Consider the following 288,358-nt stretch of genomic DNA (forward strand, 5'->3'; position numbering starts at 1 on the left):
GGAAATTATAGCAAATACGTCACTAACAAAAACACAGGCCTTGGCTCTTCTAACCATCTGTTCTCTCCCTTTACATTATGTGCTGGAGAAACTTGGAACTGATAACAGGTGATACTCCTTTTGGTGCCTTAACGATAACAAAAAATCCCCTCCTCCTTAGTATAAGAACTTCTGACACCTGTATATTACCTGTGTAAACAACTGTGGGATATCAGGGACTATCTTCTATTTTGCTGTCAATGCAGATGTGAGCTATGGACCTGCACTGTAAGTTCTCTAGGACATTCAGTCTAGAAGGTATTCCAGATATTGTGGCTTGTTCAAGATCTGGATATGGAAGAACTGATGAGGTGTGTTAGACAGAATTAAGAATGAAGAGTAGGGTGGGGTGTTTGGGGTCCATACTTGCAGAAAAGAACCGATTTATTGTTGTGATAAATGATTTGTTGCTGACAGCAAGACAGAGCTCAGATTATGAGTAGAGTTACTACAACCTAGCAATGATGGCGGACAAAAAGGCTTAATGGCTGGAACTTTCCTTTCAACCATTAGATTGTCACAGCCTTTGACATGTTATCATATTGCATTTGTGCAGAGAGAGAGGTGGAAGTTTGGGCTACAGTATAATGGTTGCTCTTTGGGGATCTGATATCATATACAAAAATCTGCCTTATACTGAGAGACACCATTGGTCTATCAAGGTCAGTGTTGTCTACTTTGACTGGCAGCAGTTTTCCAGGATCTCAGATACGTTCATAAACAGATACCACTAAGACAACACAACTTCCTCATGAAAAAGGAACGACCTTATGAACAGGTCAGCTCTGAAACGTCTATTTATGCTTTTCCGGTTTTGAAGATGGGTACACTACTATCTCTGGGTTTTTCACACAATGAATTTTCTACATAGAATCACTTTGGATTTTGGAAATTAATGAGCACATGATATACATGTGGTTAATACACACACATCCATGTTGCTGTAAGTTCATATACAAAGAATCTTTAATACAGAACAGGTTCTTGTGTAAGAAAAACACACCCATGTATTACTGCATGTGATGGAATACACACAAGAGTGTCCTAATAGTGTAGTAAATCATTGTTCTTTGAAGTATTCCTCTGTATGTAACTCATTATAGGCTCTACATCTCAGAAATCCATGTTTTTTATCTATGTTAATTGGGGAGGGGCAGAGGCTTAGTGGGAGAGCATTTGCTTAGCTTGCAGAAAGTCCCAGTTTCAGTCCCCGGCATCTTCACTTTAAAGGATCAGGTAGTAGGTGATGTGGAATATCTCCTCCACCTGGGATTGTAAAGAGTCACAGTAACAATAATGCCAGTCACAGTAACAATAATGACCTTGATAGTCCAATGGTTTGACTCAATAGAAAGTAGATTCTTGTGTATCTCCCATCCTTTCACCTCTTGATGAAAGGTAAAAGATCATCTTGGTGGTAATGCTGCCTTCTTTAAAGAAAGATGATTCAATGGACTCCATGGGGCTAATCCTTTACAGCAAAAACAGAGGTCTTTTGTTATCTTAGAGCAGGGATGGCCAAACTGCGGCTTGGGAGCCTCATGTGGCTCTTCTAGACATACTGTGCGGCTCCTGGAGGTCTCTGAGTATCACCGTGGCCATACATTTTAGTTTAGTTTATTTCCCTCCCTTCTCTGTCCTTTCTTTTCATGTCTTTCCCTCCATTTTCCTTTTTTCCTTCTTTCTTTCCATGTCTTTCATATTTTCAGTAAAAATGTTGGGGTTGCTACATTTGACTCAGAAAATACCTGGGGACTTTGGGGATGAAACCTAGAAAGGATGTGACATCACTTTTGTGACGCCACTTCCAAGTCTAAGGTCAGGTGATGATGTCACTTCCGATGATGTCACTTCCAGCACTGCCGCAAAACCCTGCCCCTTCTTGTGATGTCACTTTCAGGACACTGCCCCAAACCTGCCTCATCATCTGAAGTCACTTCAATGCATCATGTCTTGTGGCTCCCAAACATTTGACGTTTATTCTATGTGACTCTTACATTTAAGGAAGTTTGGCCACCCCTGTCTTAGAGGCTAGTGGAATGTTTCGTTATGGAGTCTTTTGACTCCCTAAATGCATGCTTGTTATTAAGCTAGTCCATTTTGCTTTCTATTTTTCTCATTGCAAACTTGGCTTTATTAACAAACAAGAAGCTGTGCTTTTATAAGTAACCCTGGGTGTTCTGCTGTAGGGGAACTTTACTTGTTAGCTTACTCCATGTTAATGTTTTTGTCAATGTACCAGGAAAGAGCACGTTAACCACTTGGGGATGAAGAACACACATCTTCCAACTTCGTACAGTATGACAGAAAAATATTAGCTGAAGCACCCATTTGTGATAGTACGTTTCCATTTGCTTTCCTTATTGAATGGTGGTAGCCACTAATGATATTTGCTGGTGGGTTTTAGCTGCAGTGACTGGACCCTTATTTAATCCAAAATAAGGGCCTTTGTTCTTTAAAAGGTACACTGTTGCAAGTGATTCTTACAGAGTTATAATATATACCAAACTTAGGAAAGTGTAGGGGAAATACTGCGTGGCTGCTCCTTTGCCCCAGCAACAAGAGTACATAGACAATTGTAGGAAGGAGCCTTTTATTTTATTGACTTTATTCATATGCCACCTTTCTTCCCCAGGGGGACCCAAAGCGGCTCACACTGTTCTCTGTTCTATTTTATTCTCACAACAACCCTGTGAGGTAGGCTAGTTTGAAATGATGTGGCTGGCTCAAGATCACACAGTGAGCTTCTATAGCAGAGTGGGGATTTGTCTTTGACACTGCACCACTCCAGCAGTTGTTGAACTTGTGGCTTCGTCTTTGGGAACATTGAAAGCAGGGCATGAACCACAAAAGGTTTTTATGTTTCCAGAGTTGGAAGGGTTCCAAGTCAAGTTAGTCTTCAATCTGTTACCATCAGCATAAACAGGTACCCCAATATGTAGCATATGCTTGGCTATTCATCTTTCCCAAGAAGACAATGAAGACAGTTTAGCTAGAGCTAGTACTCCGTTATCAAGGTTTGAATGTATCTCTGGTGACTTGGCAGAGACCAAGCAGGATGGGCAAGTTGTTTCGTATCTCTAGAATGCGCTTTCGGCTTTAGAGCCAACAGGCTGAAATGCAAGGCTAGAGAGATGAAAATAAAGGGCCTGTTTCTTGTGTCTGTCACAGAGTTAGGCCAATACACAGGTATACTAAAGCTAAATTCTCCTAGTTATGTTCCTTCTATTCTATGGCTATGCTGTATCTAGTGTTTCATATGTGTCACTCAGGGGTTATGAGAGCTTCTGCTTACTACTCTTTGGGGCAGATTCGAGGGCATCCTACACTCCTATGAAGTGGAGGCAGCTATTTTCAAACAAGGGATCCGAGTAGCAGCCACATTTTTCCTACTTCAAAAAGACAGGCTTGACACCTACTTGCTTTTTCCAGCAAAGTTCCAAAATCACAGCCGCAGGTGCCATGGTATCCACATTGAGAATCACTGGTATAATTTTTTTGGTCTGATTCACAAAAGCATATGCTTCAGTAAATTCATTGTACATTAAGTATCCTAAGAGGATTTTGGGGACATTTTAGTTATAGCATCCTAGCACAGCCACAGCTAGCCCTCCGGAGATTGCCAGTTTGGGATAACTCTCCAAAGCAATCAAGACATCCACAAAAGCTGATACTACTTAAGAGTATTACACGCCTTTATTTTTGGTAGGAAAGATGAACGAGGCGTTCCTTCATGTTTCTAGGAGGTTCTGCGAGGGAGGGAGCACAGAAGCCGCCCCGCTTGCCTTCAGCTTCTAGGACATTCTGAGAGCATCGTGGAGGGAGGGGAGACAATACAACTCAGCCTTTTGAGGAGAGAAACGAGCCCCTCCCCCTCTCCGTGGGCGGGGCCAACCGCTCCTCCCTCTCCCGACGGTTCTGGAGAACAGGCGAGCATGATGTCATCGCACGAACATGCAGAACTGTCCTTCCCCTCCCCCTTCCAGCCGCCTCCAAGAGGCGCCAGAAAGGTGGGGAAAAAAACCCTCGCTGTCTCCAGACTCTGGAAGCAAATTTTCGCGCATGCGGATTCCCAGCCGAAGAGCCCGCCCGCTTCTCCCGCTCGGCGCGTGCGTGCTGTTTACAATCTGGGGCCCGAAAGACGGTTGGAAAAGAACTCGAGCCGCGGCGCCTGCGCCCCTTCCTCTCCGCTCCCTCTTCTCACCGCCTTTCTCTTAGCGCCTCCCGCTGCCCCGCCTCTTCCCCAGGAGACGGCTGGGCGGAGTCTCCGCCTACTCTCCGCCCCCCTCCCCTCTCTTGTCAGTGAAGGTTCCCGATGGTTCTGGAAAGAGGCGGGAGCGCGGTTATATAAGGCGGGCGGTGGGGGCACCGCGCAGTGCAGTTGGTGCGGAGTCGGAGCGAGAGCGTTTCCTGGCTTTTCCCATCGCCGTGACCGATCAGCTAAGCCGCCGCCGAGGTGAGGACGGGCGGCGGAGAATGAGGGACGGGGAACCTCTAGGCGGGTTTAGACATACGGTGCTCCCCCTCAGGAAAGCGGAACTGTGAGGGAGCGTTGAGGTCGTTATTTGGGGGGGGGGGGTCGTGCGTGGCCACGAGGCAGCGCCGGCCATTGGGGGGGGGGACGGAAAAGGGCCGCCAAACGAGCGTGTGAGGAGAGGGAGGTGGAGGGACGCAGTGTGAGGGGAGCATGAAAATTGGTGCCCTGTGTGGGAGAGAAGCACCTTCCCTTCATTAGGGAAGCGAAAGGAAAAGGAAGAGCGGTGGTTTTCTTAAGGGTTTCAAACCTAAAAGGGGAGGCGGGATAACCGTTTCGGGGGGCACAGAAACGGAAGGAGGAAGACGTTACGGGTGAGGCAACCGGTCCCATTGAAGTAGGTCCGGCCCAGGCTGGGGGAATCGAACCGGCTCTAGAGAGATTGGCGGGGAGGGGGGGAGAATGGATGAGGCATTGGGGGGGTGGGGTTCTGGCCGTGCGGCGCGGCCAGAAGATGGTCTGGGGGCGGAGGGAGGGATTTCGAAGCGCGGGTAGGTGGGGGGGGGCACACGGCAGAGGACGTGTGGGGGTGGGAAGGCTCTAGCACTTTCTAGAATCCTTGCGCCTTCCGTTGGGAGGCCGGCAGGTGGCGTCGCCGGCTGTCGCCTGTGTGCTCATTCATTCATTTATCCGGTGGTTCGTATTTTTCAGTTATTCCTTCCCCCCATAATTTGTATTGATCACTGCTTTGCGGGCGAGCCCTCGGTTTGCAGCCGTGTGCAATCGGGGCGAGGAAGTGCCTCCTGACCCAGGTGGTTCTGCTGGTTAATTTATGCGAGGGCTGCTTAAGTCCCTCGGTGCTTTTTAAAGGGAAGCAGCTTTGGTTTTGCCCTGTCTGGTTGCTATAACAGGGTAGATCGTTTTTTTAAAAAAAATGTGGCAGATACAAGTTCAACATGGCGTGTGAAGCGGTAGAGAGGTATTTAAGAGAGTACAGTGTGCTTATGTGAGCATGTGCACGAGTAAGATTGGCACTGCTCACATGTGCAAAACAGTGCTGTAAGCTGACTTTTGGGCTATAAGAGACTGGTAAGGTGAGGTTGCTATTAGATATGTTATCTTCAATATGGTGTGGAAAAAGTCATAGTAAGCGCCTTCAAGTAATTGTCATAGTAAGCACCTTGCATGTTTCTTTAAAAGGAGCTCTTTAAAATTGCCAGGCACTCATTGACTGATCCAAGTTACTTTTATTAATAAAAAAACCCTTTAATACTACCTTTTTTGTATTAAAGTGTTTGTCAAGTTACTCTGAGTGAACAGTATCTGGTACAGATAATTAAACTTCGGTTTGCCCAATATTTAGGCGAAGAAGTACAAGCAAAGCTCACACATAGGTAGTTGTTGGATTTTCCTTGGGAATGTTGCAGTTTTCTAAAACAATCATTTTGTGGTCCCTTTCGATAATTTATGTTGGTAATCTTGTTTTCTTGATCTGTTGGCAGATGCCGGAGGAAGTACATGCACAAGATCAGCCAATGGAGGAGGATGTGGAAACGTTTGCCTTTCAGGCAGAAATAGCCCAGTTGATGTCTTTGATCATCAACACTTTCTATTCCAACAAGGAAATCTTTCTCAGGGAGATTATTTCAAATTCATCTGATGTAAGTAGATTTGGAAAACTTGGGTTGGAAAACAAATGCTTACTTCAGACAGGGTTTCTTTACTCAAAAGGCTGCCTTGTTTTTATTAACACAGGCTTTGGATAAAATCCGATATGAGAGCCTGACTGACCCAAGCAAACTGGATTCTGGAAAAGATCTGAAGATCAATCTTATTCCCAACAAGCAAGATCGTACTCTGACTATTATAGATACAGGCATTGGGATGACCAAAGCTGACCTGGTAAACAACCTGGGTACTATTGCCAAGTCTGGCACCAAAGCCTTTATGGAAGCCTTGCAGGCTGGTGCAGATATTTCTATGATTGGTCAGTTTGGTGTTGGCTTCTACTCTGCCTATTTGGTTGCTGAGAAAGTGACCGTGATCACCAAGCACAATGATGACGAGCAGTATGCTTGGGAATCTTCAGCTGGGGGCTCCTTCACTGTCAGACTGGACAGTGGTAAGTGTTGCTTATCTGTGCTAGTGGTAATGGAGGATTAGAATAATGCTAATTAACATGCAGTTGTTAGACTGTATTAAGGCTGGGAAAGGGAAAATACAGGTAATTTTAATTTTTAAAATGGACTTTAGTGCTAACATGACATGCATTTTACAGATGCAGCATAATATTGTCTGTGCTTGTTGATACTAAATGAAGTTTTTTTTTAATGCATGGTCACATTTGAAATTAAGTTATGTAATAGAATAAAAAGGCAGTCTTGTTACTGGCATTTGCAGAATTTGACACTTCATATTGCAGGTGAGCCTCTGGGTCGAGGCACAAAGGTTATACTGCATCTGAAGGAGGATCAGACAGAATATTTGGAGGAAAGACGAATCAAGGAAATTGTCAAGAAGCATTCTCAGTTTATTGGCTATCCAATAACACTTTTTGTAAGTTCTGGTCTTGTGAAATACTACTGTTGTACGTAATAATAAATGTCCAATACTGGTTTAACTCTAACCTATGTAGAATCAGCTTTACAAACAGTGCCATATATATTTTTTTTAAAAAAAGAAATACTTAAATACTTGCAAATGTTCTGGAAAATGTTGGAATTCAATTCTAAAGGTTTACAGTGAATCAATTCAGATTAAATGTCAGTTCAGCTTTCTTAAGAACATAAGGTGTTCTGACTTAATCATACCAGTGCCCAATCAGTGTCCTGTCTTACAGTGGCCAACCAATTATTTTAAGGACCAGCTGCAGGCCATAGAGATTGACATCTTCCTTTGATGTTGCCTCCTGGCACTGGTATACACAGTTTTACTGGTAGTTACAGTTTTACTGCCTCTGAATGTGGAGGTTCCCTTTAGTCATGTTGTTTAATAGCCCACATTACGTGGCTTCCAACAGTCAGTTTTAATACTGAAGTATCTTTCTTATTGTTGCACTTTAATGATTTTGGTTCATCTCTCTATTCTTGTGTAGGTGGAGAAAGAACGTGATAAGGAAGTGAGTGATGATGAGGCAGAAGAAAAGGAAGAAGAAAAAGAGGAAAAAGAAGAAAAAACAGAAGATAAGCCAGAGATTGAGGATGTTGGTTCTGATGAGGAAGAAGAAAAGAAAGATGGCGACAAGAAGAAGAAGAAAAAGATCAAGGAGAAGTACATTGACCAGGAAGAGCTGAACAAGACCAAGCCAATTTGGACCAGGAACCCTGATGACATTACTAATGAAGAATATGGAGAATTCTACAAGAGCCTGACCAATGACTGGGAAGACCACCTGGCTGTAAAAGTAAGTTTGCTGCTGCTTTGGGGGATTCGGTTCTGAATTTTGGCACTACATAGTGCTATCTTAGTATAAAGTAAAAAATAAAATTTAAAATATTAGTTTTGCTTGTGCTTTAAAGGCACGAGAAGTGTTTTTCAGTCATTTGCTAGATAAATGCACTCCTTCCTTGATTTAAAAGCAAATAGATGGTGCTGTTTTCCCCCTTTTATCTCATAGTTAACTCTGTTCTTTCTTTTTGCAGCACTTTTCAGTAGAAGGGCAGCTTGAATTCCGAGCACTTCTGTTTGTCCCAAGACGTGCACCTTTTGACCTGTTTGAAAACAGAAAGAAAAAGAATAACATCAAGCTGTATGTGCGCAGAGTATTCATCATGGATAACTGTGAAGAATTAATTCCTGAGTATTTGAGTAAGTAAACTGCTGTATGAACTAGAAATATTCAAGTAAATCTGTTGCTGCCTGGAGAGTTTTTTCAAGGAGATGTCCCTAGGAAGCACATGGGCAATGAACCTCACTTTCCTCAACATAAGTTAACTTTGGGCAGGCTGAGGTGCTCTAATTTTGTTCTGAATTTACTTCTAGTGAATTCCAGTCTGTAAGCTTGAGTTACTGTATAGAATATGAAGACACTTCCATCTTGCTTTTCATAACTCAAGTTTTCTGTTGTATCATTGCATTTTTCCCTCCTAAAACTAAAAGCCCAGTTGCTTTCAGTTATAGCTACTGCACTTAAAATCTTGTAACAGGCATTCTATGAATTACTTGGATTTTTCTTTCTATATCTGTACCTGACTAACAAGACTTTTTCCCACAGACTTTATGCGGGGTGTGGTGGATTCAGAAGATTTACCTCTTAATATCTCCCGTGAAATGCTACAGCAGAGCAAGATTCTAAAAGTGATCCGGAAAAACTTGGTGAAGAAATGCTTGGAACTCTTTACTGAGCTTGCAGAAGATAAAGAAAACTATAAGAAGTTCTATGAACAATTCTCTAAAAACATTAAGGTTAGTTTGTACATTAAGCTTCCTGTTTAAAGGTTTGTGTAGGAGTTACTCCTAGCATAATAAATTACCAAACTTCACTTTTCTTTTAGCTTGGAATTCATGAGGATTCACAAAATCGCAAGAAACTATCAGAATTGTTGAGATACTACACGTCTGCATCAGGAGATGAGATGGTGTCTTTGAAAGACTACTGTACACGAATGAAGGAAAACCAGAAACACGTTTATTACATTACAGGTAAGTGTAGTTTAAACAAACTGCCAGTTAATGGAAACAATCAAGATTTTATGTTAAGACAGACTCTGCAAAGATAGTAGTTAAAAGAAAACATGATTTCTTGGGTAACAAAAAATCTCATGCATGTCACACACTGGAAGCAAAATTGACTAGAATGGAACTATAGGATTGTCTTTTAATAGACATGCTATACTTTAAACTCCTAGAACAATAGTTTCACCTTGTAGGTTCAAAGGCCAGTAGTGGATTTTTCTTTGAGATAATGCTTGGTATGAACAAACCGGTCAGGGTAATTTTGCAGGGCTTGGCTTTAAGAAGTAAACTCAACTGAAGTTTTTTCTTTTCATAGGTGAAACCAAAGATCAAGTAGCAAATTCTGCATTTGTGGAGCGTCTTCGTAAACATGGTTTAGAAGTAATCTACATGATTGAGCCTATTGATGAATATTGCGTACAGCAGTTAAAGGAGTTTGAGGGCAAGACTCTGGTTTCAGTAACAAAAGAGGGTCTGGAGCTTCCCGAAGATGAAGAGGAGAAAAAGAAACAGGAGGAGAAGAAAGCTAAATTTGAAAGCCTCTGCAAAATCATGAAAGACATTCTTGAAAAGAAAGTAGAGAAGGTAAGTGCAGCACATCTTTATCTTCTCTCCCAGTGTCTCTCAAAAGCAGTGGTGACTTTTGCTGAAGGATTTCTATGATTTGTTAAAAATAAACATGAAGCTGTATTATACTGAGATTATTTAGCCCAGTTTTTCCAGCATCACCCACTATGAAAACTCCAGTAAAGTTCTTTCTTATATATGTAGCGTAAGATGCCTGTTAGGCTCAGTGTGCAGGGGAATGGAACCTGAGACCTTTTTGGGGTGTTGTAGGTGCAAAGCATATGCTGTCTACCACTGAACTTATGGCACTCTCCCAAGTCAGCTAGATTCTTGATGCAGCCAAACAGGTTTGTCATGGCCCTTTCCTTTCGATAGCTGGGAGCATTTGTCACCTTCAAGCAGTTTGAGAGAGAGATTACTTATATCAGAGTCTTTAACACTGATAATTATGGATTGATTATACCAACTGTGTTACTGTCCATATAAGTTGATATTAAACTAATCTCTCATGGCTAAGGAACTTTGAGAGGTTTCTGGAATTTCCACCAGGTGGGGTCAATTTCTTTTTTGTACTTCTTTTCCTGAGGAACAGGATAGTCCAGGGTTTTAGTTTGTTTTTCAGTTCATAAAAACACTGCAAGAAATGCAGAAGGGAGAAGCAGCGTGAAAGTGTTCTAAAACTCTTGCGGGGGCTTGTCTTGCTCATTCTGTGTACTCCTGTTCAGGTTGTGGTCTCCAACCGATTAGTGACGTCTCCATGCTGCATTGTGACCAGTACATATGGCTGGACTGCTAACATGGAGAGGATCATGAAAGCACAAGCACTCAGGGACAACTCCACAATGGGCTACATGGCTGCAAAAAAGCACCTGGAGATCAACCCTGATCATTCCATCATTGAGACACTGAGGCAGAAGGCAGAAGCAGATAAGAACGACAAGTCTGTGAAGGACCTGGTCATCCTGCTGTATGAGACTGCTCTCCTATCTTCTGGCTTCAGCCTAGAGGATCCTCAGACACATGCCAATCGCATTTACAGGATGATCAAGCTTGGTCTGGGTAAGTGAAACCTTTTCTAGTTCCTAGTTAATTTCCTTTAACATCGTTTTTTTAAAGGCATAGCTCATCTGGAAAGCCTAGCTACATATTTCCTTGGCCTATATATGGGTATTTCATTTACCAAAGTAAAAACCAATATCCAAGAACTTGTAGATGTATGGCTGGAAACCTTCTTAGGGTATCTTTTCCACGCATGAGATATTTGCCTCTATGGAACTTGTTCTGGAGTTACTAGCTTGGAACTGGCACTCCCTTCTCAAAAAGGGCAATCCTCTATTTGCATGAGACAGTAAATGCCATTTCTAGTAAGCTGTTTTAACCATGTTAGCAACAAATGGAATGATTTATAGTGAATTGGAGGGGGCGGGTTCTCTTGGAATGTTCTTTTTTTGCTTGAGATCCTTTTTCCTGTCTGCCCTTGTGCTTTTTGGCATAGCAGATCTTATTTAAGGTGTTCTTTCTATAGAAGGCAGCTATTAATACAGTGTGATCATTTTGTAATCTTACACAGGGATAGATGAGGATGATGCTGCTACAGAAGAAGCTAGCCCAGCAGTTACTGAAGAAATGCCCCCACTTGAGGGTGATGATGACACATCACGTATGGAAGAAGTGGATTAAATGGCCAGCTACTTCAGAGAGTTTAGATAATTTTGTTTTTGCCCTTGGCTTTGAATAAGTTATATTTTGTATATTATGAATGTGACCTGCCAAAAGTCTTTTGACACTTGTCTGCATTCCCTCTTTATATTTATTTTTTGGAAATGTTAAACCTTTATTTTTGTTACATTGGTTTTTTTTTTTAAAGGTAATGTGAGATGCCATTGAGGGAATGTCCTTTCTTGGTGTATAACACTGTACAATCTTATATACTGGCGAGTAAGGAATATTGGTTAATGTGTCTCAATGGCAGGGTTTTAGGATGATTGAGGGAAGAAAAAAGGGAGGAAAGGAGGGAACTCCAATGTGTTCTGCAATGTTGATGTTAAACCTCTGAAGTTCTAATAACTGAACATCCATAACGTACAATACCTAGTAGCTAGGTACTGGAACTGAAAATAATTGGAATATTTAACATCTTCCTACTTAAGTTCCAAGGTATTGATGTTTAGTCTTTTTATACTGTAAAAAAGATTCTAAATGCCACTCTACCATAGAATAGAATCTGCTGTAAAATCTATTGTGACTAATGCAGTTTTGCATGTACAGTTCCACTATGGAAGTATCTAGAAATAAAAGTGTTCTGAATAAATCTTGGTCACAGAATTGGATGTGTCTGGATTATCTTTTCAGGTTCTTTTAACAGGGTTCCTGGGGGGAAATAGAAATACTGGAATTACCAAAAGTCTTAATGATCTCACTGTGTCTAGCAATCTCTTTTCTGACCAAACTGAGAATTAGTTTTGGGTGAGACAGTTAGAATACATGTTGATAAAAAATTTTAAAAATTGGTTTATTGTCAGCAGTGATGTAAACTGGTAAAGTGCCAGCAATCCTATTCACTTATTTTTGAGTCTTTCTAGCTCAAATTAAGTAAGAACTGCATGAAAACATGGCTTCTCTCAAACTAAGTGAAGCCAGTTTATTTAAGAGAAACTTAGTCCTCAGTGGATGAAATGGAGCCTGATGGGAAGATACATGTGCTAACCAATGCACATTAAGGAAAATGTGGTGAGGGATATCTGTTTTTTGGTACTACCTCTGAAGATGCCAGTCACAGCTGCTTGCGAAACGTCAGGAACTACAATGCCAAGACCACGGCTATACAGCCCAGAAAATCCACAACAACCATCGTTCTCCCGCCGTGAAAGCCTTCAACAATACATCAAAATGTGGTATGTTTAAAACTAATAAAAGGAGTGAGAATTATTTCCTGTGGGATGCATACTCTGTGAATGTTATTGGATGCAATTATTCACAAGCTCCTGCTGGAATAAAATGTGAGGTTTTAGGGTGCTACTCATAATATTGTTATGGAGCCTTACACACAGCTGACAAGGGATGCTATTAAAATCTTGCTACCTGATAGTAGTAGAGTTGAATCCAGCTCCCTCAGCAATAAACGCTAATAAAAATAATCATGGTGACCATTGATCAACAGCTACTCTCAGATGCAAACTACCACAGGCACCCTCAACTCAGTGCTGCAGTTGTGCAGCAACTCAGTGCTGCATCTAAAGGACAGCACTTTTGTGTGTGTTCTAAACACATCCCATGCAAGCTCACAATAATACCTTCATCACGCTCACCATTTAATCATTTTGCTTACACCTTCAGTCACAATTACTTTGAGGTTGAATGAGTTGTAAGTTTGAGATAAATTTAAGATCACATTCAGCATCTTGCTGCAACAGGCTAATGAGAACTCATCCCTATTTGATCGATGTTTTTAAATCTCTACCTTGAAGTCTGCTGGCCTTTGGTAATCTGTTGCTATTCTGCAATCTTAACAATACTGGACTTGGCGACAGACTTCCCTTCAACATTTCTGGAACATGATCTGGTCCTACCACTTTCATGTCCTGCTTGTGAAGACCCCCTAACATACTTGGCTTGTTCTTGGATGCTTAACTATTTTGATAGACCATGGTAATCTGAAATGTCAGAATACTGATCATTGGAGTTGAAAGAATAATAAAAGCAACTGCGTAACAATGCCAGACAATGGGGAAAACCAGAGTCAAAATTCGTACTCAGACATACAGTTAATCTCACACTAATACAGCAGGATAAAGGGGAACAATCCTTGAATGTTGCTATGGGCTTTGAAGGCACGATACTATTCAAGTCTTAAAATGACTACGTTTGGAATATTTTGGTAGATTTTTAGCCAAAAGATTTAAACCCTTAATTGTCCTTTTTTGCGTGGATATAATGAAAGTCTTCATACTTGTAACACTGTTTGGGTGGCTTTGTAGTTGAATAAATAGCTAGGAACTCTTTAAGATAAAAGTGATGTCATAATGCAGCAAGTGCTACAACACTGTTACCATAGCAACAGTAATGACTTGAAACAAATCACTGGGTTTTTTTAATGACCTGCTTGAATGCAAAGACTTGCTTTTCAAGGGTAACAATGACTGAAAGGTGGGTTTAGCATGCTGTTGGACTTGAAATTAGGTGTTTAAATGATAAAACTAGGAGTAAGATAACAGGTATTTTTATTTAAAAGCCTTTACACCTTTTTAAAAAACCATCCCTCAACAGTGATGTGGGCAATAATTGCCCAGTCTCTAATGTGCACTTTCCAGGTAAAGTGATTGAGAGCAGTATCAGACCAACTTCAGGCCTTGGATAACTCGGGCTCTGGACTGTTTTAAGTCTGGTATCAGGCTGGACTATGGGGCAGAAATGGATCTGGTGGCTTTAGCTGATGGCCTACAATCCGAATGTTGACAAAGGCCATGCTTCTTTGTTGCAGCCTTTGATACAATAGTTTGTGCCAGCTTGTTGAGGCATACGGAGACAGAAGTAGGTATGTACCTTGAAGAAGTTTAATTCCTCAAGCAAAGGACTCAAAAAGTTGGAGACTAGCTATCTTCAGGCTGGAAGTTACCTTGCAGGGTTCCATAGGATGCACCCTTGTCCCCTCTGTTGTTCAACCTCTATGTATGGCCTTTAGGAGAAGTGATTAATAGGTTTGGAATTGGGTGTCATCAATATGAGAACATCTAACCCTCTATCTTGATATCCAAATACCCTGCTAATGCAGTAGAGATGACTGCTGCTCCCCTTGTACTGAGGGTGAATGAGAGACTGCCAATTACTCGCTTTCAGTGTCTTAAAATCATGACCATGGTGGATGGTGTGAAGATATAGAAGCAGTTACTTCGAGACAAAGGAATCTGAGAGAAGTGTTCACTTAGCAAAGCTGTTCTTTTTGGCGTAGGCCTACACTTTGATGGATTTTGCCAAGTGCCCGGACTGCGTGGAGGGACTCAGACAGGGATTCATGGTAATTTTTTTTCTGATAATTGATTATTTCAATGTGCCCATTACAGACAATAAGTATAGTACATTTTTAGTTAAAGTTATCTGGTATCTTAAGACTTCAGCTAGTAGGACTGCCCAATCTTAAAGAAAGGGACTGGAAATAAAAGAGTGACTTTACATAAACAGTAAGCAATGTGCCTTGAGAAAAAATGATGGCGTGCCAAGAAAATCAAATTTACTAGAAGCTCTTATGAGCCCAAGCTTTGCCTTCACAGAAGATGCCGTCTACTGCATCTCTGTCTGTTCGTCGTCGTCCTGTGCAGCCCCACATTGGGACTGTGCAGGCCATCTGCAGAGATTTCTTTAGCTTTAAAAGTCTGTAAGGGGGTGCTCCACTTCCACTGCGCATGTGCAGGAATTCCCGCGGAAACGCGGGTAGAGAGGCGGAGCGCCCCCACTTCCCTCAGTTCTTTTGCCGTCGGGAGAGGTTCTTCCTAGCTCTTCTCCTTGCTTGCTGTGATTTTCTTCACTCATGTATCTCTTAATTTCATCCTCCTTCAAGAAAGAAAATGTTCCAAGGTGAAATAATTTGTTTCAGATTGATGAGCGTGATGTTTATGTGCTGTTTCTGGGTGAAACCCACAACGTATTGGCTGTATGGGAGAAAATTCCCTCAGACTCGTTTGGGACAGAGCTCCCTCAGGCTTGTTTACCCGGCAGTAAAACCATCTGCCGCGATGGAGCCACCAGTTTGATTTGCGCCGGAATGCCAAAAGTGACAGAGCTTCTTGGCCTAAAAACGGCTTTTGCGAGAGAAAATTTCCTCAAGCTCGTTTACCCGGCAGTAAAGTAATCTGTCAGGATGGAGCCACCAGTTTGGTTCACGCTGGAATGCCAAAAGTGAGAGATTCTTGCCCTAAAAAGGCTTTGCAAGAGAAATTTTCCTCAGGCTCATTTACCCGGCAGTAAAGTTATCTGCTGTGATGGAGCCATCAGCCCAATCCGAACAATGACCATTGGTTCTGAGGGGCAGGATCTTAGGATCTAAACAGACATCAGCTGTCTGTTCCAACTATTTTTTGCTGTCGGTCCGTTCCAACCATCGGAACGGACTACCTCTAAACTGCCTGTTAAAAGGCGAGAAGCAAACACAAGTGGTTGGCTTCTGCTGCTTGGAGTATAGCCGGAGCGCTGCCCATTATGCAGGAGGAGGTCATTAGCACACCTCACACTCCTCCACCACCTCCCTCCACTTTTCCAGGGAGATGAGGGGGATTATAGTTCATTAGATGACTTTACTGGTTTCTAGCTACCCTCGGAACCAGCAGTGGTTCTACAATAATGCAGGCAGCAGCCTCCTCACTGGCTCACAGATCAAAAATGTTACAAGCCTCACCCCTTTTTTTCTTTCATGGCCAAGGATGTGCAGCCCAATACCTTCATGGTTTCTTATTGGCACTGACCGACAGAGTGGATGGATAGCTGGATGTGTGCTAGCCACAAAATATATTTGCCTGCAGTTCTCAATTTTAAAATAACAACCTTTCAAGCCATCATGAGCTCCTACGATTTACTTTCTCTGGGAGAGGCTCTCCACTTTTATGCAAGGTTTCCCTAATAATAGCAGAGCCCTTGTGTGGATTTTTCAGAGAGAGGCTACTAAATTAGCCAAACAACAAGTGACAGTGGGGAAACATGGAATGGGTTGCTCAGCCAGATCCGTGGCTTCTGCTATTCTTATCAGGCATCACACCTGGTTACATTCAACAGCTCTTCTTCAGTATAAGAAGAGCAAGAACAAGGATTTTTTCCCTCTAGAAGCTAAGCATGGTTGGTCTTGGTTAGTAATTGGATGGGAGACCTCCAATAAGGACCAAGGTTGCAGAGGCAGGCGATGACAAACCACCTCTGTTGGTCTCTTCTCATACCAATCCCACCAGGGGTCTCCATAAGTCAGCTCTGACTTGAGGGCTAGAGTTCATTTTCAGGGCATATCGCTGCTTCGGGGAACACTGACAGCTCCTTCAGCCAAATGATGGAAAATCACCAGACCACAAAGCCTCTTGGCTCCTTTGCCTCTTCCTAATCACAACAACCAAAGTCTTCAAACTTACTTTGTCCTGGAAGGTGTCTCCACCAGCAACCTTCTGGTCAAAGGCCCTATCTGCCAGCTTAATACCTTACCACCAGCAGGGTGTCAAGGTCAAAATCGAAACTAACCCAGTTGTATTCTTGCGAGCCTGTTCCTCAGGGACATAATGCTGAGTTCAACACTCCTGTTCTCTTTCCGGGCAGATTGTATCACTTTGTTTTTTGTGGGATGCTGTCGCTATTGACTTTGAGTGCTTTGTATAGCTAGACATGGTTATCGCTTATATTTCTTGAATAACCGTCATTGTCTATGCTCCTCTGGTGCAGAATACTGTTCTCCTGCTCTCCAGGAGGCTCTTATTGGTTTGTTGGCTGAGGGTGCCATTTGCAGAGTTTCTATTGATTCTCTCCTTCAGTGTTCTTGGTAGAAATGACAGATCGAAGCGTTCAGGTCCACCTTAATCTGAATAAGTTTGGTAAAGTTTTCTTGCAAGATACTTCTGCATCTCTATATACCCCAGTCACAGGGGCTATTGTCATTCTAAATGTGGAGATGAATGTTTTAATACACATATACCTCCCTTCAGCCCGGCTTCTGCACCTTGTGTATTTACCAAGAGTAAGGCACTGGGAGTTGCACCCTTCTTGTCCAAGGGCTGTTTTTGGATGCCGCTGCTTGGATGATTGGCTCCTATTACAGGAATTTGCATCACTATTTGATGACCATATTCATGTCGCCTGTAATACCATCTCTAACTGGGAACTGCTGGTTAATTGGGAACAGTCTATCCTTACCCCATTAAAACTATTCACTTCATTGGGGCTAACCTTGATTTACCCATATGGCGGGCCTTCCTTCCTAATGTTGTTTAGATATGAAGGCTGCAGGCATTGGCTTGTCTGCTTTCTTAATTCAGACACTATTGGTATGACCTCTACTACCTCTGAATGAGGTTGTTGCAAAATTGGGTTTTTTTATGTCACTATAATCTTATGACTACTCATCAACATATGCAATTGTCTATATTCAGATCTGTACTCAGATCGTTATTATAATGAGCCTCACTCTAAGGACGCCCATTGGGAAGGCATGCACCAGCATTTCTATGGCCACTGGTGCTTCAGCGTTGGGCTGGGGTGCTCAGTGTGATCCTTCTTTGATTCAGGGTACCTGATCACCCATGGGATCATTAATGTATCGAAACTCAAAGCGATATTGAGCAATATCAGGGTTAAGATTCATACAGACAACATCATAGTTCTATATTATCTGATCTCTCTGTACCAAGACTACAGCTCTGTGGGAATGGGTTATATGAATCCATATTCTGCCACAGGCCAAGCATTTACTGGGTGTGAAGTACAATAGAGCAGACACACCCAACATGGTTTTCACACTCGCCACGATTGGACAATCAGTTGCCAAGTACATCCTGTCTATTTCTTTTCCACAGTGAGGATTCCCTACCATGACCCTTTGTACAACATGGTTCAGCTCAAGGCTAGATGCTGTTGCTCCCTGACCCTTCTCACTAGAGGCTGTCTCCCAAATGCCTTGAACCAAAGCGTTCTCTTTTGTTTTTTCAGCTTCACTCCTCATAACAGGGCACTTTGCAGATCTTGGTATTTCTGTGATCGCTGCATCCTTCTAACCCCTTTTGGCCCGGCCAGAGATGTTTTTTTCCATTCTGAGTACTGTGTCCCAGGATTAATGCCTCTACTTCTGCTGGTGCCATACCCTCCACACAAGGGTCAAATATAGTTCTAAAATGTGGCAACCCTGAAACCCACCATGTGGTTGCTGAACCACATGCCCACAATTGCTCCACACATGCCTCTTATAGTCACTCACAAGTGGAATCGTTTCATGACATGGTTAGAATCCAAAGGGTTTTGACCTTTCTCTTGCCCACTGGCATTTATTTCTGAATATTGTTATTACTTCAAATGAGCAAAACAATCAGTCTTCCTTTTAGGTGCCCTTAGCTGCTATGTTGGCTTTTCATGCGGGGGTTGATGACTACACGGTCTTTTCTCCTTCCACAGTTTTCTCAAGAATATCTTTAATATTTTCCTTCCTTATTATGTTGGAATGTCGTGCTTCTGCTTGATATGGCTGCAGTTGGATGAGTGGCAGAACTCATGGTCTTTCAGGTGGACTTTCCCCTTACTCAATTTTTCTCAAAGACGTGGTCTTGCACACCAGCCTCGTATTACTCCCTAAGGTGTATCTAGAGTTCGCCTACATCAAAAGGTTTGCTTTACCTGTATTTTCCAATGCTGCTCCAGAAGAAAAATTTTCCTTACACAAGTTGGATGTGGAAAGGTCTTTAGTGTTTTCACTTAGACAAAACAAAGGGTTTTCACAAATACATAACCCTTTTTGTTTGTTACTTCGGACATTGTAAGAGTTTTTTCCAAACTTAACCAGTTGGATAGTGGCAGCTACTTGTTTTTGCTACAAGTCGACAAAGTTCCCTTGCCCCAGGGTGTTCAACGCACACTTGACTAGGGCGCAAGCCTTGTCTGAAGCACTTCTCTGAGGATTCCCTCTTGAGACAACATCTGCCACGCTGCCACGTGGTTCTCAGCTGACACCTTCGTAAAGTGCTACTGTATTGACACAAAGGCCAGAGGCGAGTCAGCAGTGGAAACAGCTGTCCTGCATTCCTTTTCGGCTGATCCACTCACACCCTCCTCCATTGGTGAGTAGCACACTATACTCCCAATGTGGGGCTGCACAGAAGGACGATGACGAAAAACAGTGTTTCACTCACCTGTAACTGTTGTTCGTCGAGTATCTTCTGTGCAGACACACATTGGGACTGCGCACGCGCAGGCCAGCCGTGGAGCGATTTCTCTAGCTTTAAAAGTCTGTAAGGGGGTGCTCCACCGCCACTGCGCACACGCAGGAATTCCTGCTGAAACGCGGGTAGAGAGGCAGAGCGCCCCCACTTCCCTCAGTTCTCCTGAGCCGCCGGAGGTATGATATAATACAAGCAAAGACACTCACAGCAGGGCAGGAGGGTGGGAATGTGTGTCTGTACAGAAGATACTCGATGAACAACAGTTACAGGTGAGTGAAACACTGTTTTTCGTCATCGTCCTTCTGTGCAGCCCCACATTACAGGTGAGTGAAACACTGTTTATTCGCTGCTAGTAAGTTATGAACTAATGTTCAGTTTTGTTTTTCTTACATAGAACCAAAAACATGGCTTCGCCATTGACAAAATGCAGCTGCACCGACTAGCAGCTAAGGCAGAAAATTTAGGATGGAGTGAGGAGGATATTCTGAGCTCCTTCCCTTTCTAGCATTTTCCTTCTAATGGGGGAAGGCTTTTGCTTTTGTGTCCTGATTACGATGTTTCTGAAAGCATCTGGCTAGTCATGGTTGAAAACAGGATACTGGGCTAGTTGGTTTGCTCATGTTCTTATTCATCTCATAAAGTCGCCCCCAAAACTGAGCTGGTGCTGATGCAGTAGCAAGATTCGGAGCCCCTTCTTTTTTGTAGTTTGTTTGGTTTACAAAATTTATACATCACCTTTCTGTATGTGTTTCTTGCCCAAAAAATTGTTCTGTGCAACTGTGCAACTTGGTATGATTTTTAAAAATCATCATCTGGAGGAATCCCATCTAACTCAAATGCTTGCCTGCTGTAAAACTAACAGAAACTGCCTGCAAACCCCTCCCCCTGCAAAAAGATGCTGCTGCACCCACTGCATCTTTTCATGTAGGCGAGATAAGACACTACTGTTGCATGATTTGTACTCAGCCCTTTGCAAGAGTGCTTCCATGTTTTCTCTCCCCGCAGCAGAAATGCACAGTGGAATCTGGCACTCAACCAACTTCTGACACCAACTTAAAGGTAACACCTGAGCTCTTCTTGGGGACCATCCCTTGTACAGAATGGAGGAGAGAATAATAGGGTGGGAGACTGTCTTCCAAGACTGCAGTCTCCCTTGGCAACGCCAAAGCTACCCTTTTAACCAAGCAATATTTTCCTCCCATCTTTTGGAGAGCAAGATTTAGAAGACAACATATTTTCTATGCTGGACAAATTTCGTTTGATGTTTCGTTGAATTTTTAAACTTTCCTTTAAAATCAGTGATGCAGTTAGTTAATTTTAGACTTTGTATGCCTTAGGGACAAACTAGACATTACTTCTAACATGAGTCAGTTGGGCGTTCCCCAGCACATGGAGCCCCACAGAGGGACAAATATGCCCCCCATGGCAGCTTCAGCTTGGGGAAAAGATGCAAGAAGGACCCACCCTACCCCTATTTAAATGGCATTTATTCTTCTAATGTGAACCCTGCTTTTGGGATCCTCTTTTGAGTCCAGGATCTTGTAATTTCAAAGTCTGCCCCCTTCAGGCACTACTGCACTGCCCTGCAATTAATCAATAATTTGGATCTAAAATACATTAGATCATGAACGCATCTTGTTCATTATTGCACACAAACCAGCAAAAATTAACTTAAGAATGACAAATCCAGCAAGGACCTTTAGCAATTTGCACACGCGCAGTGGGATCTTTTCCTACTGGCTCCACATAGCTGGCTGTTTATGAATGACAGGCCAAGGAAGTTGTTGCGCTTAAGGAGCCAACTTATATGGGTTTGTGAGGGTTGAAGACCTTGACTGTCCTTAGTTGCGTACAGAACTCATTGCAGACTTGTGTATTTCCCCTAGCAATAGGTTACTTTGCCAGAGATGGCTGAAACAACCCTCAGTTGTGGTCGCAAGAAAATGGCAAAGTCCACAATTAATTCAAAACTTGCTGGAACTTGTGACTTTTGAAATGCAGTTTAAAGCTTAAATTCTTGCCACTGGTTAGGTTGCCACCTGGAGACCATGGATTTACTTTTAAAAGATACAAGGTTGTAGCAACTGCTCTTCTCCCTTCCTTTCCGATTTTACTCTGCACGCTTCTTATCCACTTACAGTAGTACCTTATGACTCATGCCCAGCTGCAAGTCTTTTGTGTGTGTGTGTATGTGTGTACACACACACACACACCGTTTTCTTGGAAGTATTTCTGATAGTATCCTTTCTGAAACAGGAGATACTCTGCAAGTCCAGAGATAGACACCAAGGAAAAACTGATCAGGAAACTCATCAAATGGGTTTGTACATTTTTGTACCTTCATGATTTTAGCACAGTAACAGCTTTTTTAATTTCTTGGAGTTTCTGAGATGGAGTAATCGTGGTTTGCAGAGAAGGGGGGGTTGGAGTTCAGGAATTCTTTTGGGGGAAGGAGACAAAGATAAACTTACTTTGCACGGCCCTAAAAACTATCCTTTCGTTTTTCCTCCTTTGATCCAGATAGAAGAAACTGCACCAAGGGAGCATTCAGCGTTGTCAGCACTACAGGTTCCATAAAGCTGCAGAAGAGAATGACAAGCATTCGCCACAAGGTGCCTGAAGGGTGTGCTCTCTTATTTGGTGAGAGGGAAGAGTGGTTGACACAAGGGCTGGGCATGTGTACGAGTACAATGAAAAGATGATAAGGGGTTAGCAGGCATCGCCGGTGGTAACACTGCTCCTTTCTACCTGAAACGTTTCTTCCCAGGGTGCTTCCTTCCAAATTAGTTATTGAGCTGTATTTCCACTTACTTGAGAGCTGGTCCTGTTTAAGCAACCCTTTTGAGCAAACATATGTTGGATCAGGTTGCTAATGTTCTCTTACTCTCTGTAAGTAAGTTTGGAGCCAGTTTGGTGTAGTGGTTAAGAGTGCGGGACTCTAATCTGGAGAACCGGGGTTGATTCCCCACTCCTCCGCTTGAAGGCAGCAGGGTGACCTTGGGTCAGTCACAGCTTCTAGGAGCTCTCTCAGCCCCACCCACCTCACAGGGTGATTACTGTTGTGGGGATAATAATAACATACTTTGTAAACCATTCTGAGTGGATGTTAAGTCATCCTGAAGGGCGGTATATAAATCGAATGTTACTAATGTTACAATTACTGTGGTTCCCAGAGAACTATATACATTTGTAAATGTAAATGTAAATGTCCTTTACATTTTTACGCTGGATTTAACTATTCTATTGATTGCTAAGGATGTATTGCCATTGTTATGGTCTCTGACTGCAAATAAATTCATTCATTCATTCACTCTCTGTAAGCTTAAAGAGGTTCGGGCAAATTTCTTTCCTAGCAAATACTACCTTCCACTGCCTTTTTGGTGCTTAATTTCCAAATTCAAGATTCAGGGGTTCAAGACTCTCTGGAAAATTATATCTTTCTTCCCAAATCTCAGATGTGATGTAGTTTTGAACCAATCCGGTGGGTGAGGGTTAGCAAGCAGAAATCGAATCCACTGGAGGCTGACTGGGAGGCTGAAGCCTTGAGACTATACAACCTATTTGCTATCACAAGAAGCAGATAGCTTACCCAGCCCAGGCCAGGCTGATCTTGCCAGATCTCAGAAGCTAAGCAGAGTCAGCTTTGGTTAGTAAGGACGACCAGGGTTTGATTTGATTTATTGATCTCTAGATGGAAGACCCACATCACCCAACCGCAGCTAAACATCCCATGGGAGTGGAGGATGGAAATGAAGATAAATCAAGCCACCACCACCACCCCAAACAGGAGACTGGCAGGAAGAACTCGCTCATGCCCCAACCTCAACCCATATGACTGGCAGAACATCTCTGTCTTACAGGCCTGGTGAAAAGACAGGGAGATCCACCAGGCTGGGGCCAGGACCGAAAAGGCCTTGGCTCTGGTTGAGACTGGGCCAGGCACCACCAGTAGTTGTTTATCAGCAGATCAAAATACCCTCCAGGGCACATACAGTGAGAGGCAATGGCAAACCACCTCTGTTAGTCTCTTGCCATGAAAACCCCAGCGGGGGTTACCATAAGTCAGCTATGACTTGACAGCCACCACCACCAGACAGCTCAGATTCCTTCTCCAGGATCCACCATAGATGATGGATAAATGGGAAGTCATAATTGTCAGAAATGGCTTTAATGTTTAGTTATGTGATACACAATACTTTGTAAATTATATTAAGCAATGTTCTGAACAGCACTGGTGAAATGTAGAGTAATAAATGTTTTAAACGTTGTGGCTACTTGATAGCAAGGGAAAGATGCTTGGAACAAGATTGTCATTTTTTTTTCATAGGAGGACTGAGCTCCCCCAAAGAACTGAACCTAGATGATCCTTGGCTTAATTAAACCTGGAGGCTTACTACAGGGATACTCCTGGGTTCTGGCATTTACCTGAACTGCTGGATGAACAGGGCTGCCTCCTGAAGCAGTTATTCAGGACTTCAGTTCATACCTCCAAACTCCATTTTAAAAGCTGAGTTTGCACCTTAAATCTGAGATACTGAAATTGCAGGGTGTGCACGTGAATCTGAGAATGCTACAGGCGCAAGAGCCTGCCTTAGTTTTTATATTGCCAAGACTACATTTAGACTAGCACAGCCTTGCAAGAAGTAATTATTATAATCATCCGTCTCTCATTTGCCTGGGTTGCTGCAGAGCCCCTGCCCACCATAAGTCCCCCCCTTTTAGAAATGAGTACAGCTCTGATATTTCCTTCTTTGGACTCAGGGGAACTCAAGCCCTGTGTATCCATAAAAAGGAATATGCCCTAACCTGGCTTCCTATGAAAATGAAAGGGGGAGCCTGCTTCTAGCCTCTAGACGGCTGACCCTGGAAGTGGAAGTGGAAGAGGAAGGCTGCTTGCATGGGTCAGGTGTGGCTGGTTGCTGGGATGCTGCTGACCCAACGGCAATTGCTATTTGACTTCGGCAAACAGGTGACTGGTGAATGACAAGCCTGGACTGATGCAAGTGTGGCATTTGAGGCACCGTGTTTTCAGGAATTCAAGTGTACTGATGGGGGAAGTGTTCATTCTCAGCAATGCCCAGGCACTCTTTTTGCTTGTCAGCCTCCTTGAAGCATCTTGCTGGCTTGGCTTCTGTCTACAGACAAAGTGCTGAGAATAGACCAGTGGCCTGATCTTGTACTGCAGTTAGTTTACAGTATTTGGGGGCAAATTGCGGATTTGCACCTTTGGCTACGTATCAGTGCAGGGGGAGATGTGCGCAAACCAACTTTCTCCCTTATCCCAATCTCATGGAACACTTTGTTCATCCGTTTGGCATTTGCAAAGTGCTTGGGAGAGCAATCCAAGTCTACCCACTCAGAATTTTACTCAGGTCTGTTGTGTGTGTAAAGTGCCCTCAAACTGCACCCGACTTATGGCGACCTCAGCAAGGGCCTTTCAAGGCAAAGCAGAGAAGCAGAGGTGGTTTGCCATTGCCTGTAGAGTCTTCCTTGGAGGCCTCCCACCCACGTACTGACCCTGCTTAGCTTCCGAGATCTGATGAGATCAGGCTATACCCTGCCGCCTTCTGTCCCACTCAGTTCTATTAAGTGGAGCTTATTCCAGGAAAGCATTACTCGGATGTCACTCTTTTCTTGACATTGGGTTGGATCCAGCACACAGTTACTGCTTGCACGAGATTTCTTGCACAAGTGGAAAGAGAAAGATAGTGGAAACCGCATGCTCTGCGTCAGACTTATTGTATCCCCACTTGCCTTTGTGCTTGCTCAAGATCTTGTGCTTCTAATTATAGGGCAGTATTTTATTTATTCATTTACTTTATTTATAACCAGGGGTTTTTTTCTGGGAAAAGAGGTGGTGGAACTCAGTGGGTTGCCCTCGGAGAAAATGGTCACATGGCTGGTGGCCCCGCCCCCTGATCTCCAGACAGAGGGGAGTTTAGATTGCCCTCCGCACCGCTGAGCAGTGTGGAGGGCAATCTAAACTCCCCTCTGTCTGGAGATCAGGGGGCGGGGCCACCAGCCATGTGACCATTTTCAAGAGGTTCTGGAACTCCATTCCCCCGCGTTCCCCCTGAAAAAAAGCCCTGTTTATACCCCATCTTCCCCCCTAAGCTACTATCCAAGCTCAGGGAGATTCGCCTTTCTCCTTCTGTCACTGTCTTCTACCAGCAGGTGAAGACTTTTTCATTTCATTTGGCATCTCCCCAGTAAACTCTTATTAGCCTTCCTCCTGGTTGTATTTGTTTATATGTTAATATTTCTTACTGTATATATATATATATATAAATTTATATATATATATATATAAATTTTAATGTAATTTTAACGTAATTTTTAAAAAGTAATTTTAATGTTTTAATTATTTGTTGTTTGCTGCCTTAGGGACCTGTTTTGGGTGGAAAGGTAGCATATAAACATTTTAAGCAAACAAACAAACAAATAATTCTTAGTTTGCTACCCTTCATCATCAATATGGGAATAATAATTCTGGACTACCTGACAGGGTTGTTGGAGGAATTGTGTTATATAGAGTGTTTTATATGCTCAAAGTGACTCAAAGTGATACATAAATGTAGCTATAATTTTTATAGTACCTAACTAAGTTCTAGTATTACAGGAGAGGAGAGAAAAATCTCTATCCATTTTCTCCACCCTATGCATAATTCTATAAACCGTTATCATGTCTCCCTTCTTTAGCATTCTTTTTCTAAACTAAAAAGTCCCAGGCACTTCAAGCTCCAACCCCTTGATCATCTTGGTTGCCCTCTTCTGAAGTTCCAACTCTGCAATATCCTTTTTGAGATCCAGCAACAAGAACTATACACAGAATTCCAAATTAGGCTACCCCGTGGCTTTGAGTTGCCATGCCTGCAACCCTCAGGAGATTTGGGAGGACACAGAGTGAGGGGGGAAGATATTACATACGTGTTGACATCACTTCTGGTAAAACCCCAGAAATGACATCACAGACATTCTAGGATTTCACCAATATTTATGGGAGAGAGAGCTGAAATCCCAGTTTCAGATGGGTCTGCAGTAGAAAAGCAAGATTCGAGTCCAGTAGCACTCCTAGAGCATCGGTGATATCACTTCCAGGTTTTTGCTGGAAGTGACATCAACATATACACAAAGTTGCCCCTCCCCTATTTCCCTTCCACTGTTCATTTGATCAGCAGTGGTGGCAGGAGATCTCCCACCATAGTGGCTGAGTTAGCAAGCCTATGTGGCTCTGTATAGGGCATTGTAATATTTACCATTTTATTCTAAATCCCTTTTCTAACAATCTCCAACTTGGAGCTTGCTTTTTTCACCATTGCTGCATACTGAGATACCATTTCAACTGAGCCTTGGTTCTATGTATACATGATGGCACTTAGTGTTTGTTTCGTTCTGGTAGCTTTCAGATTCCAGTGGTAGATGCTGGGAAGACTTGGAAACTCATCCTGAGAGTACAGTGGACTCTGTTAATGTCAGGAAACATCCAAAAGCTAATTCTTCCATCATGAACAAGACAGAATTGGAAGCTGCCTTGCCTTCAGAAGAACAAACATCCTTCCAGAAAGCTGCAATATGGGTGTCAACAGGAAGACACGGCGACATTGACATGGAAGTGGCCAACAGCTTCCACAGAGTAAATGAAAGACTCTGTGCTGGTGCTAGATTTAATCTGCCCCAAAGATCTTCTGGGCCTTCTGACCATCCTAAGGGCTTGGGGGTCTTCGAGGGAGCAGCAGACATGGTGATTGATCCTGCTTTACTCATGGATATTGACCCTTTGGATTCTGCAGGACTCCCGCAAAATCTGGTTGAGAATCCCTCCTCTCAGCCCCTGCTAGCAGCATCTGATGGTGACATCATCATGCACGATGAAACGGGCACCAGAAAGACCAAAGAGAGACCCATCCTAGAGCGGGTTGGGGAAACTCTGAGGAAGCAGAAACTGCGTGCAACACAGGTTTGAGGTAGAAAAGTGGGATTGCTGCCGATATTACGTGTTAACACAATAAATCACAGTGGGTGCATTGAGCAGAGCATGGGTGGAGAAGACAACTTTCCTTTTCCTGCCTTTGGCTCAAAAGAAGGCTCCAGGGCTGGGTGAGTGGTAGGAGACAAGCCTTTATCCAGTGGTTTCTGACTGGGATCCTATGGACATTTCTGCTATAGTAGACTCTCTGCTTTAGAGGGAGCTTCCTTTTCTGCTAAAATTTCCTTTTGCACAAGGGCTCATTGAAACACCTTGCACAAATGGAAAATGACGTGGAAGACGAAGCGTGCTTCATAGTCCAGACTGTCTAGCATGCATAGAACTTGTTCAGAGGATTCAAGCTTCTATCATCGCCTTTCTGTGGGGTCCAGAAACTCCCATGGGCCACAAGGGTTAGCAGCAACTATTCAAGACAAGATGCCTTTGCCCTCCAAAGAAGTATTAGACCCAGCACCCAAGAAGTCTTCACTTGGGTTGGGGAGGCAGGAAGCAGCTTCCTCGTTCTGTTTCAAGATCATGGTAATGCCCATATAGCCACTCAGATCTGGCTCCTTTAGGACCGTCTGAGAAGCCAGAAGAGGTTCAGAGCGGCTGCTTCCTCCCCTTGCTTAGGAATTTGGGTTTCAAGGACAGATGCAAAAGAGTTGGCCCACAGAAGCAGCAGCAGATATGTTCACTCAGATAAAAAGATGAATGGGCGCAAGGGCAGCATCTTTTATAAGAATTCCCTCCATCCCTTATATCGATCCCATGTTCAACTCAACTTCTATTTATTCACACATCTGCTCCACTCTTTTATAAGGTGTTCCGTGGGTGGAGGGGGAAGAGAGGATGGGAGAATCCTTTATACATGGAAGGAAAGCCTTCTCTTCCTCTTCAGCGGCCATAGTGGAAGTGAGCTGGGTTGCGGAGGGGGCAGTGCTCTAAACAAAGGAAGGCACAAGGAGTGGGTGGGGAGGGTTTGGATCCTCTCCTGTCTGCATTCCTTTCCACATCAAAAATAGACTGTCCTGTTCACTTCCTGCTTTATACATGAAGGAGAGACATGCAAATAAGTACACATGGCCAACACTTCAGGTCTCCTTTGGCTCTTAGGATTTCTGTTTGTGCAGCCTGATTCTTATACATCCATCCAGCACTTTTCTCCCTAATGGGCATGCAAGCATTGCTCTTTCATCATCTGTTTTACCCTCACAACTATGACTCTGTGGGCGGAGATGCTGTGACTGGCTCAAGGTCACCCAGTGACTTTCCATGGCAGAGAGGGAATTTGACCCTGGTTATTCCAGATCCAAGTCTGATACTCTAACCACTACACAATGCTGCTGTGGTAGCTATGCCCAGGCATCTCACCTCCAAGCAGAACAGCATAATGGGAAGTGGCATGAGGAATAACCTAATTCTCCCCTCTGCATGGAGAAAAGAATGTCTATGACTGTCATGGAAAGAATGGTATATACTCACATATGCCACTTAAAAAATCTCTTTCAGCCCCACTTCCCTGATAATGTAAACACACAAAGGCTGTTTTAAATGCACTTTTATCAGGTTTCTGATTCCCCTGATGCCCAGGTAGGAAGATTGTGTATACACAAGTCTTGTCAGATCTTGGAAGCTAAGCAGGGTCAGTGACCACCGAGGAAGACTTTGCAGAGGAAGGCAGTGGCAAACCACCTCTGCTTCTTCTTCTTTTTTTAAAAAAATAATTTTTATTCAATTTTAGAACCGTAACAATAATCAAACAACAAACCAATATAATACATTGCATTTACAAATATTAACACAGTGCTTCAACTTTAATACATCAACAATGATTGGTGTGAAGAGGGTGGTTGCAGATCTCTTGCTTTTATGTATTCGTAAAATGGGATCCATTTTCCCCAGAAGTTTGATCCCGAAGATTGGTATTCTGTCTGATGTAGATTGTCAGTTACTTTTTCCATTATCAAATGGTTCCAGATTTTTAATGAAGTACTGACATTAGACAACTGGGAAAAAGTATGGGCATCAAAATTAAATAAATCTACAACTATATTAACTAAAATACAAAGCTATAAAATTATACACAGGTGGTACCTAACACCCAAAAAAATCTCCTTAATGTACTCTTCAGCATCATCCTCTTGTTGGAAGAAATACAACAATGAGGGTAATTTTGCTCACTGTTGGTGGGAATGTCCCTTGATATCTCAATTTTGGTCAGAAATACTAAATATTATTAAGGAAATAACAGGGTACAGTGTCCCTATGTCGCCAAAAGTAATCTTCTTGGGACTGTGGGATCAGACACCAATCCCAAACGTTAGAAGAGACCTTATCAACTCTCTCCTGGTGGCAGCTAGGAGTGCAATAGCAACCAAATGGAAAGACCACCTACTACCACCTCTGCTTTTCACTTGCCTTGAAAGCCCCTTGCTGGGGTAGCCATAAGTCGGTTGTGGCTTGACAGCACATATGCATGCACCCAGATGTGTGTGTTGGGGTAAGGCCAAATCTGGAAAAAGCTCTCATAGCCCTTCTGAACCCACAAAACCAAGGACCAAAGTCCAAGATGCAACAGAAGCATGTAAGCCTGTTCTGTTATATTTAAATAAATTGAATTTACATTTTGAATTTGTAAACATATCTCTAGACATTGAACCTGGCCCTCGGGACTCTGGGGTTTACAAGCAGCTCAGAAGTAATCAAGAAAAGCAAATCAGAAGAAATACCACCAATTTTTTTTTAAGTACAATGTACCGATTCCTAGATTTATTCCACATTGAATGTAATTGGTGCTGCCTAGATAATATTAACATCTGTCCCCTAAGAGATCTGTTCTATTATGGAGACATGAGAACTACCTTTCTGATGAAAGCAAGAGTAATAATAAGGCCAGTTTTAATCAGCTTTGTCAATTATTATAATAGCTTCTCAGAATGTGGGTGCACTTCCGAGCGAGAAACATCTGCTATGGCTTCTGCAAGATCCAGCAGATAATTTCCTCAGGGGAACAACAAAGATATACTGGATAAAAAGTTATAAATAACAAATAATAGCACGAATGATGCCAGTTTCAAATATGTACGTATGTGTCGTCAAATTGCAACTGGCTTATGGCAACACCAGCAAGGGATTTTCAAGGCACGCGAGGAGCAGAAGTGGTTTGCTGTTGCCTTCCTCTGCAGAGTCTTCCTTGGTGGATCTCCCATCCGAGTACTGACCCTGCTTAGCTACTGAGATCTGACAAGGTCAGGCTATACCACACCACCTCCCCACCAGCTTCCAATACAGCTACACAAATGCATGTGATTACTACAATATGTGCACAACAAGTCAAAGTATTACAGAAACACAGAGATTCTAAACTCTTACCATCCTAAGGTCAAGATCCAGGGCTCATTTCGAGGGGGAACGCACAGGAACGCAGTTCCGGCAGTTCCCCAAAGAGGTCACATGTCATGTGGCCCTGCCCACCTGACTCTCTGCCATTTTGGGCCCATTTCTTCCTGGATTGGGGCCGAAACGGCCCGGATCGGGCCTCTGACAGGTGGTGGATCACTCTCCTGTTCAGCCGAGGCCTGATCCTGACCATTTTGGGCCCCTTTTCAACCATTTTCAGCCCCTTTTTGCCATTTTGGGCCCAATTTCAGCCCTGAATAGCCAGGATTGGGTCCAAAACAGCCAGGATAGGTGATCTCAGGGGTGTGGCATATGCAAATCAGTTATGCTAATGACACATTTCCGGTGATGGCAAAGGCCTGACTACCTTTATTAGGTATTTGGTATCTCATCTCTTTTTAATCAGCTACACAGAGCCTGGGAGGACAGCGGGATTTTTTCTGGTATGATTATGTGGTGGCCTGTTTCATTTGGAAATGAGCTGTGCAACAGAAAAATGCAGATTTGAATTTAGCTTCAGGTTTGGAAAAGTCAGTTTCCTCTGAGCTACAGATAGAGGCTGAATTTGCCGGCTGAAAGGGGGCAACCAGTACTGGAGATATTTGATGGAAAAGAAGCTCCATCCTTGACAACATTGGCAGCTTGCTGGATAAGAACATTTTAACTTTAAAAAAGTAGAAATCCTGGCGGTAAAACTGTTTCCTCTCTTAGTACAAGTGGTGCTGAGAAAAAGAATTTGTACTTGAGTGTCAAGAAAGAAATGAACCTTTTAGAAGACATCTTTAAGCTATTTCCATGTTATAAGGAGAGACATAATAGTCTGCTTCCATTCAGAAGTTTTTCTCTGTTTTTGCTTCCAAACTGGAGCACTTTTCTGAAAAGCCCCCACATTACACCAAACTGTAATTGTTTCCTGTCCTCACTACCTTCTGTCTCAACTTTGCACCAATTTTTAAGAAAAACATGTAATCCAAACATGTTGTTATGCTGTCTGGAGGTGTGCATTTTAAAGGACTTGGCCAAAACACTGTAGTTTTCCTTAGGCCAGCGAAACACTTAGGGGACAGCATTTTCCCCAGAGTACCATCAGAGGGTTATTTTTAAAAAGTAATTGCTAATAGAGGTATATAAAATTACAGATTTTTTAAAAAGGCCCTCAAAAAGCTTGCTGGTGGCATGCTGGAAGCAAGAAGGATGTAGAGGAAATGGTGGCTGATAAGAGGAAAGTGTGCAGAAATCGCCTGTGTGGAAGCTGTGTTTCCAGTGCTAACAAGTATTTGCAGCAGCAATGACTGCAGCATGGAGAATTCACAATGTGTAGGGCACAGCCAAACCAAACTATTTCAAATGGGATTTACAAGTCTTCCAGGAATAGAATCATCACCTCCTGCATTCTAAAGATGTTATGGGTATGCTACGGGTTATGCTACTGCTCACAGGTAGCCAAAGTCAGAAGGAAGCAGAAGCAGGCTAAGAAACTGGGTCCGTTGTATGGTGGGATAAGCAAAGCTACCTAGCAGCCTAAGGGGGAACTGCCCCTACTGGAAAATCCAGGAGGGGGTGAGCCATACTGACCTCTCCCCAAATTAACAACTGTACAATGGACGTGATGTTCAGCCATGACCTGCGTTGTCTTAAAGGAGCAGGAAATATATTAGCGCTCCAGAGCTCCCATTTCTAGTACCTATTCTCCCCTGCTGGCCAGGTAAGAGGTGGTGTGGGAGGGGGCTGGGAGGGGGGGATCCGGCACCCCAAGTGGGGGTCCTGGGAACCCTGTGCAGTATATCAGTAAATTGATATTCTAGAGATTTTTTTAAATTACAAAAGTCCTGGTGGTCCTGGCTGGGGGTGGGCGGGCGGGCGGGTAGCCACTTCTGAGGGATTGGGGTTGGGAAACTGTGGGGAAACCAGAAAAGAATGCTTTATAAATGGTCTGGAAACTTAAAAGTACTTTGAAGAAAATCAGAAACACACAGCATGCTTGAAAAATTGAAAGAAAGGGGTTTTCATAACAAAATGCCTCAACCCTGCATTGCAAAATGGGACACAATCGATTTTATGTGAAAAAGTTTAAAAAAATCAGTTAGCAATTAACAGCCCAAATGGTTGTGACTGAAAAGGCACAAAAAAACCCCCTATCAGCAACCAGCAGCCAAAACAATTTACAAATGCAGTGTGGAAGGGGCCAGAAGTGCAAGACTTGGGAGCAGTATCAGCACCATTTTTTTGCTTCTAGATGGTTATCTATTCTGCTTCAGAAAAGAAACAAAAAACCAGAGACTTGTGGTACTTGAACATCTAACAGCGAAACTTTTCATAGCATGGAGGGAAGTAACATCACCTGGTAAATAAAAATCCCAGTAATCCTTTATTAAAGGGGCATGACGTTTGGTGTAGTGGTTAAGAGCGTGAGACTCTAATTTGGAGAACTGGTGTGATTCCCCATTTCTCCACTTGAAGCCAGCTGGGTGACCTTGGATCAGTCACAGCTTCTAGAAGCTCTCTCAGCCCCACCTCACAGTGTATCTGTTGTGGGAATAATAATAACGCAGACTTGTTAACTGCTCTGAGTGTGGTGTTAAGTTGCCCTGAAAGGCAGTATATAAATTGAATGTTGTTGTTATTATTATTCTCCAGGTAGTTGGCAACCCTAGTTCACAGCATTGAGACATTATCATAGAAAGCTTTACCTGATGATATATTTTTTTCCTGTTCAATACACACTTGCTTATGTTAATGTCTTTTTTACCTTCATCTATTTAGCTCAGTGCTAGTCAGTACTGAGAAAGGCCTGAAGATATTCAAGTGGGACCTAATTTTAAGAAGGCCCAAGCCAGCCCTCAGGTGCAAAGAAATACAAGGTTCTTTCTACTACTTTTGTTATGTAGAAAAGGGGAATTTCAGCAGCTGTCGCCCTGGAGATGCCAACTGCCTAGAGAAAAAAAATGTCCTGTCCCTTTAATGCAGGTATAAGGGGACTTTTTTTACCAAGTGATGTTATTTACCTCAGTGTCATGAAAAGCTTCAGCAGCCCATCTCCACACATTAAGCCCATATTAAAAGGACAGGACATTTTCTTTTGTCCAGGCCTGTTGGCAACCTTACAGCAGACAGGTTGTTATCCGCCCTAAGCCCGCTTGCAGGGAGGGCGGAATACAAATATGAAATAAATAAATAAACAAACAAATAAATAAAACAGCTATATTTCTGCCTCTTGTGTAGTAGCTGTTAAATGGGTCAGTCACAGCTTCTAGGAGCTCTCACAGCCCCACCCAGGCTGATTATTGTTGTGGGGATAATAATAACATACTTTGTAAACTGCTCTGAGTGGGCATTAAGTTGTCCTGAAGGGCAGTATATAAATCAAATGTTGTTGTTGTTATAATTATTATGTACAGGATCCTAGCTCACCCCCTCTAAAGGAAGAGGCCATAAACCACTGTTAATCTGAAAAGTAGAGAAAGAACTAGTAGCTTCTTCTCATAAGTGGCTCCTCCTCACCTTTTCTCCCTTTAGCAGAATCTGAGATTAAAGCTGTGCTCATTTGATACTTTGAATATGGAAGCCTAGAGGAATCCCAAAGAGGGCCCAGGTGCAAGTAGTTGGTGTAAAGAAGCATTAAAGGGGAAGGGGGAGGTGAGGGAAGAAGTGACTTCATTGCAGCTGCAGAGTGCTGGAAACTGAGAGAGTAAAGGTGGTATCTATGGAGCAAAGGAAACGCCGAAGGAAGAAGTGCTACAGACGGAAGCCAATGGAAGGTATGAGGGAGAGGACAGTTCTGCGCGGGCAATAGTCTTAACCTTTTCTAAAAAGGTTCTAAAAAGAGTTTGTTTGATGTTTCTCTGCTGTTTCATAACTTTTTTTGTCCTTGTCCAAGAAGCTCAGGGTAGTATGTATAGTTCTCTCCCTTACTGTGTCTCCACAACAATCTTGTGAAGGCGGGGGAGAGAATTTGGTTGACTCTTAAAACAATACATTGGATGAAATGCACAGCTGTACAAATGAGTACCCAGTTTCCTCGGGGTAAAGTGTAGATGACTGGGGAAGGCAATGGTAAACCATCCTGTACAAAGTCTGCCAAGATGTGACGTCCCCCCATGGGTCAGTAATGACTCGGTGCTTGCACAAGGGACTACCTTTACAAAAATGAATGAGGTCAATAAAAGCCAATGCAACTAACAAAAACCAACTGAGCAATAAAAGTAGCAGCAGTAAACAAATTTACTAAGCAATACATATGCAATACATAATAGAACAAATAAACAGCAGAACAAATAAATAAGAACAATGAACAACAATGGATCTGAGAGACACAGGTTTGAATCCGTGCTCTGCTAGGGAATCTTGCTGGGTGACGTGGGCCAGTCACACCCTCTCAGTCTAACCTTCCTCAGAGTCTAACCTGTGAGAATAAAATGGCGGAGAGAACAAAGTAAGCTGCTCTGCGTCCACACTGGGGAGAAAGGCAGGGTATAAATTAAGTAAATAAATAAAATGAAATGCTTGGGTGAATGAGAATATTTTTATTTCGGCAGAATATCACATAACAAGTTTCAGTTTAAGGTTAACAAATTCATATTTTAACACAGTGGAATTGAATTCTAATTAAGTGTGACTGGGGTGAACTACTACTTGATTTTTTCTGTCCACTTTAGAAATGGGAAGAAGGTGTCTCTCAGATTTCTAAGTGACTTTGGGGATGGTAACATATAAAACAGAATGGTAAAGCACAGTCAATAATTATGAAGCTATTTTGCAGACATTTTGAAGAAGTAGATCTCATTGGATCAAATAGTTCTCTGTAGAGAGGGCCAAGATTATTAATGTTCCGAGCCACATATGGTCTTCAAAAGATGGAGGCCTGTAAGAATAAATTTTTCTCTCAATACTTCTCTGTATGTACAATAAAAAGAGAGGCAAGTATGGATAAAGGTCTTTCCTCAGTTCTGCAGCTAATCACTGGTTGCAGGTTGTCGTTGTCAGAGGATTAATACCAGAGCTAATGGCAGCTGCACACAGACAGGAAAACAAATCTTGCTGAAAGAGAAAAAAAATGTTTGAACATTCTACCCAGGGCTTTTTTTCTGGGAAAAGAGGTGGTGGAACTCAGTGGCTTGCCCTCGGAGAAAATGGTCACATGGCCGGTGGCCCCGCCCCCTGATCTCCAGACAGAGGGGAGTTTAGATTGACCTCCATGCCGCTCAGCAGCACAGAAAGCAATCTAAACTCCCCTCTGTCTGGAGATCAGGGGGTAGGGCCATTTTCAAGAGGTTCCAGAACTCCGTTCCACTGCGTTCCCGCTGAAAAAAAGCCCTGATTCTACGTTTAGAACAGGGCCCCTGACTTTTTCAAAACTATGGGCACTTCGGGAATTCTAGTGATAAAGTCATCACAAAATGGTTGTCAAATTGGCAACAGCCACAAAATGGCTGCCATTATGGTCTGGAATTAGCCCCGCATGAAGCATGGCAGCATGCCCATGGCCAGCGTGATGATGTCACTTCCCTGAAGTGACATCATCTCACAGGCACTGGGAGCACGTGTGCGGAGAGACTCATAAAAGGCAGAAGGTAAATGTCAGGTCCTCCCCTCTCGCTGGGAGGGTAAGGGGACCTGGGAACCTTACACAAAATGTTGGAGGCTGCAAACCAAACACCCTCCTACACAGAGGCAACAGCATACTGTTACCACATCTAGAGTTACCAATCTGATAGTGGTATGGTGACTGATCTCTGAACTACAGACATCAGTTTCCTTGGAGGAAATGGCAGTTTGGCGGCTGGACTTTATGGCATCTAATTCCGTATGACCTCCCTCCTCTCCTCAAGCTGCCCTCTCCAGGCATTGCTGCCAAATCTCCAGGAATAGCCCAAGCTACGGTTAGCAATAGCAACCTTAACCACAGCATGAGATCAGAGCTTGTGCCCATATTTTTATGAGTTGTATATTGTGTCCCTCAGCTTGTGTGTGTTTTCAGTTCATATTTTGTACTCTGCAGTACACAAAAACTATATAAGTGTTAACATAATGTTTAATTAAATTCCTATAAGCAAAGTGCGGGTGGCAGAGGGAGGGGGAAAATCCATCAATCATTGTCTGGCCTAACAAGTGATTTTTTTCTAACCAAAATCTCTTCTCTCTCCCCCTTCCCTGTTCTGCAGTAGACCTGCTTGAATCAGTAAACTCTGAAAAAAGATATGCTGATGTGGAGCAATTAGCTCACAAGTACACGGTAAAATTCTCTTTATTTTAAAATAATTTTTTATTTTACAGAATTTATACCTCCTATTTCTGCCTTCATAAGGGCCATGAAGGTGTCTAACAAATAGGATTGTCAGATGGTCTCTGGCCCAATACCAGATCCTAGGGAGGGGAGAGGGCAGTACTCACATAATGAATGATCTGGAAGTGATGTCATAATACCAGGCCACACGGGCCCCAGTACCCCAGTGTCTTGGTAGCAGGGCCTCATAGCCTGGGGCAGGCAGTGGGGAGCTGGCCTGGCCAGTCTAGCCCTCCTGGGGCTCCCCTCAATGGGAAGTTGAGAGGCAGGGGCACCATGGGCCCAGCCTGCAAGCATTGCTGGCTCCTGGGGTTGCCAGCTCCAGGTTTGAAATTCCTGGAGATTTAGGGGATGCAGCCTGGAGACAACAGGGTTTGGGGGGGGGGAGGGACCTTAGCTGGGCATAATTCCATAGAGATCACACCCCAAATCAGCCATTTTCTCCAGGGAAACTGATTTCTCTTGCCTGGAGATCAGTTGTAATTCTGGGAGCTCTCCAGCCACCACCTGGAGGCTGGCAACCCTAGTTGTGGGCCAGCTTCCTCTGTGCTGTGCCGTTCTCTGCTCTTCCTCATCTTCCTTTCCCTCTCTTCTTTCTCCCTCCCCTCCTGCAGTCAGGTGATCACTATTTTCAGGACATTTCCCCTGGACGGTCCAAGAAAATAGTGGACTGTCTGGGTGAAAATCGAGCACCTGGAAACCCTGCTAACAAATGAAAACACACATAATAAAATCCCATCTTTTAAGACCAACCAAAAATGTTGGCTTAAAAAAAATTGCTTGGCTGATAACAGCTGTTTTGTTTATGGCTCTGAGAACAAGCCGAAGTAGGTCTGCTCAGAAGTAAGCCCCATGTTATTCCTGCTCCCAGGAAAGTGTATCATTTAAATTGGGACCAAGGCAAGAACTGTTTCAAGAAATGGGCCAACGGCTACTTTGGCAGCAGCAGATCCTATCAGTTATATGAGGCTGAAGTTCTAATAAAAATACCATTTGCTACAATTCTCATCAATATTCCTTTAATGTTATGATGGAATATCCCTTTGCTGTGATGGATCCTATGCAGGGCAAGCAGAGCTACACTATGTAAACAAAGCAACTTTCCCATGTCCTCTCCTGCAACCTTCTGTCCTCCCCAAAATTTGCCCCTGTGGGTCAGTGGACCCCTAGGAACTTCATAGAGGCCTGCCCTGAAAGGGGAAGATTGGCAAAAAAAACCCTCCTCCTCCCCCCTACTTGTACGGGCAGAAATGCTTTCTAGCACAGGGCAGAGAGAGGATCCAGCCTTTGCAATGGAAACCCCTTCAATTTTAGACCAGAAGCACCATAAGGCCTATGAAGGTACGCTACTGTAATCTGTGTGAGGGTTCAGCAGGGCTTTTTTTCAGCTGAAATGCGGTGGAGTGGAGTTCCAGAACCTCTTGAAAACGGTCACATGGCTGGTGGCCCCGCCCCCTGATCTCCAGACAGAGGGGCGTTTAGATTGCCCTCCACACTGCTCAGCGGCGCGGAGGGCAATCTAAACTCCCCTCTGTCTGGAGATCAGGGGGTGGGGCCACCAGCCATGTGACCGTTTTCTCCGAGGGCAACCCACTGAGTTCCACCACCTCTTTTCCCAGAAAAAAAACCCTGGGGTTCAGTAAACAAAACAAAATATCCCTTGATGTTAATTGGCCTCTGTTTCTCTTGGTTGTAGCAAAAATGCAGAGTAGAGTCCAGCACTGATTCTGAATCTGACGCTAACATAGAGGTAATGCACCTGTTTGAAGCACTGAAATGTTATAGTTCTGTTTCCTAGGACTCCAGATTCCAGATGGGAAGTTGCATTTTTTTTTTATCTTACCACCTGAAGTAAAATGGGAGCCTGGAGGCACCTTAAAGGCTAGCAGAGTTTATTCCTGTGAGTTAAGTTGCAGCTGACTTAGGGTAACCACTTCTGGGGTTTCCAAGGCGAGAGATGTTCAGAGGTAGTTGGTCATTGCTTACCTCTGTTTTCCGGTCCCTGGTAAAGGCTTTATTTGGTGTGGTTTTATTGGTCTTGTTTTATTGCTTGATTTGTTTTACTGACTTATTTTCTTGTTTTAGCTGTGAGCTGCCTTGAGCCAGTCCGGAGAGGTGGCATATACATTTTCTAAATACATTATAAAACATTGACCGTAAGTTTTCAGGAAGTCCATGATCTGTAACTGAGAATTAGTGGACAGTTATTAGTGGTCAACACACAAGGCAGACATTGAGAAGTTAATTTCTAAGGTGAAATCTCCAAAGCCTATTGTTTATGTTAGATTCTTTGTTACAGATGTGCAAAACCAGACTTGTTTTAATGTCATGTGTGTGAATGTTACCCGCTGGAAGAAGCTCTGTCACACTGGTTTGGATGGGTCTTTTTCCCCATCCAGAGTATGAATAATAGGATAAAATCCTTTACTCTATATCCCAATGTTCAATTGTTAACAAATGGGTGGTTTGCATTCATTTAATATTAATTTGAACATTAAACAGTCAATTCTCACTATTGAAAATTACATGGGAGCTCCATGCCCTGCAGATATCTGAAAGTGAGTCTTGCCTAAAACAGGTTCTGTCCAACTGTTCCTTTCCAGGAGGGTCTCTTAAGAAAACAACTTACAAAAAACTTCAAGTAAGTTTTCTATTTATTTCTTAAAATAATTCTATCAAGTTTTTCAGTGTAAACAAGCATTAAAAAGTGAAAGGAACTTCTGCCCAGTCCTCAGAAAGTGGGGGGAAAACTCCTTTCTCTTCCATTCCCCAAAAAATAGAATTCAGAGGCACTCAATGAAATTGATGGGCAGTAAATTCAGGATAGAAGTACTTCTTCATATAACATAATGTGGAACTCACTGCCACAGGATGTAGTGATGATGACCACACGAGGGGATTAGACAAATTCATAGAGGATACCTATTAGTCACAATAGCTGAATGGAATCTCCTTATTTTTAGACAGTATATTATCGAATCATTTATTTACTTATTTATTTACATTTATACCCAGCCTTTCTTTCTAATGGTGACTAGAGATGAGCACAAACCGAAATATGAACCAAAATTAAGAACGAACCAGGCCAGTTCGTGGTTTGCAAACCACGGTTCGTCAGATCCCATTTCTGACGAACCGCCACAAACTTTTAGGCTGGTTTGTTTGGTTCGCATTTTGGTTTGTCACTGCAGACAGTTGGTGCCAATCAATCAGTTTCCTAGGCAACAGGGGATGGACTTCCTGCAGACTTTCTGCTGACCCGGAAGTGATGATTTTCTGACCTGGATGTGACATTTTCATGAACCAAATGAATCAGTTTGCGAACCAGGGGTAGGTTTGTGAAAGTTTGTGGTTCATGGTTCGTGAAATTTGACAAACCATGAACCACATGGTTTGGTTTTTTCCCGGTTTGTGCCCATCTCTAATGGGGACCCAAAGTGATACTTTGTCCTCCTCTCCACTTTATTCTCTCAACAATCCTGTGAGGTAGGTTAGACTGAGAGTGTGTGACTTGCCTGAAGTTACCCAGCAAGCTTCAGTGGCAGAGTGGAGATCTGAACCTGGCTCCACCAGATCCTGTCTGACACTCTAACCATTACACCATGCTGGCTGTGAGAGTGTGGGCAGCAGAAGATGGAGGCTTTCTTCTCTGTCCTTCTGTTGGGAGGCCTCTCAGGGCATCTGCTCAGCTGCTGTGGGAAACAGTAGGTAATATGAAAGGCCTCTGACCAGTGTTTCTTGGCACCTGCTTGCTCTTTGCATCTCCTTATCAAAGCAAAGATGTCTTTCCTATACTCCACTGAGCCAGGAGGTGCTTCAGAAGAGCACAGGAGGCATTGTTTTGTATCTGCTGAGAGTACCCATTCAGAAATAGTTGCCTTTATGATAGGGAAGTTTTGGGTGGAACCTTGCAATACTTTGAGATTGGTCACAGGCCACATGGTAGCCATTTTGTGATTGGCTCCACTCAACCTGAGGCAGCCATTTTGTTGCTGTGCCTACTACTTACTCTCAAAATTCCCAGTGTGCCCACATGTTCAATAAGTTGGGGAGTAGACAGTACCGATCTTGATAGACCAGTAGTCTGATTCAGTAGAAGGTGACTCCATGTGTGCCGATTTGATAGCAGTTGCTTGCAGTCCTAAGAGATGCAAGTGAAAAAGAATGTACCTCTCTCTGTTGCGGTAGCTCCTGGATCCTTACGATGGTGATTATGAAGGCGTCTCTGGCTCCTCTGACTGTAGTCTGGATTCTGTCGCTGATGTATGTCCCTGGAGGGGGATCCTTCTGAAGCATCCCATCCCCGAGGGTCTGACTGTGGAAGAGAACTTTCTTCTCTCTGCATCACCATACCGGGCAGTCTCTGCTGCAGTCACTCATGAGAGCGATTGTATGAAGCCAGCAGATAACTTAATGCTCATGGAATCTGCAATGGAAGACAATGGGAAAGGTTCGCATTCAGGACTTTCCGGGGAAGCTGAAGTGTACAAAACCGCCGAAGTATTGCAGCTGACAACTGAACCTTCCTGGTTCACAGATCACAATCCGTCCGAATGTTGCGGATTCTCTGATAATGTAGCTCCAGCTTCTGTACTGTGGCCTGTTGTGAGACTGAGTGACAAAAGAGCGTGTGAGGATCCGATCATCAAGCGAAAGCAAGGGCAGCCCGTTCTAGAGTGTGCTGGGGAAAAACTAAGAAAGAAATTGCGAGCAACTTGACATAAACCCAATGTGTGGGAGAGGCTGTTGGTGAATTAGTGCTATCTGCTAGAAAGGGGCCACTGCTTTGTATGGTAAATGACATGTTGTGTCATTTGTGTTGAACATTAAAGACTGCTTTGTGTTGCATTCCTTTTCCTTCGCCTTCTGCTAGAGCATGATGCAAAACTTTCAGTGTAAATGCTTTCTGCAAACCTGAGCTTGATGGATTCATGGCCTGGGGATTGCTAAGGGTGTGTGTGTGTGTCTAAATTCAGGGAAGACTGGGCTGCATGCCCTACACTTTCCTCACGGGCTTGAGAGTGAGGTTGATGACCCATTAGTTTCTCTGCTATTGAGAGCTTCCCAGGAAAAAGTGTTGTGAACTTCTTGCAGGCCCTATTTCACAATTTAGTAGCAGCTGTACCTACAGGCATGCCATCTGTTCATTTTGTCATCCTTGACTTACAGTGAAATCATTTTTTTTTTTTGGTGCAAAGGCAGGTCTGCTGGAGCCAACCAATACAATTTTTAACATGCCACACTTGTCAACTCTGTGTTTTACTGCTGACTCAGTATCTTCCCAGACACTCCCTGCTACCTTTGTATTCTACTCCTCCCAGCTTGAAAGCTGTTTTTCTTCTTCATAATGACTCACCTTTAAGCCTTCTGTCCAAACTGGGGGAGGGGATCCTTTTTGGTAATAAGCCACAGCTGCCTCTTTATCCTGAATGAGTTTTCTTTCTCCTTTAAATATTGGTGAATCTCTGCCAATCTTTCATTTTGAGTTGTGTACAGCTGAGGCACCCATTTGTGTAGCTGCATATCTTGCAAGCTCACGCTAATGGCCATTAAGGAATATTCCCCCTGCTTCAGTTAATGTAAATTATCACTGCTGATTTTTTGCTTGCTCCAGCTGCTGGAGAAAACATTGCTAATCATCCTTTCTACATTACCACCAAGCTGTCTTGTTACCATATGAAAAGACTTGCGGGGAGGGAAGGGAGGGTTTTCCTTCTTTCAAAAGAGCACCTAGATGTATATTCAAACAAGTATGCACAGGTTTTTAAACTGACAGCTTTCCCTTGTCAGTTCTGGGGATGAATGGAAGGAGATGTGCAGCAGTTTTGTACAGTGGTGAATAGGAAGAGCAGCTACATACTTCTGTAGGAGAATAACTCTGCCTTTCTTGCAAGCTTAGAGTGGTAAACGTTGCTTTCTTTCCCTCTGTTTCACCAGAACAGCCTTTGAGGTAGGTTAAGCTGGGTGTATAAGCAGTCCACGCTTACCCAAATGAGCTACATGAAAAGGAAAGGCTTCAACCTGGGCTGCCCCGGTTCTAATCTGACACTAACCCCAGTGGCTGTTTCAGGAGACCTAAACAGTCGTACAGGTAAATAATGCAGGGAAGCTGACATGTTAATACATTTCCCTTTGCAGCCAGGCCAACAGATTTGGTATGCTTCACAGAAACGGTATCAGAGAGATTGGAGAGCCCCTTAAGTGGCAGATGAAATGTGCCTCTAGCATTTTCTGATTGATACCTAATTTTAAAACTTTTTTAAAATAAAGAGCATTTTCTAGCACTTTTCAGTAATCCAAGCAGCACACCGTCACACACACAGTTTAGAGCTTTCAACACTGGATTTAGTTTGATCTTTACTACTTCAAGCAATACGCATCAGGAGAGTGGATACAAGCTAGGAAATAAAAGGGCGCACAAGTTTGACATTGTCTGTTTGTTATACTGCTGTAGCTGGCATGATATTACTATAATGGGGCATGAGCCTTCCTGTGTTAGTCTGTCTGTAGCAGTGGGAAAGAACAAGAGTCCAGTAGCACCTCTAAGACTAACAAAATTTGCAGTAGGGTATGAGCTTTTGTGAGTCACAGCTCACTTCTTCAGATACCTGAAGAAGTGAGCTGTGACTCACAAAAACTCATACCCCGCTACAAATTTTGTTATATATGCCTGTTCCTAAGGTCGCTTAGTCTGAACAGAAGAAAGGCATTTGTCCCACTAGATTTTATCTTGGGTCTCTGTTAGCAGGCGAGGGTGGCATCATTTCAGTGTATTAATTATAGGAGGGGCATCACTGAATGGAGAACATGGTCTGTTGCTGAGGACAAAGTATGCAGTGCTATGGGAAATTTTATTAAGCTCAAGTGATGTGGAACACGTGTTGTGAAACTATACCTCCGGCTTCTGAAGCTATTACATACAGAGGAAATAATGGCAAGCATCCAGATGGTTGAGGTTAGCTATACAGGCTTGGCTTTAAACATGAGTCTTTGTACTCAACCACAAAATCCATTTTCCTACCATGAAAAAGCCGCTCTATAGCTAGACCCCACTAGTTATGTTCTCCCAGTTAAACAGCTTGTGATGTTCATCTAATTACAGGGCTAGAGAAACTCAACCTCAATTGTGTTTCTGACATGATATAGGGCGAGAAGCATGAGATTGCTGGATTTTTTAAATCTTATTCTGTGCAATTGTTCCAATGATTTTGGAGAATCTTTGGATGCAGCTGAAGGAGCCTAGAAATTGGACTATGGTGTGTTAACTTTGCCAACTGAATTAAGATAAGCAGCTGCTGAGATGTTATGACAACCAGATTGCACAGGACTGGTCTGACAAGTAAGAGGGACTTCCCACCTCCAGCTACTTGCACTATCATGGCATGACTATCATGCTATCAAATACTTGGGACTTTCTCATTGGAAGCCCCCAGAAAGCACTGCCCTAACCTGGTTAGTACAGGCTAGTCCAATCTCATCAGATTTTGGAAGCTAAGCAGGGTTGTGCCTGGTTAGTAACTGGATGGGCAGGCAATGGGAAACCACCTCTGAAGGCTCTTGCCCTGAAAACCGTGTGTGTGTGTGTGTGTGTGTGTGTGTGTGTGTGTGTGTGTGTGTGTGTGTGTGAGAGAGAGAGAGAGAGAGAGAGAGACTGACCATAAATCAGCAATGACTGCTGATTGCTGAGAAAGCAAAAAGTCCCCAGGACACAGATGCACATCTGCTGCTTTGATAAACAAGACCACCAGTCTTATGACCAGCCAGAAGAGCTTCGACCAGCATATCCAGCATATTATTTTGGGATGTTGGAAGATGTTACGAGGTTTTTCTTCTGTCCCGAGTATCCAAGTAAACAAAAATGAACAAAAAATTAAGTCATGCCTCTGTCTCCATCTCTGGGAGTGAAGTGAGGTGCCACCATGGTATTGCCCCTGCTGAAGGGAAATGTAGAAATGTCCAGGGGGATGGCAAGTTTGGCAGCAGTTTAGGCCAGAAGCAGCTTTTATTTTTTTGGGCAGTAGCAGTCTCTTCTGTTCATGGTGCACCTGCTTGGAGGATGTCTTGAGGCCTCTAAGACCCATTCTCATCCTGTCCTCCCCTCTTCCTAATTTTCAGGAATCTGGAAGCCCACAAGTTTGGAAGGCTCCCACCTCCTCTTCAAGCTTCTCGGAGAAGCTGTGAAACTGCATTAGCTTGCTTGGTAGGAAACAGCTATAACTAGAAGGGCAGGAGGGTGATAGGATGGCAATTAATGGTTTAACATTTGGCTTGGCTAGCATGCATTAAGCTTTCCCTCACTTCTACAACCTTTTAAAGTGTATGGACAATACCTAGAGGTTTATGGTTCGTCTCTCCACTGCCCAGCACATCCTCTACTGGGGACTGGTTTGGAACTGTATCATAGATTCATTTTATGCTTTGCCTGTTTGTCTGCTTGTACATCCCGTATCATACACATCTTTCTGATGGTTCTGTGTCTAAGCCTTCACATATGTATTCATGTATCATCGATCTAAGTTTGCCATTTGCTTTAGTAGCGCATTATGAAGTAGTGCATTCCAATAAATCATTTAATTTGTATCAGGAACACTATGACGTATGTGTTTTCCTACTAAGAGCAGCATATCCAGTGGCATGATAAGGACCCAAAGGAACAGAGACCTCCTGCCTTAGGGGAGCAAATAGTACTGCAAAGCAGCTAGCGTAGTTCCTGTACTGGGCTATTTCCCAATCGCCATCTTACGAGTGACCCAAGTACTGGGCATATAGTTTGCTCCTTTTGGAGAACCAACGAACACAAACCCTAAACTGAGAAATGCAAGTGTAAGGACACAATGACACAAATCGTGCAGTAAAGCTTTATTTCATGTAAAATTGAATTCAACACGGATATATTTCGCTAGGACCATCTAAAACCAATCCTTCCACCAATTTGTCATCTTTCAAGTACATCCGTTCTGCGCAACTCTGAGTAACCATCTGACAGCTTAATTATATTCCCTGCGGTGTTAAACTAACACTCTAGAACTGAATACAGATAGATATATTGTTACTGTTATGTGTTAAGCTTTTTATTCAGTGCACAGAACAGCCACGCCCCGTTCATAGAAACTACGAGGATCTTCCTTGGTAGCGATTTCAAAGTCAACCGTAAAAATCAGATCAGCACGAGTGAAGTTCAGGTAAACTGGCAGAGTCACCTGGAAAGTGAGCAGATTCAGAGGATGGTTAGCAGGAGGAGGTGCACCAACAGGGAGAAGAGCACAAGCAGCTAGAAGTACGGGATTAAACAGGCAATCTTACCACATTAGCCTTTTTATCAGCATTGGTCTGCTTGATCCAACGCAGCTGAGTTATGGGCAAAATTGTTGAAATAGCATTGGAGAGGGACAGTTTGTTGTTGTTGCAAGTAGCACCTTGAAGTTTCAGACCTGAGTTAGGGAGAGAAAGGAGTTTAAGCCTCAATGAAATACACGCAAGAGAGGCACTTCCTATCTATGGGATGGTGACACTAGTTGATTTCATCCAGGGCTCATTTTGAGAGGGAACGCTCCAGAATGTCGTTCCGGCAGTTTCCCCAACAGGTCATGTGTCAGGTGGACCCACACACCTGACGTCTGGCCTCAATTGGGGCTGAAACATCCAGGATCAGGTCAGTGCTGGGCGGGGGAACCCTCCCCTGCCTGGCACTGACCCGATCCTGGCCGTTTCGGCCCCAATCTGGGCCCCAAATGGTCATTTTTGGCCCATTTCAGCCTAGATTGGGGCCAAAACGGCCCGGATCAGGGCTGAAACATCCTGGATCGGGTCGGTGCCGGGTGGGGGAACCCTCCCCTGCCCGGCACTGACCCAATCCAGGCCCATTTCTGCTGGGATCGTGGCTGGATCGGGTTGGTGCTGGGTGGGGGAACCCTCCCCGGCCTGGCACTGACCTAGTCCAGGCTGTTTCGGCCCTGATCTGGGCACAAACATGCCCCAAATGGCCAGCACCCCTGCCCAGCACCGACCCAATCTGGGCCATTTTGGGCCTGAGCCAGGCCAAAATGCCCATTTTGAGCCCTTTTTGGCCTGGATTGGGGCCAAAACAGCCCTGATCGGGCCACTGTCTGGTGGGGGAACACTCCCCCATCTGGCAGCAGCCAAATCCTGGCCATTCTGGGTCCAATCAAATCAATTATGCTAATGACACACTGTCACGGTGATGTCAAGGGGCGTGTCATATGCTAATGAGTCCCTGCAGCTCTTTTTCTAAGAAATGACCCCTGATTTCAACAAAAGACTACTATGAAGCTTACGAAGTCCCTGCAGGCAGCTTTGATTTCATATGCACAGCAACCAAATACAATCATAGGGGCGGGGGGGGGGGGGACTCCTGATGTTGGCCTGATCTCAAAAGATACCATCCAAATCAATTGCAGCAGAATATCATGCAGCTGCGAACAGAAAGGAGCTGCAGGAATCTTTATTAGAAGGTATTAAGCACTACCAATTCTTAGTGCTCAAGCCTTCAGAATGTCATCCCCACCTTAAACACTGGTCTGTGGCAGAAATTACAGTACAGGGCTGGGCTTGTAGAACCTGGCCAAAATCAATCATTATTTGTTTCAGTACTATTGAATTGATATGTGATTTAACTTCTTAGTCTTTACCGGGTAAACTACTTTGCTACTGTGCATTTCACATACTGGGTTACCCTTACCCCAATGGTGCTTCCCAGCATTAGCCTTGAAATTGTTGATCCAACTAACCTGTCACTCCAAAACTGCAGGCATCCAGTACTGCATTCTGAGTGGTTGTTACATTAACCTCTAGACAGAGTTCTTCAAGGGACCAGCTGTTGGCCTGAGCCACATATTGCCTGGTAGCAGTGATGTAGGCCTCAGGCACGAAGAGGCCTCCTAAGCACACATGGATATTCTGTTGAGAAAGAAATGCACCACTCAGTTGTCTGATGCTCCTGGGAACAATACAATCAGCACCAGAGACCTGTAGCCATAGATCCTGATGACCTCCTCAAATCACTGTGCGAAATGTCCGCCTTCCCGAATTCTCATCTCTGCCTCTTTACGTTCCCCTCCCTTCCCACTTTCTTCTCTCATTCTCACTCCCCTGCACCTCTCTTCCAACCCTTCCTTAGGCCCCACTGCTTTCCTGGGACTTGGATCCACCTGCTTCTCTTTTTGAGTCCTTCAGCCAGACTCCCCTAATCCCTTCTGGATCTGTCCAACTCAGCAACAGGCAACCAGAGCCCCTCTGCCTGCTCCTCTGGCTTCATCACCATCACAAAACCCTTTAGTGCAGTAACAGGTTTAAAACCACATCGACTGGTTTGGGACTGAGAAAGATTTCACACTGCTTTCCATAAAGTGATCACAGTATTAACAACAACAAAAACAACAACGTGCTCACATACCACTCTTTGAAACAGATTAGTGTACTGTGAAAACATGATCCATGAGCTGACTGAATTGTCCATATACTTAAAAAAACAGTGCTTCAAAGTCAAACCGGGCTTTGTGAGAAGCAGCATTCTGCACTGGTATTTTCAAGCATTTTTTTCAATGCTCCTGACCAACGTGGGCAAAGATCTCCAAGAAATGTGCAGCTCAGCTCAAATTTACTGCGAAAGTTTTAGATCTTCTACACAGACCGCCTTGTGGAAGCAGCTCAATAGTGATGGTTGTTGTGGGTTTTCCGGGCTGTATTGCCGTGGTCTTGGCATTGTAGTTCCTGACGTTTCGCCAGCAGCTGTGGCTGGCATCTTCAGAGGTGTAGCACCAAAAGACAGAGATCTCTCAGTGTGGACAGTGTGGACACTGAGAGATCTCTGTCTTTTGGTGCTACACCTCTGAAGATGCCAGCCACAGCTGCTGGCGAAACGTCAGGAACTACAATGCCAAGACCACGGCAATACAGCCCGGAAAACCCACAACAACCATCGTTCTCCGGCCGTGAAAGCCTTCGACAATACATCAGCTCAATAGTGTCAACACAACAGCATTTCAGCCTACCTTAAGTTCTTTGGCTCCACCAGAAGCAGCTGCCTGGGAGATATTTTGGAGCTGCTTAATGCGTTCACTGAAGTCTGACACCCACTGTATAACTGTCATGCCAGCAGGCACTGTGTAGTGGGACCAGCTATGAGGCAGAATGCCTACAGGGAAAATATAAAAGGACTCCTTACAATGTAAACAAGGTAGACCACACAGAAAGAGCTTCCAGCACTGTTTCTCAAAAGTGCTATTTCACATAAACGTGTGTAGTTCTTGCCCTTAAATTCATGTTTACTAATCAGCTAAAATGAAATCACAGGTTCTCAACTGGGTCAGGTGAAGCAACACAAATAGCTCACTGGCCTATAATTAACCTTGGCATTTTAAACTAACCTAACGAAGAAAGACAATGATGAGTAACAATTGCCATAGTATAGCCAAAGCTAAAAGGTCCAAAATGTTCATGTTTACAATGAAAGCATTCACAAGTTTGGCATCTTTCTTTTTTAAAAACTAAGTATTAGCAAGTGCAGAACCCGTTGGGTTGCTTTTAACACGGTAAGGAATTTGATCAGGCTATTGTATTTAGCCACTAGAGGGCACTACACTGAGTTTTAGTTTAAAAAGTAAGTTAATAACAACATAATAACATTCAATTTATATAGAAGTCCCCTGCCTTAAGACTCTAGCTTATTTGAAATGAAATCCTGCCCTCAAGTCATAGCTGACTTATGGTGACCCCTGGTGGGGTTTTCATGGCAAGAGACTAACAGAGGTGGTTTGCCATTGCCTGCATCTCCAACCCTGGTCTTCACTGGAGGTCTCCCATCCAATTTCTAACCAAGGCCAATCCTGCTTAGCTTCTGAGATCTGATGTGATCAGGCTTTCCTGGGCTATCCAGGTTAGGGTCTAGCTTCATTTGATGGTTCATTTTCTATCGTGACTCAGTTGTACCACTTTCTTGCTTCTTGCTCAGCAAGTTCAGCATACATTTTAAATAACGGTGCAGAACAACCTACCTTTCACCAGCTCATTAATAAGGGTCCGCAGATAATTGGTTTGCTTCTTCTTGCCCTCACACACTTGAACGACATCGGCCAGATCTTGTCGGACATCTTGAAGGAGCCTGGCTCCCATCTTCACTTCCCTCTCAAAGAATCTGAACAACGGATCCTTGATTTGAAACACGAGAGAAGAAATTTAGTTTGCTGAGAGGCACCTGAATGAGACAAGGAAATCTGGCGCATTAGCTAGGAAGATGGTTAATCATAACCTTATAGTAAGGTGTTATGACCTTTACTTTTGGGGGGTACATTTTTCTTATAATCTACCCCCCAAAAGTACAAAAGCACATGCTGAGCTTTTCTAGTACTTTACATTTGTCTTCAACCAGTTCAGCAACTTTACTAGCAAGTTGCTTCTCTCCTCCAACATAAAGTCTGTTTCTAATTGACTGATAGCTTCTGTACATTAGTAGAAAGACAATTAAAAAGGCAACAACGGCAAAATAAATCACCATTTCTAAATGTTGCATCTTTTTGTTGCTATTTTCTAGGGCTTTTTGCAGCCTTTGGTTTTCTGTATCCAGACCTTGGTAACTGACTTCTAAACATTCAGCCTTCTTAAAAGATGTTTTCCTAAGCTTTAGACTTTCCTGAAGCTGTAGGTTCTCACTTTCCAGTTCTTTGTTTTCTAATTGTAACTGAGTCATCTTGATGTTTATACTCTTCAAAGTTTCAACCGTTCTGAGTTCTAAATTCTCTTCATCAGTTTGTGTATTCTGTTTTTCTAAGGACTCTAGCTGAAAACTGAGTTTTTCCAGAGTCTTTTTCAGCTTTCTATTTTCCATGTCCAGATTGCAGTTTTCTTGCTCTAAAGTATTTATTTTTCCACAAGTTATCTTTACGTTAGTAACCCTTTTCTGTAACGACTCATTTTCCCATGCAAAAACGTTTGTTTCTGCATTCATCTCATTCTGCCTGGCCTCCTCTCTTATGTCTTTTAACTCAGTATCCTTCATAATTTCCTTTTTAAACTCCTCAGAGTTTTTATTTATGTCTCCTGCTTTTTCTTGGGACATTTCAGCAGTACTACTAACAGGAGTTTGTCTCTCTCTTTCTCTCCTGCAGTGTATCAATTGTGTCTGTTGCTAAGATACCTAGGGGCTTGTCTTCTGCTCCCCTGGCTTCAACTTGTAGCAAATCATTGGAGTCAGTGCATATTTGAATTCTTGCTTTTGCTCCCATTACATCTCTTCCTAATACTACTGGTATTTTCTGTTCTTTAATAACTGCTACAGGAAAATATTCTTCTTTTCCTCTCCAGTTAATTTTTAGCCGTGCTAGTGGCACTCTTTTAGAATTTCCCCACACACCTTGCAAGGATATTTGTTTATCTGGAATCAGGTTTTTCTTATCAACAAAATCCTCCTTGACCAGTGTTACTGAGGCTCCTGTGTCTAGAATGGCTAAAGTATCTCTCCCATTTATTTGTACCACCTCTCTCAGTTCAGTACCCTGAGCAACCTTATCTGTCTTTACCCCACACAAGTAGACTGTTTCTTCAGTGTTTATGGGTAAGGCAGTGTTCTTACTGGGTGTTTCATTTGTGTTTGTTGAGCTTTTGGAGTTTCTATCATCTTCATCACTCTGATCATCTAAGTCAGTTCTAGTGACCCTCCTTACACGCTCAAGTGTTGTTTGCTTGGGTTGGTTCTTTAGACATTTGTAAGCTAAATGCCCTTTCAGACCACATACAAAACATCTTTTATCATTCCAGTATCCATCTTGGTTTCTCTCTATATTTTTATCCTGACCTTTTATAATCTGAACTCTCTCATATGTTCTTTTACTTGATTTAAACTCTGGTTTGTAGGAACAGTCTTTCTTTTCACGGCGATCCCAACCTCCTCTATTAAGTGTTAATCTATCTGCCCACTCTGATGCTTGGTTGATATTCTCTGAAGTTTATCTTTAACCAGAAGTCTGATCTCTGAAGGAAGTTGAAATAAAAACTGATCCAAAATCATTAGATCCCTTATTCCCTCTTTAGAGTTAGCTTTGGCAGATGAAATCCATTTATCAAAATAGTCTGTCAGTTTGGCACTAAAAGACCTAAATGACTTTGCTTTCTGAGGCACTAGGCTTCTAAACTTCTTTCTGAAGTAATCAGCACCTAGCCTAAATCTGTCATATACTGCCTCTTTGTATTCAGCATAAACAACAGGTTTATCTGAGGGAAATGTGTTGTAGATCTCAGCCAATTCCCCTCTAATTAAGCTGGGTAAATACTTCATATATTGTGTCTCTGGTATTTCCCAGTTCTGAGCAGATCGCTCAAAAGTGGACAGGAAAATTTGTGGATCTTCTCCTGACAGATACACCATAAAATCTTTTGGGGTAACTCAAGGTAAATCAGCTCTGGGTTCAGTGTTTCCCTCCTTTTTGTCCCCATTCTTAAGTCTCTCTCTTTCTAATTGTAATCTTTCTGCTTCCAAACTGGTGTGTCTTTCCATCTCTTGAACTCTTAGTTCCATTTCAGCTTTCCACTTTTCCCTTTCAAACTGTTTTTGTTCTATTTCGGCTTCCCTTTAAATCTGTTTTTGTTCTATTTCTCGAGTTCTAAGTTCTGCTTCAACTTTCAACTTTTCTTTTTCAAGATGGTTTTTTTCTCTTAGAAACTCTAAATATTCTGGACTAGGATTATACATACCTTCAGGGTTTCTCTCAGATGCAGTACTCCTAGGCTGCACACTGCTTTGTATCAGTATAACTTTCAGTTCTTCTACACTTTTCCCCTCATGAGGTAAATTTAACTCATTGCACTTCTGAATCAGAGCCTCCTTTTTCATCCCCATAAACTCTGCCATTTTTCTCTTTTACTTGTATTTCCTGCTACAATTTTACTAAACTTCACCAGATTACGTTCTCTCTTATAAATCCTACTAGTTCTTCTGTGTCTTTTCTTTATAACAGTTCTATATTCCTCATAGGATTTAACTGAACACTCTGTCTCTTTGGCTTTCTGTCCCTACAGAATGCCTTTCTCTCAGAATGTTCCCTCCTCCCAGGCTATTATATCCCACTTAAATATTTTCTTCTCCTCAGGATGTTTGAGATCCCACTCCTGACACCACTTGTTATGACCTTTACTTTTGGGGGGTAGATTTTTCTTTTAATCTTCCCCTTACACCCTCTGGGTAGTTAGCTGCCACCAGGAATATTATATTCCAGTATGATTTAATTAAGTTTTCCCTTTGGTAACGTTCCTAAGCATCAGGCTCCTTCGTGGTTCTATGTGGCCCTGAGGATAGGAATGGGATATAACACTGACAGCTACTCTGGGATATAACAAAACAAAATAAATGTTTATTTTTCAAGAAGCGTATTGGTTTCATAAAAGTAGTTCTTAATGTTACTTCATTTAAACTCATTCACACAGATCTCTTGTAAGGCTTCACACACAGTTAGCCTCTTTCTCTAGGCTCTATATTTCTCTCACAGAAAACTCCTCAGGCAGCACACAGCTAGCCTCTCTTTCTCTTATTCACAGAAATATGAAACCTGCTCAGGCAGCACACAGCTGGCCTCTCTTTCCCTGACTGAGTGTCCTTTCACAAACATGCTCAGTTCAGGTTCCACACAGGTTATATTTCTCTCATAAACACTTCAACATATTCAGGCAGCACACAGCTAGCCTGCTTTCTTCTCTCTCCCAACTTTTCTCTGCACTCTCCGTCTAAACTGCATTCACTCTGCCCACTCTCTCAGTCATCAACCAATCACATCACTCACTCTTCCCTCTCTCACCCCTCACTCTTCACCTAGCTCAAACCAAGCATTTAAAGACACATGCACACATTTACTTGGAATCATTACATAAGGGAATAAAACTTATGCTATGTCCCAGCTTTTGCACTAAGCCAAGATAAAGTCTGTTGTATAAATCCTATGCTAAGAAACTGTTGGTGTGATCTTATCTCACATTTTTCCCCATTTCTTCTCGCCCTAAAAAAATCTCAACCCCTTACTGGGCTGCATTTCTTACCTTAATATTTTCTACAGTTCGTTTCAAGTGATTCAGTGTTTGCGGGATAACATGGAGCCAGTTGGAAGCCGTAGTATGCAGCGTTCGCATCCAGGCTGGGCGGCCGTCTGAGGTGGAGTCTGTACGCGCCTTCTTCTCAGTCTCGGCATAGGCTAAATCATCCTCATCTTCTAACATTTGCATTTTCAACATTTTACTGATCATATCGATGCCTAAAAGTGAACAAATATGACATGAAATTTAAAGCTTTAGTTGCCAAGTTGAAACTGTTTTTAAAATATGATGAATTGCTTGGTCATTTTAAAACAATTACTAAGAACCAAGGATGATTTGCTACGTCTCTTATGTCCAAAACTGAAGTCTGAAAGCTCTATAGACGTTTTAAGGGTTCCTGAACTCTTTCAGTATAAGGATAAATGTCACTTTCACCTACATGCCCTCCAACACCTACCACCAGCTTATTAACTGGATTTGAACAATCCATCCTACACTAAGCTGGTTAGTTTTTAAGGTGTTACAGGACTTTTAAAACATGTATATATTGGTTTGTTAAAATACACACCTTAAATCCTTTGGAATGATTCAATAAAGTACATGAAATAAATTAAGTTCTTGGTGCGTTTGTAAGCATTATCCTTTTATGAAAATGTAGAGTGAAGTAAGAGTTTTATTTTTACCCTGGGTGGTGAGAAGGACCCTTTCAGCATTGTTTGGTAAGCCCAGCCAGGATGGAGTCTGGGTGTCTGGCAGCAGCTCTACCCACTGGACAAATTCTTCACGCCTGCCAAATCACAATTCAAATAACAATGAAGCCATCATGAAGAAATCACTACGTTTGCAACACCCGCTTTTATTAGCCAGCCTCACATGCCCTTCCTTCTAAAAGGGAAGCCTTAAATACCTGATTCCATCTGGCATCTGAATATCTTTATGTCCATCCACCTTACAAGCTAATTTGAATTCACTGTCGAAGCTGAAAGTGGTGAACAGGCGCTCTAGGAAAGTGTTCAGCAACCGCTGGTCAAACTCATTATCAATACGGCCTCCGTAAATTGACTGAGCCATCAGGGTCTTCAGAGCAGACCATGGGATCTTGTCCGGTGAGATGTTTTGTCGGCCCTGGAGATGCAGACAGGTTTTGTTATAAGGAAAGGTTGCTTTTGCGATAGTAAAGTCTACAAGAACAATATTACTGCAAGGAGTTTTTTGTGCATGGTGTTTTTGGCTACTCACTAAATTAATCGTATTGAGAAACCAAGCTGTCCTTTATTGAAACAAAGCCAAACATGTTCCTTTTACACAGGGGCAAAGCGGCACATTTGCAATTACTTGCCTTTGCTGTGTCATCCAGCCATGTATCTACAGTATCGCATGCAGATCTTAGATCGGATTCACCAAACTCGTATTTTTTTGACCAGCCCAGAGGAGCATATCGTAGACGCTCTTGAATGATGGCATGGAACCACGCGAGGAGGAAATAGAGGCGAGCACGCTCATTTGGTGACTAGACAGGAGGAAAAAAAAAAGTTTCACACTGCAGGCAATGAGACCCAAACTGGCAGTTGGTTGTTCTTGCTGGGGATTAACTATATCATCCATCCCCACGACTTTTTATTATAGATGTTTTTGGTCTCAGTCTTACAGGAAGGAAATCAGGAACACAGGGACAACCAAGGTATTGCATATAAATGTCTAGGTAACACAAAAGATTCTGCCCTTCACTGGAGTAACTATTTACGCTGCCTCAGAGACAGTGCCAAGAGACAGAGGCCAGATAAAGTAGCTGCCAAATGAAGCATCACCATTTATGTCGGCTGGCAAGCACCAAGTTTTCAGGCCTTTGATTACTATGCTGTGCCCCCTCTGCCTTTCCATTGTTAGGGGCCTAATGAGTGTCAGCAACAGGCTAAGGATCTGTGTTTTTCTCTGTGTGCAGCTGTCACAAGGAAGCTTCAACTACTTTTCTGACTAAGCAGTTGGTCAGTGATGCTGTCGAGAATGTCAATGCTCCTGCTGCACCAAGAATTACTGGATGAATGACATCCACCCCTCAGCCTTGAACCAAAGCAACACTCTCAATGGGTCCCGTAACATTTTGGGAGCTGCCGTATGCAATTCCACAGTTCTGGCTACCCACAGGGGCTGTGCTATCGCTTACCTTGCACATTCTGGACACAGGAATGCTGCTGAAAGTTCTCAGCATGTTGGCCTTCACACCAGGTGGTGGCTCAAACACAAAAATCCGGCCGGCACGTAGCAAGTTCACTGGCACCTGAACGCAAAATAAGTCACTCCCATTATACACTGCAAGATACTCTCTTTGTTCCCAGACTTATATCAGCTTTGAGAAGTTGCAGAATGCTTAACAAGTTTAACTTTAGTGTTATGTGTCTTCATTCTTTCAACAAGGATAAAGTTATAGATCAAGATTACAGAATTAACAAAGAATTAACATAAATAATGATTAGCCTCCCACAGACTAACAGAGAAGAATGGAGAATAAGAAAATCTAGAGAGCCTTTCAGGCTGCCTGCAGTATTTCTGATAATTTCTTAATTACTCAAGTAATATATGTTAAGTTTTCTGAACATTCAGAACTATATAACCATGTTACATATTTTCGAATTTCTGCATCAGTTGGCTTTACTAGGGAGAAGCTTTAAAACCATTTAAAGAACATGAATAAAACCCTTAATTAACAATGAAGGAATGTGGTGTTCCAAAATAGGCATACTTGGTTTAGTGAGCATTTACATCATATTAAATTTGGGAGGTTGGTGAAATATTTAAAATACTTTAGATCTGACTATTTAATATAAACCAGGATAGAGCTGTATTTCAAAGGCCTTTTTTGGATTTGCTGCTTAGCTTCCCAATGAATTCTGAAAAGAAAAGTCATTTATTTATAAAATTAGTTGTTGATTGTCAGTAATTGTTGATAATTTTGAGCTGGCTGGAGGTTCTGTCCAAGATTAAGAGATCCCAGATCTTAAGATACCATAAATAAGTAGTCAATTTTTTTTTTGAAGAGCCAAACGATTTGGAAAAAGGCCTATTTTAAAGATATCCTTGTCAAAGGAGTAAGACTTTTAAAACAGGCTGCTGTAAAATGGTTGATGCTGCCTGCAAGCCACTTACTTTGGGATTTATCTCCATTGTCAGGAAGAGTCTAAAGCACGCATGAGGCTGGAGGGAATGCAGCTTCTTTTCCAGCTGCATCAGCCACCCAGGTGCCAAGTGGACATTCTTTAGCATGACCCACCTGAAGCAGAAGGGAAAAAAGGAACATGGTAATGAGGCTCTAGATTTTGCTTCTGTAGGATAGATAGTCCGGAAGACACAATAGACCTTACCTGCCCGATTTCACCGCTGTATTGATGGCCTTGTCTGCTTGGTTAAATCCTTCAGCAGAACCTACAAGGCACAAAGTTATAATTTAATGTTAAGAATCTTCAAGTTAACCTTTTCTGGTATTTTTAACAAAAATACTGAAGGTTTTTTTTTTTTTTTACCAATAGCAATAGAAGTTATCTGTGTATTTTGCTCAGCAGCAAGGTCTTCGACATGACCACTGGCGTCATAGCCAGGCACAGAGCACATCAACACAGGAGTGTTTGGTTTCACCTAAAATACAAGGGAGACCAGAGAAGAATCAGTACAGGCAGAAAGCAGGTGACTTTGCTTCTACGTCACCCACAGCAAAGGCGTGTTTTTTTCCCCTTATCAGATTGTTCAGTACTTGCCTCGGTGTCTACAATGTGCACCAAATCCAAGGGCTGCTCCATAATGGACATGAAGTTTTCACCCAGGTTTGTTGAAACAAACTGATGTGCCATGGCCAAGAGACGGTCAGGACGGAAAGCCTGGATCAGAAGCAAGCGATGGACAGCCTGCCCGATGGGTGCTGACAACAAAGGAAGGGCAGGGTGGTTAGCGCTTGCTTTGAATTTGCGAAGCAGTCAACGGCTTTGATCCCAATTCCTTCCTCAACTCCCTCCTCCCAATTCAGTGTTAAAGCAAAAAGTTCCTTTATTGGTTCTATGAATGTTAAGAGAACATTTTAATCCACTCTGGGGCAACACATTGGACTAGATGTAGTTTGGGTCATTCTGATCTTGACTGCAGCTCTACAGTGATTAAAAGGAGATTGGTCACTTGCACCCTGAACCACATATTGAGGACTAAGAGCTCTTGCAAATAAGAACTGAGGGGCAGCTGCCCACTGTGCTGCTTTTGGAACCCACCCCTTCCCTTGTGCTCCCCTGCTGACACTGGTAGGGCTGGCACAGGGACTATTCACCCTCCTGCCTGTTATGACCTGGCAGCTAACGCCAGACTAATTGAGTTGAACTGCTATTCTGCATATGCCTTCCAAGCAAAAGAGAATCACATGACAGAGCCCATATGGGACGGCTGTCTCAAACATGACAGTCATGGCTACCAGGTTACAGATCCCAACTGAGTGAGAAGTAAACTGCCTGGCTACTTTGCACACCACATTTAAAAAAAATTAAGGTATGTATTTCAGTGCTCAAAACAGAAACACTATGAAAGAGAAAAAAGAGATGCTTGCATTATTCCATGCTTGCTTGTTCATGTCAATGTGCCTTAAGCATCCACTGGTAAAAAAAAAGGTAAAGGTAGTTCCCTGTGCAAGCACTGAGTCATTACTGACCCTTGGGGGGATGTCGCATCACATTTTCTTGGCAGACTTTTTACGGGGTGGTTTGCCATTGCCTTCCCCAGTCATCTACACTTTACCCCTAGGAAACTGGGTACTCAATTTACCAACCTCGGAAGGATGGAAGGCTGAGTCAACCTTGAGCCGGCTATCTGAACCCGGCTTCCACCAGGATCGAACTCAGGTCGTGAGCAGAGCTTGGGCTGCAGTACTGCAGCTTACCACTCTGCGCCACAGGGCTCTTCAGCATCCACTGAGAGTGAACTAAATCCCAAACCCACCACTATATAGTTCTCATTACATGGGAAGGCAACAGGGAGGAATTACATGCATTTCTCACTCCACAAATACTTGAATGGTTAATTTCTTCCTGAAGGAGATGCTAAACTTACTTGCAGGCTTGTCTTCGGTCCAAAGATAGGGCACAGTTTGCTCTGGTGAACTGCTATCAAGCCAGATGCAGAATTGCTGTGGATCAAGGGCAGGCAAGAGCGTTAGTTCTGATGCAACAAAAACCCCACCCCCTTTTTAATTAGATCAAGAGCTGCTGACTGCTTCCCAACATGATGATGGCCTTTGCATTGGAAAGCGAATGTGCCCAGTCACATGGGCGTATTTTGCTGCCCAAGCAGCACTGGTCACCAAGCTTCCAGTGCTGGACGGAAAACACCACATGGGAACTGACCCCAACAAACGAAAGCAATGCTGATTCTGTGAACCTAGGCAGGTCATAAGGGGGAGGGCAGGAAGGGTCACATCAGTGCTTAGTTCTCGTGGCCCCTTCTTAGATGCCTAGGGTAATGCTGGTTGCCACCTTGGGGTCAGGTAGCAATTTTCCTTAGGCCAGTTTGGCTAGGGATCCTGATGGTGTTTTGCCACCTTCTGGGCATGGAGTCACTGGGGGTGTGGGGAGGGGAGGTAGTTGTGAATTTCCTGCATTGTGCAGGGGGTTGGACTAGATGACTCTAGAGGTACCTTCCAACCTTATGATTCTAAAGCCAAACCTTGTACAACAATGTGTCCCATGCATTTTTTTAAAAATGTTCAGCTCAGCAGCCTTGTTTTAAGAATAGACTTACATCATCGGCTTGTACTTTAGAAATCAGATCCCTAAATGCAGGAAGGCAGCTCAGTCTCATCATGGCTTCCAGCTGTTCCGCAGTCAGGCCGCTGATTTTGGGGAGAGACGTGCTGCTGAGAACAATTTCTTTCCCTCTTAAGAAGTGCTGGAATTCTGCATCATAGGCAGGTTCCCTTCAATTGAAAACAAAAAGCTCATGTTGAGAAGCACAAATTCATTCTGCACTTGGCACTCAAGGACGAAATAGTACTTCTAGTTCCTAATCAAACTCTTCTGCTGCTTGAATTGTACAGGAATGGGGAAAAAATATCTAGTCTGAACATTTTCCTTTTGTTTTTGGCATGGGAAGCCAAACGGATACTTTATTATGTGAAAATGAATTGGTATTGTTTCTGATTCCCCACCCTCACCCTAGATAATAAGATGTGGAGTTCACATGTCCTGGAGACCAATAAAAAACAAAAACTCTCTGTGATGTATTAAGTGCCAGATTTTTCACGTAGGGTCAACAACAGTAAGAATTCAGTGTGCAGAAATGGAGAAGTGAGTTTATGGTAATTTTACTGCATCAAAGCTTAACCTGAGAATCAGGACTGTAAACTGTCCACCTGTTAATTAGACTAGATGAGAAGAAACAGATGAAGATTACACCTCTTGGCTCACCTGTAAAATGCAAACTGCACACTCATGCAACCTTGAACCCACACGGGGAACGGAGTGCTCGGTTTCACTATTCAAAACTGACTGGCCCATTCTGCCAGGTGCATTTTAGAGGAACACACACATTGTTTCCATTTAAAATGTTACTTGTTTATTCATTTATAGTTTGCCTCTCAGATGCAAGACTAACAAAGAGGGGAGCCAACGTTTTGAATAGTGAAACTGAACAGAGGTTGAAGGGTTAAACCCCTCTCTTTCTTCCTACGATGGCCCCAAGGCAAACTGAGGCTGCAGAAGCCTGCAAGTAGCATTTTATAGATGAGCAGCCTGATCATCTTGTCCGTTTTTGCCCTCAGCTTGCACCTGTGTGGTAGAAGAAATGCTGTACCACAGTTTTATTTGAGCTTAGTGGTAATCCTACTGAAATGAGAAGTGGCTAGAGTGATGGACAAGGATCTGGAAGAACCAGGTTTGATTCCCTGTTCTGCCATGGATGCTCCCCGGGTATCCTGGGGCCAGTTGCACACTCTCAGCACAACCTTCCTTCACAAGGCTGTTGTGAGAATTAAAAAAAAAGGAGGTGAGGAGAATAAAGTAAGCTGCTTTGGGTCCCCACTGGGGAGAACGGCAGGAAGTAAATGAAGTAAAATAAATAAATAAATACCCAATAGTGCCTTTCAGTTTAATTCGTGCCAACAGCATAGCAAAGGTGATGTGATCTTGATGGAGCATGCCACGGGCCACTCTGTTGAAAGCCACCTATCAATTCAAAAAATGAGAAAGGTTAGCTTGGCAGGCAGCCTTCAGTTTTCTGTGAACAATTTAAAAAGAAGGCAAAACAAAAACTCCTGGTACATTTTTTTTAAAGACTGAAATGCCTCTACAGAACCTGGAAGAGATCTTTTGTGATGATGGAAAGACGCTGGGTATGGTCTGTAATGCCCTTCAGATTTGGGTTTTCATACAACACGTTGTGATAGATGTCCAGGAAAAACTGAAGAGAATACTGGTACAAGAAGTGTATCTGAAACATAAAAGACGTTTAAAAATCAAAACATTGCCAGACAGCAAGGAAGGAAGTAGGGCGCTGTCGCACCTAGCCAGGACTTGCTAAAAATGTTGCTGGCTTGTAGAGGAGGGAGAGAGACGTTACTCCCCGTCTCATACCTGCTTGAGTGACTCCATTGTGAAGTAGATACTGCTACAAGCAGTAGAAAGCGGAAGGTACTGCTGAGAGACAGTTTCCACCTCTTGCATGACAATATCCGTTTCCTCTACTTTTCTGGTAACTTCAGCTGCCTCTTTCTTCAGGTTCTCCAGTGTCGTTATGATGGTGTCGTCATCCAAGATCCGTCCCTTCACCTCGTTGAGGGCTTGGAGAAGAGACTTTTCTAACTGCCGCAAACGCAACTGGAATTCACCTTTAAGCATGAAAAGAAGACTTTCAAGTTTAATGCAAGCCATACAATATAACATACGTATCTTCCACGATTCCTGAAAGATGTTCAGCCACAGACACGCAGTATTAAGGGATTTTTTGAGGGCTATGGCAAATGAACCCCTTCAAGATTTGACATCTCAATGTCGTACCTTGAAGTTTGAGGAGATCAGAGCGCTTTTCATCCACATCTGGTCTTTCAGCTTTCAGCACCTCATTCAGGCATTGGCTCTGCAAGCTACTGCGAGTTACGGTGAAGTTGACAAATGTCACACGGGAACAGAGATCAGGTGGGAATTCAACCTACCAAGACACAACATGGTGTCCTCTTTTAAAAAACATCTTCTTCCCCTTCCACTCTACCAATCAATTAACCCATGCAAACCTTAGTCCCTTACCGTTGGGTCCCTGGTGGAGAGGAAAATGACGAAGGATGGTGACAAGTCAATATCCTGATCTCCTAAGGTAATAAGAACTCGACCGCCAGTTCTTCGGACTTCTCGGTTCAGGACAGGATTCAGAACAGGGTCGTAGCTCTCCACATCCTGGACAAGAAGTTAAGAGGGGGGAAATGTCAGGAGAATACAGATCTCACAATTCCGCAAGCCGCCCCCATAGTTTCAAAAGGTATTTGTTATGTGGCACAGGGGACAGTCTGAGAAGCCTGAATTGAAAGCCCTCAAGGCCTGCATAACCAAATTCCAGGCCACGTTCAAGGTTACTGAAACAGAGCAAGCAGGAATAGAACTGCACGGGAGCTCTCTTTCCCCTGGAATATATCTCATGTAAAATACTAGTAATATTTTTTCAGAATTATTTTCAGGAATTGGGATAAATTGTGCAAGCTCTTTAAATAAATCAATGACTTGAGTGGATGTGGTGAAAGCTCAGAGGCAGAGCCACGTGCTCTGCCTGTAGAAGGCCCAGGTTCAATCCAGGGCATCACCAGCCAAAGAGTCTCTGGTATCAGGACTGACGAAGACTTTTGCGTGAGAGCCTGCTGAGCTGTTGTCATATAGATCACTGGGCCAGAGGAACCAATAGCTGGGACTTGGAATAGGCAAATGTTACTAAGACAACCACTGAACTTCTCTTGATAAAGAAAAGCATAAAAGCAAAGGGACACATGCAGCTGCGCATCAAAGCCCCTGGCTGAAAATGCTTCATAGCTACCAACTGCAAACCAATCCGGTTACTTATGCCTGGCTCTCGTTGGGTGGATCTAGATTCAGTTCTCTGCTAACAGAAGGCACCTGGTGGTAAAAAGCTCTCCTGCCACTTCCCCTCCTACCGCAGCCCACTGAAGCGCTGTTCCTGGCTGACAGGAAGGACACCAAAGGCAAATGGCAGCAGGAAGGGGGAATTGAATTCAGCCTGGATTGAATTCATTGGTTTTAGTGAGGGTTAAGTATGCAAAACCATGCAGTGTATAGCGTTAGAAGGCAGTGCAGGAGCAGCTGGGTCATGGATGGCATGCGCCTAGAACTACTGGACGCAACACACTTACTTTTGTTAACATAGATATATATTTACACACAGACAAAACCCTGGTTTGTTTGACAAGAGGAGAAACTGGAAACAGGTAGTCAGCTGTTTACAGAGCAGCATGCAGGTGCAACTCACCTGGACAAGCAAAGGATTACCAAACCGCAATGCGCTCTCCAAATTCTTCCTGAAAGCATCATCTAAGAAGCTGGTACGAGTTATCTTACGGTCCTTATATTCATTCATGATGAATTCTGTAGCTTGCCCAGATGGGTCAATGATCAAGGGGTACCTAAAGAAAATGTCAAACCACTTGCATGTTGAAATTAACATTCTAGGGATCCCTACAGGAAGTTAATAAATGATAATACATTTTAAAACATGGTTTTACAAAAAACGTTTACGATCAGTGTATCAGGTATCCTTCAAAGATTCTAAAGGCTTTCACTATGCTGTTTATAATAATTCAATGTATATGCCACCCTTCAGGACAACTTAACGCCCACTCAGAGCAGTTTACAAAGCGTGTTATTATTATCCTCACAACAATCACCCTGTGAGGTGGGTGGGGCTGAGAGAGCTCTGAAAGAGCTGTTATCATACTAACAAAACAGTAGCTCCAGTTAGTTTTCATCTCAAAGATGATGGGTTGAATCCATAAGGACGGCAAGGAGACCTCTGCTCGTAGACCTGATCTCTCCCTTTCTGCTACAGCCCTTTAAACCTCTACGCAGTTTTGTGGGAGGATTAAGTTGGCAAAAAGCTGCTTTGAGTTCCTTGTACATGGAGACGTAACCTGGATATAGCAACAGTGTGCATTGCCTGTGTTTCACTTTTTAAATGAGCTTCTAATTTTAATTTAATTTGCTCTATGAATTACCATGCTAGATCAGATCCCTCCAGTGGAAGCTTTTGTTACCATCAGTATACCAATCAAGTGTCCCTTGGAAGCCTGGGCAAATTCATACCCATCATCTGCTCAACGATACATCGTCTCTGAACAAGAAGATTCTGTTTTTACTATCACATCGAAATCTTCCATAAAATGTGCATGTTTCTCAGTTAGCAGCCCTATCAACATCCTTGGGTAACAAGTTTCATATATTAATGGTGTCACGTGGAGTAGATTATTGTACAAGTTTCCTATCCAAATACCGATAATCCAAACATTTCCAAATATATACCTTTACCAGGAAGTTTGAAAAGGAATGGGAAATGATAGAAGTGCTCAAGTAGTACTTTGTAGCAATTTGCTGGCTTTCAAAAGAGTCACCGATATGCATGAAATGTACGGAAAACGTAAGAGTACCTGTTAAACCGCTTGAGCATTATTGCATTTTCTGTGCACAGGTCATCAGCAGGTAGAGAGCTTGCCTGCCAGCGAAGGCGTTCATCTGCATTGGACAGGTATTCAGTCCTTGCAATATCTGTACGAAACTGTAAACCAAGAATTGCTGTCATTCAGTAAAGTCATACCAAAGAATTGACTGCCTTGCAGCTCAGAAAATGTGTCTGCTGCTTGTAGTTCACATGCTAGGAGTGGCTGGGTCCTGAAAATAGTTATCCCGTGCCAAGATATGTCTAGCAGAAGATCCATCACTGATTGCAAACCAATGACTCACTCTCTGCAACGAGTCTCAAAGGAGATGGTGGAAAGCCTAGAGTCAGGGAAGTACCTTCCATATTCCCAAATTGCTCATATACCACCACATCTTTTTGCATAACAGACAATAGTCTGAAAGCATGTGATGATTCTATTCGCGCTAAATTAAGTTCAGATTTGTAGACTGGACAGATGTGAAACATATATAAGCTGGGCTCAAGAGAGGAGTGCAAAAAAAAATGTTAAGCCTTCAGGTGAACAGTAATGATTGGTTTTATGTTCCATGAAGGATCGTTTCTTACCTGGATGTTTGCTTGCTGCAAATGGTGGGACCACGTTGTGAACAGGTTTTGACGCATTTGTTGGTCAAAGTATCCGGCATAAGCAATAAAAGCTCCTGAGAGCAAGCAGTCTCCTGCAATGGTGGACATCTGGTTCTTGAAGGTTTCACTTGTTTTCTCCCATCTTTCACGTTCCGCAGACAGGCTCTTCAGCAGAGCTGTGCTACGATTTACCTGGAAGCAAAACAGGTTGATAAGCTTAGGAAAAGGCTAGATCAAAGCACACTGTTGGTGATATTTTCACATTAAGGAAACTATTGCCCAAGTTTTTAGAGATCCAAAAAGAAAATCATATTTCAAGTATTTGGACAGAGGAAGAAAATGTGTGGGAGGATCTGGGGCAGGGCTGTGGGAATATATATTGCATATATCACCAAAAAGCATGCAAAAAAGATGTTTTAAAAAAATGTTTCTCTGCAGTATTAACGCCTCTTGCAAATCAAGGAATCAAATATATACAGGGTTGAATCTTACCAGCTTTTCTGCATAATCCCACCCAAACCTCCCCTTTACAACAACCTCATATGGCTTGTGTCTACATGGGCCCCACAATCCCTACAATAGCCTTGCTGGTCACCAAGAAGCACTTCCTTCTGCCTTTTTTGCTGGTAGAAAAGTTGTTACAGTCTACCTGAAGTCCTCAAAAATTAAAAATCTTCAACTTCAGTCTTCAATAGGGCATATTTTGCAAGGTGTTAGAAATCATAATAAAAATCATTATGAACACAAACAAAAGAAAATGGCTATTCAAACTTTGGGATGCAGTAAGTGCTGCAAAACAGACTACTTCTCAAGGTTACTTTAAAGGTAGCCTTAAAACCCAGTAGGTGAGCACCAGACAGGTGCTGCAAGAGAATGTAAATAATAAAAAGGATACAGATGAAAAGTACATGTTTATCAATACTGTACTGTATGTGTTTTACATAGCAATGGAACTTTTAAAAAATCACTGGTGGTACAGAAGAGAGGAGTCACTGACAAATTCTAAGAACACCGAATAAAAAGATCCTAACAAAAGAAAAGCTCTCACTTTTGCTTCCACAGCAGCCAGGTCTGCCTTAATAGCTTGAGCTTCCGATATCAGCACGGCATACTCTTCCTTATAGCGGGCAATGCTGGCCTCCAGATCTCTGATCATCTGTTCCACTTCATTGGCCTTCTGCTGGTTGTCTTTGGCATCATCCTCAAGTTTCTGCAGTTCATTCCTCAGGGGCTCCACTCGTTTCAACATGTCAGCATAGTTCAGCTGGAACAGAAGGAGGACGTCAGTCTTGCGCCCTAGAATGTCTACGGTGGGGCTTTGCCATTTTGTAAGTTACTGTGAGACTACTTAAGGACTGCAGCATTAACTAGCAAGAGTGACCCTTGGCGAGTTGCTTTCTAACCCTTCCCGTCACTTTCAAAACACACTGCATTATCCCTCCACATGATCTGGCACAAAATATTTACCTGTGCAATAGCCCATTTTACCATAGGACCACAGGCCAAGGACGCTCTGTTCACTATTTCATAATTGTAACTTGGATTTGATAAGTAGTTCTTCTTCATCTTGTCCCGTATGGCATCACTGAAAGAGGAAGGCAGAAAAAAAAAGAGTTTGAGGAATTGTATAGACAAGTCTGCTGCATCCTTCAGTATGCAACCACCACCAAGTACTACGAGATATATCCCATCACCATGGTACGTAAAGCTAAGAAAACCCAAATACCTCAAGTCTTCGATATTAAAGTTGACAATGCTGCTGATGAAATTATCTCTGAGAATAACTGGCCTGATCTTTTTCCAGTCATTTGTCTCCTCACCCAACAGGAGACAGATTGATTCTAAAGCCAGTTTCACCGCACCGGGTGGGTTGGCCATGGTTCTTACTTCGACAAGGTGTTGCTTCTTTATAGAGCTCACGGCTAGTAAGGGGGATGGAAAAAAGCATTCAGCATGCAATACCACCACATGTTAAGGCTGCTGCAGGGAATGGGAGAAAGAAACTTCAGTTCCAAGATCACCAAATATGGCCACTAGTATGCTTTTAAAAAAATTAGTTTGTATCTTCTGTGTTTTCTTGTATAACCTCTCATGAACAGTTTCTTTCTTTTCTCAGCAGCAGCCGTTGTGTATTTGCGGTTATTCACCTGATCTCCTCAGCCGAAAAGTTTACAATAGTTGGGATGAAGTTTTCCCGCATAATGATGGACCGTATCTGTTTCCAATCAGTTGTGCTTTCGCCCAAAAGCAGACAGATGGACTCTAAGGCCAGCTTCACTGCCGCAGGCGGGTTGGCCATAGAACGGACCTCTACCAGATGTTGCTTCTTTATTGATTTAACAGCTATGCAGGAGCAAACCCGATCAAACCAGGATAGAAAAGGATGTTGATTTGGGAGAAAACAAGCGAACAGCAAGCTGATTAACAAGTCTTGAGAGAAGGAAGATTTAAAAGATTTTAAGCTTCAGCATAAATCAACTTAGCTTATTTGGGAGGGGAAAAAAATCAAATTGCACCATGTGACAGGCAATTCTTACACGGACTTTATTAGAGCTTGCAAGGAAGGGCAGGAAGATCATAGATCTGTCCCTGGTTTTTCAGCCTTCAGCATCACCATTTCAAACATTTGAAGGAACAATTAACTTATCAAAATTTTTCTGCAAGCGTGCATACAAATAGCAGCCAGAGGAAGCAGTCACATTCACTGCAGGAAAATCACTTTTAAGATAGGTTTTTCTTTTACAATTTAAAACCTTTTAACTTCTTTAAAAGAATCACAGTGAAGTAATAAATTGCCCACATGACCTTTTAAAATAGTACTCTGAAGGGGATGCGTTAAGCATTGTTCTGCCCTGCTAAAGTCTTAACATGATTAATAAAAAAAAAATTACCTTGAACGATTAAGCTTAAATCAAAATATTGGTTGCTTGTGGGGCCAGCAACATTGGAGGCTACTATTACATTTCTATTAGGGTCTGCACGGAGAGCGAGCTGTTACTAAGATAGCTCATCTAAAAGCATGAACACGCCCCATTGTCTGCAGAAGTCCTGACTGGACTCAGAGGGATCATTTGTAAATGTAACATGCACATACCATTCTGAGCCTCAATGACTGCAGGCTCCACTTTATCCAGATCTTCCTTCACGCTCATCTGCTTGTCTGCAATGACCTCTTGCTGTTTGTGCAACTGTTCTTGGATTTCCTGGCTCATAACCTACAAGCAAGTTACACAGGACACAGTGAAGACCCGCCACCACGGGTTTAAGACAGCTGGCATGTGACTGTGCATTAAAGGCTTCCGGTGTTTCCCACCTTTTTCTTTTCTGCCTCTTGCTGATCTTTCACCATCTTTTTCAGTTTGTCATTAGCCGCGGCGTTCTTGACTTCCAGCTCCTGGCTTTTTATTCTCAAGTCGCGGCGCAATTCTTCTACCTGAGATAAATAATAGATTCTCAGTTATATCAACCAGGAGAACATGAAGCTTCAACTGTTCCCAAAGATGGCGAAGAAAGGTTTCGATTCCTTTTCTAGGTTCGCACCTGGTCGACTGTTTCCTTGATCTTCCTAAGGCCAACGTTCAAATGCATCTGCTGTTCTTCCAGCTCACTCCTTTTTTCATTGAATAAATTGGCATAGTGGTTGATAAAGTCCAGATAGTGGCGAGGAGTGATGGCCATGGTCCTGCCTCCTCGTTTCGCCAGGCGAGCGTTAGCCTGTTGGAGGAAGGAACATTTACTGATCTGACAGCACTGCTTCAGAAATCATTTGTGGTATTGTTCTGGATGACTCCGGTCAGGCCTGATTCAGATACAGGAAAGCACTTAAGTGTCTAGTTAGTTTTCCTTTATCAAATCATTTAACTCCTGGAAAGAGGTACACCACAGGTAGTGTCTTAGGTATATTATGTAAGACACTGAGAGCCAGTTTAGTGTAGTGGATAAGAGTGTGGGACTCTAATATGGAGAACTGGGTTGGTTTCCCCACTTCTCTGCTTGAAGCCAGCTGGGTGACCTTGGATCAGTCACAGCTTCTAGAAGCTCTCTCAGCCGTGCCCACCTCACAGGGTGATGATTGTTGTGGGGATAATAATGACATACTTTGTAAACTTCTCTGAGTGGGTGTTAAGTTGTTCTGAAGGGAGGTATATAAATCAAATATTATTATTATTATTATTACAGGTTATTGTACACAAGTAATACAGTTACGGAGTCTCTGCTTCCATTTTAAGCCTTTCGTATTACAAATTAATTATTCAGTGTTCTTAATATCAACTCAACCAACAAAAAAACCATACTATCCATTTTAACTACATAGATCATTAAAGGACAGCAATTACATGAGTCCAAATAGTATCTTGCCCAATAATATGAAGGCCACGGGCAAGGAGCCCCTTCTAAGAAGAAGCTCTCAGTCAAGTTAGCCAGTCGTATTTATAGGGTTTCAGAGCTTTCTCTTAGCAACAGCTGTGTATCCCACTTCAAACACTCAAATACTTGGCTCACTTATTACCTTATGGCTTCATACACAAACAAGATTATCCGTAATTGAGAGATGGTCTTGAAACATAGAACAATAGTTTATTCTTGCATTAACAAAGTCTATGTACAATTAGTGATTACAAGTTTCTCATATGTCTGAATATCTTTTGGCCCTCCATCAATGCAACTATCCTTAAATAATATTGCCAGCTTCTATAAAGTTAAACATTCCTGCCATTCTCAGATATTCCCTGCGCCTGGGCCTTGGTATATATCAATATGTGTTAGACAGCTCTTCTAATCTACACATGGCAATACTACTGTGTAACTCTATTGTTTTATGCCCGTTTTCAAGGTTGTTATGATTCTAGGCCTCTAGACTCCCCTTGTGGCCTGTCTCGTTATGGGGCCAGGCTACCCCTGTTTTCTGTGTGTAAAGGTATCTTGAATGACTTTCTTGGTCATATCCAACAACTCTTCCCGTATAGTTCTAGCCATATCCATGATAGTATGTTTTAGAAAGAACAGCAAACTGTTCTGCCAATGCTTTTGGAGAAGACAGAATGATACATGCTGCTAGGAGGTCCAAACAAAAAAGATAAAGAGGAAAAACTCACCTGATGAAGGGTCTGATGAACAAATACACAGCTGTTTACAATGGCTTCCCTGTGTGATGGCGGCTGTGGCAGCTTATCATATACAACTGGCATGTAGTCTGGCACAATGTAGTTTGGCTTCTCGAGATCCATTTTGCTGGTAAATTCCTTGCCGACTTGATAAAGGGCTTCAGTTGACCAGTCTCCGAACCAGTTCAAGACGCACCTGAAAGAGAAAACGCAACCTTTGAATGTTCCATCCCATATCTTAAGTGAGTTTCAATGTAAGAGAATCCACACACTCTGTCACTGGGAAATAAGCAGCATGTGTACCTGTTGAAGAGAGCTGGGGATGTGGCTGCTCTGTCTTTCAAGCCCTCGGAAGATGGGTTCATGGTGAAGACGACGTGGAGATTGCGAATGACTTGGCTGGTGAACCATTTGTAAAGCTCTTCATGCGAATCCAACATCAAGCCCTCTTTCTGAGCTCCTTCCTTACACTGAGTCATAAGAGTGGCATATTCGTCTCCTTCAAACAGACCAGGAACCTAATATGAGGGATAAGCAAGTTATTTTGACATACTGATGCAGAAGTTTTCTGGGTTTTTTTTGCATCATGTGAAATGTTCTGAAAAACATTGCAGATCTCAAAGTCTCAAGCACAGAAACCCTGTCAAATAGGCCAGGGAGGCAGCAGGACCAGATTAACTAAAACCACCATGTGAGCAGGAGAAGACTTTCTTTCCAAGCTGGGCTGGAATACAATGTTCACATTTAGAATTGTAAGAGAGAATGCACAATTGTTCGGGTGCAGATTTTGGGCAAAATTTAGTCCCCGTGTAATTTAATTGCAATATTTCCAACAACCTGGATAGAACCTGACTGAACTATTTTTGTTTGCTTTTTTAAAAAAAAGTGAAGTACCAGAAATCCAACTGTTTACTGACTCATAGTTACAAACAAGGTTACCTCTCCATTGGCCAGAAGAGTATTCATTCTCTCTAGGAATCCAGAATCGAGAACATTTGATTCATCCATTATGAATGCTATCTTCTCATTCTTGCAGCCAGAGCGTCTCAATACTGTTCTTAGATCTTCGTCAAAGTCTTCTCCAGTGTACTTTCTATGCACCTAGAAACATCAGTTGTGTTAAATATGGCCTTGATGTAGCCTGCAGCATTTAAGAAGAAATGCAAACTTTGCCCTTTCTGGGGGGCAAAGTCGGTATACCAACCTTAATTTGGTAGACGCTTAAGCCATTCATCCAAGCCACAAATCGTGAGAGCGTGGTCTTTCCAGCTCCACTAACACCAATCAAAAGCAAGTGTCCCTGAGGCTGACGGAAGATCCTGGATAGGGAGAGAGAGAGAGAGATCTTGACAACAGGACAGGACTAAGTTACCTGTCTTCCTTCCCTAATCAAATACACGATGCATGACTGATACATGACGATGCTTGAAGATGAACTGTAGGCAGTATTCAAGATCCTTCTCAACCATTCATTTATTTGGTACAACAGCCAGGATGAATGGTATCCCCTTTTAAAATGGATTTACTACTCGCTAATAAGAAATGAATCTGGATAATAAGCATGTAGTACCTGTCAATTCGTAGAACATGGTCCAGGACTTCATTGAATAAGACCAGTGGTACGTCAAGTTCTTCCTCATAGAATACCTTCAGCCTGGCTTTTACATAGTCTCTTAGCTCTTCTTGATCCACTGGGATGTAATCCTAAAAGGACAGTATGGACAATTAAATGCAAGTTCTCTTCTGCTCTATGCATAAACACAAACACTTGAAAGAGTCGGGGCTGCTCTTGCTTATAGTAACGTCTTGAGATTCAAGACGTGCTTCCCTTCACAAGAAGGTACTCCCCTGCTCCCAGTCAAGTGATTTGTGCTTAGCATGACAACCACCCTCAGGCTTTTCCCAAGTCAAGAACAGGGATGGATAGCAGCCTAAAACGTCTTCCTAAAACAAGGTGACACATGAGAATACCAGCTTGAATGATCAACTGAGATTTTCAAATGCAGAGAGGGCTTCATGTCATGGGTTTTGGAGTAGACAGCAAGGAAAAACATTTACGTGCTGCTCTCCAAGTAACTGTGTAGGTGGGACTGGAGTTCAAATTTAAAAGGAGGGAGAGATTTTTTTTCAAACAGTCATCGTGACTCAAAGGACTCCCAGAAGAAATGTTTCCAGCCAAGACTCCACATCTGCTGCTAATGGCAGAGGCAATACTGCTATAGTTTTTATACATATCCTATTTAAGTTAAACAGACTATCATTTGTAGTTGATGGCACGATTACTTTTCCTCAGCTTCCCAGGCCATATCTATCTTTATGTGCAGAAACAGAATTTAAGAATCACGCAGAGGGAAAGCGTAACTTCTTAGGAATGACCCACTGAGCAATCCACGTAGTAACAAAACATGGTTATTTTGCATGTTCAAAGTACAAGCAAGCAAAGATTATATTCATCCTCTGCATTTACCTTTGACAACCAATTGCTGTACAGAATGGGCCTGCACATTGCTTTCTCTTTGTCTATGTTGGGGAAGTGTTTCAGAGCCACCATGTCAATGTTTTCATCAGTCCAACGTCTCTCTTCATCTTCCACAAGCCTAGGAATAAATAGAAGAATGCTGGTAAAACAACAGCAGTAATAGTTATACTCAGGAGTGGACCAACAACATACAGGACTGTGTCCAGCCTAACTAGTAATACCACACAGAAAACTGAAAAAACATTCTTCTTCCAACCAGGAGGCCAAGTTATTATCAGAACATAATCTCTGTATGGATGCAGCAGCTCACATACAAGGAGAGCTGAGAGACATTTGTAAACTACCAGTGCTTTTAAAAAATATTTAAATATAAGGAGGAGTCTATTTTTGATCAGTTGCTGATTAATATGAAAAATTTATTTTAGGATAACATGCAGCCTTCTAATGTCTAAATGGCTAAAACATGTCTAAATATTAGCTAAACTGTATTACAGAGAGAGATTTTATCCTTTGCAGGCTCACTACAGGGCTGGATCGAGGGGGGGCGGGGGGGGTAGTTTGCCCCTGGCGCTGCCAAAGAGGGGGCGCCAGGCGCAGCTGCCAGCTGCCGGGAGTGTGCTGGCAGCAGCGCAGGCGGCTGAGCGGCTGCTCATGCCATTTGCTTGCCCAGCAGGACACAGGGAGCATGCGGCAAGCTGGCCACCCTCAGCCGGGCAGGCGAATGGCATGGAGAGCTGGGAGGCCAACCTGTGCCACTCGCCTGGCCGTCTGAGGGGGAAGCCAGCTTGCCACACGCTCCCTGTGTCCTACTGGGCAAGTGAGTGTCACAGAGGGCCGCCTGCGCCATTCGCCTGCCCCGCAGGACAGGGAGTGTGTGCGGCAAGCTGGCCGTCCCCCTCAGCGGGGCAGGCGAGTGGCGCAGGTGGCCTCCCAGCCGCCGTTGCTGCTATCGCTCTGCTGGCGGCATGCCCGCCCCATGTGATGATATCACAAAGTGATGTCATCATTCAGCGCTGGGGGGCGTGCACGCACGAGGGCAGCCAAACTGCGCTTGTCCCCAGTGCTGGGAACACTAGATCCGGCACTGGCTCACTATTTTGGGAGATGAGACTTTCACCCTACTTCAAAGAATGATGAAAGACTGAATGAAAGCATGGCTGGTATTTTCACAATTTACCTGTCCTGGAAGAGACGCAAAGCTTCATGTGCCCAGATTCTAATGAGGCCTTCAACAGGTAAGGTTTCCAGTGGTCTCAGAGCTTCAAAGATACCTCTCACCCATCGAGTCATTTCACGGGGTGAATAGATGTAATGTGGCTGCGTGTCCTGAGTAAACCTTTCCTAAAGAACCAGGGTAAACAAAGGTGAGAGTAGTTAAAGTACATTTCCAAATTTACTCTCACTCTAGCCATTAAGGAGCTGAAAGGCTACATCTGCCTAGTTACCTGGGACATGGTATAGAACTCAACCATAGCAGCAGTGAGAGGCTCTGCATAGGTGCGGAGAGAAGGAATGAGCCTCAGCATCGCCCGATTGAAAGTGCCGTAGATCTGAGTGAGAGAAGCTGGCCCAGGGTAGTCCACATACACAACTGGAACATGGCGCAGGAATCTAGAGAGGAGTGCGAGAGATTAATCCTTGACAAGCCCTCTAAATATTCAGCTTTAAAGGTTGTAAGTATAACTCCAGAAAAGTGGCCCCTTCAGTAAAGCCACCAGCTCAGTGGAGTCTTGCTGCTTAAAAAGAGGGACAAAAATACTTCTGATGGCCTAATTTTTTTGGAATTCAGAGGAGGAATTGGGGATGATTCTGCTAGCTAGCGAGCAACAGCTGAATAATACCTTACTAATAATGTCTCCTCTTTATGCACAGGGATTTAAGGTCCTGGCGTGCCCATAGGCATGAGCCCTTGGACACGAACAAGAGTCAAAGGGGTTCAGCTCTTAGCCCAAGTGTCATAACCTGGAGCTGGGTGGAAGAGTAGTTGGCAGAAGGAGATGAGACCTGCTTGGCCCTCAGAAGCATGGCCCTCCCCATCTGATTCTTTTGTATTTCTTTTCTGCATTGTTAGCCACTTTGGGTCCTCATTGTGGAGAAAAGCAGGAGATAAATAATGCAGCGTTTCAAAAAGGCCTTGCATCATGCACTGAGATCATTGCAACTGGTAACAAAGCTCAAGACAATGCATCCACCTGGGCTGAAATGAGACAAAGGCTTCCTGGCTCATTACCAATGCTGATTTCTCAACACCTACCACCACGCTGCATACCCCACCCTATTCAATCACACCTGTCTTTGTCATTCACCAGCTATTATCATTCGGCTTCTGTAATCACTTAACTCTCCAAGACATAAGGATAGATGGACTCACATTCTAGCTGTATCTGAAGAAGTGAGCTGTGGCTCATGAAAGCTCATACGCCACAACAAATTTGGTTAGTCTTAAAGGTGCTACTGGACTCTTGCTCTTTTCTACCGCTACAGACAGACTAACACAGCTCCCCATCTTGATCTTTGTCATATCCTGGTTTCTCAGCACAAGTGCAGCCCATTTTCACCGTTATTTACAAAGGATCATTTTTATGGCATCTTGCTTACTTAATTTTTATGCTGCTTCTGCAGGGAACCTGCCTGAGGCGGTTCATGAAATAAAAATGGCATAAACAAGAGTGATGCAAACCCTCTTCCACTAAATACAGTAGTAACATACGGACTTCAAAAGACTCTGATTAGGCTAATAGACTATAGTGCTAAATGTAACAGTCCATTTGCAAGGTTGATCCTTGCTACTTGATAAAGCACAGAGTATCAATATAGGAGCAGGTTCAAACCTTGAAACTTCATACAAGGCACGTTAAAAGAATCTGGCATCAGCACATGTACTATATGTAGATTTGTCACTGTAGACGTATTACCTGTGCGAAAGAGGTTTCCTTCCGGGATCTGTAGGTGGGTTACATGCTCCAACAAACTGAATTCTCTCCAGTTTTACCCATGTTTGGTCTGAGGTACGGTAGAAGCCTCCGTGTTCTACCATCTGAGGAAATAAAATGGTTGGTTACAAGGGGAGGCCCATGGACAACAACAACAACAACAACAAAAGAGCTGAATTCATCATTCAACTTGTACTAACCTGTCTGATGAAGGATATAACTCTCTGTGTGCCATATTTATCCATATCTGGCAAGTTGATTTCATCACAGAAGAGCACCAACCATTTCCCCAGCTGAACAGGAGCCAGTACCACACCGTTCGGAGTACGCCTGTACTCGCAGTAATGGTCAAAGGTTTTCAAGAGGAGCTCTGGAGTAGTTGCACTGGAGAAATTCAGTCCAACCACCTAAAAATGCAAGGGCATGACCAAGGAAGCCAAACAATGTGTTGAGATACATGTGTAACATTTTATCAGTGCAACATTTAAGAGATAAAGTTGTACATCCTGGTCTTGAGTAATTTTAAAAAAATATGCATTTCTTTCAAGAGCTTTTTTGTTTGCCTGTATAAAACTGGGAAAGTAAGTTGTGTTAGGAAATCTGGACTCACAAGGTTGTAAGCCACTATTTGGAGTGGCGTAAAGATAAGATCTTCAGATAAACAATTTACGTTCACAATGAAATAGCTACACTACAGTCTAGTCTATGAAATAATAGTACTGTGGTTCAAAATCAAAAATTGGCTCAGAGACCAGCAAGGATCTTATAAGAGTTACTTTAGAGACCCTAGTCTCTATTAAGCTACTTTTGACATTCCTCTTTTTAGAAGAAAAAAGATTTGCCATTGGCTTGAGTGGCTATTGCTAGAGCAAAAAATCCAAAACTTGTTTAGAATCTTAAGCAAGAGTCTAAGTGAAAAAAAGCAACAGATGAACTGGAGTTACACAAATATTTTGGCCTTCTGCTGCTAGATGAGAGTTTTTATGATTACTAACATGCCAAATCTATACACAAAAAACTATTTACCTCCATGTCAGGCAAAGCCCTGAGTGCACTGAAGAGAGTCATGGTCTTTCCAGAACCTGGTGGGCCACAGAGGACGAGTGGTTTGTGCTCAGCAAGCCAAGTGTATAGCAATGCTTCATGGCGGACAGTGTCTAGGGTGGGCACCACAACATCTGGAGCGGCAACTTTGTGCGTCTCGACTTCAATCTGCGGAACTTTTGACTGCCAGGGCACCCACTCTCCAGTAATCGATACCTGTGGGAAGATGAAATGATCTGTTGCTCTCTGCTACTCTTTGCTGTCAGGCACACTCCTTTAAACCAGCTGGTAGGGAGGGTGGGATACTCCCTAAAATTTAGTTTTAGGGAGTACTTTTAGGGAGTATGTGGTCCAAAGATTAGCATGCGTATAGTGAAGAGATTAGCATGCATAGAGTGAAGCTCTGCATGCTGTTGATAAGTCTTTAGAAGAGAGTTTATAAAGTATCCGTTGCACTGATCATGTTCAGACCAAATGCCACTAAGAGAAGCAGGGTGCATTAAGTACTTGAAGATGAGAATACAGCACTCATATGTGGATGGTTACCTCATAATCGATTATAGGTATATTTGGCGCTGAAGGCAGTGGCACAGTGGTGATCCTTCTGATGTATTCACCCAGTTCTGCTCTCATCTTCAGGCGGCTGTCTCCAGAGAACGACCACAGAATCGCATAAACTAGGTACCGCTGTGAAACACAAACCAAATCAGCAGATGTGGAAAACAAAACAATCCTTCTAAAACGGTGAAATCAACAAGTTTGGCGGCTTTAGCATATTAATCTAGAACTACAACAGGAATTACCTGGATGTAGCGTTCAAGCTGATCTATCTGCATAGGGAAGTCCGGGTGGTTGGCGTTGTACTGTGCTACGTTGCGGCAAGCCTGATGCAGCATGGAGAAGAGCGAGCCAAGGCAGCGTAAGCGGGTGAGATCCATGATGTGCTCCAACTTGAAGGCATGTTCAAGGGCCTTTGTCACTAGTCCGTTGGATGTGAAGTACGGCTGCATAATTGTAGCTGCATCTCTCTGAATCTGCCCAAAAAAGTATTTCATTCGCTTTGCAGCCTGTAATTGCCATGCTGCAAAAGTCTAATTCTAAAGTGGGGGAAGGAAAAGGTGGTAGTGGGCAAACTGACAAGATGCACTCATTTACTGCAATCTCAAATCATACCTGCAACATAGGAGAAGCTGTTTCTTCACCCTCATCTTCTTTCCCCTTCCGCCTGCGCTGAGCTTCCTCTTCACCCTCGTCCAGAGGGATGCTCCGCAGTCTGGCCAGGAAGTTGTTGAAAATCATATCGGTACTGAGAACATCTTCACTGAACCAAACCATGCCGCATCTTGACACTGTGGCCAGAGTAGCATACTTCAGATCTTGAACTTCAAACATGATGCGCACCTATAGGAGAAGCAGAAATCAGATTTTTAGGAATTACTTTTCAAATTGACAAATGACCTGCACATAAAGCTCCCTATCCTGTATTTGGCAAGAATTCCCTCCTCCAGCTGATCCTAACTCCTGTTATTGAACACACCAGTACGGAAGAAATTAAGTTTTCTGTGTATTTCTCATAAGGCAGCCATTCACAGTGAGAATTCTTCCTAATCCAATCGGGAAACAAGGTGAAGAGTGTTTGGAATTCAGTTTGTGTAACTGATTATGGCAGAAACAACACCCAGGAACAGGTTTCCCTGGTCAATGCCTAAATGGTAAAACATTTATTTATGTGTACATACGTACATATACACACTTCAAACTGCCCAACCATCCACTGTCCACACAATTTTCATTGAACTAAGCTCACTCACACAGTTCCTCCTAAACCTGATGATTTATTCCCAGTAACTACAAAAATGAAGTCAGCCTTACGTTTGGTGGGAGGCTCAGACGCTCCCCGTTCGGCAGAGTCAGTAGTTTGTTGTCATCCAAAACAGAGTTCAAGTTCTCCACCCATTCAGGATCTACATCTCCATCAAAGATGATCCACTGGCGTTTCTGTAGCTCCCCTCTCACGTTGTCTATAATCCTAGGTAAGAGAAAGAATGTAGCACGAGCTGAGTCTGCATGCTCAGCTCTTGCCTGGCACCCCAAGAAATCACCTGTTCTAAGCTTCTGAGTTGCTTATTTCACACACTCACTTTCTCAGGACGTGCGTGAACAATCCATCAGTCCACTCTCTGGTGTTGGGATCCAGTGTGCCGTACAGGTGGTCTTTGCTAATTGCTTTGGGATCAATGATGTGGGCGACGCCTTCCACACCCTCCAGCCTCTCTAGTGCCTTCAGAAGCACTCTCCAAGCCATGCTTTTCCCACTTCCAGAAGGACCCACCATCATCAAGCCGTGGTTGATCTGGGTGATTTGGTAGAGCTGAAGAACCTGCAGTGGAAGGGGTAAAGAATTCAGACTCTCCCGCGATTCCATCTCAACCTAGAACAGTGCTGGGAGCAGATCGCACTTCGTTATGCCAGTGAGCAGAGGCGCCGCCTACCTTTTCAACCCACATGCCGCCAACGTCTTCTCCATCACCGTAGGTAAGGTACATTTCCTGGCACACTTTCTTTAGTTCTTCCCTCAGGGCAGTCATTTCTCCACGGTGATACTGAATGCCAGGGAACACGTCAGACAAGAGGCTGAAAAGCAATGGTATGTCTTCTGCAACCAGTTTGGGGACCATCGTTTCACAGACACTCTGGATCAGGATCTATGTGAAAAAAAACATTTGCTTTGTTTCTTAGTACAAAGGAGGAAGAAGCAAGTTTTTCCAACAATCCACTTGGTAGAAGTGCAGGCCTGAAAACAGCAGTACAGGAGATATAAACAAATGAGAGCTTCATGTCAGAAAACTTAACAATAATAGCTTTGCAGATAATGCTTCTTTTTTGCAAAACAGAGAAGCCTGAATAGGCTTTGGATGATATGTTTCAGACAACCTGTAACCCTTATAACCAAGGGGTAGGATTTTTGACAGAAACTCAGGCATCCTACTACTAGCACCTGCAGTTAGGTTACTAAATGCTACATTAAAGCAGCCCACAACAGTATGTGCATGCATACACGGTGCAGTAATGGATCAAGTTGACACAAGATCCTTTTCTGTGTTAACAGTGCACCACATTATCAGAGATTGCATTAATTTTCCTACTACACCCCACTCTGTACCTCTTGTTCGGGTAAGTTCTCAGCGATTTCTCCTTCGTCAACCACTTCACCACGCTCTTCCTTCTCCCGTTTTATCTTCTGAATTCTCTCTCTCTTCACATTGCCAGCACTGATGAGAACACTCTTCAGTGCTCTCAAGCCGAAGTCATAATGGCTTTGAGAAGACAGCTGCTCATCACACAGTCTAGGGAGCAAAAGGCATTCAAGTGTCATTTAACCTGTTAAATGGAGAAGGGGTGCTTTAACCTGTTAACAAATCAGGCTGGATAGGGGAATTGGGAATTTTTACCCAGCAGCAGTTATGTCATGGATAGCTGCAATATAACCAGTACTTCAGCACAATAAAAACATTGTGCTAATTGTTGAAGGCTTTCACGGCCAGAGAACAATGGTTGTTGTGGATTTTCCGGGCTGTATAGCCGTGGTCTTGGCATTGTAGTTCCTGACGTTTCGCCAGAGACCCTGAGAGATCTCTGTCTTTTGGTGCTACACCTCTGAAGATGCCAGCCACAGCTGCTGGCGAAACGTCAGGAACTACAATGCCAAGACCATGGCTATACAGCCCGGAAAATCCACAACAACCATTGTACTAATTGTTTAAAACTTAGGATTCAGAAACACAAAGTAACAGCAACAGCCAGGATCAGCCAATACTGAATTCACACAACTCTGCAAGAGCCAAATTTTACTATTTGTATAAACATTTTAAAGCTGCCTTTCCACCCAATTTAGGGAACCCAAGATGGCAAACAACAACAATGTGCTTATATACCACTTTTCTAGACAGATTAGTGCCCAATTCAGAGCAGTGAACAAAGTCAGTGTTATTATCATCCCCTGAATACAGCTGGGGCTGAGCGGAGTGGCTTACTCAAGGCCACCTGCTGAATTCATGGCAGTAGTGGGTTTTGAACCAGCAAAGGGCTGACTCGCAACCCAACCACTTAACCACTATGCTACAACAGCAATTTAAATAATCACAACAAGAATAAAAACACATCTCCATATATATATCAATTAACACAGAATCAACATAACATACACAGGAATGGGGAAAAGGGTCAATGAGAATCAGTGAGAGAATGCCAGAGGAAACAGAGAAGTGAAAGAGGACAGATGAAACCTCCCTGTAGAGGGAATTCCAAAATTGTGATGCCATGACTTAAGAAGGCCCTTTCTTGGGTTACTAACCATCTAGCCTCACAGAGGCACCGGAGCAGGGCCTCCTAAGATGGTTGTAGTAGACAGTAAGTTCATATGGGAGTGGGAAATAGTTATTATATGACACATGCCTCTGTCAACAACCACTACTTACTTGAAGAACGGAACAATCTTGTTGGCGAGCACTTCAGCAGTCCGGAACCCCTGTGAGTACAGCATGACCTGGGCAATCAGCTGACGGTCAGGTTTTGTCATGGCCAAGCTACGGAACAGTTTCTTCAAGTTGTCAGGGAGGTTGGATCTCCCAGCATAGCCGGGGTTCATTGTGATGAAGATTGCCATGTCCGCGCTCACTTTCACTTGCTTGTTCAGCAGCTCACAGGTAATGGGGGCAGCAGCTGAAAGGAAACATTAGCTCTCTTAAGCATGCTAGTCTTAGCTCAAAGTTTATAAAATTTAAAAAAACACTGACACAGCAGCCTGTGCTATGTATCATGAGCTCAGCGAAGGTGCAAGTTTTACATGGAGCTTCAGTCCCAGACCACGGCAATTAAAAGCAGCTCAGATGTCAAAGCCAGCAAAACCATTTCGTTAGACTTCTGGAGAGCCCAAGGCCAGTCAAGAGCAAACACTGCTAGACCAGATAGTTAAATCAAGCTAACCCAGGGTTCCCCAACCTATGGGCACCACTATACACCTCCAGGCACTTCCACAGGTGCCAGTCATGTGATTTTGGAGTGTCGGTTATGTGCTATCGAGTCGCCTCTGACCCTATGAGTTAAAGTAGAAAAATAGGCAGGGCCATTGTAAAGGCTGCTTTCATCCAAATAAAGGGTCTTTTCACTTGGATCCTCCCCACCACTCACTGGCAAATTATTCTGTAAGGAGGATCACCTGTGAGGGGGTGTGGGCTATGGAAAAATCAGAGCATCCTTTTGTCACTTCCTTCTCTTTGTATTTTATCCTCCTTTTCTGCCACTGGTTTGCTTCTGTGTGCATGCTATCCCCCCGCTTGTGCTTCTGTGCATGTGTATTTATATCCTCCACCCCTTCCTCTTCTGAATGTGTGCTTGGTTCTGCCACACAGGGCAGCCATTTTGTAGAGGCGCCTGCCACCCTGACTCAAATTCCAAAGGTTCCCACAGACTCAAAAGGTTTGGGGACCCCTGCAGCTTGATATATATTTTTATTTAAGCAGTTTCTCTCCCCTTCCCCATAATTTCTAAACATTAATGCAAAATTTCCATTTGCTCTACGATTGTTTTTATTCCAGTTCTTACTGGATTGCCAGCAAAATAAGATAGCTTCAGACACGACAAGGTGGAAGTCTATAAAATGGGGCATTGCACACTTGCTTGCTGTGCTTCTCCAGTCTTGTCAAAAATGTAAAGATGTGTAAGCACCTCTGTATGAGACAAAGATGGATATCTCTCTCTTCAGAGTTCCAAAAAAGCATGATTCGTTTATGCTTCTGCTCCATCTCACTCCTGAAGTGCCCCTTACAAGGAACACAAGTCATACAGGAATACAGAACAGCCAATTTGAAAGAGATGTTAATTGTTGGAAGCGTAATGGGCAAAAGCAGAGAGGATATCAGGATTTTTTTCGCCCCATTTCTTTACAAGTTTCAAAAAAGCCTCTCCTATTACAACACAGAACTACTACCTGTCAATCACGTAGGAACATTCATAAACCTACTTTTGTCATAACTGGGATTGGAGTGTTCCCTCAGTGCTTCTTGGATGCACTGAATCTGCTGAGAAACAGCAGAAAGCATCCGCTCCTCAAGCCTGTTGAACTCGTCAAAGCAGCCCCAAGCGCCTACTTGACAGAGGCCCACGAAGATGCGACCCATTGCCTAGAGAGAGAGAGAAGAAAAGCCTCAGAAATACCGAGAAGTTCTGCAGTATTCGTCAATGCACCACCATACGCTCTCTCCCTCTGGGACGCCTGCTTTAAAATGGGGTGGGATGCTTCTTAGAGGGAGGAACTGCAGTGGCTAGGCTGGTTCCACTATATTAGAGAGTGCTGCTTCGTGACAGCTCTGTGCCCATGATGTTCAGGGATACAATCCTCACTCCTTAGTCACATGAACCTTGTGTATTCATGCACCAATACAACATCATTGTAGGTGAAAGCCCCCGTACCTGGAAATCAAATGTTTCATCACAGTTGAAAACAAGGACAAATCGGCCAAGCTGGTGTCCAAGAGCCTTAACAGATTCGGTTTTACCAGTTCCAGCAGGTCCTGTTTAAAAAAGAAAAGCATGTTACATGGTAAAAAAAAGCCTCTTTATTTTTCCACACTACCGTCATACCACACATCCAATACTACCTATATATTCATGCTTTCCCCCTTCATCTTTGAAATGATCTCATTGTTTATGGGGGTGCTGCTTTTTCAGCACTGCTAAAGCCCAAAGTGGAATTTAGTTACATCACACAAGCAGCAGAGCACTAAGACAGTTCTTGAGAGGAGGGCATAGACCAGCAGCGACCTACCAAATGGAGACCCTCCCAGCCTGGCCTCCAGAGCTTGTGTCATTGTCAGGTAACAGCGATCAGTCAGAGGGGTTTGCACCAGTTTATCTTGCACACCAAGGTACTCGAAACCATAGTTGAATTTGGCGTTTGCCATCTGGATGGACAGCTGTTGCAACACATCTGTCTGTTTAGGGTCGAAGTAGAACCTCATCTGGCTCAGCCACTCGAAGGATTTGGAGTTGTCGATTCTACTTCTGATCAATGATCTTGTAACATCCCTTTGGTGCACCAATTCAGTAATCTTTCACAAAAGAGGGGGAGGGGAAAGAACATTATGCAACAACGTAGCATCAAACCACTTGTAGGCACAGCCTAGTTAATTGTGAACCAGAAGTGGCTCAGAGAAGGTTTCTGAAGACTATGGCTTACCAGGTGTTCCAGTTTCCTTCTGCGGAGAGGTGGCTGCTCCATCAGCACAGAATCCGCAAGTACAGTCAGGGTGACCTCCACATTGGCCAGCACAGACTGCAGAGGACTACTATCGCCACCACCACCCATGCCGGTCAGTGCTGATTCCACATTCTCTGACCAGGCAATCTGTGCTGATAGAACGACAAGCTGGGCCTAGAGAGAGAAAGAAAGAGAAAGAGGAATAAAAATGAGGATAGTACTGGCTTTTGCAGAAGTTTTGTCTCCCTTCTTATCTTCCCACACAAAATATAACGTCTTTTAAGATGTTAAAGCGTGTGCAAATACCTGATATTTGTCAATCCAGGAGATGTAGGTGGGTGGATCGATTGAAGTTGCTTTGCCAAAGATTTCAACTTCAGTGACTGACTCAGCAAGTAGTTTGGCCAGAGTCACTCTCATTTCTTTCTCGACCAGAGTGAGCCACTCATTGATCTTGGGATGCTCAGTGATTGACACAGGAGTTTTGAACAGCACCTAATGAATGAAGAGGAGAATTTTGTCCATTTTTTTCCCTTTAAAGTTAAACCTTAAGTATACTAAACAATTCAGAATTGGCTACTGTACCTCTTCGCCCTCACGTGAAGATATTCCCAGAACAATAGAGCTGTCCTCGTTCAGAATGATGCTTGACACCCCAGCAAACATCTTCTTGAAGTGTTTTTGCAGTTTTGCTACGTTCTTGCTGTTCCCTATGATCTCGAGCAAGTCTTCGTCGCCAACGAAGTAAAACCTTTTTTTAAAAAGTTAAAACTTTTAATGAACCAAAAATGCTACAGTGGAGAAACACAACAATCCTTTACAAAGTCTCTGTATCCATGGTATTCTTATGCAGATTAGTAAAGCATAACAGTATTAGAAGACTGGGACAACATCATCATGCTATATTTGTAAATCACGTAAGTCTCTATTTGTTTTGGCACAGAACATAATTGAAAACAGAGCTATATATCAGTATCTGGTAAGCACTGTGCGAAGCAGAAAAGTTTCAGTCTGAAGTTATGATATAGTTATCTTAGATCTATACCAATTCACCAAAATCCGACACTTTAAAGACATTTCCAGAACTTTAGATATGTTAATATTTAGATTTTTTTTTTTAAAAATCTAGTTTTAGGAGAATTTACTTGAGTGACAAAACTTAATGGCATAACATATTTGGTCAATGACACAAGACATTGAAAAAGGAGCCTGATAAACATAAAGAATGTATTCATGCCAAATTCTATCTACATTTAAAACCATAATATGATAAACTGGCAATTATTTACCGTGGGAAAGACGATCTCTCTCTTTCCAAGTACTCTCCCAACGCCTTCTGGATCTTCCCAAGCAAGTCTGCTAATCTCTCTAGTGATCTCTGTACACCCTGAATATTCAGAACATCCATGACCAGGGGAGATTTGGACACCTTTTTCATGAGAGCCAGGAACTCTGTACTGATGCTACAAATGCAGGAAAAAAGAGCATACTAAGAAAAGAGACCCAACACCCATTCCAGGAAGGATTTCATTGGCTTGGATAGTTTCTCTGTGGCAGACTCTTAGGAAGGAATAAATTAGCAAGTTACTAGGGATCACACCACGTTCACATTCAAAATGGAGGTTTGATCGTTACCTTTGGAACCTTTGAGTTTCCACGGGTAGCAGGTGCTTGATATCAGCGCTACCAGTGAAGATGCCTTCCAGATAAACCCAGCGCCTCTGGACGTCAATCCAGACGTCAAAGAGTGCCATGATACGGTTCAGTTTGTCTTCCCAGCTCAAGGCATCTTCTTCAAAAACCTATAGGCCAAGCAAAGACAGTTTCACTCATGTACTACAATTCAGCTCTTCTAGCTGTGTCAGCGTTAGCTAAACAGATTTAAGATGTGTGTGCTTGCTCATTTGCTGAAGTCAGACAAAGGTATGCAATGAGGCACGAGTGTAAAGAGAATGCACACTAACAATATAGAGAGAAAAACAATAAAGAGATGAGTTTGGTCTCTACCTTGTAGTACGGTGAGAGCTTCATTGCAGAGACACTGTTGATGTGCTCTTTGACTTTGTTGAAGAGGTCATCCCAGCCACGAATCAAGCGACATTTGTTCTGGTAGTTCACCAAGTCTAGTTCATAGGTGTTCCATACTTCTCTGATCTTTAAAAAAATATAAAATTATGCTTGAGAACGTGTGGGTTGGCATAAAAATATTTTTTAAATTACCTGAAAAGGAGGCTAAATATTTAAGTTGCAAGCGTTGCCTGGTGTCTATTGGGTCTATAGTGATTTCTCTTGTATTTAAGTATCTGGACAGTATTTAAGTTGTTTAGAGCACACAGCTAAAGATGCCAGGCGGGGGCCTAGCACCCCCAGGAGCTTTGGAGGTAGGACAAGGGATGGAAATGACATCAGTATATTGCTTGACAGCACTTCTTGCAGAAGCCTGTATGTGACATCAGTGCATTGACTGATATCATACCTGACTTCATTTCTTCCCCCCACTATTTCTCCTGCCAACCCAAGAGGCAAGGGTGAGAGAGGAGGGCTTTTCCCTGGAAGACTGCCTGCCTGAGGTGGGCACGTGGCAAGCCTACCTAGAGGCCAAGACAGATTAAGGTAAACGCTTTCTAGAAACCTGATCCAGAACTTACTTCCTTTCTAGTGCCTCCAAATGCATGGTTTTGATTAGATTAGGAAACAGAACGCAGGAAGCAGTCAGTGTGTTCCTAAAGAGAGTTAACACCTTTCTAACTCCATTTAAGTCAATTGATTTAGAAGGTGTATCTCTGCTTAGGGTTGCAATGCATGTATTTTGAGATAAGCTTCTTGCCATCTTTCCTCCCTTTGTATTCTCTTTTTCATTTACTCTCTCTGTATGCAAGCCCATGAACAGGAGCAACTGCAGCCAAAGCATGTGAGCTTGCCTCTCAGTACGTATTTTGAAAAGATCCACAGATTTTCGTTTAGGAAAACGTATTAGGGATGCAGGTCAATACAATTAGTAGTATTAAAAGCCAGTAGTAAGTAACCTGCTTCAAAAATTCTTCCAGTGCCATCTCCCCTTGAGCCACCAGCAGCACATCTTTCACGATCAGCTCGTTCTTCTGCAAGTCAACATCCCAAATCTGTCCCAGCGTTAGTTCAGAAACGACCCAGTTCACATGCAGCCTCTTCATCAATTGTTTCCAGTGACGATCTTTAAGAGCCTCCGACTTCAGCTCAATCACCAACATGTTGATCTGAACAGGGGAGAAAAGAAAAACGTAATATTGACTTAAGCAACAACATGCTGTCACAGCCCCAAAGGTGATTTTTTAAAAAGTAAACATACCTTCATGTAACCTTTCAGAAGCCTCTGAACATATTCATAGGAGGCATACTGTCGCAAGCGAGCAGGGAAATTCTTCAGCTGGTTTAGCAAGCCATCTAAACTTTGTCGAAGCTGTTGAAACGAAAAGAGCAATATAAACAGAAAGCAAAATACTGTCGTCTTGGTTGACAGGTGCTTCTTAACCCAAGCATTCCTTAGTGTCTGCCAGGAACAATGCCTAGCTCTTATCTTGTTCTCCTTCATGTATGACTATGCAGATCAGTCCCTTTGCCCTACTAAAGGAGTTGCGTTCTAACTCTGAAAATCAGTCCCCCACAGTATGGAGTCTGGTGCTGCGGTCCAAATGAGGAAATGCAGAAGAACCCAAGAAGATTCCCGGATCTTCAATTACAAAAGGGCTGTCAAACATGTTTATTAGTGTGTGTTTTTATCTAGTATTGTGGAAAATATTTCTATCATAAAAGGTTAAGTTTTAACTTTTCATGGTGGTTTTAAAAAGATGGGCCTGTGTCATGAGTAAATTTCCTAAAGACACTTCCTCTGAAAGGTTCCTTTAAAGCTTGCATTTTTAACGTATTGTGCACAACCTCAAAACTCACTGCTGTCTCTGAACCCTCTACATGCATAGCTGAATAAGCGTACCTTGCGAGGCTGTACTGAAACCCAAGGCTGCTCCTTCATTTGATCAATCTGCTCCCAGACCTTGGAAAGCTCAGACCAGACTCCTTTAAGGTCCTGCAGCTCTTCTAAAGCAACCTACAAGTCAAGATACACTTCCAATGAAAAAGACGCAAGTGGCATCAACTAAAAGATTTCTTGTGATGCTTCATAGGTAAGTCCAGGTATAAAATAAAACATCTGCCTAGCTCGGAGTACAGAACTATAGAAATACAGCTGAAATTCACACACATAATTGCTGGGATTTCATACCTGCACACGCTCTTCACTACCACTAAGCAGTCCTGTATCTGTAAGTTCCAAAGCTTCTTTGGCTTTCGCACATTTCTCACGGTCGTCTTTCAGCCTCCCAAATTTTCCTTCGTATATGGTAAGAGCTTGAAGAGCCTCTTCTGGACGCAGGTTACCCTTAATTAAGCAGGAATGAAATTTTATTTAGATTTTTATATCCTGCTTTTCTTCCCCATAAGTACCCAAAGCACCTTAATCGTTCTCCCCTCCTCCATTTTATCCTCACAGCAACCACCTTGTGAGGAAGGCTAGTCAGAGAGAGAGAGGGACCAGCCCAAGAAGAACTGGTTATTTTAGGGGCCAATACACAAGTTAGCTGTAGCAATCAATGGACGACATGTACAATTTTACAGTTAGCATACAATTATTCTGCAGCACACCTTATGCTCCAGTTTAAGGTGGAGAAGTACAAGTGTTCTACTTTCAGGTTACTCTGTTGTGCAGGGAGGGGGGCCTGGATTATGCATGCATCATCATATTTTAGGTTTGTAGTCCAGAGTCATTTGGTTCCACACACTCCCTGCACCCCACTCTGCGTGTGCAGATGCACAAAAAAAGTTTTACACTAAACATTATGGTTTAAGTGATAGACTACTGGGACTTACTGTTACTGGCTTTGTTTTCTCCCAGTCGGTCAGCAAGTCAATTGTGCGACTCTCCACGGCTCGATCCTCTTGCACAATCTTCATCTGCAAGTTCGCCACTTGCTGCTGAATGGCAGAATCCTTGCGGCGCATGATGTCATTGAAAGCACCCCACTCTCCTTCAATGTTATCTATGTACAGCCAGGAAGATGGAAACTGGAATCTCTGCTTCTCAAGCAAACGCTGCCCATTGCGGTATAGCTATTAGTGGAAAAACAAAAATTAAATGAGGGTTACATCCAATACAAATTTACACGTGAAGTTATAGTCAGCTGCTGCCCTAAAACACAGAAACGTGCCACCATTGTTGAAAAAGCACTTCACCCTAGGACAGACTTTGAACACATGCATATGATCAGATCTTAACTATGTGGAAGAAACTTATTGCAAAAGCTTGCCAAAGGTGACGTACCTCAACCTGTTTTTCAAATTGCTTGATTTTGCGCTTCAGGGACTGTACATATGTGATGAAGGTCACTGCGTCGGATGTGCTCGCTGTGTCCACTGAATGCTGCTCCAGCTCTTGTCGTGACTGCAAATGTAACAGAATCAAGGATTTTATATGTGCAAGAGGAAACCGGAGTTCTTAGGGTAACAGAAAGGGCTATGGTTTAGAGCCATTGCTCAGGTGTAGCAGTGCTCTTCTAGGAGACACGAGTCAGGCTCAGTAAGCATAACATGAGCAAGCAGACAGCACATCCTTATGCCGAATGGGATCTTGAACAAACTCGAAATCAATTAGTTCCAAGCATATCTTCCGGGTCATTCAATTGCTGAACTAAAAGTTGCTGTCCTCAAACAAAGAAACTTCAAGGGCAGCTTATGACATACAATTGCTGAATCTGAGTTCATTCACAAGTTCAGAACAGTGGAACCCCTAGGATGGAATAGGGAGGTAGGATTCTTATCTCACCACAGATGCTAATTTCTGCTCTAATCAAGATGCACTGTAACATTGTATCATTAAATTCTGACTCCCTTCTGTGTTTCACCTCTTGAGTGGGATACAAAGGCTCAGGGATCTCCACTCCTCCTTGTATCTGGAGCTTTGGTTCTTGAAAGCTTATATCCTGAAAATCTTGTTGGTCTTTAAGGTGCCGCTGGACTCAAATCCTGCTGTTCTACTGCAGACCAACATGGCTAGCTACCTGAAGCACATCGTGGATCAACATGGCCTTGCACCCTCTCTTTCTGAGATGAGATTTATGCCAATAGCTACAGTTATGGCGTCTCAAGCCATTTTTTTGGTTTAGGGAGGTTCATTAAAATAAATGCTTACCTTGGAAATTTGAGAATGGAACTCAGTCATGTTTTGGCCCAGCATCTGACCAAATTTGCTGAGTACTTCCTTATGCCAGGAGTCATACTTCAAATTCACCTTGGATTGCACCTATGTAGTTAAGACAGACAACTCCATTTTTACTCTATATTATAATCGAGCCTCAAAATTAAGAAGATTCATGTTATAATAACTGGAATTGCCCTCCCTTCTGGCCTGCACTACCACAAGATTAACAACAGTTAATGGAACAGATATCCCCTTCAATCTGATCATCAGAGACTGCTGCATAATATTAATAGCTTTACATGTTAACACAGAGGTAGGCAAAGAGGAATGTTATATGTTTACCTTTCCATAGTCTATGATGACAGGTCCAAACTCCTTCCTGGTTTCTGCATTGTCAAAAGTTCCTCTTGCTTTTCTTATCTGAACTAAGAGCGCTTGCCACTTATTTAAGTCTTCTCCAAGGCGATTGTAGATATTTTCAGCTTGCATATCCCACAGACATTGATACTGAAGCCAGACCTGAAGATTAAGCACGAAAAAGAATTCTGAAATAAAGTAGTTTGTGACTAGTTGGGTTTTACAATCTCTATATATTTTTACTCTCTTCATATCTGAGTATTGGTAGCCATCTTGAGAACAATGGCTGCGAGTGAAGAATATAAATGTCATGAGAACAAACAATTTGGAATTTAAAAAAAACTAAAATCCTCAGGTATAGGAATTGACAAAAGTGAAAGTTGTGTTTTTCTTTAATGTCTACTTTTCTTCTATAGTCTTAATAAAGGCAAACCAACCAACAAGTAGAAAATGTTTGCATAACCACAGCAGAATGATAAAGAATTCCTATCCTACCTTAACATACTGTTCAACTTCTGTTACGATCCCCATGACTGCAGAGTAAGATTCTTCAAGAGCTGAAGGACCATCGGGCATCCGTGTCAATGCATTCCGATAAAATTTTTCTTCTTCTGACAACTCATAGTGCACACCAACCTAAGAAAATTCAGAATTAAGTACAAACCACATGTATACATTTACAAAACAGCTCATGGTAAATTCCTTCAAGATTTATGTTTTACATGTTTTACTACTCTGTCCCTTTCAGATTCAAACATACACTTAAATCATTCGTACCTGATACCTCTGACTTTGAATTCTAGGCAGTGACAGTATCACCATCTTCCAAGCAAACAATTCTTGGAAGAGTTTGTATCTGCAGTCTTCTATTGGGGGATTCAGGTAGATCACCTGATTGGTTATCCGCAGCTCGTGCACAACATTCTGCAGGAATAGAAAGACAACATCTTCTGTTTTACTATGCAAAGCAATACAGGTTATATTACATATCAAATCAGATTTCTATTGTGAAGCTTTTTTCTTAAGCCCTTAATACTCATCCACATCTGTATTTGCTCACATTTATTCTCTTCATCTCCCTCTCATCTCATCTGCTGTCAACATTCAGACTGTAAGCTGCTAAAGGGCAGATGGCCATATTTTTCCATTTATGAGACTCTAAAGCACCAATTACAGGGCTATCCTGAAACAAAACTTTTAACTTTGTATTTATTTATTTTTGACACTATTAGCAATTTAGAATAGTAATAACACTTTATAAAGTACATGATTAAAATAGTTAATAAATTATAATGACTAACAATAACAGTTCCATAACAGGCATACTTGGATCAGTGTGCATCTATGTAATCACATCATATAGAACTATGTAATCACATAATATAGAATTTGGGTGATTGAGGAAATATTTAGATATGGCTATTTAATGAAACAGGGTTGAACTGTATTTCAAAGGACTTTAGTTTTAAATCAGCGCTTATAAACATCAGCTTGCTGTGTGATCAGAAGACTTTGATTTACTAAGGAAGCAGAGATCCCCTAAATGTCATGTTTTGTATAGTATTATCATATTTTCCCACTTGTATGATATATATATGACAAACAACTATACTGCTGTAATTTAAACAAGGCTTTTCATTTAAATCTGAAATTCTGCACAAGCCACCTCTCGCACGCAAAATTATACAGATTTAGTTCAGAGTGAAGACATCACATACTTTGATCTTTGGCTCTCCGCCAGGCTTATGACTGACTTGTGGTGCATCTGTATCCATGTCAACCTCGGCCTTGTCATCCGCTTGCCCGAGCAGCACTTGAGTCCAGGCTCGCAGCCCAGCTTGCAAACGAACTCCCAGGATTCTCTCAATCTGAGAAGCACATTTATTAACAAAGAGTTGCCTGAGATGTATTTCTTGGCTAGTACAGGCTTCTAGACAAAGCTAACAAAAGATTTTATCCTGTTTATTGCTATTTTTGCTCTAAGTTACATTGGTAAATTGCCGGCCCTAACCCTGTGCGACAGAACAAGTTCCTCATAAAAAAAGAGGAACCCTGTGAATTTTATGTACAACAACTCTTCAAGGATGACAATTCCACATTTACTTCTGCCTCAGTACATTAAAATTTTAACATCTGGCTTTAATGTAAATAGAACATGATATAAATAAATTAGTTTAGCACTAAACTTTAAAGCTGATGGGAGTTCATTTTTGGAACTTGTGGAGTAATTTCTATGCTTGTTTATTGCATTCTCCTAAACTCTTCTTTTCTACCACCTCCACTCACCATACTTTCAAGTAGTATTCATAGCCCACTGAACTGAAGAGCCCACTGAACTGAAGTAGTTTTAATTTCATTACAATTAAACTACAACCTAAATAAATTTCCAGCACAGACATATTCTGCTACGTTCTTCAATGTAAAATAAGTTAGATGGTTGCTGTGGGTTTTCCGGGCTGTATTGCCGTGGTCTTGGCCTTCGACAATACATAAAATAAGTTACTTCAGAAACTTCAGATTTTGGACTTCTTGCAAGTGTAGAGTAAGTGGCTATCATTTCTGAACACTGGTAACTTTAAAGTTCATTATCTCCTTGCAGCTACCGGATGGACTTACCTCCATATCAAGCTTGTTAACCCAGATTGGCAAATTGGAATATGAATGGAGATTCAAGTCATCTACAGCCTTTTGAACTCTGTTCAAGATTTCAGAGAAGGTTTTGTGATCATACATGCAGGTTTCCAAGGATCTCACTTCCAGGTCTATTTTCTCTTCAATGATAAGCAAATCGTCCACCTGAGAGACAGAAATAAAAGAAGTCATTAGAAGTGCAGCTTCAGTATACAGAACGGTCCTTTGTTACAAGGCCACCTGCTCACAACAGTGAAGATGCTAGCTTTGACACACAGCCCCAAAACATCTTGTGACCTTAAACAATTAGGCATTTGAGCAGACAAAGGCTTACGAAGTCTGTCAGGAATATTGGTCTGCAGCGCTAAGCAAATAAAAACGGAGTTTTGTTAAGAAATGTCAGTTAAACTAGCTCATCTTACAGTATTTTGGTGGAAGCAATCACACAATAGTTATTGATCAAGAAAACCAAATACACCATTGCTTTTGGTTTACTTTAATAGAAGACTTAACCGAAAGCCACTGATAACGACAACACCTACAGCTACCACCTTGAAGAGCCTTGTAGCAATTTCTCCAAGTTCTATCTCATTTGTTCTTGCAAGTGCAAGTTTGAAGACAACTTTTCATGGAGTAAGACGTGTTCAGAAAGATCACCTTAAGCCACATTGCTTGGGGGTCTTTCAACCTTCAAAACCAGCTTTTTAGAGGGCTCAGGAGTCGAGATGGGCACGAACCAAAATATGAACCAAAATTAAGCACGAACCAGGCCAGTTCGTGGTTCGTGAACCACGGTTCATCAGATCCCATTTCTGACGAACCGCCACGAACTTTAGGCTGGTTCATTTGGTTCATTTTTTTGGTTCGTGACTGCAGACAGCCTGGTGCCAATCAATCAGTTTCCTAGGCAACAGGGGATAGACTTTCTGCTGACCCGGAAGTGACCTTCTGCTGACCTGGAAGCGATGATTTTCTGAATGGGATGTGATGTTTTCACAAACAAACCAGGGCAGGTTTGTGAAAGTTCGTGAAATTTGACAAACCACGAACTGCATGGTTCGGGTATTTTCCAGTTCGTGCCCATCTCTACTCAGGAGCCTGCAGCAATAGAGCCAAATTCTACTCACATTACTTCCTTGTGGATCGAAGACTATGTTGAAATACTACACCCTCTCGGTAATCATCCAGCCCTGAGCTTCAAAAATTTCAACACAAAAAAAGAAAAGAAAGGAAAGCCTCCAAATAGCAAGCACATTAAAGCAAACTAACCTTTTCTTGGAAGTTGAAAACAGTCTCCGCCAGTCGCTGTACATATGGGTCAAGCTTGTAAGATTCCCACACCAGAGCAATCCCTTCTCCAATCAAAGCTTGCACTTCCTTCTTCAGACCAGCAACCAAGAGGGAAATGGTGTTACGTTCTTCCACCTTCTCACAGGTTCGTTCATATGTACGGACACTTTCAATCAGAGAAATAGCAAAAGGGTAGAGTTGATTTGCCTGGTGAGCTTTATTGACTATCGCAAGAGGAACACGGAACCCAAGCCACTTAAGGTTGCGGACTTCTTTTGAGAGTGTAATTATTTCTGGAAGGAAGTTGACCTTCAATTTGAGAACATTTCCTGTTCGGCCTCTAACACGCGTGCTTTCAATGGTGAAAATGCGACCGGAAACACCAAGGTTACGCTGCTGAACCTTCCTGGCCCAATCATCAAATATTTCTTGGGTGTTTAGCTTCATACGGAAACTGTCTCCATCTTGTTTCAGTTTCTGACCTTCTACGTGGTTCTCCCAACCCTTTCCAAGGACATCTTCAACACGCTTCATGTAAGCTGTGAGCTGCCTGTCTATCTGTTTGGCCCAAATTATAGACCCAGACACTGGGGGCAGGTCCCGAACGTGACTCATTTTGCAAGCCTGACTTTGTGGATACTGCACTTTAAATTTGTCATGAAGTGACTCAATGTCATCTTTCACACGCTGGATCAGCTGCGTCTGGTACTCACGAATAGCCCCTCTGATATGGGGCCTGACAAACAGAGCATTGAATCTGGAGAAGATCCTGAACATTTCATTGGCATTTTTTGCTGTGCCCAGCTGGTCCCTCAGGCGAGCAGTAATGCGGGTTTCAACTCTATCTATTCGTTCGTCATATCGTTTCATTGCAGCCTCCCAAGCCTCTGTGCCTTCTTTGGAAACATCCAAGCCATCTACTTCCTTTACATTCTCATAAGCAAGGTTTACTTCTTCAATCGCATTAGCATCAGCAGCATCAAACAGAACTTCTGCTACTTTCATGTCCTGGGGTTCAGGTACCTCCCCCTGATTTTGTTGGGCCACAGCAGTCACCTTTATAAATGTAACATGACACAGATAAGCTATACTAGAAACAGTCATTATCTTATCCATGATCATACAGATACGTAGATCATGCACAAAAAAAAAGACATGATGCTTCTCAAAATGGCATGCACACCTGATTATTGTGGGAGTTGAGTTTCTAACAATTTCATCAGAATCATGGTTTTCATAATAGCAACCAGCAGGGGGAGCTCATCACCATTTAAGCAATTCTTTCAGTATTGAATTTAGAACGATTTTTCAGAACTAGAGGTAGCTGCAACCCAAAGTAATCAATGTCAAAATAACTGGGACGAGGGAAGAATGAGTTATTTATAAGCTCTGATGGGATTAGTTACAAACATAACAGAATACCATGCCTCCATTTAAAAAGGTACTGACCATTATCAAAGAGGAGCAAAAGCTTCTACCTGTGGTCTTAAGACTCTCACAATAACTGCTCTCAGTTGCTCATGCTGACGCCTGAACTTCCTCATTTGGTCAAGGCGTGCCTGCAGTTTTCTGTGGGCAGGGTTGATACGCCACACCATCTTCAGATTCTCTTCTCGCTTCCTCTTCACAATATCTCTCAGCAAGACTTGCAGTTTCTCATATTCATCATCCCAAGTCTGGAAGACTTCAAAACATGCAACCATGACCTGAAAAAATAAAGGAAAAAAAAATAACAGACACTGAACAACCTGCCCTATCACAATCTCTTGGTGGATTGTAGGTTCCTATTAAAGGTGTATTTTTAAGGCATGTGCCCCTATATGTTGCAGTTTTAAAATGATGGCTAGGTAATATTATCATACAATTCCATCCTTTATGACCAGATGCAAGATCTTCTGTTTGAGGTTTCTAGGAGCTAGGAGGAGCATGATCATAGAATCATAGAGTTGGAAGGGACCTCCAGGGTAATTTCGTCCAACCACCTGCACAATGCAGGAAATTCACAACTACCTAACCCCCCCCCCCTCGTGACCCTTTCTCCATGTCCAGAGATGGCAAAAAACCTACAGGATCTCTGGCCAAACTGGACTGGAGAAAATTGCTTCCTGACCCCAAAGTGGCAACTGGCATTACCCTGGGTGTGTAAGAAAGGGCCATGAGAACTAAGCACTGTTGTAACCCTTCCTGCCCTCCCTCTCATGATCTGCCTAGGTTCACAGAATCAGCACTGCTGTCAGATGGTCATCTAGTCTCTCCTTAAAAAACTCCAAAGAAGGACAGTCCAGCTTACAGGATGATGCAACTTACAGGACGGAAGCATTCCTCCCGAAGGTTTAGCGCTATGTTCATACCCACTCACCTTCTCAAATTCTTCATAGGCAACATGCATAAGCTTTCGCGTTCCCAATACTTTGAGCAGCTGGGAGCTTAGGTCTCTTGAGATGGCCTCCACTAGACGCAGTGCCCTTTGAATAGGATATTTGGTGTTTCTGATTTTTCTCAGATGAGTAAATATTGCCACTAACGCCTGCCTGATTTTGTCCAGTTCAGTGGCAGACAACAGGTCATTCAGAGGGAAGTCTTTCATCAATGGATTGTAGTCATTTACGGTCTCCAAAGCCTGTTTTAGACCTAAATTAGAGAACAGATTTCACATTTCCATTTTTAATCAGAAAAGGAGAAGTAATTTTTGAACTGTCCATTCATACTAACACAACCAAGAGCTAAAGTTCTGACAATATTGGTTTCTGAACAGCTCTAAAAGACCTTACCTGTGTCCGTATCGAAACTGACAGTGGCATGAAAGCGCTTGCCATGTTTTAAGATATCCAAAGTTAAGAGGACTTCAGGACTCTCACGCTTCTCCTGAATACGGTAGAGGGCACGTTCCAAGTTCAGCCAGAAGCTGATTTCTTGCAAAGCAGTGCCTGATGCTGGGTCCCGATCTAGCTTGGTCACCTTGAAAGTATGAATGAAAGATCTTATCAATGGCTTCTACTGTGCAACAAGAACTACAGTCAAACCAGCAAGGCATAACCTACTTGTAAAGGACCTAACAGTGAAACAAAAACAGCAATTTTGTATCCGAAGATAATATTAAAACATTTAACATTATGTTAAATTCTCCTTACATTCATACCTTTTGGATTTCTCGAATCCAGCGGTTAACGCCAGACTGCAGCTGGTTAAGAAAAGTTGGGTCTTCAACTTTATCACCAAAATCAGTGACCTTTGGCTTTTCTCCACGTTCGTAGCACTGCTTAGCAACATTGGTGATAATGGGATGAATTGGCAAGCTGATCTCAGGTATTTCGATGTTCTGTTGCAGATGCAGAAGCCCCATTTCAAGTTCTGCAATCTTCTTCTCAACTGAGGGAGCCATTTTATCACCATCCCTGAGACAGTGCAGAATAAAAATTCAGCTCAAAAATAGTGTGGTTTATGAAACTGGTGTTTGCAGTTTATTATCTCCCCTTCCCAGTACAACAGAAGATGTTAACCCATATTAAGTATACTGCAACCCCAGCATCTCTCCTTCCAACTTCAGCACACCACAATAACATGAAAGTCACCCCCGCCCCATCCTTTTGGGACCTTTAGGAGCAGCCTCTTGTACAGAATGAAAGCTGCAATCAGAGATGAACTGCAGATAGCCACGTATTGTGGCTTTTAAAACTTGTACACAGAGCTCTTAGAATTCACTAACAACAACATTTGATTTATATACTGGCCTTCAGGATTACTTAATGTCTACTCAGAGTGGTTTATGAAGTGTGTTATTATCCCCACAACAATCACCCTGTGAGGTGGGTGGGGCTGAGAGAGCTCTGAGAGAGCTGTGACTGACCCAAGGTCACCCAGCTGGCTTCAAGCGGAGGAGTGGGGAATCAAACCCGGTTCTCCAGATTAGAGTCCTGCCACTCTTAACCACTACACCAAACTGACTCCTGACAATCTGTTTTCTAAGCAGATTCCCTTCCACCCAACCTTTATTCCTGCATGTTCATAGGAGCTAGAATTGGCACAGATTAAAGCAATTAAGTACCTGTCAGCTTTGCCAGACTCTCTGATGTACGACTTAAAAAAGGGAGCAACAGCATTGCTAATGAAGGAATGCAAGGTTTCATAAGGAGAGTCTTCACTGAGGGAGAGAACTCTGAGCTGCGAGGAGACAGGCTTGTCTGCATCAATTACCGGTGTTCGTTTAATGAATGCCAAACTGTTGAACAATCAAAGAAATACCAGTAAGCAGCTGCTGAACCACTTAATAGGAGAAGACAGATTAAGTTTTTAATAAATCAGGGTGTTTTTTTTGAAAGAAAATCAAGAAGTAACCTACAATTCTTAGGCTGTTCTAAATTAAATAACAACTAAAGTAACTGGTGCAAAGAGGCAGCTACGACACTGACCTGTGATCCAAGAGTCTCACTTCAGCTCCAAACTCACTAGGTGCTCTTAGGCAAACCATTCAACCCCAGTCCCCTGTCTGCAATATGCAATCACAGAACTGGCTCACTTTAGAGAGCTGTTGAGAAGACTTCACATATTAACTAAAAGCTTACAAATGTCAAGGATTATTAAGGAGCATGGTGTTCTCCTGATGACATCATCTGACCTACACTCCGAAAGCAGATTAAATACGACAGCACTCCCTAGGGGGGCTAAGGGAATAGCTGCACTGCCGAGGCTATAAGGTGCATTTGCACTAAGAACCACCACCCTCGGAAGAAACACGGGGCACTTGTCTTTATTCCTTCCATACCTTCCTGCTGCTGCTTTTTCTGACTGTGCAGGCTGTGGACCAAAACTGCAGATTATCTGGCTTGAAGTGATTCTGTATCAAACCGCTGGTCAAAGCCCTTCCGTGACTGGATCTGCTGTCAGGTAGTCCTAGCCTCTCACTTAGCTTTCCCCCTGCACAAGTCAGATTAAAACTTCCTAGTGACTTTTTTGAAGCAGCTTTTTTCCTGTAATATTGATATTCCTTCACCTATTCTCTTAAAAAAAACCTTAATCCATGTGTGTGTGTGTGTGTGTGTGTGTGTGTGTAGGCCTTCAAAACTTCACCAATAATTTGAAAAGAACTTGCATTTGCAAAGACTTCCTTCTGGCTTATTGTGCAACGGTACACATTAGACTGCCTGCAGGCATTACCTACAAGCTGCACGAAGTGCTGTCCAGGGGCAGGCAGTGCTGATCCTTCAGTGCAGGGGGTAGTTTCAACTATACATATGGGACGTTCAGTGAACCACGATCTGAACACATCCATTATATGTTGTTACTCATAGCAGGAAAGAAATGAAGTTTTAAGAGCCACTGATTGCCCCCTACCATTCTAACTACTGTTTTTTTTTTGCCCCCTTTCCTAATATTTAAACATTCTTTCAGCAAAAGAGCACGAATGTTAAACAGCAAACTGGTTCCTTAACCTATTAATTCTATCTCTTACATCTTCTTCCACATAACATGCTACAATCTGCCACTCCCACTAGCAAGCTGTATAGCGTGTCACAGAAATGTTACTGAAAAAGCAGCAATTTGCAAAATTACTTTTATGATTAAAGCACAACTTCTCTTTAAAAAAAACAGTCTGTGATAAAAGCAAATAATGCCATTGGCAAGAATTCTAGGCTTATGTTTTATAGTCTACAGGATCATGTCTCAACTCTTAACACAGAGTACAATTTGACTCACCTGTTTGATTTTATCCCATAATGAATGTCAGTACTTATGCCATAGGAAATAAATTCCTTTTCTTCCTCTCCTTCATCACCAACATCCTCTGTAACAAATTAAAACTTGCTAGCATTAGTTTGAAGAAGCCAGACACATCTATTCCTGCCAAGATGTTCGTATTAATAGACACACCTTTTTCACTACTGAAATGGATATATGGTTGTTGTGGATTTTCCGGGCTGTATAGCCCGGAAATGGATATACTTTACTATTCTCCTGAACAATTTTGACATTCACTTGGACCTAAAGGACCACAGACAGAGTCATGAAACAGACTCTCTCTCACCTTCTTCTTCTTGCTGCAGTCCCCTGCAACCCCCCCCCCTCCAATAAAACCAATCCAAAGGAATGAAATGCTGGAAAGGGGGGGGGGCAGCAAAAATCACATCCTCCCTTGTACAAGATGAGCTGCCCTTCTGCTCCAAGACTGAGGGTGGGGGGGTGGAGTTTGGATCCAGCCCATTATTTCAAATGCCAACAAAAAGATTAAACTTTTAAAGAACATCAAGAAATGGAATTAAGATTACTCTTGTTATTTGCTTGTATTCTTCCCTTGTTCCCACACCCCATAAAACAGAACTTCCAATAGTGTTGAGAAGTCTGGATTTTTATACATAAAGCACAATCAAGAATGCTTATTCTAAAAAAGTCTAATTATTCTGTTGGGCACTGTCTGCTGATGTAATGTGCCCACTAGGGAGTTTCCACATTGCTAAACATGCCATATAAATTACTTATGAGAGGTTTCAGAAAGATTTCATCTCTATGCTCAGCTTCATGCTTGTTTTCAAATTTTCTGCTACCATACCCTCACTGAATGACCTAATAGTTTTTTATTGTACTTTGCTCATTGAATGTCCTAGCTGTTGATTATATTGTATTTTTACTTGCACTGTGCAATCCACCTTGGATCTTAGTGAGAAAAGTGGACTATAAATAAATAATAATAATACTCTCAGTACCATATCCTTCAAGGTTAAGTATGCACAGAGTTGCCGCATTGCTCATCATAACTCCCCAAAATGCATGACCTTAAAAGCTGGGGCCCAAGGAATTTATAGGGATAAACTTTTTCTGTTGTACACATTGAAGCATCTGCCTTTCTCTGAACCTGATTCCACATTCAGCATTCTAAGGCACAACTGCTAAACAAAGACAAATTCCTAGCAGAGATTCTTAAACTTGGAGCCTAGATAGCAAGACCTGCATAATCTGTTTTAACGCTTAAAGATGTTCAACGGAAACAAGATCTGAAAGCCTCTTCTGTTCCCCTGAATGCCTTTGAAAATTACAGCGAAAGAACAAAGGGCTGGACAGAGTGGAAGTGCATTGTTCAGCATGAGCGGAGATTTCGAGGATGTCGTCACTGCTTTGGCAGCCAACTACAGTAATGAAACCACTGCAATGCAGCACTGCAAAGCTTCCATCAGAGAGGCACACCCAGAAGAGGAAAACAGAAAGAGAAACTATGCTAGACTCAAGAATGCATCTCGATTGAAAAAGAATTCATCTTAAAGAGACTTTTTAGGCTCTCCTCCTGTCATTTTGTTTAACGTAATGAAATGCCTCCTTAATATAAAAAAGAGCCATTTTTTACCAAAAGTAGTCAGACTGTTGAGCTATATTTACATAGACACTGCAATCCAGAATGTACTTGTAGATTTACTATGAAAGGCTGCAACCCTGATAATCTTCAGGTCACTGTTTTTTCTCAGGAAGACAAAAATACTGAAGCATATAATGCTACATTCTGGTCTCTGCAGGCATATATCTTTCTTCCCAGCAAAAAAAGTGACAGATTGCTTGTTTTGCATAATAGGTATAGGTACCTTCTGGAAAGCACCAGCTATAATGCAAACTAATAAGTCTGCCTTTGTGGAAACTAGCAGGAATTGAACTCAGTGCCTCTAGTTGCAGAAACAGAAGATTTGTACAAAAGTGTATGCAAAAAAGGTGCAGGTTTCTACATGTGCTTGAATTCACTTACACACAATAATTCTACAATTGTCTGTGAAGGTTTAAGTCCTAAGACAAATGGAAATACTTCAAGTTACAGGCCAAACTGAACTCAAAATCTTCTTTAAGTGTGCAATTTCTAAGGACAAGTTGTTTGTGCCAATGACTCTGCATTGATAACTGGGATGCCTCACAGTGCAATGTACCATTTTGAGCATGGCGTCAGTAAGACTTAAAGGGCCGCTCATCTAAATTTAAAACATCATTAACAACAACATTTTACTGCAATAAAGATTTAAAGGTCAATATAGCAGGAGGTTTATTTAAAGTTTACCCCAGGGCTGTTTCATCTTGTTTAACTGAACACTGTAGACCGGAAGAAAGTTCTTCCAGTACCTAAAAAAGTTTTTATTGTTCATGGACTTCAATATCTTGACCTTCTAGTTCTCCTTTCCTTAAAATAAACTTTTTGTTTGTGATAGTTGAACTTGCATTGCATGAAGTGTTACAGCACTTGTCCTGTAACATTCTAAAAGCCAGCAGAACTTAGCAAGTGGCCCAGGTTATTTCCCCTGAATAATACCTGGGCACAAACAAGTCCTGCCACAGATTTTAATGTTTGTATAATGGGAGAAGCCTTCAACATTAACAGTGCTTAGAAATGGGTGCAGCATGGCAGAAAAATTGCTTGCTAACATAAAATCCTTCAGAAAAAGTATAGTTCTAATAATGCTTAGGAGACAGTTGTCACCTATAGCACAGAACCTACTTGGTATTTACCAAACAACCCTGTAAATACGGCAAAAGCCCAAATACAGCCTCTCCCAGCATTTTTGGACTTATTACCACCAAGCAAACTTATCTCTATGCCATTAAAAAAATTGTTACAGGAAACACAAATGCAAATATGTTAATAAAATATTAACACAGAAAGTGTTTGCAAGATGAAAGATGAGTAATATAAGATGCTCAGTAGCAATAGATGCCAGAAGTCAAAAAAGCAACCATTCAGGATGAAAAGGTATGCAATCCGTATATAAAGGTCACACACTACTGTGCAAAATCCTTACATGTAAGATTCTATGTATGAGCTTATTTGAGCTAGACCAGTGATTCGCCAACTATTCAGAAAAATCCTGGAGTTTCTTGAAAGCTTCTCAGTGGTTCTTCAATAAGAACAGTAATGGCAGACAAACCTCCCTGAGCTCTTTCAATGATGGGCAACCACTTTGAAGGAGCACTAGCTGTATCTTAAGTCATGCTCAAGTTCCAGAGAAGCAAAAGTTAGGCCTAACAATGTCCATCAGTGTTTGGAATAAAAAGAAACACAAAACTGGACTGAAAGCAATTTGCATCCACCTATAACACGTACTTGTTAGTTCAACTTGCATGTTAGCTTGTCTAATATTTATGGTCACATGTTAAACAGATAGTGTAGATTAAGTATCAGATTGGAGGGAAACTGACTGCAATTCACAAATATGGCAGTTACATTTGTGGAGGATTTTTCCTACTGGAAGTGCTCGCAAGATAGAAAGCCAAAGTTAATTGCAGATTTCCAGTGCATATACAATAATTGCTTTCCACAAACTGTGATGCAGAACTACCTTCTATGAAAGCATTTATATAAATTAGCCCCTATATAACCTTTCTAAAGACCAGAGGTGAGGGAGGCAGTCAACCACTGTCAACAAGGTTGTTGTGTTTCCATTTCTGGTAAAGAAAAAGAGATAGTAGGTGCATAATCCAAATGCTTTATCTGCAATTTACCAGGAAATATTTGCTGGTACAGAGAGTATGGGTGCAGAGTTCAGCAAGAAACAGGAGCTGCAAGAAACAGGAGCTGAGGGAACCATGTACGGTGAGGAAAGAGAAAACAAAACAATCCTCTCATTCATGGGAGCCAAGGGCTCTGTGGCCAAATCTGGCTGTCCTCCTTATGAATCCACAGAACTGTAGACAGTGGGTAGTGAACAAGAAGATCCCCCTCCTCTGTTTCATTCTCACAAAACTGTGAAGCAGCTAGGCTGAGGGGGAGTGACTGGTCCCTGGTCGGCCAGCAACCTTCATGGAAACTGTAGGGTTGTCAACCTCTAGGTGGTAGCTGGAAATCTCCCAGAATCACAACTGATCTCCAGGCTATAGAGACCAGTTCTCCTGGAGAAAATGGCCGCTTTGGGGAGCAGACTTTATGGCATCATCATCATATTTGATTTATATACCACCCTTCAGGACAACTTAACACCCAATCAGAGAGGTTTACAAAGTATGTTATTATTATCCCCACAACAAACACCCTGTGAGGTACGTGGGGCTAAGAGAGCTCCAGGAAGCTGTAACTGACCCAAGGTCACCCAGCTTGCTTCAAGCGGAGGAGTGGGGAATCAAACCAGGTTCTCCAGATTAGAGTCTTGCCGCTCTTAACCAGTACACCAAACTGGCTCCCTCAGGGTGATGTTTAGGTAGGGTTGCCATGTACCCACAGGCTGCTGGTGGGAGAGCAGACCCAGTACTCACCAGAGGCAGCATCTTCATGCGTGTGCACTCCCGGGCCCAATGTGATGACATCAATTCCAGAAGTAATGCCACTGTGCTAGCCAGGGAAGTGCTCCCATACTTTGCACAGGGCTGATCGTGAAAGATTGTCAGAATCGGCCTCTTTGGGACCAAAATTGGCCCTCTTGAAGCATGGGAGCACTCCCACAGACAGAGCAGTAACATCACTTTAGGAAGTGATGTCGCCACATCCCTCTGGGAGTGCACCTGTCACACGCTTGCCCAGGTTGCCTGCTGCTGGTGTGCAATTACTGGGCAGTTTGCCAGAGGTCAGAGGGCAATCGGGAAAACTGCTAGGAGTTTGCCTGCCACCAGTGGGCACCTGCGAGCCCTATGTTGGGGCCAGTTATTCTCTATCACATAACTCACAAGGCTGGTGTGAGGATACAATTAGGATTGCCAACTCTAGGTTGGAGAATGCCTGGAAAATTTGGGTGTGGACCCTGGGGAGAGTGGTGTTGGAGAGGAGAGGGACCTCAGTGGGGTATAATGCCACAGAGTCCACCTTCCAAAGCGGCTGTTTTCTCCAGGGGAACTCCTGTCATTTACAGATCAATAGCAATTCCAGGAGATCTCTGGGTCCCACCTGGAGGATGGCGACCCTAGATACAACGGAGAAGGGGAAACAAGGTGTACCATTCTGAGCACCTTGGAAGAAGAAATATATCAATAAGATAATGATGGTGATGATAATGACTTGGACTGAGCCTAGAGCCGACTACAAATCGAATATATAAATATCGAAGCTGTAGTCCTGTATCAGCCACTACCTCCCGTCCCCGAGGAGAAGAATGGAAGATAAAAATATAAATATATTAATAACGACGACAAGGATGCGTGTCCAGCAGCCCCAACAGGTCTCCAGGGCATGAGCTTTTGAGAATCAAAGTTCTCAGGATGCTATTTAACGACTGGGAAGCCGGGGCTCCTGTCAGCCACTGCATCGCCCCCATCCGCCCCCCAGGAGGCAAAAGGGTTCTTTCTCGCGCCCACAGACAAGCGCTGGCAGCGGCCCCGCGCGCCTCTGGCGTTGGGAGCGCGGCCGGCGCCTCCGTTCCTGTCAGAGACAAAGCGGCGGCCATTTTGACAGCCTCTTGCCCTGCGGCCACGCCCTCCTCCATCCTTCCCGGCGGGGCAGGGCGAGGCCCGGCCGCGTCCGCTTCCCCGAGCCAAGGCTGTCCCCGCTACACGGGAGTAAACTGCCTCCGCGGCCGAGACTCACCCTTGAGGGTGGAGCGCTCGACCAGCACGGCGTGGACCTGCGGGTCGGAGAGGAACTTGCGCATCTGCTCCACGGCGCCCTTCTCCTCCAGCGCCGCTTCCAAGGCGGCCGGCGCCTCCCCGCCGTCCTCCAGCAGCAGCGGCACCAGCTTGCGCAGGTGCTTCTGCAGCACCGACACATCGGCCACGTTCTGCACGGCCGAGCCGGTCACTTCCAAGCCGCCATCCTCCCCGCCGCCTCCTCCACCGCCGCCGCCTCCTGAATCGGACATGGCTCCGGCGTCCTCCCTGCCCGCCCGGCAGAGACACGGTCGCTTCTCCGGCTCTTCCCACCGCGGACTTCGGTGACTGAGCACTGAGCGCGCCGCCCCCGCGCCTCCGTTCTTTAATCACCGCCTCTCTCACGGGGTCGCCCCTCCACGGAGAATCCTGGGAAGCGTAGTCTGGAATTAATCCCTCCCGTTCCAATTTTAAAAAGGCAAGGACTACAAATCCCAGCATGCATAGGGAAGAAACTAGGGAAGATGATGGGAATTGTAGTTCAGGTTCCCCCTTGCAAAAAGTCTACAAATGCATCATCAAAAAGAGTCCGGTAGCACCTTTAAGACTAACCAATTTTATTGTAGTATAAGCTTTCGAGAATCACGTTCTCTTCGTCAGATGCATGGAGGGCAGAAGGAAACTGGCCAAATATAGAGGAGGGGGGGGGGAAGGAGGAGAGGGGGGATGTAAACTCCTTTGATAAGGAGATGCAGACATCTCCTTTTGGTGTGGGGATCAGTTTGCTTGTGTAAAGATTCAGAGGAGTTTGCCGTGTTAGTCTGTAGTAGCAAAATCAAAAAGAGTTCAGCAGCACTGCAGCACAAGCCCTCGATAACCACAGTCCTCCCTGCCAGATGCATCTGACAAAGAGAACCGTGGTCCTCGAAAGCCCACGCCAGGTGCCACTGGACTCACCGACCCCGCCTCTGTAAAGGAAATCTGTGATAATGACCAACCTGTGATAATGAGATAACCATTCATAGTCCCTATTCAGTCCCAGCTTGACCGAGTCAAATTTGCATATGAATTCCAATTCAGCAGCTTCCCATTGGATTTTGTTTTTGAAAGGTTTCTGTTGAACTACAGCGACGTTTAAGTCTTTGATGGAATGTCCTGGTAGATTGAAGTGTTCTCCCACTGGTTTCTGGACGTTTCCATTTCTAATGTCAGATACTCATATCTACATGCCTCCAGCTACCACCCTAAACATATCACTGGGTCTATTGTCTACAGCCAAGCCTTATGTTACAACCGTATCTGCTCCAATGCTCTTGATCGAGACTCCCTCTCCTCCTCTATATTTGGCCAGTTTCCTTCTGCCCTCCATGCATCTGACGAAGAGAACGTGATTCTCGAAAGCTTATGCTACAATAAAATTGGTTAGTCTTAAAGGTGCTACTGGACTCTTTTTGATTTTGCTACTACAGACTAACACGGCTAACTCCTCTGGATCTACAAATGCATCAGTGCAAGGTTCGAGATGCAATTACATCCGAATCTTTTTTTTCGACTGCAAACCAACAAGACTTCTCACTTGAAACAAATGCATTACTTAGTAGATTTCTTTCTTTCGAAATTTGCATTTATTTATAAATCTGCCGCTATAACTTGTTTGCAAGATAAACTGATAGAATTAAGGATTGTCCTAGTGAAACAAATGGAATATATTTCCAAGAAACAGTGATATGAGAATGGCGATTTCAAATGCGAGAGCAGGATTTGAGACAAGCGGTACCTTAGAATAAGCTTTCGAGAGTCAGAGCTCCGGGATTATCTGAAAAGGGGAGTTGTGACTCTTGAAAGCTTATACTGTGAACATTTTGTTGGTCTTTAAGGTGCCATTGGACTAAAATCCTGCTGTTCAGATATATACAGGGGTCATTTCGTAGAAAAAGAACTGCAGGAACTCATTAGCATATGCCATGCCCCTTGAGCAGGCTGAAATGGCCGGGATTCGGCTGCTGCCAGAGGGGGGAGTGGTCCCCCACTTGGCAGTGGCTCAATCAGGGCTGTTTTAGCACCAATATAGGCTGAAAGGGGCCCCAAATGGCCATTTTTGGCATGTTTTGGCCTGGATCAGGCCCAAAATGGCCCAGATCAGGTTGATGCTGGGCAGGGGAGGGGTTCCCTGCCAGACCCAATTCTGGCGGTTTTGACCCTGATCCCGGCCAAAACGGGCGGGCCTGGATCAGGGCTGAAACAGCCGGGACCAAGTCAGTGCCATGCAGGGGAGAGTTCCCTCGCCCGATTTCGCCCGATCCAGGCCAAAATGGGCCCAAAACAGCCGAAAATGGCCATTTTGGGTCTGTTTTGGCCCGGATCGGGGCCTAAACGGCTGAGACCGGGTTGGTGCCAGGCGGAGAAGACTTCCCCCACCCAGCACCAACCCAATCCGGATGGTTTCAGCCCCGTTCCTGGCTGAAATGGGCCGAAGATGGCTGAAAATGGCCATTTTGGGGCTAAGTCGGCCTAGAACTTGTTGGTGCCTGGTGCCAGGCAAGGGAGGTGTCCTCCTCCCAGCACCGACCTGATCCAGATGATTTCAGCCCTGATCGTGGCAGTTTTGTCTGCGATCCAGGCCAAAATGGGCCCCAAATTGCCAAAAATTGCCATTTTTGGCTCATTTTGGCCTAGATTGGGGCCTAAACGGCCAGGATCGGGTCGGTGCCAGGCAGGGGAGCATTCCCCCACCTGGCACCAACCCAGTTCAGGCCATTTCGGCCAAAATCAAGGCCTAAACGGTCCCAAATTTTTCAAAGTCAGGTGGGTGGGGCCACCTGACTGTTGGGGGAACTACCGGAATGGCGTTCTGGTGCATTCCTCCTCCAAATGAGCCCTGGGTATATGACACTCAGCTCAGGAAAGCTTGTATCCCCCTGGAAAGTTATGTTGGCCTCTAAGGTGCTACTGAATTCAACTTTTGTTCTGCTACTACGGATTAACATGGCTAAGTATCCGAAACTAGATTCGAGTCCAGTTGAGACCAATTGTATTTCCAGTGTATGAGCTTTCAAGAGTCCAACTATATTTCCAAGGTATGAGCTCTGGAGAGTCAAAGCTACCTTCATCAGATACAAGGAGTGGAAAGACAAAGGGAGCCTTGATTCTCAAAAGCTCATACACTAGAAATATAGGTGGTCTCCAAGGTGCAACAGGACTCGAATCTTTCTCTTCTACTGTAGACTAACACACTATCCATCAGAAACTTGTCCATATGGGTGGCGAATAAGAGAGGTCCATTTTAGAGACTAACAATTTATACCAGCATGAACTGTGGTGAGTCGGCGCTCACTTCATTGACTGAATGAAGTGTACGTGCATAAGGTCCAGGAATGTATATTAAAGGCTGGATTTGAGCCCAGTGGCATCTTAGAAAACAAGAAGTTTCAAAGTGAAAGCTTTCAAGACTCAGAGCTGCCCTTCTCAAAGACTGCAAACAACAGTGGGGGACGGGGGAGCCGGAGGGAATTTGTGCATTACTTAATATAAGTTCATTATAAATGATTGACCTTCTGATGAAATGACTCATCACATCTGATGCTGGAAGGAACTGCAATTACTCACCCTCCCCACCCCACCCAAAGTGTCAGTCTTGCAGGCGTTTAGTGTGTGTTTGGCAATGCATGTTGGGAGATGTTGTTTGGCCAATTTAGGGAGGAAAAACTACCTGCTCCACAATGCATTGCAACTGAGTGAGGCAATGATGAGTAGCAAATTACAGACAGATTTGAGAATCTCACTGCAACATACTGGCAGTTCTTCATTTCTCTGGGTGTCTTGAGTTCTATGTTGCAGAGCAAATGCTCCCTCAGCTTTGTAGCTGCTGGGCCTAATGTACTGTCCTGACCACCCTGGCAGACATTATACAGAAAAGCCCCGCCCTTCTTTCCGAATGGAACAAGACTTACTTCAGATTAGAGAGTTGTTAGGGCCGTTTGTTGAAACTGACGTTTTCTAAGGATTATAACAATTTTATTGCCTCTTGCTCAAAGAAGCTGGGCATAACCGGATACTGGCAAATTTCAAACAGCACTTAACATTTAACCCAGATCTGACTAAGGCTTAACACCTGATTTGGACTCAAACTATTTTTCTTTATTTTTTAATTCTTATTTTTTGTAACATTCAGTCTGAAAAGGGGTCCTTGAGAACTTGGAAGCTGGCACATTATTTTTCATTTTGTCTATCTCGTTTATTTCTTTACAGCCTGCCTTTGTCACTAAGACTCAAGGTGGATGACACTATAAGTCAGTACAGTCAATTTCATGGACATTTCAGAAAACAATATAATTGAGTTGGGTATATAAAGGCAAATTTGCAAAGCTTTAAAATGAGCAAGAATCTAATAGAGTTGAAGAAATGCTAAAACAGGGCATAAGCAATTCTAAGATTGACATATTAAACAACATATAAACTATCCAATAGGGTCATACAACAACAGACAGTATATAGTAGTAACGTCTATACTCCCTATCCCTTTACTTATACATCTCTTTGAGACTGTTTTATGTTCTGGGATTTGGGTTTCTTCTTTTGGACCAGCATGGCTGACAGCTTTTTCTTACTTCATAGTGAACTAAGCTATGGTTGAACAACCCAGCTCTCATTCTTAAATCGCTTATTTGGAAATAAGGCCCACTCATTGAACTGATGTCTGAATAAACATGCACCGGACAAGATTTTCCAGTTGGGGAACAATTGTAACTGAGATGTGGAAGTTGTTCCCTGCAAGCAGGTCCTGGTGATGTGATGAGATTCAGTGCCATAAAGCTAGGGAAAATCTGCCAAGTCCGCGGATAGGGTGTGTCTAGATAACTTAAATCTGGACTTGCCAACTGTCTAGAATGTGTATTGTATATATACTAGGAGCCAATGATGTGTAGTGGTCAGACTAGGAACTAGAAGACCCAGGTTCAAATCTCAACTCTGCCATGGGGGACCTTGGGCCAGTCACTCTTGTACAGCCTAATCTACCTCACATGGTTGTTGTGAGGATAAAATGGAGGAGGGGAGAATGATATTGCAAGCCACTTTGGGTCCTGATTGGACAGAAAAGCAGTGTATAAGTAGCTAACTAAATAAAATAATAATAAATCTAAGGTCTTCAGGACTTTCAGAACTTAAAAGAGAATTGTAGGCATAAATGTAAGTAGAATTATGTGGGAGAGGAGTGGATCAAGTCAGTATGGTGGTGGATTGAATATTGGACTTGAACCAATGGGATCAAATTCTCAGCCATAAAGCTGCTGTGGGGAGTGGGTGGAACTAGGGTTGCCAACTGCCTGGAGAAAAAAATAAATGCCTGTCTCTTAAATAGTTTAATGGGATGTTAATTTACCAGATGTTGATCACCTCTCTACCATGAAAAGCTTCAGCTGCCTAAAGCAACAGGACATTTTTTCCCTTCAGGCAGATGGTAGGTCATCCGCTATGCTTTAAAAACGAGTTTCAGGGGAACTTTGCACCTCTGACAGATACCAAGCTTGGAGGTGTCTTTGGAAATGAGACCACTCTTTTCTGCTAATGCTTACTTAGAAGGTTTTTATTCAAAAGGCTTTATGAGACTCTGGTCAGCCAGTTTAGCACAACTTAAAGCCCAAGCAGGTCTGGTTTTTCACATATGGGTCTGTCCTTATAGTCAGCTTAAACTCCATCTGCTAGAAAATGCTGCAGTTTGGTTACTGTTCAGACCCAGGTGAAGCATGTGTACCATATGTATTCTGCAGTTACTCCATTGGTTTGGTTCACGATATCCTCCACAAATCCCTTATTTTGTTCAGGGGCTGTGGCTCAGTGGAAGAGCCTCTGCTTGGCATGCAGAAGGTCCCAGGTTCAATCCCTGGCATCTCCACTTAAAAAAGGTACCAGGTAGTAGGTGATGGGAAACTGCCCATCTGAGTAAACAAGGCTGATCTTGATGGTCTGAATCAGTATAAGACTACTTAATGTGTAGTTATTGTACCCACATACCTGCACGACTGCCTTTCTTGCTATGCTCCACCACAACAGCTTCACTCATCCTTCTGGGATAAGATCAAAAAATGTGCATTCTCTGTTGTGGCTCCCACTTGATGTAATCCCTTGCATTGGAAATAAGAATGGAAATTTTTACAAAATGATGTATCATTGGTATATGACTCCTGGAAAATTGGCTAGAATGTATAAGGGGGCGTCAAATGTATGTTGGAAATGTACTAAACAAGAAGGGACTTTTTCATATGTGGTGGACATGTAAGAAAGCAAAGAGTTTTTGGTTGCAGATACAGTAATTGATTCAGAAGATTAAACTTCAGCTGAAACCAGAGACTTTTCTGTTGGGAATAAGGGACAGCCAGTTGGGAAAAACTTTTGGAACACTTGTTTTTATACTTTATTACAGCAGCAAGAGTACTTTATGCACAAAAGTGGAAAACTACAATATTGCCTACAGTGGAGGAATGGTTGACAAAAGTTTTGGAGTTTGCATTAATGGCAAAACTTACTGCATTTATTAGAGAAAGGACATTAGTTCTTGTCTGAATGGAAACGGGTAATAGACTTTTTGTATGAAATGGATAACAAGGATTTGATGACATCTGGATTTATGGATTAAGAAACAGGAACAATAGAAAAAAGAGGGGGTTTGTGACTAACTTAGAATAAGTGGGACTCTAGAAATGATATATACTTGTGGCGGAGAAAATCGGAACTCAACTTGTAGTGTAATCTAGGTGTTTTTAAAATTTTCTTTCTTCTTTTCCTCTTAATTTTATAGATATATGTATTGTTCATGTGTTATGTTTAGAAATGTGTGTTTTTTCTTGTTCTTTATGTTTGTTGTTTATTGTCTTGTGGTGTGTAGTTTATAGGTTAAATAAAGAAAATTTTAACCGGAAATAAGAATGAAATATAGTTCAGGTTGATACCAGAAGTAACTGTGATGGCTGCATCAGGACTGTACTTCCTTTGTGCCACCCATCGCTGCATGTCAGCTATCAAATATAGCTAGATGTTGACAGCCAGCTGTTTGATGTTCAATCACCCTGCAATTAGGCAAGATTAGCAACTGCCTGTGTATGCACATTCTCAGTTGTGGCTTCCACCTTGTAGAACAGCCTTCTTGAGGAATAAGGAAGGCTCCCCTACTTCTGTCATTCCATAGAATGTGCAAATCAAAATGTTTTACATGAGACTGGAATTGCAATATAAATGGAACAGTCCAGGAAGAGACTTTATAAAAGAATAGGATTGTTGTATTTTGCAATGTTTATTGTATGTCTCATCTTGTGTTTACTGCACTGACTTCTACCTTTGTCATCTACTTTCTGTATTTATGGTATGCAGGGGTCATTTCGTAGAAAGAGCTGCAGGAACTCATTAGCATAACTCATTAGCATATACCACACCCCCTGACATCACCTACCTGGCTGTCTTGGACCCAATCCTGGCCATTCAGGGCCGAAATTGGGACCAAAAATGGCAAAAAGGGGCTGAAAATGGCCGAAAAGGGGCCCAAAATGGTCAGGATTGGGCTGCTGCTGAGTGGGAGAGTGATCCACCACCCGCCAGAGGCCCGATCTTGGCTGTTTTGGGTCAGTGCTGGGCAGGGGAGGGGTCCCTTGCCAGGCACCGATTCAATCCTGGCACTTTTGGCCCTGATCCTGGCTAAAATGGGCCCCAAATGGCTGATCAGATATGGCCATTTTCCTGTGTTCATTTCTGCAGTCCCTTTTGACCCTAGAAAAGTTATTCCCGGGGTTGCTGGACCTGAGCAAAGGAATAATCGAGAGTCAAGGGGGCTGCAGTAAGGAGGCTGAAATGGAGCCAAAACTGCCGGGACAGGGTCAGTGCCGAGCAGAGGAGGGTTCCCCCACCTGGCACCAACCCGATCTGGGCCATTTCGGCCATGATCCAGGCGGTTTTGGCCCCAATTGAGGATGAAACAGGCCCCAAATGGCCAAAAATCAGGTGGGCGTGGCCACCTAACACGTGCTCTCTTGGGAGAACTGCCAGAACTCTGTTCCTGCGCGTTCCCCCTCAAAATGAGCCCTGATGGTATGTCCTGCCTTAGACTGCTTTTCCAATTGCCTTGTTTCTAATTCTGTCATCCTGTTCTCATTGCATTATTGGATGGCTTGTACTGTCTGATTGAATTTTTTAAAAATATTTTGCAATCCACCTTGATTCTCAGTGAGAAAGAAAGTCTGTCTATAAATGCAGTAAATAAATTTATACTCCAGCTTTCTTCTACCATGGAACTCAAGGCAGTGTATGCAAAGATCCTGCAAGGGATCCCTCGAGGGATCATCCAACCACCGACTACACCCAGCCCTACTCAACTTCAGCAAGGTTTCTGCAGACTATACCCTGGGTTCTTGAGCAAGGATCCAGAGAAGTACATCTTCCTGACTATTTGGTGAGCAAGTAACCGTGACTAAGCCTGGGCACGCCACCCCCCTCCACAGATGCATCTCTCCCTCACTGTAAGAGCAGTGCGACAACACTCAGTTCCACTGAGCACAGTGGAGTTACTCCCAGGCAGGCGTGCATCCCTTCAGCAACATCCAACCTAAAGCATTGCTGAAGTCTCCTGCGAGCATCAAAATATGCGACTAAAGGAAAGTCAGCCCTTGCTAATGATATGCCTAGCAGGGAAGGTTTAATAGAGAGATCCGCTTAGACTCTCTCAATATGTTTACCATGTTCAGGACTCTAAGCACTGTATTAATCTTTTATTTATTGCCTGTTCTTCAGCATCAATTTTGCATAATTTCAGCCTAAGGGTGCATATGAGACTTCTGATAAGAGTGAAATGGCCCAATTCAACCCTCATTCAGATAATTACCAAACTCTGGGATTTGGATAGACTTCAGCTACTGCCAGCAGTAGCTCCCTTTTGCCTACTTACCGGCTCTCTTGCTGTGTCTTAGCTTTTACTGTATAAAAAAACTGCAAGGGATTCTACTGTACAACTGTATTCAAAACCTCAGCACCAACAGCGGTAGGGGGAAAGTCGCATAATCTGTCTACTCCAGCACTTTCACACATACACAGTATTTTCAACCTAACTGAAGCACAGTACTCAAGAGGGCAAGTATTCACAGGTAAAAATAATTCATAGTTCTACTTGTTCTATTGCTCTAAATGCTTGTTTATAGCAGAGAGGGGTGCCACTCACCTAAAGAGGAACCTAGTACACCAGCAGACCCAGAAAAACCCTTTCAGCAGGTGATCTCAGCTGGAAAAAATACCACAAATGTTCCTATGATGTCTAGTGTAATGTCAGAGGAACAGTAGGTGGCTACATCCTGATTTCTGGTGAATTGTCAAGGAAGAGCAGACACAAATTATTTAGCTTATTTATATGCTGCTTTTCTCCTAGAACAGAAGACTCAAAGCAGCTTACAACTTTAAAGTTCTGGGGAATCCAAGATGTCTGTACCATCACTCCAAATCCTAATATAGCAAAACATCCATTACTTACACCCATGCCACAAAATTCAAAATTGCTTAATGTTTAAAGAATGCTTTCTTGGGGTGTGTTCATATTACCTGACTCTTGTTAGCTTCTGTCATATACACAAACCAAGACCACTGGGAGGTTTTAGGTTCCTTCCTGTACCTCCTCTGAACCCCAGGGGGGGAAAGCAACTGAACTGTCTTGCCCTACAGTCTGAATACTGAGGTAGTGCCACTCCTTTGCCTTGGAGTATGAGAGTGGCGATGACACAGTGGTAGAGCATCTGTTTGGCCTGCATAAGGTAGCAGGTTCAATTCCCAGTTTCCACTTAAAAGGATGATGTAGGAGGTGATGTGAAAGAGGATGGAAAGGGTGGGTAAGTGTAAAGAAGCTGGCTGCTTGGCCTGCTGAGATTTAAGCCTGCCGGTGAGAGTCTAAATGCATTGTGGGTGAGAGCTGCTAGTGAAAGAATGACTGCACATTTTTGCAACACAGGTGGTTACCTGAAGTCTTCAAGGTCAGGGGGAGGCAGCGCCAAAGTGCCCTGGCTAGTTAAGCTTATCTGACCCAGATGTGGTTCTCACGAGAAAGCGGTATGTGCTCCTAGCAGTGTAATGGGGACTTCCTGTCGCTGCAGGGCGTCAACTTCACGACGGTGTCAAGCTCTGATTGGTTAAGGAGATCACCCCAGGGTGCTAGGCTACGTGGCATAAAAATGGAAAAGTCAGTATGGATTTTTCTCATTGCTCAGCAAGATTTGAGTCCAGTGGCACCTTAGAGACCAACAAGATTTCCAGAGTGTAAGCTTTCCAGAGTCAGAGCTTCTTTTTTCAGACACTTAGCGCGTGCCTCTTGCCTTTGTCTCTCTGTTTTGTGGATTCTTTGAGGCCCTTTGGCAAAGACTGTGCTGGTGTGCATAGTTTTATTATTTTATCTGTCCTCCTGCACACTTTCTTAAGTAAACTTCTATGCACAATTTTAACAAACAAAAATGTTCTTTGTAATTGTGTGGTATCTCTTTGGTTCCAGGGCCCAGACCAGATTGGCCCAGCTCCCATCGTAGTTCTTTTTGTGGGAGATTCAGCACAGCTGACTTCCAAGTAACATCTGGAAAGGTCAGAGGCTTTCCCCCTGGTCTCTGTGCCAGGACTAGTTGGGGAAAATAGTGGCAGCTGTACCCCCACTGTATTAAAAGATTCTCTGCTAGGATTGGGACTTCAGCCCCCCTTCTGCTAATCTCTCCTGACTAGTGGGTCTCTTGGTAACGAGGATTCCTTATAGCTTAATTTTTGTCATCCCTTCTCTACATATCTCCCGGCATCTGTTTTCAATGCCAGGGCTTAAGTGTGCAATATATGTAAAGTAGGAACAGCTGGAAGTGTGCTTGAGGACATATAGTGGGCATTTACAGCACACTGATTAATCACAGAAAAGTAATCATATGTTTAAAGATTCAAGGGAAAGGCTTCCAGACTGTCTTGAGCCTTGGCACCTTTCCCTAGAAACAAAGCAATGCTTGAACTTAAAGATCCATCACGTTGGCCCTCAATCACCAGAGAGAACGAGGAAGCACTGAAGACAGGCAGAAGTGAAAGGGACAGCACTTCTGACCTTGGCTCGTTCCTTCTGCTTCTAAACCACGGTCTCATAGTTTCTTGGAGATAGATCCAGATGGGTAGCCACGTTAGTCTGTCTGCAGCAGCAGAAAACGAGCAAGAGTCCAGTAGCACCTATAAGACTAACAAAAATTTTGGTAGGGTACGAGCTTTTGTGAGTCACAGCTCACTTCTTCAGATACCACCTTTTGTCTCCTGTGAATATTTCTGCATTACATTGCTAAAGGAAAGAATATAGAAATCTTAACTATGCTGAAGGTGAGCCAAAAACATAGGCACAAAGGGAGTTCGATTTAAAAAATACATGAGAAAAAATATGGGATCTTTTGTTTCAGTTAGTATAACACACTGTGGTTTGGTTGATGTAGTTTAATCTGCACTAAGGTATTCATGTGATAGAATGTATCCCAAGGCAGATCATGATAGCTTACAACATACTGATTCGACAACACTGTTTTGTGTATGACACCAATGAACAATTCTTTTTTGCGGTTAACCAAAACTTCAGTTACTAGCAACAAATTGCTCCCTCCCTTAGATGTGAATGAGAGAGAATCACATGTTACTACTGCCCAAGGGTCATCAAAAACACAAAAGAAACTAGCTACACAAGCAACATTTTTATCCTTAATTTTTTATGAGTAACAGTTGCATGAGGTCAGGCATAGATACAAAATGTACAAAAAGAAATGCATTATTTAGGGAGAATGAACTCCCAAAGCTCCATGAATTTTTAATGATTAATGCTGGGTTTAATCTGCAAGTGATCTGACCTTTACCCTTTGCAACCTGCTAACTTCCATCCACCCCCTCTCACACAGACACACCCACGCACAGAGAAAACAGTATTTTGCCTGAGCCTGGGTTGCTTAATTGGTCCCTTTTTATACTTGGGAATCTTTTCCGAAGTACAAATAAAATACATGCAAAGAGCAAAATTATAAACATGGATGGGCTCAGACCATAATTGTAAGTGGTGACCATAGTATTTAAACTTTACCTGTTTCCACCAAAATACATGCCAGTAATGACCAGGGAAGGATCTCGCCCCTGATCTGCATTTTGCCAGCAAAAAACCTGATAAAAAGGTACTGGACTTGCACATTTTATACTGGGCAGTTGTCAAGATATAAAAAATGGTAAACACCACCATAAGGGCTACTAAAGGTTTTGTGGAGGTAGACAAGGCAAGATGAAATAAGCAAAACCACAGGGCCTTTACCTGGGGGCATGTTTAACCATACAGTTATAGGGAATTATCAATATTTCAACGAAGTCTGAATGCAAGGCTACTGGTTTCATGAGACAGAGGTAGGCATGTAACAGTGGTCTAGAAATATACATAGCTTTATTTACACCCTGCAGCCTGAAAACTGGTTTTATGGCACAAATTACTGGTGGATTTAATCAGAATCTAGACTCCACTTCCACAGAAAGCAGCTTGGAAAATGGAAGCAATTTCTACTCTAGATTCAGAAAACTCTACTGGAAGAAATTTTATGTATGGCTTTCAAGTACCTATCGTAAGATTTGTACTGAAATAACAGAAGAGGGACCCAAAGAAATATTTTGATTCAAGTAAGGGGCTTGTGGGAACCCAGTGAAATGGTTAACTTTGTTTGAATATATCACCCATATGTCAAGTTACTTGTGAAATGCCTGAGTTTCAGAGGCTGGGGGTGGTGGTGGCAGCAGGGAGGGGTTACATGGCTTACTGTTAACAGAAGTCAAAAGCCCCTTTGGGTTCAGGTTTTCAAAATACAGCAGTCCAAATAAAGGCGAGTTAATTATCAGAAGGGTTAGTGAAGAGAGAAAAAGCAAGTATTTGCTATTCCAGAACTTTTTTTCTCTTTTGGAGTCCAGATCCATTTGACAGTCTTTTGTGGGACATTAGTTCATCAACTCCATATAGTATTGCTGCTACACTTGGCTATGCTAATTTTGCTTAGGAATGCAAAAAAAAAAAAACATCTGGGGTTATGGATAAACTACAGCCTAAATGAGGTTTTCCAGTACATTTGAAAAATATTAAGCAGTGGACTTTGGAAGGAAGGAATTCTCTTCTATGGAATGGCTGCACTCTTAAAATGAGTGAGTAGTAAAGAAATCAAGAATCACCTCAGGCAATCTAAGACATAAATGGTCATTTTATACCTACAATATTCTTTAGCTATGTTCTTCAAGAATTTCTGTGACACTTGTATAATTAATTTCAGACATGGCAAAAGTAATGGATGTTGTAAGTAATGCGGATGGAAAGTATCCATCTTTTAGTATTAACTTTTCATTTATGCTCGCTATCAAGAGCTAAGGAATCTTAACTTAATTTAGCTAAAGGCCTAGGGTGGTAACTTAAGAATGTCAAGAAAATGCATTTGGCTTTTAGTAAATGTAGATTAAGAATCATCTAAACCATTTAAAATTCTAAATATTGGTTGTACTATTGGCGAAAAAAAAAGTTCATTAAATATACATGAACATTATAGAAAAAAGGAGCCTCATTTGCATGAAGACCAAGTGCCACAAAACCTAAGCTTTGCACTAAGAAAACCCAACTGTTACAAGCCATTCTTTTCAAGCTGTATACTATTTGGGGCCACTCTTTTAGGTAAAGAACGATTATGGGCGGAATGATTGATTTGTTATGTATTAGACACAGGAAGAATTGCATTCTTCTGGCTGCCACTAGTACAGGTTGTTCTATTATTTTTTGATGCAGAGGTTTGACTAGGTGATCGGTAGGTAAGACCTTACAGTACTTCAACCTTGTTCTTTATGATTCTCTCTGCCTTCAGAATGTCCCTGGGCTAGAGTTAAATGTAGTTTTATGATGAGCTGGTAAGATGCCACTTATTTAATTAGTATGATACACCATTTTTAGACTTTAAAAACTAAAAAAGAGCATATTAAATGGCAGGTGTAGGATGTCTGTCTTCATAAATGTTTGAACAAAAAAATCTGAATTACAATTTTTTTAAAAAGTCAGTATATCTGAACACAAATTTTCACTAAAGCATGAAGATACAGATATATCATGAAGAAAAATTGTGCCACTTACCTTTTTTTGCTGTTTCTAGGAACTTTTTATTCTGTACATAGGACCATTCTGTACAAAATATGAAGTCTACATTTTTATTACTCATTACAATAAAACAAAGTACAATGTATGTACAATATTAAAATGAAGCCATACTAAAGCCACACCAAAAAATAAAAAAGACACTTGTAATATTTTTTGACATTCCTGATGTACAGGTGTAATTTTGGAGAAGATGGGAAGTGGCGAACACTGAACTTTATGAAGAACAACAGTCACCAAAACTGTACTGTATTTGCACATTTTTATTTTGGATGTATTAGTTTTTTTTAAAGAATAATTTAATACAGAACTTCTACAGAGTGTAAAATGGTGATAACAAACAAGCCAAACAATTAGTGCTGCTAAATTTTTAGAATATTGCTTAGGCAAAGTTTGCCAACTGGCCTAAATCTCAAGAGCAATTGTCATGGCATAATTTTTCTAGCTATATCCAAGAACCTTTGCTTTTTGGTGAATGTTTATCTTCAGTAAAGAGCAAAAATAAAATCTAGACAGTGAAAGATCTTATACGTTGAGCGTTACACAGTCAACCAAACATTGATATACAATATTTCCCCCTTTCCCCCCACTTTTCTGCAGGATAAAATTAGAGTGCTTCTTCCCAGAAACCTCTTTCATGAACCTACTGAACAGCCAAATTATAAAAAAGATATTTGATAAGCTGTTAGCTAAAGATGGAAGTTCAAACAATGGTATATCAAAATACATATAGACATTGCTTTATGCAACTATAAAAGCACCCTTTCCCCCCATCAAAAAAAGGGGAAGACATCTTTAAACTGCTTTAATTATAGTTTTTTCATTATAGTAAAGCATATTTATTTTCAAGTTTAACAGGAATTTTCACACCGAGTGGATATTTTACTTGAAGTCTGGAGTAGTCTTAAAATTTCATTTTGTTTTAATAGTAATCCTCATCCCACCCATTGTGATTTTCTTTCCAAAGCTTTGCAATAAATATTGGACATTTTAAGTGAGACCAGACACGGCAGGCACAACATCTGCACAAGGTTACTCTAAATGCCTGTTTTGCACAATAATTTTTATGGATTAAAGAGACCTCATTTCTTTTAAAAAACTATTTTGAAGAACCTACATGTTTAACTTTTCTGCACCAAGATACTGAATGATATTACTCTCAGAGACAAAAGAAACAAGTCACCCATTTTAAATAAAACTTGTAAGTAAAAGTTCTTCAACGGGATTAAGAAAATCTAAAATACTGGCCACCCTGAGAGAAATCAAATGTTTGAAGATAAAGCACTTAAAATTGGTTTTCATGCTCTGTCATCTACAACAATGAAAAAAAGAGTTCGTAACACGCAAAGTCATCTTGTGGAATATAGAGCAGCATTTGAAGATTAACAGCAACTCAGATGTGTTTTCGTTTTGTGTGAGGTGTATATGCATCACATGTGCTTTTGACAACATAAAAAAATTGATGACAAAGCTACTGTCACTTCTCTCTCAGATCTTAAGAGGCATTTAAAATGCAGAATGTATCCAGAAATCTTTCAGACATATTAAAAAAAATAATTTACATTATATTGTCCAGAGGAAAAAAATGTACTAATCCAAAATAGCTAGTCTCATGATGTCTGTGACAGGAACAATTAGAACCCAAAATATGTCATGTGGTAAAAGCTTGAGGAAGGGAGGGAGAAAAAAAATCTTGTGAAGTTATTTTGGTAAATCAAAAAAAATATTTCAAAAAATAAACAAACAAAAAAAAGGAATCCAATGACTTTAAAAATGCAATTAATTTTGAGTCATGGCCGAAAATGTGCATTTTTTAAAAAGCAAAGCAAAGTATCCAATCAGCTCAGTTCCAAAATATACATTTTGTATTACATGCTAAGGACTGGAAGATATGGCTTCAATCCATATGAAGTATTTGGACAGGGCGTCTGTCTCTCTGATAACTGTTTTTCAGAGCTCGTAGAAGTTAGCCGTGATTGAAGATTGTCATGAAAATTACCATTCTGTAAGCTGTGCTGAGAGAACAATTCAATGGTATGTTTTCCAGCTGCCAAAAAGAGGCAAGACGATAACGCAGAGGCCATTTTTAAAGCACTCGTGTTTTAGGAAAACGTCTTAATTAGGTATGAATTTGGAATTTTCCTTTTGGAGATGCGTATTGCCACAGTACCAGCCATCAGTGGGAAAGGGATGGGCGGGGGGGGGCACAGAGAAAATGGACCACATCAACTAGGTATTGCTGCTGTGTAACCTCCAGTTATGTCAGTGGAGCTGGCAAAGAAAAACTTCCTGCAAATCCAATGTAGGCTGTTTCACACACTACCCTATGCATATGCAGCAAGAATTTTGTACAGAAAAAAGCATGCAACTCCTGTACAGATTGGCACATGACAGCCTTGCATGTATACGTGTGTTTTGCTTGAATGTACATCAATGCACCAGAAGAGGCAACCCACTGTAGTTTCATCATGTGTGTGTACATGAAGCAAACATCATCATCAACACTACAGTTTCATACTCCCCCTCCCCCAACATCATGTAAGTAGGATGCAACACATGAAGAAGCCCTGAAATGAAAAGGAGGCCGAGCAGCAGCAATGCTTGGCAATTTCCGCATCAAAAGCGCTGCATCTTTCACTAATCATACAAGAACAATGCATGTTCCCATCTGATTGGTAATGTGCCAACAGCATCAAGATTTCTCTGCTTAATACCTAGTGAACCTGAGGTTCCGCATACAGAATCAGTTAATTTACCATTGTTTGAACTACTAATCTTGAGCTGCACATACACTGTGTCATTGTTATTGCCTAACAGAATCGGGTCGGAAAAAAAGCTTTGACTTTGTGTGTAACTGATCAGTATGGCACAAAAAAAGTAAGTTCTCTACTGTGGAACAGAGTCCAGAAAAAGAAAAAGGTTTTCCTCCAAACAAGATGTCAGTTGAAGAGTCTAATGCCCATCATGCGATATTAGCTCGTCAGCTCGGCAATGGGACTCCAAGGCTTTCATGGTATAGATATCCTGAGGCAGTTCTGACTTGCGCCGCACCAAAGGACGTTCCTTTTTCTGATCCTTCTGTGCCTAAAATCAAAATGCGGCATTTTTTAAAAAAAAACTGTTGTTCAATTTTTAGAGAAAATGTTGATGTGCACCGTTTTTTTTTTTTTAACAAGTAGAAATGCATATTAGTAGTTTACCCCAGCAGTTTTTGACTATTAGAAAAGCTCAATGCTCTTGGCTATTAGAGGAATTACCTTGGAACATTGCTGTGCTGTCCGCACAAAGCATCTTCTCTCTGGATTTTCTAGTCTTTCCTTTAGGAAAGAAACCATGAACCCAAGACTGCAACAGTGGGTGATCATCATAACACGTACAGTTTGTGAGCTGCTTAGATGAATAGCTCCTGGAGACTAGTCAAGTGGCTAATTGTGTCTGCTCCACTACTACAGGTGCCTAATGCAGTTGCACTGTTGATCGAATGCTGGGAGAGACAACCACCATAGGACTACAGAGACACAGTACAGAACTTTGAGACAACAGCACTTAACAATTTTGCATTCCTTCTTTCAAGTAAGACAATAAAGTCTGCAGAATGTAAATGCTGTGCGTTTTCCTGGATGGGGAGCCACAACACCATGCTCTTCCTGCTTTGGCAAACTCTGTTGTCTGATCAAAAACGTGAGCAGAGCAGAGCCAGCAGAGCCCCTAGAATAGCACTGCAACAACAAAAAGGTAGGTACAGTAGCACTGATGGTGGAAAGGATATCAGGTGTCAGGGAACCAAAAACAGATAGCTTAGCAATGTCAATAAGGAGGAAGGGAAAAGCAGCATGGATGAGGTGAAAATGAAGATGAACTGGCCCCTGTATTATTTGCACTCTTGCTTGATCGTTATGCTCAGGGAGTATTTCCAGACCCAAATAGTCATATATCAATATGCACACTGCAGGGATTCCGTGCTATCAGACTAAAAAAAATGAAACCCAGGACTGGAAAGGGAAGGACAGCAAGAGAGTTTTCTGTCTCATTTGCTATCTTTCAGTATGTGCATGCAGTGCTAGAGAGATCAGACCTTGTATATAATGAAACCAGTAGTAGTTCCCACTTCACAACTAAACATCTAACAAAAATTCACCATTGTGAATTCACCAATTAAATAGGTTTTATCAACTTATTTAAATACATGCTGCTGGTGCTGGTCTTCACAGCCCACAGGCTATGAATACTGTCCAAGGTAAACAGTTGTACCTGCTCTGATTTCCCAGTGGGGATATCGGCAGACATTGTTTAGCACCTCTGTTGTCAGAAAACAGGGCCCGAAAGGCTCATGGTTAGGCAGCTGAGTTTAAACATGGGCCATGGAGATCCTTTGAATATGAGCATCAATGAACAGCTTTTCATTGAGCCTATCATCATAGGCTTTGGACCACCACTTCTCTGGTGCAAATAATTTTAACAGTTCTTAATGCGCACAAGACAAGACAAGACTTGCTGTTTACATTTCCGATGGAACAAGATCGTAAGTAATAAAATAGTTTCAAATTTCTGTTGCCATCTAAGGAGGAATGGATAGCTAAAAATGCAGAAGCTCTACGGGATCCAGTTTGGAATAAGCAGGTTAATTTTTCTTCCTATGTGCTTACCATACAAGCTTCATCTTTCACTGTCTTTGTCAGCACCTGCAAGTCTTCAATTAAAGGCCCATCAGTTTCCATTGCAACAGGACTGGTCACCAGGCATGTTTCACTACATACTGAGTACTAACCAAACGCAAAATGTTTCAGTCAGAATTTTTGGTTAACAAAATCTGAGAACTATAGCAATTCAGGAACTCCAGTGCCAGAAATGTTAACCTCAGACTTGATAAACAGCAATTTATTCATTTTAATGCACAGAGCATTTTAGCTTCCAACCAAATCAGAATGTTCTTTCTTTAAGAATTGGGAGATTTGACAGCTGCTATCAAAACAGCATACTGAAATAAAAAAACTATCAAAAACTAACAACAACAGGAGAAAATGTAATAAATTTGTTTGAAGAGGGAAACTACTAATGTTTAGTTTCCTCCTCCTCGCAACAGAAACATGGAACTGAATGTTTTGGGGCTTTTTTAAAATGCAAGATGTAGCCAGAATCCAAGGAACCATGCAACTGCTTTTGCTGTTCGTTTATTTTAGAATTCATGTTGCTTAAATACCACCTGCAATGCATTACCAGTTTACCACTTTTGCAAGTTAGGAGGTTTTCAAAAGCAAATTGCAACATGTCTCCAGAATGGGTTGAAGATCAAATTATAAAAATCTTGCTGGGTCCATGCAAGCCCTTAAATAGCTCTTTGGATCCCAGCTGCAATCAGAATTAACCTTATTTATAGCAAATCTGCCAGTATTGCCATCACACAGGGTGACTGCCAACCCTTGAAATTTGACAGAAGAGCAAAAGCAATCATGTTCACAAAATGATGACAACAAGAGCCATGCTTGGATTAAATGTTCAGCATGCTCAGCCCTTCCTGTGGCTAACAGTTGAATGAGATTATGGACTAAAGTGCCTTTTTGTTTACAGAAGAATCCTTCCTGTCTTGAAAGTTTCCTCTCTGTGAGCTGAAGGGTATCGTTGGATCCTCCCCAATGAAGGGGGGGAAAACGTTAGAAGAATACAAAACCTTAAGAGTTGGCAAATATGATCTAGCCTGTTTCTTGATTTAAATGATTATTTAACAGTTCAATTTATGCGTGTGTGTTGGACTCCATGGCTAAGCATTAACTTGTACAATGATTGTTTGTTTGAAAACAGGTCCATGTTTCCAGACACCTGTTCTATAGCCAGTATTTCTTATTCTTTTGCTAAAATTTTAAGAACCATAGACATCGAGATAGATTACCAAACAGCAGAATTAAAGTTTCTGCTTTCATATAACATGTTTTCCATATAATTTAAATAAAATTCAATAAAGGAACATATTCTAATACAAGGACCTGTATCTTTCACTGTATACGGCAGCGGAAGGCTGCCTTTTTGGCCCAAGTGCTGAAATAATAATGTAACGTCTACTTGCAAAGATGTTGGTACGCTGACAGACAAAGACGGTGTGAGTGGGGGTAAGGGCTGTACTTGGCCTGATGCAGTGGAAGCAAGCAGAGAGCAAGCAGCACTATGACTGCCCCCTCCCCGAACCTCAGACCCGTTTACTGGCTGTACAGGTTGGGGAAGGACAGCATGCCTGCTGCCTTCTCCCATGATTCTGGCCCAGTGAGCCGCCAGAACTCTTGGTTGCTTGGGTGAAAACTAGCTCTGCGTGCTGAGCAAAATGGTTTGACGCAGTGCTGTTTGGACACTTTGCTTTCGAACGCCTTGGTATAATTGTGATTTTAAAAATTTTGCCAATTGAAACCAAGGAAAGAAGCACATCTAAAACGCAACACCGATAAATGTAATAATCAGAACAAACACTCAGGGACTTTTCTGTCTTAAATACTGCTTGGAAATTAACATGGAATCTGGCTGCCATTCAACAAAATAAAAAGCTGTTTGTTCCAATGAGTGACATGTCCAGGATACAAATTGAAACAAGATGGCTCCTAAACAAAAAAAAAACCCTTAAGAATTTTCAGTTCTGTGAAAATAAGGTTCCCTGACAAGGAATTCTCAGCAACCACAAATTTCAAAGTGATTTAAAATTTCTAGTATTATAAGAGCATCATATAGCTGAAGTTTATTTAGCCTAAAAAAGCTGTACTTCCATGAGACAATACATTTCCAATACTTCTGCCTTAGAGTAAGGATTTGGTTTAATTTTAAAACATTTCTTATAGACAATCCAGAGAAACTGAGCTGCATGGGATTACGTTGTACTTAAGTGCAACTAACTATTCTTAGGATCAGTATTGGAAATAATCTCAACAATTGTTTTCAGGAGTACTTGTGTACAAAAACATGCATGGAGAAAAAGGAAAATCATTAGAAACCTTTATACCTACCAAGGGAAAATTTGCACATGAACACTTTTACAAGCATTCACGCCAGGGGTCCCCAATGTATTTGCCCACCAGCACCTTCCCTGGCACCCACAAAGTGTTTTTAGAAAGTGAGCACAGCCAGGCAGGGCTTTTGCCCAGCCGTGTTTCTGACTGACCACTGGAGATCTGACTGGCTTGCAGATTTTTTTAACAAAGTTGCTTCAGCACTAGCTGTCACTGCAGAACAAGGATCTTCACTGCATGACTGAAGGTAAGCTGTGTGTATATGCAAGAATTTTTTTTTTAAACAATAAGTTCATTTTAAAAGGCATCCTGTTAAGCAGCACTTCTGCCTGAAATACTGAAAAGATACTATTAAGTGTTATGTATGAATTCACTCCCTAATATTTTATGGTTGGCACTGCCTCTTGTGGCATCCGTTCTGTGATTGGCTCCACCTCTTGTGGCAGCAATTTTGTGGCTGTACCCACAATCCTGTGTCAGAATTCCAAAGGTGCCCACAGGTTCAATGTAAGACTATGTCAATCCAACATTACATTTCACTGCACACGTTTTACAAATCTGAGAAAATAGCCAGAAACAGCTACAGCATATCTTTGTAGTATCTGAAGAGTCAAATGCAAAACAAGCAATTTGCAAGGTTCCCAGGAAACTTCACTGAGATCCACGTACAACATACTGTGCATGGACGTTTTCCAAGATTAGTCCTGTTCACAAGTTATAGTGAATGCATGTACAATCCGTGTACAGGGTACACTTGATTTTTCTTTACTCTCATGTTACAATCAATGCACATACAGCCGAATGTGTGGAACTGCACATTTGTTCAGCTACTGGTCCCAGTTTCACTACTGGTAAAGTGAACCTGCATTAGTTCTTTCTTAGAAACAGAAGTCTGTATGAACATGCAGGATACATGTGTGTTCACCATAACATGTGAACAATGTAAAAGGTATGGACTTGGATGACTTGTTCACAATATAGTCTCCAAACAAAGCTAGTCTCATAACCGGCATGTTCGCCTCTTAATGTAGCTACTGTTACTAGGAGATGGAAACTCTGTTTCGAATTAATTAGCCATGTAATAAAAATTTCTGACAACCAGGCTGCTGTGTGAGATTTGATAGCACCACATGGAATGTAATCCCCAAACCTATCCATCTAACCTTTTAAGTTTTGGATGCCAGGTGAAAATTTACCTATTTTCCCCATGCATTTTGTTTAAATGTTTTTTTTGTAATTTGTGTGTTGTCTGGACTGTCTTGCAGACACACTTTTATTGTGCTGTTAAAATTGCCAGCTGAAGTTGTTTTAATAACACTTTCAGCTCTTCCACGTTACTTGCTTTACTGATTTATTCATTATTTCTCTTTATGATTTTATATTGTTGTAAGCCACTTTGGGCCTAATTTATAGAGAAGCGACTAAGAAAAGAAATTAAAAAGTGAAAATGAGAAACGTGATCCCTGTAATCCAACATAAGGCACACCTTATGCTTAAATCAAGTGAGTATGGAAAATGTAACATCTGTTATATGACCCCTATTCTTGAGGCAGTATTTAATAAAAAGCTGAAATACTCAACCTCTGAATATTTCCCATATACCTGCGGGTTTGATTTGGCTAGATTTTCTATTTTAACCCACGCTTCTTCCCGTTCCTTCATTTTTAGCTTCTCTCTGAAAAAACAACACACACACACCCCACACAGATTAAAGCTTAAAGAATTTTCCCTTTCAAAAAAGAGCAGGTAACCACATTTCCATTAACATTAGAAAGCAACAGAATTTTTCCTTATCTTTTAAAAACTGTGCATATAAACTATTTTTTTACAGTGAAAGGGCAATATGCATTTGCTTATGAAGCCCCCTCCCCATTTACTTATGAAGGTTTTTCTGCACAACTTTCTACTGAAATGCAAAAAGGACAACTCAGCTATCATTACTAAGCCCATCTAGATGAACAGTCACCCCGCCACAAAATGCATCATAGGGTTGGTTACAATGCAATGCCCGAGCACTTTGCAGTTTCAATTTGAAGGGGAAAACCCTGTAAATTTTTGCCACTTGTGATCACGTTGAAAATGCAATGCAATTTGACTTTTGCGCTTGTATCCCAAGATCTGGCCTTTTACAAAGAAGCTTACAATAAAAGCAAAGGATCGGATCCAAAAGAGCCTCAGCAGAGCTCCCCCAGCAGGACCTGCCCACTGAGCTCTCTCAGTTGCCACTCTTGGGGAGCCTTTAGGAACAGCTTAAGGGTAAAGTGGAAGTCTGCAGTGGGGAGGGGGAAACTGGCAAAAATTACACACACCCACGCCCTTTCCCGCTGGTAGATGTACCTTCTGCTAGCAGGAAATGGAGCTTGGATCCAACTGTGTGGCATGGCCGTTAAAACAAAACTTTTAAAAACAAAAAATGTGATGTTTTAATTTGTAAGTTACTATTGTGCATTTTATTATCTTGACTGTATTGCTGAATATTACTCGAAACTGATTTGAATTCAGGAAAAGGCGTATATTGTAATAAATGATAATAAAATTTAAAATACTGGCAGAAATATCTACATCTCTATTTTATGACTGGAAGGCACTGAAAAGGTTTCAAAGTTAAATGTCCAACGTTCACAGAATGATTGGCCTCCTCTTTACTGAATTTACCCTTAAGATTTATGGACCTGGCTCAGTTTTACTATTTAGAATTCCACTTGAAAGCCAACAAGTATTGCTTCCTTTTATTTTAGGATGATGAAAAAAAGATACAAATTACATGCAAACTGCTAATTTATATGCTTTATAAATATGGTGCTGGATCCTAAGAACTGCAATTATTTCTTGCCTTCCTCCAGCTGTCCCTTCTGACCACTGAAAAGCTTATGCTGGAAGGTGGGTGGGCGGATTAAGGTGTCTTACAGACAAAAAAGCCATGGAATATGGGTTGCTACAGAGAAGAAGGGAAATTGGGCAGAAACTGCCTCCAGGTCTCATTCTGGCCCTCAATCCCCAACATCGGCTTTTTTGGAGTTGCTGGGGAAGGAAGGAAAGGTTTGTTTCTGTCTTTGCCCATGCAGGTTTCATAGGATTGAGCTCATTATTTTTCCTCACAAAGGGACTGAGGTCAGTTTACTACTTGTTGGTAGTGCAGACTTTTTAGTTCCTCTTGGTAAGAACCTGGGATCCAGGAAGCAAAAGGTTTCATGGAGGACGCAAGGGATTCCTCCTCACCTTTCTTCTTTGCTCTGCCAACTGCTTATCTTGAAATCCCTTTCAAGTTTGGAGGTGGCGACTCAGATAGTCCTGGTAACAATTCCCTGCTAATGAATGATGGAGTAGCATTTTGGTAGCTTCTCTTTCTCAAACAACTACAAATACATTCAGGGCAACATGACTTATTGCAATGTGGGATTAAAATGGGCAAAATTTTCCATGTCAGCCTCTGTCTTCTTTTACTTGATTTCTTCTATTTGCTGTAGAAATGGACCTTGAGCTTGTTTGGAAGTTCTAGCAGGGGAGCGCAGCTATTGTATACCCTTGACCGAAGAATGATACACTCCTTCTATCTGGGATGGTCGTTCTCTTCCACCGAGCGCGCAGCTTCAGGAGGGACGCACATGGAGCGGTGAGGGAGGAAGGGGACACCCGTCTAGCCAGCCAGATCAGCCAAATCAACCCTGGCGATCAATGGGGTGACAGATGTCGCAGCCAGATCGCCAATAAAGGTAATGCCAATGGATGTAATGCCAATAAAGGTTGCTGATCTGATCTATCTGCTGTAGAAATTTAAAATTTACAAGCTAATAATTTATGACAGCAAGTAAAATGCAAGTTATTTATCTCCAGTATTTTTAACTTGCTCTTGCTCCCAGAAACTCAGGACAGCATACATGCTCCCCTCATCCTTTGTAATCCTCACAACAACCTGGTGCGGTAGGTCAGGCTGAGAGAATGTGACTGGCCCCAGGTCACCAAGTGAGTTTCACAGCAAGTGGGGATTTGAACCTCGGTCTCTAGCACTTATGCAATGCTGTCTCCCTCTCTATTTGAAATGACATGGAAAGTGGTACATAAAACAACTTTAAAATGTCAGTAGTGCTCCCACATAATCAGTTAAAAAAAAAAGGCAGAAGAACATTTAAGAAGAAACTTACTTAAGTTTTTCTGCTTTAAATTGCTGTGTGCAATCATCAAACAGTTTTTGGTTCATCTCCATGAAGAGTTTTAGAGCATTGTAAATCAAACCATGTATTGTCCTACAAGTAAAAAAATTGGGTTGAGTCTTATTACAAAATCTACCCTTTCTGGCTGAAATAGTTTCACCTGGGTAGCTGTATTGGTCTGCAGTAGAAAAGCAAATTTCGATTCCAGTAACATCTTAAAGACCAGCTAGATTTTGAGGTATGAGCTTTTGAGAATCGATTCAAAGCTCTCTTCAAAGAGACCTGAATATTGCCTTTGTGGTTAAGGGTAGTCATTTTCCCTATTTCACTGGAAACTCTGTTATTTTAGAAAAATCCCAGAAACTAGCTGGGCTACTAGAATGATTAATGCAAATGCTAATTATCCTGTACTATAGGTTTTCTATAGTTATTGCCTCATATAATTAAGATGCCAAAACATTGTTTAGATGTTATAGAGATCTCATTTTTGTTAACAGGCAAGAAAGTGAATTTTGATGTTAAATACCACCCATTAACAGAAGTTTTTTTTTTTTTGCAAAAGATAATTATGCTGGTAATATAACTAAACTGTATTTTAACCAATTTATAGTGACATATACAAAAATTACCCAACAGGGATATACTGCAAAGATCTATTGAACTAAATATCTCCCGAGAAAAGCTAAAACAGTCTGCACAAAAGATATTTCTGGCAAACTATAACTGTTGCTGAAAAAAAATGGTCACCCATTAGCTCAGAACTCAAGCCAATTTAGCCAATTAGATCCAGACATTAAAAAAAGAAAAAGCTCTTCACTTGAACCAGATAGCACACTGATAAGTAATCATTCTGTATGTAGTCTGTTACATGTAATCTGTAACAAGCAAGCTAAATAGGAAAACCCGTTACATTTGCATGATGGAAGTAGGTTGTTGAAGTGAAAAAGCACGCTGAACTGTAAATATACAGTGCTTAGAACAGAACGGCGGAAGAGCCACAAATAGTGATCAAAAATCCATATTCTGTGCATGTTTTTAAAATAAAATGGTCTACAATTAAAATACTTTTTTTAAAAAAAGTACTTTAAATTGATACATCCATAGATTAACTGCATCCAGTTAATGTACATCAGCACTTAATACCATTTACCCAGTATTCTTTCACTGGGCTGAAGTGGGAGATTCATAATGCAGCCTTGGCCACCTCCACCAATAATCCTCAAGTTCACAAGTTGCTCCATGTTTTAGAGCAACCAATGAAACAAATATCCTCACAGTAGATCAAACAAATGTTTCTTTAAACAAAGAACAGCTACAGAATTGAGGTTGATGCCAGAGTTCTAAAACCAGTGGTTGACTGGAAAGAAGATTTATACATGAAGAAAAAAAAATTGGAGAGAAATGAAAAGGGGGGAAAGTACACCTCAAATATTGATTATTGTCATATAATTTCAACAGGACATTATGGTTCAAAATTTACCCAAAGTTAGTCTTCCATAGATAATGCTTTATCATTAAATGGTAAGACAATGTGTGGGATCCAGTGGTACAAGATCCCATTGGTACAAGATCAAGATGAGTAGCCATGTCTGTCTGCAGCAGTAAAAAAGAGCAAGAATCCAGTAGCTCCTATAAGACTAACAAAATTTGTGGTAGGGTATGAGCTTCCGTAAGCCACAGCTCACTTCCTCAGATACAGCTAGAATGTTCCTTTCCCACAATCCCTTTGCCCAGCAGTCCCTTCCAACACTGGGAAGGCTGATTCTTGGGATCACAGCATTCAGGTGGAATAGCAGCCATGCAAACATTAGACTTTAGGGCGTCAAGCAGCATATTACAACAGTTCCTTACTTGTTCCAATGTGTCTTTGAATTCCGGTACAAGGATGGAAACATGATGGGCAAAATCTTTGCTGCATTGTCACTGATTAAGCTCATAATATATTCATTATTCCAGTAGTACAGTGCTCGTTCTGCCACCTAAGAGGAAGAGGAATATTCATGAAACTTGAGAGCAAACAAGCCTCTATGGTATTCCTTCTCCCAACCAGAAAAGGCCAGGCTTCCTCCTTAACAGTGACTTCCCCCCGTAGCTTACTTGTCTCCCTAGCTCTGGAGGCAGTAATCACGGGAACGCTGCCGTGATTGCCAGCAACGTATGCCTGGAGTTCATGGAAGTGACCAAAAGCCCACATTTCCCTATGCAGAGCTCAAAATCTCACAGCCGGGCATACTCCTTTGCTGCCTAAAATATTCTACCCCATCACAGGCTGAAGTTTAGTATATTTTGTGTCACGAATCCAAGGAGGAGTAATTAATGCAGTATAATGTCAAGATGCTAAACTTAATTACTGCATCTTTCTAGAGTTACCGACCTGAAAGTGTGGACTGGAGACACACTTGGCTAGCTGCCTGAAGAGAGGTTCCATAACCTTTACAAATTCAGACGGTTCGATAACATCTAAAATTTCTTCTAATTCATTTAAAAACATAACTTCTTTTGGACTGTGAGTCTTTGGCCAGTATTTGAGTAGTGCCATCACCACCTGTAAACACAATGAAAAAGGAAAAATGCCGTTTCCAGAACATACTGAAATAAATGACTTCCAGACCTCTATCACATAGTGTTTGCAAGGTTAGCACAGTTACACAACAATTTTCAAGACTGGCACAAAGATTCTTGATTTGTAACAACGTCGATCCGGAGTAATCATGTTAGGTGAGCTTTCTTTGATCAAAAGCTTGCTAATCAAGGTTTCTATCAAACACTTTGACATCCAGCAAACGTAACAGGGTAAGGTTCTTTGAAATGCTTAAAAAGAATGATCTCATAAGTAACAAGAACAGCAACCTTCACTGCAATGTTTACTCAAGGTAGGTATTTCTGAAGTGCATCTTTTTTCTAAGCATGTGCACAAAATACAGTCCCTCTGTTTAAGAGGAACGCTTTCTACTGACTGAGAATCTTGAGGAGATTAAAGCACTTGTTACAAGAGCTTTCCACTTACGTACAACAATACACATGGTTCAGCACATTTTTACAATGCTCTTCTGGTTCTGATTGCTATACTTAATGTGGCATGAGACACCCAAGTCCTGGCTAATGTTTTTAGGTTATTAAATAAACAAATAAGCAAATTTTTTAAACATACAATTTAACGCTCAGCTTCTCATATGTGCCCAGCAAGAAACATTTTGCTAATCTTTTCACTATTAAATTTCTGTCAGAACTGGGCCAGAGTAAACTTGTTTGCATCTCAGATGGTTGCATTACAAGATACCCTGTTGGTAAAGGGACATTATGGTTCACCAGCACTTACAGAAAGCATCTTCCATCATATTTTCTTTTCCTCCTGTACTTTCAAGCATTCAATTATGCTTGAGCATCTGGGTTGTTCCTTGGCATGTACCAGAATAGGGGTGGGCTGGAACCAACTTGCTGGACAGACTTTTAAACATGAGTTCTACTATACTGATAGTAGTGGCCGAGAGACTACAATTTGCCTCTGCAACAAAAATTGTGCATGTCAACCCTCTTCAACAAAAAGGTAGTTTTAGGACACAGTGATATACGGATTAACATTCTGAAGATAAGAAGGTGTGTGACATTTATATTAATCTGAACTATGCACATAATATTTCACATTATCAGGCATTAGACTTACAAACATGTTTCAAAAACATTTTATTAATATACTTTAAAAGGAAAAGAGAAACTTACTGGCTCAGTGAGTGTGCTGTCCTTTTCTAAAAACTGAACTACACAGTATGCCAGCTAAATTAATGAGAAAAAAGTAACATTATTAGCTTAAACAAAAAAAAACAATCCTCTAGAAGTAAAGTAAATTTTATTGTTAATAAGTGTATATGCTACAGTGCATGAAAGGGTTAGAACCAAAGTGAAAAGGCCATCAAATCACAGTAGTTTTAAAATTCTAATTACGGCACCCCAAACCAGGAAGCCAAATCTCAATCTAACCATGAGAACTTGGATTTTCACACGAAGCTACTTTCTACGGAGTCAGGCCATTGCTTTATCAAAAAGCATTATCTGCTGTGACCTGCACCAGCTTTCCAGGATCTCAGATCTATTCATGTCACTTACTACCTAATCTTTATAACTGGAAACCTTGTGCATGCAAAGCAGGTACACTCTCCATGGCCCTCCCCTTTCATCCAAAGGCAAAATTTGTTTTATCCTGGGGTGGACATCACGTATCTCTAGAATATAACAGGAATATATGGCAATAATACTAGGAACCAGGAATAGATGCCAGTAATCCCTAGATTGGCCTTTTGTGAAATGCTTCAAATCACTGCTAAAAATTATGCAGGCTGTTTCACCTTAGAAGTATGCAGCAGTCTGTTTTTCAAGGAATAAACATTCACAGATACAGAAATGCTATGGGGACCAGTTTGTGGTCACCCAAATACCTGAAATCAGCTGCAAAATGCAGAAAAGTGACCAATTTTCATCATTCTTCTAATTGGAAAGCCCTATTCCATTCTGTATCAAAGTAATATTTACAGATGTTAGAGATACCACTGTCTTTAATAGAGAAGTCATCCTATGGGCCAGTTTAAGAATGCTACCTAAACCATGTCACTTCTCCATTGTAGTGCTTATAAGGTAGTTTTGCAAAATCAAAAAGAGTTCAGTAGCACCTTTAAGACTAACCAACTTTATTGTAGCATAAGCTTTCGAGAATCACATAGTTTTGCCTATGAACCAGCCCACATGTTTGATGATGAATGGGCAACAACTTTTAAAAGTTATAGCAGCAAGTGCCTTTGGGTGTTTTTTCTACAGGGAGGTAGTCAATGTTTAATTTGTTCTAATTACCTACCAAAAAGGGGCATAAATAGGCTTTTTTCTAAGGTCCACTTTCCCACACAACTGTTTGGGAAAGCCCAACTTGGCCCGACTCAGCCCCAGATGTCCTGGAATATGCTTTTGCAGCCATGACTGGTTGGTTGAAGCAAAGTCGGCTGAAACTGAACCCGAAGAAGACGGAGGTCCTGTACTTGAGCCACGGGGGGATTAGGTTCGGGACTCCGGCTCCTGGCCCTTGATGGGGCACCGTTAGTGCCAGTTAGGAGGGTTAAGAGCCTGGGGGTGATCCTAGATGCCTCCCTGAAAATGGAGGCACAGATCACAGCGGTTGTCAGGTCCTCTTTTTTCCATCTGTGGCAGACCAGGCAACTTGTCCCTTACCTGTCAACCCGTGACTTAACTACAGTGATCCAGGCAATGGTAATCTCTAGGCTAGATTACTGTAACTTGCTCTATGTGGGGCTGCCCTTGAGCCTGACCCGGAGATTACAGCTGGTACAAAATGAAGCGGCGTTATTATGAGAATGCCGAATAAGGCGCATATAACACTGTCCTTACGCAAGCTGCATTGGTTGCCAGTGGAGTACCGGATCAGATTCAGGGTTCTGGTACTGACCTATAAGGCCCTGTGCAGATTGGAACCAGCGTATCTACGGGACCGTCTCTCCCCATATATTCCCCAGAGGACACACTGATCAGGAGACAAACAGCTGTTGGTGGTCCCTGGCCCCAAGGAGGCCCATCTAGCCTTGACTAGAGCCAGGGCCTTTTCGGTCCTGACTCCCACCTGGTGGAACGCTCTGTCTGCTGAAATCAGGGCCCTGCAGGACCTACTATCCTTTCGCTGGGCCTGCAAGACAGAGTTGTTCCGCCAGGCATATGGCTGAGGCTGGGCCTCCGCCAGCCTGAAAAAAGGGGTGTATTAAATCTTAACCCTCCCTGTGAAGGCTGTCCACCACCCTGTTTTAAATGTGTATTAATACACTGTTTTAATGTAGATGAATTTTTAATTGTATTTTAATATGTTGTTATCTGCCCTGAGCCCGCTTGCGGGGAGGGCAGAATAGAAATTTTAAATAAATAAATTTTCTACTCAGATATCAATTTTAAGTAGGGTAAGGCTACATTTTTTAGTAGACAAACATGGCTTTCCTTCACGCTTATGTGGCAACACAGATATGTGTTCTTAATGTTCCTACAAATTTTGGCGCAGTTTGCAAATCTATTCCCAGAATACTGCAGGACATCTGACAAGAGGCTACATGGAAAACACAGATTGCTGCAGAACCAGGCTACTAAATGCCAGCCATTATCATACGTTAGCAAGTACTGCGTAAGAGGTGCTGCATTTCGTTAGATCAGGAACAGCTACGCACATAGAAAAATGAAGAGTCACTACAAAAACAAAGCCTGTAAGAAAGAAGAATGTTTCAGTTTATGTCTGTAAACCACCAAAAGCCTATGCAGAAATTCCCAGCAATCAGTGATGATGAACTATAGGGAAATTTTGCATGATCAACAAGCCGAAGCGAGGAGATTCAAAAGATACAGAGTATGGTTACAGCTGCCTTTGCCTGAATTGAAACTGCACTACATGCATATAAGGAGCTGAGCAGAGGAATTCAAGAAACCTCATCTCCCCAGATGAAACCCTGCCCTAGAGCTCTTGAAACGAGGACTGTGAATAAAGTTTTCTTCCTCTTTTCCTGGGAGTGTTGATTGGAAAGGGTGAACGAAGTAAGGGACTGAGCAAAGGAAGGCAGGTAATTTTTTTAAAAAAAGAACACAGGCTGAATCCAGCTGTGCTGTAACCTATTGTATGGTTTGTTTGAATTTGAATTTATCCAAAGGCAGCTGTGTATTCCACACTATAAAAATAGCACTGTACAAAGTTGAGCCTCTCCAGATGGCTCTTTGTGTCTGCGTAACAGAAAACACACACCACCTTGCTTCCTGGTAAATGGAAACATACTACTATTTATTGAAGAAGTGAGTTGGGGAAGCCATCCAAGGAAAATACACACATCTAGAGCATTTTAATACACATCTGAAATCTGGATTTTATTACTATTTATTCAAAACATGTTAAGCTCTTTTCTTCAAGTGCTTGAGGTGGCCTATAACAATTAGAAGTATTTTAAAACATTCAAAAATTAAAGAATTTCAGTTTGCACATAACAGCTTACAGCTAGAGCAGTAGCTAGAGCAGCGGCGTCTCAAAATTCAGCTAATATAGAGAATGTCCCCAAGACAACTGCAACCACACGTACAGCCAAACAGTGTGAACAAACAGGCTTTAACTCTTTCTTGAATACACATTAAGAACACTCAAATTATCAAAAATATAGTTATAATGTGTATATACAAAATAATCCAAGTGCTAAAGTAATCAAGATGTGAGTATTACAACAACCATCCCAGTAAATACATCACAAAAGTGCTCACTGGCACACACAAAAAAATTCACAATATAATCATTTACCTGTGGATGGTAGACACTGAGTGATTTCACTTTGTGCAAAGGTAATAACACCTTAAGAAGGAAGATTTTGTGCTCTTCTTTCAATGGTAAGGCAAATCCATTAATTATACTGAGGGGGGAAATAGGCTTTATTAACACATTTTTAACTTCTAAGAAAGTTTTATGTTATTTATTCCCAGCTATGTTTCCACACACATTTCAATCCAAATTTGTCGAGTAACTATTCAATCATTCATTTATTGAATTTATTATCTGCTCCCCTTAAAAAAGCAAAGAGACTGTTATATATTAAAAAGTTTAGAGATACTCTTACCAGAGACTTGCCATTATCTTATAGGCCCACATTTGTATTTACACCCTTGTGATTATGATTAAATAATTATCAGTAATTAAGTAACAATAATATTAATTAAATATATAAATATATACGGTGGTGGAAAGTTCCCTCAAGTCATAGCTGACTTACGGCGACCCCTGATAGGGTTTTCATGGCAAGAGGTGCTTTGCCATTGCCTGCCTCTGCAACCATGGTCTTCGCTGTATGTCTCCCGTCCAATTACTAACCAAGGCCCACCCTGCTTAGCTTCTGAGATCTGACAAGATCAGGCTCACTTGGGCTATCCAGGTAAGGGCATATAAATATATATTGTAAATAATTAAGTTATAATCAAATTAGGCTCTACAAAATGATTTCCTTCAATCCAAGGCCTATTCTCATCTGAAGTTCACTCTGTTTTAGAGCTCAAACAGTAGTATTTATAATGCACAGCTATTAAGCAGCTTACCTTCCCAAGATTTCCAGTAATTCTGCTATGCCGTTGTGATGTTCTGTTTCATAAATAAATCTGACAGAGGAGCAAATACTTTATTAGCAATGAGAACCAACAAACATATTTGTTTCTATCTGACAATATATGTTGTCCTTATTTTGAATAATAACTTGAGACATGATTGTCATTTCAAATACTGCTGTTTTTGTCTCCAATCCTACCCAGTTTTTAGGACACTGTTCCCCAATTTAGTAAGCCTCAGCCAATTAAAGTCTTGAATCAGTGCCCTGAACTGGATTCAGAAACAAATTAAGATGGGAGATAATATGGATAATACACTCGACTTATAAATGGATCATAGAATTCTACACAACCTGAAACAACTTCTTCAAGGGTTGCCCCTAAGTCAGCATAACATTTGTGGGTGTTATCAAACAGATGGTGGTTTTCAAGTATCCAAGTAGACAATCAGAGATGCTATTTTTAAACATTATAGACCAGCCACTATCTGTATCTGCTGTTGCAAGACTTGCACATTAATGCTATCAGTCTGTTTGATTCTACAAGCTTTGCTGCCTTATAATTTGTTAAAGCTGAATTTATCCCATGAGTCCATGGACTTTTTAAATTGACAAACAGTGCAAAGCTGCAAAATTTTATGTAAGCTGGTAATTATTAAGGGCAATCTACAAGTTTCCAAGTTGCTTCAGCTGCAGCCTAAGAAAGTAGCCTAAAGAGGATGACATTTGACTTTAAACACTGGCTCTTGTTTGAGCCTCTAATATTGTGGGCCATGAACTTTTCAGATATCTTTCTATAACTGAAAGAGTTAATAATAACGATGGTTGTTGGGGGTTTTCCGGGCTGTATTGCCGTGGTCTTGGCATTGTAGTTCCTGACGTTTCGCCAGCAGCTGTGGCTGGCATCTTCAGAGGTGTAGCACCAAAAGACAGAGATCTCTCAGTGTCAGACACTGAGAGATCTCTGTCTTTTGGTGCTACACCTCTGAAGATGCCAGCCACAGCTGCTGGCGAAACGTCAGGAACTACAATGCCAAGACCACGGCAATACAGCCCGGAAAACCCCCAACAACCATCGTTCTCCGGCCGTGAAAGCCTTCGACAGTTAATAATAACATTTGATTTATATACCACCCTTCAGGACAACTTAATGCCCACTCAGAGTGGTTTACAAAATATGTCATTATTATCCCCACAGCAATAATCACCCTGTGAGGTGGATGGGGCTGTGAGAGCTCTGAGAGAGCTGCGACTGACCCAAGGTCACCCAGCTGGCTTCAAGTGGAGGAGTGGGGAATCAAACTCGGTTCTCCAGATTAAAGTCCCCTGCTCTTAACCACTACACCAAACTGGCTCTTTTGTTGGAGATCATTTGCTGACAACAGAGGCTGGAACTTCCAACATGCTTCCCAAATCAGGATAATGAGAAAGCATGTCCATGTTGAAATATCAAAATTAAGTTGTATCCTATGTTAGCACTACTCTAGCCAACCATGGAAAGCCAACTTTGTGTAGTGGTTAAGAGCACCGGGACTCTAATCTGGAGAACCGGGTTTTGATTCCCCACTCCTCCGCCTGAAGCCAGCTGGGTGACCTTGGGTCTGTCACAGCTCTCTCAGAGCTCTCTCAGCCCCACCCACCTCACAGGGTATTTTGTTGTGGGGATAATAATGACATACTTTGTAAACTGCTCTGAGTGGGCATTAAGTTGTCCTGAAGGGTGGTATATAAATTGAATGTTGTTGTTGTTGTTATTATTATTGTCATGATACTGTGCTCACCAGCCTTAACTGTAGCCTTCCTGTAAGAATATTTTTAGGTTCACCATCCCTTATCACTCACTGGAAAAGACAACACTAGGAAAGGTGGAAGGCATCAGGAAAAGAGGAGGACTCAAAATGAGATGGCTTGATTCGATTAAGAAAGCCACAGCCTACAGTTTGCAAGATCTGAACAAGACTGTTAAGGATAGGACATTTTGGAGGTCTTTCATTCATAGGGTCACCATAAGTCAAAAGCAATGGCACGTAACACTAACACACACACACACACCATCTCTCTATTGACATTATTATTCTGAGAAAACACACCAACCTACGTTAATGTTGGCAGAACATAGCCAAAACCTGCTGTGTGCAAAAAGATGGTGTTCGCTTGCTATTTTTAGACAGCATTTCTATTCTCTCCTCACAAAAATACATATTTGTTACTATTTGTATGCAAGATAACCTCTCTACAGCTAATGCCTTTGTCTTTTATGGATGAACTGACAAAAAGCTGCAGTGCGATTGGCATTACACTCTTTAAGGGACAGTACCATATGTTCCCTTTTGGGAAAACTGCACAAGGCGAAAAATCAGAAAGATGAGTTAAAAGCAGGCAGAGTCAATAAAGCTCAATTTCCTGGAGGAGAGAAAAGGGGGAGGGGGGAGCAAGCAAGCACACCACTTGAAATCCTTTAGAAATCAGGTTGGAAAAAATACATTACGAGTGCGCTGAGATACTGAATAAAACATAAGAGGTCAACACACCACCTATGTGTAAGCTACTACGTAACATGGGATTGCATATCTATGGTATGAAGAAATATCAATTTAATTTTATTTTAAAATCTGCATACCAGAAAGCTGTCACATGGGATGGGGAAAAGTTGCTATGGCTACTACAACAGAAGTGCCACCTTAAGGGAGTCCAATGCCTTGGTTTGCTCTTTGGAAATTTAAAGCACATACAAATCAGCTCAGGACAAATGCTGTCCCCAAACAGGGAATGAATGCATATTCTGTGCCCAGACCTTTTAATCTGTTACTTTCCAGCTCTAGCTTGGTTTTACCAGCGCAGTTTAAAATCATGTTAAAGGAGTTACAAAGCAAACTTAACTTGTAGTGGGGTACCTTCAACAACAAAATAAACCTCCCTGGTCTTTAAGATATAAGACTTTTAAAATACTTTGCTGATTAATATGCATCAGCACAGAATGACAACGTACCTATAAAATATATTGTTAATTTGCTTCCTGATGTAAGCTCTTAAACCTAAGAATTTCCCATATATTCTGTGTAGAGTCGTCTTAAGAAAGTCTCTCTCTCGAGGATCTTCACTATCAAAGAGCTCTAAAAGCTGCAAGAAACACATATTTACTTATTTAATCAATTTCACATTAATTTGGATTGAAAGTTTGAAGATATATTCTTTTTTTTTTTAACCTCACCTGCAATACAAACTTCTGATCAATATATTTCTTAGCTATATTAGGTTGGAAATCTGGAGATTCTAAAAACCTTAAGAAAAATTCATAAACAAGCTGAAAAAGATCCACAAAACACAAGATTAGTTAAAAAAAACAGAAACGTAAATATGAATTTTTAAAAGCAGTTAAACAGTACTTAGTTTTAAACAACTTTTTTTAGCAAGATTCAATATTATGAAAACACTGTTTGCAAGCATTAACTTCAGACTTGTAACTGCACTCTCTTGAACTATTAAATTTCTAAGGACACAATCCACCCAGAACTTTTCCTGCTCAACCGTCTCTGAAAGAAAAGGTGGTGTAAAGCGCCTGCTCATTTCAATGGGTCACGAGGAGAAGTTCTCAGCAGATTGTTCCCCAAATTTCTACATACAGCAGGTTTATTCTAACACGTGGATCTTCAAGAGAATTCAAGTTCTGTTCTGCTGCAAATATGAGATTTCTCTCTCAACTGTAGTTTAAAGATCAGGAGCTGACATGGGAAAGCACACTCCATCTCTGCTGTGAGTTGCCCTGCTTGCCTATTGTTAAAGTATACACACTGACACAAAATTTAACTGCATTTAATGCTAACCAGGTTCCACAATATTTGAAGCCAAATTCCTAGTTAAGAGGAGACTTAAAGGTTAAGATTGGGGCCAATACATCCCTTCACAGCTATTAGGGTGGGAGAAGTGAATTTAATCCAAAGAGGAGCTGCAGAGACATCCTGCAGGATTCTACAACCTCATTGCACTTAAGAGGTTGGGGCAGGTACATCTGCAGCAGCCCTGTGTGATGCCGTTATCAGCCTTTGTCTACTCACATAAACGATTTTCATCTCTCTCTCTAGATCGAAACACATCTCTATGCAGCAGGGCAAGGTTAAGTGAGGCCCATAAGCTGCCATACAGAATACCGCTCACTTGGAGACAAATGGGCATGACGTGGACAGTTTTGCAGCTGTATGCAGCCCTCAGGCATCATATCATCCACCATATCATGCTCATGCAAGCAACACCCCTGTAGTTTAATATGATGACACTGAATGTATACATACTTGCTTTCTGTTGAAACAATAATTTACACAGAGGGGTGTTATGTCTTAAAGCTCTAGTCCTAATTTGACAAAAAAAGGACTAATAGAGATGGACATCAATGCATTAAAATTTTTCTAAAAATATCAAGTCAAGGTAAGCTTACTCTGGAACAGCAGGGTGACCCTGTAATGAGCAAGCTGCATTATCCCAAACTGAGCAAAATGTAAAGGAATGAGCCAGCCAATAGTAGGCCAGTACGATGTGTTCCGATTTAAGATTATCATCTTTTATTATGTAGTAATGTCAGCCACTCTGTGTTTAATCAGAAGAAATTAAGTCTCCATAGTACCTGTAAATGAGGCCATGCGGCTTCTAAGGTTGGTTCATCCTCCTCTGGGTCAAATTCTGCCCCCGTTGGATTAGATGAAGGTGGTAATGTGCGAAACATATTAACTGCAAACTAAAAAAAAAATTAAACATGCCTAAGTCTTGATAAAGAAAAGGAACAATTTTAACACTCATTTCAGTTACACTCAATGGCTCAGGAGCCACATGTGGCTCTTTGACGTGCCAACTGCGGCAACTGCTCCATGTTTCAGCAAAGGGGGCAAGGCCCTTGCCTGGTGGTTGGCAGTTGGTTCCCACTATAAACAGCCACTGCCAGAGGATGAGGAAAGCTGTGAACCTTCCTGAGGTGCAGGCCTCATGACAGGGATGGCAGTAAACGTGGCTCTTTTGGGTAATAATGGTAGTTGTGAAGGGGGCTCTCCATGAGCAACGGAAGGAGCACTACGATCCTATTTGCATGAAGATTTCATGCAGGAGCCTGTGCAAAAGTATACAACCGAAAAACTGTTACTCCAAATTAAGCAAAATTTGCTATTGAGAATTTTATTCTGTGTGTTTCAGCTTCATGCTTTTGCCTCAAAGTAATGTTTTCTTTTCTATAAGAGAACTCCTGGAAAGTGCCTGTTACTAACGGAAAAATAAGTGAGGAGATTTATCTGCAGATTTTCCTAAAGGGGCAAGCAGACCTAGCCTTTATTTCTCTCAAGATTCTCATTTGCATTAGCACTTTGTTGACCATCAAATATTCTTTTGCTAACTAGGACAGCTGCAAACTAGGACAGCCACCAATCAGAAGTCTTGGGTTTAAGTCACAGATGAGTCCGTCAATGCCACTTGATGGGTTGCGTTAGGCAAGCCAGTATCTCTCAGTCTCAGTATCCATCTGCAAAGAGCGCCCCATCTTGCAGCGCTGTTGTAAGAATTACTGTGATCATGTATGTGAAATATTTCAACTAGTTAGGAAAAGCATTTTGAAAAAAATATATTATTTAACTTTCCTTGCATTCAGAAGATGAGCAGAACAGCGTTGGGACCTCTTGGCAGCCTCTTTTTTTAAAGGACACAGTTCAAAGCTAAATGAGGATGTTCCTTAACTATTAAGAGATCCTGACTATGTACTGTTGCTTTGTTGACACAGAACACAACTGGTGAGCCATAGGGATTTTTTTTTAAGTAAAACTTGCGAGCCTGTATTCAGCCCACCACTGAGGCGCGAAGTATTTTTCATGTTATCATTTATTATTTTATTTAAAACATTGACATGCCACCTTTCCACCTAAAATAGGATCTCCAAGGCAGCAAGCAACAAATATTAAAACCTTAAAATAACATTTAAATATATAAACAAATGTACACACACCCTGAGTGCAGCCAGTAAGAATTTACTAGGTGTACTTCAAACAAAACAAAAAGTCTTCACCCATCAGCGGAAGACAATGCCAGAAGGAGGCGGGCAAATTTCCCTGAGGAGCGAGTTCCAAAGTTTTGGTACCACAACTGAGAAGCTTTACATAGATGTTGAAAAGCATGGGGGACAAGACAGACCCTTGGGGAAACCCACAAGCCAAAGGCCAAATGGTGGAGCAGCAGTCTCTCAGCACCAAGCTCTGAAACATACCTTCAAGGTAGGACTGAAACCACTGCAAAACAGTGCCCCCCCCCCAGTTCCCAACCCTAAAACTTGGTCCCAGAAGGAAGCTATGATTAATGGTATCAAAAGCTGCTGAGAGGTCAAGGAGAATTGAAAGGATTGCACTCCCCCTATTCAACCCCCAGAGTTGGTCATCCACCAGGGCAACCAAGGCTGTTTCAGTCCCATGGCCAGGACTGAAACCAGAAATCCCTGAAGTTGCACAGTCACCACTCGTTCAACCACTTTGCTCAGCCACTTTGAGACTGGACAGTAATTACGCAGATCTCCTGGGTCAAACTAGGTTTCTTTAGGAGCAGATGCACCATTGCCCGTTTCAAGGTAGGTGTGGCCACCCCTCTCTTAGAGTGGGGAGGCACTGTCTGCCACCCCACCCACTTCCAGCAGACTTAAGCAGCCAGGAGGGGCAAAGGTCATACAAGTAAGCAGTAGAGCTCAACATCCAAGAATCCACATCCTCAGACTGGACAAGATGAAAGGTATCCCACATTAACTGGACAAATTGGCACTGTGGGACCATCCAATCAGATCAGTCAGAACAGACGTAAGAGATTTTATCTGCAAATAGTTTGTCAAAAATGACTGCAGTGGGCTGCAGAGCAGTCCACCTCCTCCTGTAGGCCTGAACCCAATAGGCCCTGACTTCCCAGAAGAATTCTGCAGGTCTACATTGTGCTGATGCAATGGTGGCAGAGAAATTCTATTTCTTTGCCACCATTACCACCATGGAGCAGATTTTAAAATGGGCTCCAGCCTGTGCCTTGTCAGATTAGTCCCACATTGCTCTAGTTGTCTCCCTTGTTTTTTCATTACCCACAGCCCCTCAGGAAACCAAGAGGCTGCTTGGCCTCTTGGTCAGGAAAGAGGACACGGAGGAGCAATCATGTCAAATTGTCTTAGTCATTTCCTCATTCCAGAGGTCAACCAAGGAATCAACCTGAACTCCAACCATATGAACAAGAAAATCTTCCAATATCCTCTGAAAACCAATTGAATCCATTAGGCTACAGGGATGACCATTTTAATTGACCCCCCTCCCCCGGGAGTTTTGGTACCCCTGTAAGTCTAAACCCTAACAGGTCTGTTCATGATAAGGGAATCATCTTTTGCCCCTCCACCTTCAGATTATTTTCTTTCTGCCTAGAGCAAAACACCAAATCAAGAGTGTGACCTACACAGTGTATGGGGTTTGTTATTACCCGGTGGTCATGGAGGCGATGAAATGCTGAGTTGCTCCTGAAAAGGTAGCATCAGCATGGATGCTGAAGTCCTCCAGAACAACCAACCTATGACCCTTCAACACCATCGGCACCAGTTTAGGCAAGGAGACAGTTGGTCAGAGGGGAAGGCAGTAAACCAACATAATCCCAATCCTGTCTCGAACGCCAGCGCTAGATTAACACAGTCAAACCCAGAAGAATCCGAGGCAGGGCATCAAGTCAGACTACAGTGACACCACCCCCCTGCCCACCAGGCCTATGCTGATGCATCACCAAGTATCCTGGGGCACATAATGGTGAGAGGTTAATTCCTCCCCTGGACAGGTCTCAGTGATACATGCCATGTCTTCCTCCTCATCCAGAATTAAGTCCTGCATGGCCTCTGTTTTACTTGTAACTGACCTAGCATTTAAAAGCAAGCTATTAAAACCCAGTGGGATGCTGAGATGGTCACCAGCATCACTCTGGCTAGAAAAAGAACCACAAAGGGCAACAGCCTGCAAATGTCTGCTGTCCCTTCTCCTTACCTGGCCCGCCCTTCTCCCACCACTCTATCTCCCCCTACCCGAAACTATATTGATCATGGCACCATTTTCCACCCTACCTGCTCCCCCAAGCACATCCCCAGCCAGCAGGTGAAACAAGGGCAGACACTATCACAAACACTACATTTCAGATTCCAGGTCTCAGATCATGGCGAGGTTTTATTACATTGGTTGTAATAGCTGCAATTCTTACGTGCTAATAAATACTAGTGGAAAAGTTATGTTCTGAAGCACAGTACAAAGTGTTAGGAAAACCCTTTAGTCAACATCTATGGCCTTACTTAAGAAAAACCACTTAATTCTGAGAATTTTTTCCGGAATAATTTTATTTACATTACTTACCATATGTACTACTTCGGGGTAAATAGGCTCTGTGATCACATTGCGATTATGCGTGATGTATTCTACCATTTCACTTAAAGCCGCCCGTTTTACTTCCTTCCACTTTAGGTCACTTAGTGGATCAGAAACAAAGTCAAAAAGGACACAACATTGTCGCAACTTCTGAATAAAGAGTTTTTCTTGCTCCGCAGGGGGGACATCTGGAAGGAGTGAAAATATTTTGTTATTACATGTGTAGATACTGCTGTCTGGATATTGTAGAAGATGACAGTACCTTGAAAGAGTACAGAAAGCATTTTTTCCTACTCTGTCAAAAAAAGCAAAATTGTGTTACAGCTGAGAAAATGCTATACTTTAGCTGGTGATGAGGTACTATGTTCTACCCTTCCCCCCTCTATTTTTCAAATATGTGCATATATCCAGTTTCTTACTTATTACATAATCTCTACATCGTAAATTTAGTTGATATATAAAAATATTTAGTTCAGAAGTTCAAGGCCTTCTGCAGATGCCACCCCACAAATGGCAAGAGCGACAGCTGCCTGTACATGTGCTCTTTCTGTGGTGGCCCCACCTTATGGAATGGCCTATCTGAAGAGGTCAGGTTGGCTTTCTGCAAACTATACAAAATTGAATTATTTCAGAAGGCTTTTAACTGTGGAAAAGGTTTGTCCTATAAAATATACAGATGTCTTGGTAAAGGGACAGGGTCTGTGAATTATACTATTGAATACTACTTGTTGGTGTAGATATGTCCCTACTGAGAATGTGTGCCTCATTTAATATGTTCACATCAATTTGCTTGTGTTTTGTTTCTGCTTTGTTTCATATCTGTATTCAGTTCTATTTCTGCAATCCATACCCCATTGTATTGTTTGTTGGGTTTATCAGTCACTGATTGTATTGAGTTACACTGGGTAATCCACCTTCAGTCTCAGTAAGAAAGTAGATTATAATAACATAAAATGAATGAATGAAAGTATTTAGTCTTTGAGATACAGTGTGAGGTAGGCATCCTGTGTACCCACACAGATCCAAGGTACTTTAACTGCTAGAAAAATCTGAAAATGGGATGTTTACATATCTTTCACTCAAAACTCAGGATGAAGTTTACCTCATAAGAGGACAATACTTCAGCAGAGAATAAGCGAAACCACATATGGAAGATAATGCTGGGTGGTAGTTATGTTTCTCTCTCACACTTGAATCAGACTAGATATATTCATGCAGTAGAAGAGGTGCAAATAGAGAAATACAATCTCAATATAGTAGAATTATTAACACTGTACCAATGTAGACTGGAGTGAAGGGAAATTACACATTCAAAATCTCTCCTGTATAAAAGTCTTCCTAAAAGTAGAAACAGGCAGAGATGGATCAGAATAGTCTCTTACATACTAGTTTTTCTTCTCTTGCAAAGTTTTTTTTTAAAAAACATGACTGACTTACATTCCATCAGTTATTACCTCCTTAAGCTCTTTGACTTTTGAATATGGCTCCCAATCAGCAGGACCACTTATGAAACACATTAATGAGTTCCTCCAGCTTTTGGAGAACATTAAGTATCTTTCCATGGAAGAAAGGTCAAGGCTGGCTCAAACCAAACTGAGCCCAAGATTCTGATCCTGGCCAGTAAGCTAAACACATTGGGCAATATTTGCTAATTTTGTTATTTGTTGGAAGACAGAGTTGTACTTAGTAGCCTTGATAGCCCAGACTAGCCTAATCTCACCATAGTTTGAAAGGTAAACTGGGTCAGTACTTGGATGGGAGATCACCAAGGAAGATGGGGCTGCTGTGCAAAAGAAGCCAATGGCTAATCACCTCTGCTCATCTCTTGCCTGGAACTCCCATGAAGTGGAAGTTCACGAGGTTGCCAGAAGTTGGTTGTGACTCCGCAACACACTTTAGCTTTACAGTTGTACTAAAAGTTGTGTTCCATTAAGTAAGTTTTTATTGTTCATAGAGTTATACTGTTTTAACCTTGCATTTGTTAGCTGCCTTGAGTTCCTGGAAAGCTTGGGTATAATGATAAAAAACGTGGGGAGAAATGGATCTAGTAAACAAGTATTATAAAACAGCTAAAAGTCCACCAAGTTTCACAAGTGTGGAAGAGGCTGGCAAGGGGCTGTGGCTCATTGATAAAGTCCCAGGTTCAATCCCTGGCATCTACGCTTAAAAAAAAAAAAAGACCAGGTAGTAGGTGATGTGAAACCTCCATTTTAGAGCTTACCTAGGCATTACAAGTTACACAAGTTCATCATGGGGACTTGCAATTATACTCTAGCTGCTAGTTCTCAGTGGAAACTCATGAGTAAATGTGCAGCATGGCCTGATTCAGATCAGGACTGCTGAACAGGAGGAAAAAATCCTGCCTTTCCCCCTGTGCTGTTTACAGTGGTTGAAAATCTTGTTTCAAAAGAGGAGTCATTATTTGTTCCACTGTGAGCCAGAACATGCACTGAATAGTTGCATGTGCTGATACCCACAGAGAAAATAATGGCCCCCACCCCCTGCAGCCCCTGGGCTGTTTCAGCCATTGAAAACAGCACAGGGGAGAAGGCAAGAATTCCTTCTTTTGTGAAGCAATCCTGATCCAAATTGGGCCCTGCTGCTTGTTTAGTCACAAGCTGCCATGACTAGGAACTTGCAGCTACAACAGAGTTACAAGTTCTTGTACAGAATCCGTACAGTAGATAATTCATGCATCTAGTTAGGCTCTCAGACCTGGAGAGCTGCAGCTATTCATAGTAGACAGCGCTGACCTTGATAGAGCAGAGATCTGACTCAGTATAAGGCAGCTTCATGTGAAGAGTGACGGAAAATTCCAGTCTCTTCCCTACTATAGCACCCTCCTCGGTCTTCCATCCATCATGGAGGCTATTGCCTCAGGTACAGCAAAAGGCTTGCTTTTTAAGCTTACCTTCGATCCCAGCTCCCTTAAACTAAACATGGATTCTAGAACCTGAGAATGAGATAAAAACATTCCCTCACCCCAGAAATTATATTCATGTTATAAAACTATTCCTTTCCATGTTCCTGTCTGTCATGGGGGAGGGAAACAGTGGCATTAGGAACCTTGTCTTACCCCTTGGCTATGTAAAAAATAGGAAAAATAGGTTTTTAAAGATTTCAATTGGATTTTAACTATAATAAATGCCCTCCAAAACTTGCCTGGTTTAACATGAAATCTGAAGAAGTGTGCAAAAACTGCTTAAACTTATGATCATCCTATCAAAAGCTGCTTTCTAAGTAAAGGACTATGAGAAGAACATCTTCAGACACCTAGTTCATAAACTGTCAGCCAGGCATTAAGAAGTCAAAACAGGTGTTGTCCACAGATCTACCTGGATGAGCTTTTATCCTTCTTTTATGTTTAGTAACTGCCTGATTTCTTAGTACTCCAGTGGTAAACTGGAACGAACAGGGACATTTACCTCCCATCTCAAGCAAAACACTGATCTTCTTAGTAACTACCAGCCTTTACTTCTGGTTGAAATTATTTACTGTTTTGTGAGGTAGGGCTGTTACATATCAAAAAGAGAAGGTGCCATCTAAAATGTGTGCGAGTATATTATGTGCCATCAAGTCACCTCCGACCTACAGCGACTCTATGAATGAAAGACCTCCAAAACATCCTGTCGTGAACAGCCTTGCTCAGACCTCGCAAACTAGAGGACGTGGCTTCTTTTATTGAGTCAAGTAATCTCGTTTTGGGTCCCCCTCTTTTCCTACTGCCTTCAACTTTCCCCAGCATAGTCTAAAATAGAAAGGAAGACCCAGCACCTTTTTCTTTATATCCCTGCAAGGGAAGGGGCTAGAGACTCCGGGAATTCAGAGAATCTGCTGTATCTATAATTATAATGGTAGGTCAATAAAGCTATGAAAATGATTTTTTAAAAACTGCAAAAACTCTGGGGACCCAAGGAAGGGGGGGGGAGTGGTCACTGGTGCCAGAAAAAGCAGCGCAGTTTGAAAAGCACATAGCCGTGGCTGTTCTAGGATCCATCCCAACAGAGAATGGTTTGCCCTGCCAGTGTCAGCCCCCACCCCATAGCTCTGTATCAGCCCAGACAGAGCTCTCCAATCATAGTGGGAGGAACTTAAGTACGGGTGGCAGAGCTGCTCCTCATTTATGCTTCCTCATGTGTTCATTTTCTATCTTTAAAAAAAATCTAGTCCTTACATCAACATAACACTATAAGAACTGGGACTTTATGTTTGCCACTATGGAAAAGCTACAATTGGGAGAAAGATTCATCAGAGCAATTAAGGAAATTTACAGAGACCAGACTGCAGCAATCGTGGTGAATGATGAATTGACCAAGAAATTGACGATAAGTAAAGGAACAAGACAAGGTTGCCCGTTGTCTCCATTGTTGTTCATTCTAGTATTGGAGATTCTGATGATACAAATACGTCAAGATGAGGAAATTCGTGGAATAAAAATAAAGGACTATACATATAAGGTCAGAGCATTTGCGGATGACATAATGTTAATTGTAGAGGACCCATTGGAGAACATGCCAAGAGTGATAGATAAGATCAAGGAGTTTGGAGATTTGGCAGGTTTTTATATCAACAAAAAGAAGTCAAAGATATTATGTAAAAATATGACTAAGCAGAAACAACAATTATTAACGGAAACAACGGACTGTGAAGTAACAAGCAAAGTGAAATATTTGGGAGTCGAATTAACTGCAAAGAACATAGATCTATTCAAAAACAATTATGAAAAACTATGGACTCAGATAGAGAGAGACTTGATTAAATGGAATAGACTGAATTTGTCATGGTTGGGCAGGATTGCAGCAGTTAAGATGAATGTGTTACCAAGAGTAATGTTTTTGCTACAGACAATACCAATCATCAGAGACTCTAAACAATTTGAAAAATGGCAGAGGAAAATATCAGATTTTGTTTGGGCAGGCAAGAAGCCTCGAGTGAAAGTGAAAGTTTTACAAGATGCAAAGGAAAGAGGCGGAATGCAACTGCCCAATCTGAGATTTTATTATGATGCAATCTGCCTAGTTTGGCTGAAAGAATGGATGACATTAAAGAACAAGAAACTATTAGCCCTAGAGGGATATAAAAAAATATTTGGATGGCATGCATATCTATGGCATGACAAAGTAAAGGTCAACTCGATGTTCCTGCACCATTTTGTACGGAGAAGTCTATATACAATCTGGAAGAAGTACAGAATTTACCTACAAGAAGGAACTCCTTGGTGGGTGCTTCCATATGAGGTGATAGACCCGAGAGCTGTTGACAACGAACGACAATGTTTGACATACAAAGAAATAACTAAAATAGAAGCATCTAAACTTAGAATAAAGACGCAAGAGGAACTATCACCGAACTACGATTGGTTCCAGTATAGACAGATCAGAGATTTGTATAACTTGGACTCTGTAAAGGGAGGTATACGAATAGAGAACTCGGAACTAGAGCAGACCCTTTTTAAAGAGGACAAGAAAAGAATATCCAAGGTATACCAAGTACTGTTGAAATGGTATACCGAGGATGAGACAGTTAAAACACAAATGGTGAAATGGGCTATAAATTTTAATAAAGAAATAACAATGGAGGCATGGGAATACTTGTGGAAAACTACAATGAAGACAACGACATGTACTAATATCAAAGAGAACATTTACAAAATGATCTATCGTTGGTACATGACACCAAAGAAGATTGCGCTAGGGAATTTGAATACTTCTAATAAATGCTGGAAATGTAAGAAGCATGAGGGCTCCCTCTATCATATGTGGTGGTCGTGTGAGGTAGCCAGGCAGTACTGGGGGGAAATAATAAGAGAAATGAGTGAAATTTTACAATTTCAAATTAATAAGAACCCAGAACTCCTGCTACTGAACTTGGGAATGGAGGGAATTCCAGCCCAACACAGGACGTTGATATTTTATATGACAGCAGCAGCTAGACTTTTGTATGCGCAAAAATGGAAAGTACAAGAAGTGCCAACTATTGAAGATTGGACTTACAAATTGCTGTATATGGCTGAAATGGACAAGATGACAAGAAAACTGAGAGATCTGGACTCAGGGCAGTTCAACACAGACTGGGAGAAGCTGAAACAATACCTGGAGAAGAAATGGGAGGTGGGAGGAAAACTGTGGCAGTTTGAGAACTACTGAAGTACTGAAGTAGAGGGGGGAGACTTTACCGGGGGGAGAAGAGATAAATGTGAATTAATAAGCAGTCAGATCAATAGATTGACATATATATAGATATATATAGGTTAACAAACAGAACATAGATAGAAAATAATTAACTATAAGGATTAAATATAAGGATTGATTAACTAAAAATATTTTCTTTTTTTTGGTAAGCTTTGTAAAATGTACCAAACTGAATGTCTGAAGATACAGATGAGTCAAATTGATTGACTACGTGATGAAAGATATATAGAATTATTACAAAAAGATAGAATGAGTAACATATAGAGAATAAGTCAAATTGTTTGATCTAAATGAATGTATGATTTACATGGTTTATGATATATAGAAATATTTGAAATTGAAAAATGGGATAAAATGTTTATCTAAGATGGAAACAAAGACTTACAGTTTGGGCATATAATGTTAAAAATAGTTAAGGATGTACTGCTTAGAATAATGGAGAATATATATTTGTTTTAGATAGAGGAATCTAATATTCATAGTAGACAGCGCTGACCTTGATAGAGCAGAGATCTGACTCAGTATAAGGCAGCTTCATGTGAAGAGTGACGGAAAATTCCAGTCTCTTCCCTACTATAGCACCCTCCTCGGTCTTCCATCCATCATGGAGGCTATTGCCTCAGGTACAGCAAAAGGCTTGCTTTTTAAGCTTACCTTTGATCCCAGCTCCCTTAAACTAAAAATGGATTCTAGAACCTGAGAATGAGATAAAAACATTCCCTCACCCCAGAAATTATATTCATGTTATAAAACTATTCCTTTCCATGTTCCTGTCTGTCATGGGGGAGGGAAACAGTGGCATTAGGAACCTTGTCTTACCCCTTGGCTATGTAAAAAATAGGAAAAATAGGTTTTTAAAGATTTCAATTGGATTTTAACTATAATAAATGCCCTCCAAAACTTGCCTGGTTTAACATGAAATCTGAAGAAGTGTGCAAAAACTGCTTAAACTTATGATCATCCTATCAAAAGCTGCTTTCTAAGTAAAGGACTATGAGAAGAACATCTTCAGACACCTAGTTCATAAACTGTCAGCCAGGCATTAAGAAGTCAAAACAGGTGTTGTCCACAGATCTACCTGGATGAGCTTTTATCCTTCTTTTATGTTTAGTAACTGCCTGATTTCTTAGTACTCCAGTGGTAAACTGGAACGAACAGGGACATTTACCTCCCATCTCAAGCAAAACACTGATCTTCTTAGTAACTACCAGCCTTTACTTCTGGTTGAAATTATTTACTGTTTTGTGAGGTAGGGCTGTTACATATCAAAAAGAGAAGGTGCCATCTAAAATGTGTGCGAGTATATTATGTGCCATCAAGTCACCTCCGACCTACAGCGACTCTATGAATGAAAGACCTCCAAAACATCCTGTCGTGAACAGCCTTGCTCAGACCTCGCAAACTAGAGGACGTGGCTTCTTTTATTGAGTCAAGTAATCTCGTTTTGGGTCCCCCTCTTTTCCTACTGCCTTCAACTTTCCCCAGCATAGTCTAAAATTGAAAGGAAGACCCAGCACCTTTTTCTTTATATCCCTGCAAGGGAAGGGGCTAGAGACTCCGGGAATTCAGAGAATCTGCTGTATCTATAATTATAATGGTAGGTCAATAAAGCTATGAAAATGATTTTTTAAAAACTGCAAAAACTCTGGGTACCCAAGGAAGGGGGGGGGAGTGGTCACTGGTGCCAGAAAAAGCAGCGCAGTTTGAAAAGCACATAGCCGTGGCTGTTCTAGGATCCATCCCAACAGAGAATGGTTTGCCCTGCCAGTGTCAGCCCCCACCCCATAGCTCTGTATCAGCCCAGACAGAGCTCTCCAATCATAGTGGGAGGAACTTAAGTACGGGTGGCAGAGCTGCTCCTCATTTATGCTTCCTCATGTGTTCATTTTCTATCTTTAAAAAAAATCTAGTCCTTACATCAACATAACACTATAAGCATACTCAAAAAATAAAAGGGCGTGTGTGTTCTGATGTTACTGATGATGCCCCCGCCCTCACTTGAAAATCGTGATTATTTAAAGGCACATTGCAGAACAAAATAAACCAACTCTACAACTGTCAAAACGCAAAGGGAGGGCAGATGTGCAGAAGAACTGCACCCAAACCAATTCTAATTCTAAATCAGGAAGTCAAGGGTGCGGATAAGCCCAAAAGAACTGGGGAAAGAAACTAGAGACCCCCCCCCCAAAGCCCCAACGAAAAGTAAAGGCAAAAAATGTGTGCAGAAGTCATGGATAATTTGAAGCTGTATAGGGCCAGAAGAACGGATGGAAAAATCTTGTGCGGAAAACTCCTGTATGAGTTATTTTTCTGATTAGCAAGATTGCTCTCTCTGTCTAGGATGGGAACGCCTCTCAGCTCCTCCTCTCTTTCTGTGTCCCCTGAGAGAGATTCTCTCTTGCCTCATGGTCTTCCAAAGGAGGAGGATGCACCTTTCTAGAAGCCCTGACATGGAGGCCTAATCCACATACCCGTCTGTAAACGTGATATCAAATTAGTTGGCTGTGCCAAACTATATGCCAAGTCTGCATAAAGGATTTATCCAGTTTTAAATCAATATATATTTTTATGGTTACCACAACCAATTAGTGTGCATTTTCAAAGGAAATGCAAAAGTAGCTAGCTCATGGATAATTTGAAGTCATTATTTAAATTTGCTTTTTAAGGTCCACTTAAATTAAAAGTGTATGTGGGGAAAAACAAAGACTATAAGAACTGAGAAGTAGGCTTCATAGGAAAAACAGGGTTTAATCCGAAGGGAGAAAGTGATCAAGATTAAGCAATATAAACCCCTCAAATCTACCTAAAAGTTAATTTCTGTGACCCATTTCTAGCTCCGCAGAAAGCAAGATTTTCTTGCACAGCTGGGAAAGAAGTTGCTTTAGAATATATGTTAGTTTAGTTGTCCAGATGTATTTTTAAATAACATATTTGCTTAAGCTCAATTAGCAAAATATATTATTGAGAAACTATAATTATAAAGTGGCAATATGAACCCAACAGGAAAAAAACTTCTGAAGTCTAGTTCAACACATTTTATTAGGACCAAATCAAACCATATAGTGGGAGGCATGCTGGGACCCTTGAAATCTTGCTCAATTTGCAACGTTTAAGCATAATGTTCAAGTTTTATCCAAGTCAATTAACATGCTTTATAATGAGCAAAGCAGCAGCTTTAACATTTATTAAGGTTTTGCATATTTAGCAATTCTAAACTGCATCTTCAAATTCAATGAACGCACAAGAACAACATAGGAAAATAGCCAGATAAACACACAGTGCAAAGTGAAATTCAATTACAGTTTTCGTCAGTGTTACTAGGAGACCACTGATAGCAGACAGCTTGGTAACCACAAAGAAGGTGCTAAATGACAGCTGTTTATGATCAGAACATCATTCTTATGACAACAAGCAGAATACAAGCGCCCCTTTAACCAAATTTTGAGACCTCTACAGTCTCAGAGCACCAAAATATTTTAAATAAATGTAGCACTTCTGATGCAATGTCATTTTAAACAAGTGAAAGAGATGCTTTCACCACCTGTATAAAATTGTTTAGGCAAATACTTGTGTGCAACCACCTTCAGCTAAATTCAATTTAAAATGATCTGTTTTCACATGCAGCATACAGAATTTGATCTAGATATTCACAGAAATACAGCCCAATGTATAGACAAAGGAAAAACTTAAGTTACCAACTAAACCTGATAATTTTTTCCAGGCCATGGCAACATTAGTTTATACCACTATGTTTATGGCAGTTAACTGTCTTTAGGTTAAAGAATACAAATTAACAGGCAGGTAACCTGCAAGGGCTTGCAGAAAGCATTATTTTCTCCTCCCCTAATACTTCCTCTTTCCCTTCCCTGAAAGCTCCCACAGTTTTCCCTTTCCTTGCTTCCTTCTCTCTTTCCCACCAGCCAACCTACTTTTATCTGTTCTCCTGTCTTCAGCTTTCCCTCCTGTAGCAGCGTCTCTCTGGGAAAACTTTGAACAAGTTACATGGTGCCAGTTATGCCTGAACTCATGAGGACTTGCTGGGGGGGACCTCACTTTCCCTTGTATCCCCTTCTCACATAATTTCCTCTCTCCCTCCTCCTGGCAGCCCCGATATCCTCATCTTCGCCTGCTTTCTTCCCTCCTTCCCACCCACCAACCTTTTTTCTGCCTCCATCTTCAGCTATATTTCTTTATTTCATTTACATGCCACTTTTCTCCACAATGGGGGCGCAAAGCAGCTTACATCATTATCCTCTCCTCCATTTTATTTCCCCTAAAGCCTTGTGAGGTAAGTTAGGCTGAGTGTGTGTGATTGGCCCAAAATCACCCAGTGAATTTCAACAGCAGTCAGGATTCAAACCTGGCTCTTCCAGATCCTAGTCTGAAACTCTAATCACTGCATCAGCTTTCATGGGTGGCTGTTGAACAGTCGCAAGCAACCAGGTCCGGGTGAATCACGCAAGCTGCCCAGTGCCTGCTCCTAGCCCCAGTGAGTTCCTCAAAGGCCAAAAGAGCCCTGGAAAGAGCCCCTCCCCACCCCTCTGCCTTTTCCTGACAGAAACCAAGGCTTGAATACTGTTGTGGTTGCCTTGCAACAGCCATTCAGGGCACCTGTTATTCAAAGTTACAGGAGTTCCTTTTATTGCTTGGTTTTTTTATTGCTCCCAATGTTTTTTTAAAAATTATTTCAGATTTTTCTGCAATCCTGGGACTTCTCAGATTTGTAGAAAGATCTGTCTTATTTGTCCATGGCCCCAAATCAACGGATGGGGCCACATTAAGAATTAGATATACTGATTACAGGTAATAGTCGAGGGACTGGATTTTATGACTGGCTATCAGGAAATAACAGTTAGCTACCAAGCCCAACCATAATATGTGGATGCCTAAACCTAGGCCAGAGCAGCTTTAGGTGGACTTGGCCTTTGAGTCACCATTCTTCAAAACAGCATTGCCTATATGCCAAAGGGACAGTCCTATTAGCGTATTGTAGCCAAAACAAGCTTTGTGGCATCTTAAAATCTAATGAACGTATTGTTACACAACCTTATGAGAACCAGAGATGAGATGTGTATCTTATGACACAACAGAGGAACTTCAAGAACTCTATTCTAAAACAATATGAATTATCTATAATTAGGAATCAACAACATTACAGACACAGCGGCTATATTCGAATGCAATGTTTTCCTGTAGTGAGTGCAATCTGTTAAAAAGGAAACCCAAGTTAGATTCCTATCTGCATTACAGACCAAATTCACTGCATTCAAGATTTATTCTAGGATTCTCCCATGCAACTGGGACTCAAGGTAGGTAACATATAAAGAGCCAAATGAATCACACAGTTGGATCCAACCTGTTTTTCCACCGCTAAAAAGAAGAAGAGGGATCCCTCACTGACCCCTCAAAAGGCTATGTTTGGGATCATGACAGCTGCACAGACAATAGCCATAAGTGATGGGGGCTGTACTAAGGAGGTGAACTGTGCAAGAACCAACAGATCACAGAAGCTACCAAGAGACTCCAAAGGCTCTCTTAAGAAGTCCGCTCTTATAGCCCTTACAAAATAAGAAAAAAAGCAGGGCCTTCCTAATTTCTTCTGGATGGCTGTTCCACAGGGCAGGAAGTGCTACAGAGAACCCCCCTAAGTGGGCAGCAACAGAACACAGCCTTCAAAGGTTTGAGACAACCAACAGGTGCTACTGTGCAGAACAAGTTGCTGCACAGGATTGTACTGAGAGATGGTCCTTCATGTACTAAACTCTGAGAATATCTGAGCTGGAGGAAAGAGACCAGAATTATAACTAGTTCTTAAAGTTAGCCACTAAATTCAAGAAACTGGTACATTGTTTTCTATTACACACATACTTTTTCTGTTCAGAGTAAAATGCCATGTGGTGAAGGCTATGCAGCTTAAAAATAGGGCTTCAATAAGGAACATTGTATTTGGTAGCCTGTTGAGAACTGGTCGGTTATTACACAGCTGAAGTCAATAACTGAGCACTTTGATGAGGCCAGAAACAAAACACAGTCTTGGAAAAATGAATGATAATCTTATATAAAGCAAGTTAAGGGATCCCCTCCCTCTTTCCTGATGCTTAGTAAACCTCAGGGAAAAGCATTCACACAGACATCGGCTTTTAAAAATGTAACTTTCCAATATCATGTCTTTAATTATATGGGAGAGAGAAAATGCACTCAAAACACAACAAATATGCATATATGTTTCCCACCCAATTTTCTTTCAGCCAACATGTTTTATACACAAAAGTCTTCTCTTTTAAATATAGTTGCCTACAGATAGTGCTCAAAAATGACATTCACCTCAAAGTTTCATATGGCCTTTTAAACCAGGGGGACTTTTGAGTGTGATACCAGTGCGTGTTCGCTTTTATATCTGTTTTAATTATCTGTTGCACACTGCCTTGGGGATGTTATTTTGGGCGGAAAGGCAGCATATAAATGTTTTAAATAAATAAGTAGTTCTACTGGAGCAGGTCCAACCAGCTTTTATGCTGAAAAAAACGGGAGGAAGGATCTTCTCTGACCACCCAAGAAGCTAGGGATCATGAGATCTGTATGCACAAAGAGCTATGTGAAATAGGGGTTGCAATGGAGTTTGGTGATGAGTGGAAAAGCTGGCCGGATTGACCCCACTGCCTCCAAATGGGTATCATGGGTAGAAAATCAAGACAACTGTCCTCCTTAATTTACAAAATACATGTCTGCTTAACAATGAAAAGGCAGCAAAAAAATTATTTCCTGCAAACAGCCTCCCTTTAGATCCTACTTTCAACTACAATACTATAAATATTGCAAGCTTATAAAAGTCACAAACTTAATCCCCAGAAAACTGCCACAAAAGAGCTGCCACAAAACTGCCGCAAAAGAGTAATATCGGTCACAATTCTGGCAATTTCCCCAGTTTCTCTGAATTTCAGATTTGCATTGTTATCCCAGATGGTTAGTCCAATGGACTAGATGGAGGAGGAACACTCAAAGCAACTGCAGACTTGGCAGTCATAGGTGCCACTCTGGCTCAGAGACGGAAGGAAGGCAAGGCACGGGAGTATTAGCTTATGTCGTGGGGAACCCATGGGACTTGCAAGAGGCACTGCACTGTAACCTGTATCCTCTTCCTCATACTAGTTCTTCTTTCCTTCCTCCTGGCAACCTCTGTATCCTCATCTTTCTCTGCTTCCTTCTCTCCTTCATACCCACCCTCTAACCCACATTTTATATGCCCCCCCCTTCAGCAATATGTATCTACTTCATTTATACCAGTCTTTCTCCACAATGGGGACCTAAAACAGCTTACATCGCCTCTTTATCCTCACAACAATCTTGTATGGTAAGACAGAGTAGTCCAAGGTCACCCTGTGAGCTTCCACAGCAGAACGGGAATCTGAACCCGAATCTCCTAGATCCTAAGTCTGAAACTCTAACCCCAGCGCACAACACTGGCTTTCGTGTGGTGGCTGCTGTTGAACAGTAGTGAGCAGCTGGGTCTGAGTGAGTTATGGGACTCACGTGGTATCAAGTCATCCGGTGGTTGCTGTTGATCCTAGTCCCAATGGGTCCTCCGCAAAGGCCAAACTAGCCCTGGAAAGGATCCTGTCCCACTCCCCTGCCTTTTCCTGACAGAAATCAAGCTTTCAACTGGTAATACTGTTGTGGTTGTCAAGCAACAGCCAGAGGAAACATTTTTTTTTTAAAAAAAGCGACAGGTGCTGCTTCTATTAATTGGGGAAGTACCCCGCTTAAAAAAAAAAAGATTTCAGATTTTTCTGAGAACCTGAGGCTTTTCTTTGGTTTGTGGAAAGTTATGTCTTGTCTGTCCATGGCCCCTAAGTATCCACAGATGGGGCTATGCTGAGAATTAGATATATTGATATTACCTTCCGTAAGGGTTTTTCTAACGTCATCAGCCAACAGCATTTTTCAAAAGTTAATGTAAATGTCTTTAAATGATTGCTTGCCACTTCATCAGGAATAAATTTCTTAAAACTTCTAAACAATTGATCAACAAGCAATGCAATCCAATCCAACTTTAGTCTAAAGTAACTGATTTCAATGGACTTTGGAGTAACGCTGAACAGGACTGCACTGAGAAGACGGCAAACCTATAAAACACACGTGCCCATTATCTAGCTGGTCAAGGTCTGCTAACTACATCTTGAAACACTTTTAGAAACTGCTAGTGCAAATTGCAAGGGGAAGGAAATTTTGCAGGTGCAGATTAGTCACTAGTAATGCCCCTTGTGTTCTTGTTCGGCACACACAACAAGTGAACTTGGTAGAAAGCCTTAACCAAAGCGAACAGTGTGGCAAAAGGGAACCTTAGTTATGTTGGGCCCTACGCCGTTAAGAGCTGCCATTTTAAAGGTCAAACTCCTTCCTAGACAAGTATTCAGAGGCAATAAGAAGCTGGTATTCACATACTAAAGAAATATTCATCCAAGAAACCCATGCTGGGATACAGGCCACTGAACGGTCCTAGGACAGCTATCCATGCAAGAGTATAAATACCAGGAAATGACAAAAGCTTAGTTGACGGTTACAACATTTGAATTTCACAAAAAAAGCCTACACTGTGCACTGAAAAAAACTATCTGTTGAAACAACAGTTCAATAATGCACCCAGTTTTATGAAAAAAATCAAACCCATTAAAAAAGGACTCAATTTAAATTTATGACACAGAATTTAAACAGTATCAAAATTATCTCATTTCAAAACTCCATAAAATTTATACACGATTGAACACTGAATGTGGGGTGAATGTTAACGAGGTTTATTTTGGAACCACAGAAGTTAAAAGCAGGCTTAAAAGCAATTCAACTCAAATTAGCAATGGGCAGCTGGCAATCCTCAATATTAATCACAACAAAAACATTTCATTTTATGTCATGGCTAACTCATTGTTCTGCAGCCACTCTGATTCAGGACAGGATTCAGCCCCTCCTGCACATGAAGAGCTTGAAGGCGGAGATAGACTGTAACCTCCATCCATCCATCCTCATTACTCTCACTGCTGTTTCATATACTGGCAAGGCAAAGTCTTCCTGAATTTCACTTACATGTGTGCAATAGGCTGTTGCTCCCCAGAACAGTATCAAAAAGGAGTAAGGCGCTGCATGCAGGGGGCCTGGAGAACAGTGCCTGATACGTGCACATGGGTGCTTACTGGCCTCTTCTGCATGGTGAACTTTACATCTGGCTTTCTGCATATTCGACACATGAAGATTGGATCTGCTTTATTTGTCGGTTCTGGCCCCGTACTGCTTCGATTCTTTAATGCTACACACTGAGGGAGCTGAACTTAAGTGGTGTCCATTTTTTATTTCTGCACTAGAAAAATGCCTCAGTTCTGCTGTGGGTTTTGAGGACTTATCAGTTTCCTGAGTCCATCAGCTGAGGATCTATGGATCAGTCAGTTTCCTCAGCTGATCGCTGAGGAACCTTTTTTTTTGTCTTTTAATGGCACCAAGGTTGCCATTTAATTTGTTTTTTAAATCAAAAGAAAATGTGCTTGGTTGTTGTTCAACCAATCAGTATGCAGGGGAATAAAGGTGAGGGCAAAAGGCAGGGCCAGGGCTAGACCTTGCACCAAAGAAAGCATTCTGCTCTTCAAAAAAGCCCTGGTTTGACTTTGCTGGGAAAAACCATCAAAGTACAGGTGCAGGAAGAAAAGCTACAGAAAAGCTGGGGAAAGATCAATTCTGCAGCAGTCCAGCCTTTCTCTGTGCAGAATGCAAAAAAGTCTGGGAAGCAGTTTGGAATTGGGGTATTTTGACCATACATGCAGAAGTCTGGAGAGAAATCCATGTAGTATGGGGCCAGACTATGAAAAAGCCCTGTGCAGAAAAGATCACTGGCTGGTTGCATTACAGAATACCTGGTACAGTAGCACAGTGTCCAGCAATAGAGAAGGAGCAATACAATACATTCTGAAGAGTCTTTTTCATTCTACTCTTTAATTGTAGAATGGGAACAGCATCAAGGATCTTTCTGGCTGAAATGCAACTTTATTTCAAACATTTCTATGCCACCCTTCCACCCAATTCAGGGTCTCAAAGGTGGCAAATGTTAAAACACTTAGACCTCAAACATACTAATCCCATCATCTCAATTCTTAAAATTGGAGAGAAAGTCAGAACCATAGTTATGCTGCAAGTCAAAGGCTCTGGTTCTATATGACCCTCAATTTAACTAAAGTTTTATTCCCCCTTATGGTGACCCCATGGAGTTTTCAAGGCAAAAGACGAACAGAAGTGATTTGCCACTGCCTGCCTCTGTATACCAACACTTGACTTTCTTGGTGGTCTCTCATCCAAGAACTAACCAGGGTCCACTCTGTTTAGCTTCTGATATCTGACAAGATTGGGCTAGCCTGGGCTATCCAGGTCAGGGCTTGACTGAAATATGGAGCTAATTGAGATAATATGGAGCTTTGGGAGAGAAACCTGCCATGTACTCTGAACTACAGAACTGGCACTTCATTTTCTGTAGACACCTTAAAAAATAAGTAGAAAGAATGGCCATTATTCTGCCCTTGTATCCATGTACTTACAACAGGAACTAAATTATCTTTTGAAGGACATTACATTCCTCAGAAAAAAATCAAACCAGGAAGTGTAGTGGATAAACCATTTCTGTTTTTGCTGACACCAGATTTTATATATAGGAATACAGAAGAAAACAGGCCATTGATGAATAAAACACTGGATTAGTTACAAAGAAAATACATTTTTATATTTGCCTTAACTTGTGGGAATATTGTTTCACGATGTGAGCAGCATTAAGTCACTATGGAAACCAGGAAAAGTATAAAATCAAAAAGGCTGTTTTTCTATATATGTGGGAGATATTTTTGCAGAGCTGTATTAGAAATCTACTTTTCTGATAGAGGCAATTAGAAATAATCTATGTGTACATACACTGCATAATATTTTGGAGAAATTAAGATATGACAATCCCTCCTCCTTTCCCCCTCTTTGTCCTTAAACAGTAGAAATGGCACCAGAGTAGGGTTGCCAGCTCCAAGTTGGGAAATTCCTGGAGATCTGGGGGGTGAAACATGGAGAAAGTGGGGTTGGGGGGGAGGACCTTGGCATGGCATCATTCCATAGAGCCCACCCCCAAATGTAGCCATTTGCTCCAGGTGAACTGATCTCTGTGGCCTGGAGACCAGTTGTAATTCCAGGAGATCTCCAGCCACTACCTGGAGTCTGGCAACCCTACACCAGAGGCATTTTTAAAATTCAAAAATTATTAACTATTTTATTTATTTTAGATAGGAAAGGTCAGGTAAAACCAGGGGCTGAAAATGTCTGAGGTAATTCAACATAGAAATCTGAGGTAAAATCAGTACATGCAGACTTTAGTTCTTATGCTCTTCGCAGATTCTTAAATTCTTATGTTTAGAGCCTTTTGTTCCCACGTTTTCCCCTAAACATTCTAATACACTTTCTTTTAGTATTCTCTTTTCGGTTTAAGGCGGCTGGTACCCACTTTCTAGTACCCCAAACCCTTCTCTTCACACACCAGTGCTTTCCTTTTTAACTGAATCTTAAGTCTCCAAAAGGCAGTCTCCAGCCGCACCCAATCAGCGATCTTTTCACTCTCCAGAGCTACTTCCCTATTTGACTAGGTAGGGAAATTCTCCTCTCACTAGAAGATCTATATCCCCTTTCTTTGACCCGAATGGGAGTCTGCATCTACTTTCCAAGCTTCCTTGCCAACTTTTCCCCAGTTCTCCTGTCAGTGTTAAACTGCTCTCAGTTAGGACTCCACCTTCCCGCTGTTCACAATTGATTCCTCTCAGCTAGGGCTGAAAAACTGACCCTCCTCTTTCCAGCTCATGCTACCTAATCAGATTCCTTGGAGTAGCCTGTCACTCAAAGCTTTCTGTTTCTATGAGGGGATTAACCCTTAACAGTCTTCCAGCTTTTTGTACAGCACCTCCTGGCTTTTAAAAAGTGCAGTTTGTCATAGAAGGTCACTAAATCAAGTCTTATAAAAACCACTAAGAGTGGAAAACTCAAAACAAAGGGCCCAGCACCAGTGATATTAACACAATAAGATACTGAAGTCTATGTTGGTTCCAAATGTGCATAAAAAATAGGGTTGCTAGAGAATATGCACTTCTGAAGAGAAACTGTTCCCCTGTGTTGTGAACCTTTTATTTATATTTGTTTCTTTTTTGTAAACTACCAACAGTATATGACAGTCTGTGAAAAGATATGCTTTAGGGGCCAGTGGGTATTTTGGCTTTGACTGAAAATGCCTATAAAATAGGAAGATACTAATTCAATATCCCAGAGATCTCAAGATGGTGAATGGTCTTCTATGAAGCCCTCAAGAACAGACCCTCTGAAGAACAATCTTGCAGAATCTCTACATTCTCATCAAAGATTATCGGAGAGACCCCATAAAGTTCAAACAGAACCTATGAATTACAATGTTTCTCACCTATTTTGAAACAACTGATCAAAGCTATAGTCAAAATGCCATTATCAGCTTCGAACCCTGACTAAAAGGAGCTTTAAGAAAACATACATGCAACTGAACAACTGACATCTTCTCTCCCCTTCAGACAATACATAGATCAATCTGCTAGAACCTTCATAGACTGCATAACACATAAACACCTGAGAGAATATCCTTCCCTACCTTCTGGTCTGACTGAGAAGCCAACAAACATGGTAGTGTCACAACCTACTTGGCTGAGGAGGAAGAGGCATCTCATTGCTTATTTGTTACAATATACTTTCTCAGGAAAAAGATTAACTGGGAAATGTGCATAAAACATGAAGACACCCTTAGCTACCTTCTCCAAATACTAGTTGGAATGATGTATTCTTTTCCCACAGAGCCATAGTCAGCTAACATGGACTCTTTTGGAACAGCTTTAAACCACACGTTATATCCCTGGGAACAGATTCAAATGAGAAGGGGGGGGGTTTCCTAGAACTCCACAAGTAACCTCCAGATGTGACTACAAACAAGAAATCTCATTTGTAGAATAAATGCCATTCAAGTAACAATGGACAGAGAAGAAGCCTTCTCTAAGTAAATTAGTTACCCAGGCTGGTACCAGTAAACACCATTTTTATTTGGGGTGGGGGGAGATAGAAAGAAAAAAGTTGAACAAATATATCTTCAACTTCATAGAACAAGTGGTGTAATTATGATGCATCAGTGTCTGGCTAATTCAACAAAATGGAAAATAAATTTCGGATTTACTCATTCAGTAAGATACAGCTTGGCCTCAACTTTATTCAAACCAGGATTTTGCTTCAGAATGCTACATGGCCATTTCTGCTGCAGATTTGTTCTCTTAATTCTTCAAGGATAGAATCTGCAGGTTATTATTGATTTTACTACATCTTTACTAAAGTCATAGAAGTTTTTAGTGTGAAATCCTAATCTTCAATTCAACAATAAGTGTGGGCAAAATGCAGCTAGAAAGTAAATAGGCATTGTTTTCTTCATGTTATCAAAACGTATTAAATCAGGACGCTTCTGTTCAGGACAAATTTGCAGATCATGGCAACTGTGAGGGAGTCTGTTTCAAAGGCTTCTGTATATCAGATACTCAGAGTAGCGGCCATGAGTTTCTCTCACCACATACAGCTTACATGGCATAGAAAACTTTGGGCAATTCATGTGAGTGAAAACTCTTTGTAGATTATAGCTATTTTATGGAACAAACTGAAGCATTTCAACTGGTTCCAATGTGAGAAAATGGAACACACCCACCCACCCAAAACCACAGACAAATTAAAACAAAGGTCTAGAACATGAAATTTAGATCTGGAACGATTCGCCGAAGTACAGAAATGCAAAATCATAATTGCCTTGTAGTGTCAAGAGAGAAATTTACACCTGATGACTTGAACATGTAGCATAATCCTGAGCAACAGTGGAACTGAACACAGTTTCTGTTTTCCCTAAGGCAGTATTGGTATGTGATGCAAGAAGCCTTCAGTAGTGACGGACTCCTGCCTGGAACGTGGTACTTGGGAAATTAATCCCAGCCTGATGAAGTGGGCTTGACAACAGGTTCTGGGACCCTGTACCATTTCTGGTTCTGCCTCTTTCATTAAGTCCCTTCCAAAATCATTCTGTAAAGAAAGAACTGCGTGCAGCAAACATCTGTACATCTGTACATGATCCCAAGGAACTTTATCTCTGGTTGACAACAGTCCAGAGATGAGTGGGAGCTAAACCAAAAATAGCATGAGACCAAATAAATTGGCATAAAACAGCAGAAAAGTAACTGAATTGTCCAAAGCAACACAGATTTCTTGACCCAGTTCCCAAAACATTTCTCAAATGCTGTCACGCTGGACTGAGTAGCAGAAGTAATTGGAATGACAAGATTCTGGAGACGTTCATGAGCCCCATTAATGAATGACCATATTCTTAGGGGGAAAGTCAGATGTGTGTTCAACTAACGAAAGACCAAGACAACCTATCTGTGAAAAGGACCAATCTAGCGGCCAATCACAAAAACCAGGAAAGTTTAATCTCCACCAATTTCCCCATACAACTTCACCCACCTTTTGTATATGTTTTCTGCAGACATGGTTCTCTTCCCTTTAATAGAAGAAATGCCCATCAGTGAACAGATGAGTCTGTGGAACATTTGCAGGGGTAGTACGACATTTTTACTATCACAGGACCAAACTGATATACTGGATTTGTAGTGATCTTCCCAACTTCAAAGTATTTTTCTGACCACAGTATACAGTGTCCAGAGTATACAACAGTCATCTAGTGAACATCTCTACATAGTAAAGAGATTTGCTAGGTCTTTTAAGCCAATGAATATTTGAGAACTCTGAGATCAGCCAGCATACTATGACTGAAAAGTCTTGCCTAGTTTTGTCAGTATCAGAATATGCTCGTTCCAGCTTTGGGGAGGTACCTTTTGGAATGCTGTCCAGAACGCAGGCCCTAAATGAGGTCAGTACTAGTTTTCTTCAGCACACTACAGTTATTGTTGATTTGCTAAACGGAGTGGCTTTGTGTAAAGTTCCGGAGCCATGGTGTCTTAGCTTGAGCTAATCACCAAACATCTCTAGCTGAGTAACATTATGTACAAGTAATTAACCAACAGCAGACAAGCTACCCCCAACTTGCCATCTTTGGGCAGTGCTATGGCCAACAGAGGAAATGCATGCAATGTATATTTCATGCACTATGCTCTGGCTGGAAAGAGTAGCCCCTTAAAAAGCCAAGACAAACAACTGGAGTAGCTTCACAGGGACAACAGCAAGGGTAGAAATGCATATATTGGTGGACATCAGACATTGGAAAAGCACTCACTGAATAATTAATTGAAAGTGCTGGGTAGTGAAGTGGCTGCAGCATCCAGATGTCAAAATAAACTGATATACCAGTGGCTGCACAAACCTTCATCTGTCTGCCAGACATACATATCAGACCATAGTCTGTAAATCCCAGGCAGTCAGCTGCTTTCAAAGCGAATCCTCGGGATGCAATGCGAAGCTCCTTTGCATTGCCAGGCTGCTGAGAAAGTCTCATCATAATAACACTTTGTAAACCGCTCTGAGTGGGCATTAAGTTGTCCTGAAGGGCGGTATATAAATCGAATGTTGTTGTTGTTATATATGCAGCCCAATTGTTATTCTTTGGCCACAATACACATGAGACAAACCAGGAAGAAGGGCAAGTCAAGCCTCCTCTTCTTTCCTGGCTGAATTTCTGCATTTTACTCTGAAACTAAATAAATGCTTTACAGTCCTCACCCTGCCATTCTTTCTTGAGGACATCCAGCCAATACCTCACCTTTCTGTTCAGTCACTCCACTGTGTCTTCTAAGCTGCACTGTACCTTAATACAAAGTAGATCTTCTACAGTTCTCCTCTCCATTTTAGTTATTTGGAAAAATGATATGCCCTTTAAATTCCCCCCTGAGAGGCTGAAGTTTCTGAAGTACAGTACTTTGTAGAGTTATCACGTGTGTGTGTGTGTGTGTGTGTGTGTGTGTGTGTGTGTGTGTGTGTGTGTGTGAGTGGGTGGGTGGGTGGGTGGGTGACACAGAAAACAGAGGGTCCTTCGAAAGTGCCACTGTTAGCCAAATGCAGCTAGAACAGCAAGATTTTCTGTCAGAATACAGGAAGCTAGGAGGGGCAGTGCTACTGAACTGGAATTTCAGCATTCAGATGTCACAGTACAAACCACAGTTTAGAGTCCAACTGAACAAACTGGGATTTCTGTACTCAGAAATTGCAAGATGCTGCAGTTTAAAAATCAGATACTAAACAGCTTAGTACCCACTGCAATCATAATTTGTTGGGAAATAATAAATTCAGCATCTTACTAAATCAAGGCTTAAAACAAAATTAGGTTTATAAACTGTCTGAATATGTTTATTGTCCACTGTTCTCACTGAGACTCAAGGGAGATTACACAGTGCAAGTCAATAAATCAACATTTAGGAAACTCAATGGACAATACAATAGGGTATCGGTTGCAGAAATCTGAAAACAAATCAAATACAGAAATGAGGCATTACTGAAACAAAGCACAAGTCATTGAGCATGACATATTTAACGATGCTGAAACTACCTAGTAGGAGCATATATACGTCACACAGTACCCAGTCCCTGTTCCTTTAACAAAGGTTCCCTCTGAGCCATTTCTTACAGCACAGCCCTATTACCCAAGTTAAAAAGCCCTCTTAAATAATTCAGTTTTGCATAGTTTGCAGGAAGCCAGGAGAGTGGGAGCTTTCCTGACCTCTTCATGCAGGCCAGTCCATAAGGTGGGAGCCCCCACAGAAGATGTGCATGTACAGGCAGCTGATTTAGCCCAACTGCAAAGTGATATCCGCAGTAGGCCCAGTTCAGATGGCTAAAGCAGTCTTGGCGGAGTATAGGGAGAGAGGTGGTCCTAAGGACATGAGAGGCCAAGGCTAGGAAGGGCTTTGTTTGTGATACTCAAAATCTTGAATTGAGTCCAGTAACTGATGCGTAGCTAATGGAATGAATGTGGAATAGGAATAATATGCATGCTCTACCAAGCACCTGATGATAACCGAGCTGTGGTGTTTTGTACCAGCTGCAGTCTTCAAATCGACTCTGAGGAGAGATCTATGTAGAGTGCATTATAGTAGTCTAGTCCTGACCTTACCATGGCATGGATCCAAGTGGCCAGACTGGCTGTGTCAAGATAGGGGGCTATCTTCCAGTCTAGTCTAAGTCGGGAGGCCTTCTTTGCAGCTGCACTTACTTGCTTCTCTAGCAGCAATGCTGGATCTAGTATAACCCCCAGGCTCTTACAGTGCAATCATAAGAAGAGTTACTCCAGTCTAAGCCCACTGATTTCAATGGGCTTGGACTGAAGTAATTCTTCAATTCTGTCTTGTCTGGATTCAATTTCAATTTGTTTCCTTTTAGGCATTTGGCCACAGTTGTCTGCCATGAAATGACTAGGGAAGCTGTTCTCTTATCCACTTACTCTCTCACCCATCTTATATGTAGGAACAACTGTTCAGTCTTCATGAGATGTTTGTAAGGATTACAACAAAACGATATACCTTGAACCCTATAACATTTTTATATTAATGTTTGTCATTATGACTGTGTTTGTGTCAGCAAGCTCGTTGGTATGTACTAAAAATTTAACATGAAGAGAGACTTCTATTTATGACAACACTGCAGTGCCCTAACTCAACAATAAGCTTTGTAAACCAAACATGGGCCCTCTGCCGTTCCCTCCAAGATTCTTGTTCAAAGTACCCAACTTGGAATCATGGTTCAATTTGTGCTTCATAGTTATTTTCCTAAAGAAATATTCATGGATCACAACTTGTTATGAATGCTCAATTAGTATACACATGCCTGATTTGCATAATTCTCTTGCAAAAATAAACCTAGCAACTGAAGTGCCTATTTATGCAGCACTTCTTAACTTTAGTACAACAGCTCTCATTTGTTCCTGGGGGCCCCACGTTTAAACTTCTTATACTTTCTGCAAAGTAATTTTAAACTACTTGGCCCTTCCACAACATTAAAAAATTGGACTCTCACATCAGTTAACAATGGACAAGCTTACATTTTATTTTTCATGTTTAGTATTTATTTATAAAATTACTGAGAAAGAGGCAATGTTATGATTTTGCACACTGTACAGCAGTTAGTGCTGGACTAGAATCCAGCAGACCAAAGTTCAAATCCCCCCCCCCCTCTTCCATGAAGCTTTGTGGGTGACTTTGGGCCAGTCACTGTCTCAACCGACCCTACATCAATGGGTTGTTGTGAGGATAAAATGGAGGAAGGGAGCATGATATATACTTCTCTGAGCTCCTCTGAGGAAGAGCTGTATAAAAACATGTACCAAACCAACAAAGCCAAAATTGCCACTGAGCCTCCTCTCCTAGCTGATCTTGTTCTTCCTCCTTGCCTCATGACTCAACTTTCCAGAGAGCTGCAACCCACTTTTAAGTCCTGTCCCACAGTTTGAGAACCAATGTCTTTGTATATAGTAATTTCTAATGTTTGGTTTAAATAATGCTCTAAAAACAATTTGAAAGCGCAAGACAATTATGTAACACACCATCTAGAGAGAAATCAGAATCCAACTAAAATTCTACATGGGGTGATTAGAGAGGAGTGGTGTGGTGTGTGTGTGTGTGTCTTACCATTTGTTCCATCAAAAGCAGGCATGATTCCCAGTAGCTGGGATCACCTGGGACGAGAATCCCACTCAACTTCTATACCACTTGCTTCTCCAAATATTCCTCTCTACTTCCTCTAAGAGAGTGAATGGTCATCATCACCAGTCACTCTTCTGGGAGAAACAAAACTGTTGGGACTTGAGGACTATCTCTTATTGAAAGTAAAAACGGTTTTGATCTCTGGCTTTGATCTCTGACTTTGGCCTCACTGATTAGGATTCCACAGAGGGTGCAACGCTCCTGCAGAGATCCACTGCACCCTCATGATGCTTTTACAACACAGAAGCCATCTACTCACAGGCATTTTTGCTAGAAGAAATACAGCTTTCAGTAATTTAAGCATGAAAGAAAGAGGGGCATAGTAGTTGCATAGGCCTTAAGTTCTTTCAAAACCAACTGCAAAGTTCTTTTCATCATAATTATTGGCCCTCCTCTGGTGTTGTGTGTTTACGTGTTATATACTTTTACTAAATTATCTTATGTATTATTTTTAAATGTTGCTTTGTTCAAATGTTTAATGTTCCAATGTTCACTGCCTTCGGGACCCTATTTGGGTGAGGAGGTGGCACAGAATGTTTTAAATAAAATAATCCCAATATTTCTGTGAGCAGAGTATTCTCTCTATTATTCCATACACAAAACAAACAGGGCAGTTTGTCAATGAAAAGATTTCAGGGAGGCAATTTTTTCCTGGTACAATGCCTGGTATAGTAAAATGCACTATAAAAATGATAAGGAAAGTCTTGCTTTGGATGATAACAACTCAGGCTGGCAATACACTTCCAACACCAAGATTTTTTATCACTGTATTTATTTTAGGAACTAGCCCCACAAGTGTAGGAATAAACTCAGGAATCAAAACACGCAGCTATTTCTTTCTTTAGGCCAAGTCCATGAAGTTTTCAACAGCTGGCTAAATGTGCACTGCGAGCAGCTTTATTCACCAAATCATGGAACCAAGCAAATGAAAGCAGTCTTGATTCAAACTACTGGTAACCTGAAATAAGCTAACAACCACTGTATATGGGCACGGGTAAGGAATGGGTGGCCAACACCGGAATAGAAAAACGTGCTTCAGTTCAAATTTCCCCACTGATAGATTTGGGATAAGCACCAGTAAATTAACAGTATCTGGGGTTATTAGATGTATGTGAGGGGCTATATCAAGAGAAAAATAACCTACAAAATTTTTGAACAGTTCACGTATTTGTATAGAGTAGGGAAAGGTTATATAGAAAGTGACTGACTATGCCCACAATTTCAGTCATTCAACACACTCTGTTTTAATATCATGTAAAAACTGTTCCTCCATTTGTTAAGTAGTGAATCTGCATATTTTGGTATGACACAATTAAGGGGGAATTATGCATGATGCACATGCAAACAATTCAGTGTTTGAGAAGACAGTAATGGAAGAAGTATACATATGCCCAACCTTAACTCCCGAGTAAAACTTGGTTAAAAGAGGTGAATGGTAAGCCCTGCAGAACAATTAAGCACCCCAAAAGGTGTTTAAAAGTAGCATCTAACTTGTCTACATATAGATTGTATATTTTGAATAAATTGTAGAACATTTTTTTTCTAGAAATTTGCAAAAATATAATAGCTAGAATGAAAGTCTGAAAACCAGAATCCAGGAAAGGTAGTTTTCATTAACATTTTAAATTCAGAATTAAAAAGATCACTCCTTATCAAATTCTATTCAGCACGTTTCCATAGTATAACTTAAATCCAGTTGTTTTAAGTCTTCTACCAATGTACCAAGAATATAGCTAGGGTGAGGATGGGAAAATGCCTGTTTATGATTCCAGCATGATATTAGTATAAGTAGAGAAGAAAGGAAAGACGTCTTAAAATATACTTGTGAGGAAGGTGCTTGGATTAAAGGTTCAAAGGGAACCATAGCTGTCTCTGATAAGTGAATTGTTCAAAGATATTTGCCAATAATCTTACACGTGCTTGAAACAGAAAAAAAGAAAGTTTAAGAGACACTGCTAGACATTTCAAATACAGCTTCCTATAGCTCCTAAACAGCAATATGTACCCCGTCTCTCTATTAACAGACAGCAGTATAAAACTGTTTAGAATTCAGAATGTTAGGGCCTCCCCCCCCCCCAGCGCATCCCTTTAAATGCTTTCTAAATATATAGTGATTATCTTCCATTTGATTGTGGAAGCTACCTTTCACAATCACTTTCCCGTTTGATTATAAGCTAAGCAACAACTACAAAGAAGCCCTCACTTATGTACACAAAATCCTTTATTGCGCTGTTAATGCTACAAAGAACTGCAATGAAACTTAAGTGCCCTGCCTCTCTTCCCCCTCCACCTCCCCCACCCCACACAACACCTTTCTGGGGTAGTGACTTCATATCCTTTGACATCAGCACAGCTTGAAAGGGAGGGGGGATGGGAGCATTAAGGCAGAAAGCAGCAAAACCTGTTTAAACGATGCAAGCAGAGCCTTGTGATTCTTAAAGCTTAAGATTCAATGCAACTCCAGTATCTACATCTCTAAACTCTGATAAATCTGCATCAGAACAAAAATGGATTCTGCTACAAAGGACTTCCTGCTTTCCTTATTCGAGAACCACAATAGCTCTTTATTAGAGAGCCACTACAATTCATTCAGAACACAAATAACTCACCTCGAATATGTAGAAGGGCCACGGGCTGGAATGGCCCATTCGAATTGGCTGCGTCCACTACCATTCTGCTGCTCGTTTTATTACATGTCAACATCTATGCTTCAGCAGGGAAAGCAGTGTACTCCTTAAGGCAAGAAACCAGCCTCCATTTTAGTTTAAAAAAAAAGAAAGAAACTGAAGCTCTCTGCAGCTGGAGGGAACTGGCTAGTTAATGATGTCAGCAGAGAGGGGAGAGCTGATTGGCTAACCTCGCCAACTTAAAAATGACTCAAAAAAGCTGCAAATGAAAAGAGCTTTCTGTGCGGCTGTCACCGTGCATTAAGCTTGTACATTTATCAGCTCTCTCGTACCTCCATTCATCATTAGTAAATGAATGCCTAGAAAACTGTTTGAAAATACAGGCAATAAGCCTTTGGAGTGAACAAGTCTATCATGAAAGGGAGAGACAGGACACTTTCACTTGCATTTGTTTTACTAAAGAGTACAAGGATTTTTTTCAAAGAGCATGTAAACGCATTCAGCAGCAGAGGCCCACAAATATGTGCGGTGTCATTTTCTACTGCAGAATTATTCAGTAGAAATACTTAATGTTTCCCTTTTCCTTTTGGGTAATGAATTCATGCCAGATTTGCAAGTTGTGCACATGAGCGCCATATTATTTTTGTTGTAGCTTTTGCTAAGCTAATTTTTTTTTTAAAAAACCTCCAGTTCTTCCCAAACACAAGAAGTTGCCTTACACTGAGTCAGACCATTGGTTTGCTTAAAGTTAGGGTCTGCTTTGACGGGCAACAGCTTGCTGCAGTCTCAGGTGGAGGTCTGAAAGATGTCAGGGATTAAAAAATGGGTCAGTGTGCATGCAAAGCAGAGGGTCTAACACTGAGCCATAGCTGCTCCCCTAGAAAGAGAGATTCATGCATTCCCACCTGTGACCTCCAAAAGTTCAGGAGCAAAAGTTCTATTAAACTTGAGCACATTTAAATACCACCCCCCATGGTAATCATCATGGAATCCTTTCTAGATATTTTGTGTTTGTTTGTTTATATTATACCTTTCTCACTGAGACTTAGGGCAGATTACACAGTCTGAGATTAGTACAGTCAATTTCAAAGACATTTCCATAAACAATGCCATTGGGTAAATAAACACAAGTTTATAAAGACATGGTATTAGTAAGAATCCAATACAGAGTCGAAGAAATCCTGAAACAGAACGTAAGCAATTCTAGGGCCAACATTAGACCACATGAAGCACAAGGAGCTCATGGGAGCACATATTTAAGACAACAGGTAGTATGTAAAGCAACATAGTGGTGATGTCTATGGTCCTTAACTCATTAGCGAAGCATCTGTGAGCCCCTCTCTACAATACAAAAGCCTTTTTGAATAATTTGGTTTTGCATCATTTGTGGAAAGCTAGGAAAGTGGGAACTCTCCTGACCTCCTCAGCCAGGCTGTTCCACAGGGTAGGGGCTACCACCAAGGAAGCCTGTGTACGAGCTGCTATTGATTTCGCCCATGTGCAGGGTGGCACCTGTAGGAGACCCTGTTCAGATGAGCGAAGCTGCCGTGGAGGAACACAGGGAGGGAGGCGGTCCCATAGGTATGCCAGGCCAAGGCCGTGAAGAGCTTTGTAAGTGATACCAATACCTTGAACTGAGCAGGGCAGCTGATAGGTAGCCAATGGAGTGACTGCAAAATGGGGATGATATTCATGCTCCTGCTCACTCCTGATAGCAGTCACACTGCAGCGTTTTGCACCAATTGGAGTCTCCTAGTTAATTTGGATGGGAGACCCACGTTTGGTGCATTACAATAGTCAAGTCTTGATGTTACCATAGCATGGATCCAGGTGCCCAGGTCGGCCATGTTGAGGGAAGAAGTCATCTTCCAGGCTAGAGTGAGGTTGTAAAAGGTGTTTTTTGCAGCTGCCTTAACTTGTTTGTCTAGTAGAGGCACTGGATCCAATATAACCCCATGGCTCTTAACAGCGTCTGCAAGGGTCAGAAGAACTCCATCGAAAGTGGGAAGTGCGATGTCCTACAACAGCTCTGCTTTCCTAACAAGCATCACTTCTATCTTGTCTGGGTTCAATTTCAATTTGTTCATTTTTAGCCACTTCACTACAGCTGTCAGGCAGCAATCCAAGAATCCCACAGGACAGCTCCCATTCTGGAGATAGGTACAGCAACCCTTTGAGTCTGTTCCATGAGAAATGATTTAAACCAGTTCAAGGCACATCTTTTGATGCCCACTTCTGTCTGTAGATACCTCAACAGGATGGCATGCCTACTGTGTCAAAGGCTGCAGACAGATCCAAGAGGGGCAATAAGGAGGCATGGCCTTTGTCTATATTTAGCCGATCATCCACTAATGCTACTAGTGCTGTCTCTGTCCCATGCACTGGTTTGAATCCAGATTGGAAAGGGTCTGATTGGAGGCACCCTTTTGCTGTGGTTCTGGTCCTACCTGGAAGCCAGGTTCCAGAAGGTGGTACTGGGGTACTGCCTCTTTGGCCTGTGGGGTCCTGAAAGACTCCAGCTTGTCCCCTGTGCTCTTTAACTTCTACAAAAAACCGATGGGTGAAGTCACCTGGAAATGTGGGCTGTGTTATCAGCCATATGCAACTGACACTCAGCTCTTTCTCACACTTTCAGATAACCCTAGGGATAGTTTAGAAATCCTGAACCTGTGCCTACAGGGGTAATAAACTGAAGCTTAATTCTAAAAAACCCCCACAAGTGCTACTGGTGAGAAGATGGTATGATTCAGGATTTATTTACTTATTTATACCTCATCTTTCTCCCCAAGGGGCCCAAGGTGGCTTACATCATTCTCCTCTCTTCAATTGTATCCCAACAATCCAGTGAAGTAGGTTAGACTGAGAGGGTGTGACTTGCCCAAGGTACCCAGCAAGCTTCCCTAGCAGAATAAGGATTCCAACCTGGCTCTTTCAGATCCTATTCTGACACTAACCACTTCACGATGTTGTCTTTAGACATCTAGATTTAAGGTGTCAACTATGTTGGATGGGACTGCTCTCCCCTTGAAGGAATAAGTTTGTGGTCTGGGGGTGCTTTTGGACCCAGGTCTACAGCTGGATAAGCAGGTGGCAGCTATGGCCAGAGGTGCCTTTTACCAGCTTTGACTGGTTAGCCAGCTGCAGCCTTCACTGAACAGAAAAGATCTGGCCACTGTGGTGCATTCTCTAGTTACGTTTAATTAGATTACGGCAATGCACTCTACGTAGGGCTGCCCTTGAAAAGCATTCAGAAACTTCAGTTGGTGCAGAATGCTACAGCTAGACTGTTGACTGGAGTGGCTTATAGGGAGTGGATCACTCCACTGAAGTTTCAGTACCATCAACCATGCTATCTTTTTAGAGAGACCGTCTGGATTGGGGTGTGTGTGTGTGTGTGTGTGTGTGTGTGCGCGCGCGCGCCACACTTCAGTGGTTCTGCTCTTATGTGAATGGCCAGTTCCGAAAGGAAGTACTGAGGGACTGCTGCTCAGCCTGGTGGCATCTGTGCTGTGGGGCCTTCTAGGAGTTCATCTTGTCTGTTTTAACATCTACATGAAAACACTTGGAGAAACCATACGGAGATCTAGAATGAGATGCCACCCATAGGCAGATGACTCTCAGGTCTATCTCTATCAACCAAGTCAGGTGGGTCTGTAAAAGTCCTTAATGGGAACCTGAATAAGGTACTGGGGTGGAAGAGGGGCAATAAACAGAAGTTCAATCCTGACACTGCTGTGCAGAACAAAGCCGGTCAAAGACTAATGTGGCAATCTAGCCTGGAAGAAGTTGCACCCTCTCCAAAGGAGTTAGATTTGCCGTTTGGGATGTTCAGCTATATTCTAGCACACAGTTGTGGGCATGTAGCACCTCTGACCAGTTTCTGTGGATATGCCAGCTATGGCCATTCCTTGACAGAGTAATTCTGGCCATGGCGATCCATGCTCTGATCACATCCAGGTTAGATTACTGTAAGCACTCTGTATGGGCTGCCTTTGAAAACTGTCTGGAAACTTCAGTTGGTTAAAACATGGTGGCTCGGCCAGGCTATTGGTAGAGGCTGGGTATAGAGATTGTATTATATCCCTGTGCTCAAAGATATCCACTGGATGCCTGTTTCCAGGCACAGTTCAAAGTGCTGGTTCTTACCTTCAAGGTCATTATCGGCTTGGGGCTGGGTTATGTGAATAACCACCTCCCTCCATACTGTCTAGCTCAGTAGTTAACATGCAACTTCAAAGACCTGCTTGGTAGGCCCCTGCCTGCAGAGGTGAGGCAAATGGCAACAAGGAGACAAGACTATTTCAGTGGTTGCACTTCATCTTTGGAATGTCCCGACTCAGAGGCTTGTCTGGGACCTAGCATACTATTTTTAAGGCATCAAACATTTCTTTACAGTCTGCTTCAAGTCTGAGAAATGTTCTATAGATTTTTTTTTACACGGTTCAATATTTGCTTTATGCTGTTTTTATGCCCCTGGATTGTTTTCAATATCAATAATTTATACTGTTTTTATGGCATTTTCTTTGTTATTTATAGTCTGCCTCTCAACCCTGCGGCGCAGAGTGTTAAACTGCAGTACTGCAGCCCAAGCTCCGTTCACGACTCGAGTTCGATCCTGGCGGAAGCCGGGTTCAGAAAGCCTTCCATCCTTCTGAAGTCAGTAAGATGAGTACCCAGTTTCCTGGGGGTAAAGTGGCAACGGGGAAGGCAATGGCAAACCACCCCGTAAAAAGACTGCCAAGGAAACATCGTGATGCAACGTCCCCCATGAGCCAGTAATGATTTGGTGCTTGCACAGGGGACTACCTTTTTACCTACAGTCTGCCTTTCTCACGGAGACTCAAGGCAGATTACACAGTGTAAGTCAATATGATCAATAGGTGGTCATTTAATATGCAATGCAACAGAGTCTGCAAATTCAAAATCTGCAGAAATTTAAAAACAAATTGAAATTTGTGAAATTTGTAGTGTAATAATTCCATAAGCACACCGTGTCTGAAGTACTGAAAGGTTTATTTTAACAAAAGCAGGGCCTTCTCCGGCCTCTGCTTAGTAGAGAACAGCCAGCCAACAGCCAGAAGGGAAAGTGAATCCAAACTACAGCACCGCTTTTTGGCCCTAAGGGAGCAGGGGAAAATAACTAAACAGTTCAGTAAGAGAAAACAATTCAATAAGGGAACATCACCAAATTCACAACTTGCCATGATATAACATGAGTAAACAACAAGCAAAAAGGAAGTATGCCAAAAAGTGTCTCAGTACAATTATATTATCTGTACCACACTAAGAGTAAATCAATATATCTACAATGAATCTACAATATCTACAGCAAGTCCAATATATGAGGTGGTAGCTGACTTTAGAATTTGAAACTGATTGATAATTGACTCCTCATATGAATTCGCCTGACTAAATAGATATTGGTGGCCTGACGAAGGACCCTTTCTGAAACGAGCCGAAAGGAATGAGACCGGTGTAGCTCGTTGCCACCTGTTCTTGCAACCTTGGATGCCACCAACCAGCTATATTCTGGACCCATCTGGCACCGTTTACCTTCTGGCGTCATGAGCAAAGTTTGAGAGAATTCTACTGTATTGGGACTTAATTCTCTCTCCGTGCATGTATATTGGACTTGCTGTAGATATTGTAGATTCATTGTAGATATATTGATTTACTCTTAGTGTGGTACAGATAACATAATTGTACTGAGACACTTTTTGGCATACTTCCTTTTTCCTTGTTGTTTACTAGTGCTTTTGAGGAAGTATATTCTCCCCTTCCCCCTTGTTTATGATATAACATGAAACAATGCTGAAACAGAGTATATGGTGTATTAAACAGCACAGAAATTACCCAGTGTGAACATACAGCAACAGACAGTATACAGCAGTATAATCTATAGTCCCCGTCACTTTACCACTGCATCTCTTTGAATAATTTCCTTACAGTACAGCCATCCTATGTGTATTAAAAAGCTGTCTTTAATAATTTCTTTTGCACAGTCTGCAGAAAGCCAAGAGAGTGGGAACCCTCCTAATCTCATCAGGCAGGCCATTCCTTAAGGAGGAGCCACAACTGAGAATGTGTGTGTGTGTGTGTATGAGCAGTTGCTGATTTTGTCCATTTGCAAGGTGGCACCTGCAGAAGGCCCTGTTCGGATGAGCAAAGCTGCCATGGCAGAGCATAAGGAGAGAAGTTGCCTTGCAGATATGAGGAACCAGGTCATGAAGTACCTTAAACTGTGCCTGAAAATTGGTAGGAAGCCAGTGGAGTGACTACAAGATGACAGTAATGTGCCTGTTGATGTAAATTACTTCAAGCATATACATTTGTAAACATAGTAGTAATAACCTTCAAGGTCACTTCATATGTCCCATTCTGAAAAAAAGCAACACAGAAGACGCATGCTTTAAAATCCAGAGGAGTTAGCCGTGTTAGTCTGTAGCTGCAAAATAGCAGAGTCCAGTAGCACCTTTAAGACTAACCAACTTTATTGCAGCATAAGCTTTTGAGAAACACAGCTCAGAGCTGTGATCCTTGAAAGTTTATGCTACAATAAAGTTGATTAGTCTTAAAGGTGCTACTGGACTCTCTGCTATTATGCTTTAAAATGTGAAGTATGAATGCAATCAAATACATCTGCACTGTATCACACAGGTACGCTTCAGACAGAATTACGATCGACTGCTGTTCCTTGCTGGGAAACCAGGGCTTGCCTCAGAGTCATGTATGAAACAGCCTTCAGCACCATTCTAGTAGAATATAACAAATGTCCACCCGCAAAGTCAGAACACCAAGGCACTGGAAAGGTTCCAGTAACGGCAGAATGAAAGGAGATTCAAATGTCAAGGAAAGACAACCTGATTAATTTCTTTTGTAATTCTGGAGATGTCACTTGCATTTCATCAGTCCTATATGCCATTCAGCTTTTTGCTACCTGTTTAACCTGTGCTTAAATAGCATCAGAAGCTGATGTCGCTGGCACTCCATCTCTTACAAAAGATTTTCCCCTTTGCCAAGTATTTCAGCATTCAATAAATTTACATTTTCCTTCTGTTCCTGGATGTGAACCAGATTTTTTTAAATCTTTGCCCCAAATTGTGTAATGAACACACCCCTTTCCCAACAGTGATTTAGCTAGAACACTCATGAAAATCTGGAGAAAACAGAGTAATGTGTCAGTTCCTAAAGCTTACTGACAACAGGGGTGCCAATCAGAGATTTTAGTGCAAGCAAAAAAAATGCCAACAGACTACAGAAAATTAGTTTTATTGGAATGTCAGTGTATGAAATCTGGATAAGATCTGTTCAGTGTGCAGCAGATACAGTTTTTACTTTCAAGCTTGTACTAAACCAAACACTGACTCAACTCTGATGCTTGCCTACAGTGACGGCTTGAACAAACATGAAATAAAATGCAAACAACTCAAAGATGAAATCTACAATTTACTCAAACATTAAGAAAGTTAAATGCTTGTGTTAGCACTATTGGCACATTAGTCCGCTGCAACACCACCATAATGTTGCCACAATGTGGCAACCCACATTTTGAAATGCTAAGATTGTATAGATCAGTTACAACCACCACTCTTTGTCCTGGGGGTGGGGGGAAATCTCAGATCAATGACAAAACTACAAATGAGAAGTGAGCTTAATGACCTAATAAAACAATTTGAAAAAATGTAGTTGTTACCCCAACTGCAATTTTTTCCTTGTAGGAATCTAAATTATACCTAGAGAGTGCAGAAAAGTACAACTAGAAGTGATAGAAGCTGAGCCTTTTCCCTACAAAGGAAGATTAAAGCATTTCGGCCTCCGGGGAAAAATATTGGGAAGGGAATCACACACGATAAAGATCCACCAAACATGGAGCATGAAAAATTATGAACCAGTCGCTGTTCAAAGTCCCCAAGTTCTATTACTCTGCTAGAACTTGGACCATTCAAAGAAGCTGACAGGTGGCTTAAGGCTGGCAAAAGAATATTACTTCATACAGTACATACCTATGGGATACATCATTACAATACTTTAACTAAGTTTTCTAAAACAATCAGTAAAATTTATGTGACCCAAGTCGCCGAAAGACCTATTAGCAACAACAGGTATATCCCAGGCCTATCCTTGGGAGCAGTAGAGATCTGATAACCAAGACTGGGTAAGCATCAGTGGATAGCTTGCTCTCTACCACTCAACCTGTGTGCTTCTCAGCACATCTGGCTGGCCCCGGTGGTAGTCAAGAATATGGACTGAAACGAATACTTTGTATCAGACAGGTAGCAATGCTTTTCCATTATCCTACCTACAACAAACACACACAGAAACAATAAAAGGAGCTACCTCTAGTCACTGCAGCTCTAACCATGCAACACATATGATCCAACCATCTCAGATCCATTAGCCGCTTCCTCTTAGCAGTGCCCTCCTTCAAATCCATCCGATCAGTTACTGCTCAAGCCAAGTACTTCTTGTTAGAATGGCCTCCCAGAGGAATTGAAGGGGGTGCCCTTGACTGGTTTTGCAAAAATTGCAAGGCAATGTTATGTAAGTGGGCCTTTGAATGGAACTAACATCTTGTGGTGAGTGTTCGGGGTGATCTGAAGTGTTCTTGTTTTAACGTTTTGTTCCAAGCCACCGTGAGTCACCATTGGTGAGGAGGAAGACAGGGTAGAAATATTTTAATAAAATAAACCACACAACCATGAGACTGACCACAACTGCCAATGTAATTTGGTTAAACTACAATAATATCTCAGAAATTAACTACACCAACATGCATTATTTACATAGCAAGATCTTTGATGACAAATACATCTCTTATCTACACTAATTATAATTAAGAAAGAGAGCGTCCTTGCTTTCCCGTGGAAGAAAATCCCATTACTGTGGCCATGATATAACAGAGCATCCCTTCCCTAACTTCTTCATGGCTCTAACTAACAGCAGAGTACCCATTCAACAAAGCTTCTGCTAAGTTGTATGCAGTAATGGGAGTTTCTAGATAGACAGCATAGGGTGCAAATGTGCATGTTCTCATGCACTGCGTGAGATGCAAGAAGATAATATATGTATTTATTTATGTCATTTATAGTCCCCCTTTCTCAGTGAGATTCAAGATGGATTATATAGCTTGAGATTAGTACAATCAATATCGAGGACATTTCCATACAGTGCCAAGGATATTTCCACAACAATGTCATAGGATTTTACAAAGACGCAGCATTAGCAAGGATCCAATACAGAGTTGAAGAATTGCTGAAACAGAACATAATTCTAGGATTGACAGAGATGACATGAAGCACAGGTAGTATAGGAGAACATATTCAAGCAACAGATAATATACAAGGAAACATAGCGGTCAAGTCTATGGTCCCTAACTCATTAGTGAAGCATTTGAGATCCCCTTCCTACAATAGATCCAGAGGAGTTAGCCGTGTTAGTCTGTAGTAGCAAAATCAAAAAGAGGCCAGTAGCACCTTTAAGACTAACCAATTTTATTGTAGCATAAGCTTTCGAGAATCAAGTTCTCTTCGTCAGATGCATGGTACAGAAACTGGTCAAATATAGAAGAGGAGGGGGGAGGAGGGGAGGAGAGAGAAGATGCAGTTGGGGGGGAGAGGGAGGATGCAACCAAAACATTCCTTTGCTAGTATTGCTAGAATTCCTTTGCTAGAATGTTTTGGTTGCATCCTCCCTCTCTCCCCCTAACTGCATCTTCTCTCTCCTCCCCTCCTCCTCTTCTATATTTGACCAGTTTCTGTACCATGCATCTGATGAAGAGAACGTGATTCTCGAAAGCTTATGCTACAATAAAATTGGTTAGTCTTAAAGGTGCTACTGGACTCTTTTTTATTTTACGTTCCTTCAATACTTCCCTCCTATCTGAATAAAAAGCCTTTTTGAATAATTTGGTTTTGCATCTTTTGAGGAAAGCCAGGAGAGTGGGCGCTCTGCTGAGCTCCTCAGGCAGGCCGTTCCACAGGGTAGGGGCCACCACAGAGAAAGGCTGTGTGCGGGCTGCTGTTGATTTTGCCCATGTGCAGGCTGGCACTTGCAAGAGACCCTGTTCAGATGAGTGAAGCTGCCGTGGAGGGACATAAGGAGTGAGGCGATCTTGTAGATATTTCCTTTATCTTTTCTGAAATGCTAACATGTACTGCTGGAGTTATGGGAAGGTTAGAAGGTGGCATGCTCCGATGCTGGTATCCTTCCTCCATGGCTTCTGTTCCAAGAGGGAGAAATAAACAGATATCCCTCCAAGCGCATTAATGGCTCATGCCCAACAAATGTGTTAATATTTAAGGTGCCATAGGACTCTATTCGGCAACAAGAGTTTAATATGCTTAACCTTTTAGAATTTTTTTCCATGTGTATCCACATTCAGAGTGCACAGTCATCAAAATTTCTCTGAAAAGGAACTTTCACAAAGAGCTTTTTATGTTACAGAAGTCTTTGGAAAGATTTCCCAAGCATCTATATCTTCAATTATATGTATTTTATTTGAGGGCTTTTAATCCACTTTTCTCTGCTCAATGCAGACTCACAGCAGCTTCCAATGTTTAAAAATAAATAAACCCCCCGTCAAATTTCACTATCGCTTGTCCTCAGAGTCATTCTCAAGGCAGGCAGAGGGACTAAGTAAATGACAACAACTCTGCACTTAACAAAAAAATCTCTCCTCCAAGCAGGCAGTCACCCACATCTTTCTCTCCTAGAAGGAAGCTTACTTCTTGGTTCCAGGAACTGGACGGGAAAGGCAGAACAATTTTACAAACATAATTCTACAATTAAAAATGGAATACTGTTCCTAATGGCCTTCTCAAAAAGGTCCAGCAATTTCTTAAGATGAATGTTATTGAGAAGATTTCTACATTTCTGTCCTATGTGCTTATCAAACTCATGAAGCAGACCTGCCAGTATCAGTAAAATAACCTGTACATTTAATACTTTCAGTTCATATCTCATACAGAAGTCTGACTATCTTGCACAACTGCATTTGGGGTGCATTCACTACTCCAAGCCAGATTCCAATGTTTCTTGGAAGTAGTAAAACACCACCTCCCCCGCAACAGTTTGTGGTATCACAGAAAAAAACATTTCAAACACCTAGTGCCTGTTTCAAACATCTTATTAACGTTTTTGTATTTTTGTATGCAAATCATATATCTTTCTGTACAGAGATAAATGTTCTCCAGTGAAGACAATTATTTATGTTAACTTACAGACAACTATAAACTGTACTCCAATGCTCCCCTGGATCAATTTTCCTTTACCAAAACTATGAAAGACTTTATATATACCCTACTGGCTGGGGTTAAAAGCGATCCCAAGTCAAAATCAGTAGTTTTGAGGGGTTGCTTTATATCCCAGTTTCTTTTCTTTTAACAGAAGGAAAACCATAAACGTTAAGTGACACTGTTTATTAATGTGTCTTAGTCACTGAGCCACTTGTCAATGCCTTCTGCCAAAATAGTGCCACCAGAACAGACTTTTTATCCCAGAACGTTTTAGCAAGTTCAGAAACTATTACTGTCCCTGACGTGCAAGCAATTCTAGTTGAGACCTCAGAAGTCCAAGAGGCAGCAGAATATGATTTTCATGCATGCGAATTTGAAAGATGTTCAAAGGCCCATGCAGTTCTTCTAACCTTGCAGCTGTTCTTAGTGCAGGATCTGGACGGTCTTGGTCACAAGTACCTTTTAATTTTTAACTGCTATAGAAAGCTTAGAGCCAAAAAAAAGTTTATTGAAATTTTTTTGGGGGGGAGGGAGTGTTTTATTAAAACCACTCCACTTATTTAAGGATGTTGAATCACAGAAGCGATAACTAATTTGGAAGTATGGTTAACGATATTCAAAAAGCTAGTGAGACAAATGGCAAAATAATAGGACTGTGTACAGATGTTTGGCCTAGCCACAGGAAAGCTCTTGCATAATGAGCTGTTTATGGGAAGTGAAATTAAGCGTGCTAGTAAAGATTTTCAATTATGTCAATTAAAGGAAACAACAAATTATTATATTAATGCTTCTAGCTAATGGAGACTAAATGAGGATGGAGTTCAGAAGAGGTCAAACAGCAGAAATGTAGGTTTGAGTAATACATCAGGCAAGCACAGGGTTGGATCCAGTCTCTGTAGAAAAAAAGGGAGGAACGGTCTCTTGTCCACCCAAATCATGGGACTTGTAAGTGCAAAAGCCATGTTGGAGGGAGGATAACGAGGAGGATAATTTGACAAAATCAGTGAGGAAAAAATTGCTGCATCCAATTCACAGTTTAAATGTGTGACCTCATTTTCAAGAATTTCCTAGGTTTATCAGGAAATAGGGCTGGTGGGAAACTGTTTCCATTGGTTCAGAGGGACTGTTCCATAGCTAAAGCAATTTATGAATTACTGCTAAATTATCTCTCTTGTTTTGCATACTATATAAAACTAAAGAACACACAGGGGAAGGGAATTTCTTATCAAGACCTTATCCTCCCTTTGGTTATACTTGTATACAAATACACTCTCGTGCTTACTCTGTGGTGGTGATGGCAGCAAGGTAAGCTTCGTTCTCTGCCACCACTGTATCTACACAATGCCATCAGCTGCAGCCTTTCCACGTTGTGAAAGGGTTCTCATTCCAAGGCGTATTGAGTGAGGCCTGAAAAATAAGGCCACTAATCACTTGCCCATGAGACTGAACGGAAACAGGAAGGAAAAATCCTATCTGAACAGAAGGAAAGGAGCTCCTGTATGCCAGTTTGTGGAGGATTATCACAGGATTGTGTGCACCTTGCAGAAACTGGGTAAGCCTACTCCAGTCCATGCCAAAAAGCCAAAACAAGAGCACTCCACATCTATAGCATGCAGCCATAACAATCAGGGCACACACACACTAATTGCCGCTATTGCTCTTTTCATCTCGGTCTTTAAAAAGGAAAAAATACAGCTCAGAATACTATACAACTACATTTACATTTTCTGCTGGGTTTTTTTTTTTTGCCTAAGTCTTATCAACAGAACTGTAACTGTTAATAAGCTTGTTGAAAACAGTCAGTGGTTCAGTTCAAACAGCACATGAAACCACAGTTTGATGTTGGTTTATTAACCACAGTTAAAACTAAACCAACCATGGTTAATAAATCAACTTCAGGTTGTAGTCTGAATGATCCTAACCAACCACAGAGGGAGTGACTTGCCTCCAGATAATTGCACTAACTACAGTTACTTTAAAGAAATTATGCTTTTATGTGATGTCTGAACTGAACCAGTAAGTTTACAGTGGGTAACTATCTCTGACGTTCAAACATTGCCAGTTTGTTTGAAAGGAGGAAGAACTGCCAAAGTAACTGCAGAATCATGAAATCAATGCAATATACAACTCACTAGATTTAAGAATCAAATCAGCTACTCACAGAGTTCATTATTGTCCTGCCAAATAACTTTTAAAGATTTTTCCAAAGACTTAAATTCCACGGAATGTGGTTCCAATTTCAGCTATATCACCAGATAACAGCAATGAACCGTTATTAGAAGTGAGGGATTTCTGCCTCATGCATTCTACTACCTTTAGCAGTATATATTGTCCTGGAAGCACAAATCAATTTTATTATCACTTACTTATCTTCCAAGATAGTTTCACAAAAGCTGATGATGGGCATGCTCTACAGGCTCTCCAACAAAAAGGTGCTAAGCAGACTCTTTCAGTTGCATGTCACATCATGCAGCTATTCTAGTCGAACACACCAAAGAACGTCACTCAGCACACTCCCATGGTTAGCCTATACTTGCAAAGGCTAGAATAAAAAGATCAGGTCAACAGAAGCTCACAGGCACAACTAGCAACTTGTTCATGGATGCCCTACCTTGATATAGACCTCTATGAAGGGTGTATCCATTTTCCAAGGTCTGAATTAAAGAGCGCAAGATAAAATTCTATCAATTGTGAACACCACTTCTAAAAAATTTCCTTAAATATCAGATTTGGTAAGCAATTTAAGACAGAGAATGTGAGTCACACTGCTTTTATTTTAGCTGAGAAAAAAAATGTTAAGTAGTAGCAATTTTAATTTTAATCCAAAAAACAGGACCGGCATTGCACTTATAACCGCAGCAAGAACCTGGGAAAGGTATATCTTCTTTAATCTTTGATTACCACAACCGTTTTACTATATCATCTCCAGAAGATTACATATAGCTAAGTTTTAGTTTATTTTGCACTGTGACTGTCTAAAAGGCAGAAGATATATGATGATCAGCTTCAATGGCTACCCTAATGTTTGTAGCCGAGAAGAAAGCGAGTTGGAATCGGCTCTTAGCGTTGAGTTGGTCCCAGCATAGCATGTCACTGACTCATCATATGGTCTTGTCAAGTTACACCTGCTGCCTCGGTCTCCCCACACGTAAAACAGGAATGGTGGTGCTCCAACTCAAATTTTGATTACTTCAACACTTATTTCTGTTACCCTTCCCAAAGAAATTCTACAAGCTATTCTAGTGATTACTGTAAAAGTCAATGTCCAACACAACGTTTTAACAAGCCCCATACAGTTTTCCCTTCTAGTAGCAAACATGACAGTTGAAGCGAGGGGGCATATCAAGATGGCAGCATAATGGACAGACAAATTCATGGCCTCTGCATCATCACAGAACTTCCCAAGTATGCAAAAAACTGTTAGTTAGCGAGTTTAAAAGAACATACAAACAGCCCGATGTTCCATATGGAGACCAAATTCCTACTAGAGGGCATACACAGAAGGATTGTGATAGTAGTGGTTATCACAAGTTGATCAAGCAGCTTACAAATGCCCAGATTTCTCATTTCATATTCTGGATGTTAAGGAAATCATCTGGGGCAGCTAATCAATTAAGCGTTTAAATGGAATTAATTATAAATCACTTTGAGGATGCGTATCCCTTCATCTAATTGTAACATGTGTGGTCCTTAGGAGAGCAAAGCTGAACAATGGGACCAGGTATATTCAAGGGATTCCCCCAGGAATGCAGAAAAATATGACACTGTATTAATGAAGAGGCCTTAAAAACTGGCCTGGTGAGGACTGACTGAGCATCAGTTAAAGGGAGAAAAGGAGAGAGGAGGAATCTGCTTACTGAAACTTAAGAATCTCTCTATACAAGCTGAAATACATAAGGATGCTCAAGTGAAGGGAGACGCAATATTAGCCTGGAAGCTTGAGTTTTAAAAGACATCAGAAGGCTGTTAATTTCCCTTCTCTACGGAGCCAGCAAAGATCACTCCTCAAGGGGTTTGTTTACGCTCAAGGGGTTTGTTTAGTTCCTCTTCGCCTCCCAGAAGGGGAGGTGAAACTGACAAAGCCTTCTGGGAGGCTAAGAGGAAATAAACAAACCCCCTGAGAAGATCTTTGCTGGCTCTGTAGAGAGGGGAAATTGACAGCGCCTTTTGATCTGTCTTTTAATACTTGGCTTCCTGGCTAGCATTGCATCTCCCTTCACTTGAGCAACCTGGTGTAATTTGCCTCAAGTAGAGATACACTTAGAGAGCTTATACAACCCTGGAGATTTAGGGCTAGAGTGAGGATTCCCACACTGTCTCCCCTTCCACACACCCACAGTTGTGCTCTACACTTCACGGCTGAGTAGCTAGCTAAAATGAAAACAGCAACAGGGGCCTGCTTATAGTGTTGGAGTTTCTACATATTTGGAGAACTTTCTAGGTATAAAGCAAAAGCCTAGTTTGCAAATTTTCAAAAAGCAACTCTCTGAATATGGCTTGGCAAAAATTGAGCATGCTCACTGCCCTTGCAATTTTGAGAGCAGCCAAGAATTTGGGGTCAAATGGAGAAAGATTTACTAACAGTTTCTCTCCCAGGGACACACACCAGTAATTCTTCATGAACTCCTAGCTCAATGTATTGCAGATCAGGCACACATTCATGTCATAAGGGAACACTTCTGTTTTGTAAAAGAGAACAATTTGTTACTTTAAGTCTGACCCTACTGGGTAGTCCTATGTTAATATGCCAAGCTTAGAATTGCTTATGCTCTGTTTCAGCATTTCTTCAACACTGTATTGGATGTCTGCTGGTTTTAAATCTTTGCAAATTTGCATTTATATACCCTATTATATTGTTTACTGAAATGTCCCTGAAACTGACTGAACTAACTCACACTGTGTAATCCGCCTTGAGTCTCAATGAGAAAGGCAAACTATAAATAACGTAAATAAATCTGCACAAGCCTTATAACAGAGATCACACAAAGTAGCAAGTATTGGTATAGGACAGGGATGAGGAAAAATCTAGCTCACAGTGTAGGTTTTAGACTAAAGCACAATCCTATAAGGTTAAAGCCAAGGCAAAAGTCAAAATGATACAAACTTTAGCTCATGCAGATTTAATCCCGCAATTTCAGTATGAGGCAATCAACTAAAAACAAAACCTAATATTCATTATTCAAAATTCTCTGCCGTGTTTGAAAACTTTGGTATCTGTCCCCAACTTAAATACATTCGTAAAACTGGCCTTCACCACAAGTCACTTTCCACCACTTTTGCCCTCAGCCCCAATATGGCTGAATTCACATGCACATTGTAAAGTGCAGGAAGATTCGACCGCGCCTATAAACCAACCCTTCTGCATGACCAGTGAGAAACCCCAATACAAGAGCATTTAAAATAGCCTCTCTTTTTAAAAAACACATCAACAACTGGAGGAATACTGAAAAACGGAGGAAGACTGAAAAATGTTAAGTGGTCTGTATGAATTTTGCAAACCAGGAATAAAGGTACACAATTTTAATAATTTCAAAAATACGTGTATCCCAATTTGATTTTTTCTGGATTGGAGCAAATTAAAATTTTACACAGTTCCAAGAAAGAATATATGCTTGTAGGATATAGTGGACATTTCAGAAACCTAGTGGGATGAGGAAAATCAGTAAGACAGGCTGTCCCTGGATATTAACTACATAGGAAAGATAGAAAACGGCATATTAGGGATGGAGTGGCTCTGTCTGGCAAAGACAGCATGAAGCCTGATACACTAGGAAACATAAATAGACTCTACCTACAAAGTTGCTATGAGTGGAATTGCCAGGACTGAAGAATAATACTGGGGACATAACATCATACACATGATCAAAACTCTAAGGGTGATTGATCTTGAAATCAAGAAGGAAACAAGCAGGCAACTAGGAGAAGAACGTTGTGAAATACTGGACAACTTAAATTATCCTCAAATTTACTGGGTTAATGTGCCATGGAAAGAGAGAGAACATTTAGAGGTATGATAAATCCTTGTGCCCTACAACAGTTGATCACAGAGCAGCTGTACCAACTGGGACTAGAGACCACAGGGCTATTGAGTTCAGCATTTATGTGAATGGAAAGTTACCAAAAACGTCCACACATGACATTTGAAGAAGACATTTGTCAAAAATGAGATTAGTCAAACGGATGGGAAAGAAGATAAAAATCTCTTCAGGATGCTTACAAGTTATTTAAATCCAAATTAACAGATGCCCAAAGAGAATTAAAATTGCAGATTAGGAAAGGCACCACCAAGTCTAAGAGGATGCCTGTATCATCAACGAGCAAAATCAATGGAGTCATAAAAGGCAAGATTGTTACCTTTACAAGTAAGAAGTCTTGTCCACTTGAAGTGAACAAGGAGCAGTATAATCTCTGCCAAATTAAATGTTGTTTGATATGGTATAGAAATGAGAATGGTGAGCATATTGCTAAAAATATTAAAACAAGCAGTAAGAATTTCTTTAAATATATCAGAAACAGGAAACTGACCAAAAAGCCCATGGACACCTGTGGTGACAAAATTGTGAAAGGATTACTAAAGGACAATATGGAGATTATAGAGAAACGAATGAATTCTTTGTGTTTGGTTGCACTGTGGAAAATGTGCAACGGCTACCCATGGCAAAGCTGCAGTTTTCAGGTAAGATCTCAAAAGAACCAAGTCAACTAGAGATGACAACAGATGACGTTCTAGGATTAATCAATACATTAAAAATTAACCAGGACAGGCACAGACCCAAGGATTCGTAAGGAACTTGAATGAGAATGTGCTTATATCCAATCAAAAATATTCAAACTGTCACTCCAATACAGAGAACTAGAAAGAAATGATGCAAATTTTTAAAAAGGGATCCAAAAGAATCCAAGTAAATTACAGGCCAGTTACCTTATCATAGAATTGTTAAGCATTTAGAGGGCAAAGCCCAATGGAGGAAGAATCAGCATGGCTTCTGTAAAGGGAAGTCTCATCTCACCAACTTTTGTAGTTCAAGAAGGTTTTAACGAATGTGTGGATAAGGGTGATCCGGCAGACAGTATGTACAGAGACTTTAAAAAGCAGAGGCAGTCCTTCATCAAAGGTATCTCATGGATTAGAAACTGATTAAACAACTGAAAGCAGATACTAGGATTAAATGCACAATTCTTGCAGTGAAGGAAAGTAACTAGAAGGATTCTACAGGGATCAGTATTGGGACAAGTGCTATTTAATTTGTTCATAACTTATCTAGAATTAGGGGAAAGAAACAACATGGCCAATACCACTGTATTCAGGATGCTGCAAACCAAAGCAGATTGCAAGTGGGCAATAAGGTAGCAAATTAAGTTTGATGCAAATATAGAAGTGAAGTACATTACAGCAAAAAATACACTGAATTGATGCCTGAATCTGTAGCGACTAACAAGGATAGTGTTTTTGGTGTTGCGGTAGGTAGCTCAATGAAAATGTCAACTAGGTGCAATAGTGACAAAAAAGGCTATTTCTATGTTAGGGATTATTAGGAAAAGGGCCGCAAACAAAATGGCCTGCATCGTATGATACATCTGGTATATGGTTCTGGTTACTGTAAGTGTAATGTAGAACTGGAAAAGATGTAGAAAAGGGCAAATTAAGCAATCAATGGATAATGGTACCTTCCTTTCGAGCCTATCATACCCATAAAGCTCTTAATAAACATGAATATATTAATTTTAATTTGCAACTAATGCTCCAACAAATTTAATAACTATTTTGCAAATCCTAAACAGTACCATTAAACTGTGCACAAAAGGCCTGCTCCCCAAGACAAGAAAAACCCTAGGCCACAATCACGTGAATACATGCCACGAGCTCAGCTGGAGCATTTGCACTGCAGAATAGGAGCTGGCTTGTGGTCATAGCTTTGTCTTTCATAGCTGAGAGTAAGACCTGATGATGTGACCAATTTCCTGGAGAGTAGCTGGCTTTGTTATGGCCCTCAATCTCCTTCTAAAGTTGTCTTGAGCCTACCACTAAAGAAAACTCGTATTAGTCTTGATTCAGCACAAGATTATTTCTACAAGCGTGATGCTTGTTAAATAGAACCCCCACCCAAATTCTCAGTTAATACCTGTCCCGTTATGATAGAAAAATGTAACTAAAAGCATCTTAGAACTTAACCAGCTGCTTATGTCAAGTGGGTCTCTAGTTTCTTTTTCTATCCCCTCCAAACAGCCCCACCAAGCACAGCTCGAACAGCCACTTTCAAGACATTTTAAGAAGTGCTCTGTGATGCAGCATATTTCTCTTAGGCAGGCACAGAAGAGCTTCTGACCTCCACCTAATGAGCCATATAGAACTCTACCCGAGGATAAGAAATTAAGATCATCCTGCTCTTATCTGATACGTTGATATCCTGCCTTCCCTTAGCTGGATATAAGAAAACTGATGTTACACAGGGTCCCCAGGAAGCCTCCCATCCAGACCCACCCTGGAAATCATACGCCCTCCAATCACACATGCTTCCAGGATAAGAAACATCCAATGAATTACCTTTTAAAGCTGGCAGCTTTTGGAGTTCTCTGTTATTGCTTATACTAAACCTCGAAGAACTCTGCCGTTTTTCTTTCTTCACTGCAGCCTGTGGAGGAGGTACTTTGATTTTAGATAATTGCGAGGCAGGTGGAATGCTGTTTGATTTTTTGCCTGTGACCTGTTTTTTTAAAAAAGAAAGTATAATTAGGCTTCTTAAACAGAATATGCATTTAAAACAGAATATGCAAGTAAAAGATACTTTTTTCAACAGGTTTGATACCTGCCCCAATTACAGAAACCAATTGCATATCTTACTGTGAAACAATGCAATGAAATACGTAAGCAATTGTAACGAATCGTAACTTTAAGCAAAGTTATGCAAGAGTTCTATAGAAAGGAAATAAGTTCTTTGGCATTCATCCTAGAACACCAGAGGTTCCCACAGCAAGAAAAACAGAGTCAGGGGTGATACCAGACAGCGATCATTGCCACTAATGACAGTTTGTGTTCCTGTATGGAGATGCCTACAGTCGTACCAGGGGACAGAGCCAGGTTTGGCCTGACTGCTACAGGGCTAGGAGGAAAGCAGCCCTCACTGTTTGTCTTGATAAGATATACTGTGATGAATTTTTTTTTAAAGTAAGCTACCACCTACACAGTGATATTCTTGGTTTCAAGGAGCATTTGACAACATCTAACTGTGGTCAAGAAGCAATTGAGTGTCTGGGTCAGCTGACAGATTAGCTGACTAGTGTGCCAACCCAACAATAATATATGCTTTAATTTTTATTTGGAAACCTATATGGGGACAATTGAATAATGACAGAGACAAGGAAAAAACCCAGTCTACTACACTTGAATATCGACATGCAAAAAGTAAACATTCCTAAGAAACATCATTGTCTGTTGGCTTTCCTAAAGCAAAATGAACATTGAAAACGAAACTTCAGCTTTCTTTCCCAATTCTGTGATTGGAAAAACAGTTCCAAATATTTATTTATTATTTATTTAAAATATTTGTTAGCCGTCTTTCTATATAAGGCCACTCAAGGCATCTTACTGCCCCAGTAAAAATACTTAAAAGCTGCAATTTAAAATAAAAACTGCAATTTAAAATAAGCCACATGCAGGAATCAATATACTACTGAAGTCCTCTTCCAATGTTTTATTTGCTATTCATCTTTTTAAAAGACATGAGGAAAGAGATGAAATTTCCTGCTTGTGCATTTAACATCTTACAGTCTGACAATAATAAGATGCATGAACTTCGGAAAAAAAGACAGCAACTGAGTGTAAGTACTAAGAGTTAAAGGAAAGCTCATACCCTACCACAAATTTTGTTAGTCTTATAGGTGCTACTGGACTCTTGCTCTTTTCTACTGCTACGGACAGACAAACATGGCTACCCATCTTGATCTTACTAAGAGTCTAGTTTGTTGTTCATGTGAGGATTTTGGCAATGATTTCTGAGCTTTTTCCTTAAAGGATGGCATTTATTTTATGCTCTTTATGTCAAATTCCACATAGCATCTCAGTTCCTCTACTTATGCTCTAGACATCTGCTGATTTGCTTTGTTACCAGGAGCTCTGAAACAAACCATATAGCAAGGCTACCAGAACCAAAGAGGGCACATTAGAATGATCATGTCAACTGCACTAGCCATCTCCTAGTTCCAGAGACCAACCAGGACTTCACCAGCAACACCAACCATGTCAACGGAGAAACTCCCTGAGGGCCATCAGGAAACTACCCAGACACAATTCATTGCAAGGAACAGGAAAAAATGGTTGAAAATTGTGAAAGAAATTCCACAATTCATATTACCACTCTCTCTGTATTTCTAAAATATGTAACACTCTGACAGTAAGCTAGTTGGAGAACCACTGAGGAGTTGTGTGTTATTCCACGTTTTATTTTCTTCACCTCTCTCACACATTCCAAGAAGGCATTCCCAGCCCACCTGAAGGTGATCTTCTGGAAAACATATTCATTCTTTGGACTACTCCAACACACAACCTCAAACAATACAAGTATATATATATATTCCTACGAAAACATAGCTAGGTGATGCAGACTTTATCATAATGCCTGATTTCCAAGTAAGGGGAGTCAGGATGTACACGAAGATATTTTTCAAGGTCCCAAATGTCTGGGTAATAGCTCTGAGAACAGACATTTATCATACATCATTTAAAATAAATGAAATTTGCTGTTTTGCAACTGTCAGCTGTTCATATGATAAAAATTCATTGATTATACATATTCAAAACCATTAATTCCTTATAAAAATTGGGATTCTGTAACTTATTTTTTCTTACTTTTCAAAAATAAAATATTTGAATCACTCCTTGGAATCTTGGGTTCAAAACCCATCCTAGATATATATAAATTCTCTCCGTACCTTGTCTACGCTGGAACCTCTGCAAGAACAAACTTGCTAAATATCCTTGCTGTCAGGGCTTTTTTTCAGGGGGAACGCGGGGGGACGGAGTTCCGGAACCTCTTGAAAATGGTCACATGGCTGGTGGCCTCGCCCCCTGATCTCCAGACAGAGGGGAGTTTAGATTGCTCTCCGAGTGCAATCTAAATTCCCCTCTGTCTGGAGATCAGGGGGTGGGGCCACCAGCCATGTGACCATATTCTCTGAGGGCAACCCACTGAGTTCCACCACCTCTTTTCCCAGAAAAAAAGCCCTGTTTGCTGTTACCGTCATAACTCTGCAACAGTTCATGATAAACATTTTAGAAATCACAATTCCATTTGAGGTCATCAATGTATGTATTAAAAAGCTGCTATATACTGCTGCACATTCTGTCCTAATGCAGAAAGCTGAGATTACTTATAAAGGCTTCTTCTACATCTGAAGTAATCAGCTTGCATAAAATCAGTTTAGGTTTTCCATTTACCATCTATTAGGCTGGATCCAGCACTGCATTTACATGGGCGCAGGGTGTGATACTTTCACAGCTCTCCCCTCCCATGGCAATTTCAGGAGCAGGATTTCATGGAAGGGGTCGTTTCAAACTATGAGGGGGGAGTCACATATAAAGGAGGAATAAAAACTGTTCTCATGCATTTTATATCATATATTAAAATATATTCAGATATGAAATGATTGAATAAGCTTTTTGTTGCAGATACAATGTCTTGTGTATAGAGAAGGCAGAAAATAGAATACCTGCAGGGGGCAGCAAATCCGACAGTTAAATAGCAAAATAAGATCCTTCTTTCTGCCTCTCTTCTGTCCTCCTTGCATGACTCCAAATTGGTATTCTTAGGCTACTTCCTGCTTCTTCCCGGAAGTCCCCCTCTCTCAGTTGAGTGAGGCAGTTAGTATCTATTCTGTTTCTCTGCTTTTTATCAAAGTTGTAGTTCTTGAATAAACTCTCTTTGTTCACCCCTTAATCAGATTCAAGATAACTCCTAAGATATACCAGAGCCTACATTTTTTACTTCTGCTGAGGGCTTCCAAAAAAACACTACAAAGAAATCACTGCTGAAAATCCTAGGCACCATAATGAAATTTCCAAGTACCATGGCGACCTGCATTAGTCGTACCCTGCCATTACACACATGCATGATACAATATTGGGAAAACAGAATTTGGGGAAAGTATGAAGGGGGCTTTCCACAGAATATAAGGCACAATAGGATTAAGGGATTGGGTTTTTTTAAACACTGCTTGTCACTGTACTAGTTTCAGCGCCTACCAATATTTATGTGGGAAAAGTTGCTATCCTGCAGCATAATGAATGAAATAATGCCCAGTTCCATCAACTTTCTAAAGGTGCAAAAATGACACTAACAGAAACCAGCTTCAGCAGTAGACCTATACATGAAAATCATATTAAATGCTTTAAAAAGATTCTCCAGCTCAGAGTTTTTTTAATCATTCCCATCAGTCCACTGACTCCAACAAGCAAGAAACTGCAGCCCATTCCCAACTACTCACAAATCTACAATGAGGCAGAGAAATGGACATACAGCAATTCCTATGCTAATAAGAGCTGGAAAACTGCTATAACATTTGTAGAAATCCCCAACCATTTCACAGTTCCATTTCTTCATGCAATGCACACACATGACAGTAGGCCTTCAGCTTGCATTAAAAAGTCTGTAAAAGCAGCCCATTGGAATTTATGATGTCCCTTACTGCAGATGTTTCAGATTAAAAAAAAATTCCACCCTTCTCAACTTTTCCATAGAAGCACATATGTACACTCATCTAAAGTTTAGTTCTCCATTTGTCAGGCAGCTGAAGAGGCCTACTTTTCTCATGAGTTTCACAGATGCTAGCTTAGAACAATCCAGCAGAACCCTGACCCAAAAAAGTATCACCAACACCGACAGGCATCATTTCCTAAGAGTTATCAGGACAGGAGCAACACAAGCAGGCAGTTTTCCATTCCTCCGTCAAAACATGCGTCCACGCCAGACTTTTTGCTTCCAATTTTTGATGTTAAATGTGGCAACTTAACTTGTCCACTGCCTCCAATCATAATAAAAAAGTACTTCATAACTTAATCTGATCCCATGAAAATCATAAAATTTCAAAGACTATAGTTCTCCTCAAAATCTGATAACAAACAACTCTAACCAATCACCTTTTGGTATCTGCCAGATATATTCAGAAGCACATTGTTCGCATTCCAATGCACAGATTCCAGGCTAGGCTACCTCTGGCCACCTAGACTGCCCACTGCTGCTACCAACAATGAAAGCTGCTCGTAATCAACCTTGCAAGCTAATATTTCTCATGGGACAGACTCAAAGAGTTGCTGTGGGAGACTACTTATCTCCAAAGTGGGAATTATCTTGTGGGGTTCCACAGGGCGCGATTCTCTCTCACGTTATTCAACTTCTATGAGAACTCATTCATAGCTGTGGATTTGGATGCCATCAATGTACAGAAGATGGAAGCCAGCTCTATATCTTGCTATCCAAATCACCATAGGATGCGGTAAAGATCTTTGGTCACTGCCTGGCAGCTGAGGTCAAATGGCTGAACAAATTGAAAATGAACCCAGAAAAGATGGAAGCGATGCTGGTTGGGAAGGCGGAGATCTTGAAGGACACTATGCTCACCACTTTTGACAGAGTTCTTCTGTCCCTTGCAGACTCAGTTAAGAGCTTATGAGTTATACTGGATCCAGTACTACTGCTGGAAAGGCAAGTTAAGGCAGCTACAAAAAATACTTTCTACAAACTCAGTCTAGCCTGGAAGAAGGTCCCCTATCTTGACATGGCCGATCATGCCACCTGGATCCATGTCATGTAACACTGAGCCTTGATTACTGCAGCGCACTGTATACAGGTCTCTCCTCTCAGTTAAGGCTCCAGTTGGTGGAGAACACTGAAGCTCAATTATTATTAGGAGCTAGGCAAAGCATGCATATTACTCCCATTCTGCAGTCACTCCACTGGCTATCCTCAGTTACTGGGCTCAATTCAAGGTATTGGCTATCACATACAAAGCTCTTCACAGCCTTGGTCCATCATATCTATGGGACAGCCTCTCCCCCAATGATCCACCATGGCAGCATCACTCATCTGAACAGGGTCTCCTGCAGGTGTCAACCTGCATGAGGGCAAAATCAACAGCTGCCCACACATGTGCATTCTCTGTGGCATGATGCAATGTCCCCCCCCCCCACATGGGTCAGTAATAACTCAGGGCTTGCACAGGGGACTACCTTTAAAGGTAAAATAAAGAAGATTAAAACATTTGCCTCAGAAAAGGGTCAGAAATACAGGCACTCAGAATGGATAGTCCTATTTAAGCGTCACATAATAAGAGTTGCTCTGCAGGATGTTTTAAGTACACAGAAGGCATTTACCTGATAGCCCCAATTGTACTTTAAGAATTGATGCAATTGTGGCAACCAGGAATTTTTTTCCTGCAAGCAGCCAAGATTTCTGTAGGCAAATTTAACAAAGGAATCTGAGGTTGGAACAAGACATGATGAAAGCCACACGGGCATTGCCAGAAACAGCAGTCATTCTTTCTTCCCCTCTCTCCCCCAGTCCCATCTTGTGTGCAAAACATATAACCAATGTTACTGTGCTGCAAGATTCCCCACCTTCACTGTATTATTTTAGTAGCAGTCGCTTACACAGAAACTTGGCAGCATAGAAGTCACTGAGGGAGAGAGGGGAAGATAATTCAGGGGTATTGCTTTTTAGGTAGCCTCACAACTCCAGCCTACCAGAATATCAACCGTAGCTATGAATTAATTTTCTTTTGGACCTCAGAGATGTGGGTTCATGGTGCAGATATCAGTGGTGCAAGCTGTTAGCAATATATATCAATTTTACTACTTTTTCAGGTCTGCTGAGAAAGGCATTAAAAAGTGTTAGTGTGAATTAAAATACGCTGTTAGGTGTCTAAATAAAAGCAGTGTTTGTGGAATGCTGCTGCTTGTATTCTCTGTGTTCTTTGAGTGACAGACGGTCTCTACTCTTCACATTCTGGCATTTTTCACAAGCACTTGAAAAAACAACAACATATGCTAGTACATTTCCAGACACAGAGGTCTAATATAATGCTTTCAAAAATTAGCCAGAAGCTTCAAAGTCAAAGACTGCATATGGGGCTGGGGAGTCGTGCTGTAGCCAGAGAAGACTGGACCACGGAACTGTGCCATCCCTTCTGTTTCACAAAGCACCCACTTACTAATTCTAAAGCAACCTCAATTCTTGGCATACCGCAGACATAAGAACAAGTACTGAATGGATAGGTTTTGGCAGCTTCTGCTTATGTGAAGAGTGACCTGACATTAAGAAGGTTGACTGAAGCCAGCTTCTATGCTAAGCCTTTGCTCCATTCACTTATCTCTGTTGCCTCATAAACACACATGTTGGTAGTTACAACTCCATTGTCTAGGGAGCGTCCAAATGCATACATTGTATAAGCTCCATGTACTCCATCCACTGGAGTTGGTACTATACATTAAACAGAATACTCACTTACTGAGGATATCTTTGAGATATTTATACACAACATCTTTAGACATTAATGGCAATTCAGGGTGTGTGCCATATGTATTATTCGTTAAATGCAAGACCTTTAGTATTTTGACAAATAATTTCCCCATAGAGTGCACATAGAACAGATTGATATAAATCCTAGTTTTAAAGGTTTGACTGAATATTAAATCGGCACCTGCATTTATCTTCTCACATTGCAATAATAAACTATGTGCTGAAACAGCTGCATGTTCAGATTCCTGTGATTTTTTGCAACTAAATAGTATCTGTTATAGATGTGTATGTTCAGTCCGTATTCCTGTCAATGTTCCAGTCTCTCCCATCCTACCCTGCCTCAGAAACAGGAGGGAATTATCATCTACCCTGCTCCTTTTTTCGTAGTCAGGGGCTAGTATTGCAAACAAGCTGTGCTGCTGGAGTTTTCCAGAAGTTAAACATTGTGAAGAAAGTTATAGATGTACTTATTTAATAATAGCTATTATACACAGGGAAGTATGTTTCAGTATCAGAAACTGGTTTCTTTGATACTTAAATTACTTTCCATGAAATATTATTTCAAGTTAACAACGAATTTACAATTAAAGTGACCTCTAACATGCACAGCAGAGGGAAGAAACCATGTTCCCACCTGTGTACAGAATTGGCAGAAGTTGCTGCACATTTTTAGCACAGCTCACGGGTACAACATTTGTGCCTCCCCAGTGAGTCATTGCTGATCTGATTAACAGTAAATCTGGAAGTCTGCAGAACTAGTAAAGTATGCTTACATCCCGGAAGCAGCAGACTCCACTTAAGTCAAGCAAACAGCTGACATATACAGCTGCATCAAATCACCACCACAATATCAATACACTCATGGACAAGTTGGATTCTACAGAACACAAATTTGTATTACGCCAAGTCTGATGACTGGTCCATCCAGCTCAGGGATTTCTGCTGACCAGCAGCACTCTCCGCAGGAGCTCAGGCTAAGGAATGATCTTTCCTTAATGCCTGGTATCAAAGATCTCTTTAACGTGAGATGGTGGGAATTGCACCTGGGACCCTCACCATATGTGTGTGTGTATGGGGTGGGGGAGGGCTTCAATGGAGTGGAAGGGGACAAGGAGAAACTTCTGCCAGTTTCTCCCAGCTTTAACCTTCTCAAGTGGTTATTCAGAGGGCTGGTACAGAATTTTTGACAGCTTTCTCTTCCTTCCTATGAATCCGTTCTATTTGCAATTCTAGAAAATCCAAGCCCCTGAAATTGGTATTCTTCACACAGAACACATTAAAATACAAAACAATCTTCATTTTCTAATGTAAAAATGAGACAAATGACACTTCCTCATGTAGTAATACTAAAATTACCAGCATACTATACAGAAAAAATGTATCACTAATACTTAGAACATGGCTGATGAAGGCAACATATTTTCTTCAACAACCTCTTGCTAGTTATTCGATTGGCTCCTACAAATTCCCTTCTACTACAAGAAGTCTTCCTTCAGAGGAAGGACTTGCAGCAACTGACCTATGGAATTTGAAATGCACATTCGAGATGCCGTGCTTGTACACAAAATGAAAGCAGAATCAACCAGGAAAAGTGATATCTACAGCAGAAATAGCTGTAAGTATTAATCAAATTAGCTAAATTAATTACAGTGAATATTAAGAAGTTACTGTCCGTTAAGTATAAGAAAGGTGTACAGTCAAGATGTCTATTTTTTGAAAATAAAATCAATGAACTAGAAATACTTGGTAGAATTTAATGTATGGGATATTCCTCACTGCTAGGTAAAAATGAAATTTGGAGAGAATATAAACTTCTAAAGGGAAATAAACCACTTCCAAATGAAGAAAAGTATTTTGAGCGCTCCAAACATTTCCCCCCTCAGTTATCCTTATAACCGCTGAGGACCAAACATTTTATTGAACTCTGAGAACTTGACATTACATCTTACAAAATAAGGGGATTAACAGAGCAATCCTACACAGAGTTATTCCAGTCTAAATCCATTAATGTCAGAGCGCTCTGAGTGGAGTAACTATGCATATGATTTTACTGTAGTTTGTAACTGAGAAGTTGCTAGTGATCTCAAAAAAGGCAAGGGGGTGGTGTGAAAAACTCAGAGAAGCATATGTTGGCGTAGGAAATCTCTCAAATGCTACAGCACATAACCATAATAATTCTGAAGAAAAACAGGATGCTTGAGCAACATTTACCTCAATGTCCAGGTTATCTTGCACATCTTTGCTACTCTTTCCACTTTTGCCGGCTTTTGGAGGTTCCTGAAATGTACAATCACATGTAAGTTTTCCATAATTCCAAGTGGGAATAGTAACAAAGCACAATTCTAGTTAAAGAACCCTTTGTTTTAAATATACCAAGCCGTAACTCCAGATGTACATGCTGTTATATTAAACTTTACCTGCTCTTAGTAACCAGAGTAGCTATAAAACCATATCCATCAAAGGAAACCTACACTAGTTTTAAAATATTAAAAGAATTAACAAAAAATGAAGATTATGACTCAATGCATTAAGGCTGCGGCAAGTAAAAGGGCAAATAGGTTTGAAATCTGCTTTGAATTTGAGCAAGAAAGGTGGACTATAAATGAAGGAATGTTTTACAAATGATGACTGAGACATTATAGCCTGGGAAATCTTTTCCCTATGCAGACTTTAAGAGGACAGTTAACCATGTCAAGTATTCCTATAACCCAGTAGATGACCATAATTTCTAATACAGGACATTCCACACAGAAGCACAAAACATCACTCACGCTGTCTAAATGGCAGTGAGTGAGGTGGAAGTGGGCAGGGACGGCATTCTTCATGCCTCCCTTTCAATTCATCATATCGTTGCAGAAACACTAAGGCAATGGGGAAAAAAATCCTTTCCCTTTTACAGCTGAACTATGGTTAAAGGGATACTGTGGATTGGCTGTGAACCAAAAATTTATAAAGCTCATTAAAGGGCTAAGAGGAGCAAGGGGAGATGGAGGCAGAAGGTTAGCTCCATCCCCTCCCTGGATTGGCTGCAGACAGAACTTCTGCTCAGAGAATCTGTATACAGCCACCCCACCATTTTCTCTTTAAGTTGGAGCAAAGGAGGTTTTATCTGCTTTCTGGAAGCCCCATATAGAGGAGGGGGCATCCCACTAACCTCATGGGGCAAAAATCCCTATGCAGAACCTATCATAATTATGAGACATACTTCTCAGTATGCAAATCCTACTAAGTTCAAATTGAAAATGCTATGCGCAGTTTAGAGGGTGTGCAAGGCACAGCCCCATGGCATTCGGCCTGCAAGATTTACAAGCAGAGCCAAAGTATGGACCAGATGGCTTGCCATGATGTACCATCTCTATTTAAGCATTTTAAAACACAGCTAGATGAGATATTCCCAGAACACTTCTTATAATTTCTTTGGCTTGCTACAGTTTCCCTTTGAGCTGTTGGGGCACCACCATGTTGACATAGAAGAATAATGACATATATTGCAATAAGCACATACACTTTGAATGTGAAGATGTTACGGAGCTCAACTTTGAATTCAACACTACTGGAAGCTGTAAAGTGGAAAAGGAGCTTATATATCCAATGTTAAAGCTCATACAAACTCCCCTGACTGTCTAGACAAGAGCAGATTACTGCCTCAGTCACTCTATGGGATACAATCTTAAAAACAGGCACACAGCCCTAAACATTTATTTACAAGCATTTCTGTCACACCCTTTCTCCATTTTAACATGTGAGATAAGTCAGGCTGAGGGTACATGACCTTTCCGAAGTCATGCAGTGAAATTCATGGCATGGAGGATTCAAACCCAGGTCTTCCTATTCTGTGTTGGTGAGCAGAGGATTTCTGCCTTACTTAAAATTATATCCTCTTGACAAACTCTACTAAGTAAGGAAGGCAAAGACAGATGGGAAATGGCCTATTAAACCTTTACTTGCTTTAAGAGCTAAATGAGGTATTTTACAAGTGACTGATCTAGAAAATGAAATGGAAAGGTGTTTTAAGAAACACATCCTGTTGAAAGCTCCTTTTCATTTTGGCCTTAGTTACTCTGGCCATTGGCAGCAGCTTATCACCCTTTTTCCTAATGTGGCACCCATATCTTTACACCAAACCCTCAAAATAAAACCGCAATGCTTTACCTGAAATCACCCAGAACCTCCAGAAACAACTTCAAAGTACAATCAACTCCTCTAGAAACAACTTGAAAGTACGGACTCGTGGCTCTTACTCTTTGTCACCCCATGAGGATTGTTAAGAGATAACAAGCTGCCTTGAGCCAGCGCCTACCACAAATACTACAATGTGGGAGGAGTCACTCCTGAATAACACCAACAGTGCATTACGTTCTTTTTAAAAATTCCTTCTGCGAATGTTTCCCCAGAAACCTCAAGGCAGCTTTGCACACACACATACATACAGTATATATGACAAATAGTACATGCACTGATATAACACACAAGTACTAACTTACTGATACGGTCAACATTATGTGACAATGTACACCATATGCACTATCTATTACAAATAGTGAAGCTGTGGGACAAATACACATTATATACATATATAACAAACATTTACATATATATATATATATATATATATATATATATATATATATATATATATATATATATATATATATATATATATATATAATAAAAAAACTACAATATGTCTATGTTGAAAGTTTCAGATAGGTAGCAGTTGTGGTCTGCAGCAGAACAGCAGAATTTGAATCCAGTGGCACCTTAAGAGATCAGCAAGATTTCTAGAGCATGAGCTTTTGAGAGTCAGAGCTCGTTTCTTCAGATACCAAATAATTCTCTGAAGAAGGGAGCTTTGACTCTCCAGAACTCATACCCTGAAAATCTTGATGGCCTCCAATACATATATGTTAACACACAAAAATGTATCATGTGTGTAATAATATACTTTACACACTGTATATACACACGCCCTGCACATATGTGCATAGTTTGGTCTTTAAGGTGCTACTGTACTCCAATCCTGCTGTTCTATTGCAGACCCACACGACTACCCACCTAAAGTTATCCCCAGCTACATATCCATAGTACATACACTAACATATATAAACGTGTACGTGTAAATTACACACAAATATATAACATACACGCTGAGTGTATGGGAAAGCCAAAAGCCACACAAGGGCTCCCGCAGCAGCAACAGCAGCCCCTTCCCACCCTCCCCTCAGTCGCCTGCTGCCCCCCCGCAGGCCTGCCTGCCCTCGGCTCTCGCCTTCTCCCCCGCCCCAGCCGAGGGCCTGCTCCCCTCCTGCCTCTCAGCCTCCCGCCCCGGCCTGACCTGATTCACTTTCTCCTTCTTTTTATTCGGCATGGCCGAGAGGTTGGGAGGCTGGGGGCCCGCCAGGCCGGAGAGCGGGGGCGGCAGGGATGGAGGCGCCCCCGTTGCAGCTGCTGCAGCAGCACGACCACCGCCACCGGCTGCCTCCTGCGCGCCTTCCGCTTCTGCCCGACTCCCACCGGCCGGCCAGCCAGCCGGCCCTGCCTGCCTGGCTCCCGCGCTCGCTGGCCGCCTCCCTCCCTCGGACCCCGCGCAGGGCTCTTTCCGCTCTCGCCGTCTCCCCCGCCCCCTCCACAGGCGAGGAAAGGCAGGAGGCGGCCTCAGCCAGCGACTCCCGAAAGCCGCCTCACTATTGGCGGGGCTGCGTCACGTGAGGCTAACGTGCCTTCCCCCCCCTTCCCCGACCCCTCCCTGCAGCTTGGCTGTGGCTTCGCCTCAGGTAGCGCGCGTCGGAAGGCTTCTCTGTGGTCCCCCCCCCCCCTGAGGCTGGCGAATTGGAGCCCTGAGGCGTTCTCCCTCCCCTCAGAGTCTTGTGTCTGAGGGAAGCTGTGCTGGACAGGAACGACCCCCAGGAGAGGCTTAGCTGGGATCAGTTTTGGAGCTCGGAGCCCCTACCCTGTCCTGGAGCATGGTTTGGGTCCAGTAACACCTTAAAAGACCCAACTCGTATTCCAGGCTATGAGCTTTCGACAGTCAAGACTCCTTTTACAACATTGGTCTGTAGTAGAAGAGAAAGATTCAGGTCTAGTAGCGCTCTAGAGACCCAACTAGATTTCCAAGGTATGAACTTAAGAGTCAGCGCTCCACTTCTCAATGTATCTGAAGAAGGGAACTCTGATTCTCAAAAGCTCTTACTCTGGAAATCTAGTTGGTCTTTAAGGTGATATTAGACCTGTATCTAGCTCTTTTACAACATGTATTATAGCGAGCATCCTAATGCTTTAATTTACAGATCAAGTTGGGTAGCCATGTTCGTCTGCCTGTAGCAGTAGAAAAGAGCAAGAGTCCAGTAGCACCTATAAGACTAACAACATTTGTGGTAGGGTATGAGCTTTTGTGATTTCCTGCTATTGTCATTCACAGGCTATTGTCATTTGCCTGTTACTGTCATTCAGCATCTGAAATCACTCTCCAAATTAGAAGGACAGATGGACTCACATTCTAGCTGTATCTGAAGAAGTGAGCTGTGACTCATGAAGGCTCCTATCCTACCACAAATTTTGTTAGTCTTCTAAGTGCTACTGGACTCTTGCTCTTTTCTACTCTAATTTATAGTACACCTTCCCCCACCCCATGCCTGGATTATAAGGACTCCTTCCTTTTTCTACTCCTCCTATCTGATGAAGGAACCTCTTCTCTGCTGTAGTTTCTTATGTGAAATCCGATTGGCAGGGTGGGGGACAGCAACTTGCAGAAAGGGGGGATGTTGCAACCCCTCAGGAAACCATCCTCAAAGTCACTATACTTCTATAAAGATTAAAACCAAAACTTCCACAGTCAGTGAAATAACTGAAATGTGATGGTAAATGAATTGGAATTGTGTGTTTCTTTTCTACCAGTTGCAGGTGGGTAGCCATGTTGGTCTGCAACAGAAGAGCAAGATTCAAGTCCAGTTGCACCTTATAGATGAGCTAGAGTATGAGCTTTTGAGAGTCAAAGTTCCCTTTGTCAGATAACCTGAACGCTGTCAAGAGACAGGGCACTCAACCCAGCAGTTATGATGAGCTATAATAATGTGCTGGAGCATTTCTTGTCGACTGGAAGGTGAGATAGCCACAGCTGCATCTGGATCTAAGGTAGGCTGCACCAGCGGCAACAAAAACAACTTGAAAGGTTTTTTTTTAAAAAAGATGAAATATACGCAGAGAGCTATGTAGCATAAAATCAAACGTTAGCACTTAAAGGTCTGCTTGAAAAGACTGAAAGTTACTGTGCAACAAGTAATTGGGATAATCCTCTAATATGCTATGAGAAATAAGTACATCATTAAAGATTCCTGGGAGCCTGAAGCACCTGTTCACAGAGGAAGTTGCTCATTGTACGTCTGCAGGACTCCCTTCCTTCTAGTCTGATCATGTCTTACGCGGTTACAAAAGAGGTGTGTTCCTCTGAGTCTGTGTAATTGTCACTGTAAAAATGTGTATATGGAACTTTTGAAATGCAGCGGTAATATACCAACCAACTCTTCAGCAAACAATCCTCTTCAACAGACAGCTACACAGAACCATCCTGTACATCTGTATAAATACTGCTCACTGTTGTGGTGGTAAGGATCTATGGACCAAGAGCATTATATAATGCTGGCAACAGAAGAGGGCATCTTGAAATACTCCTTCCTAAAACGAGCAAAGTAGGAGAGGATACAGGCATGTGGCAGGTGCTGCAGCCAAAGCTCTGCTGCTGCGAATAATGTATCTCTGGTTCTGCCTTCTGCAGTATACTCTTGCTCCCTGGGACTTCATCCTTCCTTCCAGGTGTCTTGAGTGATTGAACCTGCAAGCAATTTTAATTCAGAGGAAGCATGCCTTGGCTATCAGGAGTTCAGAAAATACTGCCCAAGTCTTTCTCTCTTTCTCTGCAGCAGCTATTTAGAACACATTGTTGGCCCATTAAACTCCATTCATCTTGCTTCCTTTGTTAGACCTCTTGGATCTAATTCACAGACAAGACTTGAACTGTGAACAGGTGCCTAGAGGCAGTTTTGGGATGGATGAGAATTAATAAGCTGAAATTTGATCCTGACAAAACAAAGGTGCTATTTGGTGGGTGGAAGATTTGTCCCAGGAATTGGAGTGTCTTCTGTTCTGGATGGGGTTGCATTCCCCCTAAAGGAGCAGGTTTGTAACTCTGGGATACTGCTGGTCCTAGGCCTCCTATTGGATAAGCGGGAAGTGATAGCCTTTTCAGCTGCTGCCTTTCCTGGGTAAAAAAAGATTTTGCCACCATGGTCCATGTCTTGGTGATATCGAGATTAGACTACTGCAATGACTTATCTGGGACTTCCCTTGAAGTGTTTAGAAACTACACTTAGTATAGAATGCTGCAGCCAAAATGATGGTTAAAGTAGATCATGGGGACTGTGTCATTTCAGTCTTGTTCTACCTACACTGATTCTGGGACCAATTCAAGGAGCTGCTATTGACCTTTAAACCTTTATACAGCTTGGGACTGGCATATTTTCAGGACTACCTACTCCTGATAAACCTGCCCAACCACTCCACTGCAATCATCTTCAGGGGCCCTGCTTTGGATATCACATCATCGGATGCAGGAAGGGTAGCAACTAGGGTTGCCATGTCTCATGCTATAATGAGAGACCTCCTGGCATCCTAGTTTGTTACCTGCTGGTGCCTAAAGTGCCAGAAGCAGGAAATTGGGGAATGTATCGGCATCACACTGGCAAGCTGACTGACATCACTTCTAGTGAAAACTGGAAGTGACATCATGGTATGCTATTGGATTTGCAAAAAACTCAATGGTTTTGCAAATCCTAGAGCATTTCATTATGCTACTTTTGGTTTTCAATGGAACTGATGTTAACACACTGGCATGAAGCTGGTGCCCCAGACCTCATCCCAAATGTTCTCTGGGGGTTACCAGCTATGATCTGACAATAGGGTTGCCAGGTCCCTTGACTCCCCCAGTGGGAGAATGGGAGCCTGGCACCTACTGCACTGCGCCCCTGGGTCCTGCTCCTGGCTTGCATGATGATGGAGGTGGAGGAATGGCACCCCATCTGACAACTTAGTGGTCACCCAAGAAAGGCCTTTCTTGGTTGTGGCACCAAAACTATGGAATTCTCTCCACTGGAAGATTTGTCTGTTCCCCTGTGTCATTGTCTTCCGTCAGCCAGTGAAGACTTTTCTGTTTTGTTTGGCATTGTCTCACTGACACCCCCTCCCCTGCTGTTTATGGGTTGTTGTTTAATTGTTTTGTTATATATTTGTGTGTATGTATTTTAAAGCTGATTTTAATACTTTTGATTGTTCATCACTTTGGGGGTCATAAGCTGGGTGGAAAGGCAGCATAAAATGTTTTAAATAAATAGCTTAGTTATACTTGGAGGAGAGATTTGAACAGTCCAGCTCTAAAGTCTCATTATGATAATGTTTAAAAACCTTAGAGAATAAGTACCCCAGGGGCATTTGTGAATGTTATGAACAAAATGAGACAGCCATGTAATTAAACTGAATAGGCTTCCATAAGCAAACCTATGGGGACCAGTAGCTTTACTCAGGCAGTGCAGCCTCTTGAATTTTTTAATGTCTAGTAGTAATATTGCAGGCCACCTTATACAGCCCCAAGTTAGTCAAGAAGAGAGATTGTCTTTTTTTATAGTGCATCCTTATTTTTTAATACTGTGTTACACACAAAAAACTGCATTATAATAATGCACTATCATTCTCAAGCTGCAACAAAGAAAGAATAATATAAACTGGGATTTATAAATTTGTTTGACTTTGGGATTGCTACCTCTTTTTATAACAATGCCTAAATTGTAACCATGCCTGAGTTGCATGCAACTCAGAACACACACCATATTGATTGTCCACCCTGATTAATATATACCTTATTAATATATAATAGAATTAACCAGTCTTGTCCTTGATTTTCTTTGATGGTTCATCAATGCAAAGGAAAACTGGCAGCAAGTATGCCTTAACAAACGACTGCATCCAAGAAAATGTTCTCCTCTGGTGAAACTAGAAGAAGGAGATTAAGCCTGGTACTTTGTTCCAAATATAACAAGAGGATCTATATCTTGCAGGGTATAGCTTTCTTACTCCGTCCACCCTCTTTTTTAATAACAGAAGGGACATTCATATTTCTTTCCTCATTTCCTCCCCACCTTTGGCGATCTCCAGTAAAACTCATATGGTCAAAGAAGTCCTTGTCAGTGCAATCCTGAGAGTACTTCCTTGAAAGTAAGCCACATTCAATAGACCTGAGTAGGATTCTGAGTAGACCTGCTTAGCGTTGCACTCTCTTTGCCTCTGGGATTGCCTGTCCTATAACTTCCTTCCCCCTAAATAACAAAAGAGTCTGGTGGCACCTTTAAGACTAACAAATTGATTATGGCATAAACTTGTGAGTCAGTCTAGTTCAGCCTCAAGCAATCCCAGTCCTCAGTCTGTCCCTGTATGATTTTTTTTTTATGCCTAGCCAAACCAACCATTTCCCTTTCTGTCACAGAATCTGAACTATTTATTTCCCTGAGCAACCAAACCAGTTCATCTAATCATTGTCAGAAATTTCACTGTCACGAGTATATAATCATAGAGTTCAAAGGGGTCTTACAGTCCATCTAGTCCAACCCCCTGCCCAATGCAGGAACAGCCTAAAGCATCCCTAACAAGTATTTTTCCAGCTGCTCCTTGAAGACTGCCAATTAGGTGGAACCCACCACATCCTTAGACAGCTGATTCCACTGCTGAATTACTCTTAATGTGAAGAAGTTTTTTCTAACATCCCACCGTACCTTCCCTACTGTAGTTTAAACCTGTTGTTCTGTTTTATCCTGTTGCCAAGAGGAACAACTCTCTTCCCTCCTCTCAGTGACAGCCTTTTAAATACTTAAAGAGAGCAATCATGCCCCCTCCTCAACCTCCTCTTCTCCAAACTGAACATTCCCAGGTCCTTCGCAGGGCTTAGTCTCTGGGCCCCTGATCATCCTGTTTGCTCTCCTCTGCACCTATTCCATTTTGTCCACATCCTTTTTGAAGTGAGGCCTCCAGAACTGCACACAGTACTCCAGGTGCGGCCTGACCAAGGCAGTATAGAGAGGGACACTGACGTCCTGTGATCTGGATGTTATGCCTTTGCTGATATACCCCAAGATTGTGTTTGCATTTTTGCATCTGCATCACACTGAATGCTCATATAATTTAAGAATTTTTTTTGGTCATCTGGGCAAGTTGAACAAAATTATTAATATGAAGAACTATATTTTAGTTTCTGCTGTTTAAACATAACAGCAAGTGTCATGGCACCTTAAATCCTAACACAATTATTATGGTATAAACCTTTGTTAGCCAAAGCCTGCTCTGTTAAATACATATACAATCACACTATTCATCTCTCTCTTCATGAGTGTAACACTTCATACATGTGGTGAAATACGCTTCTGACTCATCAGAGCTTACACATACCATAATAAATGTTAGTCTTTAAAGTAACTCAAGAATCTTTATTGTTTTGGATGCAACAAACTACCTTTCTAGAATGGTTTAAACATTGTTTTGCAAAATAGAAATGTGATAATTTTATTTTTTTGGGTCCATGCAAGCAGAAATTTACCATGTGATATGCTTTACCCACCAGTTGAATTTATACTGCGTCTATCCCAATCACTAAGACTACAGTACAAGAAGCCTTAATATAAGGGCATAACTTCAGGCAAGTAAATCATTTGACCTCCTTGTGTCTCAGTCTAATGCCTGAAAGATTAGGGAAAACAAGAAACCACTTATCCATGTATCTGACTGCTAGCAAAATACCCATCATTATGACATGGTATGTGTGAGGAGGGAGGCTTTATATTTGCAAAGGCCTGGAGGGTGCATTGGATTCTCTGTGCATCTCTCCCCTCCCCATCTCCTCAAGGGATTGTCTCTTGGATGAATCATAATGTCACACTGTGCTTTCATAGTATGTGAAAGAGCCCACATGTGTTTGCATGCAACCTCCTCCCTTCACATGCTGCAGGTACTGTTTCCAAGCTCCAGGTGGGACCTAGGTATAGGAAAGTACAAAATACACATGCATCCCATCTAGTACAAAGGACACATGAGTGTCTTTCTAGACCCATTCCCACTTATTTGTTTAGGTCATTTATATCCCAGCTCTCCAGATATGTGATAATAACACTACCAACAACAATATTCAATATATATACTACCCTTCAGGATAACTTAATGCCACACTCGGATCAGTTACAAAGTGTGTTACTATCCTCAATCACCTTGTGAGGTGGGTGGGGCTGAGAGAGCACTGAGAGAGCTGTGACTGACCCAAGGTCACCCAGCTGGCTTCAAGCAGAGCAATGCTGAGTCAAACCCAGTTCTGCAGATTAGAGTCCTGCTGCTTTTAACCACTACACCAAACTGGCTCTGATTGAGAAAGCCAAAATAATTTTAAAAAATTAAAATACACACAACTTGTAGAAGTGTGATTATGGCCCAGTCACTACTTTTCTGTATTTTAAAGTGAATGTGCTAAAAATATACATACATTTGCATACCTTTCGTATTGTGCTACAAAAAATCAAGTGGAAAAAGGAAAGTGAGAATCAGCCTTTAAAGTTCTCTTGGGCATGTGACATTATTGACAAAAGGAAGGATTTCAGAGGCACCAGTGCATATTTCCATCTGAAAGTTGCTTGCAGTGCATGATTAACATTGTGCTAGAGGTCCGGTGTGAAAAGAATGTCACCTCCATTTTCTGTAAAAAGCCTAGCTTGCTTACAGTGATTATGTGAGGTGGGCAGGGCTGAGAGAGCTCTGAGAGAGCTGTGACTGTCCCAAGGTCACCTAGCTGGCTTCAAGCGGAGGAGTGGGGAATCAAACCCAGTGCTACTCTTCACCACTACTGCAAACTGCAATTAAAATCAATGCACTTAGACTCTGCTTAGGATCACACTATTAAGAACATACAGAGGTCAAAGTCACACATGCACAGGAAGGCACAATTACACATTAGTTGCCTGACACAGCCATCAATAGTTCAGAAATTTTATACAAATACATTCAGTACAGACTAATTTTTTTCCCACACACACACTAACAGAAAGGGTTGGGGTGTGGAAACTGAACATGGCAAGTGTAAATTGTCACATATAATACAATTGGAAAAATTATTTTGAATGACTTAATATGAGGAATCTCAGTTTAAAAAGATCTGCAAATTGACTTTGATGTAGGATTAAATAGCCACAAGTGTGATCAGATTCCAAAGGGGTAGCCATGTTGGTCATTTGTAGTTAAAAAAAGAAAGGAAAAATGCACTTGAAAGGCTAAGAAATACATTACATTCGGCCCTTTAAGTGATACAAGTATATTAGACGAACACTTTAATAATGGGCCAACCAAAATACCATTAGGTATTAATCAACCTAATGACTAGCTGGCTACAGGCATATAATCTCTGCATACATCTCTAAGAGTTTCTGTGATAAATTTCTGTGGTTGGAAGTACTTGCCAACCAGCTGTTCAAAATGAACATTCTTTATAGCTTTCTTTATAAATAATGCCTGTAAGGAAATCAGTGTGGTATTTAAACAACAATTAGATAAATACACACAAACCGCAAGGAGGGTTAGTTAGGCACGCCTAACAAAAAAAGAAAAGTCTTTACCCTCTGGTGGAAGACAGTAATAGAGGGGGATAGATGAATATCCCTGTGGATGGAGTTCTATGGCACTATGAGTGAGATGGCCGTCTCTTGGTTGCCACATACTTGTCATGCATAATGTGTTGTGATTACTTCTAGTAGCTATGTCAAAAGGATAGACAACTCTCTACAAATGGCAATTTTAAGGCTGAATTGGGGAAGAGGTATCTTTTTTACTCATTTCACAGTCTGGCAGAATTGCTTAGATGTTTGGCATGATCCTTTCTTGGTTTCTTTCTTTCTAAGGTCATTGTATTTCTTGAAGGACTCTTTCCTCCACTTCCCTTGCCTTTCCCTTTGTGAAATCCACATGAAATGCAGTGTGAATTGTTTTCGTGCTATATGATCCTAGGATACTGTGCATAGCATTTCTGATTTTTTTTTTAAAATGGCACTTTAAGGAAATCAGCCTGAAGTTTAAAATAACGATAGGCTAGCTTTTTAAGCTTTTTCAGTTATTAATTGTAATAACTTTATAAAGAAATTTGTTGCCAGTGGGAAAGAGACAGGATGTGTGAGCCACAGCACAGCGTGAAAAGGATTTATGTCAAAACTGAAAATGATACTACAAACTGTGAATAAATTATTGATAGCATTTTATCTTCAGATCAGCAAACTAGATCTCATGGGACTCCGGATAATGGATACAGAGGTTTCCATCTCCAAGTAACTAGCTTATGATAACAGCTTTATGACAGCACCTCCTGTGAAATTAAGTACCTGACAGCTTCATTCACAATCCAGTTCCACTGAACGAGTGAGATTTTCATACTAAGCTTAAAGATGAACGTAGCTACCTCAACATACTGATGTGGCCTGATGCTGATAGACCAGTCACCACCTGCTCACCCAGTACGAAAGATCTTGGAGTTCTTCACAAACTTGGCCTTTTACCATCCTGAACCACATGGTGTCATCTGCAAACTGTTAATTAAATACCCTTTTGCATTTCTGTTTACAAATCCACATTAAAATATGCTACTGTAGTACTGACCCATCATGCTTATTTCCTGTATTCACAGAAATAATTGGAGTGTTTATTAACACACAGAATGGAGCACTGTAAATTCATTTCATTTGCTCCCTTTGTTTCATTTTTAAATAAGCGCTACGTTTTTAAATGATCATCTCCCACAGAATAAAGGGAACGGCTCATACTACTCACAGCACATATTCAAAGACCAGGAAATGATATCTGATGGCAAACACTCTTTGATGGCTGGAGGGTTCTTCCAGCACCACACGGACAATAAATACTGTAAGCTATTGGATTATTGTGCTTAAGCTAGTTGATTTTATCAGTGGTAATAAATGGAATGACAATTCATTCTTTAAATGCAGCAACAAGTTCAGCTGGTGTATAAAAATGCAATATGCTCAGGAAGTTTGTCTTGACACTTTCAAGCCTCTCTTCAGATGATTAGTTTTCAGTGAGGAGGCTGCAGCGTTGCAGAGATGCTGTTGCTTGAAGTGCACACATCTATTCCCCTCCCCCTCCCCCATTCTGCCATGGTCTCTGTTGACAGTAAGAACATAAGAGCTCTGCTGGATTGGCAGTCCATCTAGTCTAGCATTCTGTCTCACACAGAGCCAAGCTACAAGTGACGCCTGACACAGGTTGGACACTTGTCAGCTTCCCTCAAGTTTTGATGGGAAATGTAGGCGTCCTGGTCTTGCAACTGTAATGGAGAGCCAAGCTGTAAAACCAGGATGCCTACATTTCCCATCAAAACTTGAGGGAAGCTGACAAGTGTCCAACCTGTGCAAGGCGTCACTTGTAGCTTGGCTCACAGTGGCCAACCAATTATTTATGGAGGGCCAGCAATAGGACACAGAGGCCGATGCCTTCCCCTGGAGTTGCTTCCTGGCACTGGTACTGAGATAGTCACTGCCTCTGAATGTGGATGCTTCCTTTAGTCCCTGCTAGAAGCCACTGACAGATTTTTTTCTCCATCATTCTGTCTAACTTCATTTGAATGCTGTCTATGAGTCTATCTACACAAGATATCTGACACATGAAGAACATGTCAGGAGATGCAACATTAGCCAGGAAAAGTAGTTTTAAAAGACAGAGCCGGCGGCAGAGCAAAGGCTTTGCTATACACTGGAGCTGTGTGAAGGGGCTGTGAAATGCCAGAAGCGAAACTTCAGCCCGTTATAAGCTCTCCAGGTCCAAGCCTGGCTCTGAAAGGCAGCTCCAGCCCATTTCCATTCCTCACTGCCCTCTGGTTGTGATCCCACATGGTTTTACCCTGGAGAGCTGAAATTGACAGGCCTTTGGGAGGAGAAGAAGAAACTGTCAAACCCTCTGGGGAGCCACATCTGCCAGCTGTCTTTTTAAACAACCCTCCTGTAGAGAGGTGAAATTGACAGAGCCTTTGGGGAGGCGAAGATGAAACTTACAAACCCTCTGCACAGCAATCTCTGGCTCTGTCTTTTAAAACTATGCTTCCCAGCTAACATTGCGTCTCCCTACACTTGATGAACACACACCGAGGCGTCTTGGTTTTTTTTAATTTATTTTTTATTTTTATTGTAGAAAAGTTAAAAAGTAGAACAAGAGAAAGAAAGTGGAACATAACATAGAAGACAACTACAAAGAGCCAAGACTGGACTACAAATCAAACTACAAAGTAAAAACAGTAAGAAACATAATAGGGATATTCTTAATCCATTGCAGTTTTTTGCCTACAAGACTTCCCTCTTTATTATCAATCAGCTTGTGGTCTCATTAATTACTTTTTTCTGTGTTTCTTCTTCTTGATATCTCAGAACCTTATTCTTAAAAATCAAAGCCACAGATCATTAATTCATTTTTCTTTGTCTCTCGCACACAGTCTATAAAGAGTTTTCAATTTTCTATGAATAGAGTGTTTTATCTGTAATTAACGCTGTAAGTTTGGCCATCTCAGCTAAGTCCATCATCTTTCTAGTCCAATCTTCCAATACAGGTAGCTCCTTGCACTTCTATTTTTGAGCATATAAGAGCCGTGCCACTGTTACCATAGAGAGACTCTATGCCTGCGGCCATCACTACATTCTCTAGCAGTGAATTCATAAAATTAAAAAATGGACTGTCTAAGGGAAAACCGAACATCTGGCAACCCTAGCTGTAACGGAGTGCTCCTGAACATATAGTAAGAACCATTGCCCCACAACTGAATAATCCAAGGGACGGTGAACAGGGCAAATTATATGACCTCTGTGCACATCTGAGTCCCTTGCATTTCTCTTTTTTATAAATCCAGTCATGGTCTCAAGACTTTGAAATGTTTTGTAAGACTTGGGGGCATTTAGAACTGCCCCGCTGAAGTCAACAAGGCTTGTTTCCAAGTGGAAGGTGGGATGGAACAATTCATTGGCCTAGAAATGTAGACTGCTAAATGGACCTGTGTACTAGATAAATATGCAATGCCAAAATCCCAAAGCACTCTTCTTAAAAGCGACTTGGAGAGGCAAATGGTTGCTGTAGGCCATTCAGAGATAAAAGAAGAAACCACCACAAGTGCTCTTAAAATACATCATCTCTTTTTTTTTGCCATTTAATCATGAATCTATTAAGATAGCTAACTAGAGCACACCTTCCAGTCCTGCACAGATATCCTGCTGATCCCTGCTATTTGTGGCATGCCTTAAATATAAAATGCTGGCAGAGAGAGTGTAATTTTGACCTTGTTTGCTTTGTGTAAAAGGGGAAAAAACCCTAAGGCGAGTAAAGCCTCAGATCAATTTCAACTGACTTACAGTCCTGAGCATGCTTGTTTGAGAGTGTTGGTTTCGATAAGTGCAAAAATGGATTTGGGATTACAGCTGCCTTTGCGAGAAAGGCAACCTTGTGGGTTTTCTGAGCAGTAATGATTCCTCTTGAGAGACAGAAGCTTTTCAGTGTTTTTTTTTTTTAAATATGAAGGAATAATATGTCTGCAGTACATCATTTTTTCTCTTTCCGTAGCCAACTACCATCAAGGGTTATAGATAAGAATAGTTTTTGGAAGGGAGAGCATATTTACATTATCAATAAGATTTGCTCAGATAAAAAACTATAGTGCATTCATTTTATTTATTTATGTCATTTATAGCCTTTCTTACTGAAACTCAAGGCGGATTACACAGTGTGAGATTAGTACAGTCAATATCAGAAGCATTTCCATAAACAATGTGATAGGGTGAATAGATATAAGTTCACAAAGACATAGCATCAGCAGGAATCCAATACAACATAGTGGTGAGGTCTGTGGTTCCTAACTCATTAGCAGATCATCTGAGATCCCCTCCCTACAATGCAGCCCTCCCATTTGAGTAAAAAGCCTTTTTGAATAATTTGGTTTTGCACTGCTTGCAGAAAGCCAGGAGAATGAGGGCTCTCCTGACCTCCTCAGGCAGGCCATTCCACAGGGTGGGGGCCACCACAGAGAAAGCCCCCGTACAGGCTGCTGTTGATTTTGCCCATGTGCAGGGTAGCCACTGCAGGAGACCCTGTTCGGATGAGTGAAGCTGCCATGGAGGAGCATAGGGAGGGAGGTGGTCCTGTAGGTGTGGCCAAACCAAAGCTGTGAAGAGCTTTGTAAGTGATAACCAATACCTTGAACTAAGCACAGTGGGTAGCCAATGGAGAGACTGAAGGATGGGAGTGATGTTCTCGCTCCTGCTTGTTCCAGGTAACTGCACACATGATTTCTTTTTTTTTTTTTTAGAAAACTGCTTTTCTCCTAGTACCTATCTTAAGTCATATGTTTTTGCAGGACACAAATGTTGCATTTCTCTCTTTCTCTTGCTTTCTCATCTGCGCCAGTTCCCAAGAGGATTCCTGTACCCTTAAAGGCATATCCATACCATAGGTTTATAACCAGTTTAATGTACTGTTCCTAAGGCAGCCAACCTCCAGGTGTGGCCTGGCGTTCTCCCAAAATTACAACTGATCTCTAGACTGCAGAGATCCATTCCCATCGAGAAAATATCTGCTTTGGAGAGTGAACTCTATGACTATTAGACAGCTTCATGCGTGTTCAGTTAGGAATTGCTTCTTGCAAAAAAAAACAAAACAAGAACACTCATCCATGCAACAAAAAAAGGCTTGGAGGGTGGAGATTGGGGTGGGGGGGGGGAAGAGAATCATAACTAGTTTTCACCTCGGGCAGTGAAATTACTCACCCAGCAGAGTCTGGTTCTGTAACACTAGTCTAGATGAAGTTTGATGATACAGTGGAACAATTCTCATTCCATTTATCTGTGAAATGGATTAGTAGCCACCACAGTTTCCTCTTTTGTCTCCTTAAAGAGAAAGTCAGTAGCTTTAAAATAAAGAGTAATGAGCTGATACTTTTCACCAGAGCATCTGGCATGTTTCTGCCCTGGGGATGCCTTCAAATGGCATCTTCTGGTTTTCCAAAATGTGACTCTTTGCCCAGGAGTATGCTTTCATAACATTTATAAATACAATATGTGTCTTTGTGACATAAATACAAAGTACTTGTAAACATGTAGAATCAATGTTGTTCTGAACATAAGGGATTTTGAAAAAATTCACCATGGTTCCAAATATATCTATCATGTTTTTTTTTCCTTTGGCTTTTCTTCTCCACCACAGTCATTTCTGATCACACACAATGGAAATAGATATTTGAAATACGTGAAAGTTATGCAGTTATTGAAAAAGGACACACATAATTACTTCAAGGGCCTTCATAGTTTGGTTTATGTACTCAGTTGACCGATTGGAGTTTCAGGCTAGAATTTAATTCATTGCCTCCATGAGAAACCACTGTTTTCCATTGAATTAAAAAACAACGTATTTGTTCTACAGTGAATAAGAAATATTTTTGATTAGAGAAGAAGGAGCTGGATTAAAAGGCAATGATCTAAAAAGGGCGAGGGGCATTTTATTATCTGATATTTGTACCCTCTGGAAAAGGCAATGGCAAACCACCCGTAAAAAAGTCTGCCAAGAAAACGTCGTGATGTGATGTTCCCCCATGGGTCAGTAATGACTCAGTTCTTGTACCTTTACCTTTTTTATTTTTACCCTCATTCCCAACCAAATGGATTTACAAGGCAGCTAAAAGAAGCCATTTTACACTTAAGACAATTCTGTGAGGCAAACTTGGCTTACAAGGCCAGCAAATTGCTCAAGGCCTCATTTATGAAAGAGTTTTACTTTTTGAAAAGAGGGCTGGGAGCAGAATAAGAATGAGTCCCACATATATCTCAGCTGGTTCCTTGCTTGCTTGTAAGTATGGTAGCCCTTGTGAGGGCAGAAAGATGTATCATAAATAAACAATAAAACTATACGGGGACCGAACAATGTTTACAACTTCGTTCTTCCTTCCTCCACCTTATCCTCATAAAGTAACCCTGTGAGGTAGAACAGCAGGATTTGAGTCCAGTGGCACCTTAGAGACCAACAAGATTTTCAGGATATAAGCTTTCAAAGCTCCCTTCTTCAGAGGTACTGAAGAAGGGAGCTCCGACTCTCAAAAGCTTACACCCTGAAAATCGTGTTGGTCTCTAAGGTGCCACTGGACTGAAATCCTGCTGTTCTCCTGCAGACCAAAACCTGTGAAACCTGTGGGGTAGGTTAGGCAAATACAGTACCAGGGTGAATGGTATTTTCATACAAGGAAGTTATGGGTGACTAAAAACACATTACTTGAGAGGAGTTTTAGTCAGGGAAAACAGACAACAGACTGATGAAATGACTTAGTATAAAATGTCTTGAATGGTTCTTTATACCTCCTCCATGAATGACCCTCTTTCTTGTCACTGCCCACTCATTTGAGGGGAATTATTCATTCAGAATATTTCTAACCCACCCTTCTTCCAAGGGACTCATGATGGTGTACATAGTTCTCCCCTCTGCATTTTATCCTCACACAACAACCCTGTGAGGCAGGTTAGACTGAGAGTGCATACTTGGCCCAAGGTCACCCAGGGAACTTCCATGGCAGCGTGGGGGTTCAGACTTGGCTCTCCCATTTCCTAGTCCAACACGTTAATCATCGCACCATGTGTGGGACTTGCTAGGTACTCTACATAGGGTTGCTAACTCCAGCTTGAGAAACTCCTACAGATTTGGGGGCAGAGTCTGGACAGAGTGGAGTTTGGGGAGGAAAGAGAACTTGGCAGGGATGTAATGCAACAGAATCCACCCTCCAAAACTGTGATTTCCTCCGGAGGAACTGACTCCTCTAGTCTGGAGACCAGTTGAAATTCTGGGAGGTCTCTGGGCCCCACCTGGAGGTTGGTAACTATCTCTACAGTATCAGGTTCGAATTTCCATTCCTTTCTGAGATCTGAAACAAAGGGAATTTGCAGCATTTTCAATACCTCTGTTAGTCTCTTGCCAGGAAAACCACACCAGGGGTTACCTTAAGTGAACTATGACTCAAGGGCAGGATTTCATTTTCAAGCCTAACCTAGCTCATACAACAGGGTAGTCCGGGCAAGAATGCCATTTCTGAGTTCAGTAGGAAAAACAGAAAGGATTTAGCTGTGGCAACTGTATGCTCCCTGCACGTATCTTGGAAACAGTGCTTTGCTGTTAATGTTACATACAGAGGATGCAAAACCAGGAGATTGCTTCCGTACCTGTAAATCTGCCGCAGAATTTGGAAATGAGGTGGGAGTGGATTATTTATTTAACACATTTCTAAACACATTCCTTCAAGAAGTCGCCCAGGAACATTCCCGATAAAAACAGAGACCACAACAAAAACCGATGAAAGAAAAGAAACAGAAAAAGCAGCATTAAAAACCTGCCAAACAGCACTGATGCATAAAACGGAGAAAAACTGATTCCAAAAGAAGGTGCCACAGCTAAAAAGGCCCTGCCCTTCATGGCTACCCCAGAAAGCAGGTGCAACTGGAGCAGAACCCCTGGGTCTAACTCTGGTGTTGGAACGTGCAGTCAAGTCTCAGCCGACTTATGACAACTCCAGCTGGGTTTTTTCAAGGCAAGGGCTGAAGAGAGGTGGTTTGCCATTGCCTGCCTCTGCATAGTAATTCTGGCCTCCTATCCAATTACTAATCAAGGCCAATCCTCCTCTTTGTCCATGTTTCCTCTCTGTCCCCATGTATCTCTTGTCAGTATGATTGCACATCCATGTGTGTAGCACTTGTGTACTTCTTGTTCAGCAAGTCTGTTTGTATTTCACACTGCAGGAAAACACCATGGGGCGATATTTTTATGTTTTGAATTCTCTGTAGGAAGTGGGTGGGTGGTACGATCAGATAACAGATGTGCGCACATGCAATTACAAACAAGCAAATATATGCACAATAGTTTTTTATTTATTATAATCACTTATTAGATGTCTCAGCATATCGATTGCATTGACTTACGCTATGTAATCTGCTTTATGTCTTAGTGAGAAAGGCAGAATATAAACACAATAAACAAGCAAGCGAGCAAACAAACAAGGACACTTGGGCGTACAAGCTGAGGCTAAACACAAAAATTCAAAACTAGCAACTGGCAATGTCTGATTTCATTATTTACTTATTTATTTCATTCATAGCCCTCCTTTCTTCCTGATGGGGACCCAAAGTGGCTTACATCATTCTTCTCTCCTTCATTTTATTCTCACAACAACCCTGTGAGGTAGGTTAGGCTGAGAATGTGTGACTGGCTCAAGGCCACCCAAGAAGCTGGCAAGGCAGATGGGGGATTTGAATCTGGGTCTTTCACTCTAGCTACTACATGACATTGGCTCTCATTAAAATACATCACTGGATATTGTTATTGATGCCTCCTTGTGGTGACATGGTGATACTGAAAATAACAATCAATAACAATCCCTTAAAGAAAAAGGGCCCTGACCTGGATAGCCCCGGTGAGCCTGATCTCGTCAGATCTCAGAAGCTAAACAGGGTCGGCCTTGGTTAGTAATTGGATGGGAGACCTCCAGCAAAGACCAGGGTTGCAGAGGCAGGCAATGGCAAACCACCTCTGTTAGACTCTTGCCATAAAAACCCCACCAGGGACTGCCATAAGCCAACTATGACTTGAGGGCAGGATTTCATTTCAAAGATGAAGGAGGCAAACAGCGTGCTTGAAACTGCAAGGAATCATGGGATGAACATCCCATACCAGCAGCACTCCAGTGAAGATGGGTGTTTGGGTGGCAAGGGAACACAAGGGCAACTGCAAATGCGGCTGGAACCACCTACCTCTTCCATGCATAAATAGAAGTCCTCATGGATCATGGTAAAGAGTCCAGTAGCACCTTTAAGTCTAACCAACTTTACTGTAGCATAAGCTTTCAAGAACCATGGTTCTCTCTTTAGTATTTTGCTACTACAGACTAACACGGCTAACTCCTCTGGCTCTATAACTCATGGATCATGGACATGCTAGTTTACACAAGTATATGGTTAGACCCTCAGAGGAGGCTTTCAATGCTTGGAAAGGCTCATAAGAGAGGAGGTGGCAGGGGCAGACTGGAAAGTGAAAACGACCCTGGAACCAGCCAAGCTGAGCGGCATCTGTGGCTTTACAAGCGGTCACTGCAGAAGCACTCAATTAAATGATGATAGCAATGGGTGTTGGTTTACACAATGCCTCCTTCTGCAAACTGGTGGCTATGCAGGAGAAGGCTGACATTGGCCATTGTTACTGCTCAACCAATGGGCCCTGAGACACTGGCAGAGTGGCTGCAGCTTGGCTCTGTTTTCTCCTTGTCTTCAGTGGCCCACAAGGGAATTACCCTATGGTTCAATGGCCAGTCCACCCATGGCAGGTGGTCTTTTAGATGCTAGATTATTTAGGATTTTAAGTGTAATAAGCAGTACTTCAGATTTAACCTGAAATGAACAGGCAGCCAATGAAGTTGCATAAACTCTGGTGAAATATATTATCTATGCTCAACAGTTTGGAGGGGCTTTCATTCAGTGGAACAGGACCAACTTGTTCCCCCCTTCCTGCTGCAGCCCAAAATGACCCCCCCCCCAAATTCTGCTTCAGGGACACCCTGAAAGGGGAGATCGAGGTCTCCAACCCACCCTTCCATCAGGAGAAACTGTCTGTGGAATGCTAGATGCTTCACTGCTACCTTATGGACCAATAGAAATGTCTGAAACGTCTTCAAAAGCAGTCCCACAAACAGTGCATTGCAGCAATCTATCTAGCAACCAGTTTATGCTTGTTATATCTGGTTCATCTTCCCTTACGCTGAATTTCATGTTCTCTGCTCAGCATTCCAGTTTGACCTCATTTACTTTTAAAAAAGTATATTATATTAAAAAAATGGCAGCATCTCTTTTAGTTCTATATCACCTTAGCAGGTGTGGAGTGCCTATGGGTTTGTTCAAGGACAATTTGATTATAGTAAACTTTGGGAAGAAAAGAGAAACAGGAAGAGGCATGCCGTCTTTCTGCCCCTTCCTGACAAACGTTCACCACACATACAAAGATGTCTTACATTGAGTCAGACCTTTGACCTGTTGAGATCAGTATTGTTTGCTCTAGCTGGTAGTAGCTTTCCAGGGTTTTAGATTTTACACATCACCTACTAACTGCACCTTTCAGGTGGGGGTCTGCAGGTTTGAATCAGGGACCTTTGGCATGCAAACAAGATGCTGAGTGCTGAGCTGCACTCCCGAGAAATACCCAGTTCGCTCTAGATAGTAATTGATCCCCCTACCACAGTTTCCTTGACTGAGGACCCCAAATACTGGCTTAAGCCTTTCCGAAAAATTTTGATTCTTTAAATTCCCTGATGGAAATATTGTGCAACCCCCCCCCCCCCCAATGATAACCCAAATCTCCAAGGAATTTTTATTTTTTTCTGTTTCAGCCTATGTCAAATGACATTGCTGGATTTGCATTGTCCATTTTGCAGCCACTTAAAAAACATTCAATTACAGAATATAGCCAATGTCTTGGTTTTGCTGAAAAACTGCATTCATTTTTCTAGACTGTAACAGAAGCAGTTATAAAACAGCAGATTAGTCATGAGTGATTATGCAGTGTGACATTTCTATATTTAGATGAGAAGAAAGCTTCAGTGTTTGCTGTGCCTGCAAACCCTGCTATTTTTTTTTTAAAAAAGGACCACGACCATCTTCACTGCATCAAAGACTGCATTACTAACTCTTCGTTACTGTTAATTGCAAGTATGTCGTATGTACTGATCTTTCTATCCCCTGTTGGGGTATTACAGTATGTCAACATCGCCCTCTAGTGGCAAATGCTTGTTTTAGCATAAATAGGGCTGCGTTCTTGCGTTCCATCCCTGTGGTCATAAAAATATCGCTGAGGGATAACAAATATTACTCTGTTACATCGAAAATGAACAGGGATTTTTGTGGGATCTTTAAAGACTACAAATTTTATTTCGGCATAAACTTCCATGGACTGTAATCCACTTCTTCAGATGCCACGAGTGGCTCCTTCTGTACTATGTGGACTTTTCATAGAATCAGACAAAAAGTTATGGTGGAATGAAGTTTTGCTAATCTTTGAGTAGCCACAAGACTCTTCTTTGTTGATATGAATATGTTAGCTACACTGAACATTCAAGTGGAATAAAAATAACATGATTAGGTTCTACTGAACCTTTTCAGCTATTGCATCTAATATTTGGATAATTCCCACGAGATTACACCAAATAAATAACACCAAGAACAAGATATATTTTTTTCTGTTGAGATTTGGTTGCCATGTGATCCTGTCAAAAGCTAAACTGTCCAAGGAAAGCTGAAGAAACACCAGTGAGTTGGGAAACACTTTTTCAATAATAAGAAATACTGTCAAATTTATACTTGAGAATAGATTGCATATTAGGGGGAATGGTAAAGACACAAAGGGTTTTCACTTATCTGTCACTTACACAGAGGTTGTTTGTCCAAGCTAGGAAGCAGGTTTCGGATGTCCTTACAGCTTCCATGCACCTCCTGGGCTTTTACTGTCTTTCCTTGGATCTTTCCCAAACCTATTTTGCTGTGATGTTTTAGCAAAGCCAGGTGGTGCCCATGTGGATTGGAAAGTCCAGATATTCAATATCCCTCTCACATCTGTGCCATTTTTCGTGCTCTGGTCCCCTGAGGCAGCTATTCCCTGCACTTACCAAAGGACTAACTGGCATATTATTACAGCATTATAACCATGTGTCTATCTGTCTATCAGCAATGTCTATCTGCCAATTGCTGATTAAAAATAACACCTGGAACAGTCCTCCAGATGGTGTGTGTGTGTGGGGTGGGTGGGTGGGTGGGTGGGAATGGCTGTTGTTGGGGAACTGGGGCAGAGAAAAAGTGGAGAAACTCATCATGGGTAACCCCCCCCCCCCGTTGCTGCTGTGCTGCATCGCCAGCCGCAGCAGCCACAAGGAAGCCACACAAGCCTGTCTCTGCATGGAAATCCCTACAGACAGCGTCTCTAGCAAGCATGCCTCTGCTGGCTATAACGAGCAGCAGAATTTTCAAGGGAGTTTATCTTTTACAGGACCAGTTCAGTGAGGGCACTAGAGATTTATGGAGTTTGGGTAGTGATTGATTTAAAATTATACAAAGAGAACGCAAGGTCATGACCCCAGAAAATTAGTGGCCAGCAATATCAATGCCTCACAAATCAAACAGTAAGAATGCATGAAACTGCCCTCTAACTGAGATAGACTCATTCAGCTGAATGTTGGCTCCCCTTTGATTGGTATTGATCTGCCCCCTGCCAGGGTCTTCTATATCACTTGCTACCTAATACTTTAACAAGCAACAACAGAGATTGCTGCTGCTAGCACTTTCTGCATGTAAAGCATGTGCTGTACCATTTATTTATAGAAAATATTTATATCCCATACCCTCAGATATATCAGCTCCTATCCATATAATTAAAACAAGAAAGCACGATCAATAAATATAATATTTAAAATATTTTTAATGGTTAGAAAACCTATTCAAGCCAACATGTTTCAATGCACACGTTGGTTTAAATACTCCAAAGGAGGGGTGGGGCATCAGGAAATAGCCTTTGGTTTGATGGACTTGCCCTGTAAACAGTGTTGGAGTGAGCACTGTCTAGCGGTCAAAAGAAGAGAAGAATATCCTGCAGGGGGCAGCAAGGCCAGTTAAATAGGTATAGGACAGTATCTTCTTACTTGATAAGTGCCTTCCCTTGTCTGTCTCCAGACTGCTACTATCAGGGCAACATTGTTCTTGGAAACAGTAGAGAATGCTCTTGCAACTAGCAAGGCAGCTAGGTCTCTATCTCTTCTCCCTACCATAGGGTTGCCAGGTCACCTTACCCTCCGGGCAGGAGGTGGGAAACCTGGCACTCACCTTATAGCCTTCCTTTTGGGGATACATGATGACGTCACTTCTGGGAAGTGACGTCATCGCGCAGGTTATGTGTCATGTGTTGCAACAGGCCCTGGAGTGCTGCTGCAGTCTTCAGCAGGCCTATTTAGGCCCGTTGGGACCAAATTGGGCCTGTTTGGGGCTGAAATTGGCCCTCTGTGGCACATAGAGGTGTGCTGCACCACCCAGGAACATGCCCTGGGATGCACATCTCCCTGCCTTCCCCCCTGCCAGCCAGGTAAGCGGGGTGTGAGTGTGTGTGGAGGGTGGGAACGGGGGATGCACTGCCCCCAGTGGGGGACTGACAACGTTACCCTACCATCAAGTATGTTAGTTCCTGAAATAAAGAATTTCGTTACTCTTTTATCAGTTCATGTGTTAATTGCTGCATAATCACTCTGCTGAGAAACTGCACAGCGAGCACAGTTTGCACTATGAAGAACTCCTGCAACTTCTCTGCATATACCATTTCCGGATCCAGGTACAGAATGGGCAAACACACAGAAGGAGTTACCTGCAGGATGAGGAACTACGACAGTAAATCTCGATGGCAGGTGTGATTCTTTGCTTCGGCCAGCTACATGGAGCCTGCACATATAGTAGGATTACCAGCTCCAGCTTGTGGAATTCCTGGACATTGGGGTTGATGGTGGTAGCATCCAAGGAGAATAGAGTCTGAGGAGGGGAGGGGACTCAGCAGGGATCTGATGTCATAGAGCCTGTACTTCCAGGATAACTCCAGGCCCTCCAACTGGAGGTTGATAACCCTATGGTGTGTGTGTCTGTGTATGTAAAGTGCCATTATGTTGCATCTAACTTATAGCAACCCTACTGTGTTTTCAAGGCAACCCTGGCTCTTTTTGGTGGTAGGGTTGCCGATTCACCTTACCTCCCAGTGGGAAGGGGGGTGGGTGGGACCTGGCACTCACCTTTTTGGATATCTTAGTGTGCAAAGCATGTACATGCTCCCTGGGTGGTACAATGACATCACTTCCTGGAAGTGACATCAGTGTGCAGGGGCTGGGAGCACTTCTGTTTTTCACAATGGGCCTGATTCAGCATCTTTGGGGCTGAAATTGGCCCATTGCGAAGCGTGGGAGCATGCCCAGGAGGCCTCTTCCTCCATCTTCCACCCTGGTGGCCAGGTGAGTGGTGGCTGGGGGTGGAGGGTGGAAGCTACTTGGTGGTCTCCCATCTAAGTACTAACCAGGGCTGTTCTTCTTAGCTTCAGAGATCTGACAAGATTGACCTAGCCTGGGCCATCCAGGTCAGGGAAATCCTAAAGTATAGCTTCGTTGAAAATTTTTATAACAACAACATTCGATTTATATACCACCCTTCAGGACAATTTAATTCCCACTCAGAGTGGTTTACAAAGTATGCCATTATTATCCCCACAACAAAACACCCTGTGAGGTGGGTGGGGCTGAGAGAGCTCCAGAGAACTGTATGACTAGCCCAAGGTCACCCAGCTGGCTTCAAGCGGAGGAGTGGGGAATCAAACCCAGCTCTCCAGATTACAGTCCCACGCTCTTAACCACTACACCAAACTGGCTTTTACCAGCCATTTTGCTGACTATCTCAGTGCAGTAGTGCAGTAGTGGCTTAGTCCCTGCAGATCCTCCCAACAAAACCACGATTGGCATCAGGGCCGGCGCCAGAGTTCCTGGCGCCTGCGGCAATGTGCGTGCACACGCCATGAACTGTGTGATGACGTCTGTGATGACATCATCACGCACCTCAGGGTGGCTGGGGTGGTGCGCGGAGGAGTGCGCAGCAGAATGCCTCCATCACCACACACCCCAGCTGAGTGCAGAAGCTGCAAGCCGCTGCTGGGGCGGCGTGCGGAGGCTGCACCCAGCTGGGGTGTTGCCAGGTCACCTTACCCTCCAGGCAGGAGGTGGGAGACCTGGCACTCACCTTATAGCCTTCCTTTTGGGGATACATGATGACGTCACTTCTGGGAAGTGACGTCATTGCGCAGGTTATGTGTCATGTGGTTCAACAGGCCCTGGAATGCTGCTGCAGTCTTCAGCAGGCCTATTTAGGCCCTTTGGGACCGAATTGGGCCTGTTTGGGGCTGAAATTGGCCCACTGTGGCACGTAGAGGTGTGCTGCACCACCCAGGAACATGCCCTGGGATGCACATCTCCCTGCCTTTCCCCCTGCCAGCCAGGTAAGCGGGGTGTGTGTGTGTGTGGAGGGTGGGAACAGGCGGTGGAAGCACGGGGCTGGCTGGCTGCAGCAGCAGCTGCAGCCCAGTCACACCAGCTCTGCTGCATGCTCCTCCGCCCCCGACACCCCCTCCTGCACCTCTCCAGTGCCCTCGCACCCGAGGCCAGTGCCTACCTGGCCTCAATGGGCGCGCCGGGCCTGACTGGCATAATTTCTGAAGGGTTAGGCTTCTGTAGCCCCAACAGCTGTGTTGATGACCTATTTTTTTCCTAAAATGCTGTGAGGAGTTGTAGTGGTGCATGTCACAATCCCCTGGGACCCTCCTTCTTGCTGCAAGGATAGTGCTGTGGCCCCCTTTTGTTTGCATCGGAAACTGAACTGGCTCTGAACTGCTGCTTCCTGGACATCAAGCTGGATGAGAAAAAGATTGTGGATCTCACAGCATTCTTGAATTCTCAGTTTCAGGAATACATGACTCAGATGCAGTCCATGCCAGGTTTTAATCCTTCCACCCCTGCATAGTGTCAGGTATGTAAACTGCTCACTCCAAACTACTTCCCACCCCCTTCCAAGCCCAATGTGGAACTCTTTGTCTTGGTGCATCATAAATTATACAGGTCTGCAACAAAGAAAGAGAACTCCCTTACTGTAGTCTTCAGTTTGTAGAAAATTCCCCCCCCTTGATCCCAGTATATTAATTATATCAATAGTAGTGGTAGAGAATGCCCTCAAGTCATAGCTGACTTATGGTGACCCCTGGTGGGGTTTTCATGGCAAGAGATTGACAGAGGTAGTTTGCCATTGCCTGCCTCAGCAGCCCCAGTCTTTGTTGGAAGTCTCCCATCCAATTACTAACCAAGGCAGACCCTGCTTAGCTTCTGAGATGAGGCTCACCTGGGCTATTTAGGTCAGGGGAAATGAATGAAATCCTGCCCAATACCTATCACTAAATGAAAACTGGAATCTTTATAGAAAAGACTATTTAATCACCAAACACAACACTTAACATTTAAGACAATAGAGGGCACAATCCTCTATCTTGTTAAAGGAAAAGATCGGCTAGTTCAACCTTTTCAAGGGAATCTTGATACTTTCTCCTTGTGACAGAGAACTAGACGAAAACCTAATTCCTTTCTTATTAACTTTGATATTATTCATGTAGGAGATTTGTATCCTATCCTTCCTTCTCATAGTGGCTAACAAATAAAAAGTAAAAGCCAAAGCAACCATAATAAAACAGATATAATTCCACTAACTAAGGTGTTGTCGTGGTTCTGGGACTCACTAAAACAGTTGCTATCAGATTTGGCATGACACAGCTAGAAGTCCCATTTTTCTGTTCAGGTTTTGCCCACATTTCCTCCGAGCTCTTAAACAGCATACATGGTTCTCCACTCTCCCATTAGCTGCTCACAACAGCTCTGTGAGGTAGTGTAATGTTCTGTTCTAGCCTTGCCTTGGACCTTTACAGCAACTCCTATGCGCTGATCGTTCTGACAGACTACCATCTATAACAAAGCCGCCTTATAATACCAGAGGAGGTCTAAGGCGAAAGCCTTTGAGGGCAGAAAAGAAAAACTTTTGAGAGGCAGCACAGCAATATTTAGGTCATAAAAAGAGGGCAAAACACCACAGATGGTGTAGCTGTGGACAGCTCCAGGGTCGGAAATTCCTGAAGATTTGGGGAGTGGGGAGGCCAGGATTTGAGGGGGGGGGGAGAGACCTCAGCTTGGGTATAATGCCATAGGGTCCACCTTCCAGGCAGCCAGTTTCTCCAGGGGAACTGTTCCCTGTGGCCTGGAGTTCATTTGTAATCCAGGGAGAGCTCCAGCCACCACCTGGAGATTGAGAACCCTAATGGGAACCCACCTGAGAGAGCTTTCATTGTGGGCTCTTTTCTGGGAATTGCCCTGCCCCCCTTTTCCCCTGCCAGCTGCCACCACTCACCTGGCTGATGGGGGGTGAAGGCAGGGGAATGGGCCTCCTGGGTGCACTCCCGGGGTGGCGAGCTTTGCAGCAGGCCAATTTGGGCACTCTGGCCCCTGCACGATGATGTCACTTCCAGGAAGTGACATCATCTCACCAACCTGGGAACGCATGTATGTGCGTGAAGACTTCCAAAAAGGTGAGTGCCAGGTCCCTCCTCCTGCTGGGAGGCTAAGGGGACCGGGCAAGCCTATTGCCACCTTTTGAGAGAAGTTGGATAGCCATAAATGTTGAGACCTCTGATGATCCACAGCATAGCATTTTGGGTGGTCAAAGAGGACCCCTTACTCTCCTTAACAGCTGCAGAGAAACTATCAGGATCTAACTCATTGTGTCTCTCTTTGCCTGCTTTGTTGCCAGCCATACTTCTTTTGGCTTTTGGAGAATGTGACCTTTAATCCCATTACAGGCCATTAGCAATAATTCCCCGTAGTTTTCCGGTTACCTATTAGCAAGTCTCACCTACCTGATCCCCAAGAGTAGAGGAATGTTGTTTTCCTTCTGATCAGTTTTTCTGCCAAAGTCTTTTTAAGCACCCTCCATTCTGTTCCCTAAAAAAATGTATCAAACAGAGTAAACTACTAAGCCAAATTCTCCATAGGATTTGAGAATGTGATTCTATAATCTTGTGTAAACAGGCATTAACCACATTAGTTACTTCACTCTAAATGTTACCCACCTTTGACCTGGAGCCTTCAGTGTTCAGTGAGGAAAAATCCCAGCCTTTTCATGAATTGCATGCAATGTTATTCTAAAGGCTGCTGGCGAAAGTGCACGTAGGGTTACACAGAAAGATTTTTTCATGTATAAAACATCCACAACACCACACACAGGCTTGCCAATGTATAAGTTGTAAAACCAGGCCTAGAAAATGTACTTTTAAGGGGAGCCAGCAACAGTTTGTTTTAAGCTAAGTTTTTTGGTACTCTGTTTGGAATCGGATACTCACCCAAATTTTGCTGACAAAAATGGCTATGATTTGCCAGTCCAAGATATGCAACTAAAAATCCCAGGAAACTACAATGGGTGGATAGACAGCTGGCATAGTGGTTAAAGTGCTGGACTGATATACGTATCTAGGAGAGTCAGAATCAAATTTCCGCTCTGCCATGAAGCTTGTTGGGTCACAGTGGGCCAGCCATACTCGGCCTGTCAGAGGGCTGTTGTGAGGGTAAAATGTATCCTCACAGGATGGCTGATTCTGCACATGTTGGATAAAGCACTTTCAAAGCACTTTATCAATCGTTTGAGGTGGATTTTTTGTTCCGCACACAAAAAAATCCGTTCCAAATGATCTATAAAGAGGATTGGAAGTGCATTATCCAACGTGTGCGGAATCACTCGATGTCCATCACCCTGCTCTCCTTGGAGGAACTATGGGATAAAAACTTAGAAAAGAAATAAATGAGTAAAATAAATGAACATAGTTTGGTGTAGCGGTGAGTGAGTGCTAAATTTGGAGGCCCGGATTCCACTTGCTACACCGTTCTAGAAGGCCCAGCCTAGTTTACCACACAGAGTCATTGTGAGAATTAAATGGGGTGATATGAAGCTTGCCAGCTTGAGTCTCACAGAAGAGCATTTCTCAACCTGTGGGTGGCAAAGTCTGTGAACATGGGTCCTGGGCATCTGCAGTTTTATTGATTTGGGCATGCCTAGTTTCTTAAAGCAGGTCACCAAAAAGATTGGGAACCACTGGCTTAGCACACATTTCACTCACGTGGAGCTGGTTCTGCTGATGTGCCAGCAGCCAAGTTTTACATCACTTGGCTATTGACGTAGAGTTGGAACTGACTCTGTACTAGGGCTTAGATCATATGACTGAGTTTTGTGTGCGCCAGATAATCTCTGCTGCACAGCGTACTTTCTCTTCCTCTAAAACTTCCATTTGTGTGAGATCAATGGTTTTCAATGGACCTTTCAGCAAATGGAAGTTTTGGTAGGAAAGGAAACTCTGACAGGCACCTGTAAATCAACTGAAGGTACCCACACAGCCTCTTAAGATTCAAGAGGCTCTTTTAAAAAAAAATCCCCACAGCTGTTTCACTAAGTTGTAAGATATAGCTAGGCTAGCGGGCATAAAGGCTTTGGGTTCGCTGCCATGGGGTAAGTGTTGTGGAGAGCTAGAACACTGAGATCACTGAGGCAGAACTTGTGTAAAAATAACAATAAAGATCTATTTATGTATAGTTTGTTTTTAAAGGATAAATCAGCAGCCCAGATCTCCCAACATTCAAAGGAGAAACCCGGCTGAGGTATATAAATTTAAGCGAGTTATGGCTTCAGGTTGTGATTTTAATTCCCTTAAAGGCTTTCAAGTACAAACAGGTTTTCGCTGACTAGCCACTAGGTCGGATCCTTTCATACACACTCAGGATTTCTCCCACATCAGCCTGCCCTTTCCCATGAGTCTGGCTAAAGTGTATGAAGGCTGCTCTTCATCAGAGACAGTCCTCACAATTCTGTCCTCCCCCAGAGGTAGAGTTAAACCTCTCTGCCACGATGCCAGACAGAGTGCTACCGCCCTGGGCAGGGGAGTGGCACCCCCTACATCCACCTCACGTCTCAGCAAGAAAGGTGGACTGCAAGTGAAGCCAATAAACAAACAAACAAACACTCCTGCCCATATCCACTCACACAAAGACACACGGGTGAATCTGCTGTCCCCTCCCCTCCCCCTACTGCAGAGGAGAAGTTTGGGCTCCTAGATTAGATCAGCTGAAGGATCCAGCCCTCTCTTGGGGGTGTATCTTATCTTCTTTCAACCTAGCCTTTGCATGGATCAGTGCTGGACGTGTGAGGCCTAGGTAAATTGCTTACAAAGAATTTACCACTCTTCAGGCATTATAACTAGGCTTACCATTTGCCTGATCGTAGTGGGGAAAGCCCCTCTCTTTGCCTCAGACCTTAGTCCTCAAGAAACTGAAGAGCAGGAGGGAAAATAGCTGGAAAATGGCCTTCACAGTGACCCTCTAGGAATTTCCCCATACTTTTATGGTCTTCTTTAGCCTTGAGATTAGGGGAAATTTCTAGTGCATCACTTGGAAGTGATATCACATCCTCCCCAAACTCCACCATCCCCAGGTACCACCCTCAAAATCATCCAGCATTTGCCAACGTAGTGCTGGAAACCTTAGTCACAATGATAATATATTAAGCAAGCAATTATTTTACAAAGCATCTGGGCAAATTCAGTGTGAAAAAATTCTAGTTTCTGAAGCAGCAATAGCCGTGAAGTACACAAGAAAGAAGAACTGAGTTTTAGTTTGTACAAATGCCTGTTGGCTCCCGCTGCTACCCCCAGGTCTGGTTTTTGAATGGGAGATGAAAATATTTGTGCTGGAAACCTTAGTCACAATGATAATATATTAAGCAAGCAATTATTTTACAAAGCATCTGGGCAAATTCAGTGTGAAAAAATTCTAGTTTCTGAAGCAGCAATAGCCGTGAAGTACACAAGAAAGAAGAACTGAGTTTTAGTTTGTACAAATGCCTGTTGGCTCCCGCTGCTACCCCCAGGTCTGGTTTTTGAATGGGAGATGAAAATATTTGTGAAAATGCTCATATGGGAATGAAATCTGACACAAATCATTAAACATAAACTGAAACATACAAAATACCACTCTTGACACTTTATCCCAGGCAATCCAAACCAGCAATACTCTGACTTCTGATGAAAATTGTAAAGTCTCTGCCACAGACACATTCTTTCTGTGAGAATTCTTGACCTGTTTCTATGAGAATTAAATATCTTTTCCAAGAACTTTCTTCCAAGGGAAAAGAACTGCCTTCTATTATTGGATTGCTGAAAAACCCACAGGTTCCTAAATTGCCTGTCTTTATTCTACGGGAATAAATGCACTCTTGTTCAAGAGGTTGTTGGAAAATCTATAGGGAATGGGAAACAGCTCTAATTAATGATCTATCAAGTGTAAGGTTTACATTCCTTCCAAAGATGACTACAATTCATTACAAACAGGACTAGAAAATTTTAATCAGGACCCTGTGACTGTGGAAATGTGCAGAAATTGTCTCACTGACAGTATTGCATACTTTATTACTACCTATACACATAGAAGTCAAAATTAAGCTCTTTTAAGACCAACTGATTTCAGTAGGTGTATTAATCATGTGATGAATTTCTCCCCATTGAAATAAAAAGGACATAAACATGCTAAACGCTGAATGGATAATGCCCGTGCATTTGTTTAAGCCTTTCCTTTCTTGAGATATCAGGAAATTCCAGATGATAACAGTAGAGTTCCCCCCTGCCCCCAAAATATAACTATCTTAAACAATAATTAAAACACCTATGGGAAGTGATTTTGACAGTTTGCTTTCTGCACACCATGAACGGCTACTTGGACTGTGTTTCTATTTGTCTCTTCTAAAGGGGGCGGGAGAGAAACACAATTACCAAAAGAATTTTAAGTGCTTAGAGTTTCAACCACAGTTGACAGAGAAAGTCCAGAGTGGTGCATGGTGCTGAGCCGGTCAGATTCTTAAAATACCAGCAGTTTGGTGGTCCCTAATCCTTTGGCAATCTGCAAAAGAAATCCTTGACATCTTAGCTAATTGAAACCTAAGCTTTTTGGGCAAGACTTTTGGTTTTTGCAACTTCATATTCAACGCCAAAATTCATTTTGAAAATGCATGTGCATAAAAGATTTACATGTAGGATTGCCAACAATCGGGAGGGAAAAAAAAACAGTCCTGTCCCTTTAACAGAGGCTTAATGGGATGTTGTTTATCAGGTGACGTTATTTACCTCCATACTATGAAAAGATTCAGCTGCCCAAATCTCTTATTAAAAGGCTGGGATGTTTTTCTGCAGGACTGCTGGTAATTCTTTTTACAAGGACCCTTTACATGAAATAATAGAAGCACTGATGAGAAAGTTGCGAGAAATGTGTATCCTGGGGAAAATATCAATTTTTTTGGATTCTCGGACTGGTGAGAATGAGAGCTAGTAGCTTTTTGAGTTAGTGGAGTTGAAAAGTTTTTTTTTTTAAAATGCTCCCTTTCTCCGGAACCGGAGAGGACTGGAGAGGCAATGTTGTGTAGTGGTTAGAGTGGCAACTGGGATCAAATCCCTGCTCAGGTGACCTTGGTCCAATTACTCTCTCACATCCTAACTTACCTCACAAGGCTGTTGTGAGGACAGAATGGAGGAAGGGAGTGATATGTATGCTGTTTTGAGTTTCTTAGAGGAAGAGCAGGAGAAAAATGAAACAGATAGGACTTGGGCTGTCCTTTTGAAGGAAAGAACACCTTTAAGAATGTGCCAAATGCCATGATTTAATCCAGCTATTCTCTACACATCCACAGACAGGGAAAATGGCTTCATGTCAGAGGGGCCCTACATGACGTAATGTTTAAAGTATCAGACCTGGGTTCAAATTATTTAGTCACAAAGTTTACTGTGCCATCTGAGGGCCCGTTATACATTACAGAGTCCAAGGGGCAGGCACGTGGCCGCTGCTACCACAAGGAGCTTTGTTCAGACACGTGCCTTGAGTTCCATGCTGGAAACTTAATTCCTAGATGGGCAGGGGTCCACTTATTAGCAGGGGCTTCATCCCCTCTGCCCCAGTGTTGTTTTCGTGATCTGAAACAGCCCTGGGAAGCCCTTATTTAGAGAAACATATGTTAGGCATCAGGAGATGAATGTTTCTGGAACAGGCAGATCTCGCCGCCATTTCAAGTTGTGAAAATGGAATTTGCCTTGCACACCACAGTCCCAAATTGAGTCAGACTCTTGCATGGCTGGGAATTAAATTCCTACCTGGGAGCTCCCAGAAAACGATGGTAGGAAGTCCATGTAGGGAACATAAAGGGTTTTAGCCTAACTTATCTCAGAGAGTTGCTGTGATGGTAAAATAGAAACTGGGAGAACCACGAGTGTCACCCTGTAGGAATACAAAATCTCTCTCGGGTTGCCAAACTCCAGATGGGGTCTGGAGATCTCCTGAAACTACAACTGAACTCCAGACTACAGAGATCAGTTCCCCCTAGAAGAATCAGCTGCTTTGGAGGGTGGACTCAAGGCACTATACCCCACTGAAATCCTGTCTCTCACAAAACCCCACCCTTCCCCAGGATTCACCCCCATCTCCAGAAAGTTTCCAAACTGGAGTTGGCAACCCAGTCCTAACCCACCTCACCAGGTTATGAGGATGAAATGGAGGGGGCGGAGAAGTACAGTGTTTGGCTCCCCATTGGAAAGAAAAATGAAGTATACATCTCTAAATCTAAAAATCAAGGTAATCCAAACTATGGTATTCCCCATTGCTATGTATGGATGTGAAAGCTGGACAGTGAAGAAAGCTGACAGGAAGAAAATGGATTCATTTGAAATGTGGTGCTGGAAGAGAGTTTTGCGGATACCTTGGACAGCCAAAAAGACGAATAAGTGGGTACTAGATCAAATCAAGCCTGAATTCTCCTTAGAAGCTAAAATGACAAGACTAAGGCTATCGTACTTTGGTCACATCGTGAGAAGACAAGATTCTTTGGAAAAGTAAATAATGCTAGGAAAAGTGGAAGGCAATAGGAAAAGAAGATCCAAAATGAGATGACTTGACTCAATAAAAGAAGCCACATCCTCCAATTTTCAGAATCTGAGCAAGTCTGTTAATGATAGGACATTTTGGAGGTCTTCATAGGGTCACCATAGGGTCACACATCTCTAAATAAATAAAAATATGACAGTGCATGAGTCTATACTTTGGCTTCCATACAAATATGAACTTTGGCCCCTCTCATTTAGAAATTAAAACTTGTCACATGGCATTAATTCTGGGATTCATATATTTATGAGGGAAACATGTGCATATCATTTCCAAAGGCCCAAACAGCACATCCATCAAAGCTTTTAAAGGGCAGCTTTGCTTCTGGTTGCACACATGTTAAAAAATATTCATTCTGCCTTTCAAAACCCAAACCACTTCTTGAACCTAAAATTAAGAGAACAATTTCAGCCAAATGGATGAAGATAAAGAATTTAATACAAGACAGGGCCCAGTACTGCTTTGAAAAACCTGTTCTCAGAGCCAGGTCTTAGCTGAAAACAGGATGTTCTAATTGTGCTGGTTCCTGTCTTCTATTAAACTCTTTGTCTACTTGATTGAAATAGTTATTTTAATTTTAATCAGTTATTTTCTTATTAAATTCTTTTGTTTTATTTTCTTATTAGATTCTTTTGTTTTATTAATTTTTATTAAGAAATGTGTGTGTGTGTGAGTCATATTGCTTTCAAGAGCAGAGATAAGAACAAAGAAAGGAGAAGAGCTCACTAGAGTGGCCGTTAACCGTTCCCAATTAACAGAGGATGGACTGTTATAATTCCAGATGTGTTTTGTAAAGGAGGTTCATCATTGGGTCTTCTGTGCAGTCTCACATGGGATCTGCGCATGTGCAGGCCAGCCACGGATGTTCTAAAGCTCCTAAAGGCGCAAGATGCTCGCCTAGACTTTTGGTGTGCTTTTTAGGAGTGGCTATAAAAGGTGGAGCTATTGGCTCTCTCCCTCAGTTCTTCTTTTGCCACCAGTGAAGAAGGTCATCTCTCTACTTCTTGGACCTATCATGCTTTATGTGAGATAGGGCCTTCAGTTCCACGGTGTTGAAGGTCTTCTTCAAAAGAAGTGATCCCATTGTGGGATGAAGATGGCCCAATTGGATGGGCATGACAAACGTCTCTTGTGTCTGGGCAAAGGCCATGACACCTTGCAGTGTGTGGTCTGCAAACAATTCACGCCCAAAGTGTGCCATGAAGGGGTGTTGTGACTCAAAGCTGCTCTTCAGGAGGCAGCCCTAAAGGGCTCTATTGACTCTGGTCACAAGGCCACAGATAAAGAACCACAGTCTCCAGAATGGGCCTTCTTGGTTCCATCAGGATGTTCGGCACGTGACATGGCTCAGGACCAGTTGGTTCCGTCCGCGTCTTCCTCAGTTCCACTTTGGTGTCAGTCAGAGCCACTTGCTAAAAAAGCTCAGCTCAAGATGAAACATGTTGATAAACCCTCAACATCGAAGTCACATAAGAGGAATAAATCCTCTTCTTTGGGTCTGGTCACTTCAGTTCCATTGAGTCCATCCAAGTTTCTAAGAACTCCATCTTCAACTCCCAGATCTGCCTCTGTTTCGGTTCCATCTGTCTTAGAGCGGAACTACAAGTGACAAAAGGCACAGGTTGGACACTTGTCAGCTTCCCTCAAGTTTTGATGGGAAATGTAGGCAGCTTGGTGGAATGTTGGACAAGTGACAGTTGAAAAGTTCATTGGACAGCAGTCAGAAAGCCAAGCTGCAAGACTAGGATGCCTACATTTCCCATCAAAACTTGAGGGAAGCTGACAAGTGTCCAACCTGTGCCTTTTGTCACTTGTAGTTCCACTCTCAGAGAGCCATTTCCCCACTGCCGCCCTCTCTGATTCAGCCTGCTGAAAGGCAGAGATGTTCCTCGGTTCCATCTGACAAGAGCAGTCAACTGGAACTGGCTCATCATCAAAGACGCCATCGATTTCATTACTCTCTGTATGACTCCCCTTACCGTTACTATGCTTATGGATATGAAGACTCTCTGGTTATATACCCACCCCCTCATTACTTCTTCCATGACAAAGACATTGGTTCACTCGGAAACAAGATGAAAACCTTATGTTCATCCTCAAGCCACTGGCCAATTTTGAAGTTCTAGCTTTATTTCTGGATGAGTTATAGCTGCCATAAACAGACACAGCAATTTATCATTATAATTTAAAATATTTATATACCCACCTTTCTCCCAGGCCTGCTGGCATCTTTCTCCCAGGCATAGGCCCGTCAGGAAGCTCCTTTGGGGAAAAAAGCAATCTCACCACTTTCAGTACATCACTTCCAGTGAAAGTGATAAAGGGTAACTCTAGGAATTGCTGGCAATTCCTAGAGCTGCCCTTTGTTGCTTCCAGGTTGCACCCAGGCACGACATAGTAACATTGACAATGTTGCTGATGTTGCCTCTACCCAACCCCTCAGCCTTCCTGCCGGTTGCCAGGTTCATCCTGGCAACTGTATCCATGTAATACCCATGTAAAAACGATAGAAACAATTTAGTTGTTTAATTAATGTAATGATATTGGACCTGTGTTTATTTAGGCTTTGTTTCATACATGCAGGAGAATGGTAGACCGGATTGCACCATTTCAGATTTTAAGTGGTGTATTCCAGTTCTGCACATTCCTTCACATTAAAAAAAAACTCTCCATGGAAACAGAAAAATAATACAATAGGGGAAACAGACCAACCCTCTCTCTCTGTTTGCTGTGCTATTTTCAGGCGCTTTTTCTTTTTTTTTAAACTTAGAGGAGCACCACTGTGAAGTGACAGAGTCCATTCTTAACCACCTCAGCATTCTTGTTCCTGTTTTGTTCTACTGCATGCTTCTTTGCTTCTTGGCCTTTTCCCCACGATGGACATTCTCTTCTAAAAAGACAGTACAGGTTGGCCAATGAAAACAGCAGAAGGGCGAGACTGGCACATGAGTTGTCTTTAAGGTATCCCCAAAGACTCTTTGTTATTTTGGCTGTAACAGAGGGACATATTTGCACCTCTAGAACAACAACAACAACAACAACAACAACAACAACAACAACAACAACAACAACAACAACAACAACAACAACAACAACAATGTTGCAAGGGAATACGTAGATGTGTGTCTCCTGGATGACATTAGCTAGCCTTGAAGTAGTCAGTTTTTGATTGAAACAACACTGTGTTTGAGATCCTCGGTGTCTAATATTTAATCAGTTGTACCATTTAAGGAAGTTCAGATCTTGATCGGGCTCTTTGTTGCATTATGGAGCTCAGCATGGCGTAGGATCCGGCTCAGAAAAAATAATTCTGCTCTCAGTTAGGGGGATTATTAAACAGCAGGAGAAGAGGAGTTTCTAAAGAGAAGACTTCCAGCGAGTGAATGAAGGATAAACAGGGTTGTTTCGAAATAAAATGTTTTCCAACCTTTTCCACGAAAAGTTAGCAGGACTTTGAAGAGTCCAATAAAAATAAAGACTCTTGTTTTGAATGCTAAAAATAGCGTTCAAACCAAAAATCGGGGCATCAAGTGCAGAAATGGCATACAATTCACTTATACATTCACTTCAATTGCAGGGCGGCATGAGATTTTTCACTCACTGTGGACTTTTTGCAGTCTTTACAACTATCTCTTGAGAAAGTGGTGCGTTGACCTTTAAAGTACAGAAAATATGCTGACAATTCTGTTTTGTAATGAAGAGAAGAAGGGGGACATAAATTTAATAAATAAAATAGTTGTCTACCTTTGAATTTTCTCTCCCTTGTTAAGATTTAATGTGTAACGTATGTATGTAAAATATAAATGTATGTATTTGTGTGCAGTGCTATAACGAAGTACATGGGCTCTGTAATGGTGGATATGTAATGGTGGCTATATGTGATTCCCCCAACATAGCACCATGGGCTTCTTTCCTGACACGCTTCTTCCCTAAAACAAAGAACTAACCCTGGTTTTCCTGCACCCAGAAGCAGGTTGCGGGAGGTACTTCAGAAGTACCCAGGAGGCATCACCTTTGTGTCTGCAGAAAGTGCTGATGTGCAAGCATTTGCTTCTGTTATAGGAGGATGCTTGACTTGCAGCATCTCAAGGTTTTGCAGTCGGCCCATCCCCCCATGGTAGCCATCTCTGTTCCCAACATTCCAGAAGTGTTCACAGATTCAAAAAGATGGGGTGCCTTGTGTTACATGATGCAACCTTTGAATAAATATTTTATATGTGTTTCATCTGTATTCTGCCTGAGGTGATGCAAACGGGGATTTCTTATAATTCTCGTATCCAAGCACTGATTGAACTCAAAGAATGTGGTTTCCAAATTATTATACAGCCTGATCCCCCAGGAAGGCAGGGGTCACTTTGTGCTGTAAAACTCGCTTCTGGATTGCTGTCTGAAGAACAGGGAGCCCCCCCAAGAGGACAGAAGGTGGCTCTTCTTGAAGCAGAATTTACAGAGCTGGGTAGAATTTAGAAACCGCTAGAGGAATGCAATAACCTTGAATTGGCCCAAGATAGACAGCACAGTCTCCTCAGAATGATCAACCACATAAAAAAAAATCTTGGAATTCCCTGACTGTATGAACAGGATTTGTAGGTTCAGAATAACAGCAGTGGACAAGCAGACTTTGAAATCCTCTAGGGAATCCCTGGTCATTTAAAGAAGCACTCTCTGCAGCTTTCAGTGTCTTTATACAGTGTAAGGTAGAGGTGAGCTTGGGATATGTATGTAGAAAGTTACAAAAATATTGAGATTGGAATGAAAATCTGTTTCTCGGAAGCGAAAGTAGGTTATGTCCTATATAACAGTGTGTCATTGAACAAGCGTCATTTAAATAAGAGATGCTAGGCTAATTTTAATAGTCTGTGAAACAAAATTTCTATAAATATTTTTTTCCTTCCAAAGAATTTTTTTTTAAAAAGTGCCTTGAAAGTATTTGAGTTCTGAGAAATGAACATTTTTTTCTGGTCCACTAAATAAAGGTTACGGAAGGTTTCCTTCCCCCAGCTCCCTGGTGGCACATGATTACTCATAAATCACCTAATGTGGTTCCATTTCCAAAATATTGGTAGCAACAGTCGGAAAAAGAAAAAAAAACAAACTCAAAAACTTACTACTCTCTGTGTGAGGAAAACTGTGTTTTGTAGGAAACATCTAGGTTGGGAAAACTAGAGCCAATGCTTTTCACAGAATGAATAACACTGAACACTTTTGAGTACTCAAAGCACTTCACAATAATAAGCAAAGTACTCAAAGCACTTCATAGTAATTCAGTAATTTTTAGAACAACTAAGGTGGGACTGTTAATTAGTTTTTTCCCCCTTGCAAGTAGTTATGGGTATTAGGTGTGGGAGAGAAGTTTGGTTGTTTTGATATTGTTTTATTGGCATGAAGTATAAATGTTCTGCTGCCTTGGGGCCCATTTTTTAAAAGGGGGGAAATGTGTAGTATAAATATTTTCAGTCAGTCAAGCAGTATCCCTAAATCCTAGAGCCAAATCAGACTGCATAGCAGGAAACTCTCTCTGACCCAGGGGTGTCTGATTTTTTAAAAAAAGGGGCAGATGGGTGTGGGAAGATAGCTCTCCATCTTTGCTTCCTTTCCTCTCACCACGTTGACTCTCAAAAGCTCATATCCTGGAAAGCTAGTTGATTTTAAGGTACTATGGGACCCAAATCTTGCTCTTCTACTGCAGACCAACAGAGCTACTCACCTGAAGCTATGTGCCTCAAGTGTTTTTCTCTCAGCTAGCTAAGCAGAAAAGCCCCTGAGGAGAGAAGAAAACCAGCCTATGTTTTATAGATTACAGCAAAATTTTGGATTGTGATGAATTGATCATAAAAAGCTATTGACAACATAACATCTGATTGTTTTGATGCACAACTTGTACTATTATTGGGACAGAATATGGAGAAACAGAGTGGTTTCCAATTGGCAAAGTTGTCAGGCAAGGATGCGTATTATCTCCCCACCTGTTTAACCTCTATGCAGAGCATATCATAAGGGAAGCTGGATTAGCTTTAAAGGAAGGTGGAGTGCAAATGGGTGGAAGGAATATTAACAATTTGAGGTATGCGGATGACATCATGTTACTGTCAGAAAATAGTAAAGACTTGAAACAACTACTGATGAAGGTTAAAGGAGAAAGCGCCAAAGCAGGATTACAGCTGAGCAAGAATGACTACTCAGGAATTACACAGCTTTAAAGCTGACAATGAGGAAATTGAAATTGTTCAAGATTTTCTATTCCTTGGCTCAATCATCAACCAAAAGGGAGATTACAACCAAGAAATCAGAAGACTGGCCGTCATCACACGGGCATCTCTTCCGTTAAATTTACAGCATATAGCGTCCTACCTGTTATCGGCACAGTAACGTTTCTTTGGGTCACCTAACGGCTTTTCGCGCCACCAGCTGTCCACACCGAAGCACTCTGTTCTGTTCTCTCTAACCGCACAGAAGCAGCTCCTCCCCCTTTTTAAAAAAATTATTCTGGCGCTTAATTCCGCTATAACGGAATAACAGCATATAAACATTCCGTTAGAGCAAAACATTATGACCCTTTTGTCTTTCCAACTTTGAAATTATATAAATAGCCCTTTGCCCGCAGAAAACTCCCTGTCTGGCGTGATCCCCATTGCTGACGACTCTGCCATGGCGATTGAGTCATTTTTACTTTAGCAGAAAGTTTGCATTGTTATGTCGTTATGGCGTTATAAGGACATAATAAATTAAAAAAAAGGGGAGTCGCAGGAAGAAATGGATTCTGGGATTGAAGGGAGGGCATAGGACGTTGCGAGGCGAAATACATCGATGTGAGGCATTCACACTGAGGCACAAAATAGCGCGACTATCAAGCACAAAGCAGAAGAGAGAAAATCGCTACAGTGTTGGAATAAGGTGGGTGTTTGCCGGGAAATAGCGCCATTTTAGCGCTAAATAAAAGCCCGTGTGACGACGGCCATGGAAGAGCAGCTGTGAGGGAACTAGAAAAGATCATAAAAGATAAGCATGTCTCACTGGGTACCAAGATCAAAATAATCCAAACTATGGTATTCCCCATTGCTATGTATGGCTGTGAAAGTTGAACAATGAAGAAAGCTGACAGGAAGAAAATTGATTCATTTGAAATGTGGTGCTAGAGTAGAGTTTTGCAGTTACTATGGATGGCTAGAAAAACAAATAAGTGGGTTCTAGAGCAAATCAAGCCTGGATTCTCCCTAGAAGCTATTGTGCTTTGATCACATCATGAAAAGATGAGACTCACTGGAAAAGTCAGTAATGCTGGCCGTTTTCACACTACTAACCTGCTTCCGTAATGTTGCAAAACATTGTGCAAAAACTTTGGAAGATAGCGTCTTCTCGCAAGAGTTTTGCAATGTCGCGCAAAACTCTCACGAGAAGACACTATCTTCCACGTTTTTTTCGCAACATTTTGCAATGTTATGGAAGCAGGTTAGTGGTGTGAAAACGGACGCTGTGGCACAGTGGTTGTTTGGCTACAAATCAGCCCTCTACTGGTTTGAATCCCACTACTGCCATGAGCTCAGTAGGTGGCCTTGGGTAAGCCACTCCTCTCAGCCCCAGGTCACCAGCTGGGTTCATAGGGTTGCCTTAGGTCGGAGGTAACTTGACAGCACATAACACATGTTTCAAGAGTAATTAGGACAGCTTTGGCAGAAGATACCTTCAATGGTAAATTCAGAAAATTGTGCAAATCCAGCCCAATCCAGTGATCCTCTGGAAGATAATTCAATTTTTGTCTGAATTTTATAGCCTAGATTTCTAGTTGTTCACCACATCACTTTCCTTGACGCCAGAGGTCATACACGCATATTGACCTTTGCTACTGGTCAATAGTCTGATTTCAGGTTGGAAGGTGGAAAAAAGTTCCTGTGTCGGCTGACCCTTTTCCTTTCTAGAATTCTTCCATCCCAAGCATTCTTCAATCTTGGTTTCCCCATCTTCTGTATACTCTCCTTCTGGGTAGGACAGTAGATGAAATCTGATTCATGAACATCTTCTTTGAAAAGAGAGATTACCAGGTCTCATCTTCTCTAGCTACATTTAAAAACATATTTTTGTGTAACTAATGGTGCCAAAAAATGTGTGGGGGGGATGTGCAGTTAAAGGCACATTAGAGTACATGTCTAGCTGAAAACAATACAGTGTGGATAGATGGCATCCATATTAAAAAATGCACATTAGGATGTGTTCCTGATTCAGCAAATGATGCTTCTGTCTGCTTGGGCATGTGGATTTCGGGTGGATCAGAGGGGCTGTCCAGGATGCTTGAAACTGATGGCGGTAATCTTCTATGCAAAAGCAAATGAGTAGAGGGAAATTCCCAGTGATTTCTTGGCACACAAACCAGTGTGAAAAATACAGTCTGAAGATACAGAATTTGAAAACTACTGATCTGGAGTAGTTTTTTAAAAAAAATTCTTTTAGCAGGGTACTAAAACTGTTAACTGCAATATAATGTCCTAAAATCGTCTCTTTCAGGGCTTTTTTTCTGGGAAAAGAGGTGGTGGAACTCAGTGGGTTGCCAGCACAGGAGGCAACTCTTGGCAGGAGGTGGTGCCCCTGGTACCACATGCTCCCAGGACTACACAATGGGTCAGCTGGAACAAGGAGGAGTTTTTTAAAGTTTAAGTCGCCCTCGGTGAAAAGTTTAAGTCGCCCTCGGTAAAGTTTTAGTCACCCTTGATTGCCTCTGGGCAATCTCAACTCCCCTCTGTCTGGAGATCAGGGGGCGGGGCCACCAGCTATGTGACCATTTTCAAGAGGTGCTGGAACTCCGTTCCACCGCATTCCAGCTGAAAAAAAGCCCTGGTCTCTTTTATCATTGTCTTCTGCCAATAGGGAAAGATTTTCTCTGCTGTTTGATATCCCCTTACTGACCCTCCTTTCCTTTCATGTGTTTTGTTTCATTGTTATATATATATATGTATTTTAAAAGTTTGTTTTCATGTTTTTTCACCGTTTGTTGCCTTGCGGACCCTAACTTGGGTGGAAAGGCTGCACAGAAATGTGTTAAGTGCATAAAACAGAATACATATAATGTTAATATGATAGCTGTAATTTTTTCGTATGTACGCAGTGTTACGATGCTTAAAATGCAAAGAAATGGCCTGTTTGGTGCTGTGGTCCCAGGGTTGTTAAGTGCTCCACACCTCCATGTCCAGTTTCTTCCACATTGCAGGTAGATTGCAATACATTTTTCAATAAGGCAGAGAGCATTTATCCTTTGGCTCCACTTCCAAATGTTTTTGGCTTGCAAGGGTTGCTACTGAAGGCAAGAGGTTTTTGAGGAAGTTTCATATCAGTACCTTTTCACATCCTTTCCCAACGTTCCTGCCCTGTGTTGATGGTCTTGTTCTTCCTCTTTGCTAGCTGTTTTCTTTCCCTATTGTTTTCATGAAACAATACAAACAATCTGTATTAGTCAGACGAGAAAAGTCTTGCAATGTTCTAACTTCCTGCTGGAATTCCGGCTTCCTTTATGCTTCCTGAAGTGGTGCCACTGCAACGGTGCGAGGAAGCCCATTGAAGAAAAATGTCAAAGTTACCTAAGCAGGTAAGAAAAGGATGGCTGGTTTCTGTACTCTCTCAGGAGCTTCTCTCTTTTCCTAATGAATGTAGACAAACCTTTTGTGGCATCTTGGCAGGCTCCCAAAGACCACATAGAAGTATCCTCTAGGTGGCCAATTAGCTTCCAGGGCTACAATTTCAGGCAATGTGTCCTCCTCTCAGAGGATCTCCTTAACTTTAAACTAGCAGGACATACAAACAGAGAACTCTCTCACTTTGCTTCCCACCATCTCTGCTGTCTTATTCAAAGTGAGGATATTTTTTTTTATCCTGTCCTTCCACCAAGTTACTCATGTTTGTTCTCTCCTCTTCCATTTTACCCTTATAGAAAATGTGCAAAGTTCGGTTGAACAAGAGCGACTGGCCCGAGTTCACCCAGCAAGCAGGGATTCAGCACTCCCCCTCCGATTCTAGTCTAACACCCTAACCACTACACCATGCTGGCTTTGTTGTGATGGTAGGCCCATTGCTGGTGTAGAGGCCAAGGCAAACACCCAATCTTGGGCCTTTTTTGCATGGGCTATTTTTGCTGGTTTTGGCCCCATACCTCTTTGGGGTTTTCTTCCGAATTCCGGACACTTAACTCCCCCTTCAGATTTCCCCGACAAGCAGCTGATCTCCCCGACAAGGAGCTGATCCATGGGTTTAAATGCCCCTTTCCCTGCCGCTTTGCAGTGGCAGGGAAAGGGGCACTGCTGTTTTAAAACGAACCAAATGAACCAGTAGACCACTTCGTGGAAGTTTGTGGAAATGAACTGCCACGAACCACTGATTCGCGAACCACAAACCAGGCTGGTTCGTGGGGTTTTTTGGTTCATATTCAGGTACCTGCCCATCTCTATTCTCCACTCCTCCACTTGAAGTCAGCTGGGTGACCTTGGGTCAGTCACAGCTTTCTCAGAGCTCTCTCAGCCCCACCCACATCACAGGGTGATTGTTGTGAGAATAAAAACAACACACTTTGTAAACTGCTCTTAGTGTGGCATGAAGTTATCCTGAAGGGCAGTATATAAATCAAATGTTGGTTTGCCAGCCTCGGGTGGTGGCGGCTGGAGAGCACCAGGAATTAGATCTGATCTCCAGCCAATAGAGATCAGATTCCCATGAGAAAATGGCTGCTTTGGAGGGTGAACTCTATGTCATTACATAGGGGTCCCCGCTCTCCCCAAACCATACCCTCTCCAGCCCCCCCCCCAAATCTCCAAGAATTTCCCACCCCAGACCTGGTAACCTTAGGTTCCAGGAACCCCCAAGACCATCTCTTAAGAGGTCTCAGGGGGCGCTGGAGGAAAGGAGAGGTGTCCATGAGTGCCATTATGCTTGTGGTACGTAAGATTCAACCCAGATATAATAATAGTTCTGTGTATGGAGAAGAAAAAGTCTTGTCTTGATTTGTCTCTGTAACCCCCATGAACTAACTGGACTAGTCCAGTAGGGGTGGAGTCTGTGAAAGGAGGTTAGCGGTATAGGGAGATTATTTGCTGGGGAGCTGCAAAATTCTATGCTTTTACTACCTTGTATAATGAATTGAAATTTATGTATGTCAAATATTAACTGGAAATGGGGGTACTGGTATTATTGTAGTAATTATTATTGCAGGGTTAAATCTTTCAAGCTGCAGGTAGCAGCCTGGTGTCTGTGTTGTCCAGTTTGTTGGAATGGAACCCTTTTGAAAGAGAATCAAATGAGAAGAATCTTGTACTTTGGTGGGCTGGAGAAGCTAGGATTGCCAGCTCAGGGTTGGGAAATTCCAGGAGATTTGGGGGGTGGAGCCTGGGAGGGTGGGGTTTGGGGAGGGGAGGGACCTCAGTGCAGTATAATGCCATATATTCCATTCTCCAAAGCAGCTATTTTCTTCAGGGGACCTGATCTTTGTTGCCTGGAGATAGGGTTCCCAGGTCCTTATATCCTCTCAGCAGGAGGTGGGGGGACCTGGTACTTACTGGGAGTGTGTTCTTCACCTGCGCACAAAGCATGTGCATGCTCCAGGTGCCTATGTGATTATGTCACTTTCGGAAGTGACATCATCACTCTGGCTGTGAGAGCTCTTCTATCTGGAAGTGATATTGCATCTGCTGGAAGAACTTGTGCTGTGCATGTTTCCGGGGGGCCTGCTGGTGGTAGCCGATCTCTGGGCAGCCCAAAACCGGGTAGCCCAAAAGCAGGTAAACTGCTGGGAGATTGCCCGCCATTGGCGGGCACCTGGGATCCCTACCTGGAGATCAGTTGTGATTCCAGGAGATCTTCAGCTACTACCTGAAAGTTGAGAATCCTAAGGAGCTTTTCATAAGGTCTTGCAAGCAAGCACCACTTGTTTAATTGAACTCAGAGAGACTATCTGTTGCATTTCCTGTTCACTGCTATTTTGCTAGATCAGTTTTGTTGCATTGTTCAGTATGCTGGAAAAGCTGAGTTAAAGACATTTTTATTTGAAATTAATTTTCTTGCAAGTTCTGTTCCTGTCTTATAGAACTCACACAGGAAAAGGTTATATTTACATAATGAGTTTGGCACTAGATAAACTGCACATTATTACTCCTGTTCATACCTAATAATTGTTCTATTTTCAGAAGGTAAGTAATTGTTTTGATATCATAGGATATATTCTTGGAAGTGCTGCTTAGCAGAAAATGTTCCCTCATTGCCTTACATAAAGTGCTTAGTTATTGAGTAATTCAGATTTGCTTACTGCTTGGCCATTTAAGTGAATGTTTGGCATAACTGCCTTTTAAAGCTTTTAATAGAGGAAAAAGTAATTTTCATAATTATTTTTGGAGCCAACGAACATACTCCTTGGCCATCAAAGATCTAAATCTGTCCCTTCTGCTATTATACAAACAGGCCAAAAACTTTTACTTACTTTTAACTTTATATGCTAAGGTGTGCTAAAAGTAAGTTTATCAATCTGTATTTAGATTGTTAAGCAAAACTGGCAAGTTCTTCAATGGAGCTGAGCCCTTCCTGCCCCAGTGGAGTTGAGTGGGATTTGTGGATGTTTACTTGTTGAAAAGTAGTCCAAACTATAGCATTATTGAGCAAATTAAATATGGATTGAAAAGCCTGACTTTGGGCTATCTCAGGCTTGAAAATATTTTATTTTGTAGTTGTTAAAACTGGTGTTTCTTTTCCTACAAAGTCATGAGAACTCATTCTTGCTCTTGCTCTTTTCTTTACACAACGATGTCTTTCTTCCAATGGCAGATACACACTATTTTTCTGAAGTTAAAAAAAAAATTGAGGTAAGAATTGGAGATAAAACTTTCTGCATCTGAAAAGATTAATTTTGACTGTGTATGTGTAAAGCATGGGACCTGATTTAACTGATAGTTAAATAAAATGGCTGAATAAGTCAATTCAATAAAATCTAAAACACGATCTTTCCCATATATTCAAAAGTGCAGAAAATTACAGTCGGATCTTTACCAAAGTAAATTTCATTGATTCCAGCCTTCCTAAATGGAAGGAGACAGAACAGTGACTCACTCAATCTCACAAAGAGACACACTGTGTGACCTCCTTTGAGGACAGATAATTCTGGAACATTTCTGCATTGAATGTAAGCATGTCAGAGCCACATGGTGTAGTGGTTAGAGTATCAGACTATGCACTGGGGTGGCTGGGTTCAAATCTCCAATTTGCCATGGAAGCTCTTTGAATGACCTTGGGCCAGTCACACACACTCAGCCTAATTTACCTCACAGAATTGCAGTTATGGGGGATGACGTGGAGGAGGGAAGAATGATGTGATAAGCCACTTTGGTTTTCCACTGAGGAAAAAAGCAGGGTATAAATTTTAACAAGCAATAAAATAAATAAAAAGAGCCATGCTGGATCAGACCAAGTGTCCATCTACTCCAGTATCTTGCTTTCAACAGTGACCAGACAGATTACCAACAGGGAACTGAAACAACGGCTGTCCTCTACTGTGTTGGATCCAGCAATCTACAGAGGTGAGGTTCACAGATCTTTCTACTCCCCTTGCCTCACTACTGCTCTTTCTGACCCCAGAAACTTTATTCCTGAGGCCGTGGGACCTGCATGGACTATATCTGTGTGGACCCAGGGGCTATGATGGAGAAGGGGGCAAAACAGCACTTTCTGAGGTGGAATGGGGGATGAAACTATTCTTTCTGCCTCTTCCCATCCGCTGAGGTCCTGTTGGCTTCCAATATCCCATGTTCTGAGTGTTTTAGCATACTTGGATGCCTGCTCATCGCAACATCTTTTTTAGAGGAAAGAAACAGCAGATCCTTCAAATGGGACCTTGGAATGTTCCAGCTCTTTAAGTCTCCTCTAGTAGGAGTGGCTGAAGCAAGATGAGAAAGTGATTGTGGTAAAAAAAAAGAAGCCAGCCAGCCTCTAAGTTAACAGGACACTACCCTTAATTCCTTTTGTGGGTCTCATGGGTGTTTTAAAAAAAAATATTTTGGAGAATACAGTGTGACTCATAATATTTCAAAGAAGGAAATTCTTGAAAGTTCCACTTAAATGCCAGAAAGACAGGATGGAGGGTAGGAGAGAAACCCAAAAATGTAGTAATGAAGAAAAATCATGTCTGATTTCCTATAGGAGAGAAGACGGAGAAAGAGCGAATGATAAACATGGGAAGGGGCTGAAATAATGCAGCTCATTTATCCTTTATACTGAGGGGTTAAAGCTTGTTTTGGCAGCAGGATTTCCATTGCTTGGCAAAGCATGATTGGTTCCCATTCTTGTCTAGTAGCCTCTTTTGTGGGTTATTTGACTCACACATTCATCAGCAAGCCAAGCTACAGGGACCGAGCAGTAACCTATGCCAGTCATATTCAAATCAGCAATACTAATGGAGCACATTGGGTTGGATCCATCCAACGATTCTCTTTCACTGAATAAGGATAGAAGGAAGACTTCTTATGCAACAGGAGGAAGTAATTGGCTCTAACCCTATGGGAACACAGTGTGGAAAATGGCATTTCAGGGTGGAGATTTTATGCATAACCTTGAACCTGTTTAGCAGCTTGGCTTCAATGAAAGGCACAGGTTGGCACGTAGGTTATTGCCCGAGCTCTTTCACAGATGGAGAGTTTCCGTGATTATGGTATCATCTTGAGCAGCCAAAGGCTCTTCCAAAGAGCTCTTATCTGGAACCCGTGAGGATGACTTCATCCATCAGAACAGTCAGAGCAAGTTCATGAAGGTGGCTCCTCAGATCTAGACAGGCTCTGTGCTACCAAGCCAAGTGTTGGTTCATTCCACCTAGTCAGAAAAGTGCTTGGAGGACGACGCTGTTGATGTGTCTCAGCACCTGTATCCCTGCATTAGCCCTGTCTGAGTTCATGACTGAAGTCCTCACGTTTTTATTCCTGCAAGCCAGGCCCCGCTCCAGAGTCCACTGCCCAAAAGGAAATGAATTTCACGGCAGAGTCAGTGAGGAGTCGGACCCAGAGGGATCTCTTAGTATCTCCTAGCTTTGAGGACATCAATACTGGTAATCTTTATTCCCAGGGTTGGGAGCCTCGGGTGGTTCTTGGAGTCCCGCCTGGTGGATTGTTAGCCCCTCTAGAGTTGCCATTTCCCCTGCCTTTTGGAAGGACTTGTTACTAGTGCCTATCCAAGGAAGCAAAAGGTGCTAAGATTCAGTGAACATATACTGAGAGCCGGAGAAGCAGGATGGTGAGATGAGGTCACTCAGCAGCAGACGAAATTCCTCCCGTAACTGTAACCCTTGGCTGGCTCCTCACTGCAGAACACCTGCAGTGTTCACTTGTGTTTCCTTTCCTTGGCTCTCTTGGCATGCTGCCCAAGGAGGTCATAGCCTTGGCTTCTCCTCTTCCTGTCATGTGATTCTGATGTCACATGCGCAGGGCCAGCGCCAGCACACAGTGAATTCGGGCAGCTGCCAGGGCCTGTGGCTTCTGGCAGAATCTGCTGCTGCCGACTCCTTACTCACGCATCTCCTCTGATATCTGCAGTCACACCCTTCCACTTCTTCCTTGTGGTGCTTTGTCACCTCTGCTCCCAGCTGCCTATGCTGCCTAGCACTGCTGAAGAAAGGCACGGCCATCAGCATTCCTGGTGGCCATGGCAGTGCCACTTCTAGCTGCATCTACCAGAAGCACCATTGGGGAAAGGGCATGAAGGCATTATGGGCAGCTGTGATTGCAAGTGGTGGGAGAGCCTGCAGATGGGCAAAGGAAGGAGACGTAGGGAAGTGGACCAAGGGGGGGGTCACTGTCTGTCCAGGCCCCCCAACCTGGAACTGGCCCTGCCCATGCTTGTAGGTCAGTAGAAGGATTTACTTCTTAGGACTAGCTTGTTAGGTACTTTGGTCTTCTTGACAGAGTTCAAAGAGAATAGCTAGTTTCAATCAGGCTGCTGCTAAGAGGCAAGTTTAAGTTCAAGGTTCTGCCCACGTATTGACAGTGCCCTCCTAAGCAGAGTTCAGCAGAGCACCCTTCTAAGTCCAGAGCTCCCGCTGAAACCTGTCAGCCTAGAAGGTGTAATGCTGCTCAGGATGCCACTGTCGGAGGGGAAAGGTCTGATGATTTCTTTGTGTGTGTGTTACGTGGCATAAAGTCGCTTACAACTTATGGTGGACCTATGAATTAACAACTTCCCAAACATCCTGTCACTGGCAGCCTTGCTCACGTCTTGCAAACTGAAGGCCGTGGATTCCTTGATCAAGTCCAGCCATCTCATGTTGGGTCTTCCTCTTTTCCTAGCATTATTGTCCTTTCCAGTGAGTCTTGTCTTCTCATGATGGGTCTAAAGTACGACAGCCTCAGATTAGTCGTTTTAACATCTTGGAAGAATTCCGGTTTGATTTGATCTAGAACTCACTTAATTGTCTTTTTGGTGGTCCATAATCAGTGCCAAACTCTCCGTTGCAATTTGACCTCTAGACACATTGGACCATTTATGTCTTCCAAACATAGAGGCTGAAAGAACGGGAATAGGAGACTCCAGGGTTTTTGAACACCCTTATTCTGTCAAGTGGAAATCTGCCAACAGAATGTGAGCATCTGGGCCTGCTTCTGTTTTGGATATTGGGGCAAGATAGCCAGACCTGTAGATTTCTCTTTACCCTGTTCCTTCAGGCTGGGTGAAACATGGGTTTGCAACCCAACACTCTGTGCAGGCAGGCAGCAGTGGTAGGTTCTATTATCTCCCTAGATCCTTTGGCCCTGTTGGGTTTGCCATGCTATGATTAGACTATTCCCAGGGCAGCCTCTCTACTAATGTCTCCATATTTCACAGGTTCCCTGCTTGGCAGTTAAGCCAAGACCTGACCAGGGAAATGCTTGACCTCTTTCTGAGGTCTCTCAGGTTTTTTTGTCCATCAAGACTGTGGTTACAGTGCACTTGGCTAACCTACAGGTTTCAGAAAGGAGAATGCAAAATTGTATCTGAAGGAGAAATGTAAGCAGCAGTGGATAATTCCAGTTCCCATGAAGTTGGTAATTCTGTAAAGTGAATTACAGAATTAAGTATTATTTGGCATACAGTTTAGTCGAAGGATCCTAGTTTTTGAAAGTGGAAGGAAGGGCGGGCGATGTGTGTGGGGGAATAAAGAGAAAAAAATCCTTGAATTTTTGAGCAGTTGTTGTTTTTCCCAACTAAACCGTTCCCTTGTAACAAACGTGAATGTGCACAACTTCCTCCGCCTACCCCCCACTTTTGGGCTAATTTTGATTGCTGTTTGGAATGGTTCGCATGTGTCTGAAGTACAGCTTGTTCTTCAAAGTCCATGTGCTGTGAATCTGGTTGACAACAGCCTTGTGCTTCCTGGATGTCCCTTCATCACAAATGTTAAGTGATGATATAAAATAACTTGAAACTTTTGGGTTCGGGGGGTTGGGTTATTTTTTAAATGCCTGTGGTACATAGAACAGTTTCATTGCCATTCTCTTTTCTCTAGAATTCTGAAATGTTCCTGCATAGCCAGAGATCGATTGGCTTTTTAACTTACTAAGAAAAGTTCTGCTGAGCTCGTGGTCTAGAGGTCTATTGTCAGCTAGGAGCAAGAGGAAAGAATCAGCCTCTTTGGTCCTGCAAGATGCTCATATTGGGCTGTTCAGTTCTGGTCTGATCAGACCTGAGCAGCTGCTGCTGTTGGAAGTGCTCAGCTCTACTTGCTCACGAGCCATTTTAATGTCCCAGTTTGCTCCTGTGCACAGCTGTAGCAACAAGATTTGCATGGGAGAGATTCTCGGTGGCTTGTGCTTGAGGGACCTTTTTCTTGTAGCCTCTTGGACTTAGATCTTACCTCTTACTGCAGTGGAGCTCAAAGTTACGCAACTCCATTTGTTTCCATTCCTCCAGCTGAACATAGAAGGGTGAACTCACAAATGCTTGACTCTCCATTTTCACCATCTACTCTCTGCCATGCCCCTCCCCTCATTTTCCAGCTCCAGCGGTTGCAACTTGCAATATCCAATTTGGAAAGTGCGCCCAGGATCTCCTGTACTGTCTCCTGTACTAGCTATCTGGGCCTGTTTCTTAGATTGTGCATTACATCTGGAGTTGCAGCTGAACTGTGTGTTCTGGGAGGAGCACCCCAAGATCTCTTATGAAGTTGTAGATGATGACGCAGAACACTCTACCTGTGGGCCATCATTGATCACTGTCATTCAAGAGGCATTTCAAGAAATTTTAAACCACACATAGCATTTTCTTCCATCAACACTCGCATACTGAAGGATGAATACCACTTTTAAAATTGTTTTAGGTGGGTAGCCATGTTGGTTTGCAGAACAACTGCATGATTTGAATCCAGTGGTACCTTAAAGACCAACAAGATTTCCAGGGTATATTCAAAGCTCCCTTCACCAAATAAAGGGAACTTTGACTCTCAAAAGCTTACACCCTGGAAATCTTGATAGTCTTTAAGGTGCTGCTGGACGCATATCACGACATTTAAAATCGTTGTTCCAAGAGACCGCTTTATGAAGGTGATACTGTCTTGGGGGACCTAACTGCAAAGAGCAGAAATACAGTGGGACCTTTCTGCAAATACCAGAAATGGGGGGTTATTTTGTTAGCTGTTGAAAAGAAAAGGTTGGACTGGATGGAATTCAGCTGGATCCAACAAGATAATAGTCATGTTCTTCACTGTGCTGTGTGTGCAGATGTGATGGAATGCAATTTAAAGAAAAGTTTCCACAGTGCAGCACTCAAAGATGGAAGGAAAGGAGTTAATAACTGCCTGGAATGAGAACTTGATTGACAGGCTTCTCCTCCTCTCTGATTGGCTAGTCAGAATCAGTTTCAGGATGACAGTAGGTGCTGACAGGATTTTGAGTTAGTTAGCAGTTGAGTGTGTGAGAGTCTGACAAGGAGGGTCAGACAGGTATCTCACTGAAGTGAGAAAAAAGATATCAGTTGCCCTAACTGTAACACATTTGTTTTGAGGAATAATTCTAGTAAACACATTCCAAGTGTCAAAGCCATCACAAAGCCAACACAAGTTTACACAGCCAAGATAGAACCGGGTACGTTATTGGCAGAGTGAGTGGATAGTAAGTGGAGACTCCTATTCAAGCCAAGTGGATAGGGTTATGTCTTCTTAGGTGAAGAGGAATAATTCTTGCCCAGTATCTAAAAGGGGGGTTGGCTGTAAGGAGGACCCTGGGTCTGTTGTAAAGGGAGAACTGTGTTGAACTATAATCTAGTTTCCTAAGTTTGAGAAGGAAACTCTGTGAAGAAACATTGTTACTGAAACTAAAGTTTTGAACCAAACACCTCCCATTAATAAGAACATAGAAGCTAAGCTTAAAGGAAATTGTTTTGCCTGAAACTTAAAGAGTATTCTACCAGCAAGTTTTACCTCAGCACTTTTATTCCCTGACTGCCCTTATTCCACCCCTGCCTGTACAATAAAGGTTCTATTTCTTTTGAACATTATTCAGCCTCCAGTGCCATTTCATTCACAGAAGAAGAGGGCTCCTGCTTTCCTTCCATCAAGTTTATGGGCTGGGCAAAAAAGCCAAAAATATAACTATCAGTGTGGGACACAGAAAGGACTTTAAAATCACAACTAGAGACATGCTACTTGAGGTGGCTCAGTCAAAGCTGGCAAACTCAGATTTTGGTGGGAAAATCTGCCTCAGAGTGGGAGGAGTGAAGTGGGGCCCATCATAGCAGATTAACCAGATATATGCTATGGTGTGACTTTGTGGAAGAAAGGAATATGTCAAGAAGATCAAGGAATCAATGTTTCTCGATGGCATGTTATTCCTGAATATCCCTTCATACACCTTGATTTTCTGGAGAAGTCAATACCAATTGGCTTTTTACAGAAGATGATAGGTTTTTGTGCTGGTATAATGAACACCAGATGAGGAAATGCACAAAAGACAACAACCATAGATCACTCCACTTCCTTTCACACAGGGTTAATTCACATCAAAATTATATGTAACTTGTGATAGTCAATATGAGCTAGTTGTTTTTGCAGTCCAGTCCTAAACAAGATTATATTCTTCTAAATCCATTTGGAAGGTTCTGGGCCGGGAGCAGCAGAAGACAAGAGGTTGGATCCGATGTTTGGTTTTGATTAAAATAAGGTACTTCTGTCAAGAGAACTGAAGTTTTCTCCCTGCCCCTCCAGCCCACTGAACCCCTCCCCCAAATGTTCTGCTTTCTACTGCAGATCAACATGGCTACCCACTGAAAAAATTATTCCGTATAAGCTTTCATGATACAGAGCTCACTTCATCAGATAAATGAAGCTTACATCTATAAGGCCAATGAATTAATTTTAAAAGTTTCATTGGCCTTAGAGCTGTCACTTCATGCAGCAGATGAAGTGATCTGTGACTCAAAAAAGCTTTCCTAGATGATGCAGGATTTGAGTCTAGTGGCACCTTAGAGTGGGTGGAGTATTACAAGGGAGGACATCAGGATATAAAGGTACAATGCAGCTTGATTAGTCCACATTTACAAGTAAAAAACATTTCTCTACAGAAAACAAGATTTTCAGGGTATAAGCTCCCTTCTTAAGCTTTGACTGACTCTTGGAAGCTTATACCTTGAATATCTTTTTCATCTCTAAGGTGTCACTGGACTCAAATCCTGTTGTTCAACTGCAGACCAACATGGCTATCCACCTGCAATGAACAATCAGATGCTGCAGCACCTTCATTTCTTTTAACACTACCCATAATTTTTCATGATCCACATAGTCGAAAACTTTGCTGTAATCTGTACATCAGAGGCTAATTTTCTTCTGAAATCCTCTGGCATGTTCCATTAACCACCGTATATTTGCAATTTGATCTGTAACGCATTTTCCTTTTCCAAATCCGGCTTGAACATCTGGCATTTTTCATTCCATATATGGTAAGAGTCTTTGTCAATTAATTTTGAGCATCACTTTGCTGGTGTGGGAACAGAATGCAATGGCTGATAGTTGCTGCAATCTTTGGCATCTCCTTTTTTTGACTACACTTCTGAAATGATCAAGATTGGCTGTGTTTTCAGTTGAATGGTTTCTAATTGTTGTTTCCAGCACACCAAGGGTGAAAAACTGACGCCATCCAGTTTTAGAGAACTCAAAGCTTGCACACTATTTTGTGTTGTTTCGGTGGGTCATAGTAAAAGGTATTAAGTGTCATTTTTGTTTTGGGACGTTGCTTTGGACCAACATGATTGCCCTATTTGTTCAGTGAGCTAAGAAGTAACAGGTTTTTTTTGCTGTGGATGTGGCCAAGAAGGTTAGGTATTTTGAGTAATGAGCTATTAGATCATCAAGAAGATGAATATAACTGGTATATTTAGTAATAAATATCTTAAATAAATGTAATACTAATAATTGTAATACTACTAATAATAGTAGCAGGACTAGTATTTGGGGAATGTGTATTTAGATGTTTGTTGGAGGGATGGATTTGGATTTTTTAAATGGATTTTAAAAATAACCCTGGTATATTAAAAGGCCTTTTTTGCTATATAAAAAAGAATGATTGATTGAATATTGTCTTGGCTTCAGTACACTGGTACTCCTCTTTATATAACATGTTGTATGTTGTAATATATTATGTCACTGTGCTTCATTCCATGCCCTTTGCTTTCGTTTTGCAAATGAATTGGAACTCTCACCCAGGTTCCACCCCTCTCAACCCTTCAAATGAGAGATGAAAACTTAACTGTGGCTTGATTTCTTTAATCCTACTGTTTGTCATTTTTAAAAACAACAATCTGAACTTGTCCCTCCTTTTCCTTCAACGGGGACCCAAAGCAGCTTTCATTGTTCTCCTCTCCTCCATTTTATCTCCACAACAACCTAGTAAGGTAGTTTTAGGCTGAGAGTGAGTCACCGGCCCAAAGTCTCCCAGCGAGCTTCCATGTCAAAGTGAAAATTCAAAAGAGGTCTCCCAGTCCGACACGCTGACAATTACAGGACACTGGCTCTCTTTCTATTTACCTTTACTGTATTACAACATATACTGCCTCCTATATTTATGTTATATTATACTGCCTGAGGTTTGATGTTCATCCTGACCTATGCATGTTTATTTTACGGTTGCCAACAGGTCTGCAGAAAAAATGTCCTGTTCCTTTAATAGAGGTTTAATGTGTGAAATCAGGCAGCTGAAGCTGTTCCTAGCATGGAGGTAAATAACATCATTGGGTAAATAACATATTGTTAAGCCGCTATTAAAGGAACCGAACATGTTTTCTACAGGCAGCTGGCAGCCCTCGTTTATTTGGAATCTAGTACAATGGGACTTGCTCCCATGACACAAGAGGCTAGCCTTGATTCTAATTTGTTTAAATGTTGAAATGACATAATCCGCAGGGAGATATGTTTGCTACGGTTCGTCATCCGTTTGACCACAGTTCATCAAACATTAAAGGAACTGTAAAAGAAATAGGCATTGCAAACATTTTTTTAAACAGTCTATTTCTCAATACATTCTTATCAGCTGAGAGCAGTCCCTGATACGGGAGGGCTTTGCCTGGAGTCCTTCATTCTAATCTGATTGAAAAAGTCTTCCTGAAATGCCCGGTGGGATTGTAAACTATGATTCACTTGGCGAAGAGGCGGAGGAGACAGGGCAGATAATCTCAATTTGCGCAAAGGGGACCTGCGAACTCTTGCAGGAATTCCCAGCATTTGTACTCAATTCCACTTTTGCTAATAGGAAGCGTTCTGTAAAAAAGTAAAACAAAATTCTCCACTTCTGCTGAGTCGATTTAAAACAGGAAAGGCCAGTTGGTAGCCCAGATGCTGAATCAGACTTTTGAGGCAGTTTTACCCCCTACCCTCCATGGTTCTACTAAATTTTAATAAAGGTATTTGTGGGAAAAGGCTTGCCTTTATTTGGCTGCTATGAAAAAGAACAACATTTTCAAGATGTAGAAAATATTCTCCACACTGGAAGTTCTCTCTCTCTTTTATATGCAAAGTATATGTCATGTGGAAAGATAAATATTCATGTGCAATGCTGCATCTAGATGCAGGAACTCCATTCTTTACAAATTGACAGTGCCAGTTTTATTACATAATCTGATAGGAGTGTCAAGAGGCCTGTATAAAAGTGTTCTGTTCCTTTAACAGAGGCTTAATGTGGGGAAATGGGCAACTGGAGGTAAATAACCTCACCTGGTAAAGGGCATTTCAATACGCCTTTATTAAAAGGGCAGGACATTTTTTTCTCCAGGTTGTTGGCAACCCTAGAACTGGGCCATCCAGTGGGGAGCCAGTTTGGTGTAGTAGTTAAGAGTGCTGGGAATCTAATCTGGAGAACTGGGTTTGATTCCCCACTCCCCTGCTTGAAGCCATCTGGGTGACCTTTGGTCAGTCACAGCTCTCTCAGAGCTCTCTCAGCCCCAGGGTGTCTGTTGTGGGGATAATGATAACATTGACTTGTTAACTGCTCTGAGTGTAGCACTAAACTGCACAGAAGAGTGGTATATAAGCACAAGGTTGTTATTATTTGTTTGTGCGTGGTCCATACTCAGAGTATATTTTCACTGTCTGAAGAGTAGAGTAGGCCCACAAGGATACAAATGCTGGCTTGTCCTAGTGTTGCCATTCTCCTGGTGTGGCCTGGAGATCTGGAGTTACAACTGATCAGCAGACTACAGATATCAGTTCCTCTGGACAAAATGGCTGCTTTGGAGTGTGGGGTCTATGGAATTATATCCTGCAGAGGTCCCTCCCTCCCTAAACCCTGCCCTCCCCTAGCTCCATCCCTCAAATTTTCAAGATTGTGTCATCCTTGAGTTGGCAACCCCAGCTTGTGACAATTTGAAAGTTTGTTTTCAATTATCTGTTGCCATCTTTATCCTGCCCTTACTTTGAGGAGCTCCGAGAGGAGAAGATTGGATGGTACTCCCCTCTTCTATTAGATGCTTACAACCCTTTGAAGTCATTTAAGTTAAGAGAGAGTGATTGGCCCAAGAGCTTTATGTCTGAAAGGGGATTTGAACCCAGACCCACTTGGTCACAGTCCAACACTGTGCAGTATGTCCAACAATGCAGCATGTGTTTACAAGCTGGTATAAAAGAATCCACACTGGATTGCCGAGGTCTATTGAGATCTGACTTACTGTTGTCTTCTTTGCTTTTTTAGTTCGAATTTTCTTTATTTTACTGGAAAACAGTGTATAAAGATGACTTCTGTTTCTTTTGGTGGGATGTTTTGTAGGTGTGAGTGAAGAGGAACATCAAGAGGCTGACGTTCCAAGTCTAGTAAGAAGATGAATTTGCTTTTTTAATTTCTGCCAAGAAAAAGCATTTGCAGTGGGGAACAAACTATCCCATATGAAAGAAGGTGGACTTTACGCTGGAGTGCAAACAGTATGGTGTAGTGGTTAGAGTGTCAGGTTAGAATCTGGGAGACTCAGGTTGAATCTCCATTCTGCCATGGAAGTTTGCTAGGTGACCTTGGGGCAGCCATCCACATTCTCAGCTTAATCTGCCTCACAAAGCTGTTGTTGTGAAGACAAAATGGAAGTGTGAAGGCACATTTGGTCCTGCATTGGAGAAGAAAGCATGGTATCAAGCAGGGCTTTTTTTCTGGGAAAAGAGGTGGTGGGACTCAGTGGGTTGCCCTTGTAGAAAATGTTCACATGGCTGGTGGCCCCGCCCCCTGATCTCCAGACAGAGGGGAGTTCAGATTGCCCTCCGCGCCAAATGGTGTAGAGGGCAATCTCAACTCCCCTCTGTCTGGAGATCGGGGGGGGGGGCGGGGCCACCAGCCATGTGACCATTTTCAAGAGGTTCCGGAACTCCGTTCCCCCGTGTTCCAGCTGAAAAAAAGTCCTGGTATCAAGTAAATAAATGAGTTCTACACACAGGATTTGCTTAAGCCATTTTGATGCTTGAATAGGGCTGTAAGATAATGGAATGGATTAGGACCCTGTTTCTTGATCAAAGGAAGTCTGGAGTCTATTCTAAGCGTTATCATCTATTTTATCTTGCTCTTACTGCATTGTCTTCTGCTTCTGCAATTCCATTTTTGGCATTATTATATATCTGTTACATCTGACACCATCTTTTGAGGCTTTTTTCCTAACTGTTGTAATCCTAGTCCTATTGCCTCGTTCAGTGGGTATCTTGTACTGTCTGATTATCTTGTTTCATGTTGTGTGATCCGCCTTGAGTCTCAGTGAGAAAGGTGAGCTATCAATAAAGTAAAGTAAGTAAGTAAGTAAGTAAGTAAGTAAGTAAGTAAGTAAGTAAGTAAGTAAGTAAGTAAGTAAGTAAGTAAGTAAACGAATTTTAAAGTCTAAGAGACAGCTCCTGTTAGTAAAATGTAAGCCTTCTCTCTCTAGCCTTGTTGGAATGAATGGGGGCCGCACAAACATTAAAGATGTACAGGGTGAATACAGTAAATACACATTTTATACAGCTTCAAGGGCCAAAAGGGGAGCTATGGGATCCAGTATGGTGCAGTGCTTAGAGTGCTGGGCTAGGACTGGGAGACCTGGGTTCAAATCTCTGCTCAGACTGGATGATCTTGGCCCAGTCACTCTCTCTTTTTAGCCTAACCTACCTCACAGGGTTGTTCTAACAACAAATCAGAGAAGGGGAGAGACATCCATTACATCCTATGTTCTCCAGAACATGGGAAGGATAAAATTGTGATATTTATTTCATACATGTTTATACCACCCTCCCACCAAAGAGCTCAGGGCAGCATACGTCAGTCTCTTTTTCCTGTTTTATCATCACAACAACCCTGTATGTTAGGATGAGAGAGTGTGCTTGGTCCAAGGTCACCCATAAAAGCTTAATAGCAGAATAGGGATTCAAACCTAGGTCTCCCAGATTCTAGTCTGACACTCTAACCACTATACGACACAGGTGGAAAATCAGCCACCTCCTGTTGTTCCAATCACTTTGGCAGCTTTCTGTGACTGTCCTTCAGAAGAAAGAAAGGAGGGCAGGGATTGGGCCATCCAATTACAGATCTCCCAGGTAACTTGCCCCTGGCAGACAGCTGGGATTTTGGCTGCAGTCCCTTGGTAAGTATACACTGGGTGGCAGACCCAGGTTTTGTTGTGATGCCATGGGGTGAAAATGGCCCTCAGCTGCCATAGGGCACATAAACATTTCTGTAAGAGTCGCTTATTTGTGATGCAAAATATGATTCTCTTAGACAATATTTTTTCCCCTAGGAAGAAAATAGGGCACCTGTGCCCCCTGCATACATTTAGTCTGATGGCTTGGGACAAATTACCCTTACACCCTCCTTCTTGGGAGATCCATCCATCTCCAGCATCTTTGAGCCTCAAGTTATCAAACTTAGTTCTAAGTAAGCATGTGTAGAATTGGGGAACGTTCACTGCTGTAGTTACTGCTTGCTTGGATCACCGCAGGCAATCGTCGTCAGTGGTGGCACAGAAGATGAGACAGAACACTTATTTCACAGGAGTGTGCAAAAAAAAAGGGGTGTGTGTGTTTTAAGATGGAGCAAGACAGCATGCAGGGGTGTGGTGGATAGCTACAGCAAAGGAAATCAGTGGGCTTAGACTGGAGTATCTCTGCTTAGGATTTCACGGTAAGACAGCTCTTTTGGTTGCCTTTAAGGTTAGGGGATCTCAGCAAAGCTAGCTGTGATTACTAACTACACCAAGGATGACATATTAACAGGGTTTTGAAGTTATCACAGTCTTAATTGTTTTGGACTCTTGCTTCCCCCTCTCTTCAAAGAACCATCTCCCAAAGTTTGGAATGACAGCTGGGGATGTTTCATGGGTTCCAACCTCCTCCTAATAAATATGCTTTCAATTGGTTTCTGCTTCTTCCTTACTCACTCGAAGAGCTTTGTGTGGTTTACACACACACCCTGCCAAAATGGTCCTGTTCTTTCCCCAGAGCATCCATGCTGTTTGTCAATCCTATGCATGCTTGTTAGAATAATGAAGCCCGTTGGACTTAAATCAAAGCAGACATGAATAGGTTTACGGTGCATATTGAATGGGGCTTATTCTCAAACATGCATACATAGAATTTGTGCCTTGCACGTGCTTAAAAGTTGGTTGGATTGTTAGTGAGAAATCAGTTGGGTTTTCATCAGGTCTGTTGGCCAGTCTTAACTTTCAAGTAAAATTTTTGTGCGACTGAGCTGATGTACAAGTCAAGTCTTCAAAGCATGAACACTGCCGTCCTACACAGAGTTACTCCAGTCGAAGCCCACTGAGTGTCGGTTTAGACTGGAGTAACTTTACAGTGCAATCCTAAGCAGAGTTACTCCAGTCGAAGACCGTCCGGCTTCGATTGGAGAAACGCCGCTTAGGATTGCACTGTTAAAATACACTTTATTGGGGGAAGATACAAGCATAGAGTTGTGCTTTAAGATCCAACCTCCTGAACAGCAAAAGGGATATTTTGCTCACTTGGCCAATTTCACTCAGAAAAATCCAAATCAGACATTTATTTAATATCTTTTTATTAATAACGTTATAAAAAAGTTCATTAAAAAAGACACGAATGAGCACCTTACAAAAATGTCCAACGAGCCAACTCAAATGCCACATAAATAAACATTCTCTGCAGCTTCCCCTTTCCCCTGGTGATTCTAGTATCTCGGATCATCGGACGCGATTTCCTGGCATCGGGTTAACCATTTCAAAACCGGTCGTCACAAAGAAACACTAGAAATCCCTGCGGAGGGCTCGGGAGGCAGAAAACCACCCGGGCGGGTCAAACAAACTGTTCTCTCTCTCTCTCTCTCTCTCTCACACACACACACTCACACAGTGCAGAAGACCGGATCCCACTGAACACATTCACACTGACACGTGCGCACCCACGTGGACCGGTAAAGTTCCTTGAAAAAACGTAAACACTTCTTCCCCTCCCCTCCGACAAAGAGAGAGTCGAACACATTCACACGACCCAAAGAACACCAACCCCCAAATGCGTTTGGAACGGAACGGCGACGAGCTGGGCGAGTCCACACGAGGCGAGCAGCGAGCGCGTCTCTGGACGCGATTTGGCGCGCAAAGTCCCCCAGGAGGTCCGGGGCGCTGTGCCCGGCCCCGGGCGCCCTCCGCGACGGCTTCTTACACCTGGACGACCACCGTGCTGGGCGGGGCCGCGCGGAGGCGGCTCTGGTACTGGTCCAGCCAGCGGCGCAGCTCGGCGATCTTGTAGCCCTCGGGCCCGCGGCCGCCCTGATACATGACCGTCCGCTCCTGGACGATGTAGAGGCGCTCGAAGTAGGCCCCGTAGGCGGCGCTGGAGGCGTTGTCCATGGTGTCGACGGCCAGGGGGCAGGCCGGCGCGCCCTCGCGCAGCAGCGCAGCGGCCCGCAGCCGGTCCTGCAGGCACTGGTGCTTGGGGATGTCGAAGGCGGCGTCGGAGCTGACCCAGCCGTCGGAGGGGTGCGCCTCCTCGATGTACACCAGCAGGAAGTCGGCGATGTCGACGAAGCGGGCGGCCAGGCGCTGGAAGGCGCGCAGGCGCGCCATGAAGGGCGGTCAGGTGCAGCTGCCGAAGTTGAGCACCAGCGGGCGCGGGCCGCGCGCGTAGTCCAGGATGCGCAGCCGCGTGCGCCCGTCCAGCTGCACCACCTCCGGGTTGGGCGCCGGCGCGCCCACGTGCGCCGCCTTGAAGAAGTCCAGCTTCTGCCCGTGCCACACGGCCTTGAGCGACTCCAGCGTGAACATGCGGTTCGAGTCGGACACGCACAGCGGCGGGTCGTCCGGAGGGGGGCCCCGGGCGGCCTCCGCCGCCGCCGCCGCCTCCTCGGCCGACAGCAGCAGCTTCTTCCTGATGCAGAGGAAGTCCAGCAGCCAGAGCATCGCGGCCGTCAGCAGGAAGCGCGGCAGCAGCAGCACGCAGGCGGCCGCGTGGGCCAGCGCCTGCCAGGTGTGGGCGCCCGGCGAGAGCGGCGGCGTTGGCAGCATCGCGGTAGCGGCGGCGAGCGACCTCCCTCCCTCCCGGCTCCCACCACTCCTCCGAGAGGCTCAGCCGCTGAGATCCCGCTTCGCCTTGAGCCCATTTTATAGTCGGGGATTTAAATGGGAGAGTGACTCCACCTCCGGCCGGGCCCGCCCCCTTTGGAACTCGAGCCCGGGGATTACCTACCCCTCCGCTCCGGTGACCTAAAAATACACTGGCGGAGGGGGCAGAAGCGCGGCCCGGGGGGCGTCGGATCCGGCCCGGGGGACGTGCCGCTGCGCAGGGACTGCCGAGGGGGCGCGCCCGCGGAGAGAGCAGGCCGGCCGGGCCCCGGAGATCGGGGCGAGGCGCGGCGCCCTTTCCCCTCTCCCGCGGCCCGCCTCCCCCGCGCTCAGCCCTGCGGGCGCAAGGGCAAGGCGCGGCGCGGCGCCCGCAGGAGTTGCGCCGAGGGACTCCTGCGCGCTCCGTCGGGCGCGTCTCGTTCAGTTCTCCACGTGCGCAGCTCCGACGCGAAGTTCTCCCCTCGGCGCTCAGCAGGGAGCAAGAAGCCGGAGCCGGCGCTGGAGCTGCAGCCTTTCCGTGCAAACGAACGGCGCTTCGTTCACCTCCCGCCAAGCGACTTCCCAGCCTCGGGGTTGCGAAAGGCGTCCGGGGAGCGCCTCGCCCTCGAGCTCTCCTTCCCCCTTTCCAAAGGGCCACCCTCTCCCCGCGGGCCTTCCTCGCTGGCGGGATCGGGCGCCCCTCTCCGGGAGGAAAGGGGTTAACGGGTTGGTTACACGCTGACCTCTCCGGCGCTGCTCGGGTGTTGAAACCTGTTGATCGCAGGGCAAGCAACAAGCGCGTTAAAGCCGCAGCGTGGCTTTGGGCGGAGCGGACGCTAGGGGTAGCTGTTGGCCGGACTCTGGAGGCGAAATTACTCGAGAGACGCCGCTGGTGCCGGAGGAGCGAAGCGCTCCCTTCCCCCTTCGTCTCCGGCCCCGGTCGTCTCCCTCGCTCGTGGATGCTTGCTCGTCTTGAACCTCAGAATAAGTTCATTTGATCGAGGAGGCCGCCCCAATAAGTCAGCCCTCCTCTGGCCGGACAGGTGGAGGAGATGAGCATGCCTTAGCTTTGATTTGGGGTCAGGAAGTTTTAGATGGGTGGCCCTGTTGGTCCACAACAGAGCAGCAAGATCTGAGTCCAGTAGTACCTTAAAGACAAAGGAGATTTTCAGGTTACAAACTTTCAACAGTCACAGTGCCCTTCTTCCCATCTTCAGTCTGACAGTTTTGCCAAACCATTTTTTAAACTAAAGCCCCAGAGGCTGCCTTGGTGGTTCACATGCTTATACTCTCCTGGGTTTGTTTCTTGCCCATTAATTTTTTTTAAAAAAATTGTTTTATTGTGTTTATAGTCCACCTTTTTCACTGAGACTTGGAGTGGATTGCACTGTGTAAATTCATGTGCTCAACTGGATGAGACCTCTAATGAGCAATGTAATAGGACTGGGGTTACAGAAATCTGAAATGGCAGGATTTCAGTCCAGGGGCACTTTAGAGACCAACAAGATTTCCAGGATATAAGCTTTCAAGAGTCAGCGCTCCCTTCTTTAGATTTGAATGTCAGAAGAGAATGTAAGACGTGATATGGAATGCAGAAAAAAATGGCATTACATCTGTAGAAAATAATGCATTGATGGCAGGATAATGCATACAGTAAACAGACAACACATTCTGTACACAGTGATATAGTCCATAGTCCCTTTAGAAGTGCGTTTCAAAACCAATGCTGCCAAAAGTAGAGAAGGATGACTGGGGAACACATACTTCAAATCCGAGCATCTCCGGTTAAAGAAACCTTAGGTTAGCAGAGCTGGGAAAGAGAGACTGCTTCCCAGACTTTGGATGGCTGCTGCCTGTTGGAGTAGGTAATACTGGGCCAAGTGGACCAGTATTCTGGCCAAGTATGTTTGTATTGTCAAGGGAGGATCCAGGGACCGTAGAAGTGGGTGGGATGGAGATGAAGCTTTTAACTGGGTTTGATTGAGCTACCAAATGTTAATCGGCTTCACAACTCTGTCATGATGCCCAGCAAAGGAGCCTGGGATCTGTACTTCTGCAGAGAGTGGGCATCACAGTGCCATCCTATACAAGTTATGCCCTTTGGGATCCACTGAATAGGTTTAGACTGGAGTAACTCTGCATAGGATTGTATGGCCAGTCTTGCAAACAGTGAGACTTCAGTGTTGTAGGTGGCTTGTCCGTTTGTAGACAATGGCGGGCACTGTAGTCAGATAAGGGGACAGAGCAGTATAGGAATAGCATAAGGAATGCCTTCAGTGCTGATAGCCACAGAAATCAACTATTTTATTATCACTTGCCTTTCAGATAATTTCCTTGGATGGTTTATGGTCAATTTATTTCAGGTAGATTTCATCTCTACACTCAGCTTTATGCTTGTTTAAAATTTTTCTACTACCATTCCCAATTGTATTTGTTACCCGAATGTCCTAACTGTTGTTCATTATTGTATTTTGCTCAATGAAGTGTCCTAGCTGTTGATTATATTGTATTTTCACTGACACTGTTGTAATCCGCTTTGGATCTCAATAAGAAAGGCAGGAAATTAATAAATCTTAAAAAACAGCGATTTATAACAAATTTGATTACATTTCACAAATTGAATGACTGTAACCTATCTGCATTTTGGTTGCTGCATACATTTTTCAGTTTCCTTATTTCTGTGCATCTGGGAGATACCAAACCATTCTCATGCATGCTATTTTATTCAATACTGTCGTAAAATTCTTGGTTCTTGGAAAAGTGCTGGTCATCGTTGAATGGTGAATTGGGACTTTAAAACAAATCTTGCCACTCTCTTTCAGAATGTTCATACTCAGTTTTCCAACTTCTCTCTAAGGATGAAACATCCCAATGTTGTGATTTACACGCCTATCAGTGGAATTCATTTACACAGATCTGCTTTGTGCATTGTGTGTGGTTCATGACTGTATGCACTCTGACCTTGGTTAGAATCATAGAATTAAGGTACACCTAAGGTCATCTAGTCTAACCCCCTGCACAATGCAGGAAATTCGCAGTTACCTGTTCTGTGTAGTTTGCTTGTGAGTTTATGTAGCTTGCTTTTCAGAGGGGTCCCGTGCTTCTGAAATCCCCCAGCTTTGCTTCTAAGAACAAAAATTGAACATAATAGAAAATCAGTGTGCTGCTCTGCAGTTATTCTAATCTGATCTCTGGTTTAATATGGAGATATCTCACTTAATTTGAGAAACATTTAGGAACGATTTTTTCTCTGTCTGCCCAGTAGTCTACTGCAGCAATTATTGTTATAATCTATTACTGTAGGTATCATCTGGCTTTTACTGCATTGTTTTATAGTTTGTAATCCCATGTTCTGCATTGCTCACACAGTAACAGCTGTTTGCTATTCTCATCATTGCTCATATTGTCTTTGAATTTGTATTCCTAGTTCTGTTGCACTGTTCATTGGATGTCTGATGCTGTATGGTTGCATTCTCTCTCCTCTGTAGTCTGCCTTGAGTCTCAGTGAGAAAGCAGGCTATAAATAAGCTAAGTAAGTAAACAAATAGCCAAAGTTGGTCTATAGAGGAAAAAGTCTGCCGTTTACTGAAAAGCAAAACAGAATACAAGATGTGTTACAGATTTCCAGTGCAATGCATTGCATGCTTCCTCTGAAGTCCCATTTTGTTCAGCAGGATTCGGATTAGGTGGTATTGGCTGCAAAACTGATTTCAGGGTGCACTAAATACTGCTTACAGAATGTAAAATCCAGCAGTGTGTCAGATGTCCTCAACAAAAGGGAAAAAAGTTCCTTGCATTTCCTTTGAAAATTTTGTAGGTCTTTAAAAAATACTAACGATGCAATCTCCTTCCCATGTAGCAAATGAGGAAATAATCTTCTATGGAGAGTATTTGCGTACCCCTCCTCTAAAAAAATCTGTGCACCTCTAAAAAAATTTTTGTGCTAGATGTGCACTAACACAACAGAGGGAGAGTGTGGAAGCAATCCTAAGCAGGTCTACTTGGAAGTAAGTCCCTTTTTATTCAATAGGGTCTTAATCCCAAGAAAGTATTCTTAGGAGTGCAACCTGCACAGCCTCTACAGAATTAAACCACAACTTAACAGAAAGGGGGGACGTTGTTACAGAGCCTGTTTGACCTCGCTTCTGTTTTGCCACTTTAAAATATAGGGTTGGACAAGTTTTCCTGCTGTGAAGCTGTCACATGGAGGTGCATTGAGGATCAAAATAACCCTTCAAAAAACTGTTGGTGATTTTTTTGTTACTCTTTCCTACTGATTTCATATACCTTCCAGCGAGCATTTGATAATGAAATCCTCTGCAATTTACTCCAGTCTGAGCCCCTTGATTTCAGCTGGTTATGACTAGAGATGTGCACGAACCGAAAAAAACCCGAACCATGTGGTTTGTGATTTGTCAAATTTCACGAACCATAAACTTTCATGAACCTGCCCCAAGTTTGTGAACCAGTTTGTTTGGTTCGTGAAAATGTCACCTCCAGGTCAGAAAATCATCACTTCTGGGTCAGCAGAAGGTCTTCAGGAAGTCCATCCCATGTTGCCTAGGAAACTGATTGATTGGCACCAGGCTGTCTGCAGTGACGAACCAAAAAATGAACCAAACGAACCAGCCTAAAGGTCGTGACAGTTCGTCAGAAATGGGATCTGATGAACCACTGGTTAACGAACCATGAACCGACCTAGTTCTTGCTTAATTTTGGTTCGTATTTCGGTTCGTGCCCATCTCTAGTTATGACTGGGGAAGGCAATGGCAAACCATCCTGTAACAAAAAGTCTGCCAAGAAAACATTGTGAATGATGCGACGTCCCCCCCCAAGGGTCAGTAATGGCTCGGTGCTTGCACCTTTTAGCCTGGAGAAACTCTGCATAGGTCTGCATTGTTTGATCCACGCTCAACCTCAATAACAATTAACATTCTACTTGGAGGAAGTGTGACATTTTATCTTATACAGAATATTGCAGTTTGAATGGGAAGAAAACAGAGCCTACCCATAATAGAAGCTGAGCCTTAATGGAAAATGCAGTTTTTGCTATGGCCCAAGCAGATGCAACTTTTGTTTCATGCTTGTAGAATTACTGACATTGGATACCAACTCCTGCTTCTTGAGTTTATCCACAAAGCTGAGATCCCCCAGTCCCAGTAACCCTTGATTACTCTATTGGAGTCTTCAGCTTGATTCATATTTAAATGTTTTTAAAACCGTGCCATAGAAACTTAGGAGCCAAAGTATTTTGATTGACCCCCAAATTTACCAGACAATCCACAAGGGAACAAGTAAGTATCCTGGTTTTATAGCTTGATGGGATAATGTAACATCTGGTTTTACTCTTGGCATGTCATAAACTCATCAAAATGGAAATAAAGTCATGGTGAAAAATGCATACGTATAATCTTATACACCTCTAATGTTACATAAGCTTTATTTCATCCTGTAGTTCTCCACAGAGAATAAATTAGTGGTCTTCTCTGAAAGCGATTTTTTGCAATTTGAGAAAGAGAGAATACATTGGAGAAGAATAATAGGATCTGCTCATTTAAGCCTTCAGCTCGAACCCATTGTGGGAGCTCTGGAAAAATGATTACAATTCAGAGTGCCTATTCAGTTAAAGGATTCCATAGGTTTTGAGTTTTTGAGGCAGTTATATTGGCATGCATCTGTCTCCCTTTTTGTAATCACCTTTTTTTCAAATTGTGTTTTTGAATTAAGTTATGGTGAGAACTGTGCTTTAGTTGAACAACTGTAATCATGACTGTAGGCACATGAGCCTCTTTCCTGCGCTCCAAAATAATATGAGGTGGAAAGCTCCAACTAGCTTTCTGTAAACAGTGCAAAACTGAATTAGTCAGGAAAGCTTTCTTACAGAAGTGGTAAGAAAACGATTTCGAGAGAGATGTTGATACAGGGATAGGGCCTGTAGACTATACTACTGCATACTGTCTATTGTTATAAGCATGCTCCTAATGGGTATTTCTGTGCTGTTTAATATACCAATTTACTTGTGTTTCATCATTGATTTTCAGCTCTGTATTGGATTTCTGCTGGTTTTCAAATTTCTGCTATACTTGTATTTTTATTGAATGTCCCAACCAATGTTTCCTACTGACTTATGTGATCTGCCTTGAGTCTCAATGAGAAAGGCAGGCTGCAATCAATCAATCAATCAAGCAAGCAAGCAAGCAAGCAAGCAAGCAAGCAAGCAAGCAAGCAAGCAAGCAAGCAAGCAAGCAAGCTTGTTCTGAATGAGACCCTTTGTCTATCAAGGCCAGTCTTGACTATATATAAACATTCTGGTAGCAGATCTCCAGGATATCAGGCAGAGGTCTTTCATATTGCCTGCAACCTGATCCTTTAAACTGGAGAAAACAACAACAACATTCGATATATATACTGCCCCTCAGGACAACTTAATGCCCAGTCAGAGCAGTTTACAAAGTTTGTTTTTATTATCCCCACAACAATCACCCTGTGAGGTAGGTGGGGCTGAGAGAGCTCTGAGAGAGCTGTAACTGACCTAAGGTCACCCAGCTGGCTTCAAGCGGAGGAGTGAGGCATCAAATCTGGTTCTTCAGATTGGAGTCCTGCTGCTCTTAACCACTACAACAAACTGCTGGAGATTGAACTTAGGACCTTCTTCATGCAAAGGAGCTGCTCTGCCGCTGAGCCATAGCCGATCAAACTTTACCTGTGCTCAGGTGTCTAGTTTGGCTGCCTCAGGACTCTCTTCATATGGGAATTGAACTAGGGGCCTTGGACATGCTGTCCCTGTGCCTTTCCAGTGTGGCATATCTGTCTCTAAATGTTTACAAACCAATGTAAAACTTCAAAATGGTTTTGTTTTTACCCAGTCACTGACGGTGACCATGCAAAGGAGGTGATCAGCCTGTGGTTTCTAACCACACTTTCAAATACTGTCTGAAAATGTACTCTCCATTATTCAGTAAGCTTACAACTGAATAGTTGTTTGTGCTACCTATTGTTCGATTGTTTAACCAGTAACCACAGACTCTTAGATCAAATTAGTCATTGTGCACGGTTTCAGTTTCATTGATGTGCCCGTTAATCAGTCCCCGGAAGTATAGGGAGTCATGTCCCCCACGGGAAGAATGCATCCTGAGCTGATAAAATCCCGAAGTGCATTAGTTTTACTGTTAAAAGAAACAATCACATTCCAATGGGTGATTCCTGAGCTTAATTAAAACTTACAGTCTTCCAACCTGCTTTGACTTTCCCTCGTGTAGGGTCACTTCCGTTAGCGTTTTCTTCTGAAGAAATGTGTCATGTTTTGACGTCCTACTAAAAAAAGACTGGCTCGTAGTTTCGGGTAGAAGGAAAAGAAAATATGCATCTCTGTGTGTATTCCCTATAAATTGTATTTCTCTTTTGCATGTATTCTGGAAAGCCCAAGAATGCTCCTATGCTCTCCTTTGAGGGGATCTTTCAGGAATAACAGTGGATCTTTACTCCTTCCCCAATCGATGCCCTTATATCTTCTGAGCATATACATACCAACAGGGCTTTTTTTCTGGGAAAAGAGGTGGTGGAACTCAGTGGGTTGCCCTTGTAGAAAATGGTCACATGGCTGGTGGCCCCGCCCCCTGATCTCTAGACAGAGGGGAGTTTATTGCCCTCTGCGCCGTGGCACAGAGGGCAATCTAAACTCTCCTGTGTCTGGAGATCAGGGGGCGGGGCCACCAGCCATGTGACCATTTTCAAGAGGTTCCGGAACTCCGTTCCCCCACGTTCCTGCTGAAAAAAAGCCCTGCATACCAACATTTTACTGAGGAAAACAGGATCACACTTGAAACCTGATGAGGCCCAATTCAAATGAGATGCTGGTAGAGTTGCCAGGTTGAGAGATTCCTGGGATTATTGGATGTGGAGCCTGGGGAGTGGAGGGTTCTCACTGGTGTATAGTGCCATAGACTCCATCCTCCAAAACAGCCCATTATCTCCAGGTGTAGTGGCTGAGTGCGGCAGGACTCTAGTCCGGAGAACCAGGTTTGATTCCCCACCCCGCCCCTTGAAGCCAACTGAGTGACGGGTTGGGTCAGTTATAGCTTCTTGGAGCTCTCTCAGCCCCACCACCTCACAGGGTAATTGTTGTGAAGATAATAACACACTTTGTAAACCGCTCTGAGTGGACATTAGTTGTCCTGAAGGATAGTATATAAATCAAATGATGTTGTTGTTAATATTATCTGTAGTCTGGAGATTAGTTGTAATTCCAGGAAGTCTCCAGGCCCCATGAGGAGGTTAATATACCTACCAATATAATACAAGGGCAAACAATGTAACAACAATATACCAAATATAACAACATTTAATATATCAATGATGAATAGAGGTTCAAAATTGAACCAAACATAAAACGAAGCCCCCAAACACAAGGGAGACACAGGCAGCAATAGTCAATGCAACATAGCAACGTTTTAAGGTGCAAGGTAAGTGCAGTGGAAATCTTTGAAGATCTTGTTTGAAGACAAAGCCTTTAAATCTTAATGTTGCTTGACTTGTGTGTTTTCTCTGCAGGTGTCCACGACCACGACCAGACAAGGGGTACAAAGAGCCCAATGACTCTACAAGGAGCCAGCAAAGAACTTGTTTCAATTTCTCTTCCTCAGGAGTCGAAAAAGCAGAGGAACACCTTGAACACAATAAAGCACCCAGAATCTCTGTTGTGGCAACATGATGCCTACAAAAAGCCACAGGCTTTTTGGCTTTGATATGTTTGAGGCTGATTTGGCTCTGCTGAGATGCCGTAGTTTCTCTTTTTCAATTGAAAGTATGTCATTGGGGCCTTTGGAGCACACGTGTCATTTCACTGCATGCTCTGGTAGTTTCCGGCCTGCCTTCCCCTACCTTTCCCCCCACTGGCCAGGTGCGTGGGGCTGGGGGGGGGGATGGTAGGGGGGTATCCCTAACCCTAGATGCTGGCTGAGGGTCAAGCTACACCTTATGTAGGTTATGTCTGGTTTTCTTACCTGACTTTCAGTCAATCACTCACTCTGTTTTCCTTAACTGATTCAGGCCTGGAATGATGCCCTGTTAGGAGGTTGTACCTGTACTGATTACCCACACATTCAACCTCCAATAGGGCAAGTTACATCTCCTGGGTCCGTTTTTGCTTGGGAAAACTGGAGGGGTGGGTGGGTGGGAGGCAGAAAACCCTCCTCCTTGTATGCTATGGTCCCAATCCAAATTGGGCCCTGCACACTGGGAAACTGAGTTCCCACCAAGAAACTTACTGCTTTTCTCACTGAGACTCAAGGCAGATTACATAATATGCCAACACAATCAATAGGAGGAGGACGTGGCTGGCATGTGACTAATTGACTGGAAGCCAGGCTGGGGAACCCAGGCCCAATCTGTGGAAAACATTACATGTCATTAGGCAAAGAAACTTAACTAGGGGACTTTGGACTTGCTAAAAAAGCATTTTGTTTGAACTGGACTGCTATCCGTGCAGCCCAAATGAGCTGCTGAGCAAGCGAGCATGAAGAAGTCACACACGTGAGTTCCTTTTCCTCAGCCAGCTACATATTAAACTGGGCCAAACTCTCATCCTGAAGTTCATTGTCGCCTCTGTTTTTCTGTGTTACCCACAGCTGTTTTCTATCTTCTGTATCCATTTATTTTGAAACCACTTGTTCCCCAATTCAAAAGCCAGGAAAGGTATATTTGAGAAAAACTAATGTCTTCTAGTTCCCAGTAGCTTAGGCCTTTTTGGAACTAAGCCTAAGTAAATGAAAGGGAAATGAATACATCTCCCCCATCCCTTTTATGTTTACTCCTGCCTTCTCTTTGTTGATTCCCTGATGGCAAGTTTTAGAATGTAAACTCCTCAGGGCAGGGAACCTGACTTCTGGCACTTTGTAAAGTGATGTGCATATTGACGGGGTGCCAGAAATGATAATGAAGGGGGGGGGGTTGCTTGGAGAATGCAGCAAGCAAAGGAAAGGAGAAACAACCCTCCTCCATTCCCCTGAAAATGGACTCTATCCCATTTTCTAGTGGAAAATCACAGCAGAGCTTCCCAGATGCAGGATTACCTGGACCCCAGTTTGGTGTAGTGGTTAAGAGCGTGGGACTCTAATCTGGAGAACTGGGTTTGATTCCCCACTCCTCCACTTGAAGCCAGCTGGGTGACCTTGGGCTAGTCATGGCTCTCTGGAGCTCTCTCAGCCCCACCCACCTCACAGGGTGATTGTTGTGGGGATAATAATGACATACTTTGTAAACCACTCTGAGTGGGCATTAAGTTGTCCTGAAGGTATATACATTGAATGTTATTACAATATTATTATTATCTCTTTAGACCAAGCACAAATGGTTAATATGCTTCCTCAAGCCGTCCTAGACATACAATGTCGTGAGTCATTAAAAAACAACAACAATGTATTTCTGAACCAGCATCAGTGGACCTTATTGTGGGCATAGGCTTGCAAGCCCGGCAGCCCCTAAGGGGCCCTAGAGTCCTGGAAAGTATTCCTCCCTGCAATGCCTTTCCATGGCTGCAAAATATTTAGCTCCAGCCCCAGTTATCTCATCTTCAATGTTCACAGGCTACGTTGCCAGGTATTTTCTGTTAGTACATCAGCTCTAGTTGGTGATAACCACTCTGAAATGATCTGTATTATTTCCATGGACATTTATACCCTGCTTTTTTCCATATCTGGGAACGAAAGTGGCTTCCAACAATGTTCTCTCATCCTCCGTTTTATTCTCCCAACAGCACCAGTCTGCGGTTGCTTAGGCTGAGCGAAACTGCTCCGTGGTTACTGATTGAGCATCTTGGCTCTCCTAGGTGCTAGTCCAACACATTAACTGCCACACCATGGCTGTTTCCACACAGCTTACCTTGTTCCGGAAAACCAAAATCTCGCGATAACAGCGTCTTCTCGTGAGATTTCATGCGAGATTTCGCTGTTTTCTGGAACAAGGTAAGCTGTGTGGAAATGACCCAGGTTGACTCTCTTTCTGAATATGCCCTGGGACCACCTACAGTGACTATTGCCATGGTAATATTTTACAAAATGATCTTTGTTTCCCTTGACCAGGGCCTTTTTAAAAAAATGAACCTCTTTGTAAAAATCGTGAAATTTCCACTCTTTTAAACCCAGATGCTGTCAAATAAATGTATAAAAATGATTTTACAATCATATTCTGCACTATAAACTGGTAATCTGAAAAGATGTGAACATGGACATGATCAAGAGAAAGGCATGCTATTAATTTATCAAAAAGGTGGTCATTCTTTCCTCTCTAATATGTGCTCTAGGACTGTTCAAATCAACTGAATTTTAATGAAGAAATTTCTGTTTAACCGAGAACAGTGTTGATGCCATTTAAACACAGAACAAAAATGGAAGGAGTGAACTGCTGGAAAGAAAGTTAAGCATGGCTGAATTCCAAGGTCAGTCACAGTTCTTCCATGCACAGCTGAAGATCTCTAATCCCCATTTTGTAGGATCAGTTTCACTCTAATCATTGATACACTTTTCTCAGGGGGATGAAAAAAAGAAAATGAAAAGATACGCTTTTCTAGTCTCATTGAAGTTGATGGCCTTAGAAAGGTGTAATTCCGTCCCAGTTGGCTTTGTACATTAGAGCATAGTGTAAAGATGAAAAAGCAACTTTGCTGAAGCTAAATGGGTCTGATGCGTTCTTGGGTGGGAGATCTGGGTTCAGTGGTGGTCTTACTCATTCTGGGGCCCTGGACTCAAGTCGAAGATGAGTGTCCCCTGTATCCCCTGGTGGAGAGTGCCCTCAAGTCATAGTTGACTTATGGGGACCCCTGGTGGGGTTATCATGGCAAGAGACTAACAGAGGTGGTTTGCCATTGCCTGCCTCTGCAGTCGTGGTCTTTGTTGGAGGTCTCCCATACAATTACTAACCAAGGTCTACCCTGCTTAGCACATACACATACAGAATTCACTGGTACAGTTTATTTATTTATATTTATTTATTTGATTTATGTACAAAATTTGTACTCCACCTTTCTGCCCTCATCAGGGCTAGCAAAGTGGCTAATGAATTAAAAACATACATAATAAGAGCACATCTTAAATACCATTAAAACTAAAGAAAACACTCCAGCTAATAAAAACCAAGTTAAAATATGCAACAATACATAAAATACATATACAGAAAAGCAGTGCTTATCAATAACAATTAGGATAGATAGCGAAACACAACTTTGAGGTAGTACAGGTTTCAGTTGCAGATGTTACATGATACTGTCACTTATACTGAATCAGACCATTGGTCCATCAAAGTGAGTATTGTCTACTCAGACTAGCAGTGGCTTGCCAGGATCTCAGGGAGGGACTAGACGTGATGAGTTACGTGAGTTCATGCAAGTATTCTTACTTACACGTGTTTTGCCGTTAGTAGTCTGTGCACTCACCCATGCAGTCACATACTTCTCAATTCGATGGACACGAGTTTTGTCCCAGTTCCTCCAAGCACGGGGGTCAGCATCCCATGTTGCATCTCCTTTTTTCACATGTGCATGGGAAGGGGAGGGCAGCATACTTGTCTGTGGCCAGCAACCCCCCGTTCCCATGCACAGGCGCATGGGAACAACTGTAATACATAATTTAAACAAGTGCTCATGTCTTCTATAAAAGTGATAAGTAAAATCAGGGCTCATTTTCAGGGGGAATGCGCAGGAATGCAGTTCCAGCAATTCCCGAAAGAGGTCACATGTCAGGTGGCCCCACCCACCTGACTCTTGGCCATTTTGGGCCTGTTTCAGCCTGGATTGGGGCCAAAATGGCCTGGATCAGACCTCTGATGGGTGTTGGGTCACTCTCCCACTCAGCAGTGGCCTGATCCTGACCATTTTGGGCCCCTTTTTGGCTCTGAATGGCCAGGATTGGGTCCAAAACAGCCAGGATAGGTGATGTCAGGGAGTGTGGCATATGCAAATCAGTTATGCTAATGAGTTCCTCCAGCTCTTTTTCTACCAAATGACCCCTGCGTAAAATGCTTTATCAGGGGTTGTTTAACACTCTGGAGGGGGAAAGGGGAGAAACATCTCTCACTGTGATATCAACTAAGTAACTCAAGTTTTACTAAAACCATCCCACCAAACAAAGGGTTAAACCAAGCAGCATCGTGGACTGGAAGCGGTTCAGGGCTGCTATGGTTTTTAACAGAACGAGGGGGATAACCTAGAGATGCAATGAAAAAGCAAGTGAATTGAAGCAATTGCATGCTCACCCCTTCCCAACAAGAATGGCAAGAATGACATAAACTCCATGGGGGAGAAAGAGGCGGAAACAGAACAGAACTGATACTCTACACTTGGGTCTCTATAGCAGTGAGCCTGAACACTTGCATACACAACCACACACCTAGAGATTCCATGAAATTAGCCAACACACGCACCAACCAGCGGAAAGATGGCACCTGAATGCAAGACCATGTATAAATTTGCACACTTGAACAAACATTAACTCTTCTTTCGAAGTTCTGCTCTCAGGTAGGGCTCTTTCATACAACCTCCCACTTGATCCTTTTGATTGGAGAAGCAGGGGACTGAACCTGGGACTTCCTGCATGCAAAGCAGATGGTCTACCACTGAGCCATGCCCCCTCCCCAACATATACAATTGAAGGTTTTGGGGGTTGCGATCCTGCTGGCTTGATGGGGCAAGCTAGCAGCAGCTATGCAGACTATTCTCCTGTCCTTGTAGGTACTTAGGCTGGGTGGACCCTGACTTGGATATCCCAGGAGAGCCTGATCTCATCAGATCTCAGAAACTAAGCAGGATTAGCCTTGGTTAGTAATTGGATGGGAGACCTCCAACGAAGACCAGAGTTTTTAGAGGCAGGCAATGGCAAACTACCCCTGTTAGTCTTGTGCCATGAAAACCCCAGCAGGGATGGCCATAAGTCAATGATGACTTGAGGGCAGGATTTCATTTCAGGCTGGGTGGGGCCAGATGCATGAGCCCTTTGGTACATGCCCTAGAGCAAGGGCCAAAGGACTTTTGGTCCTTGGCTCACAGCCTGGGCTGTGGTAGGCAATTTGGTGGACCACACTCTGCCCAGATAGGTTGGTATTTTCTTTGTTCAGCTAATTCGTTTCCAAGGTTTTCTAATTTGGAATTTCCTGTAGGAAATGGAACACAGAATGTTCCAAAGGAATAAACAGCTTGTGCGGGGGAAGGCAATACCTTCCTGAACTGCTCATGTGCTTTCCAGAAGCATCTGGTTGACCACTTTAATAACAACAACAACAATAACAGCAGTTCATTTGTATATCCCTCTTCTGGATAGGTTAGTGTCCACCCAGAGTGGTGAACAAAGTCAATGTTATCCCCACAGTGCAGCTGGGGAGCTGGGGCTGAGAGGAGTGGCCCAAACAACATGGAGGAAGAGATAAGTTTCTTTTCCTCTCCTTGAAGGTACTTAGCTGGGATAGGGTCAGAGGCAGGAGCCCTTGAGGATGAGCCAAAGGGCTCTGCTCTCCTAGGACTGGATTTTCTTGAAAGTCATGCTGTATGGCCATACATTGATCCACTTGAGCTCATCTTGATTTTGTTTTTCAGTCAAACCCGATCGTTCTCCTTGAGTCCTCAAAAAGATTATCACCATTGTCTAACATTATCTTTCTCTTTTCAGCACTCCTTTTTCAGTTCATGACTGTTCTTTCAACATAATGCTCTGAGAAGCTTCCCAGTGAACTTTTAATTCCTGGCATTTGTGAGTGCATTATTTGTAGCCCTATAAGACAACAGTTATACAACATCTTAAAATGTATTTCTTTCAGGACAGAGGTGATTTGTGCGTTTTCATTTCCTGAGCACTCCCTTGAAGTTACCCTCTTGCCTTGACCTCGAGATTGCTCTCCCCCAGATCTTTGGTAGTTATTTTTCTTTTCTGGACTGTTGGACACTGGCTATGTAACCTTACTCTAATGACCAAACATGCATCTACAACGTGAAAGAGCCCATGGCTTCATGACAGTTTAATTCAAGAGAACCCTTTTATTTATCAGCAATAAAAAGAATTATACCTAGTTTTTAGATATGCTTCTTGTGAAGTAAAAACAGATGGCTACTGCCAGATAAACAGACTTGTGCAGTGTAGTCCCATGCAGTATGGTGTAGTGGTTAGAGTGTTTGTCTAGGCTCTGAGAGACCCCCGTTCCAAATCCCAACTCTGAAAGCTTGCTGGGAAGATCTTGGGCTAGTCACATTCTCTCAGTCTAATCTACCTACCATGGGGCTTAGAAAGGAATGACTCTCTTTAGGATTGCACTGTTGACGTTCAAGTATTGTTCATCTGAAGAATAGCTGGCAGGGTTTTTTTTAAATCACTTTGTTTAAAATAATCCTTGTTATTTTGAAGCCTTTAATGCTCCAAAAGACTTGGAAGTGGAAACCTGTTATTTTGGATATCTATGGATTATTTATATGGAACTTTTTAAAACTGGCATGCAATTTATGTAACCCTAATAACTCTTCTTTTCTGCGTCGGAGGGAACATCTTTGGCATAACCAGGAACTGGATTAGTTTTCGGGTTCTTTCCTTCAAACACTCAGGAAACGGCACGTAATTAAATGCCTAGCTGAAATTACTCAGCATCTTACAGGGTCCTTTGTCTCTCTTTGTTCTGCCTTCAGTCTCGTATACTTTGGGAAACCACATCCAAAGCTGCTCTTTGAAATCTTTCCTCATTTCATTTGATTTTTGTTGTCAGTTTATTTAGACTTAGCAGGAGGGAATAAACGAGAGAGACAGACAGACAGACAGACAGACAGACAGACAGACAGACAGACAGACAGACAGACAGACAGACAGAGTCTTTGCCGGTTAGAATTGTTCTCAGAAGCAAGTTGAGGTGACTATGGGGAGTGAGGGATTTGTTGTTCTGACCTCCATGGTATGTGCCATCGTTGTCTCTCTTCCAGAAGTCCTGTGTGTCTGAAGTGCAAGCCAGTGAACTGTCTGAAAGGGAAGAAAAATGATTGCTCAGCTGTTTTATAGCACAAGGCCACAGAGTTCTTCCGATAGAAACGTGTGTCAAAAGGATGAAGGTGAAGAAGATAATTTAGAGAAACCGGAAGGCTGTCTTAGTGTCACTCAAGGTAAGTCATAGCATGTACCGTGTAGGCAGGGCTTAGGGACCAATGTATACCCTCCCAATAGAAGGTGATGTAATATGCCTGAGAATGGCCAGAGTTCCATGCCAATGGCTGCAATGTTTACAGCAGTGATCCATATTGTGGTACCTCCCTGGAGCCAATGTGCTTCTGATTCGCTGTTCTACTTCCCCAAAGCAAAGAGCCAATCCTAGAGAAGGTGCTGCAGATGCCAAGAGACATCACCTTTGAGTCTGCAGGGATCATCCATTAGCAAACAGCTGTCTCCATCACGGGAGGATGGTTGACTTGGAGCCTCTTAATATTTGCTGAACCTCCTGGAACTTTGTGACTGGATGCAGACTCAGTGGTAGCCATTTTGTGATTGATCTCCTCCATGGCAGTCATTTTGAGGTGGCGCTCTGTACCGTTCTCAAAATCTCAAAGGTGTCTATAGATTCAACATGGCTAGAGACTATTGGTCTACAGACATTTACCATGTGGGTTGCCAAAAAAGTTTGTTCCTCTTATGTATTTCCTGTTTTACTTTAGAAGCTCAGTGACTTATGTGGAGTTCTCACCTGTGCAATGGCTGATCCACACTCCACCCATTTACCCTCCTTAGTTCTGTTGGATTAGATGTCCCCAAACCATTAGTTCAGCCAAATTATGGTAGAAGCTGAAAAAGATACAGAAACTCTCTGTACGCAAATGTGTCAGTCAACAGGGCAAATCACTTTTGGAATGACTGTTGGAGTCACAGATTGGCAGAAGTGCTACATATGGCACTTTGACACGCCATCTGTGGATCTTCTGAACACTGAAGAGTCAGTTTGTTGTGGCAGTTAAAAGCGGCAGGACTCTAATCTGGAGAACCGGGTTTCATTCCAATCTCCACTCCTCCACTTGAAGCCAGCTGGGTGACCTTGGGTCAGTCACAACTCTCTGAGAGCTCTCTCAGCCCTACCTACCTCACAGGGGGTCTGTTGTTGGGAGAGGAAGGGGAGGTGATTGTAAACAGCTCTGAGACTCCTTTGGGTAGTCTCAACCAACTCTTCTTCTCTTCCCCTACCTCATGGCACCTCATGTTTCAGGAAACTGGGGAAGACTTTGCCGGCTGGGGCAGATAGTTTTCACTTTGAAACAGCTGTTCTCAGAGGTAAGCTGTGAGCCTCCCTGAGGTGCAGGCCTCATGCCAGGGACGGAAGTAAATGTGGATCTTTTGTTTGCTAGTAATTATGAATGTTTTCTATAATTATGAATTATGAATTTCTGTTTGCTAGTAATTATGAACCAGTAGTACTGTTGAGAAAGTACTACTGGTTCTGCTGGGAACTGTTTTGGGTTCATCTAAAAGTATGGGATAACATCAAGTTCCTTTTTGTAAACAAATAAACAGAATGAGTAACTGTGGGAGAATGCATTAATTGCTGTTCCACATTCTTTTTAAATTTTTTTTTTAAGTTTTACAGAATGGAGTACTGGAACTGTGATTTGAAGGGAAGATCTTTGGTGGGGGGAATGAGACATTTATTCTTTTGCCTTGCTATTTCCCAGTTGAAATTGCCCCCTGCAAACAGCTTCTTATTTCCTCTGCAGAACTAAAAGTAAGATGAAGAAGGGTGGGTGGCAGGGAACCGTCATCGGGGAAGATGTTAAAAAACTTCATTCTGTGCCTTCAAATTACAGGTCTAGCAGCTACTTTTATTTTTTTTTAAAGTAATTGAAGGATCGTGTAAGATCATATAGTTCTGACCCGTGTACACTTATTTGGAAGTATGTACTCACCAATATTTGGAAGTAACCCCTCTTGAACTCACTGTGATTTATCCAAGTAAACAGGGCAGTCCAGGGAAGGACTATGGCTTAGTGGTACAGCATCTGTTTGGCATGCAGAAGGACCCAGGTTCAGTCCCCATCTCCAACTGAAAGGTAAAAGTGATGTGAAAGACCTCTACTGGAAATCCTGAGTGGGCAGTACCAACCCTATTTGTTACCCAAATAGAAGGTCTCCTTAATTAGTTGGGGGAATTAACTTTAAGGAGGCAAGCAAGAGGGGATAGCTGGGATTCTCCACCTTATGTTTATGGGGATTGTTTCCTTAGAGAACTCTTAAATGAACAACAACAACAACAACATTCAATTATATACCAACCTTCAGGACAACTTAATGCCACACTCAGAGCAGTTTACAAAGTGTGTTATTATTATCCGCACAACAATCACCTTGTGAGGTGGGTGGGGCTGAGAGAGCTCTGACTGACCCAAGGTCACCTAGCTGGCTTCAAGCAGAAGAGTGAGGAAATCAAACCCGGTTCTCCAAATTACAATCCTGCCGGTCTTAACCACTACAACAAACTGGCTCTCAGGCAGATGTTCATCCAGAAAGGTTTTTTATTAAAAGAAAAATAAAATGGCAAATGTACCGAAATCATGCACAGCCCACATACAAGGCTAACTAAGAAAATCAGGGAGGAAAATAGGAGAAAGCAGTTTCAGGGAGAGTGAGAGTTACTCGTAAAGAGCAGAGGAGTCTGTGGAGGCAGCAAAATGACCGGTGTTTCACAGAGAAGAAGAGATTCCCAAATGGATTTGGGGACATGTGGACAGATCCAAAACACACACACAGCACAAGGCAAGACGTTCTCTGGTACAAGTAGATGTCTTTGCCCCCCGAACAATAACTTAATGGGTTGTCCGAAGGTTGGACAATAAGTTGGGCAAGATTTGATGGGTGCTATTTGTGATAAACTATAAGTGAAAAAATGTTTGATGACGCTTTAAGCTCCAGATGAATAGCTTTGATTAGGGTAGGTGGGTGCTGGGAAGTGAGATTAAGTCAGAACAACTTAATGCCCACTCAGAGCGGTTTACAAAGTATGTTATTATTATCCCCACAACAAAACACCCTATGAGGTGGGTGGGACTGGGAGAGCTCTAAGAAAGTTGCGACTGACCCAAGGTCACCCAGCTGGCTTCAAGTGGAGGAGTGGGGAATGAAACCCGATTCTCCAGATTA

At 42.3% G+C, this 288,358-nt stretch overlaps 5 protein-coding genes and 1 non-coding gene across 14 annotated transcripts; 3 read left to right on the plus strand and 3 right to left on the minus strand.

The window, feature by feature from the left end:
• Positions 1–4,395: 4,395 nt before the first annotated feature.
• LOC129323905 (heat shock protein HSP 90-alpha) lies at positions 4,396–12,079 on the plus strand. The gene is made up of 11 exons (XM_054970732.1): positions 4,396–4,495; positions 6,016–6,174; positions 6,269–6,635; positions 6,936–7,069; positions 7,608–7,916; positions 8,155–8,320; positions 8,727–8,917; positions 9,007–9,154; positions 9,504–9,772; positions 10,480–10,813; positions 11,325–12,079. Exons 2-11 carry the CDS (start codon positions 6,016–6,018, stop codon positions 11,432–11,434), a joined length of 2,187 nt encoding a protein of 728 aa, XP_054826707.1. The 5' UTR covers positions 4,396–4,495; the 3' UTR covers positions 11,435–12,079.
• A 15,069-nt stretch (positions 12,080–27,148) lies between these two features.
• Positions 27,149–42,064, plus strand: LOC129324897 (uncharacterized). Its single transcript, XM_054972339.1, has 4 exons — positions 27,149–27,601; positions 38,992–39,045; positions 39,874–39,936; positions 41,484–42,064. The coding sequence occupies exons 1-4, from the start codon at positions 27,149–27,151 to the stop codon at positions 42,012–42,014; spliced, it is 1,101 nt and encodes a 366-aa protein (XP_054828314.1). The 3' UTR covers positions 42,015–42,064.
• Positions 42,065–46,139: 4,075 nt separating this feature from the next.
• Positions 46,140–106,688, minus strand: DYNC1H1 (dynein cytoplasmic 1 heavy chain 1). Of its 2 annotated transcripts, none has more exons than XM_054971699.1 (78): positions 106,403–106,688; positions 100,627–100,714; positions 98,978–99,151; positions 98,072–98,327; positions 97,704–97,890; positions 97,292–97,563; positions 96,411–96,638; positions 94,912–95,988; positions 93,628–93,807; positions 92,730–92,879; positions 91,789–91,935; positions 91,507–91,647; positions 90,997–91,173; positions 90,646–90,756; positions 89,779–89,898; positions 89,328–89,567; positions 88,684–88,839; positions 88,396–88,509; positions 87,754–87,864; positions 87,452–87,661; positions 86,433–86,579; positions 86,061–86,227; positions 85,715–85,888; positions 85,011–85,176; positions 84,732–84,920; positions 84,405–84,599; positions 83,994–84,276; positions 83,639–83,739; positions 83,190–83,349; positions 81,646–81,889; positions 80,331–80,514; positions 79,660–79,872; positions 79,309–79,547; positions 79,040–79,196; positions 78,341–78,568; positions 77,971–78,201; positions 77,714–77,854; positions 77,150–77,383; positions 76,324–76,530; positions 76,106–76,227; positions 74,636–74,801; positions 74,368–74,531; positions 73,179–73,308; positions 72,282–72,415; positions 71,916–72,030; positions 71,651–71,812; positions 71,015–71,229; positions 70,703–70,907; positions 69,147–69,320; positions 68,920–69,039; positions 68,701–68,821; positions 67,754–67,949; positions 67,074–67,191; positions 66,655–66,870; positions 65,586–65,798; positions 64,990–65,117; positions 63,819–63,972; positions 62,594–62,740; positions 62,348–62,498; positions 61,925–62,178; positions 61,647–61,781; positions 61,422–61,516; positions 60,096–60,270; positions 59,409–59,484; positions 58,079–58,239; positions 57,848–57,959; positions 57,689–57,749; positions 57,474–57,597; positions 56,494–56,607; positions 55,669–55,839; positions 55,237–55,454; positions 55,013–55,116; positions 54,336–54,547; positions 50,309–50,462; positions 49,307–49,449; positions 48,044–48,212; positions 46,599–46,726; positions 46,140–46,495 (listed from the first exon to the last, which is right to left on the minus strand). In XM_054971699.1, the coding sequence occupies exons 1-78, from the start codon at positions 106,671–106,673 to the stop codon at positions 46,367–46,369; spliced, it is 13,956 nt and encodes a 4,651-aa protein (XP_054827674.1). In that variant the 5' UTR covers positions 106,674–106,688; the 3' UTR covers positions 46,140–46,366. The 2 variants fall into 2 exon arrangements, with proteins under 2 accessions (XP_054827674.1, XP_054827673.1); XM_054971698.1 differs by lacking the exon at positions 67,754–67,949 and adding an exon at positions 67,333–67,528 and having other exon boundaries at positions 106,403–106,674.
• A 5,534-nt stretch (positions 106,689–112,222) lies between these two features.
• TRNAA-GGC (transfer RNA alanine (anticodon GGC)) lies at positions 112,223–112,294 on the plus strand. The gene has a single exon. It is a non-coding gene; the product is annotated as a tRNA-Ala (tRNA).
• An 8,322-nt stretch (positions 112,295–120,616) lies between these two features.
• Positions 120,617–208,095, minus strand: PPP2R5C (protein phosphatase 2 regulatory subunit B'gamma). Of its 8 annotated transcripts, none has more exons than XM_054970679.1 (16): positions 207,852–208,095; positions 204,728–204,793; positions 195,553–195,712; positions 148,195–148,394; positions 144,438–144,548; positions 143,031–143,123; positions 142,809–142,939; positions 139,815–139,874; positions 139,030–139,138; positions 135,435–135,488; positions 134,089–134,259; positions 133,566–133,693; positions 131,706–131,807; positions 129,166–129,238; positions 125,224–125,340; positions 120,617–123,661 (listed from the first exon to the last, which is right to left on the minus strand). In XM_054970679.1, the coding sequence occupies exons 1-16, from the start codon at positions 207,882–207,884 to the stop codon at positions 123,530–123,532; spliced, it is 1,740 nt and encodes a 579-aa protein (XP_054826654.1). In that variant the 5' UTR covers positions 207,885–208,095; the 3' UTR covers positions 120,617–123,529. The 8 variants fall into 8 exon arrangements, with proteins under 8 accessions (XP_054826654.1, XP_054826653.1, XP_054826655.1 ...); XM_054970678.1 differs by having other exon boundaries at positions 129,145–129,238; XM_054970680.1 differs by lacking the exon at positions 143,031–143,123 and having other exon boundaries at positions 129,145–129,238.
• A 59,615-nt stretch (positions 208,096–267,710) lies between these two features.
• On the minus strand, positions 267,711–269,240 carry DIO3 (iodothyronine deiodinase 3). The gene has a single exon (XM_054971974.1). The coding sequence runs from the start codon at positions 269,187–269,189 to the stop codon at positions 268,344–268,346; it is 846 nt and encodes a 281-aa protein (XP_054827949.1). The 5' UTR covers positions 269,190–269,240; the 3' UTR covers positions 267,711–268,343.
• Positions 269,241–288,358: the final 19,118 nt, after the last annotated feature.

The sequence above is a fragment of the Eublepharis macularius genome, chromosome 2 (genome assembly GCF_028583425.1).
Source record: "Eublepharis macularius isolate TG4126 chromosome 2, MPM_Emac_v1.0, whole genome shotgun sequence".
Lineage (NCBI taxonomy): Eukaryota > Metazoa > Chordata > Lepidosauria > Squamata > Eublepharidae > Eublepharis > Eublepharis macularius.

Coding starts and splice junctions, on each gene's coding strand:
- LOC129323905 (XM_054970732.1), top strand. CDS start 6,016: ATGCCGGAGGAAGTACATGCACAAGATCAGCCAATGGAGGAGGATGTG. Junction 6,175..6,268: donor TTATTTCAAATTCATCTGAT/GTAAGTAGATTT, acceptor TTATTAACACAG/GCTTTGGATAAAATCCGATA. Junction 9,155..9,503: donor ACACGTTTATTACATTACAG/GTAAGTGTAGTT, acceptor TTCTTTTCATAG/GTGAAACCAAAGATCAAGTA.
- PPP2R5C (XM_054970678.1), bottom strand. CDS start 207,884: ATGCCGAATAAAAAGAAGGAGAAAGTGAATCAG. Junction 143,124..144,437: donor CCGCATGGCCTCATTTACAG/GTACTATGGAGA, acceptor GATCTTTTTCAG/CTTGTTTATGAATTTTTCTT. Junction 133,694..134,088: donor TCTCCAGTCCACACTTTCAG/GTCGGTAACTCT, acceptor TCTTCCTCTTAG/GTGGCAGAACGAGCACTGTA.
- LOC129324897 (XM_054972339.1), top strand. CDS start 27,149: ATGAACAAGACAGAATTGGAAGCTGCCTTGCCTTCAGAAGAACAAACA. Junction 27,602..38,991: donor AGAAACTGCGTGCAACACAG/GTTTGAGGTAGA, acceptor TCTTGGTTGTAG/CAAAAATGCAGAGTAGAGTC. Junction 39,937..41,483: donor CAACTTACAAAAAACTTCAA/GTAAGTTTTCTA, acceptor CTGTTGCGGTAG/CTCCTGGATCCTTACGATGG.
- DYNC1H1 (XM_054971699.1), bottom strand. CDS start 106,673: ATGTCCGATTCAGGAGGCGGCGGCGGTGGAGGAGGCGGCGGGGAGGAT. Junction 61,517..61,646: donor TCACAAAAGATCTCTTCCAG/GTTCTGTAGAGG, acceptor TTGAATTGATAG/GTGGCTTTCAACAGAGTGGC. Junction 57,598..57,688: donor ACAGCGGTGAAATCGGGCAG/GTAAGGTCTATT, acceptor CTTCTGCTTCAG/GTGGGTCATGCTAAAGAATG.